A 251,076-nucleotide genomic window follows, 5' to 3' on the forward strand; every position below is an offset into this window, starting at 1 on the left:
GACACAGAGGTTTCAGCAGACCCCCTGATGTGAAGACAAAACCAAACCAAAACAAAACCTTAGATCTAACAGAAAGAGAAACACAACCCTGTCTCCCTTTTCGCCTTGTCTTCACACGCATTTTGCAAAATGCTGCTGTGAAGGTCTTCTCCCACTGCAGCTGTTCTACCCATCACTGGTTACCCCATCTTATTCAATCAAATTCTCACATACCTCTCATTTAATTTTGGGTACCCATCTCCTAATGATCTACCAGATAAAGCCTTATGATTGTTTGCCATAGGCAAAATTAATTTTTTCTTTCACAAGGGAAAGCCTTATTCACAAAACAATTCCTCACCTTCATGCTAGAAAATCTCTTGCTTCTTGTTTTCAAAGTCTCTCTCCACTGGTGGTCTCTGTTAGGGCCTGGTTCTCCACTGCTGTGGACACTCATTTCATTCATACAAGGCACATAAAGGGTAAAAAAAATAACAGAAAATCAGAACACATGCTTTTTGTATTCATCCAGTACTAGCCTGAGGACTGTGCGAAAGCACAAGCCTGGAGATTTGAGGTTCCCAGCTCCAAGCATCATCATAACCCTACTCCTGTTACATGCTTTTTTTTTCCCCTTACCATGTCTAGATTTGACTGTATATTCCCAGAGGAAAGAAAGCAGTGATATTTACTGGGTGTTTTCTGTTATTGCTGGTGTCTGGGACAAGGAACAATTAAGTGCATACTGGTAGTGGTTCACTTTAAGTCTGGAGCATTACCTTCCCATCAAGGGGAAAGAACATAATGCAGCTCCCAAGAAATATATGTATATATTTAAGATCCCACTTAAAATAGCATTTCTGTAAACAACAAGGTATTTAGTTTAGTCATTCTGTGCAAACTGAATGAAATCTTCCTATTGCAGCTCTCTCTGTAATCGATAGGGACTGCATCATTTCAGGAAAGAGGAATGTGACCTTTTCCCTGCCAGGCAGTAGTATTTAGCACTTCTGTGAATGTAGCCTTCCATTTTCTTATCAAATATAGTAATAAATTCAGGGCACCTGTCACATCTAAAATTGTTATGGAAATGCTTGTTTGCTTGGCTCTAATTTGGGGAGCTCTTTGTCAAGCTTTTCCAAGAATGTGACTATGAACACTACAGCAAACATTTAACAAGACATGCGGACTCTGCCCTCATTAGTCTAAACAATAGAGGAGAAGCACCAGATGCATGCAGAGCAGGCTTCTCTGAACAACATGAACTTAATTTGAGCTTGGATGAAGGGAGTCTTTGACCAGCAGCCAGACCTACATACTAAAGGGCACTGATGTGAACCAGCATGTGTGAGCCCTCAAACACATTGCATTGCATATTCCTGCAGTGTCCTTCATTGGAATCTGATTTTCAAACACCCTAAAAAGCCAGAAGCAATTGGATCAGGAATTTTAGATCAACCTAATTTTGTAGCCATTTTAAACCTGAATTCACCAGAGAAGATATTTACATAAGATACATTCACAGCTCTCACTATCATAATGTTCTCCAATGCATTTTTTTCTCCTTGCAGGCTTATTGTATTATTGCCTACATTTTACAGAAAGGGGACAGAGATGCAGGGGGAGATTTTCTCAAGGTCTCACTAGGCTTGTGTTGTGGAAATGGCAAAAGGACAGAAACAATGAGGTAGAAGTGGGTCTGATCTAAACAGGAGGTACTCAGATAACAGTGATATTACAAGCGTTTATACCAAGACTGAAATGAAAATAGACTGCCGAGACTATTTGCATTATCTCTTCATTTTATTCTTACTACTAACAATGATGTGGCCTGAAAACAGAATTACTCTGACCCTAAACATTGTGCTATACTTCACATACACTATAATGTGTATTTTCCTTAGGGATTTTCACCTTCTGATTATTATTCTTTACACTTTCTTTTCTCATTTTTCTTCTTCTCAGTTTAACTGTCATTTATTTGTGACACTAACCACTTCTGAGCAGCCATGATGTATCCTCTGAACAATACTCCCAAAATAAATTCCACCAAGTTTTAGGAGAACAACTCTACCTTCATCTGGCATCAGCTGCCTCTCTTTACTTCAGTAAGATCCAGATACAGACCTAGTTTTAAGACAAGCTCATGAAACCCAAGAGGTTGCATGCAGCATTTTGTACAGTGTCTTTAAAATAGGCACCCTCTTCCACCCATGTGTTGTTTTGCCTAGAGGCAGATTGTTAAGACAGTCCAAGACACAAGCCTCTGAGACATGCCACAATTCTCTTCAGGACAACAGGTCTTCACAAGGAGTGCCCAGAGTTAGTGAGAGCTGTTGCACTGATAGTATGGTAGATGGTGGAGAAAGAAATCCTGTTTTGCTGTTAAGAAACAGATGCATTAATGAATGGGCAGTATTTGGAGTCCCCCTGAGAGGCATTATGTCTGTCTCAGCACAGGCTGATATAGAAAAAATCCTATTTGGAAAAAGTAAATAAATATAAAATAAAATAAAAATTATAAAAATTTAAAAAATATGAAACCTATATGGTCTACAGAAGAGAACAATGAGAAAGTGCCTCTGTAATGCTATAGCCAAAGCTACTCTCCCTCTGTGGAAAGGCTGAGTAAAACCATACATTTTAAATTGGTTCCTTGACAAATGCATTGTCTTTGTTCACCCCTCTGACAGGACACAAAGCATCAGACTCGGTCATGTAGTACCTCAATGTACTGTGAAATAGAGCCATTTGGGGGATGTCCCAAACATATGTTAGCAACTAGAGAGTAGAAATGAGAGCTGAGGGTTACAATACCTCTCTTTCATCTCTTTTCCTGACACAGGAAGCTGTGGGATTATGTGAGCTAGAACACAAGTTAGAACAGCTCCTAGTACTGTTGCAGTTTCTACTTTGGACAGCCCAGGCCTCCCATGTACTCAAAATCAAGGTGATATAAGAGTTGAGAAATTCTTGATTTACTAACAGCATTGTGTAACTTCAGGGGCTTTGATAAAAGCATATTATCTTGAAAATGTTTCCCCAACCTCAATGTAAAAGTAGCCTCTACTACAGTCTGGGCTTCAATGCCTCTGTGGATGTGCCTCTTAACTAATACAAAACACAGAGATGGAATGAGTAAAGTGTGCAGTAACCTTGCCTGGAGAAAGTCAGTCTTATTAAAAAGAAACCCAAAAGCAAACACTTCCTTTTGCCAGCATTTCCTTGCTGTAGGCCACGTATCTCTCTATTATGTCTGTGTAACACAGTGATTTTTCATACTTGGTCTAGGCAATAAAGATAGCAATTTAATTCTGATGGCAAATAACCATTTTCCCTCCTGTAAGCCATCTTTGTTCTTTGTCAGCTGTTATACATCCATGACCACATTAATCACAACCAAATTCCTTCAGGGGAGACAATGAAACATATTCCCATCAACTAGAGACTCAATTCTATAATTCAGTCTTGCTACTATCAACCTTGAATTCAGATCAAACTTTTTGAGAACATCTAATGGCAGGTGCCAATTAAATCATTAGGCTCGGTTATCTTAAACAGATGCAAATTTTACTGGAAGGAACTATAAAGTAAACAGCGGTTGAGAGGGGAGATCTCTTATACTACAAGCGATAAAGTAGTGCTAATCAGATGTTTCATTTTCCTAAAGTAAAAATGTAACTGTTGGGAAGATACACGTCACGAGGAATCTGATGATTCCTGCAACTCCTTCAGAGTGACTGTGTGTCCTGAGCTTTGCTTATCCCTTTTCTTCTTCAAAGAAAAGTATCTGCAAGAAGACATATTAGTTACCGTTGTGTTTCCCTTGAAGCCCCTCATTGAATGCAGCTAACAATCTGAAGAGAGAAAATCTGTCTTAGCATTGATCCAAAGAATGACCAAAAGGATTGTTGTAATATGGTGTTTCACAAGTAGTCTGTGATGGCATCTACTTGCCTCCATTGGTACCACTAGTTTCAACACTAGCTTACAACTGATCATATTTATTTCATAATAACATACTTCAGCACCTTGCAGAGCACATAGAAATTGTCTTTTCTTCTTAACTGAATGCAGGACACAGTATCTTAGAGAACACTGTATATTTGGTGAGAAAATCCTGTATATTGTATCTGTTGCTGAGTGACGGTCTATACACACTTCAGAGAAGGCAAATGCTCCTCTACCTCAGGCTTAGCCTTGTCATCCTGGCTAGACAACTGCTGGGAGTAGGAAGTGCTGGTACACACATTCTTCAGCTCCCACCAAACAACAACTGAATTCTCAGTTTAGCTTTTTTTTTTTTTTTGGTACATGGGATTCCTGGGCTTGTCTTTTCCTTCATCATAGAAAAGTGCTTCTAACTCATTTAGAATCATAAAATCATTTAGGTTGGAAAGACCTCTGAGATCAAATCTAACTGTTAACCTAGCACTGCCAAGCCTAATACTAAAGCCAAGCAGCACATCTAAATATCTTTTAAATACCTCCAGGTAGGTATTTAACAGTGGAGGGTCCTGCCCCGGTCTTGCTTTCTCCCTTTTCTCCCTTTACGCTTGCCCCCTTTATTTGGCATCCTTAATTCATGCAGAGTCTCATTGCCAGAATATTAGTTCTTCTGTAGCTTGAGTTCCAGTGCCCCAGGAGTGGACGCAACCCTCCAAGTTTCAGTAGTTACTGGTCCTTTTATTCTGGATGCGTGGGTCCAACCCCTTTCTGCTGTGAGGTAGTAAGGAAAACAAGGTATGATCCCTCCCGTCGGGGGTTCAATGATTCTTCCCTCCAGGTGTTTATTAAGACCTTGTCTCCTGGTTGTATTTTACAAATGGCAAATCCTCAAGGTGGTGTTTGAGCCATCATTCCAATTTCTCTTAGCTCTTGTAGTCTCCTTCCAATAGTAATTATACATTTCTGGATGCTACGATCCTCAGCTACATTGTTCCCTAGAGTCATCCCTTGAGAATAAGGCATACCATATAACATTTCATACGGTGATAATTCAGTCTCACTGTGTGGTTTAGTTCTTATGTTTAAAAGTGCCAATGGTAAGCATCTCATCCAGGGCATTTGTGTCTCGATCGTTAGTTTAGCCAATTGTTGTTTTATTGTTTGATTCAGTCTTTCTACTTTCCCTGAACTTTGTGGGTGCTACGGAGTATAGTATTCCCACTGAATACCTAATGATTGACATAATAATTTTATTATTTTAGTAGTAAGGTGTGTGCCCTGATCAGAATCAATGTACTGGATTATCCCATATCTAGGTATCAGGTGTCCTAATAGAATTTTTACCACCATTTGTGCCGTAGCTCGTGCTACGGGATAAGCTTCTACCCATTGTGTTAAATGATCTACTATTACCAACAGATATTTTATCCTCCCTACCTTAGGCAATTCAGTTAAATCAACTTGTACTTTCTCAAAAGGCCTATAAGCTGTTTTTTCTCCCTCCCGTGGCTGCTTGTCGAAACACTTCCTTATTTATCTTCTGACAAGTTAAGCAACTTTGTACAATTTGCTTTGCTATTTCAAAATCCCAATGCAACCAAATTGTTTAAGTAAATGATCACTTAATGCCTTTGTACCCCAATGTGTTTGTGCATGTAAACGTCCCAATATTTGCTTTGCATAAGCTTTTGGCAATATCTCTTACCTGTCTGGCAGTGTCCATTTTCCCTGTTCTAACTTAGCCCCTATTTTCTCCATTTTGTTTGCTTTGTTTTGTTTTCCATTGCATTTCAGAGTCGGTCCAAAAATTCCATAGGGGTTTCTTTTGGATCTTGTTGGAACAGATTCTCAATTCCCAATTTAACCAGATTTTGGTACTTACCGTTCATTATTTCTGGGGTGGCTATAGTCTCAGTGTGGGGTCGGTCAGGGGAATGGAATTGTCAACAGTTCTCTGAGCGGTCCCATTGGCTATCTGAGCTCGCTCATAAACTCAGGTTGTTTTAAGAGTTCGTTGCTTTTCTGTGTCCATGACAACTCTCTCACACCCATCATGGTCCCTCTGCCCCAAAGGGCTCACACCGGTGATTTTGAGATCACAGCCTCCTGTGGAGGCAGAACTATTAACACTCCTACATCCTCTTTCCCTGTTCATTCAACTTCAAACAGCTCTGTCAAATACTACTTGCCACACCTTTAACACCTTCAACAACTCTTTAAACCCTTCCTTTATCTTTCTCCAGCCTGTACTTTTCTCATGCCAACACCAAAGGCTCAGGCAGGGGCCAACTTAATTCCACTCCTTTTCCCTCTAAGATGCTGGAACAACATATCAGTATAATACATTTCATCCTATTTTCCTTCTCCTCAAAAACAACATTAATTGCAAGATAGTGTTATAGTCGATTGATCCATAAAGTGGCCATTTAGTTTATACATTGGCCACCATTGATTGCAATACTTAGGGAAAGTCCTCTTGCTTTCTGTGCCCCCAGTTCTAACAATATCCTTCCAATGTACCAACGTGCACCCAAGGAGGCTTTCTTTAAAACATCTTTGTTTTGGATATTACTCATTTCCTTGATTTCCCATTCCCTTTTATTTATTTATTACTATTCCTTACTAGTTACTGTCCTTTGTTTCAGATTCCATGCAAGCCTTTTTACTATGGGTTTTTACTATCTTTTCCTAATCTTCTTCCCAGATGTCCCAATTCTCTGGGATTAAACGCTTCTTCCCACATACAAACTTTACTATTTCAGATTATTAATGAGCACCATTCAAATCGAAAATCCACGGAACTTCAGGAAAACAGCTGAAGCACTCAGCCTTCCATCTTCTGCACGGACATTACCACCTTTTCCACAAAAATCCCCCCAGATATCAGAGACTTCAAGGAAAAGCCTACAAATACATTTCCCTTCAAGCTCTCTATTGACACGAATTGCTAAAACATTCCTTTGCAAGGTACAAGAACTACATACATGTACATTAACCACTCTGTTTTTCTTAGACTTGTGCTTATAGACGAGTCTGTAGGACAGAAGGTCACATTCATCATACCATGCAGCCCTAGCATTGTTCCATACTGCCACAGATCAGATGAACACATTTCACACCACTGCCACTGTTGAAGACAGGGAAAAACTTCTGAGCTCTTCCATAGGATTGTCTGAGGGCTCCTCAGAGAAGGTAGCATTCCCAATCCCACGTCCAGTATCCTCTTCTTGCATGCCCCTGGGGTAACAGTATCTTGTTGCTTCCCTAAAGTGCCTGGACACCTTGCACAGAGGAGGGGACCCAGGAACTGGGGACCCAGGAACTGGGGACCCAGGAACTGGCCCATCTACAAGAAGGGCCAAAGGGCAGACCTGGGGAACTATAGGCCTGTCAGTTTGACCTCAGTGCCAGGGAAGCTCATGGAGCAGATCATCTTGAGAGTCATCACGTGGCACTTGCAGGGCAAGCAGGCGATCAGGCCCAGTCAGCATGGGTTTATGAAAGGCAGGTCCTGCTTGATGAACCTGATCTCCTTCTATGACAAAGTGACGTGCTGGGTGGACGAGGGAAAGGCTGTGGATGTGGTCTACCTTGATTTCAGCAAGGCTTTTGACACCGTTTCCCACAGCATTCTCCTCAAGAAACTGGCTGCTCTTGGCTTGGACTGGCGCACGCTTCGTTGGGTTAGAAACTGGCTGGATAGCCGGGCCCAAAGAGTCGTGGTGAATGGAGTCAAATCCAGCTGGAGGCCAGTCACTAGTGGCGTTCCCCAGGGCTTGGTGCTGGGGCTGGTCCTCTTTAATATCTTCATCGATGATCTGGACGAGGGCATTGAGTGCACCCTCAGTAAGTTCACAGATGACACCAAGTTAGGTGCATGTGTCGATCTGCATGAGGGTAGGAAGGCTCTGCAGGAGGATCTGGATAGGCTGCACCGATGGGCTGAGGGCAACTGTATGAAGTTCAACAAGGCCAAGTGCCGGGTCCTGCACCTGGGGTGCAATAACCCCAAGCAGAGCTACAGACTGTGAGGGGAATGGTTGGAAAGCTGCCAGGTGGAGAAGGGCCTCGGAGTATTGGTTGACAGTCGGCTGAATATGAGCCAGCAGTGTGCTCAGGTGGCCAAGAAGGCCAACAGCATCCTGGCTTGCATAAGAAGCAGTATGGCCAGCAGGGCTAGGGAGGTGATCGTCCCCCTGTACTCGGCTCTGGTGAGGCCGCACCTCGAGTACTGTGTTCAGTTTTGGGCCCCTCTCTACAAGAAGGACATCGAGGTGCTTGAGTGAGTCCAGAGAAGGGCGATGAAGCTGGTGAGGGGCCTGGAGAACAAGTCCTACGAGGAGCGGCTGAGGGAGCTGGGCTTGTTCAGCCTGGAGAAGAGGAGGCTCAGGAGCAACCTTATTGCTCTTTACAGATACCTTAAAGGAGGCTGTAGTGAGGTGGGGGTTGGCCTGTTCTCCCACGTGCCTGATGACAGGACGAGGGGGAATGGGCTAAAGTTGCGCCAGGGGAGTTTTAGGTTGGATCTTAGGAAGAACTTCTTTACCGAAAGGGTTGTTAGACATTGGAACGGGCTGCCCAGGGAAGTGGTGGAGTCACCATCCCTGGAGATCTTTAAAAGACGTTTAGATGTAGAGCTTAGGGATATGGTTTAGTGGAGGACTGTTAGTGTTAGGTCAGAGGTTGGACTCGACGATCTTGAGGTCTCTTCCAACCTAGAAATTCTGTGATTCTGTGATTCTGTGAATTCCACCTTGCTACAACCTACTTTGAGGTAGTTGTAAGAGTGCTAAGGTCTCCCCTGAGCCTCCTTTCATCCAGGCTAAACAACCCCAGTTCCCTCTGCCACTCCTCGTAACACTTGTTCTCTAGACCCTTCACCAGCTTCATTGTTTTTCTTTGGACATGTTCTAGCACCTCAGTGTCCTTCTTGTAGTCAAGGTCCCAAAACTGGACACAATGCTTGAGACGAGGCCTCACCAGAGCTGAGTACTCCTTTTAAGTAGTAAAAAGCTGTGATTAGGTCTTACTGGAGTCTCCTCTTCTCAAGACTGAACAGCGCCAGCTCTCTCAGCTTTTCTTCACAGGAGAGGTGCTCCAGCCCTCCAATCATCTTCATGGCCCTCCCCAGGACCTGCTCTAACAGTTCCACATCCTTCTTTTACTGGGGACCCCAGACTTGGATGCAGTACTCCAGTGGGACCTCACAAGGGCAGAGCAAAGGTGGACAATCACCTCCCTCAACCTGCTAGCCACTCCTCTTTTAAAGTAGTGGAATGGATTTACAGATTTGTTTCAACACAGAGGCACTGTTGGCCGAAGGGAAAAAATAATAATAAAAATAATAATAAATAAACAAATGAATAAAACATTTTGAGGAAATGTTTCTCAAGTAGCTATTACAGAGGTAGGCTGAGAGCCTTTTACTCCAACCCTCCTATCTGGAACTTGTCAGTGCCATTTATATCAATGGAAAATTAAAATAAAGGGACTGCTTTGTCAACCAGCAGACTCCAGGCTTACTGAAATAGTCAAGGGAACTGCTTTGGAGCATAACTGCATAGAGGTGACATAGACTGTGTCATGATATAAACACAGTTGCAGGCACCCTTCTTTTTCTGCCCTAGAAAGACACTCAGCATCAGCTGTTGTACAAGCACACCCAGCTTTCACTGTAAAATAAATCTATTCAATCCTGACAAAATAATTCAAGAGAAATCAGGAGTCAAACAGAGCTGGTCTTATGAGGATGTAATATAATTAATTTAAAATTACTTATTTAGTGAAACTGTAATAATCTGTGTTACGTTATCTCTCCAGATGACAGGGTTATTAGCTTCAGGATGCCTGAGGGTATGGAATAGGAAAGAACTGTGGTTAAATAGTGGGCATGTACATTCCACATGTAACACATAAATACCCTCTCCCTCTTTCCTCCCCATCACACCCCTTGGCCATACCTCCTTGGTCTTTTACCTGTTTGGCTCATGGTATGTATTGAAAAACTACCAACAATCAAAGTTCAGTACAATCACTTATTACCGTCTGTGAACGATATTAATCAGAACTTAATTTCAGCTGCCACAACACAGTGTAAAATACAAGTACTGTCTTCAAATACTTCCTGATTTTGTCTTCCAACCGCCCAGGCTTTCATTAAAATTACCCAACTGGACTGCATCTTGTGTTGTTTAGGTCAGACACACTCGATGTTTATCAAATAAGCAAAATAAATAAATAAATAAATAAATAAATAAATAAAAACAGACTAAGAAATGAATATGCTAATGATATTAAATGTTGGCCTTGGGGCACAGCAAAGGCATAGGATTCAAAACAGCAATAAAAAAAAAAAAAAAGATTTTGTTTATCCTTCAAAATGTAAACATTTTTCATTGTGACATTTAGCTGCTTATAAAACACAACACTATAATCCTTAGACACTAATAACACTCCTCAGTACCTTGCACCTAAATTTCTAGCAGCTCATCTGCTTTCACATCCCATGCTGCTCTGCCCATAGGACCACAGGTCCTTCTGGGAAGGGGCCTGGATGACATCTCTCCAGCTCAGGTTCCTTGCCATGGAGTGCAGAACTGGAGGACTTGGCTAGGGATGCTTATGTCACCTTATCCTTGCCTGGGATCATTATTATGCTGACAGCTCCATACTGCACTGAAGAGCCTCTGTATAAAGCTCCAGCAAGCAGGCATGGGTAGAAGACACTGGCAGCATGGCTGTACTGAATCCAAAGTCAGGAGCACTCTTAGCCATGGGCAATACTTTATTCTAAACATCTTTTTAGGCATCTTTAATCCCTCTATCATTTTGCATGCTTTTTTTTTTTTTTTTTCCTGAAGAGAAAAATAGATGCATACCTACTGTACTCAAATTCAGTTATCATAAGTTTTATGTTATTATCTGAAAAGTCACCTATAATTTCAGTAAGTTTCAAATTCTATTTTAAAACAAATTCACTGAATTATTTGCAAGAGGCTCAGAAATTAGCTCTAATTTAGCATTCAACATCAACAAAATCAGTACCCTGTACCTTTAGCAATCTGTCCATGTCAGTTTAGAGAGAGGAAGTACTGCATCCAGAATAGAAATAGACATGTATTCCACACGTATGAAAGAAACAGAGGTAATTAGAATTTGAACAACAAAAACAAGAATATTTCAGCAAGAATAGATCAGACTGAATCACTCAGAAGTATCTCTGGGAAAAGAAATACTTATAATGCCCCTCCATCATTCATATGTCTTTGGCTCTTTCTGGCCACATTCCTCGTATCTCAGCACAGAAACTTTAAACATAGGGTGGACGTTCCTGCAAAGGTCTCTCACATCAATTCTCCTCTGGTACTCACACCTAGCTTGTTCTGAACTCTGAGGCAGCCCATCTCTCTCCAGTGCCACCGTGCAGCTGGGTCCTCGTGCAGGCTCCCAGACAGCAGGAAGCACTCAGCAGCATGTTACAGCAGAGCCCCAGGGGAGCTGGAGCTTTCCTCTGTTTGTGAGCAACTCAGCAGGAAAGAAAACTTCCAGAAAAGAACTCTACTGAGAAATGTCCAGTCCCTGCCAAAAGGAGCTGGCACATTACCATTTTAATAGTCCTGCCATGCACGAGTACTCACTGGATCTCTGCAATTAAACACTTCTAGCCTTGAAATTGCTTTTGAAACAAGTCATACTTACTCCTTCATCTGGGTATGAACTGGTGATATCCCCTTGACTTTATCCCATTCAGTGAGTCATGGTCCTTGTAGTTCAACTCATGTCCAAAGCAGAAATGAATCATTCTTACTGTTTCTAGAGCTAACCATGGGCACTGGCACATATGAGTAAATTGAGCAAGGATGCTTTTAGGATTAAAGCATCCTTCTAATCAGAACTGGAAAGGATGAACTGTTTTATCAGCTGATCTGGCCTTTAGAGTCAAACTTATGACTTCGGTGATAACTCACATTTTATTGCCTTTTATTCCTCTCACTCCTATAAACCCAGAAAAGTATGCTCCAGATTTTATTGCCCTTCTCTAACACCAGGGGAGTCATTTACTGAGTTTCCAAACATTTATACTTTGCAAATTCACTTAAGGCAAAGATGCCACTCATGGTCTAGGCTGAAAAATAAAACCAGTACCTCTTTTGTTTGGTGGAACCCCAATTCATCGTGGTATCCTGAGATACCTGACCAGTTTGATGGGTGTCAATGAGAAAATTAACAACTCTTGCTTAGAAAATAAGCATATAATTTCATATGGGTATTATGGGCAACAGAAAACATGGGGATCTGCCAGTCTGCATGCACAGGAACTTTTCATTTTTAAGAGGGCTTGCAGGGTTGGCATCGGTTGCATTTCCAGTATGTCAGCCTCTGTTACATCAACAAAGTAGTTGAATCTAGTGCAGTAATGTAGACTGAGAAGCAGTTTAGGCCTAGATCAAGTAGAAGGGAGTGCCAAACTGTAGAAGAAAGGACAGAAAATATGGAAAATAATGAATTCAGAAGATTAAATGACTTCTTCTCAAAATCATGCAAGTCATTTGCAATAGAACAGAGAGACGAGCCCAAGTCTCCCAAGTCCTAATTTAATAGCAACCATCCTTTTCTTTTGCAGCCTGTCTTCCTCCATTTACACTCTCAGAAAGTACAATGGTGGGAAAGCCACTGGCAATGCGATCTGAAGTGCGCTGCAGAGAGCAAGACCAGTCCTCAGGCTTGGGCAGACCTTGCTGCTGTTTTATACTAGTGCTAATCAGACAATGCTGAAAGGCAATTTTTGGATTTCATTGTTTGTGCAGTGTTCATGGATGCGGCACCTGGTACATGTCATATGCAATTTGAAAGCTGATCCGTCACACAGATCTTGGTTGCTGGAATGGACAACAGAAAAAACTCAGGCTGAAGCTATGTGCTAATGTGATTGTGTTAAAAAGGTTAGATGAAAAGGAAGCATTATAGCTCTTATTATTATCATCACTAAGAAACATGCTTACAGACAGAAATATTTGTCCCTTTGGGCACCCAGATGCTTCCCTTTTGGGACTGATCTCTACCAGGACACCTATTTCAAATTCTACAGGAAGGTTATTCCATCCCACAAGTAATTTTGTAGAGCTGCTGGAAAAGAGGACTTTTAAAGGGATTTTTTTTCAGGTAATCTGGGAACTACAGTCACCATTATCATCACTGTAATCAGATCTGGAAATTAGAGCTGTGGCTTGTCCAAGTGCTGCACTTTGTGAGGGAGGTCTTGGGACAGAGTCTGAGACCCAGAGAGGTTTTTCATAACTGACAGAGATTGAGGCTATACAAAATATTTTTAATACATATCTTAGTGCCTTCAAGCCTGTACATTGTAAGTGATTTTAATTTTATAGAAAAGGACAATTACTCTTTTATAGGTTGTCCTCTTAGACTAGTTGTTACTGTTCAAGCATATTTTAGCCAATTCAACATCTGGCCAGAACAGGGCTTTGAAAGTACAATTCATGGTCTCTGTTGCCTTATAAGTCCATTCATAAGGAATAAACATATTATTTACTACTCAGCTGCTTTTATTTAGCATGCAGTGAGAGCAGAAAAGGAAGGTGGAGGAGAAGTGAAATCTTTCTGAGAGGGTGCAAGTTTGTCCTGATCTATGACATGTCAACTCCTCTCCGCTCAGCAAAGCAGCAGCTTACATTGGGCTCCTAGCAATGGCAAATGGAGAACAGCAAAGCACCAGTGGTAAGTGCACAACAGGTGAGTATGAGTCCAGCTGATATGTGAAGGAGACACCAGTCTCCTGGAATTCACCTGTGGTCCATCCAATGGACCATTCTGTCTCAGAGTATCCAAGACCAAGTGTTTCAGAGTAAGTGCACTGATAGAGGGATACTTTAAACCTCACAGTAGATCTGCTCTCTATCTCTAATATTAGAAGTCAGCTCAAAGCCTGAAATCATGAGGTTTCATAATTTTCCAAAAGCTGTTTTAGCAATAATTATTAAAACACTGAATATCCTTTTTTTAACCATACATACCATATATGTATATATGAGCTCTTTTTGTGTCTTGCCTGATAGTTTAGACCAACAAGATCCAGTGACAATAAGCTCCACTGTTTAGTTAGCATTCTGTAAGATAGATTTCCTTTGATTAGGTTTAAATTTATTACTGCAATATTATATTGAACATCTGCTTCTCCTTGTGTGAAGCAGATGTTTTTAGGAGAGCTCCTAATAAAGCCATTGGCTAAGAAGTCACGTCTTACAACACTTGAAAATAAAGGAGGAAAAGAGTTACAAAACTTACCAAATATTATCATGAAATTTTTAGAAGTTTTCAATAAAATTTGAGGACAGGACAAAAAGGATACAGACTTCAGCTACTTTCCAGTAGTGGTAGAAACCCAGAGGCACCAAGGCTCTTTTAAAGCACGTTGGTTCCATTAAAAAACAAGGAATTCATTGTAAGCGTTTAACCTCAGTCTTATGCATAGCCAGGCAAAACAAAGCACACTACTGCCCAGCCAATTTATTTGGCAGTGCCGTGGCATATGTTCCTTCAAAAAACAAAAGCAGACTCTTCACTCTGGGATTTTGGATTGCCTGTTGTGTACATGTATGTCTGTCACAATAGCTGGATAGTTGTGGAGGTGTCTGGGGACATGGAGCTGCTCGTTTCTGTCAGCATCACATGGGAATGACTAATTTTGGTACTGATTGTGCTCAGTGTTTCAGGAGCACGCCATCTGTTGATAAGAACTTAGTTACTCCCCAAATTAGACGGCACTCAAGAAGCCATAGTCTAGCTCCTGGGTATTGTAGGACCAATAAAACTGTGCTTGTGCACTGTGAATGAACAGCCTCCTCTGGCTGTTCTTTGTATGAGCTCTTCACAAAGCCCTTACATCGTGCAGTAAGTGTTTCCGCAGTAGTGTCACTGATTTCAATGGCACTTACTCAAGTAGTAACACAGTGTGAATAAGGGCATCCATCTGGTCCTTGGAGATGTAGCTGCATCAGCTGAAGGATCTGTCAAGCATTCCCCAAGCAGTTTGCTCGTAGACATAAAGACTAGCACAAAATTAGGCCGGGGAGTATGCCGATAAAGCAACAGACAGAACAATCTGAGCAATAGATAAAGACCCTGTTACAATCCAAGAGTGGTTCCCCAGTGTAATTAGGAAGTGCACTGTTATGCAATTAAGAAAATTAATTAGAAGTAAATGTTTAGGGAGTGCAGGTTGAAGACATGTTGCAGCACAGTCTTGTCTAGCTTTGTAATACTCTTAAGATCTTCTGGTGGTGTAATTGGTGTTACAGTGTCTCTGAATGGACTGTATTCCCAGACTTCTGTATTGACCACTCCAGTGGCAGGTTGCATGATTTACTACATATATCAGAATACTCTTTCTTACCAAAACCAATACTGAAACATGCAGCTCTCTTTTTGCTCAGTGCAGTAAACCCTTGTGGTCTGACAAGGTTCTGAATAGTTCAAACTGGACACCCTCAAAAAGGTCTCTATTCTAATTTAATTGCCTCCATCCATCAATGGTTTTGAGTTTAAGTATGGGAACATTTCCTCTTCAAGCATCCTCAAGCCAATTATCATTATGTTGTCATATACTTTTAAATGAAATAAAGATGTCTGGGCAACAATATTCTATGTACTTCCCCCTCTCCTCTCCCCCCAAAGGAATCCCAAAACTGAAGTGTTCATTCAGAGTAAAATAAAATTGCAACAGAAGAATAATACTCCTGGCATTTGTGAAAATTTTGTCTGTTCCATGTGTATGAATTCAGAGAAGCAATGTCCCAGCTTGACAACTATCTCATTTTTCAAGATATGTTTTTGTGTATGCTGTTTACAAAATGAACCTTGTCTTCATATATGTACATCCCATTTGACAATAGGGCATCACAATTATGTAGCACCTTTACATCACGGAATGGTGATAGGACATCAGGTAGTGATGAGAGCAAGAGCCTTGAAACTTGAATAATATTAGCAGTCCTATGGACAAAGCTGGCTAAAGGCTTATTATGAGAATGAGCAAAATACATTATATCAGTGACAGTGTTTCTGGCACCCCCTGAGGTGCAAGACCCACAGACCTTTGCCAGTGAGTCATTTGTGTTAAGCTCCTGCCCTTGGTTGGCCCTTCTTTTGGGGTCAAACCTCAGGCTACACTGCTGAGCCTCCCAGTGGGGCTCCTTCTTACTCTGGCTTTCTGTTTTTGTGGTATGTGAATATTTGCATTTGCTTAGTGCAGTGGCATTGCTTCCAGGTAAGGAATGGAGAAGAGCCTCTGCTGCAATATCACTGCTGGGCTACATGGTAGACCCCAGCCTGGAGACTGGAGATGCTGACTAGAATCATCTGCAGAGAGAAGGGCTTGAACCAAAGTTTCTCACATCCATCTTAGTCAAATGCTTAAACCACTATACCACCATGTAGGGGAAGAGAGTGAAAGTGGCAGGGAAATAACTTCTCCATAGACAGGTTTCAGATGAAAGCAGTGCTGTCACTATATTTCGATAGGAACTGGATTCTCCTTATGTACTTCAGGCATACTCTGATATGTCTCTTGGACTGGGTCTCTCAGGGGACGTCTTTCTAGAAAAACACCTCATACTTGGAACCTGGTTGGCCTTGAGTTTGAGCTAGATGCCAGAAACTAAAAACTGTCAAAACTGATAAATTTTTGCACATGTAGAAAAACACAGCCTTCAGGGATGTCAGCAGCTCCAGCAAAAAATCTGCAGCACATTCAAGCTGAGACATCTCCACAGGCAAGTGGCAGCTGAGCACAGGCAAGCCTGAGCAATGCAGCTGTGGAGATAAGGTCTAAATTCAGGTGATGGGAAATTCAAGTGAGTGGAGCAAAGATACCCCTGAAGCCACTAGCGAAAAGGAGAACAGGACCTCAAACTCCTAATTCAGAAGGCTACACTTAAACTTTCTGCTAACTTGGCAGAACACAAGGAAATCCCTCGTGTGACCCAAACCATTTTTAAAGTCCTGATTTTTTACTCATTACTGGTATCACCATATGAAGCTTCTTTTTTGCTTGTGCACTTGTCAGCTCGGAAACTAAAATTTGATTAGGTAATTCCTCTTTCAAGTTCTCATACACCAGACCAGCTTGTCTAAAATTCAAATGTTATCAGTCTGTGTAAAAACACACAAAAAAAATTCCAACCCCGAACCAAGATGAGTTCAAATTATATTAACTTGTAGAAGGTTGGCACTCTCTGTTGGAATCAACTGCACATTCATTATTGGCAAGCTCACAACTGCTTCTTCCTATAGCTTGTTCTCTCAGGACTTTCACTAAAGGTGTGCTACAGATTAGAGGCCATATTGGTACTTCATAATTTCCTCATTTTCCTTTAATTTCCTTTCTTCTGTTTCATTAATTCCTTCCTGATTCATTCTGAAATTGGTCATATTTTCCTCTTCTCCTGTATTGACAGTTCCATGTCCCAGACAAGGATTCCCCAGCAGAAGAGGCCACACAACACAGTGTCCTTCAGAGTCTTTGTGTGACAGGATCTGCCCACCAGAAGACCAGAGAAGTGGCCATCGCAGCCACAGATGCTGTTGCTCCCTTGCATGGAGCTGCCTGGAGATGCTGCAGTGGCTCACATAGCCTGGCTCCAGCACAGAATGAGAATAATTCTTTGTTGTATGAGCACTGTTTTTCTTCATCTCTAACTCACCAAAAATTAATGGAAAAACCTGATGAGCTTTTAAAACACAATTTAGCTTAAACTGTGTTGATCATAGAGCCCCTTAGACTCCCAAGAGATCCTACCTGCTTTGTCATGTGTGCTGTGTAAATTTACACAGCAGTCTAAGAGTATGATTACGGCTTGTGAAAATATGCACAGCTTTACAAATACATGCAGTTTTAAGCTAGCTAGCTTAGTGAGTGTGCCAGGTATCTTGCTGATATTGATGATCAAATAAAAGGTTTTCTTTCTTGGTCAAGCCTACATGGATGGCATTAAAGATGGATGATGTTAAAACCCAGGTGTCCAGAGAGCTGTGCACACAAGCTGGCCAAGGAGTGCAGGCTTAATTAGGCAGTTATGTTGTACAGAGCCAATAAGACACAGGAGTGAAAAATCTCAGGAAATCCCAAATTCTGTGCTATCTGTAGCTAGTAGGTTTTTTTCACATTTAGAGGAGGGTAAATAGATGTAGACAGTAACGCTTGCAGAGTTTTCCAAATAAAAGACCATTTGCTTTTCTGAGTCAGAGCTGTGTATAATGAAGACAGTGCATGTGCCTTCTTCCCTGTAAGAAGCAAGAGTCAAAGAACAGTTTTCTCCAGTTCCTGCCATCATTTTGCTCCTGCACTGCTGAACACCTGATTCATTCAGCTTCTTGGCTGTCCTCCCAGCACTTGCTCAGGTGCTTCTTTCATCCATCTCCCAGAACTGTTCCTACGGATTATTTTTTCTGCCACACTCTTTTGCTGGCACACCCATCCCTCCCCAGGAACCATACCAGCAAGCCCTTCTGTTCACAACAGCAGGTGATTTAGTGATTTTTTTTTTTTTTTGGGGCGGGGGGGCTGTGTTTCAGGTGAGACCTGCAAAAATTTTTCAAAGACAGAGGAAGGAGTTAATGAGCAGCCAACAGTAACAACTGGAGTAATTTGCTCTATTAAAGAACGAGAGGATTTTTATGCTGTATGTGCCAGTTACACAGAGAGATACAGACACCATGGCAACAAGCTTGTCAGGCAGCAGCAGGGCACTACTTTAAGATTAACTATCACTAGGGACATCATTAGTGGTGGAGAAACTTCAAAAGCTTTGGAATTTTGGTTCCTTTTGCAACCACAATCTCACTTGCTTTTATGAACTTCATTTGAATTTCCAGTCTGTAAACTTAAGATGGGATAACAATATCAGCAGACTGGGATTTTGGATGCATCCTCAATAAGATGGAAAAGAAAATCATGTTCATAATATCTCATCATTTCCAAGCCCGCCCAGTTATTTGAACTATACAGAAAAGAAGAACCAAAACATACAGTTGAGTCAGATTCAGCAGGATTGTCTGAAGTAAAGGAATGAAAAGGAGTTTGAAGAGGAGTGTACCTTCTGTGCGTATTCATTAGCCACGAATCTGACCATTACCTTGTAGTGATGTGAAAGGAGAGATCCCTCTGCAGATCTCCCATTCTGGGAATATGAGCAGGTAACAAATAGCTGCCTATACAAGGTGGATTCCTTTTATACTTCTAGCTCACAGGCAGAATTCCAAATCCCAGTGAGTGTCTTGCACCTCGTACAAATATTTACAGTGGTGCAAAGCTGGTGTCAGTTGCTGATGTGGTAAGAGTTACACCAACGGAAAGTTCTTCTGTCAGGAACCACAAGATGATTAATATCGGTCTAATATAAATTGTTTTAGAGGAGCGATGTAGAGACTTCAAGTTTTCAGTTTAGTAGGCTGCAGTGCACATGAAAACATTTCTACAGGGAAGTGGAGAGTGAAAGAAAAGCTTTGAAAAACCATCAAAGAATTTCTGTGGGGTCTCTTCTGCCCCCACCTCATTTATAAGGTGTTGATCATGCCACTTAGCAAGGTTTTCATTGTGACAGAGAAGGTATCACAAATAGGTGAGCCTTTGTGTTTTACCTGCATTATAATTCCCCATAACTGAGCTACTCAAATCTAACAGGAGCAACCAGCGCTTCTCAGATGTGATAACGAAATATGGCCAAGCACCAAGGTACAAGAGTGCAGGGAGTCCAGACACCCACACCCTGGCTCAGCCCACCAAAACCCACTGCTTCCACAGACGCTGCTAGAAGCACTTCAGTCAGTAGGCATTACAGCCCCATCAGGACTAACTGGGAGATTTAATGAGCACAGACACTTGTTCCTCTTGCTGCACAAGCAAGGAAAATAGGGGGACTTTAATCATCTTTTTGCAGATGCATCAAGTGAAAAAGAGAAGTGTATTCAATCCCTTGAAAGGGCTTATTTTTGAGCAATTGTTGTCTGAAACCTGATACTCAAATGCTGTCCTCAAAGAATAAATGAAAGAGGAGGTGGCTCCTCTGGAGCTGCCTGCTTCCCAAAGATAAAGGAAGATGGAGTGCAGCACTCTGCCCATGCTGTACAGGAGGGTGAGAGTCATTGAGATAACTGTGAGAATTACTGTGGTGGGGGCATCTTGTTTGATGTAAGGGGAGAACTGGGATCATGCAGTGGGTTTCTGTGTATATGAGAGTTTTCCCAGTCCTGTTTAGAGAGGCTTCTCTGTGATCATAATTGGAATGAACTCATGAATAGTGCATGTGAGCAGAAAGCAAATCCGAAGCTGCAAGCTGTTAGCTCACCCTGCTGCATGGTAAGTAAGGAGACGTGTTGCATACTCAAGATATAGGGCAGGGAAGGACAAGTTCATCTTACCAAACAGGCAGAGCACTCACTAGAAAATTCTCAAGGTTTTTGAGACCTCAGCTTGCCCCAGGCTGCTCTGTTTTCCAGGCAGGTGGAGGTATGTAGTTGTCTATTGTTGCTCAGGAGGCAAATATCTACCCCAAGAAACTGGTGGCAACCCAAGACAGCTGTGTGCATGTCATGGCTGGTGATAAATGGACAGCAACAGCAGGGTAAAACCTACAGTTCCCCACTGGTTGATTTTATCCTGCATCCTGAACTAAAAGGTATTTATTTCTCTTTTACTGGGAGAGGGCTTCCAAATGACAGAAGTGAATACCGTCGATCAGGAAGGTAGAGGGACACACAGCTACAGGCCGTGCTCCCCTTTTAGTCAGACAGCTGTAGCCAGTACTAGCAAGAAATGCTCAGAGATGCCAAACTGAGGCTTGGGGGCTGTCACAAGGCATTTCTTCCTGCTTGAAGAAAGAACTCAGGAACAAGTGGGTGTGGAGAAAGGCAACTCTTTAGCACACTCTTGGAGGAGAGGTAGACAGAGCCTTAGCCCCACGTCTGCCCTGGGGACACAACCCTTTGCCTGCACTCCTCAGCTCCCAGGGAGAAGTGTCAAAGGTATGTCACCTTGTCAGATCATTACTCGAAGTTACAGAAATACTTTTCTGATTGCTAAAAAGACTCCTAGATTATCTTGATTGCATTGCTGTGCTATTATCTGCTCTTCATAATACCATGAAATTAAACACAGAGAATTTTATACTTTTAAAGGTTTTACAAGATTTTAGGAAAGCATAGCCCTGTTATCCAGTGACTATTAGCTTCTTCTCTGAATCATGACCCTCATCAGTACATCCTTCATACACTTGAGCTGGACAGCTCTCTACATGCACCTGTCAGATTCCTCCCCCTATGCTTGCCTTTATGAGCTTCTGGGCTTCCATCCTCTTCTCCTAAAACTCCAGACCCCACCTCTGGACACCAAAATACAACTACGGGCAAGAATTCAAAGGAGAAAATGTCAATTGAAGTAACTGTGGTAACTTGTGGAGGAATTGCAATATGTTTACCTAATTCCCTGCTCGGGTTTGGGGCTGTGTCCACACCCAATTTCCCTGGGCTCTCAGCAGCTCATCTGAGGCTGAGCTCTTAACCCCCAGCTTCTGTGGGCACTTGGCATAGCCAAAGAGGACAACTGGCTAGTAAGGGAGTTAGTCAGAGCAGCAACACAAATTTTTGGCCACACTCTGAGTGTGGGCTTCTCTCTGTGAAGCACATGCTGGATATTGCTGTCAGCAGAGATCCCTTCCTGGATTTTGAACTCTGCTGAATTTCAACGCATAGTTAGAAGTCAAATCAAAGCCATCTGGGTCAATCTGTGGTATCTGTGGTAAGTCAGAATTTGCGACAGTTCAGCATAAAAAAAAAAAAAAAAAAAAAAAAAAAAAAAAAAAAAAGGAGGTTAGGATTAGGTTTGTTTTATTTATTGGTTTGGGTTTTCGTTCAAGAGTGTATTTACTTTCTAACTGACAGGAGATCACTTCATTTTTAATGGGCTTAGAAATAACTTGCCAGTAATAAAAAACAAGTTTCTGTCTCTGCTTTCCATAACAAGAAGAAGTCAAAGTGGCGATGTTGCATTCAGAGGTCTCTGCTGAATTCATTGATCGTAGTTCAAACCAAAGTGCAGCACAGCCACTGCGGGAGAAGCAGAACAAGAAGTCAGACCATCTGGAATGTCCATAGGGTGCCACCAGGGCACTCCACAATGGCTCTGGGAGAAAAAGCTTGGAAAGACCGTCACCGTGTTGTGATCTGCTTTATGTTAAGGGTCCATCTGCTCTCAAACTTCATGGAAATTCTTTGCCAGGATTGGCTTCAGACAATGCAAGTGGGGCCTCTTTCAAGGCAGGACCTGTTCTGCAGGGCAAGCTGCGTGGTCTTTGAAAAATTTGAGATTATGCAACATACACTTTCAGCTAGATTTAACTAACTGTGACTGAAGGTCATGGGGCTTCCTAGCCATCGTCTTCCCTTTCAGTCAGTCCTCATCTGGAAGGATTAATTGGATAGACCTCTTGGGGTCTCTTCCAGCTGTTTCCTGAGATATATTTGTATTCTGCAAAGGGAAGACTCAAGCTGATTGCTTTTATAAAAGCTTCAACAGGAGAAATTTGCATGAAAAATAATAGGAAAAAAAGAGACCTGGCATTTTAAAAGGCCTCTTCTAGTTCTGGCAGATTGTTCAGTTCATTCTCTGCCAGACAAGAATATTTTCTTGCAGTGTGTTTTCTGATGAGGTGACCACTGCCTTCCAAAGCAGACAGTGAAACACACTGTGAAAGCACCTTCTCAAGAAACCTTAGGTATTTTGAGTATATAAGGTAAACATTCATTCTACTACTTCAGACAAATCTTCTGAGCTGAAAAGCCTTGCAATATAAGAGATGTTTCCCTTTGAATCATTGTCATGTTTACTACTTTATGTTAAAGAAATATTCTACTCCAGTCCATTACTGTATCTTAAAAAACATGGTATTTTAATCCAACCAACCTCACCTCTGCTAAAGAGAGCTGGACAACACCACTCTTTTCTTTATCTAGGAGACGGAACAGTTCTGAAAAGGAGAAGAGAGTAAAAAAAAAAAAAAAATTAGATGTAAACCACAGAGTTTGGCATGTCTGACAAAATGTAGAGGACTGGCCTTTTGCCACAATCTAGACTGGTTCTGTGAGAGAATACTACAGCTGTTCTTTCCCCTTATAAGTAATTTGTATACCACTTCATAGGGTAGAACAGTTAGATTTACAGCGGCAAACTGAGAGTTTGGCAGCAGGACAAGGACAGCATCCGACGCAGTAGCATCTGATATGATACAGTAACAAACCTGTAAATCAGATCTGAATGAGGACTGTAAGTGATAAATGGTACCATCTGTAGGAGATGGGACAACTTGGTGGGCAGAGCACTGAACATAAAGTGGAGGTAACTGTAAGGCAGAAGATCATGGTAGGTTATGAAAACACATATCCTCACACTCCATGATCATTCAGCCAGTAAAGCTTTTGCTATTTCTCTTCTGATTTCTCAGACAAATGCATTTTTGCTGGCACTCTCCCATTTCTGTGCAATCTGTTACATTCACAGTTAAAAAAATCAAAAATTTAATGAAAACCCAAAATTGTCAGGAATCCCCCTTGACTGACAAACAGATGCACTTACTGAACAGGGTCTCTAAGCGGATCATACAGGCCACAAAACCATCAAAGTCAATGGTCAGCTTGCTGCAGGCATAGCGGATGGCAATGCTGTGCTGCACCTGACTGTTGAGTGTGAAACCTGAAGACATGAGAAGAACAAAAATCACTGCCACAGCAGATTAATATGCTGTCTTTGATGCGACTTATCCATGAACTACTGCAGCTGCGGGCAGAGCTGGATTGAGGACTGTTCCTCCCAGAAGGTCTGCTGGACTCCATCACTTACCTCTGCTGTGGGTCCTTTCCAAAGCCCATTGTGCTGGGTGAAGAGAGTCATGAATTTCTTCCACAGCATTTTGTCAGACTGCATATTTCACATTGTTTCACAGCATAAGCAGTCCTATGTTCCCCAGATAAACCCCTAATTAGTCAGTCTTGGTGCAGCATCTGAATAGCAGTGATTGCAGTAGAGCCAATTGCTCACATAGCACATTGGGTTGTATTCAGGCCCATGGTAGTGATATTTCTGTCTCTGGATCTTTCACATAGACTCCACTGAGCATGAAAGATCAAAAAATAGTGGTTCTGTAGATACCACTGAGCTGGCTAGCACTGCTCCAAAAAAAGAGGATCTGGCTTGGTCATGACTTTATCACACTTGCACCTTCTCTACTGTAGAGAAAGATGGTGGGAGGAAATAAAGGAAAAGGAAGGCTTGGACATAGTTCTGAAAAGGAACAATTATGTTAGGAAATAATGAGGCCAAATATAGAACAAGCAATAATCAGATGCATAAGCAATGATCGCAGCATGGACAAAAATATCAATGGTTCCAAATGCAGAACAGAGGGTGGGTTTTGATGTCTATAACAGCAAAAGGACATGGCAGTGTGTGACTGTCTGGACAAGAGAATGGCAGTTGCAGTGCTGTGATCTAGGAGATGGGAGAGAAGTAAAGCCGTGAAAAGTCTCTACTGTTCTGCTGGTGCTTGTTTTTAGTGGGGGATAGCATCGATCTGATGGTGTCCCTAAGCAGTGCACTCACCTGCCTCTCTGAGGGCATTTTGCATCTCGTGGGCATCGATGGTACCGGAGTAGTCACTGTCCACCTTCTTATAGATTGCCTGCAGCAGAGGAATGAGGGAATTTGGAAATAGGTCTTCAATTACTTGCAGATACAACCTCAGGTTCCTGATGTCTGGGGCCAGGGGCTGCCCCTACCAGTCAAAGCTCTTTGAAATGTTAATGAGCAAAGGAAACATTTCAAGTAGCTACTGGCAAGTAAGGCAGACTGGGAAACACATCCCCATGGGCTGGCAGTCTGCCTGCCTCCATGTTACATGGTGGCAGGCTGTTGAGGAAAATATCCTATCATTTGGCAAACACTGCAACAGACAAAGTCCATTTTGCTTAATATTTCAGACAAGATGACAGATGCTTCCCACTGCCAGCAGGTTTATTATCCAGAATTAGAAACCACCCAGACCTACAGCTCAGATTGGAATTGGCTCTCAGGGCTCACTCTGCAAACACCAGCCCCAGGACAAAGGAGAAATGAATGTCTCTTTGTGAGCCTCCAGGACAGATGCTCTCTGCTGACCACCATCAAGCATGATAGCAGCAGACTTGTCTGAAAAGGATGTTATTAAACAAAGCAGGTCCAAATTTGATGTTCCTTTAGACTGCTTGATTCTGGGTGAACTTCTTGGGATATTATATATTTAGTCAGAAAAATAAATAAATAAATAAATAAATCTGCATTTGTGCAAGGTTTTAAAAATACAAAGACAAGTTTTTGATAGGTCCTAAAAATATGTTTCTTGTGCATGCTAGGGCTCAGCTGGCAATGTAACATACCTCAGCAGCAGAGACATGTTCTTATGAGCTTTAATACAGCAGGCAGCAGAGAGCTGTCTATGCCAACAACAAAAGAGCATTAATCTGGTTTTCCAGAAGGTACTGTGGATTATGGAGAACCGTAAGGAAGTGAAAGAAGATCTGCTGGTGCCCTCTTAAATCAGAGATGCTTCTGAGCCCTGGAACAAACTTCAGCTCTGAGAAGGAAAACTTCCATATACATATCTTAACCCTTCTCATTGTTCTGCATCTGCACTTCAGAGTTGCAAGAGAAGAGGGAAAAGTCAGAAATGTTATGTTACCAAATACTTTTGAATCTTCATCCAAAGAGTCTTGAATTCTATAAGTCCCAAGGAGCCAGTCCCATTAGTCTGGGTATGTTAAGGAATGGTTCAAAAGTCAGGATTTGTCTATCCTTAGCAAAACATGAGAGCAACCAGTTCAGATAAAAGTAGATCACCCATGCCCACAGCTTTATATTTCCTTAACTACAGGTATGCCTAGAATTTCAAGGCTATATGCAGTCTCAATTAATGATATACGGATTGATAAATATACAAGCACAATTTTATATAGTTAACAGTAGGTTTAGGTCCTCTGGAAAACAAAGGACTTTGGAAAAAAAAAAAAAAGGATTGGTTTTGTAGTGGACAAGTGTTAGAAACCAGGGAGAGGAAGGAACCGCAGAGAGAGTCAACAGTAGGCTACACAGTGCTTCCCCATGTCTCTGAACTTCCCTTACTATGGGAAACCATGCAGAAACAGCGAGTTGGCCCCCATGATGCTGTACTTTTTGAGCTGCTCTTTTGGTTTGGGAAACTGTAGAGTGCAGGGCAGAGGCATCAGTTCTCCTAATAGCCAGTGCTCCACAGCTGATCCCTTCTGACCTCAGCACAAACACATCACGAAAACAACACTAGTACAATCCTGGCAGCACAACTCTTGACCCTCCTACTGCACTAACTGCCCTCCCCATGCATCAAAGTAGAACTGTTCAGACAGGCTGACCTCCCCTTTCCCTCTGACTACTCATAGATCATTAGCTCCCATGTGTCCCACAAACTTTAAAGAAGGGGAAGAGCTCTCCAGCCTGTCTCTGCTGCTTTGAGCTCTGTGGTCTGTAAGCAGTACCTGATTTAGAGATAGAAGCTGGGGGTGTGCTTGAAACCTATCTCCTGCCAAGCAAGCTGTGTACATATCTGAAACTGTACCAGTGGTGCATCCAGGCAGAAGGTTCCTGCTTCTCTTCCTCTATTTTTTGGAAAAAGTTTAAGCAATGAGAGACACAGAGCAGGTGAGAGAAACAGCTGAGGATTAAATGGTTCAGGTTTCTGACACCCTAAGCATACAGCTGCTTGGCTCAATTTTATGTTCCCAGACAATAGAAGTATAAACTTAGCCTTATCTTGTTAAGAAGTTCTGCTAAGGAATTCCAGAAACTTTAAAGAACACGAAATGACGTTCAAAGGATACGTCTAAAAGGCTGATCATCTCCCTGCAAGTATTAATGTTGAATCCATCACTTTTAATATCCTTTCCTGTACAAAACAGAAGTCAAAGTCAGAAATACTTTTAGACAAATACTTTTCTGCAGGCCATCCAGGTGCCAGCTGCCTTAAAATCTTGATAGTAAAGCAAGTGCTCTGCCATTTCTTCCACTATTTCCTTCCAACTGATTTACATGGATTTTTAAACAAAGAAGCAGGAGATGATCTTGGTTTTGGGAGTGGTAAAAGTCTATCACCCATATTAGAAGTTCAACAAGCAAGGAAAAGCCCAGCTGGGATGAAAACCTCATTTTTTTTCATTGTCCTTAGCTGACAAAGCTGGGTTTTGTAAGCATAGATCCCATTTGTGTGCTAAAATACTGACATGAAGATGTTCACTCTGGAGAAAAGAACAACTTTGTCTCATCACTTCAGCCCCTGCCTTTGAGCTCCATTCAGTGCAAAGCACATAACAATACTCACTTTTCGCCAAAACTCTATTTAGAATAGTTTGAAGTTCAATTGCAGTCACTTCGCAGTCCTGGACAGAAAACAAGTTTTAGGTGTTAACATGAAAAGCATTTGAAGCAAACTAAACTCATTCACTGTCAGACATCAGCATTATTTTACTTCCATCCCTACCTGAGGGCAAAACCTTCTATTCTTTTTTTAACACCACCATTGCCAGCTGATATCACATAGATGTTCCTCAGAAGCCATGAATATTTCCTACCCTTTCAAATGGGAAATACAGGGTTTTTTAGGTGCCATAGGGACATGACTGAGTAAATGTTAACTTTTTAGCAGGTTTGACTGAGTTGAGGATTTTTTCAGCTATAAAAGTTCAGAAGAGTATTTGAGATTTTCCAGGCTTAAGGAAACTACAATCAAAAAATAAAATTCCCCTCTCAAAACTCACAGAAGCCTTCCTAACTAATAAGGTGTTTTCCCTCTTCATTGCCACTGGACACTTGTTCATTAAGAGCAAATCTGAAGTGGTAGCCACAGGTTAGCATAGCAGCCAGCAGATACTGAGGTTTATAAAACACAGTAGGGAGCGAACATGCAGCCAACAGCTTTCTGATTCCTGGACTTCTAAACCAAAAGGAAGAAATTGGCCAAATAGCCAATTGTCAGAATTATATGCTAGCTCCAAGAGCAATTTATTTCACTATGCAATAATATTTTCACAGTCCTCACTCCCATCACCCATATTTTCAGTCATTGCATGCCAGAATTACTATGGGAACAAATCACATTTTGCACCAATAAGAGGGAAAATGTAATAGAGCTGTTATATTGTAAAATAAATTGAACTGAAGCTGTGAGTTAATAAAAGGGGAGAACGGCCTGGTTTTTGAAGACCAGACAGTAGGAGGAATTGGCAGGCCAAATATTTGCATAATCATAACAGTGAGAGGTCCCATTTTTTTAATTCCATTTTAATCCACTTACCTCTCCAGAGAGTTTTTGAAACAGAGTCTTGAACTCATCATCTATATCTTTGTTATCGACATGAGGCTACAGGAAGAAGATGACCAAGAGTCTAATTTACAACATGGTTCTAGAAAGCAACACGGGCATGTGGTAAAGCACCTTTACAGGGAACAATCTATGACAAGGGAAAATGAGCACTTGCTTTACAGAAATAGCAAGACAGAAGCAAAATCAAGAAGAGTCAGGGACTGGCTTTGTTTGGGAGTAAATACTTTCTAAAGTTGATGAAATTTTTTTCTTCTGTTACCAAGATAGTCTTATAAAATAGCTGCAGATAAAATGTTCCTGCACACGGCCAGGGCAATAATGTGACTGTCTTAATTCAGTACTTTCTTGGAAGTCTGCATTTGCAGTTTCTCTCAGGCTTTGGGAATACTATTTGTTTCTATGAAAAGGATCACTCAATTCCCTCCTCACCTTATTCTACTTGTACAGGATGAAAGGACAGTTCAATGTATTTCTACCAAGTCTACAAGGGTGCAGTTTCTGTGCCATGTGATCCTAGGTACATGAAAATACATGTGAAACTAAGCCATAGAGATAAGTAAAGAATCAATGGAACCAAAATATATTTTTCCTGAGCATAAACACCTACTGTGATCTCAGCTCAGGAGAGAAATAAAAATACTGCATTAATTTTTCTTTCAGATAGTGAAGCAAAGTCCATTACAAAAAAAACAGTCTGCCCAGTTAAGGTGTTTACCTCATATGGTTTTGCAGCCACCGTATCACCAATCATCCTAAGAAAAAAAGAATAAAAAAAAAAAAAACAAAACAGGAATGATGACTGTACCTTTTGCACTTAAAATCATCATTAAAACAAGCTGTTTTAATAAAAGGTGTTAGCAAACGCACAAAACAAGCCTCCAGGTTCCCTGTTCCCTGCATTCCCCATCCTTCCTCTGTCTCCGACTTTTTTGACAATATTTTCCTTGACAAATCCAGTCTTGTTGTTCTTATCTTGGATCCTGGCTCCTGTTTTTTTCACTCAGCGGCTGCTGTTGAAACAACCCTTCTTAAAAACATTATCCTACTCCCAGGTCTTTCCTCTGCACTCTTTAGCTGTGGGAACTTCTATTACATAGACCTGAGGTATCTAGTTACCACATCAGTATATGCTGTAGGCCACTTGAAGGGCCATGACTTTGCAACATGGATGTGTGTATCACATATGGTAGGCCACAGAAGAAAACAGGTCCTAGAAATGGGCCTATTTTGCTGCTTACTGGCTGGTAGACAGAGCACAGGTCGTGGGTCTCTCACACAGAGTGAAACATCTGACCTTTGCATTCATGTGTCTCACCAGCAGAAGAGGAGGCTTTACAAAGAAGATACTCACTGAGTTTTAGCCTGTTTCTCAGAAAAAACTCGAAGGCAGAACTCTCCATTTTTGTAAGGTTCAAATGTGGATGGCACAATGAGGTACTCCCCCTTGGGCAATTTAATACGGCTGGAGACCTCACGTAGGTTGACATAAGTCCCAGACTGGGCTATTGGTTGGTTCCTTGCGAAGAAAGCACGGTTCAGATGAATATCTGTGCTATTTTCCAGCTGTGGGAAATGCATTTATGTTAGAAACCATTTGACAATTCACTTGCAAGCCAGACACCCTATTTAAATTTCAATGTTTAAAAGCTATCTCAAGTTTTTCTTAGCATAAAATAATAAACCCTCAAGTGATGGTATAAAAGATAACCACCAGGGTTCTGTCATGGGAAACAGTCAGGCAGATAATTAGAAGAGATATGTATCTTTCTCTATAAAGATTATCTTTTCATGTGTCTTTGTAATGTGTGATATAGAATAACTAAAAAAATCATAATGTGCACTCAAACCTGGTCAAACCAATACCTATTCTTACTGAAGTTGTTCGTCTATTGAGCATTTTTTGCTTCCAAAGGCTTCATGTAAAAAAGTTTAAATTGTTGAATGTCTTTAAACCATTGATGGTAAGGGGTAGATGTTCTAATTAGGAGTTGTAGTCTCTAATTTCTTTAAACAGACAGAAAAGAACAGTAAACAGGACAAAGTAGAAATCATAAGGGTGAGACTTTTGGAGCTAAATTAGATGATTTACCCTACTTCTGTTAGCAATACTAAAGTTATTGCTTTGGATTATGTGGAAAATAGTACTGAACTTCTTGATATCAATATATTATTAAATGTGAAACACTAATAGCTCACAAAACAGAAAACTGATATAGGAAGAAACAGTAGTGTATGAATAACATCTTTGCTTTAAATCTCCTATTCATTACTTTAGCTCCACGGGGATGTCTTTCAAAAAGTGTGATTCAGTGATCCACAATAACTGTTACATTGTTGACACAGAACATAAAACATTACACACAGATAAGATTTCTGGCTGTGTAAGATCAGAGCATAGAAAGATGTTATCAAACATTTTAAAATAAATCAGTATTTCTGTTGTAAACTGTAGAGTAATATGCCCTTTTCCCCTCTTTTGTTCCATATATAAGATTGGATTTGGTATTTATTCAACTTTCCACTCTACCATAAGCTAAGTGGGAACTGCAAAGATTAAGAAGTCAGATCCCATATCTTTTTCAACATGTAAAGCTCATTTTCTCTTTGCATCTGCAAGGCTGTTAAAAGAACATACTTAATTGCTACAAAACCACACATTCATTAACTGAGAGGGAAGAATAGGGTTGAAAAGCCTAGGAGAAATTGGCAGTACAGAGTGCTGGACCTCAGTAATGAGTACAGACTATTCCTACTGCCAGACATCCCTGGGGTCTCTTTCTTCAGGAATGAAAAGTCTCTTTAACTTGGTATTGACATTTGGGAGGATTAGGGAAGGTTGAGCTGGTTTGGTTTTTGTTTTTTCATTACTAGGAGCCCCAACTCAGAACTATAAAAGGAATGAGTCCACAGAGTCTGGCAGTTCTTCTAAACAACATTTAGAAGATGCTACATTTTCTCAGTTTTGGAGTGCAAAGACTGTGCCTTCACCTCTCCTAAACAGGCAAATTCTGACCTCTGTTGTACATAATTAGTGGAAGCCAAATTTCAACAGGTATAAATGAGATCAGGATTAGGACTTGGATGTGTGTATTAAAGCCTCATGCCCCACAGTCCCTTGGAAAAGGATATTCAGAACATGAAATAGTTATCCTGTGATAGAAGAACAAAGCTCTCCAGAAGAACTGTCATTAGTAAGGAAGAAATCCTCCGGGTAGCTAAATTGACACAGGAGGTGCTCATCCGTAGGCTAGAAGTCTTCCACAGCGATTACATACCTCCTGAGGAATCTGAAAGGAAGAGAATGAGTTGATGTTAAAGGGTTGGTACACAGGCACTTCTGTCATTAGAAATAAAATATCATATAAAGTCTCCTTCAGACACTTACTTTTCATTTCCACTTACAAACAGGTTGTATAGTATCAGTTATACGTGAAGTTCTGGCTTGCACTAACTAGAACTGTTCCAAAAGAAAATGTGATTTTCATCCAGAGGATTCTACACAATTGCTTTTCTCCAGATACGGTATTGTGAATGATACTATCAGTTGGATATATTTTGGTAAGCCTTGAAATGTTCAGTCAGGAGTGTCAACAGGTTAGCCCTACTTTGCTAAATTAAGACAAACAGAATTTATTACAGCAGACTCTGCTAGCCTGCTGTTACTGGAATGCTGATGAAAATATAAGGTTACTGTCACCAGCAGTTAGCCTGAGGATGACTAGATTGTTGTAAGGCAAATAAAACAAGTGACAAATTTCAAGATTTGTCCCTTCCTATATTAACTAAATATGTACAAATTTGTACCTTTGAATATGTTAGCTTTTTCAAAATCAGTTAGTTAGTGGTCTTGGAAGCAGAGATTCCATTGAAAGCCAAAGAGAGTGTGCTCCTAAGTCCCAGAAGAATTTTTGGAAATATCACTCACACAATGCTTCCGAACTGCCTGAGATGGCCTCTGGGGACCATGGATCTTGTTCCTTTTATCCAACACACTAGAAGGCCAGAAGCTCATGGATGGGAACATTTACAGTAATTGTCACTACATAGTTTGAGCTACATAGCTTACAAAATCTTTGCAGGGCAGGTAGGTTTAAGCACACGCATTTTCACCTTCTCTTATACAGATATCTGCTTTAGATCACCATCCAAGTTGTTCTAACTGGACCTTCTCAGACACAGCATCAACTGCAATGATATAAATCTGCAGCAGCACATGGCCTGAGGAACTTGGATGATATCTGCGTGTCTACATGAGATGATCTAGTAGCTATTTCTTTCAAAAGAAATCCTTCATCTTGTTAAGCGTCACTTAGGTCTATCTAAGTTCTATCTATCTTAGGTCTATGGAAAAGGTCCCAGAGGAGGCAGATGGGATGAAATAGATGTAAATAGAAAGAAATAGATGCTCTGCTATCTTCTCCAGAGGTGTACTCAGTGGTATGAGCAGGCAAACATCCTTAATGTGAAAATCCTAGGATGCCAATAGCCTGAGGTGCTTGACGTCATGCAGATAGCAACTCAGAAACGTACACAGTGAGAACCATTTACTTCAGAAACTAGGAAAAACCCTTCAGAGTTTAGAACCATCCTTCACAAGGTTTATTAATAAAAGTCAGCCATTCCCATCTGCGCCCACCTGTGATGTTTAATAATTTTTATCCCTTTATCCAGAGGAATCTATACAACATTTAATTGCTTTTCTCCAGATATGATGTTGGGAATGATAATACTGTTTGGAAATTCTTCCATTTATTTCTCTGCCCTCACATCACAGAAGTTAGAGGTGGCACTGTAGATTTTTTCCCTACATTATATTTATGGAGACAGAAGAAACACTGTGAAAATCAAAATAGGAAAAAAAAAAAAAAGAAAGAAAGAAAGAAAGAAAACCAAAAACCCACTGAAACAGAACAATAGCATCATAGACAATGAATCAAAACAATTTTCAAATAAAAGGGGAAAGAAATAAAGAAAGCAACTACTGAGCACTAATGATAAGCTGTAATCAGAACCACTTATCTGGAATTGCCAGGCACCCTGAGCCTGTTCCCATTCAGATGCTGAAAAGAGAAGTCTCTCAATGAGACTGTTGCTAAATTAATTGCCTCCAGTTTTACACCTCTCTCCTGTTAAAATGGGACAAAAATTGAACCAATTTTTTTCTGAATCTTCCCATATTATGTGAGTCAGGAAGAAATGAGAGGTGTTCAACCATCTTGTAAAACCCAGTTCTTATTGCATTGTAGTGCTGAATGTCAAGATGTAGCACATGGCTAATTTTTTCCAGGGTAACAGAACAGAGAATAAAACCTTAAATGAGGAGGAAAAAAAAAAACCAAAACTATACCTGATAGAGTGAATAACCAATACTAAGTAGACCTTCTCCCATTTTCTTCTGCCTCCTGCGGTTCTTCTGCATCAAGCCCACCAGTATAGTACAGCATGGCTCATTCAAACTCCCGTCATGGTCATCATCTGGTTCATCCAGACGGATTTTAAACTGGGGATTGATCCAGTATGTTGCTAAAAATCCCCAAGACAAGACAAAAAGGGTAAGATTTTGTTATTGTAGCCAATGTGGTTGTCACTAGAATTACAGATACTGTTTGGAAAGACTTTTGCCTGGATTATATCCAAACCTTTCCAGTACATATGTAACATATGGTTTTATAGTTCTACAGCTATGCTGAATATCAATTGGAGCCATGGCAAATCAAAGCACCGTGGTGTTTCCTGGGGTGTAATGACAAAGAAGGAGGAACTGATACCATTAATTCTAGCCAGCCATTTATCTACAGGAAATATCTTTGGCTAAGGCTGATATTGCAAGAGGACCAAATGCCAGGCAGCCTCTCTAGAGGTCTAACCCAAAAATGAACATGAAACAACACTACAACACTGCCACAAATCTGTGCCACTTTCCTGGCCTTGCTTTCTCTTTGGAGGATTGCTCCAGTCAGTAGCAAAAGCTATGTAAGCAAAGAAAGCACACAAAGAAAAAGAAGAAAAAAAAAAAAAAAAAAAAGAATTCTGCCATGAACTAAATGCTCAGTGAGCTGACAACCCCTGATGAGGAAATAAGTGTGAATTAGATCTTGGTTTAGATTGACAAACTTCTGCTTGCTATCTATACCCCACAGAAAGCACTGAACCTCCAAACCTTTCCCATCTACGGCAACCCCCTGGTTCACAAGCAGTAATTTTCATGGTTTTGTTGGTTGTTTCACCAAATTACTAAGCTGGGTCTCCACCTGGGTAGTTCTGGCAACCCCCAGCAGTTGAACCCCGTCTCCACTGTCCATTGAACATGGTCAGGTCCCATTTGTTGACTTGGTTGCCTGTCAGTGTGTCGGGAGTCAAATTACAGATCTCCAGTCGTGTGAACTGCCTTTGAAAATCAGAAAATGCCATCCTGGTGCACAAAAAGATCAGGGTTAGTTCATCAGCCTGTTACAGTCAAAACAACTGCAGATGGATGTCTCTCCCAGTGGAACAGCAAGCATTGGCCCTACAGAGCTGCCCAAATCCCCATTTAATTGAACTGTTAAACTTATAATAGGCTTTTGGGAAGCAAAATTTCCCACTCCCTGAATGACCTGTATCTTGTGAAGACAACCGTTCTCAACAGCTGTTACACATTATGCGCTCAGTTGTACCATTTTCCATCATCCCTGGTCATGGGCAATACCTCGTGGATTTGTAAGTAAACTTAAACTCACTAAAACTGGTAGATCAAAACATGCAGTAAGATGCTACTTAGTGTGAGCAAGATTTGGTCCTTACGAGTTACTCTGCAGAAAAATCAGCTCAGTTTGGTATTTTGTTTTAATTCACTTGTTGATGTTTGTTTTTACCATTCCTAGTAGGTCTGCATGAGTGATAGACATTGATCACCCCATGCTGCAGGGAGAGGTCTGTTTGCTTTTGCTACCTTGTGTCTCACACTGCTGATTGCACTGAAAGATGATGAGCAATTACCTTTCTGGTCTAGGACAGAGTGACGTGGGCTCAGTGCTGACCCACAATAATCATCTAGCTCGGATGGGCTTTCCATTAGGTCTGGGTAAACAGACTCTTCCCCTGCTGCCAATCTAAACCTTTTCATTAGTGTGTAGCATTTAGGGAAAAAAAAAAAAAAAAAAAAAAAGCCTCAAAATATAGAGCATCTGAGGTTCATTCTTGCCACATCATTAATTTTATTACCATCTGGTCTCTATATTTTGGGTAAGCACTGAGTTATGCAAGCTCTAACAAAAGGTAATGTTTGAATGGGAAGGGAGATAAACAAGAGGCTAACAAACAACTCAAGCATGACACTATTAACTCTTCTGGTGCTGGCAGTTTCCCTCCATACAACTGAAAGGACTGCTTAAAAACTATACACACACATAAAATGTCCAAAAGAATAAGCTAACTGAATGATTCTCACCAAAACTCTCCATCATCTATTTGCTTATCCAGAGCCTGCTTTTGTTTGGGATCAATATAGTTCCATTCAGGAGCACTGCAGACAAAAGACAAAAGCAGTATTGCTCAGCTGTATTTCATTTTGCAACAAGATCAGACAGTTTTGCTTTCAGTCACACCTGACAAAGGACTATGTATTTCTGCAACAACTAGACCTTCTGCCCCTTCCAGGGGAGGTACACACTGCAACATGCCAAACAGGGCTGGAATCAGGCTGCAACCATATTTTCAACAAATAAGCCTTGAATTGAATCATCATTGTCAGGTGCCAAAACGTACGTATCACAGACTGTCTGGATTAAGTAACATGCAGCCTGAAAGTTGGGCAGAGCTTCTCAATTGTAAGAGCTATTGGGTTGCCTCATATTCTCCCTAGGGAAATGATAAAAATCTTCACTGCTGGGGTCACCAATGAACAAGAACACAAAAAGACGGAATTAGAAAATATGATGGAAAAAAAAAAAAAAAAGTATTGCCTCTTTCCCACTCCAATACTGTGCAACAAGCCAGATTCTGATTCAATCTGCTCCCACGTGGCTGTGCAGTTTGGTACCTGTCTCATCAGGGTTGTCCCATGGTTAAACAGGTGCAGCAAAATCAGGATATGGCATGTGTGTGCTGGAGGCACATTATCTTGGAACCATAGAATGGTTCAGGTTGGAGGAGACCTTAAAGATCTTCTAATTCCAACCCCTCCTTGCCATGGGCAGGGGCTGAGCAAAGCATATCTGATAAAGATATGAATAATTCTGATGTTTATCTGTATTTTCTACATCAGCACCTGCACTGTGGTTGGGAAGGGAATATGAGATCTCAAAATAAGTGCTTGCAAAAAATACATCTTGGCCCAAATAATAGTAAAATCCATGCCATTCTAAAAATAAAAATAAATGAGGGGTTGTCACTGCCACTCCCACGAGATTCCAAGCCCTGACAGCTTTCAATAGCTATTCAAACTTCTGGTCCTTAGCTGAGTCAACATCCCCATTTCTTTCATGATTCTCCTGTAGAATTCAAATATTTGCCAGATTTAGAGCCCAGCAAACTCAGAGCTGAAGCAGAGGCACAATGTTGTAGCCCTGCTGTATTTTTCAGCAATGGAATTAGTTTGCCTGTCCTGTTAAGGTCTTGGCAGTATCAATCAGATCAGTCTGAGAAAAGTCATCTTGCAAAATGACATGGGTATGGCTTGCATTAGACTGCTTGCAGTTAAAACTTGGACTGTTCTCTCTTATTAGAAAGCTCTGCCTGAGGCAGAATGGATCAATACCTAACTTTCCTAACAAATTAATAGTGTTTTATTCCAACTGATTTACTATCTTTCCTAAACATGCTTTGTGATTTGATTAAACTGCATACTCCTAATTTAATTTTTAAAAGATACCAAAATATACTGAAGAGGGAGAGGCATGAGCATATAAACACCTACTTATCACTCCAGGCTCCAGTCCATTCCACTTCACCCCAGGGATTTCTAAGCCTCACAAGTTTCTCTGGTCGTCCTCGGTAATGTACCTAAAAGATCCACAACAAACAGAACCTGAGCACTCCCATTATTCCAATCATCGTGGAGCAATTGCTTTTCAGAAAGGATAAAACATGATTTGTCCTTGAGTGATGCAGTCCATTACAGTTTGCAATAGTTAGATGTCTTCCACCCTAATTTTTACATTATCCTGTGCCACCAAGTGAGCCATTAACTGCAGCACTCACCATTTCATATAATGACAGCAACCTGCAAGGAAAAATATCAGCTACAAAACAGTAGAATATCTACATCCTTAAAAGATACTGTACAACATAGCAAGGTTAGAAAGAGATTACTTGGCACGGACATCTCTGTAATGACTCCAGTTTCAGAGAAATGCGAATATCTGTGGCAGGCTGGGCAGGTGAGACTGATGGAGTTGTTCACTAGAGGCTTTGACTCCTTTCCCATTAGAGTTGATTGGCAAAGTACACGCTCCCACCTTATGCAGCATGAATACATGAAGCATTTTTAATTGGTCAGTCACAGAAAGACATCAGAAAGTTGAAGTCACCACACCGTTGCAAGCTGTTTTGTATAATGGCTGGTACAAACACTTCAGCCAGTCTGGATGAGCTGCAGAAAAGCTGCCTTACCTCCTCTGCTCCAGTGACAGAATAAGCGTGTCCCTTTACCAGCTTCAGACTTGTGATTGCTTCTGTTTCAGATGCACGAGTTACCTTGGGCATTAAAAATATTCACACTTAAGGCCATATATTGTGTACTAACACAGCTTTCATTAGCAGGTTAATATGGGGGAAGATATACAAAGTGGTATGCACAACAAGTATAAATATTCCTGATGCAATGTATATTAAATAGAAGTGAGATTCACAGCAAGAGTTCACCTCCGGAGTTTCATGCCCTCAAATATGCAGTCAGAGAGTCTGAACAGCAGAGACTTAATTAAATTTAAATCTAGAACCAATTCCCCTTTCAGGTAACAGATCCAGTCACCTGCAGAGATATGCACATGTGAACTCAGCTCAAACCCACCTTGGTTAGGATCCAGCATATCAAAATCAGAGCTCTGGTAATCCTACATGCCATAAGCCAGGATTCAAAACAAGATTATGAAACAGCATATGAAAAGCATGGAGTTTCCAAAACACATACAGACATCGTCTGTAACTTGAGAGAGTTTGTAGGTATCAATTATTTTTTTGATTGAAAATAAAAGCCAGAGTCAGACTACAAGCTATAGCAAAGTACCCAAGCCAGGTCCAAACCAAGGAGTGTATGGAGCTGACATTACACATAATTTGAATGGGAAAAGATACTCAGAGAATGAGAACAGAGTTCAGGAAGACCAGTCCCTTGCTCATTATTCTAAGCATTATAACAGACTGTCTTATAAAAAGGGAGGCATGATGGGAGCTCTTTTTTTGGACCTTGTCCAAAATTTTTATAACCGAAATCAATTAAGTCTGCCACTGATTTCTGTTTGCTTTTAATTCAGACCTTCCTCCTTATGCCTAACATTGGTACAAGCCTTCATTACAAAGGGAAGGGAAGGGAAGGGAAGGGAAGGGAAGGGAAGGGAAGGGAAGGGAAGGGAAGGGAAGGGAAGGGAAGGGAAGGGAAGGGAAGGGAAGGGAAGGGAAGGGAAGGGAAGGGAAGGGAAGGGAAGGGAAGGGAAGGGAAGGGAAGGGAAGGGAAGGGAAGGGAAGGGAAGGGAAGGGAAGGGAAGGGAAGGGAAATGGCAATCTCACATCAATGGAACAGCCGAGAAGTGACCCAGCTCTCAGAGCCTTCTGGATGATTTGGTACAAGTTTGAAGGAGCCCTCTGCAGATTATAGGACTCAGAGATGCCTCCAGTAAAATCCTCAAACCCTTCTATAGTGGACCCTCCAGTGAGAGCTTCGTAAGAGCCGTTTAGCCTGTGTGGGGAAATGACAGAGATATGTATGGGGCCATCTCCACTTGTAAGCATGTGCACTGCAGAAAGAAATAATTGATTATCTGTAGGTCTGTCTGATCATCAGTGTGATCAGACAACTTTTGAACACCCAGGAGTGCTACCTCCCAGCCAGCCACCATACTTGGCATAGGCCTTCTCCAGCAGTGCGCTCCAGAATTCGTTGCCTTCCTCCGAGTGCACAAAGAGCAGCTTCCCATTCTTGGTAGGCAGCCGGTCATCCACCACGACATCCACCCACTCCCCATACTGCCAGAACTAACAAAAAGAAGAGAGGAAGAGATGGTTAGGGCTGATGTATAAATAATGACTCTGCACTACCACCTTCCTCTTCCTTGAAATTGAGGCAAATCCCTGTGAAATGCTGAGCAGGCTCCTTAAATGCTATTAAAGAGTTGCTGATAGGTACCATTAACAGTAACTTCTTCCACATAACATCTGGAATAGCCCATTCTCTATGCAGAGATTACATAGTGAAGGGTCCAGAAAGCTAGTGAGTTGACAGGAGTCTCAAAAGTCCTATTTTCTTGTCTAGTCTTCTAAGGCCCAATCCACGGTGAAAAAAAAAAAAAAAAAATCATGCCTCTAAAAATGCTGCAAGGAAATGTCACCCAAAAGGGGAAGCACTCAATAGTGCCAGTGCCTTCTGAAAATATTGGGAAATGTGTGAAACACTGCTAAGACTAATTTTTTGCACTAGCACTTGAACCATTTACAGTTCATTTACAGAATCTGACACAGTCCTGGAGGGAAAGGAAAGAGGATAATAAACACAATAACCCCTCTATTGAGATGAGCAGGAGGAAGGTATAGGTATGTGCTCTCTAACATCTGTCCTCACCCAAACACCTCCTTTAGTTTTGCAGGGTGAATCCACACTGCTCATGCTTGAGTCTAACTTCTATGGTCTGCAGGCAAGGAAATGTAGACAAAGCAGTGGAGAGGGAAGGGAAGAAGTAACCTCATCAGCCTAGATTCCCTCTCAACAGTCAGCAAGACAGATGTTGGCATGGCTCTCATGGTATGATAGTTTGGCTCAGTTTACAAAAACTGTGTAACTTGCTACAGCCCTATCAGCTGTAAGACAGCAGAGCCTACCCAGTGAGTAAATGTCGATTAACATTATACAGCATTTAATTCTGTTCTTTTCTTCACCCCATCAATTTCACTTACACACTAATTCTTGAATATTCAGCCTGTGTCAATGATATAAAAAAAAAAAAAAAAAAAACCTGGTCTCAGCTAAACACTACGGTTTTCCTCTTTTATTCTCAGTACCCTAATGAGAGAGATACCTGGAAATGAAAGATGCCAGCATAGTCCTCCTGGAAACTTTGAGCTTTGGGAACAACACGGTACAGAACATCTGGATTCAAAGTCAGAGATGCAATGGCAGCCAGGAGCCAGCAATCACCTAAAAACATACACAATCCAAGGTGGAAAAGTTCATTAAAAAATAACATTTCACTGAGCTGGTCCTTTCACCACTATATCACACTCCTACATAGACTAAAATGCCAGCATTACGTGTTTTGCAAGATCCTGTCAGATTCTACACCAGTTCAGCAAATAATTCTTGTTTTGTTGTGTATTGTAGGGTCTCTGAGGATGAACACGGTGGTAATTTTAATGGTCTAGTTAGGCTTCTGCTATTTTGATTTTTTGATGAAGCTGTGAAAGCAGGCAGTTTTAGCTAAGCTTTCTAATACCTTCAGGAAACAAAGAGCATAGCCAGAGAGAGCAAGCATTAGGGTTTGTGGGTTGCAAAGCCCAGCTGGGTGGTGCAGAGTAGATAACCTGTGCTACCTTAACTAGTCCCAAACCAGTGCAGCTAGGAGAGGCAGCGGCTTAGAAGGTGAGCAGAGGGTAAATGCTCAGTGTTGCTTGAAGGAGGGTGCTGGGTTCTTCATTCCCTTTTTTTTTTTTTTTTTAAGCTGTTTGCTGGGTTGCTAGCTTGTTGTGGATCAAAGGTTGGGTAGGTGGAAGCCTTTGCTTGCTACTGGGAAATTCAGAGACTCGTGGATTTCTTGGTGTATTTGCATATTGCAAAAAGTAGGAAGCGTTTCTGTGGCTCAGTGTTACTTTCTGAGGTGTGCACAAAGTCTAGGAAAAAAATTTGCTCTAAAAGTGCTAAAATTATCCTGGTTCCCTGTGGATTATTTGTGCCCAGACATAGTTTCTTTGTGTAGGTGCATATACTGCAGAATGAAGTGGCACAACTCTTGCTTCATTGGAAATAAGATAATGGAGAAATCAAGGAAAGAGTTCAATACGTAGCATGATTTAATATCTTAGAGCAGTAGATAACAATTTATATTGACTTAGGCTTTATGTTTCAGTACCATGATTGTAAATATAAGATACTGGGACTTTTATAGTGCTTTCTGTTACCTGTACTTCCTGGGAGGTACCTGGATGCCTCCTATGAGCTGACCCAGAAACAGCTGATCCCAGACAGGCATGCAAAAACTTGTGAAACACCTGAAAAAAGTGCCCCTGGTGTGATGGCCTGTAACCACCTGAGCTGGCTGATCTGATTGATAGAGGTGACCCACCCAATGTTCATAGAATAGGCATTTCCAATGGGGAGAGAAAATGTACATGTATCACCAGCCTTCCCCAGCACTTCTCTGTGCCATCCTGGCTGCTACATTCAGGGAATAGCATTCAAACTGGAAGGGCATAGAAGATGTCGAGGTTACCTTTTTATCCCCATCTATCTGCATTTCTTATTAAAAAAATAATAATAATAATAAATTAAAAAAAAAAATCTTACTCCTCCTATTCAAGTTTAAAGAGGAAGTGTGAGACAGGACCTTGCAAAAAAGCTGTTTCAGCCAAGAGCTCTTACTTGAAAGGTAAGGTTCCCCTTGCAGAAAAGAGGGTAAACCACAATAAAAGCATCATGAAACGTTTAAATTAGAAATAGGAAAAAAGTTGCTGCTGTACATATAGAAGAGAGGATCAAAAAGCTTCAGCCTCTAGAGCAGCTATGACCAAAAACCTTCTCAAGCTCACCTTCAACCTAATTATTTTTGACATTACTATGCATTCAGTGGGACAGGACCTAAGTCACTGGCTTGGAAGGTTCCTCTTAGCCCTAGACATCTGTGTGTGAAGTAAGTAAAACTGGAGAATTTAAGGTGGTGTGAAAAAAATATAAAAATAAAAGAACCTTCTCTCCCAAGAAAACATAGATGCAGGGAAAAAATGAGAGTGAGAATGCTCAGACTTGTTTTGTAACTATTTCTTTGAGTCTTTTCTTGGTACAGGTGTATGCCTTATGCTGTTATAATTTCTGCCTTTTCCTTGTAGATGTAGAAATAATGGTGGTAAGTTTGGGAAGTGACCCTTTAGAGGAAGAAGGAAAGTTTTATAGGGTTAGACCAGAAGACCTATTTTTTCCAGCTTCTCCAGGCATTCTTGTTGTTCCTGAGTGAAGCACAGAAAGCTGTTTCTGGGGACCTGGCAGAGCGGGACTCCTGGTGTCCCTGCCATGTCCTCCATACCATGGTGAAGCCAGAGGTCTGTAGCAGTGAGGAGTTGGTGCTTTCTCAACAAGCAACATCTGTAAGGGGTTCCTCTTTCCTGTTTCAGGCCCAGTTTTTACAACTGGTGAAAGGGAAATTGCTCTGGGCTTTGCAGAGGATAGCACATGTTTGATGCACAATTAGGCAGAAGAGTCAGTGAAATGAGAGGGGTATACTTAGATGTGCTATTTACTTCTCTGACTCAGGACTAAGCAATTTCAGAATCTCATCCTTGCAAGATGCCAAATGCAGCATGAAATCCTTTACAGCTCTTTTATGGTATGAATTAACATCTTAGCATCTGGGAGAGTGAATGACATTGGCACTTCGGTCTCCTAAAAACTCATCGTGCAATCCAACTTCCTGCAGAAGCACTAGGGGCAAATCTGTTTAACATGTGCTTGGGAAGAATTGTATTGGAAGAGTTGCAGCAGTGAGCTTGTCCTTAAAAATATCATTGCCTGCCTTGAGCAATGCAGAGCACTGTCTCTAAACCTTACTTGGGGGTGTAATATCTTTGGCTAAGCTTGTGTTTGAGCAGCTATTAACCTTCCCTCTGACAGGAATCAGCTGAGAATTGGCTGCTCTGCAGTAACTTGGTAAAATAAGATGGTTCACATGGGGTGCCTAGATGTGAATGGATTGGGGCCACCTTTATATACAAGTAATGCATTATGTTCAGGTTCCTGTGATGCCAGCATTAACACAAATCGAAGAAGATACAGTAAGCTGTCCATATCAAGGAGCTCCCAGGTTGGAGCCTGAATTGTGCAGGTTGCCTCTTCTCATAAATCACAATGGGATCCTGGCTTAATAATAAGGCTTCTCAGCCCATGATAATGATAAATCCTTATGGCTTTTTGTTTTTTTTTTTTTTTTTTTTTTTTTTGTTTTTTTTTTTTTTGTTTTTTTTTTTTTTAAATAAAAAGGGGGAGGGGGGGATATCTACTGACATCTCATAGTGTTTGTTTTGTTTTGTTTTCTCAAAGTTCCCCATTGCTTTGCTGGCAGCAGCTATTACTGCTTTGTTTAGCACTAATAGTGCTGTGCCTGGAGTAGAGTGTGGCAACATAAGCTCTCTGGAAAGGCAGCTGATGTAGGACCCCTAAAACTTGTCACAGGACAGCTAAAGGTTATAAGTCAATCTCCAAATTGTGAGGAAATGATTCGATTTCCTTCCTAAATGAGTGAATTTTGGAGGGAGAGGAAATGAGGCCAACTGGCCAATGAGTTATATGTATAATTAGACTATATTTCCCACACAATTATAGTCAGAAAAATGACAAATTTCTGCTCACAACATACATTTTAAGTTGTACCCTTTTAGCTTTTAGAAATGAAAAAAAGTCTTCTCAGTATTAGACCTGTGAGGCTAAATCACCTACAGGCACATATGCTACTTCCTGCTCAGTCTCATATTTCATGAAGTATTAGACAAGTGCTAATTACAATGTTTACTGCTGTTACTGCTGAATGTGCTAAAAAGAAGCCAGACCGATTCCTGGATCCAAAGTAATTTGTAATGTTGGTGATACTCTTTATTATTATTATTTTGAAATGGACAGTTATGACCTTGAGTTTGAGCTAGAGAAGGTAAATGTGAAACCTAGCTGTGGATACACATAGATACACATACCTGTATACACATACTATTTTGAAGCACTGCTTTGACTATTAGCCTGCTTGAAATACTCTCTCTGCCTGCACACAAACGCAGTGAAATGACCTTCATTCTCAGCGTTATGTAGGTGCTTCCTGGTTCAGTGACAATCACGTTGCTGTAATGGATACACAGTCTTTGGTGATGTTGGAGCTGTGTGGCTCATCTGTGTTGATGATGTTTACCCAAGTACACTTCTTGCACAGGAGCCATAAATTTAATGAGAAATTTGATTAGTTTCAGTTGCTATAAAGCAGCACTTGGTTTCTGTTTAGCTGCTATCAAAGTGTCTATGCTCAGAACATCTGCACTTTTCAATGACATAGTAATGGAGGAGTTTAAACCAAACGTCCAAGTGTTGAGTTCCACGATCTAAACAGACAGCATAGGAACACTTCTGTACTGCATCCTCACTTGTTGCCGGGTGCAGCAACAATGCTAGGTGTTTGGAAGGGATCAGAATGCAATACTATTGCTCTTGCTTCCTGCTTTGTCAAGCAGATTTAACTCTTGACTTTACTCTCTGCTGGAAGGGCTTGTTGAGAGCCCCTAGTACCTGGAGCATGCTACCAGGCACCACCCTCTTTGTAATTTCTGGCAGTGGAGGCTTTATCTGATTTGAGGTTTCAAAGAAAGGCTTCCTGTAGTGTTTTACGGAAATTAAGATCTGCAGCTGTGTACTGAACAGCAAGGGACCACCCAGCAAAGGAACAGGTTTTATTCTCTTTGGGACCTATAGTTAGCTGTGAGTGTATTTTGTAGATCCAGGCAATCAACCCAGTAGGACAAGAATACAAAATACCCCTGGACTTGTGGAGCTGAACTTCAGAAGGTACATACGCAAATGTTTATAGCAAAATTAGTGAACAAATCCAGTACTATAAAGCACTTTGCTGCCTACAGGAGCTCCAAAGACTCCATTAATAAGTATCAGATCTATTGTAGAGCTGCTAAGCTTTGGATTGGTCTCCAGTCTACCTGGAATCTCCTCAAATCTGCCCTTGAGATAAGAGTAAGACAAAGCATATGGGTTGGGGTCCTCAGCTGAGGTGCACTGGCTGCAGCTGCATTGGCTTCAGAGGACTTGTGGTAGCAGCCTAGGTCAAGGAAGCTGCTTCTTGAGCCTTCAAAACAAAGGTGCTCCATGAACATAACTTGTGTGGATATGAAAAACTATATCAATCTGAGAGGCTTTTGAGTATTTTTTTCTATTCTTTAAATTAAATTTATACCACTTCCTTCCTGAGACCCCCTGCAAACAATTCTGCAGCTAACTTATTCAGATAGCTGCAAGGAAACTTTCTAAGTCACCTTTAATAATGAAGACTGTGACTACATTTCAAGTTGTTACTAGGCTATCAAAAAGATATGGTTCAAAGCACTTTTAAAATATTTCAGGTCTTTCAAGTTCCCATGAAACTTCCCAAGCTGATACTCATCTAGCCTATACTGTTGTCAAAGAACTAAGTTTAATGGAGTGAGACTGACTATGGGGTTTTTTGTTCCTTTTGTTCATATAAACCCTGACCTGCAGTGTTATTTTTAAAAGAAATGAAATATGTCACAGAAGATTATTAAAAATAGGCTCTGTTTCCCTAAAGGACTAGTTAAGAGGTCACACACATGGCTTATGTACATATGTAATCAGGGTCTGTTTCAACAGAAGTGTTTCACATGACAGCTTTAATAACAAGTCCTTTGATATTTGAGGTACTGGATCAAATAACAGAAAAGCATAGTATACACCTCTGAGATGTAAAGCAAACACCTAAACAGTAAAAGGTAAGTCTCGTGCCTCTATTCTGAAGTTTATTTTGTAAAGGATCAGTTTCTGTAAAAGCGATTGTAAACTGCCCTTCAGAAACAAAAGTAGATTATATTTGTCCCCTCTTTTTTGGTCTTTCTGCCTGTGTGAAAATATATATAATATTCTTTTTCCACTTTTAGTGACAAAGGGAAGCTTGTAATAGAAGCAGAAGCAAATTATTGGGCTTTTCCTCCAGACCTGGGGGTATTTTTCAGAACCAGCATTTGGGCTGCAGCCCACCAAAGGCTGGTTGGAGAAATCCCAGGAGCAGGCACCCTCCCCAGCTGCATAGGAGCCATTTGGGCCCAGATCTGTTGCCACCACTATTTGGTGCCTTTGGGCACTGCCCTGTGAAATGAAAGCCTGTTTAGCACAAAGGCCTGGGACTCCGAAGAGATGTTCAGGAAGTGACAAAATTGAAAAGGGGCTGAGGGTATTTGCATTCAGCTTCTAGGCTTAACACAAATAGTGCATTAACCTCTTCTAGTTGGAGAGCAGGTAGCATTCTTCAGTCCTTTAGCTTGTAAGCTGTCAAGGAAAATGAGGTTGTTTTTTTTTTTTTTTTAATATTGTTATAGAAAAATTGTGAATTGGAGATGACGAGAAATGTTGCTTTTATTACTTATCTGAACAATTCTCCTAGAATACAGTAAGTGATTCCCTGTATTCTGCTCCAGCATCCACCAAATAAATATCCTGGAGCTAGCAGATTGGGCGTCTTATTTTTAGCAGCTAGCATACAGGCCCACACACCAGGGAATTTCTTGGTGATTGCTTTAATGGTGCTGTGTTTACAGGAACAGCACTGGTATTATTTATTGTCAATAACTTGCTGAAATTGTTTGAATCTCATTTTCACAACAGATGGGATGGAGAAGCGGTAAGGTCAGGAGTACCGTGGTAAGCAACGCAGAAGGGAGAAAGGCTGATTTCTCCCTGTCTCATCTATTGAATTCTCATTACAAGAGTTTCAGCCTTTTTGGCTCTGTATGCAGTCAGGAGAGGGTGCTGCCGCTGTCTTCTGCAGCTGGATTTTATCAATGAGGCAGGCAGGAAAGAGGCCAATGCATCAGCTCTTGGGAGGCAGTGGGAGGAGGTGGATAAAAACCGTTTGCATAGGAGCTTTGTTTAGGTGATAGCAAGCACTAGAGAAAAACGGGTAAGAAAGATGGTTTTGCTATGGTGGGTCCAGGAGAGGGTGACTGCTGTCTGAGAGACATCTTGTCAGCATCAGGCCCCAATTCATAGAGCTGGGCAGCATTGCTTTTTTTTGTTGTTGTTGTATTTTTCCACAGCATGCATGGTTGTTCCTTCCTTGTTCCTTCCTGTGTTTGCTCACAGCTCTACCCAAAACACTGTACAAACAGTAGGAGCATTCAACATAAAGGGCTTGGAAAAATTTGCTTGTTATGGATGACATTACAAACCTGATGTGCTCCATTCTTTTTTTTTATTATTATTATTTTTTATGATGTGGTCCATGTTCCTAACTCATAGGCCATCCTGCTTGGCTTGAAATGGCACATCATAGCTCCAGCCCCTGTACTAAACCAGTTCCTACTCTGTTTCCTGGTGATTGTGTATTTTTTCCTTGTGTGAAACTGTGGCTGGATCTTGTTCTGCCTCCCATATAAAAATCCTCAATGACTAGGCTAAAGGGTGAAACTTCATTGGTGTCCCTTGGGTTTCTGGAGACTGTCTTCCTGGGACAGGTATGAAACCAAGTCTCTTGCTTCAGGGCAAGTGTTATAAGGTTAGTGTCCAGCTCTGTCTTAAAAGGTTAAAAAAGCAAGGAAGTCTTGCAGTCCACCAGGGATAATCTGCTTACTACCTGCAGGAGACAGTTTGGTGAGTGCCAGCTTTGACACAGCTCTTAAAAACCTATGTGCACCCTGTCCTAGGCAGCAGTGCTGGTTGTTTGAGCGCCTTGATGGGAAATGAGCACCCTCGTTGGGTGTCTGCCTTCTTTCATACTACAGCCAGGGTGCCTGACTCAGGGCTGTGAACTAGATGCTGGGACGCTCAGCCTTAACCTGTCTATAAGTAGACAAGAAAATCATCTGTCAATGAGGAATTTTTAAAATAAGCTTCATGTTTTGGAAGAAGAAAGGGGGGGAAAAAAAGTGCTGTACGTACCCAGCTCTCCTTGGCAGACATCTGTTCGAGTAGCTCCTCCAACTATAAACTGAGGGTTTGAGCATAACTCCTGAAAAGACACATTTTCAAAGTATGCATTACCCCTTCTGGTCTGAAAAGTTCCTACTTCTTGTTCATTGTTTCTGTGTAAAGGTTCAATAAATATTAATCAGTTTTATCATTCCTGAAAGTATTTATATAACTTTTGTCCTCAGGAAAAAAAAAAAGCCTCCCCTTCCTCATAGGCATTCCCTATGAGTCTCTTTCTAGATGGCAGAAATGGTCAGTCCTCAGGAAGCTTAACTTGGTGCCTCATGTTGAGAGCAGCTCAGGCAGCCACTTGAACTTGCAGAAAGCAAGAGTTGTCAGCTACGAGCACAGCTGTCTCATATGTGCCCCATGTGTCTGGGCTGTGGAGGCAGGAACAACACAGGGCTTCTTTGTGCACGTGTGTCAGATCGTGAATCTCTCTTCATGGTAGGTGTGATCTCAGCAACATCCTGCTTGCTTCTGAGGTTATCCAGCTGGTCAGCTGCCTCACAGATGTCTTGGCTAGGAGGCAGCAGTAGGTTACCTACCACACGGAAAAGATTCTTTTTTTTTTTTTTTTTCCTCCTCCTTTCCTCCCTCCAGACTGGTGATCTATCACAGCACCTGGAGACAGTCATCTGTATATATGACATAGGATATGGCATATCACTCACTTAGACACCTGTTCCTTCTGAGCCACTGCCAAGTGCCACATACACCTTTCTCACAACTGTATCACCAGCTCTTCCTCTTGTATTACCCAGTAAGTCTACAACAGTGGAGTGTTTGGCACTTGCTGTCTGCAAACCAGCAGGCACAACCCACTGGGAGATGACCTTGGCAGTAGATGTTTATTTTGCAGGGGGCCATTTCTTCAGCAGGTCTCCTCCAGGCCCCCCACAACTGAACAGCGATCCCACCAGCCTGCAGCCACACGCACTGTTTGCAGAGGGAGGGCTGGGATTCGTAACCCTGCCAGAGTTCAGCCCTCAGTCATTGCTAGCCATGCTGCATTTGTAATGGCCTCCACCTGCAGCAGACACAGTTTTCTTGCATGGGGAGCAAAATAGAATTTAGTGAGCTATCTGAGGTTTCCATTTGCCCAAGACAGGCAAAATCAAGGGGTACATTCACACTGCTTGTTGCTGAATCACCTGGTGATGTGTTGAAGTGGGTTTGCAAGGGCAGAAACTCAGAGTTACTGAATCTGCAAATTTCTTTTTCTAATTTTTAGGTAGGGAAAAAATTAGGCCATGAACTTTTCCTGCATACTCCTACCTCCTACCCCCCATCAGAGGAAGGTAAATTAATTTTGTTGTTATTTTTTCCTTCTTCCTTCTCTTCTTATTTTTTCTTGATGTTGCCGGGAGGGGAAAAATGATGGAGGAGTAGCAAAGTATGTACAGAAACAAATGATTGAAAAATGAAAGTGCATAAAAATCTTTGAAGTCCAGATTTCGTGGCTTAAAAATAAATAAATAAATAAAAACACAGTGTCTTAAAAATTCAATGCATTTTTTTTCCTGATGAAAATGACTATTTTAAATGAAAAGCCATTTAGGGGATGTGTCTGGGCAATAACAGTTTCAGTCAGCTGCCTTTCATCTGTTATAGGTAGACTGAAGTGGGGCAGATAGCTTTTTGGAAGTATTAGCTTAATTTCCTGGGGTGCCCAGCAGACCATGGTGTCGGTACTGTTGCAACTGACGGTCAGTGGCTCTTGGGCTGCCCTGCTCTGCCTGGATATGCAGAGGGGGTTTGTGTCCTTCCTGGATTGCACTCTGAATGTGTAGCTCTGAGGAGCTGGGATCAAAAGGGAGAAATCAGATTCCCAAGAGGCGGTTATAGGATTACTTGGTTTATGAAGGGCTTAGAAAATGCTGATTTTGGTGTTTTGTTTGTTTGCTTTCCCCCTTTTCAACCCTGCTTCTGTTTAAAACCACGAAGATAAGGCAGGATAGAATAGAACATAGAAACAAAACATACAGGAGCAGCAGGCATTCAGCATCAGCACTGTTCTAGCGTGGATGTGTCCAGGTGAGTGTTGATTAGACCTGACCCCAACCAAACATGCCATGATAAAGCACTCTTACCGTGGGGCGCTTCCAGATTATCCCCTGGGTCTTGAAGGAGTAGGGTCCCAGGTCACAGTAGCCCAGCGCAGATGGACAGGCTGGGAACTCCTCATCCTTGAAGAGAGCACCAGCCTGAAGGCACCGCTGCTTCAGGACCTCGTAGTCCTGGTTCAAATACCTGACTGCCTTCCCGTAGGAGCCCAGCCCCTCTGGGGCTGCTCTGTCTTGGCACAGCCTTGCTGCCACCCTGGCCATGTCTGCCTGGCAGGGCTCCCTCCTCAGTCTCTGCTGGGCAGGAGGAGGAGGATGGAAGCAGGTCGCAGGCTGGGGTGGAGCTGGGGCTGCCCCAGGGGAGGAGGCTTAAGAAGTGCAAATATGTACCTGAGGCAAGCAGGTAGCCAGCCTGTGTTGCTGGGGGAGCGGGCACTGATTTGTGTGACTGCTCAATGGTTTGTTTAAAAGCTTGTGAACTCCCGGCTCGTTTCTAAAGCATGTTTTTAACAAGGAGCAAGAGAAAATTGTGTTCTTGCAGGCATGCCTGTTTGCACATTGAGATAATTGTAAGCTGAATGTCAGGCTCCAGGACCAGGTCTTTAAGTGCCCAGGTGAGGATGCTTCAGACCTCCTTTCCTTCCTTCCAACATCTGTCTCTATGCTGTTGGAGGGCAGAACAACCACAAAACCTAGGGCTGGATGTCATCTGCACGGCTATGGAGATGACAGTGAGTTTTAAAAAACTGAGTAGCAGCAGCACTAGGAACTAGTTTCTTGCTTAGGTGATCTTATTCTAGACAACAGTCTTCGGCGCTCTGAAAGTAAAGCATTGGTATGAATGAATTTATTGGCAGCAAAAGGTACAAAAGGCTTTTGGGACCTTAAAGAGAAGTGATTCCTGTTTGTGTCATTCATCTCACGCTGATACATGGGTGCACACCTCCTTGCTAAGTTGGCTTGAAACGTTTGTAGGCTCGAGAACTGAAGCAGGAGCAACTTTCTGCAGGGCAGAGCACAGCTGCACTCTGCTTTCCTATTCCATGGTCAGTTTTCCCTAGGAAAGCCCACTGCTTGTACAGCTGGGAGCTGGGTAAACTGTTGCTTTGTTTGCAGGAGGACATGGCTGATGACTACACCTTGGTACATTTAAACAGAAGGTGTGGGAAAGGGAAGAGCAAATTTTTAAGGCAAGAAACTTGTTGAGATAAGAAATCCAAACATAGGCTAGCCGAGTTTCTTGTCTGCAAATATTTGAAGAGCATGAATGCAAGAAAGGAAATGAAATGACTCGGTCAGTCCCAAGTGGGCACTGGTAGGAAAGACTGGGCTGAGGGAATTATGCTGGATATCTAAAAACTAAACGAGATGCTGTTGAAATTGAGTAAAGAACAGTGGTCAGTATTTCATTTCTATTACATTTCAGTATTTCTACATCTGTTTGTGTATGGAATCAGAATGAAATGTCGATTAAGAAAGGGCTGAAAAGGGTGGGTTTTTTTCCTCTATGGATTTTTTTTTCCTGAAAAATAGACTCATTTGGAGTTACCCCCTTTCTCTGATCATGGGGCAGAATACTTGTCTCACTCACTCTCTGCACCAAATTCTTACTCTATTTCCTATGTTTTTGTGGCCCAGAGAAAAGCTTCCATTTTGCTGTGATTGCTGCAAGCCTTGGCAATGTTGTACATGGAAAAGCAAGGTGCTCTGGTATTTTAAAATTGCCATTTTGGTCAAGAATTCTTTGTTTCCCATGTATGGTTTTGGACATACAGAGCATGCAGCATATCAAATGTAACTCCAGTTGCCACTGGATGTGAGTGGCACAGAAGGGGTGAAACCTACAACATCACTAGCACACTGAAGTGTGATATAATGCAAATATAATCAAATTTTAATCTTCAGAAATGGCAGTAAAATATGCCATAGGATTTTTCCCATTCTGTATCTCACATTTGGGAAGAGGCTGAGGACAATTATTTTCTCTGATGGAGGCTTGAACCAGGTAGCCACCCAGTATGTCCACCACAAACCACTGCTCCCAGTAATCTGTAGGAGTGCATTTTAAATCCATTTTCAAGCTTGATTAGCAGCAGCATGACCTACATATGATACACAAGCACCATCTAGAGGACATAAAGAAAAAGAAAAGGTGATGACACTACAGTTGGCTTCTCTTAGCAACTAACATATGTGCTATTAAGGGGGAAAGGTTTTAGGTTTTCCATGACTCAAAATTGCTGCTAGAGTGGTATTAACCCCTACGGGAAATAGGAACCAGGAGGAAAAAAAAAAAGATAAAAAAAAAATTATTCTAATGTGTTACCTCTGGGACTTACATATTTTTGTCCAGCTCTTCGTGCTTTTCTTCACCTTTCTCCCTTTTTTGATAATAGCAAGAGGGTGAGATAATAGGGAAGAACAGAATGAACCAGGAAAAGGCATCATCTTGTTTTCAAAGAAGAATCTGTGAATTATATTAAATCAAAACTGTTCCATATCTGTGGAAATCCTTAGAAGAAAATAACTGCCACTTATCTAATGGTTCTAGACATTTTTGCTGTAGTGCATTAGAGGGAAATGTCATAGCCCTCCTGCACTGCAGCACTCCGCTAATGAGAATTAAAGCAGCTTAGCAGTATTGTAGACCTTACACTGTGAAAAGGGATTAGCTTGACTTAAAGAGCTCACATCCTCGTGTTCTGGATATATGGGCTCCTATGCATCATTTTACTCTGGAAATAGAGTGGCTATTAATAGGCAGACCAGTGTCAGCTATGAAACAGCCTAAACATGTATCTATAAGGTTATTCTTTTACAGCCGTTGCCCAAGATATGAAGTTCCACAACACAGAGGGGCTGATCCAAAGGTGGAGTTACAGCCCTGCAGGGAGCTGGGAAGTGCATTACACAAGATGACCCAGGCCGTGCCACCACCTCTCGCTCTCTTGGCTGGTGCTGTAGTCTTGCACTGATGAAGAAACCTCTAGCTCCAGAGGAGAAAGCAATTCTCTTTGTTGTGAAACATCACTGCTGCAAGCCTCCTCCTTTGGGACACCACCCTCATCCTACTGTGCTCCTAGGGGAGGAGAGCAGGAGCCCAGCAGGTGCGTAGCCCCATTTTCCCCTTCCCTGGACCATTGGCCATATTTTCTCCTCTATCCTCACAATACTGGACTGACTCCAGTAGTACTCAAAAATACTTCTCTCTCCCGAATTGTGGACTCACATATCCACACCTGCTGCCAGGCTGGAAGCAGCTGACTTGTCAACACAGCTGGTTGCGGAGGGCTTGGTGGGTAGGCTGTTCAGTTGGCTACTTACACAGTCAGCTTCCCACAGAGTGAGTGAAATTCTGCATTACACCAACATGTCCTTGTCTGTCATCAAACCACCTGGGATAGTACAGTCCCTGAATGTTTGGGGCCACCCTAACAAGCCTTGGTGGCTAATGTCCTTCTCTGCACCATCTCAGGGACCTCTCCTACTGCCTCCTGATTGAGTTCTTGCTGGCTCAGTTTCCTTCTGCCTTTGCTTCTTTCTGTTCTCCTCTCGTTGGCTCTGTCTTAGCCCCTGTCCCACTGCAGAGATTCTAAGAAAACTCTGGTAACTGACTGCACAGAGAGACCATGTAAGTTTCTTGTACACATTTGATCTTCTTGATCATTGTCCAAGCAAAGGCATTGGGCATGCTGTAGCAGACCCCAGAATGGTCTGTGAATGTCACCCATGGGGTGCAGAGTAGATGACTAAGAAAAAGAGCTATTATGTGACAAATCTTAACCTCACTGAAACTTCTGCACCTACTGGAAACTGGCCAGAGGAGTTCACAAACCAAAACTGGTTTTGTAGGCCAGTGAAAACCACTACTTTAAACTGACCCTCGTTTGCTTTTATTGCAGCTCTGGAAAAAGAGGTCTGATCTGTGGCAGCTGTACAGATTTGAGCCACGGTGTGGAGCCAAACAAATGCTTTTTGCGCAGCACTACGGTTACTGTATCCCTCACAGTAGGATGCAACTGGCTCATTGGTTAAATTATAAAGCAGTGACTTGTTATTGTCTCTTTTTTTTTTTCCTGATTAAGTAAGTGGCCTTCTTGCTTATGAAATCTGAAAAGTCCAAAGCCACCAAGCAAGTGGACAGAAAGTGGCCCTTGGTGCATCGATGAAGAAAAACAACCAATTTGCAGTTTTCAAGGAACAATTCCCACCACATCTCAGCACATGGTATTTTTACCATCAATAGCATTAATTTTAGTCCACTAGAATGGCTCTGAACAGTTCTTCGGTGCGTAGAGGCCTCAGGACATGCCTCACCAAATGCCGTGCCTGTCCTTCGGAGGCAGCCAGCCGCCGAGTGCAGGCGGTGGGTGCAGCTACCAAGCGCTCTTAGCCTCCCCACCACCGCCTGGGGAGCGCTCTGAAGGCGTGAGTCAGACCTGAAACATGCAGCAAACACTCTGAACCCTCCCTGCGAGGAACGCAGCGCTGTGCCGGTGCCAGCACCAGCAGCGCACCCCGAGCTGAAGCCCCTCTCGCCCAGCACCAGCTGGGGACGGACGAGCACTGACAGAAAACCGGGACGGCACGGCGGGCCATAACCACTCGATGTGATAGCAGCAGTTACCACTTCAGCATCGGTTTGGTTTGGTGTGGTTTGGTGTGGTTTGGTGTGGTGTGGTGTGTTTTGGTCTCCCCCTCCCCGTGACGCGGGGCAGGGCGGGGCAGGCCGCGGCCATGGCGGGCATGGCGGAGGCGCTGGCGAAGGAGCGGGCGGCGGCGCTGGGCGCGGGGCGGCACGGCCACGCCGTCCCCTACCTGGGCCAGCGCTTCGGGGAGCTGCGGCAGGAGTGCCTGCAGGCGGGGCGCCTCTTCCACGACCCCTCCTTCCCCGCCGGCCCCGCCGCGCTGGGATACAACGAGCTGGGACCCAGCTCCTTCAAGACGCGGGGCGTGGAGTGGCGCAGACCCACGGTAGGTGCCGGCCCCGGGTGGGTGCCCGCCGGGTGGGTGCCCCCCCCGGTGCTGCGGGTGCAGTGATGCCGGGCTTGCTGTCGTCCCCAGGAGCTGTGTGCCAGCCCGCAGTTCATAGCCGGCGGAGCCACGCGAACGGACATCTGCCAAGGGGCCCTAGGTAAGGGAGGACCTGCAGAAATCTGAGTTTTCCGCGCCAGTGCTTCCTGCATCTTTGTGCATCCTGCCGGATTTCTTCATGTCTGGTTGAGCAGAGATGATGCAGACTGGTTTTCTGGCGCGTCTCTGAATGCGGCCAGCTCTTGCAGCCCTGCAAACCTGGCGAGTCGCAGAATGCAGACAAAAAGGGATTCCCTGCTGCTTGCCGGCTCTCAGGGACAGCAAACCTGGGCTATATGGGGAGAAACGGGTGTACACGCCCAGCCCCACCTGCAAGCTCTCTGCTTTTGCCATGCATGCTACTGAGTTTGTACGGCAGCGCTTTATTCCTATAAAAGCAGCATCTATTACAGGGAGAGCTTTCAGGATTCTGGATTCAACTGATAGTGCAGTTGAGGAAAGCTCTTGGTCTCAGTGTGAGGAAATATGTAATATGTAATATGTTCCGTTCATTGTGCTTTCTCAGTGAGAGAGGCAAAAGAATGAAGGTGGCGGGTCTGCCTGTTTGCTTTTTGTCAGCGTAAAGTTAGGGATGTCGTGGCTAGTTAGTTTCTAGTCCTACTTCCAGTTCTTGATGCAGCTATTTGTGTTTTATTGTAAAAAACTAGGATAGGGAAGCTTATTTCTAACGCTTTGTGCTCATGTTTTCTTTCAGAAGTTATTCAGGTTGGTACTTTAACAGCAAGATACAATTTGCATAAAAAGCACTGAGACTTAAATAAACCCTTATGTTGTCAATTCAATTCTCATACCTCAGTATCACCAGTTGCATGGATGAGGCTGCGTTGTGTGTCCCAGGTCCTTAGCATGTCACTGGCATTGCTATGTCAGACGAGCAAGCTGTGAGCTTTCTGTCAGCCTCCTTCGTGTGTTCTCCTTCTGCTTGGTAACACAATGACTGCTTTGGCATAACACATGTTCAAGTGTGTAGCACACATGCCAGATACCTGTCCTCTATTTTTGATGTGAAACTTTACAGCTAAGTTACTGTTCAACTTGACATTGCAGTCTATTGTCATTCCATTTCAGCAGCTAGCATTTTGCAGAGACGAGTGTTTCCAAAGGCACTTAGTTGCTTTCTGCAGGCTTCCAGCTTTTCTATTCCAATGCTGTCAAGCAGCAGTACTGCGGGGGGGGGGGGGGGGGGGAGGGCAGATTGGGGGGTAGGTAATTTAGTTTGCAAATGTTGGAGGTGCTGTTGCTAATGCTGAGCCTTGCTGTAAGTTGAATAAAGCATTTGTTGCCATAGTGGACCACTCAGATGTTTTCATGTGGTTGTATTGTACCACCAAAGATCATGAACTGAGTCACAGATGGTATTCCTTTATGTCCTGAAATAATATTTGAATAGGAGAGTGTTAGTGTTCATGTGTGTGTTCCTGTTTGCAATGTGACTAACTATTGCTGTGACTCACCTCACTATCTTCATATAAATCTAGGCAGAGGAGTTGTCTTCTGTGTCAGCTGTTGATTAAAAATCGGATGCTATTGATCTTTTCCTCTGCATAGCCATCGAGTTACTAAGACCTTGTGTTGAGCCTGTGCTTTTTCACACGGTGAGACTAACAACTGTCCCATGCAAATGCATTTTTTTTGCCACTGCTTCCCTCAACAATCACACTTGTACTGAGACATTTGCTTAAGCGTCCATTTGCTTGAACTTCATGTGTTGACACTGATGTCCCATCGCGTTTGGGGATGTTCTGAAGGGCATTGTACTGGAAAACATCAGGTGCTCTTAGAACACCATACTTGGTGTTGTTATGCTGCTTTTTTCATAGAAAACTTTTGTAGTCTATTTATCACCCAGAAGGCTTGACCACAGAGCAACAGACCTGTGCTCACAAGGAGCTCTGTAGCTGTTGCTAAGCCATTCGGAGCATCTGAGAATATTGAAGGGTCAGATCAGGTGTCCAAAGCACATGTGCACATCCCTGCTGTGACAGGCTTCTTGGCACAGGCCATGTAACCAAACAGTTTTATCAGTGAGCAGAAGTTTTTTTTTACCCAAGAGCCTTTGGTCTGTGGGCCAGGTGTAGCTGACAGATTTGTTTCATCGGTTTCGATGGGTGCTGGATGATGCTCTGACACAAAAGATATCCTGGGTTGCTAACGCAGAGCAATAAGCGCATTACTTTCACTAGATACAAAAGTTCTTCCCCTTCAGCTTTGGGTTATCCTTTATTCTGTTCCTGTTTGTTCGTTTTTATAAGAAGCTCTTTAAGGCAGTTTTGGAATCAGTTTTGCAGTATCAGGTCTGAAGTCAATTATGCTATTTGGCCAAGAACGGCAGCAAATGGAATTGGTGACTCACTACAGCAGAGGAATGAAACCAAAGTCACTGCAGAGAGGAAGCTTATTCACCCTTTACCCTGTTCTTTGGAGGGGATGTCACCATGGTATCACAACACTGGGGCATACAGAGCACGGTATCTCTTAGATACTGTTAGACACAGATGTCTCCTCCTTCAATACAAACGTGGAAATGATAGTAAATTCTGTAGGTTGAATTTAGAAAATTATATGCATGTTTTTCCAGCACTGGGAACCACTGTACTGTTGGTGTGTTGCCACAGCCTATTGTTTCTAGCCAGACAGCATCCTGGAGTCCCAGGGTGTTAATATAAATACATTCAGACATTGATGTAGTTGCTAAGTTATAGCTATGAGTGGGTTTTTTTTGTTTTTTTTTTCTGAGGTTCGGTGAATGTACATTTTTCCCTTGCATGGGGTCCATGGCACCCCTTTGACTCTTGCGTGGGCTGCCCTCCCATTGCTCCCCTCCAGATGCTTCACTGGGAAGCTTTGCCTCTCGTAGCTCTCCAGAATGGCCTGTTTCAAACCAAACACCTTGTGGCTATGTACATGTATGCTTGCCTTGCAGTAGCATTTTTTTGTTAACATTGTTTATAGCTGGAGATTAGGTAAATAAACAGATGAATGTATAGAAATAAGAAATAAAATATTGACGGCAACACACAGGAAGCAAGCAAGAAAAAAAAAAAGGAAAAAGAAAAAAAAAAATTCCTAAATTGGGTTTAAGGGCTTAGAGATTCTCTGTGACTTTTCTGAGATTAGTAACACCAGTGTCAGATGCTCTGGAAGCCTCTTGTAGTGGCCAAGTTGAGCAAAGCTCTGCAGTATGTAAAATTCAGGTTTATGCTGCAGGTTGAGCAACAGGGAGGAAAGACACCCCCAACAGGAGGAGCAGCAGCATCTTTGTTCTGCTGTGTAGGTGTACTCTGGATGTTGCTTATAAAGTTTAGAACTGTCAGCTCAGATAAAGACATGTCTAGCTCCTATATACAGTCGTGCTGATAAACTTTAATCCAGGGACTTGTAACTCTGAGACTGGTAGGTTATTTGGCATCTGTGCTGAGGTGAGACCAGTTAATCCATCAGTTTATGGTTTTTGTGTGTTTTTTTTGTTTGTTTTTGTTTTTTTTTTGAGGTGTTTCATGAATGTTCCTAGTGTTCAGGGTGCTTTGAGATTGCCTATTTGTTATAAATTAAATGTTGCACTGAGGCTTGCTAACTTTCCCCAGGTATGAATGTGTGTCCCTGCTTGAGGGGCAGTGGCACAAATGAGAGGATGAAGATCCCAGCTCTCTTTCTTCTCTTAGGATTATGTTAGTCTTAAAAACACCCTAATTTGTAGTTGTTCCTATAGCATTTTGCTGTGCTTAGGCAGCTGATCTGGTGTACATGTGTATGTGTACATCCAACCCCTTCTCCCACTGCCCACAGTGTCTCTGGTGTATAACGTTTCTACTGTAAGTCCATAATAACCCGCTGTTCTCTTGTGGTAACCTCCTTTAACTCAGTAAGCCAACAGAAGGACTTTTTTGTCTGGGTTAATGAATTGACTTGTTGTGCAGTGAGTGCCAGTGGGAGGAAAAAATGTTAAGGAGGAAGGGGAGGAGGCAATAAGGTATTAATTCAGAGGTGGTAAGGTGTTCATTCAGTTCAGCCACACAAGAGCCCCAAAGCACCAGGGCTGTTCTCTGGCAGGGAGCTGTCTTTAGGACTCTCTTTCTGTAAAAGTGCTGAAGTTCACAATCTGTTTCGGAGATTTAAAAACAGGGATCCTTGGTACCAAACAGGTCTCTGGGCATCATCTCCCAAGTGCTTACTGTGTTGCCAGGTTTGTTTGAAAACACCTTTGTTGAAACAGACAAACAAAACCCAGCAATCCTTCACTCTGTGGGCAGGCTGTGCATGGGAGAGCACAGGTCTGGGCTGCAGCTGAAGTCCCGTTGCCTTTTGATCCGAGAGTTTGCTTGCAGAGCCCTGCAGGGTCCTCCTCTGTAAGGAGAACTGCCGCGAAGGGTCACTACTGAGGCCCTCGTGCAGCTGCAGGAAAGAGGGTCATGCCCATGGTAAATGAAAGGTAGCCACTTTGTTAAAATAACATTTGTTTCTGAAAATAATTGCAGAAAAACAGAGGTAATGTTTATACAGTTGCAGCCTCCTGCTCCATAAGAGATGGTGTGGAAAAATACTGTCCAGACAGCCGGGACCCCGGGGTTCTGGCCTACAGGCTTGGTGTATGTTGGCTCCATCCCAAGAAGGATGAAGAGGTGTGTAAGACTGGCAAACAGTGCCTGCCTTCAGACCTCTCCTGATTCTCTGGTGGCCAGCGCCAGAGTTGGATGTTGGACTAGACAAAGAAGTCTCTAGCAAGAGCCTCCAGAGGTGTATAAAATCAAAGGAGCTCCTGTTTGGTAGGAGGCTGGCAAGCTCATCCCTAGGGTAGACCTCTAGATGGCAAGTGAATAAGCATTTATGAAGCATGGAGAAGGGAAAGGAAAGCAGCCTATCCTTGAGAAAACACTGGTCTTTTGAGGGAAAAAATGCACCTCAGAGTACCTGTGTGTGCCCACAGGCCCTGCGCTTTGCCTTTTCACCATGCTGCTTCCTAACCTGCAGGTACTCTATTGAATATTAAATCTTCTTTTGTATAGTCCCAGCATAGGTGCATGTTTGTTTTGGTCTTGAGGAAATACCACATTTGCCTGGAAATGGCATGTATTTGTGTAGGTACACTTGATCTGTTTCAGAGGTAAACTGATGGAAGGGATCATCTCATCACAGCTGCAGTGATTCATCTTCTGAGTGGCGATCAATTGCCTCAGCAGTCATGGTGATCCTCATGCTAGTTACAATGATCAATCCCTAGGCAGTACGTAAGTTAGAGAATAATTTTGAATAATGAGTTGTCAATTCTGTTTTTTTTTTTTCTTACAGGGGACTGCTGGCTCTTAGCAGCTATTGCCTCTCTCACCCTGAATGAAGAAATTCTGGCCCGTGTTGTTCCCAACGACCAAAGCTTCCAGGATGAATATGCAGGAATCTTCCACTTCCAGGTATGAGGAAAACGGTCTTGCCTTCCCCCAGGTGCTGTTGGCTAGGAACCTGCGTGGTTGGCCAGGTCTGTGTGTGGGACACCTCTTGCAACATCTTAAGGAATGTTGAAAAGACAGACTGAAAACACAGAGAAACCCTAGGAGAGTGACAGTGATGGAAGGAAAAAGGCCACTGATCACAGAGCCACAGGAGCAGAGGCTCTGTCTGGGGTGTTTGTGTATTTGCAGATCCAGCTTTTAGGACATTGGCAAAGTTACTGCCCCAAGGCTTGCTTTCCCTCTAGGAAATTGGTGTTGGTGGACATGGGACAGTGACAAGGAGTTTGCGCTCTCTTCCAGTTCTGGCAGTACGGGGAGTGGGTGGATGTCGTGGTGGATGACCGGCTTCCCACCAAGAACGGGGAGCTGCTCTTCGTGCACTCAGCAGAGGGCAGTGAGTTCTGGAGCGCGCTGCTGGAGAAGGCCTATGCCAAGTGAGTAAGAGCCAGGATGGGCATCTTTGGGCAAGGGGGGCTGCTGTGCTCTGCTTGAGAACTCCTGTTATGGTAAAACAGCCTCTGTTTTATGCCACTGTGCAGATACTATGCATTTGTAGCTGCCATGGTGCTGCTGAAAGCAGAAATGCTGTGACAGTTCATGCAGCAGAATGCCCATCTCCAAGAGAAAAGGAGAATAGAGAACCTGATGTGTGTGCACGTGTTTTCACGCAGGCTGAACGGATCATATGAGGCTCTCTCTGGTGGCACCACCACTGAAGGCTTTGAGGACTTCACTGGTGGAATTGCAGAATGGTATGAGCTGCAGAAGGCACCACCCAACCTCTTCAAAATCATTCAGAAAGCACTGGAGAAAGGCTCTCTCCTGGGCTGCTCCATCGATGTGAGTTAGTGGGCTTATTGCTGGACATTTGGCTGCTATGTGGGTGGTTGGCTGGAAGGTGGACCTGTGCTCCATCTGCAGGTGCACAGAGGATGTTCTTCTCCTCTGCCTCCTGAAGACCAATTCTCTGCTCCCTTATGCCTGGAGAATTTGACCCGTTGTGCATGATACATGTCAAAGGCTGAACAGAGCATAGGTTGAATCATAGATTTCATTAGTTTGTATGTAAGAGCTCCTTGCCTCACTTGTTGTTCTTCCTTGAGACCTAAAGTTTCTGCTGTTTCATAGGTTCATGGTGAAAAACCGTATGAGTAACTCATTAGGGATCCTGATCTAAGTCTTTGTTCTCAAGAAAGACTGTTGGCAGCAGGTTATCACAGACTAAGTGGCTTTGGACGGAAAGCTGCTGCTAATGGTTCCTCCAGTTGTGCTCAGATGGAGCAACCTCAGTCCATCTCACAGCCTGCTTGTCGCACGGATTGCACCAGAAGGTTCCAAAAAAAACAGCCTGGGGTATTCTCCAAGCAGGGAGGCTAGGGCTGTTGCCAGTCATTTAAAAGGCTTTGTCAGAAAACATGTTGCCAAAATCTGAATCTGCAGTGTAAGAGGAGCTTTGGCTATGCTTACAGCAATTGAGCATCACTTTTAGCTCCAGTGAGATGAATTTTAGTATTGTTATGGTAAGCAACATACTCAAAGGAGATTACATCTTAGTTATGGCTAAAGGGAAGGTAAACTGTTGACAAGAACTCAATTCATAATGCAGACTCAAGTGTTTTTTCCTATTTTTTTATGTTAAATCCAAGTCACAAGAGAGGAAAACTTCACAGTAGGACAAGTACTTTGTTAATGTCAACATGTGACTTTACAGGACCTTCCAGACCTGTTTTACTAGTCTGCATTTATACAAGAATGTGACATCTGGGTTTTTGCCCCAGAATGATATAAATCTCTTGTTGGGGGTGGCAGGAAGTAAATATATTCCTTTGTTGGTGAGTGCTGCCGCTTTACGTATTGTAAACTGATTGTTGGTGACTTTAGTCTCTGAAAAATCCTCTAAAATTTTTTCTTGTCTGTCAGAGAAACAGGAAAACACAAATTAAGCTCCGTGGATCAGTAATAGGGCAGGAATTGGCAGCAGGAATCCTGTCTGCTAGATCACACCCTCTTTTTTATTTTTTTAAGCATCAAGCTTGTTCAAGCATTAAGCTATGCTTGTTTAAAGATCATATGCTTTCTGAAAAGGTAGAAGGAGAATTGCAAACATGTTTAATAGAGGCTGAAGCGACTTTAGAGCAGGATATCAAGCAGTCACTTTCTAGCAAGAAGCGATTTTTTTCTGCAGTGTTCATAGGCCAGACTGCACAATTATTGCAATAGTCACGAAAAGAAGAGACAGTGATGTACCTCCAGCCCTAGGATGCTGGGGAAGGGAAGGGGAGCCTTCCACTCCACTGTGGAGTTGAAGGAGGTGTTTTGGCCTAGAAGCAAAGCACTGGGGCTTACTGGATCTGTGTGTGATCCCTGGTGACACCTTGACAGACTCAGACTGGTTATCCCCTGTGTTCCTGCTGGTCCCTTGACAACACTCTGGATTGCTCTCATTGCTGCTGTGCAGCAGCTGAACCACCCCTGACACATCCCAGTGAGATGAAAGCTCCTGTAGAGGCTGGAGTTTCACCTCTGAGTCCCCCTTACACCAGGCATGCTGAGTTTCTTTGCTCTTCCAGATCACCAGTGCGGCCGAAACGGAGGCAGTCACATCCCAGAAGCTGGTGAAGGGACATGCGTACTCTGTCACTGGGGCAGAAGAGGTAGGTGCTCTGCCCTGACAGGGTCAAACACGGCAAGCCCTGAGCATAGTCCTCCCTGGGCTGTAGCAGCAACAGATTTGCCTTCAAAGACACAAATTCTTCAGTCTAACCCTTTTTGCAGAAACAGTTTTTTGAGTCTCTTTCTGAAGAAATACTGAGTTAATCCTTGTGTTTTGGAAAAACACAAACTTGACTTCTTGGAGTTTTTGACCAAAAAAAAAATACATGTATTATATTAAATATTATATACATGCACACACATATATGTATATATATTCTCTGCTGATTCCTAGTAAGCAGGGAGGTGAGAAGCTGTCTGCAGAGGGCACACTACCCTCTGATGGCAATGTGGCTCTCAACACGTCTTTGCAGTGGGCGGCCTTAAATATACAGCAAGGTGTGTGAGACAGGTGCCAAGCAAAAAATAATAATAATAATTGAATTATTGTTGTCCCTTAAATAATAGCAAGCAGTGCCTTTCAGCAGAGCACAGTGTTTGAAAGGCAGGTGCTTATCCAAGAGTAGGTGACTGGTGAAGTTAAGGTGAGCAAAACCAGAAGAAAGCAGACAGGCCATGGCATCCTTCATATGTGTAAAGGACTTCTGGCCACCTCAGTCATTATTTGTGAAGTCCCTGAAACAGAGTGAGATGTGGAGAGTCAGCAGCCACAATGCAGCATTAACAGGCAGGTTGGTGTGCTTATACGTGATCCTCCTCTCACAGCAGCAGCAGTGAAGAGGGAGTTTGGCCTTAATTCACAAATGGACATGACTTATGCAAGCTTTTCCTTTGGAGATATTTGCAGGCTTTGTAAGGAGACTTCATCTTGGACACTGGAGCCCCATCCCTGGACTTCTGTGCTCTGCCTATTCTCTGCTGTTTGCTTTGCTTTCAAGCTCTAGCGGTGCCCCAGCTCCTGCCTCCAGTTGGTGCTGTGTGTTCCCAAAAATAATGGCTGTTCCTATTGAAACTCATAACGCTTTGTTTGGCCTGGGCTCTGTGTGCACAGCGATCAGCAGATAACACGCCAGGGCCTCTTCAAAGAGCAAGAAGGTACTGCTGCACTGCGGGGCGCATGAGTGGTCAGAGGGCTTGTGGCTGACAGCACCAGGGCCACGCTGAGTACCCCATCCCTTGTAATTGATTAGTTCAGGTCGGGGGGGAACATTTCAATGTGAGCGGGCAGTTTTTAGAAAGATGATGATTATTGAGAAATATCCCCTTGCACGTGCTTTTTGCCAGTCTTGGAGTAACTTTACATTATTTCTGCTTGAAATCCTCTAAGAGGTATTTCCTTAGCAGCACAAAATGGATATTTTGGTTGACTTGAGCTTTGATTTGTGCATGCTGTAAACTTTCTCTGGACATGCTTGGGGGCTCATTCAAAATCAGTTTAATTCAGGGCTTATGTCTGTGGACTAGCTGAGTGTGTGCTTGCGCATATATGTTATCGTGTGTAGCACTGAAATATTTACTCTGCCATGTCCTGTAACTCCTGTTAAAAAGATGGAGGGGAGCACAGTGCTGAGTCCCTGGGTAACTCTACATACATTTCTACCCTCAGGTGAACTTCAGAGGAAGTGTCCAAAAGCTGATCAGAATCCGAAATCCCTGGGGGGAAGTGGAGTGGACCGGAAAATGGAATGACAAGTGAGTCAGAGGTTTGCGTGTTGCCTACTAGTGTTGGCTGCAGGGATGTGGCTCTATTTCTGCTGTCCTCTGTTTTCTCCCTACCTAAAACTCCTCTTAAAGTCGTGTCTGGTTGTGGTGATCACTTTGAGCTATTTAAAAGAAGCATCCCACCACTGTATCTCCCACCAGTCCAGCACCCTCTGTGCAAACACCTGCTTTTGTCCTAGCTGCAGTGATTTGGTTGGTGATTCCTGCAAGCGTTTGTGTAGTTTCTGTTTCTTTAACAGCCCAAACAAATTCAGTGGTGAACTTCTGAAAACTTGAGAATATGTTGAGCCAGGTCAGCTACGTTAGGATTTATCCTTTTCTAATCTGTAGCTAATGTAGGTTTGTCTCTCAGCTGCCCAAACTGGAGTGGTGTTGACCCAGAGGTGCGGGAGCGGCTGACAAGGAAACACGAAGATGGGGAGTTCTGGTAAGTAAGCCTTTTTTCCACACATAGTACCTTCTCCCATCACACTCTCAAAAATGAGTGAGCAAATTCATCCAAAATCTTAGTGCTAAGTTGCAGCAGGAGAGGGGGGAGATGGACAAGGTGGCTAGCTGGAAAAACTGTCCATGCTAAAGAGATGCTCTCTGTGGCATTGCCTCCCACAGGATGGCGTTCAACGACTTCTTGAGGCATTACTCCCGCCTGGAGATCTGCAATTTGACTCCAGATACCCTGGCAAGTGACAGGTACAAGAAGTGGAGCCTACTGAAGCTGGATGGGAACTGGAGGCGAGGAGCTACTGCAGGGGGCTGCAGGAATTACCCGAGTAAGAGTGCGGAGACACTGCTCTCCTGGAGAAATGCTTGCTCGCCTGCTTGTTCTTGCTCTGGGAGCTTCAGTCTCCGGGCGGTTGTTCTCCCAGTGCAAGGGGCTGGGTTAAAGCCATGGTCCTGGTGAAGCAGTGAGAGACCTTTCTGCATCTGACTTGGTGCCGGCTTTGTGGCATGGTCAGCCCTGCATGCCTGACATATCCCTCCCGCCCTGTTGCTGCAAATTCCTGTCCTTCGTATTCACTGGTTTGGGGTGTACTGTGGATGTGACTGTGAGGTAGTGGGGACTGATGTACAAAAAGTGTACGTTCATGGAAGACATAGCTCCCTGATAAGGGTCTAGTTGTGGTTGCAAGGTTGGGAGGAGAGTGTTAGACCTTGATTTGGAAGCCAGAGCTGCATCTGTCCTAGCTGACATCTTTGAAAGCAGCCGTGTTGATAAACAAAGCTCTGAGCAGTTTGTATAAATCCACTTCCCAGACACTTTCTGGACAAATCCACAGTATTTAATCAAGCTGGAGGAAGAAGATGAGGATCCTGACGATCCTGAGAGGGGCTGCACTTTCCTCATTGGCCTGATTCAGAAGCATCGGAGGAAGCAGAGGAAGATGGGAGAGGATATGCACACTATCGGCTTTGCAATTTATGAGGCAAGTAAGGTACACGGGAAGGAAAAGGAAAAAAAAACTGGGCTTTTGGCCCAAACTCAGCAGGGCTGAGTCAGACACCAGCAGACGTGAGGAAAATTCCACTTATATGTTTAGAAAATTAACCTCCACCAAAATACTGGTCAAGCACAGGGGTTTGTAGGGGTTTGAACCAGATGACACACAGAGACCCCTTCCCACCTATTGTTCTGTGCTTCCACATGGAGGAGCAGAAAATTAATTTAAAAATGGAAAAAAAAAAAAAAAACACCTGTAAAGTACAGAAATACAGTTTGAGCTTTGTTTGTCAGGCTGTGGTAAAGAGAGGCTGAAGAAGAGCAGTTGTAACAGGGATGTGACGCTAACTGGGACACCTGCACAGCTTGGGAAGTGTGAACCCAACAGTAGAACCAGCCAAAACACCTGCAAAACCCTTTCTGCTGAATAAACGTTCAGGGGTGTGTCCGTGGTAGCTCCTTACCCAGGACATTTTGTTCAGAAATACAAAGCAGCACTTACCTGCCACTGGAAGTAGGAGTAATGGTCTTGCCTGGGGTTTGCTCTGTAGCTCTAGGTGATATAAGTAATTGCTTGCTTTCTCGGTATCCCAGATTAGGAAAAGGTTTGCCAAAGAATCTGGTACCCAGAGGCAAATAAGGTTTAATGCAGAAATAGGTTCCCTGGTCCTGTAAGGAAGCAGAAAACTGCAAAGAAACACAGGGGCTCAGTACTCACCGTCACTCTCAAGCTCTTATTTTTTTTCTTGTGTGGGTGTAGCTGGTAACCAGCAATGAAAAGCAGTAGCCCTGGAGCCCTGTTCAATACAGAACTAACACCATTCTTTTCTCCTTGCAGGTGCCCCCAGAGGTACGTAGTGTGCATTGGTGTTCAAGGTACAGAGTTGGGGCTGAATGACTTGTGGGAAGAAACAGTTAAGAGGATCCTCCTTCACTGAAGGACCATATTGGCTATGCAGAGCCTAAAGTTAGTGGCCTTTTATTCTGGTAGTGGGCTTGAGCCCGTGTTGCGTTTTCAAAATGTCCTGGATTGAGATAAGCGCTCTCTGTACAGCAGAAACTCACAAAAGCTCCTCTTTCATGGGTTTTCTCCCAACTAAGACCCACACTTGTTCCTGGTTTGTACAGAGTTCATACCTGACACAAAATTAATGTTCCACAGAGGTGTTTATTCCCATTTCCCTAAGCAATGTCCTTCTTTTCTCTCAGGTTGTACCTTCAGGTGGTTAATAGCATGCCCCAGAGATCAAAGAGGGGTTGTATAGCTGTGCAATATGAGGCAGGGCTGTAGACACCTCTGAGTCATTGCTCCTCAAAAGAATGAATGAGGTTGAGCAAAATGGCAGGGTGACCTTAGGACATGGCTTCCTGCACCTGTGTGGGTGCACGCAAATCCCTCTTGAGGCACAGGAACGGCATGTGGCATAAGTGGCTGCTATGTAAAACATGGTTTCACCAGAAAGGAAATGCTGTGCTTTTGAATCCTTTAGCAATATTCTGTCAGTCCCTCAATTCTTGACATAGTGGTCCAAAAACCTGATTTGCACTAAAAAAAAGAAAAAAGAAAAAAAAAAAAAAGACTTGAACTACAGTCCCTTAACTCTCCTCTCCCAACATCACCACAAACAGGTTTGAGGGGTTTTGCATTCTTAAAAATCTGGGCGAAGGGGATGTTTCTGAGCTGTGTACATTGCTAGTGGTTACTTCTAGATCTGAGACAGCCAGACATTAAAACCCTGCGTATTCTGCATGTCACACTCCAAATACACTTTTATGATACGCAACATTTATTTGATTCTCAGAGCCCTGCACAACTGGGCTCTCTGTCAGAAGGCAACCTGACTTTGCAGGCGGAGCAGAGCTGCGGTACCCTGGTGGCACCAGCTTTGGGGCTTGGAGAGATATCAGCTGTAAGACATCCAGCCTTCAAGATGGGCTGTGGAAGAGTTTGCCAAATGTCTTCACAATCTGCAAAATAAAAGCATGGCCTGAATATCTTAGTGAGATGAGATAGTTTGCACCCACAGCTCAGGAGTGTTGTGGTGTGAGACACCCACCCTCTTCCTCTTTCCTCTTTCATTTTGGAGGAATGGATATCTTTCTTTTCAGACCTAGCTGTCATCTTTATTTTGTCATTTATAAATGCAAATACATGCAAACAGTGGGTTTTCTCTGTTTCTTTGCTTTTTGTAAGTTTTCTGGCCAGACGAATATTCATCTGAGCAAAAACTTCTTCCTGACAAACAAAGCAAGAGAAAAATCCAATACCTTTATCAACCTCCGAGAAGTGCTGAACCGGTTCAAGCTCCCTGCAGGAGAATATATTATTGTGCCATCTACCTTCGAACCCAACAAAAACGGAGATTTCTGCCTCCGAGTCTTCTCTGAGAAAAATGCAGACTCAAAGTATGTAGCTTTTTACTTTGGATTATTTACTAGGAATGGGATGATTTTTTTTTTTTTTTTTTTTTTTTTTTTTTTTTGTGGTAATTCTTGTCTGGGCAGATGCTTTTAGTTGTTAGACTGTAGCCAGCTGGGTCCCAGAGCACAGGTTACAAACAAAAAAGCCCCAGGGAGAGGGAGCAACAGATGTGCTTTCTGTTGTTTGTGAGCACACTGACCACAAGAAACAGCTCACGCCTTTGAAATCATGCTGGAAAAAAATTCAAATGAATTGCTCAGTCAGATGCTATCTGTGATAACGCTAAACTGGGTTTCAGTAGGGCTGGTTCAGAGCACACCGTTAGCTGTAGATGTGTCTTGTCCTAGAGAGCATGTGGGCTGAGGCCTTGGGAAGGAGTATGGGATCCCCCGTAGCAACTTCCCAGCAAGCACAAATCTTTCTACTATTCTGTAATCTCTCCTTGCATATTTTCCATAGCAGTGAAAAAAATGGGATGCCAGCTGTGTGTCTGTGGTTCAACACTCCAGCTTTGAACATGCATTGTTATTACGATAATTAAGAGTTTAAATATTGAAGCAAAAGTATCAGAAAAGTGACTTTTCTGTTTTTAATATCAATTTCTTTATCTTTCTAGGGTTATAGATGATGAAATTGAGGCCAATTTTGACGAGGTATATCTTAAATATTTTAAATTGAGATATCTTTGCCATAAATAAATGGGTTTGGATTGTCTTGTTCCCTGCATGGCCTAGTCAGGTGACATTTTTTGCAGGCATGTTCAAGAACTGTTTTCCCACTTTGGAAACAAATCTTTGGATATGCATAGTTCTATGTCTAAAAAAGAGAGTTGTAAGCAATAATGGAAACAACTGTTGTCCCTTTTCTGTGGTGGTGAACTTCCAGGTGCCCAGGATCAGGTGCTGTCTGCAGATGTAACTGAAGCCATGGGAAATTCCTTTTGCTCTCAGGGAATCTGGAAGCACAGGCCTTTAGCCATAGGTGTGATTTTTCATGGGATTTTGTTTTCATGAATAAGAATTGGATCACCGTTTTTTCAGTCATGCCAGGGCTGAGAATGTCTTCCCTCCAGTACTGTGTCTCTGTATGTCTATAGGATTTCTTTTTTTTAATGAGAACTTAATTTTTGCAATCTTTTCTTAAAACAAGGACAGCTAGTCCAACAGTAGTAGCAGCAATAGTAAACTTCTGTAGTTGGTTGTATGTCTTTTAACTTTTTTTTTTTTTTAATTAAAGCTATAGCAAAAGTTCTAGTTCTTAGTTCCTGCAGTGTTTGCAACACCAACATTTTGAAGAAACCCTAAAAAAATTGATTAAAATCAAAGTAAATGCACTCCATACCTTCAGCTTTGCCATTTAAGTTGTGTTTTACTGGGGGCAAGGAAATGTGTCAAGTCCTTCTCAGGCAGAAAAGTTCCTCCTTTCCATATTCGGTGTTTGTCTCTCTCTTCTAGACTGAGATCAGTGAAGATGACATTGAACCTAGCTTCAAAAAGCTTTTTGGACAGCTAGCAGGAAGTGTGAGTATTTTGTTTTGTCTTACTGGGGACAGAGTTGAGTGGGTAAGAGGAACAGCTCTCAGCCACTTCAGGACCAGTGGGGTCCAAACTGTCCAATGCACATGGTGCAGGTGGGTTTCATGGGAGGTAAAGGTAGACCCACATTACTGACAAACTCCAAGAGATGCTAATTGCAACTAGCAAATGCAGGATGCTTATGAGATGGTGTCCACAGCTCCTAGTGATGGCTTCTTTTCTTCTTTTCCACAGGATGCAGAGATCTCCGCCTTCGAGCTGCGCAGTATCTTGAATAAAATCATGGCTAAACGTAAGTACCTTGCTCCAACAGTGACTTCAGCTGGATACCAGTGGATACCATGGCCCTGCTGTGGCCATGAGAGCACCACATGAGCAGAGATTGTCTATATGGCCAGGGCCACATGTTCTGCTCCTTCAGGGGGTTGCAGAGAAATTTGGACTGTGCCTGAGCTGTTTCACAGGTTGTGTGTGCACTTCAGTGAGGTGTGTTTGGGTACCTGGTGCATATGGGTGCCTTTTATCCCAGTGCCTGCTACAGGGAATTGACCGCCAGCAAGAGGGACTGATTAAGTGATGGGACTTGGTAGGCCAAGCTGATGGTTGGCCTTCAGGATCTTGGAGGTCTTTTCCTACCTAGATGATTCTATGATTAGAACTTGATAGTAATCAAGGGATGCTATTGTTGGTACTTGGCATTGAAGCATGCAGGATCTTTACATCCTTGCAGAATCCTGCTGTGAGAGCACTGTGGAGTGATGGCCATAAGGGCACCTCCTGCTGCTAGTGCCTCAGTGACTGTAGTTACAATCCCAATTTGTGTAGTTGCAGAGTCCATCTATGCCTCTGCATACGGGGGAGGGAGGGAGAGAAAGAAGAAACAATATTAAGAAACATTAATCCTGTTTCTCGCTCTTTCTTTACAGGCCAAGATATTAAATCTGATGGCTTTAGTATCGAGACATGCAAAATAATGGTTGACATGTTAGATGTATCCTTTCAGGCTGTTCCTAGATGCTGTTTTTCTGCCTGAAGTAGGTGAGCTGCTGCCTTTGCAGCGAGAGGTCCATACTATCATATCAGTGCCTCCTGAGGCAACAAAGTATGTTTCCTCTGATTCCCCCAAATAAAAATGGTAGCCCTTGTTTTAGCTGCTGACCATGACGAGTGAATCCTTTTGGGTGATGGGGAAAGTCCATTTCCAGACAGGGCCACCTGCTTTGAAGTCTTCCTAGCTGTTGCGTGTTACGGTTTATCTGGTGACAGAGTTTGTGCTGGGAAAAGGCACTGGCTTTCAGCATGGTGCAAACAGCCTTGGCTGGTAGAGTTTGAACATGCACTTAACTGCTTTTTTATCTGGCTGGGGTTGGTAAGGGCATTATAACATCAAAAGGACCTGGCAAATAGAAAATGAGGCAAACAAATACCAGGAGCCAGAGAGTGTGCTGGCTTTTAGGAGCTTCTGCATCTAAGAATAAGTGCGAAAGTGTAGGATGAAGGTCTCAAGCCTAAGAATAGTTGTGTCCAGCTTCTCTGCGCAGTGGGAGTTGAACTGTGTACTCAGGAAAGAAAGGAAAATTACCAAAACAAAGTGATGCCCTGCTATAATCTGGTGTAAAATACAGCAGTCAGGGACTCTTTAGTGGTTTTAGGGAGAGAATCAATGAGTGCCCAAGTTCTTTTGTTAGCTGTTTGTACAAGAAATCTCAAAATAGAAGGCTTGATTGTGGCTTTTCCTGTTTATAATCCAGACTTGTAAGTCGTGCACCTACAACTGCAGATGTTGACCAACTCCGCAGAGCAAAATGGCATCATCTTTGCTTCTTTATATTTATATATATTGAAAAGATAGAAAATTGCTAGAGGAGGAGCAGGAAGGGCTTTTGAACTGATTGTAGTTTAAATGAATCAGTCACTTTATTGGTTTAGAAAGACTAGAAGCCTTGGAGAACAGCTGTGTAGTTACAGGATGAGTTTGTTCAAACAAAGCAAACAAACAAAAAACTGTACACTTCAGAGAGGACTTGCATCCTTTTTTTAATTGCAGGGTTTTTTTTAAATTAAGTCATGTGTGTCCCTGTAAAACCCAGTACAGAGAGGGAAAATCCTTTTCCTTCCTTCCAAAGAGATTACCTTGACTCAAACAAGAATGATGGGAGTGGAAAACTGGGACTGAAGGAGTTCCACACACTCTGGACAAAGATTCAGAAGTATCAGGTAAGACACAACTTCTTGGGGTGAACATACAATAAAATGTATAGGTGGTTGTAGATTGCTTTGTCTCTTATGATATATAGGTATTAGAGAGTTTAACTGTGAGTTTCTGTATGCTGCACCTTTGTGTATGGTCAGTGCAAGCTGTGTTTTACTCTATCAAAGAGTCAGTAAATGTCTTTGAGTCTGAGAGAGACGAAGCCTCTCCCCTGCCAGTGATGTTAGTTTCAGAGGATCAGGGCAGAATGGACAAGGAAACAAGAACAGCAGTTAAATGGGTATAGTAAACCCAGAGTTATTTAATCCCCACATCGGTCCTACTAATTGACCAAGTCAATTACCTAGCGAAACCAAAAGTGCAACCAAAAACTCCCCCCAAACAAAGTCTACCAGAACATAAGGCAGTAGGAAATAAAAATTGAGTTTTCTTGGGGCGTTTTGCTTGGCAGCCTGCTGTCTGCTTGAGGCCAGAAGTTGGGTGGCAGTCACAGTTCTCAAGGCAGGGACACTGCTGGGCAGGTTCATAACTCACCTCCCACCATTCACCCACCATGCATCGTGTGTCCTCAGCCCCCAAGGTTTTAGCCCTCAGTGCCCGTGGCTACGTCAGCCTTGCCTTCAGACTTCTGACTAAAGCCAAAACACACTCTGAATTTTTGACAACATTTTGTGTCCTGCAGAAAATTTACAGGGAAATTGATGTGGATAAATCCGGTACCATGAATTCGTATGAGATGAGGAGAGCGCTGGAAGCAGCAGGTATTTGTATTCATAGTATCACAGTATTCATAGAAATGGATCGGGTTGGAGGGTAACCCAGAGCAGCTCACTGAATTTCTGGCAGCATATAATATTTTTTTTTCCTGTGGTTGTTTTTGTTTTTGTTTAAAATTTTGTTTTAAATCCTTGTCATCGCATTTCAGGGTTCAAGCTGAACTGCCAGTTACATCAAATAATCGTGGCTCGTTTTGCTGACGAAGATCTCATCATTGACTTTGATAACTTTGTCCGGTGTTTGATTCGTCTGGAAACCTTGTTCAGTGAGTACAGGTTTAATAACTAAACAGACTCTGTTGCTCTGCATTTTCAAGTCCATGTTATTTTATACAGAAAGCTTTCTACTGGCAGCTTTAAGCTGAGATACAAATCCTGCAGCCCATCCCACATGCTACTTCTAGAACCAGGCATCAGTATTTTAGGCCAGGCTGCAGAATCAGGGTCAGTCTTCTGCGCAGACAAGTAAATGCTGATTTTAAAAATATAAATATGCTTCTTAACAGCTTTATGTTGACAAAGAGTGTTAATATTACAGACTGAACCATGAAAAACGTTCAGTCTCCTTTTCTGCCTGTTTGGCAGGTAGCTCACATACGCTGTCTGCAGTTCTAATATTTCTGTCTGAAGTGAGATGACTTCACAGTGGCCCTTTGTGGCTTGGGTTATAGGCTGTTGTCATAAACTTGTAATCTGGGAAAACATTCCTCACAGGGAAGAGAAAATCTTCCCAGTTATTGTTCCTGTATTCATTCTTGTCTGTCATCTCTCTCTACTACCACAGAAATGTTTAGAAAATTGGATACTGAGAAAACTGGAACAATAGAACTGAACCTCGTGACTGTAAGTTCATTTAGCTCTAAATTGTTCTTATTTTGGGGGTGGGTGGTGGGGATTAACAGTAGAGACCGTTTTACTCTATTCTGACTGGTTATGGTTGGTTATGTGTTCACGTGTATGATGGATTTATATAGCTTGTGTATTTATGAGCAGCCTGAAGAAAGATTAGCCTTATTTAAACCGTACCTACATCGCGTCATGTTCAGGATGGGTTATTTTAACCAGAAGTCATTCTGATTTACTGGAAGTAACTTTGGCTGAAACTTATGCATGTCTCTTCCCTGCTTTTTCTGCCAGTAACACAGTAAAAATGTAGGCATAGTAGTGACTCATGGTATTGACCACATAGGCTTTCTACACCATGTGTGACCTGCAGAGGGCTGTGCTAGAAGAAAACTACCCTCCTGCATGTGTTTGACTTGCTTATTACCTGAACCTAATTTAGTTCTGGACCTAAGTGAGGAATGTGCACATCATTCCAAAATCCCTCTGCCTTAACTGAGATATATAATCATATCATTCAGGCAATATCCTAAAATTACTCCTGTGATAATATTTATTATTAGGTCAGCTTGGCTGAACAGGGTTCTTCTAGTGCTTAGTCAGGAAAAAAAAGTGTGAGGCCCCCCTGGAACTGAGGTTGCACAACATGGGAGGACTACAGATATTGTTTGCTATTGTAAGGAGAAAATTTGTGTGGGCAAAGTTCAATTAGCTGGCCAGTACTATGGAGGTCAATAAAAAGGGTGGGTTTTAAATATGTTAACAGCAAAAAGTAGGATCAGAGATAACATTAGTATGTTACTTTATGGGGATGGTCACCTCACAAGTAGGACATAGACAAAGCAGAGAAGTTTAGTACCATTTTTGCCTCTGTTGTCTTCAACACTGACAATAGACTGTGGGACCCCTGAGCTAGAGGACTGTGACTGTGGTAACGATAAAACTCCCAACCAACCCCAAAGTTGTGCAAGATTCTGCTGCTCCAGCTGGATGGGTTTGTGTCACTGGTCACAGCCAAGATGGGTTCACCAGGGGAAACTCCTATTTAACTTATTTTCCTTTTATGACAAGGTCACCCATCTTGGTTGATCGAGAAGCCAGTTGTGATCTGGATTTCAGCAAAGCTTTCGATACCATTTCTCCCAGTCTTCCTCCTGGACAACATGTGTAGCATACAGCTAGATAAACACATACTTAATACAATAGGTGAACAAGTGGCTGATGTGATGGGTTGGGCTCAAAACATTATAGTAAATGTGGTTACACTGGGCTGTTAGCCCATCACTAGTAGGGTTCTGCGGGACTAGAGAAGAGGAGACCTCATCGTGGCCAACAGCTTCCTCAGGAGGGCAAGCAGAAGGGCACGCACTCTTCTCAATGACAGCATAAAGCTATGGCAGGGAAGGCTCAGACTGGATGTTATGAATAGGTTCTTCACTGAAAGGGTGGTTGGGCACTGGACCAGGCTCCTCAGGGAGTCTGCTGGAGTTCAAGAAGTGTTTGGACAACATTTTCAGACATATGGTTTGCTTTTTGGGTGATCCTTTGTGGAGCCAGGAGTTGGACTTGATGAGCCCTGTGGGTCCCATCCAATTCAGGCTATTCTATGGTTCTCTGACTTAAGACTTTTCTCATTATTCTGGAGGTGGAAACATGCATACTTAGTGCAGTTTTTTGTGTTTGTTTTTTTTTTAACTCCATGTCATTTTCCTCTCTCATAGTGGCTGTGCTTCACTGTCATTTGAGCTACTGCCATAAGCCCAAGATGCTTCAAAAAGATCGTGTGAAGATAATCAAGCAACATACAACACAAAAACAATAATATCCTAAAGTGAATGTGCCTTAACTTACAAATAGGAATTTTGCATATCATTAGAAAGAAGAAAAAGGGCTAGTGCAAGAGCAGAAGAATCTGCAACCTCATTTTATAGGCTTAACAGTCTTTATTTGCTACTATATATCCTCTGTACAGCTTTAATTCAGTATAAATTCTCAGTCTACCTTTTAAAAATATTGCTTTGCTAATATATTTAAGATGTTTTACATGAATTCTGGAAGAAAGCTCAGACTAATGGGCTGGTTGAGTAAGTTCTTTTTGCATAGCAGCACCGCAAGGTCCCACCTATCTGAAGTTAGAAAAGGGATGGTGTTGCATTATCTCAGCATACAGATGGTTGGACAAGATCTGGGTCCCCTGGGTGTTTTCTATTACGGTCTAGCATTATTTGGGTTAAATATCCTTTGAAGGATTTGACTAACAAGTACACATTTTAACAAACTGAAGACAGGACTTTATATCCTGACTCCTTATGTCGCTGTAGCAGGAGGCTGTTGGCAACCAGACTCTTGCAAGATAAAGCACGTGCTCTCAGGTTTTGAGTTCCTGTATCTTATTTATCTTCCTCTGAAATACAAGAAAGAACTTAAATAAAAAGATAACAGTGGAAATAAGGCTTGCAAGACCATTATTCCTTTTGAAAAATAAGCGTTTTCCTAAGGGGCTTACAGAGCATATGCAGAGCTTCAGTTGTCCAGGACACTAAGTGTCCCTTTTAAGAGGGAAAAACAGCATTCCAGAGCTGATGAGGCACTATCAGACACTGAATGTGTATCAGTTAATGCAGTCTTAGCCTGACATGTGATCAATGCACAAAAGGTCAGTGCTCAAAAAAATGTTTCCAGGAAAGATTATCACTAATACATACCCCATTCCTGAGCTATCAAAATTATAAAGTTGTGAACATGACCAGAGGTCTCACTACAGCTGATGTAATTTCATCCACTTGAGGAATTATATCCTCCTTCATACGATTTCTTGTAATTCCATTTCAGAAAGTAGTAAACTTATTAAGAAAACACAAGCCTGAAGGTGAGTAAATTCCTTACCTTTAAGGAAAGATTTGATCTTCTGTGTTAAATAATATTTATTACCAAATGGTTATTTCTGAAGAGATAGCTATGAACATTTTTTTCTTTCATTTGGAAAATATTTGTACCATGTTTTTTTGTTGTTTTTTCTTCAAATGTGTCCTTTAGAAGCTAAGGTTAACAACAGTTATATGCGAGTATCAGCTATGGCTTAATTTCAGATGCAGAAATATCATTTTAATGAATGGGAAAGGAGGGATTCAATTTAATACAGAAAGGAGTCAAATGTTAGCATAATGTAGAACAGCAGTATGACATTGTTAACAGCTTCAGATAGTCTAATAAAAACTTGACAGGAAAACACACAGAGTTAAAGTTTAAGAGGAGACAAAAGTTTAATGGTATCACGGTAAAATAAAAACAAGTTGTCAAGGACTACAGAAAATTTCTACATTTAGTTTTAAAAGTAAAAAAAAAGTAATAAATACATGAGTCTCTGTAAAAAGAGGAATCTAAAACTACATTGTTATAATATTTTGAATACATGGAATTACTAAGATACTACAGTATTTTAAAAGTTATTGCTTAATGGATAGGTCACGTTTTTCACTATTCAAATGCACTTCAATCTTAGCTTCTGTAGCAAATGTTCTGCTTCCAGCAATAAGCATTTGGGTGCTGTGCACGTACACTTGCATTTCTCCCATCTGGAAAAAAGCCTCAGGATAGATTTGGACAAAGCTAGTTGTCTGTCTTATGACGATCCCTCCAACAGTAAACTGAAAGGATCCTTGTATTTAATGCAGAAAAATGTGAAATTCTTTTCTGCCATGTTTGAAGAAATCAGAATGGGTACTTGAACATTAGGTTTGCTTAGGCCAAAGGCAGAAGAATTTCATTTGCCTGTAAAAGCATTATTTCAGCTTGTAGAATGCCCTCATCCATTTGCTAATGTATCAATCCTTCATTTGTTTTCAAAGCACATTCTTCATAGCTTTCAAATTACATTGTCATTGAAATAAGTCTCATGATACTGGAGCCAACACAAAATGAATTTTTTCATTGTAAGTCATCCATGATTAGTACTTCAAGAATCTGGCTTCTGTACTATTTCATGCCAAGCTTCTTTGTCTAGGCTTAATCCTCGGATACAGCTAAGGGTAAAACAGAAATGAGATAAAAAATTAGTGCTTTAAAAGGTTACTTTTTTTTAAACCTCTCTTTGGCAATACACTTCTATAATATAATCTTTAGTGGCAAAAGCATGCTTATAAAAAACACACAGAGCACTAACAAAAGTAAATTCAGCATTCTTGGGCAAGCGTAAAGAAATACTTACCTTGTCAGTACAAATGAAGGCACTGAAAAGTACATATACTTCAGAGCCTTCCTCTCTACACAGATGGGTGGTCTAGTAAAAGTGTGTGGCTTTGTAAGTTAAGAGACTTTTGTGTTCAATCAAGTATGGGATTTTATCCTGCTCTATAAATGGAAATAGAGAGGTATTAAAGTGTTTTGTTTTCTCTCTCTGTGCATATCAGCTTTTATTGATCTAGCTTTGGGCAAGCTGGACACAGCTGTCTGCACACAGACCCTGGAAATGTAGATGCCATGCTTTAATGGGTGGCCAGTTGAATTCACTTTGCTGCCTGGCTGTAGATCACTATCAGCCACTCTGTGGCCCTTAAGCTGTGTGCCATTTACATGTTCTGGCTGCACACAGAGGTATGGAGGCTGCCCCTGCTTCAGCTGCAGGATGATGATGGATGGAAGATGGCTTGACACAGCACACAGCAGTGTCAGGTGCTTAGGAAGCTCTTAGATCTCAGCAGCAAAGGGCTTTGGGAACAATACCTGCTCTGTAAAGCATAGCTACTGGCATACAAAAATAGAAGGATGAACTTCATACAAGTGGGAAGGATGCATCCTCCATGCTCTAAGCTGTGGTAAGTGTCTACGTTACATCTTGCTGTTTTTCAGGTAAAGTTCTCCTTAAAGATACCCTCTTCCCTATACAACCAGAATTTAGCTTTCTCCTTTCTCCAAGTTAGCTACTGATGATTAATGGAAGACCAACAACTTCACCTAGCAAAGACTTATCTCAGCCAGTTCAGAGACTGACTTCAGAGATGAAGTCAGTAAGTTAACAGCAGTGTAAAACCTGATAGTCTTCAAAAGATTTCATTTAGTATTGAGAATTCAGTATTTTGACAGTATTTTCCTATTTGCATTTAGTTTTAGAGCTCTTGCATAGTTTATGGAGCTAGTGAGTCACTAAGGGCAGAGTACAGAGGCAGATTAATTCACCTTTGTTTTTCTTCAGTGCACCTAAATGCAAAAGGATAAAAAATGCTGTGATAAAATTACAGCTTAATATAAGAATATAGTGAATGACTAACTTTTTCTCTGGGCTGAACAGCTTTTCCTATATTTCAGGTGCAACATGAAGAGTCCAGTAGTTAACAACTGAACAGACACAGGAACATAACAATTAACACTGGGTTTGGGCAGTGCTCCCAAAGGTTCTGTTGGGGTTGTGTTGTGCAAGGAAGATCCCTGGTCTGAGCTCTGCTGCCCTGTGCTTTTCAGTACAGAAGCACAGGGGTGCCCCATGCACTCCATGCACACCTGCACTAAAGGCTGAGTGCGTGAGTTCATGAAGAAGCTGCATTTGCACAATTTACCCTGGAGCAGAAAAAAAAAAGGACAAAGCTTGTGTTTCTGACCTGATTATGCAGGGCTGATGACTGCTCTCACTTTAGAATTATTTACATTTACATGGAAAACTAAGCAGAAGTAATATGTTAGGGCAAATTTAAGAGTACATCGTGGGTAAGCATGACCTGAAAGTGATACAGAAACTAAAACTGATTTTGCATTAGATAGAGTAGCACTGCAAAATCTAACCAGCTTAGGAGTACAAATTATCTGCATGAGGAGAGAGGTTCAGCCTCCTTCAACCATCATACATCAATCAGCTGAAATTCACGGTAGTTAATCCTTAGCATCAGCAGAACCTCTCATCTCCTGCAGCAGGGCTAGTGGATATGTCAAAAAAAATCTTAATGGAATTTTTATACATGTCCATCCACTGCAGTTTTCTAGCACCACGAGGAGATCTATGGGGAGATAACTGTAAATACCTATTATCTGTACACTGTTTTTTTTCAAAAAAAAGGTAGCACAGAAAAGCATGAGGAAACAAAAGGCCACTAACTCAAGGCTTTTGACATACAGTAAAAATATTATTTAGGACAAAACCCAGACTATGACCTGTATTTGACCATCTGGTTGCTTTTTCAACACTAGAGAAAAGATAACCATAGAACTTTGCAGCACATTTCTTTTAAGTCTCCCAGCACAAGATGCACCCTGAATACAGACAGGGATGGACTCAAGACTCAATACAAGTGGCAGTTCTGAAGGTCCTTTGTACCCATGTATAACTTCTGAAAAGCAAAGAAACCCGTTTCGCATACTCAACAAAACCTTATGTACACATCATGTTCAGGTAAAACTCCAGAAATGCCAAGCACTCACCCCAAGCAGGTTGCGGGGAACGTAGCCTTCCTTGTCATTCAGCCGTGCCCACCACCACTCAATTTCATCTTCATCTTCCCGGCGCAGGATTGTCATGCAGTCTCCCTCTTTCATGGAGAGCTCATCATCGTTCTGAGCCTCATAATCCCACAGTCCATAAATCACTCCTTTGTTCATTATTCCCATTTTCTCCTGGACTCCTGAAAAATGATAAAAACACAACAGCTCAATATAAAAACATGACAGTTGGAAAGACTGCTGTACTCTTATGGGACAGCAGTTCAGGAAAAAACACCTCAACATCTATCACGCTTAGCTCCTTGCTGTCATCAGTCTACTGGAAGTCAGTCCTGGAACAGGGGGTACTGCAGTTAGCCACTGCACACTGCAGACATTCCTTCCTTACATCGTGTTCAGAGAACACAAGGTAAACAGGGAGGAAGCATGAGAGGAGCACTGATTGGTAAGAGGTAAAATTTTCATGCCGGTGTTCACATTTCCTACATGTAAGTGATGAGCAAGAAACACTTGTCTGCACTCTTAGCTCATCAGTCATCTCTTTCTGCCAGAAAGAGCAATGCCTGCATATGCTGACCACCATTTTCATTTTGTTTCTTGTGTGTCATTTTCTGCCAGTGTCACTTTTATTTCTCAACTTCAAAACAAGTTGCACCTCAGACCTACACCTGAAAGGTCTGCCTGCTTTTGGTTAAGTCAAACACTTAACTCACCAGTTCTTATTTTCTGCCACTGTGTCAATGATTTTTTAAACACTGACATCAGAAACACAAGTCTGTTAAATTGCTGCTAGACCAAGATAATTCATAGTTACATGCACAGATGTTTTTTAGAATTTTCTCATTTTCCGGCTGTAAACAAAGGTGAAAAATTACTCTGTACACATTCATCAGCTTATAAGCAGAAAACAGAAAAAGGTATTTTAATCAACTGTTATATGAAATCCTTTTAGCTAATTATTCCATTTTAAAGCAGTGAATCCTGTGGTTTTTTGTTTGTTTGGTATTGACAGGAGCAAATACATTGTACATGGTATCACAAAACCTGTCATTTCCCTTTCTGGCATTTTGTACAGATTTTTACCAATGTCTGATAAAGAAAATATCTGTTCAATTGAAGTTCTTTATTTCTGCTAATACCAGCTAATTATGTAAAATTAAATCAGTCCCCACAACATTTTGTGAGCTCTTAACCTGAATTTGAGAATGAGAAAAATTCACAAAAGAAGTATCTCAAGGCCTACTGAACACAAAGACACTATCTCTTAACTCATTTCAGAGTTAAAACCAGTACGAAATATTGAACAACTGTTATGATTGTTAATTCAGTCCTATAACCTTCCTTGGGCATTTATTGTTGATGAGAACCCATTGGAATCTGGATACATAATTACTGTATTTTTGTTTAACACACAGATTTTACTGCTAGTTAGATAAGCTTCTTCCTTTCATAGGGAAAACTGTATATTTGGCACCAAGCCATGTGAGAACAGCTTGGGCTGTTTTGAAATACACTGTCTGAGCAGCTTACACAAACTCAGACTTCTCCTGTTACACAAAAACAAAAAGCTGGTATTTTCACTGCTATTACTCTAACCTCTTACCTACAGATGATACTCTAGCTGGTGAGTGACAAGGAGGGGGGAGGGCACCGGAACTACATACAAAACACAGAAAAGTAATCTAAAACCTCACTGACTCATCATCATACTCGTTCACTCTTTCCAATAAAAAGGTTTCCCTGTATTCTTGAATAAAACCTAAATTTAATATGGGATTATTTTTTTTCAATGTAAGAAAAGAAAAGCAGCAGAAAGTCAAATTCAGTGTTTATTATCCTCAGTTTAGGCAGAAATTTGGCAATACTTTTCCTAGTTCTGAAGTTCACTTTAGGAAGTACTTCTCATGTCAAAGACACTAGGCAGCACATATGAACTGCCTACCAAGTGATCTATACCACTTTTTTTTTGTATGTAAAAATATTGATGTGCTAGAGTTCACCTAACCATCATCTCATATCAATGCATTTGTTGATACACATACTTAACCCATTTCAAGGTTGTATTAAAATAGGAGAATGTTGTTACTCAGATGTTCTTCACAGGCCCAATGTTATGAAGCTAGTCTCAGTGGGCCTTGTTCTGTCATGGTAAGATGGCCAAAACTTCTCTTTCCCAGAGGAATTTTAGGCATGGGTACACAACCCAAGTATATGCAACTTACCACTTCTCATCCAAAAACATACCAACAAGTGCCAAGTCCCTGATAAGCTCCAGTACTCAGCTGTCATCAACATACCGTATAAGAACTGGGAGCACTGTGTGTAGCCTTCCTCCATTTCCTCACACTTGTCTGCTGCTGTCTGCATGTCACTGTAGGTCATAGCAAATACAGCTGCACCCGACTCCACCAGGAACTTGCACACCTGCACGTTATTGCAAGATGCTGCACAGTGTAATGGGGTCCTGCAAGCCAAGAAGAAAAAGATGACACAATTACTTTTATTGCTCATAGCAGTGTTTACAGGCTCCCTTGGGCAAAGCACCCTCATGTGTGACCTCCAGCAATTGGTACTCTATCACTGAAAGCTTCCTACCCAAACGACTTAAACCAGGATTGTCAAGAGCAATTGCTTTTCACAGGTAACAGGGGTTACTAAGAGCTGCCTGAGCCATAAAGCTGGGTTTCCAAATGGATCTCTAGTTACTCTATCCTTTTCTAATCTATCAACATTTTAAGAATATTCCCCAGGGCAAGAAAGGAGGAAACAAAAGTTCAAACAAACAAAATCAAAACCCCACACTCCTGAAATCAAGCCTATTACAGTCTAGACAATGATTTCAAAACCTGACTTAGTGACAAGTACAGGTAATTGGAGTAACTACTGAGGTGGAGGAACTACAAGCATCTGTATTCAGCCTTAGGCCTTAGATGCTTTTGTTATAGGTAAAAATAATAACAAATCACCGCCATAACCTTTTAATCGATAAGCTATCTAATACCCTTTAGAACATGTTTGTAACTCATTAACAGTAACAGGCCTGGCCTGTAGGCTGTAGGCTTTCTGCTTTCTTTCATTTTTAAGTTGTTTGACTATTGGACAGAAAACTAAGGAAAGTTTGCGGGGCTGTACACTACTGCCCATAGCCTACAGCTTACATGGTTATCACACAGAGAGGACACTGGGAATTTCAGCAAATGGCTCATTATGCATAATTTGCCTTCAATATTTAAAATAAATTGTTATGTCTATTTCCTGAAATAAGGGCCTCAAACACATACTTTTTTCATATAAGAAGTATCAGTATAATTTACCTATTTTCCTCTATGTGCATTTTCATATAATACACCACAGAAAATCGCTGTTGCTCTACTGTGGAAAGTTGTTCCCACCTCTGTAGGAGCAAACTGAAAGCAAAAGCTCAATTTTTTTCCACTAAATCCTCTTTTGATGTTGTAGCAGTCAAGTCCCTTTTCCCAGGAAAGGGGAAAATGTCGTCTTTTATGACAGGCAAAAAGCTAGTCAGACAATCCTCAGCACCACTACCTTCAGAGGGAGCTATGGTAGCCCCGAGCTGCAGCTCTGTTGCAGACAGGATTCATAAGGAAGCACTAAAAGCCTTACCATCCATCACTGTCTGCAGCATTCACATTCACTCCGAATTGTACCAGGAACTTCACGATCTCTGTGTGCCCAGCACACACAGCATTGTGCAGCGCAGTAATCCCTTCATCGTTGGGCATGCTAGGATCTTCAACCTATTCAGCCAGAGAAAGGAACAATTTTCATTCTGGTGAAATTGTAATAAACTAATATCCTTGTACAAAAATCAGTTGGCCTATTCTGAAATAGGATTTTGAACCGTAATTCTCTTAAGTGTTTGAGCTACAGAAAGAAAACTACAGCAGTAACCAATCCCACAAGAAGATTCATGTATAAGCTTGTAGGCTCCCTTAAACAGCAAGAAGCTAAAATGGTTCAGAAAAATAGTATCCTGATAACTTAGTAAAAACATTTATAACAAATTTCAGACACTTGCCTACCTAAGCAAAACCCATGTGAATTTTGTTTATCAAATGATTTGATAACATGACAGATAGGGGACAGAACACTACATAAGAAAATGAGGAGAAGAAATTGTCCTGCAAATTTACTGTCCTGGTGCTAAATTTCCATTCCTGATTTAACACATATAAAAAACAGCCTTCAAATGGCCATGTCATGCTGCGATTGCTTATCATCTCAAGGGCAGACCTCCATCGTGCACTATTATTTTAGCTTCCCAGCCCAGTCCAGAAGAGCTACTGCTTTCCAGTTTGAACTGGGATTGCTGTTCCTTCTATTATAAGACAACATTTGTACCTCATAAATGATTCTCTGCACAAGATCAAACTCCCCCTCCAAAGACGAATCCAGAAGCAACGCAAGGGGGTTGAACTTCACTCTCATCCCATGCGCGATTCTCTCAGAGCCAGTTTTACGCAAGTTCGTCCTCTTCCCCTGTGAAAAGGGTAACAATTACAGGACATTTTTTCCAGGTTGAGCAAGAATACAAAATTGTGTATGTGAGAATGACAGCAGAAACAACCAATTAAGACAGTGAAATTAATGAAATTTAGACTATTTTTAACCACTTCCCCAATATATTACAAATAGAGGAGGTTATGAACATTACAAAAAGATCTCTGCCTTCATCTCCAGGCAAAGACTTTGAAATCATCAATATCATAAAATTCCCAAATACCTGATGGTCAGGAAAACAATGCATATTTTTTGTATTCAAATTTTTTTAGCGTTAACTCTCAGGTATGTTACACAAACCAAAAAACTTGAAAGGCTCTACAAAGCACGCTTTTTCCTTAAGCACGGATGCTTAGTTCCTAACCTTCTGCGAAGCTTAGCAGAGGTTAACAGGAACAAAAACAGGGAAAATGGTTAGGGAAAGAATGTAGAACTAAGCTTTAGATGCTCCCAATGATACTGGAAAGAAATTATGTCTATATAGCTGAATTTGTCCTCTTTCCTATAGAGAATACGCATACATTAGATCAGCGCTCTCCCCAGCTGGCTGTGCAGCAGCAATAAACACTATTCACAAGGCTATGCAAATTTCCAACAGATGTCCGAGCAAAGATGAATAGAAATGAGTCATGTTTTGCAAAAGCAAACATGTGAAGCTAAGTTTTATAAGAAATTCCTAGAAAATACTCTTTTGCCTGTTGGTTTATACGCATATCAGAAGTACAGGCTTTTTAAAGAAAGACCCCGTCAGCACAACCCAAGTCTTTAAATACGAAATTAAGAAATTGGTCTGCTTTCTTATCATCACAGAATTATTACAAAACCAACCAGAACAGAGTTCTTACAATTTAAGAAATCCTACCATTCGAGTTTCCTTGTAAAAGGCAGCAAGGACACAGTCTTAAAAGCATGAAAACTTGCAATGACTATTCCAAGGCTAAAAAAGCATGCTAAAGCTTTCAGCTCCTCTGCACTGAAATGATGGAGGAATAAGCACTTTCATGTACCTGGTTATTAAAATTACACTCATGATAGGTTTTAAAGAAACTATGAGGAACCAAAAGCATTAAGCATTTCGGATGTACAACCGTGAGATAACACCATACCACACATGTATACACAAACCTCCAAAACCAAACAAGACTAAGATGCCGCCTACACTTAGCCCAAAGGACGCTATTTTGATGCAACCTGAGAATTAATTGGTGTCAAATTCAAGTTCCAAACAAACAAAAAATAATCAGAAAACATTTGAAAAGTTTGCACTTGAGAAAGTGCAAGCAGCTGATGTCTACAAAGAGCTACTTGAGCGGAAACTAAATAAGTCAGTTTCCCCATACTTTTCAAGGAATGCACTTTCAAATAAACAAGTGCAATCCAGGATTAAGATAATTAATTTCCATCCCAGCAATAGAGGGAAACACTCTGAAATCTGTATGGCTCAAAAAAAAAACAAAACAGTTTTGACTTGGTATAATAGGTAAACTTCTATAAGGGATACTTTTTACAGCCCAGAAGAGCTTGCACATAAAATTTCATTTTAAACTTTTCATCATGTCCTTCACTTTAGAGTCAGAGCTTTTCATTAGTGGCATTCATTTTGGAGATAACAAGTATCACACAGACAGAGCAGACACTGAAAGAGAGACTTCCAGCCTGTTTGCAGACCTGTTCTCCCACATACGCTTCATCTCTGCAATAGACCCAGGATATATGGCAAAGCTTGAGCTGACTTACAGAGCACTGAAGTTGTAGGCTAGCTAATACTCACAGGAGGCAAGGAAAACTGTCCAGTAACTTCAGGAGGCCGCATATTGAATGAGTCCTCTCCCAAACTCTCTGGTTCCCCTGACGGATATGGGGGCGGTGGGTACGGAGGATACTCCTCTATGTATACTTCCAGCGGCAGTGAAGCCTCCAGGCTTGGTTCTTCTGTTTTTGGCTGTGCGGGTTCGTCAACATCCGAAACTGCCTCAGGTACCGTCTCCAAAGCTGAGGAGGGAAGAACAGCTTCGCTCTCATCCACTGGTGTGTTTTCTGCTTCCTCAGCAATGGCTGGTTCTGGCATTGAAGAAACCATTTCTTTCTCTGATTCTGTACTTGCATAGGGGTTTGGGATTTCCACTGGGCTTTCAGGACTGACAGCTGATGCCATCTGTTTGGAGGGATGTGATGGAGCTGAGATAGTCTCCATAGCAGCCAGAGTTGTCCTCTGATACAACAGCTTCTGAATGTTTGGGCCATTAGGTCCTTCTGGCTCGGTGATGGAGCTACGTTTCTTCAGTGGTCTGGGTGCGTTGGAAAGCTTTTTCCGTAGTGCTTCCAAATCAGCATCACTCTGGTTGCGGTACGGGTTGGACAGGAAAGGCAGCAGTTTGGTTGGGCTCAGGGGACGGGGTATTCGCTCAGTTTCATGATTCTCATGAGCAGACGTCGTCGTTTCTGTCTCGGGCTCTGGGCTGCCTGGCTTGCCTTGGAGGTTTGAGTAGACATTCTCCGACAGTGGCAGCTGATTCTGCACACCAGCTCCTGCCATCACAGGCTTTCCATACACTAGAGAGCAGTTCAGAGAGGGGTAGGAAAAAAAAAAAAAAAAACCAACTGTGAGTATCTGATCAACGAATATAACAAGAACACACAACCTGATTCACCTACCTAAGGCAGAGAAGCACAACAGCAGAATCAACCAAACAGAACTAAACCGTTAACAAGGTTTACTGTTAGTATTTAAATAATTTGCAAACAGACTACAGATGCTCTGCACTCCTTGTTAATGCTTACATACAACAGACAAGATCCACCTAAGGTTTTTACAGCTGCACTAACCTGCTTAATTCCCCCAAGAACAGCTTTGTACCCACAGATCAGGTGGAAAGTATCTCTCTGAGGCTTACGAAGACAGAAGAGAGGTAGAAAGCTACAGGCTTACCACTCGGGAAGTGTGGTCCTCTGGTCTGCGCTCTTGTCAAAGCACTTTGCACTGCCTGCTGGAAGTTCTTCCCAGGAGTCTGCTGTTGTGTGTACATGCTATAAATTGAACTTGCAGCCACAGTTTGCGGCTTTCGAAACGGTGGCAGTGAGGTCTCTTTGGATGGCTGAGGGGTGAAAGGTCTCACAGCTGCTGCTGGGGGACTTTCCTGTTTGGAGGAGGGAAGGATTTGTTCCTGGCTAGAAGAAGGACCTACGAGTGGTACAGAAATTCTTTGCTGTATCTGCTGGGAAGGATGAGAGGGCTGCTGTGCCGCTGGTTTTTGTTTGTTCCCCATAGTTACGGCAGCCAAAGGCAGCTTCTGTGCGTTTCCATCCAGCTTAGTATCAGAAAGTTGCAGATGACTGGCTTGACCAAAATAAGGCAAGTTTATCTGTTTTGGTTTAGTAGGAACAGGTGGTGGTACCTTTGTTACATTTTTATTGGCTGTCTGAAAGAAGAAAGAAGTTAATTAAGATTAAATTGGAAAAAATAAAAAAGAAAACAAAAAAACACTTGTTTTAAGAGATCTGCCAGAAAGAACCAAAGATCTCCAAAGAACGATATGGTATCTAGCACCTGTACTATTTCTGCAAAACTGTTTACAACCTCATGGGAATCAAAGAGGCTTCTCAAAACATTTCATCATAGTTATCACAGTTATTTATACTTTGGAACCTGTTCTCCTGTAGCAGCCATGCTTAGAACATCAAACGATGACTGGGCACACTAACTTCTCTAAAAGCAGAGGTAGACAAGAATCTGTAGGCAAGAAGCTTGCTCTACAATGGAGCACCCGACATCCCCAGTTCTCCCATGTTCCTTTACCCCTACGCAATCAAATCACACCCTTGAGTCAAGATTTAGGGGGGAAATCTTGCTGCAATCAAACATCTGAAGGACTCTGCTGAATTAAACAGTACATAACTGATTAAAAAGGCCTCATGCAAATGCCTCTGTACATAAAATCTTCGGAAAAAATATTTGCACTCACACTAGCACAAGTAACACAGCTTTTTTTTTTTTTTTATGTGATCAAATTATAGATTTTCATCACAGTAGGGAAAGACTGAGTTACTGGCTGACATTAAAAGCCTAAAATACATTGTTCCTTAGAAGTTGTCTTTTAAAAGAAGACCTAGTTACTTTTCAAAGAGCTTCCTGATATCAGTATTTGTAAAGCTATGTAGTAATCTCTATCAGATGAAATACAGAAAAACCCAGGAAAGCTCAGAGCTGAGCAGAGTAGCTGAGTAGCTTGTGCTCCCTGCATACCTGTGCTTCTCGCAAGAGATCTTCGCTGCTCTGGTTCTTCCTCAGTGAGCCCAGCCCAGCAGACTGATCCACAGAATCAAACATTGAAAACGGCCGCACTTTCTTCTCTTTGTCTCGCAAGAAAGCTTCTCCTTCAGCTGTTAGAGAGGGAGGAAATTTTTTTTTTAAATAACAACACAATTATAAGAATTAGAATCCTGTTCTGTGCAAAAATCAAGACTGAGTTTGTAAGGGATGCTTATTGCCCTGTGCTAAGGACCCAATGGCATGCCAAATGCTCTGTCTTGCAAATTGAACTGTAGCAGTTTTGAAGGCATTAGTATCTACTTCACCACCTGAAATAAGGTATTAAAAAAAAATCCCTGCAACACCATACTACAGTTTGTATTGCAATAGTATTTGACTTTTTTGTGCTCTCAAATTAATTTTACTTTTTACTGAGGCATTTAGGAAAAACAGATGTTGTTAACTTGGTTGTTCATATTTTAAGATTAGCCGAGCACATAAGAGCATACCTTGACCTTCACCAGCCACAATTCCTTTTCCTGAAGTTAAGGCTGATCCTTGAGTAACATGATTGTCTGCATTTAAGCTATTCCAGTCAGCAGCAGACAGGGAAGGTTTTGAACTGGGGACCACAGAACCTAGGAGAGAACAAATGAAACAGGTTTGCTCAGTCAGATAATGACAGGAAAAGGGGGAAGGGTTTTAAACTAAAAGAGGGATTTAGATTAGAGGCTAGGAGGAAATTTTTCACTCAGAAGCCAGTGAAGCACTGGCACAGGTTGCCCAGAGAAGCTGTGGATGCCCCATCCATGGAGGTGCTCAAGGCGCGGTTGGATGGGGCTTTGGGCAACCTGATTAAGTGGGAGGTGTCCCTGCCCATGGCAGGGGTGTTGGAACTCGGTGAGATCTTCAAGGTCTCATCCAACCCAAGCCATTATATGAGGTTATGCTAAGATACTGCTTTGTTGACTTATTAATTACAGAATTTTGTTTTGTTTGTGGTTTGTTTTTTTTTTGGTAGTACTTAGGTCTAGACAGTATACAAGTATCACGCCCAGGTTAACTGCTACAAAACCTATCACTTAAGGTTTTAGTTCATTTCAGAGAATCAGAGAATCATTCAGGTTGGAAAAGACTCAAGGTCACCAAGACTAAACATTCACCTAACTTGCCAAATCCACCACTAAATCATGTCCCTGAGCACCACAAACACACATCTCAAACACCTCCAGGGATGGCGACTTCACCACTTCCATGGGCAGCCCATTCCAATGCCTAATTTCCCTTACCATGAAGAAATTCTTCCTGACATTCAATCTAAACCTGCTGCGGCGCAACTTGATGCTATTTCCTCACATCCTATCGCTTGTCACTTGAGAAAAGAGGCCAAGAAACCTCTATACTTGGACCAGAGCTAAAATCCATTCCAGTAGTTTTATAATCTAAACCTAGATAAAACAAAATTGTTCCCCATCCTCCAGCAGAGCAAAAGAAACCTGATACTTCATAAACATTTGCTGACACTGGAGAGAGGGGAGGAAGAGAAAGGAACAAAACTGCTCTACTAGCACAGCCTCCATTTTTCCTTTTGGGAAGATTTGAGTTTCTCCTATCTCCCTGTTGAAAAGCAAGTCTGAAAGATACCACAGAAGAGATATCTGCATCTCTCCAGCTTCTTCTGTCTTTCACTGAGCTGAACTTTATCTCATAGGAGGAAGATAGAGAAGCCAGGTAAACCTCTATCAATGTTCAAAGCAACGGAGGCCAAGCCTCACGTCACTTGTTGGATTTATGTCTCTATACTCCTGTGTCACCAACATGTCAGTAAGCTTATTGCTATTTCTGTGCTGCAATCAACTACAAGAAACGTTATAAAGAAGGCAACGCTTGTTAATCTTTCACATGTCATTTCAAAAATGCATGATCAGAAAACTTGGCTTTATTAGTTTATAAGCCCACTCTACATGTTGTTAATCATGTCTGCCGTAAGACTGTCTAGGAAGTCAAACAAACACTATTGTACAGTTTTTAGGAGATTAAGAAAAACACAAGGGATCACTAATTTACAGAAGAAGCCCCCTATGTTCTGTGCTGTATAACAACTCTAATTATTCACTGGGACGATTACTTCATTTATAACACATTGAATCCTATAGCCTCAGTGTTTATAAAATATATTCACTGGATCAGGGAAATTGCAAGGAGACCTCCACATAAAATAGTATTTTGTTTTAAAAGAAAAAAAAAATCAGGGCTGGTAAATTAGAAGAAAATGAAACAGTTCTGGAGAAGAAATCTTAATTTCAAGCTATTACCTGCAAGAGCTTTAGCTTGTGAACTGCTCCCAGCTCGCATATTTGGCAGAGTTTGTGTTTTTAGCGGACCATCAGGTGCCTGCAAAGTTTGTGTCCCATCTGAAAATGCTGGCTTCACCAGAAGTTCAGGTCTGGAAGCAATACGTGGCATAGTAGAGGACTGGATGTAAGGACCAACTGCTGCCACTCGACTTGGAGCAGAAGCCACTGGCTGGGGTAAGTTCCCATCTGAAGAAACCTTAAAATGTTTAAGAAAAAAAAAAAATAAAGAATTTTATGCTGCAGCTTCCATGCGTCAGAAAGTTAGAGCTAGAAGTCAAGAAGGATAAAGCAAGTGAAAAAATATATTCCAGTATAAAAAATTAAGCTTTTTTTAAAACTTTAACAGATATAAATATGATGCAGTAATAACAAAAACAAAAAAGATTCCATGACAGCATAAAAAGACTTGTCTGTAAACAGTAAGTAGGTTAACATCAATGCACCATGAAAAGTACTTTAATAATACAAGACTTCCACCACAAACAGATAAAAATCACAATTCTAGCATCTGAACAGCCCTCCCCACAAGCAAGTTGTTACTTCAGTCCATACGCGCCACAAATAACACACACATATTTTTAATTAAAACATCCAGCACTTACTGGTACATTCTCTTTCTGTTGCAGAGCTGCCTTTTTCTTCCAGAGGCGCTCCCGCAGCTCATTAACACGCTTATCCATGACTGCCACCTCCGAGTTGCGCTTGTTCAAACACTCCCTCTGTTGCTGCAGCTTGGCATTCTGCTCCTGGTTCAGTTTGTTCCTCAGCTGAATAAATTCGTGGGGGGGGGGGATGGGGAGAGGACAACAAAACCAAAACAAATTAACTAAATTAACTTTCAGGATGAAGGACAGGAAACAGCTACAAAGGGAAAACCCTTCTAAAAAGTCAAGCCTTGCTTGCAAACTCCTGAGATTATAATCCCCTGAGAAAACGCTGGGTAGTCTCCAAACTGTGCTCAGGAAAGAGGTGCAGACTGAAAACCCCATCCCCTGCCTGCCTCGAGCACAGTGCCTCCAGTCCTCCATCTGCAGCACCTGGGCGACTGCGCGGCTCTGCCCAGAGCAAGAGCGTCGGGATCTTTTCCCAGCAAGGCAAGAAGCGACCCGACCAACTTTCCACCCTTCAAGCTGTGGGTCACCCACAAGCCCTGCGTTACCTGCAGCTCCTTGTACAGGCGGTCGAGCTCGGCTACGGCTGACTGGTTGTCGTGGTAGCCATCAATCCGGCCGTTCTTCAGCATCTCCAGCTGCCTGGTGAGTTCCTCTACCTTTGACACGGCCAGCACTAGCTCACGCTGCTTTTGCTGGAACAGGCTGTTCATCTGTTCAATCTCCTCCACTGAAGAGGGCGAGAGAGCACAATAGTCGCCCTGAGAAACAGCTGAGCGTGGGCTGCTTCCCAAGCAGCACGGCGGGGGCAGAGAGCGCCCTGCCGTCCCCTGGAGCAGCACGGCACAAAGGCTGCGGCCGGCTGCTGCAAGCCCAGGGCCTCTGGCAAACCAGCTCTTCCTTGCAGGAGCTGCACATGCAAACTTGGTAGTGAGATTATGGAAATCCCAGCTACTTAAAGTACTCATTGGGGGGGGTGTTGCTAAAATTTATGTAATGCTCAGATTCCACAAGAGGACACTCACTCAGCCACAAGGCATATTTATGATGCTTATAACTCTGAATTTCAGTCATAGGGAAGACAAACGACATAATGATAAAACACTCAAGCTGTTACGTTAAACGAAGCCTTTTTAGAGTTTACTACACACAGCTGTCATCAGCTGTTCTTACTGTCCAAAACTGTTGTATCTCAGAACAAAACCCAAAGCAGTAGCTGTTCAAGCAAGTGCCAAGACCAGACCTTCTGGGATGGCACAGGAAGCATGATCACACATGTTCTCAGATCTCAGCTCATGTCTTTTGTGTTACACTGTGGTGCTCTTCCTTCAAACTGAGTTGTATCGAACAAAATAAATATCAAACAGATAATGCATTCTCCCCCAGAAAATCTTTTGTTTTTATCTGGAAAGCACTACACCATTTTTATCTTTTTACTCTAATAAAGCAGTATATTTTCATTTCAGAGCACATGAAAATGTCAAGTTCTGTATGACACAGACACAGAGGTAGGAAGAAAAGAGAGGCAAAAGAACGTATGTTGACATGAACTCTGAAATCAAATATTTAATATTGCACCAACTTGCTGAACTGCAATCACCCAACTAGTACTGTAGAAAGACAGACACCAGTCTAATTTTTGTAACTGAAAAGAAAATACACAGCTACTTCGGTCATTAAGTTACCTCCTGCATAAGAGGCAACACAGGTAACATGCCAATCGCATCTTTTTTTTTTTCAGGCCAAGAAGAAAATAACAGTCTAAATATATGTGTAGTTTTAACATAAAGAGTGGAAAAAGTTACTGTGGTACACAAAGGTATTCAAGTAAGGAAATAACCTACACTGAAATTAAAGAGCAGAAACACTAGGCTCAAAACAGGCTAGAAATGCACTTATGGGATATTTTGAAATATGATAAGAGAACACTTTTTGTTCTTGGTCATTCAGGCGTGCTCTTGGTAAATGCGAGATGTGAAAACAAAGATTAATTTTTCTTGGAATACTGCAAATACCTCATCTAAATCACTGAAATCACCATAGATTTTAGACTTCCAAGAGCCATGCTCCATGAAAAATAATAGCCTACTTTCTCCAACTCACCTAACTTTCCATTGCTGAGTCTTTTTTGCTCCACGTGCCCTTTCAGTGCTCTCACTTTCTTAAGTTTGGCTTCCTGATTCTCAGCAATTTCCTTTAATCGCTTAAGTTTTTCCTGTTCAGCAGCTTGCTGTTGCTGTCGCTGATCTTGCTGTTTGAGGAATTTCAGACGCTGTTCCTATAGACGAGATAAGGAATTTATTTACTTACTTATTTTTAAAAAGAAATTATGGTAAGGTATTGACAACAACAGTGTCAAAACTTGTATACAATTGCCATTGCAGCTCAGATCATCAGTTGCTACAGCCCAGTATCCTGACTTCCCAGAGTGACAAGGGGAGCCTGTGAGAACAGAGCAAGCACCTCCTGATACCCCAATACATGTGCCCCAATACCATCCTCCATTCAGTAATGCAAGAGCCTCCTGAAACCAAGCCATGTCTAACAGCCCTTAGTACATTTTTCTTCCATGAAATTGCTCAAATCCTTTTAAGCTAAGAAAAAAAAAATAGCATTTATGTTCCATGATGTTTGTGAGTTTCATTTAATCACTACTTTGTTCTTCAGCTGCAAGAACTAGTGGTTATTTCCTCTCTACCTTCTCCATGCTGTAAGTTACGCTCCTCTATCATATGCTACATTTCAGTAGTTTCCAACATGACCTATGGTCATTTAGATATTGTATATATAGAAGGTATTCCATAAATTATTGATCACTTGTCTCACTCTTTCTGCTTTTTCCAGTTCAGTTAGAACTTCCTTGAGCTGGGGAATGACTGCACAGCAAAGCTCTGAAATTTTATCATTTCCAGGTAATAATCACCAACATCACAAAACAGAATTCAAGACATAGGAAAACCTTTATAGTGACCTAGCCCCACTTACACAACAGACATCATCTCAATGGAGAGGATTCTCCTCTCCAAGAGTGTACAAGTAGGGTGGTGCACTATTAGTCTCCTCATATATAGAAATCTATAGTTCAGAGCTAAAAGAAACCACTAGATCACCTGTAGATGATCCTGTAAGTACTAGCTGTATTTTAAGTTACTGGCTGCTAGGTATGACTGTCAGTTCTGGAGATTATAGGTTATTCCAATAGTAGGAGAACTACTAAGACTTTCCCAAGCATCCAGCCAAAGACCAACAGCCACAACTTTCAGCGGCTACTAACATTAGAACATTTCTTCCAAAAGAAAATATAAAAACTAATTTGTGGGGGGAAAAAAAAAAGAAAACAAAACACATACCAGTCATATTTAGAAACATGGGTTCTTGTGCATTTTGATTAAAAAAGAAAGAAAAGCAGGCTTGCTTTCCAGAGAAAACCAGGCAGCACCTGCAGTATCTGCACTTTATACAGTATACGCTATATTTTCCAATACAGGAAAGAGTCAAAAAAATATATTACAGCCCACGTCTAAAAAGAAAGTGTCTTTTTCCTTCTGAATCTATTTTTAATACTGCATCTGATTTCAGAAGGCAGGAAAGTGGCAATGGAAAGCCTCCCTTTAGAACAAAAGAATGAAAAATTAATGAAGAATTCTCCAGTGGGACAACCACAAGGCCATTCCGCTTGCTACCAACCACAGGCAACAGACACCTACCTGATGGGTGGCCATCCATACTCAAGCTCTTAACTATTTTTATTTTATTGTTTTATGTCTTGTATGACTTCCTTTACACCAAGTGTATAAAACGTTTGTATTTCTGGTTCTATATATACAGTGACTACAATTTCAGAGTTATTACAGAGACCTCAGAGCTACCTTACAAAGATTATCTTACTGTCAGAGCTATCTTACAAAGACCACGTTCTATTACCATCACCTGAGTGAATCAGCCAAGAGAGACAGGGCTTCCAAGACAGGAAGAAGAGTGAGACAGGAGCCCCAGCAGCCTTCTTTGCCACCAAAGCACATTCTGAAGGGCCAGGGAACTCAGACTCAGGGAACCCAGACAGTTAAACGTTCCTTAGGATGGGCTTGCGTGTAAAGATTCTCTGCCAACAGCAGCACTGACAGTGGTATTTTCAAGAGTAGTGTGCAGCAAAAATGCTAAAGCCAAATACAAAATCCATGCTACCATTCTGCAGATATGTTCAAAATATTTTTTTCCCTAAACAATTCAGGAGCAACCCATGTGCCATCATTAGCTTTTCTGTTATTGTTCAGCAAGCATTTTATAAATCACTGTCCTAGTTACTTCTGTCACATGCACGCCGTCTTTTCCAGACAGTTGCCCCAGGAAACCAGGCACACTGAACTCTATCAGTAAAAAGCGAGATATCATTACAGGACAGCATTATACCCAGAAACAAAAGCATTGTTCAGTGATCAAGCTGGTGAATGGCTGGTCACCACACTGAACAAACAGGGCTGGCAGAGACGCCAGGATGAATGGCAATATTAATGCTATACGCTCCATCATTTTAGTAAGCTATAGGGTCACTTCAATCACTGGTATTATTTTAATCTTTTACTAGGGGATATTTGTATAGATTGACTTTCAAATTTAAAAAGTGGGAGCCAAAGAAATGGAGACACCTGTTTAAAAGAGGTGGGAAAAAAAACAAGACACAAATCTCTAACCCACCCTCTACCTCATACAACTCCTACTGCCTTTGTTCTTGGCTGTAAACAATCTTATTCCAAACTCACCTTGTTAGCCAGCATTTGCTGTTGAGCCTCAATTTGTTGCTGCTGACGTGATGCCATTTCCTGAAGTTCAGCCAGTGTCATATCCATCCTTGGAGCGCTGATCTGTCAATGAAAATCCAGAGCATTCTAGAATCTCAAATTGGGCTAGCATGCAATTCAATGGAGCTACTGCAGAAAACTGTGTTTAAAGTCTTTAAAAATAGTAACAAACTAGTATTTGATAGAATAATTAGAAAGAAATGACATATTATAACTTTCAAGAAATAACTTTTAAGCCTTAACAGATGTGTGCCTCAATCCAGCAACACACGTAAACTAACATTCTTGAAAAAATAGTATTTCCAGCAAAATACCAGCAGCATTTTAAAGTGGCGTTTCAGAGCCATTTATAATTAAGCTCAGCATGACTCAGCTTTGACTGACTGAGCCCAGAATGATCAGCCCATGGCAGGATGGATTGGTGGTTACAGGTACACCATTGCAATTCAAAGCACTTCTACTTAAGTTGAAGAAACTGGGAAATTTAAATTGGGGATGGGGGACGTGTGGAAATCAAAGGTAGTACTATTACATTAGTCATCTGTTTATGTCTTTTCTTAATCTAGATTCTATCACATAGCCATAATTGTATCTTCTAGAGCAAGAATAAATGACAGACACTAAGACACTAACTGGTTTCAACTTGAAACCTTGAACCATGTCAGGCCATTTCTCTGACACCAAACTGAATGTGGACAGGATCAGTGAATTGAAGAAGAGAATTGTGAATGGGAGTAGAGGAGGGAAAGTGGTGCTGAATTTGCTGCTCTAAGATTACTCATACAAACACATATCTGGCAGCTAACAGATCTCAGAGAGATCTTAAGAACTGAAAACAAGGGCGATAGCTGTTAGAGGCTTCATGTCTATTTTAGAGCAGCCATTTGAAATCGTCTCTTAGTTTCCAGGGTAGGGTTTGCACAAGTATCTTAAAGGAAGGGAAGCATCTGTTTTTGCTGTGCTGTCCATTACATCAAGCACTTACTCCATTCTCCATTCTTCGATCACCAGGCACTTTCACACCATTTCTTTTTAGGGATGGATCTTGAGACCTCTGCCCAGTCCCTAGATAGAAATACAGGATAACATAAACAGTAAGACATCTTGGGATTTTTCTTATCTTTTTAAACATAGCATTCAAATATTAAAAAAAAAAAAAAAGGAGAAAAGGCTCAATAATTCTTCATTTATAATCTGAACTATTCTTCCCATGTTCTTATCTCTAAGGTAAGTTTAAATGATGACACAAGATATTTTATGAAGAGGCTGCTGTTCAATGTCAACATTTATTTTAAACCATAAAGCTGTTCAAAAACAGGCAAATGAGAACAGCTTAACCAAAGGTAGGCTATTTCAATATTTCTCTTGTGATCAACAGGCAGCTGGCCCCTCCTAAGTCTGCATTAGAAAAGCATTGTCACAAAACTGGGTTGCCTTCTGCAAATGACATTGCAAATGGCTAATTCAGAGAGATGCATTTGGACCAGTGTCTTAAAACCAAGCACCTAGATGTTCAGGTGTTGTGTTTTTTGTTTTTTTTTAAACTGTCTCACAGAAAACATGAACAACAGTTACCAGTCACATAACATGAAATATGCACCATTTAATCTGTAGTTAATTATTTGCACATAGTGTAAAGTTTAATATTACAAAATGTTTTCCTTGTGACAGTCATTCTGACAGGAGAGATGCTACTTAAATAGAATTCTACTTAAATGCTTCCATCAAATCACATACAAATCGTGCTTAGATGCCTAAAACCAAGCTCACTAATTTCCCTGTAGGACGTAAATGCACTACAGGATGAAGCCATCTTCTGTTAGCTTTTTGCCTAGCTGAGCAAATCCCTGCAAGACTAATAAGTACAGCAGAGCTCCTAACTATTCATTTGGTCCTCCTCAAGCACAGTGCTTAGCTATGTTACGGACAATAAAATGCTTATAATACTTATATTAAGAGTACTAAGCACATTGAGCTTGAAACAAAATAAAACCTGACAACTAAACTGTGCCATAGCATGTCTACTATATGGAAGTGGCATAGCTTTAACTTTTCATGAACTCATTCCATCGTCATTACACATTTCAAACAAAGATATGTTCAGCTATTTTAAAATACGTCGGGTACAATGCCACTTAACACAAATAAAATGTTTCCGAAACAAGGGAAGATTACTGAAGACCAAAAGGAAAAGTGGAGGAGGAAGAATCCAACAGATTGATTTAAAGGTAAATGTCTTAAGGATTCTTCTACTGAATAGATTAATATTGGATATACGGAAAACCTTGAAAAGCAAAATGTCTTATTTTTTATAGGATTCAAACTTAAGATTTACAATGCAGTGTTATTACGTTTGTAGAGAACTTGGAGACTAACCATTTTGTTTAATTATATTCCTGAAACTAATACAAATGTTTTGATTGTGGGAGAAACACCAAAGAACTCTACTTTCTGATAACTATGCTAAGTTTATCTCCCCTGTAAAATATTATCCAGGTGAAACACACTAAGCTCACATAATAAATGACATTACCAGAAAACAATGTAGTCACTAAATTAAATGGCAGAGATTTCCATTTTTTTAGGAGATTAATCACAGACCTCTAGATATTTAACTCTGGCTAATACATTTAAACACAGCATGCCTCTAATACATTTAAATACAGTATGCCTTTGGATGCTATAGTAATTCTGAGCTCTAGAAAAGCTACTAACTTCTCCATTCATATATAACACTGCCTAGATCAGGCAAGGGAGGATGAAGTCTTTACAAAAAATGACTAAGAACCCAAAGGAGAGCAAACAGTAAGAGCAGTTTTCTGTTACTAGCATTCCCTATTCATAAGAAAATAAAGGTCACACCAGAAAGGGTTGCAACACCAACATAAAATATATTCATGATGTTCCCTTAACCTTGGGGAATGAAATGAAATTTTACTTCTGCAAATGAACCATCTGAGACCAATACATACCTGATTCCCAGCAAGGAGAGCGCTCATGTCGAAGAAAGAAACGAACCTCACTTCTCTGCATCCCAAAGCGCTGCAAAATATCCAGCATCCGTTCATTATCGGCTATAGGACGTTCTGAAAGATAAAAAGCCAGCTTACTATTGCATCCCTATGTAGCTAGGGCATGTAACAAAACAAAAATATCTGTCCATCATCTTTCACTCCAGCACTGTTATTACTCAGGTTCAGTGTGGTCCTAACCCTTGCCCTCATCCAAGGCATTTCTAACTTTTCTTTGGCTCTGCACCACACCCTTGCTTCTGAAGGTGAACCAACACCTTTGAAAAGTAGATAGAGCCTTTAGAAGTCTAAAGGAAGGAAAAGCTGAGGCACCATTGCAGCCCAAGGGAACACAAACAGGCAATTTAGAGCTATTGGCTCAAGTGCCTTAGTTTCGTATTTGCAAATCACTGTACCCACTCACCACCACAGGAGTAAAACTGGTGGACCTGTTGCCCTACTTTTGTGGTACCTCAAACTTACTGCTCCATCATTCCTCTTCAAGGGCTCTTCACCCCAATTCCTACAGGTGCCAATTTGCTTTGTGAGACAACACAGTGACTCGGGTAAGAACCAGCTATTCTTTTCAGACAGTTGAGATAAAGTTTCTTAAAGTTACATGCATGAGTTCCACTGAACTGCTTTTCTTGCTCTTGTTCCCAAGTTCAGGATTCAGTCCCACCTTAATTTTTAAGCTTTACTCTTTGCCTTTCAATATCACAGAAATCCAATGGGAGCCTAAGCCAATGGCCTTCATTTACTGACACTCCTTTTCTGTATCACTGTTCTTTCAATTTTTACACATTTCATAGCTGAGCATTCACAGGCAGGATATAATTAAATTACTTACTGTCCTTCAAATATTTACATAAAGGCAATTGCTTTTGTTCTTCTAAACATTTTAACATATGTTTTTATGCCTATTTTAAAAGTGATTGCAGCTATGCAGTTGACTAATATGTTATAGAGGTCAACTTTATGTAGTCAGGATATTGTCAGTATCTGAGAGGCTCGTGATCAGGTTAGATCCATTTGCATGGAGTACCACTTGAACAAGAAATATTGCTTCCATTCAGAGAAACAAGACAAAGACTGAAATTAAATACCACTAGTTCCATTTGTTCTGACAATGTTTTTTTGGATATTTCCTTTCATTACTTAGGCAAGGGAATAAGAAAAAGAAGAAATCAGAGTAGAGTTCATTCATATTCAGTAGAGAGCCTTTCAAAGCAACTACCTTAATAAAGAATAATCATTTCACGGACAAAATTGTTCATGTTAAGTATAAATATTTTCACTTTCCTACGAAGAGGAGCTACTAACACGTTTGCAGCATGTGAAGAGCTTTTTCAACATAAAAGGGTTTCTTTAAATGAAATAAAAGTGCTGCAGCTGTGCTCAAGCAATCTAGGAAGTAAAATTTCTGGAGTCACTGTCAAAAGAGATTAGCTTTACAGAATAAGCAAGTAGGTCACTGTTACAGAAGAAGCAATCTCTTGGCAGTTACTTGTCTAGACAGCTAAAAAAGCTCTTCATCTGCTAAACCTTAATTCCCCCCTCTGAGAAGAAAAAAAAAAAAAACTGTGACTGTCAGATTTCCATCTTAAAGAATATACAACAGGCTTATGAGATAGCTTTCTAGCAGCTAGGCAATACTTCAACTGAAACTCTATCATCAAGGGAGATGCCCTTTACCCAAGGATTCTGTCAATACCACTCAGTGACTTCAAAGGAAGGTCAATGAGATTTCCAAATACCAAACAAAACTACATTTGAAAAGTTCAGGAAGAAATTATCAGACCTCAGTTTTCATTCCCTGCCCCTTTGGAGGGGAAACAAAAAAAAAAAAAGAAAGAAAGACAAAAGCCTTTACAGATAGAGACACACTTTTGGCTGCTTTCTGTGGTCAAGATAGTCATCTAACAGAATTCTGATGATAATAGAAAGATCAAGAAAGCTTGCTGATACTCATCAAATTTCAAGCAAAACTGGGAGGACAGGGAGAGCAGTAAACTTGCCCTCATTCAGCAAACTGAGTGCCTCAAGCTAACTTTCAGCAATGTTTCAAAGTATGTTTAATATGGTCTGACAACAGAAGCTAAAATTCCTCAGCATGCATCAGGAGGGAGGGACAAGCTACCTCAGAACAATGTTAGTAATTGAAGTCCAAGCACTCATTTTTCAGCATACATCTTCCGTTTCTACCTCGTAAGGATGACTGGCATGTGCCATGTTTATTTTAAAATTAAGTTTAACTTGTTCAGTGTAATAGAAGCCACAATACCATCTTGGCAAAATGAGACAGTGAATTTTGCTGACAACTAAAGCAAAATAAGGTAAAGTTGAGAGCATTTTTTTTTTTTTTTTAAATAAATCCAAAATATAAATTAAAATACAGCCTGCAAATGATTGCTGATGAACGTTACGCAGATGTTTAAGAAAGGCCATTTTTTATTAGAAATACACATATGCTCCAGCCAGTAGTCAAGTCTTGATGGCATATGATTTGAAACTACTGCATTTGTTACCAAGTATAATCTGAAACTGGACGTTGTTGCATGCACACATACATGCACCGGTGTCCATATAGAGAAATACATAATTAGTCAATATGACAGGACCAGTGAAGGGAACAGGAGTAATTTGATTTCTAAAAGGAGTGCCAATATTTTTATTGTATAAACAAAACAATACTTTATTGTTTGTTTTTTCTGGTCTTGTGACAATAAACTGCCAGTAACCAATAATAACCACATAACATAATGAGAATAGGCTTTGCAAAGAAAAGAAATTTTGCCAATCTCCAAAAAAAAAAAATTCTACTTCACTTTGTTTCTGTATTCCATTCTATTTTCTTCTACCTCCTCGAGTACCAGAGAGGCTGACAACTTGATTGTGTAACTGTAAACAGGCTGTCCTTGACATATCCTTCACAGGCACCTCAAAAGCAGATCAAGAAGCCAGGTATGAGAAAAAAAAGTGAGAAACTGCTCACACTTCAGTAGAAGTCCGACTTTGGTAAGGAGGTTTTGGGGGATACTTTGATTTTGGAGGACATTTACTCCTTTCCATCACAACTTCTGCTCTATAATAGAGCATGGAGCTAAGACTAACCATAATTTCAGGGTATGAAACTACACATATATACATGTACACCTAAACCTTTATTTTACTTGTCTTCCATTGTAGAATTTGATACTGCATTGATTTAGACAGACCTGGACAGAGATATGCAATAAAACCACCTTCCTGAAATATCTCTTTCCACATTGGGTTCTGGTTTTATTTTACTATCATTTATACAGAAAAAATGTTTTATTTTCTTTATGTCTTTTTAAGAAGGAAAAAAAATCTATTGTATTTTTTAAAACTTCGAAGTATCAAAAACATTACATCTGCAACAGAAACGACTAAAAATCAAGAGACCAGACTCGAGTATCTCATGCAAATATCCATCTCACCAAAGACTTCTTTAAAGAGGTATAGGCCTCTTTAAGATCAAATAACATAATTTTTCATGACTTAAAAATCCTGACAGTGATTCATCTTTTCTACACCTCTGTGCAGCTACCAGGATCTAATGAGTACCATGGAGATGAGAGATAAGAGTCCCTTCCTATTTAAGCCAGACAAGTTAGCCCTACTTCAGCTTTTGAGTTGCTTGTTGACATGTTCTTCAGTCCCAACAAAGCACTACAAGTTATGGAGACCTGAATTTCCAAAACAAAAATCAGCAAGAACACAGAAAGAGTGGGGCAGGAGGGAGGGAAGAAAACCAACCACAAACATAAACTCCTCTTCCACCAGCTCAACGGACAAACTACTTTACTGACCTGTCCTCATCTCATCACTCCTATCCGCTATGTATCTTCTTTAGAAAGTATTTCATACTTCATATAACTGCAGCTGCTTCTAATAACACTCCTTCCCTCCCAGAATCAATTAATGTAATCGTGAACAACAAAGTCAATATCTGAAAAAGGAAGTTTTCCTTTGCCAAAGCAATTGAAAATGTCCATGGAATTTAGAAGACCGTCTATTCCATAGAACTAACAATATTTATCACTCCAAAAAGCCCACACAACCCACTTGGATTATACCACTGGGGAGAAGAATAAATAAAAAACAATTCCCCCACACCCTTCACAGACTCATTTGAGTTGGAGAAGAGCTAGCTGCCCATGTAAAAGAACATCCACATGCTTGGCTATGCTTCTTTTATTTTCAATCATTTTTTGTATGTGTGTACCTTCCTGTAGATGTGTTATTATACACCAGTTTGATAAAGACATTAACAAAAATGTAAGGCAGACACTCTCTGGGACAGGACCACGTCTTTCAGGTCTCTGTACCCTACGACAACAGCAGCAGTGAATGCCCAGCAGGTGACAAAGCAGGAGTTTAACCTACCTGAGCCACACCACACTTCAGCCAGGTGGCACTCGCTTTCACCAGGCTCCTTGCACAGCTCCACCACATCTCGGCATGTTGTCTCTGGGGTGACTGGCACCTCTGTGAAGTGTTGTTCATTGTTGCTGAGGTATACTGTCAGAAACATCTGGAAAAGACAAAGACAACAGCATACGTTAATTTAGAACAGAAAACCAGACTGCATATCAAGGGCACAATTTTCATTAATTGCATTATTTTCAACATAATAGTACCATTCATCATGAACTACTGTGCATACTGAATTTCAAAACAAACCCAGATTTCTTTTTCAGGTACAAGCCAGTGAGATGTTAGAAGTAATCCTCTGCACACCTCAATTATGTTACTGTATTGTTTCTTTTTTTTTTTTTTTTTTTTTTTTTTTTTTAACTGGACCTCCTGCTCCTTCTTTCTCTTTTAAGGTAATGTTATCATATTTCTTCTACCTTACCATACTTAAATGCTGCACATCCATCTGACACAACAGACACCTAGAGTTCAGAAATTTTCTTTATTGTGAAAAGCAAGGGAAGTGACGTCTGCGGAAGATGACTGGACCTTCTAAATAGGAATTGGCGTCAATTTGCACTTCCATAACACTTGGCATTAAAAAATTTCTCAAAAACACAAGCTGACTTGCCCTGCTTAGGGACATGACTTAGTGGTAGACTTGACAGTGCTAGGTTAATGGTTGGACTTGATGATCTTAGAGGTCTTTTCCAACCAAAATAATTCTATGAACACAAAGTGTTCCCCCCAGGTGCCACTAAGAGGAAAGCAGTGCTATTTTACTTGGCTTTCTCTTCACTGCTGTAGATGGATCCTTTATCTTGGGTTGTTATTCTGTATAAACACACCACACAGCTAGATGTTATTCTTGCTCATGTCTTTCCTGACACAACTAGAAGACACACATTTTAAGAATTAGTTTCCTTATTTAATCTTTGATAAAACATATTGATCACCAGTTACCTTGCTCTATGCTATTAATATTAAACATCCAAAGTTGAGCTGCTGGCTAAAAATGAACATCAATTTTCTTCTGAAATCTATTCTGAACATCAGGATCAAGTGCCTGCTCATCATGTAACTCCCAGCATCATAAAAATCAGCTAAATGTCTCCAGAAAGCAATTACTCCACTACAAATTTCAAGCAAAAGAAACCTTATCAAAAGGCTACACAATTCAGCCTTTTTCACACAGATGGAAAACCTGTCTATGCCAGAAAAAGGCACAAATATAACGTTAGAGAATCTTTGTGCCTCCTCATTTTTATAGAGGGTAGAAGGGGCCTACATCTTCATGAACAATGGTTCAAGCGTCAAAAAGAGTCTGATTCAAACAAGGCAAGAGAGATGCATAAAACGTTCTCTGAAGTTTAAAGAAGAGGCCATTGCTACAAGCAGTTATGCTGTGATTTTGTGGGAATACTCTGGAACAAGTCATTTTTGATGAAAAGTGGATTTTAGCCCATTGTCTTCACAGTTTTACGAAGCTCCCCTCAGTGACTCCACCAGCTTAGAAATGCAAGCAGCTCTCAAGTCTCCAAAGCAGCGGTCTTTCAAATGCCAAGACCCCCTCCACTCCTATGAGAGAAGCCACCTTTATTCTTTTGAAGAACTTCTATTAATACATTTCCACACTCAAATATGTGCTATTATACAGAGCACAAACATTTGTCCCACTTTTGGCAGCACAAACACTTCAGAAGAGCGTTTCAGGCCTTAGGACTGCACCAGATTCAGCATCAGCAGCATACACAGTTTCTGATCTCTGATTTTACACAGTTAACCAAGACAATACTTTCTGATAAATTCCTATATACCTTCTACAAACATTCACAAAAAGCAAAAAGCCTGCAGAAGGAGAGCTCAGAACTGCCCCTAATCCTTTGGAAACCATTCAGACCCCTCAACCATTTCCTTGTTGCGTTATAGCAAAAAGTAATAAGAACAACTCAGAGCTTGTAAGGGGAGGAATGAGTAGAGAGAATGTGGAAAAAAAATGCATAGGTAGAAAATTTTGTTTGTTTTGCTGACCCAGCAAATCCTGAGGAGGGCAGGAAGGCTGAGGGAGTGGGACACACCGATTTCAGCTGGACTGAGGACTGCTGTTCAGTCAGAGGGGAGCATCCCGTGCACCCCACCTGCCCCTGGGACCACGGCTGCTCACCCACATACCTCAGTTCAGAGGTTTGTTTGCTGCTACTCCCTCCCTGGTATGCTTTGTGTGGGCCAGAAACACACCACAGGCATGCTGGTAGGATCAGCTTACCACATGCCTATTATTACTCTGGGAAGACAGGCACAACTGTTGTGCTGTTTACCGTGCAGCATGCTGATGTGCTGACCTAAATTAGGAGACAAAGCTTTCCAAATAGCACCTCCGATATTCTGCTTTGGTCTTTCTTCACTGAACACTTGTGTTTTTTTTAGATTTAGTATTTCTCAAGGCTGACGGCAAGAGAGGTCGTATGCAACCAGGTAAAAAAGCCATTTAATCACAGAAACTGGGGCAGAGAAGTATAAAATAAAAAATAGGCTCTCAAATAGCTTTAGAGCAGGATTACGTAGGAACGCAAAACACAAACGCTTCACATTTAACGCTGGATAATCTTATACTCACAACACTTAACGGCACAGGTGGCGTGTCAGCAGTAAGATTTGTTGGTTTTAAAAGAAGAGCTTATAGATGAGAATTAAAAAATTATACCGAAGCATGGCATTACACACAAAGCAGACCTAATTTGACCCTAGCAGGGCTGTTCGCTCTCCAGTGTGCCTGTTTATCTCCAGCCGTTAATCCTTAGGATTTGCCAGCACAGACAGCTACACAGGAAGGATCACGAGTTGTGATTTCCATCCACAATGCTCAAGATAATTACTAACACATTAGGCCACGAGTGCTCAAACCTGCTGTGTGGAGGCCATTTTTGAGACTTGGTGGTACCTGCATTAAATCTACCAGGTGTGTTCTTGGGATTGGGGGTGAGAGGGAAACACCACTCTGTGCAAACTCCCTAAAAACATGCCCCAAATTCTGAAAAGTCTGAAGTAACTAAAAAGAATGCAAAATGGATGAGACTTTTGCAGTTACCTCCTTCCATTTCCCCCTAGCTCCAGGGACAACTCTGAGAGGATTTGGAAGTCCACCAAGCAGTTGTGCCCCTCCTCTCTCACCCCAGTGGCAGTGACATTTATCTCCATGCCTCTTCTCCTCCACTATCCACATTTCCGTGAGGACTCCAGCCAGGGGTAGTCTGCATCAGACTGGCTACATCTGAGCCTAGGGAAAGGATTTAGTAACTCATCCTTCCCCTTGGAAGGGTTAAAATAAAGCATCCACTAACCACCCTACCAGCTAGTTTATATTCCTGTTTTATTGTTGTGCAGCAACAAAAGAAGAAAAAATAAAAAGACAACTCTTGTGACACCTTGTTTGGAAGTTTGAATCCTGTACCTTACATCAAGCTAGAGTAAAGTGGTCATTTGTTGCTCCCTGAAACTGAAGATGTTAAAACAGTTGCAAATAAAAACCCAGGAATATGGAAAGAAAAAAAATAATAAAAACAACATGCAAAAGGTAAAAATCAAACTCAGTTTCAAGGTAGGCATAAGTAAGGCACGTACTCAGCAGTGGTGAGGCCACACCAGGCATGACAAGAGGCAATGGGGGCAGACTGGAACAGAAGGGTTTCCATCCAAACATCAGGAAACACTTATTGACTGTGCAGGTGACAGAGCACTGGCACAGGTCACCCAGAGAGTTTTTGGAGTCTCCGTCCTTGGAGATCCTCAAAAGCTGCCTGGACATGGTCCAGGGCAACCTGCTTTTGGCAAGGGTTGAACCAGATGACCTCCAGAGGTCCCCTTCCAACCTCAGCCATTCTGCGGTTCTACAGAGCAGACTAAAGACACACTAAAACAAGGGGAAGACAAACCTCATTCAGACCTTACACTTTATTTCAAAAACAGCATCGAGGCAAATGCTGAAATACCTGACAATTCCATATAGTCTTGGATTATGTTTTTTCATTCTTTCTAAGGACTGAGTTTTAGGAATGCCCAGAGAAGGCTGAGAACTTTTAATCAGGGACCTGACTTTAAATTCTAAACTAAGGGTTTAAATTCTAAACCAAGGATTCCTCCAGTATACTTCCTCCCCCCGAGATGTATTCACCGTTTCTAAGTACTGAAAGGCTTTACACCGTAGAAGCATCCCAGTACTGCAGCACACTTGCAAGGCACCAGGGATGTGTTGTACATCTAGCAAAGCAGTTCCTTTTAAAGTCACACCACAAATTTCAGCTGACTCGGCTACAGCTTCGAAAATAAAGTTTGCAGTTATGGAGCCACCAAATGATGCAGTTCGATCGGGTGCACCAAGGGCAAACGGATGACCAAGGGCACATGAGCTAAAGCAAGAGATCATTTTTGCAAGGAATGACTGTGATGAATGACTTAGAAGCAACTGGATGGTTAAGCAGAGTACCAGACATAAAGGAAGACGGAGTCTCAAAAAAGCCTGACATTTAAGACACAAACCTAAGAAAACCCAAATTGTCGTGAATTACAACTTTAAGTCTTCTCAGCATAAAATGTATTGTTTTGTTCCAACCTGTATTATTTATGCATCACCTCCAAATATAGCCACCAAGTCTGGACTGTAACACACCCGGGAACAGGAAGAGAACGTAGCAAAAAAAAGCAACCAAAATAAAGGAGGTCAGAAGAAGGTATCAATTAAAGCCAGTCACACCCCACCTTATAATCCTCCACCTCTCTCCTGCACGCCAGTTCCAAATAGCCTTACACTTGACAATCAGACACGTGTGCTGTAAGCTCATCAACAGGATCATTTCATACAATTGCACTGACATTAAATAAACCATAACAGGTCTCAACAGCTGCTAATCAGTTTCCAACTTAAAGTGAGATAGCTCTACAAAAGCAATAGTCTATGAACACACTGCATTTTGGCTCCTACTTGGTGACATTAAAAACAAAGAACAGCTTCCAGAACTGTTTGGAATACAAGTCTGAGCAAACACATGCCTTAAAATTTACATCTATCCAGCAAGATACCATATTTATTTATTTTTTTAATCAATCTCTCCCTTAGGTAAGAAGACCTTACTTACTGATTAAGATGGAGGAGACACAGAAATGCAACTTACTTTACTCTTGAGCTTTGAGAGTGTTTCTAAAAGGATCAGAGATATCTTACTCCTTAACTTTTTGTAAAACTGACATCATACATCTTAGTTATTAAAAGGCTGTGAAGTTGGACATTTTCCAATTAATATACAAACAATATTAAATTATGCTGCTTAAATTATTTAAGCAGTAATCTCAGAGTGCACATATTCAGTAGAAAACTCCATTATTTTGTATGATATGGTTTCAAATAACAAGGTCTTGGTGAATCCCTGAAATTACCTTTGTTTAAAGGATAAGCATACTATTTTCCCCCCAAAAATCTAATTCAGGTCATTAAATTTCAACAATGGACAACAATCTTCTAGAGCAAAACTCATTAACTTATAAAATATTACACACTAATAGACGGTCCATTAAAAATACCAACTTACCCCTGTTTTTCACTATTTCCTTAATTCCTAATCTACTGCAATCTTTTCCTGCATACCATGCAATATACAATATGAACAGTGGCATCTATTCATGTACTATTTTTCATCTTCAAAGCATTTTATAACCAGGAAGTCCTGACACAAGCAAGCAGTTTCCTACTTTACAGACTGGGAGACTGAGGCATACGAGGCAATGACAGAGACAAAAACGTTACTTGCTTGCCAAACAAGCACACTGCCTCTGAAATCGTGATTCATTTTATTATCTTGCATTAGAGCTAATAATATAATTCTTGTGCCACATTTCATATTCTCTGTGGTTTAGAGTGATCATTAATATTCTTGAATCACACAATACTCCTGTTGCTGGCTGGTTGTCTTAACTTGCATAACAAATTCTTAGATCTCACCTTTAAAGATGCATTAAAAGTCTTAAGGTTGACAATGCAACGTTTTACAGCAATATTCTCTCTATTGTTATCTGAGTTATGCCTATTATATGAAGCTGCAAATGGTTCAGGATAGACAATATATTTTCCTACAACATGGAGAGCATATACACCTGACGTGCTGTATAAACAAGCCTCCAAAAAAGAGCTCATTGCATGTCCTTCAACAACTTCACCGCAAAGTATGATTACAAAGCAGCAATGTATACCACTGAAAAGCCATTGTTTCAAATGCAAAGTAGCTTTTTGAACAGCATATGGGATGGAGAAGAATGACAACACAATTTACATCCTGAAATAAAATATATTTTTAGAAGATAATTTTAGTTGGCTGAAAAATTAGCACCACAGTTTTTACAATGAATAGATTATCAGATTTTAAGTATAGATAACAAATGAGAAGTAACAGATTCCACCCACAGACCTGATACCTAAAGTTTTAACTACAAGTCAGTTTTTCCTAATATAAAATCCCTTCAAACAAAGAGTTTTACAAGGAAGCACCTTACCTAATGGGAACACTGACGCTGCACCTTCCTAGATTGCCATGAAGGAATCAGCTGCTAAAAGAGATATTTTTGCTGACTCGATGCAACTTTCTAAACAACAGAAGACAGGCTGCACAACTGCAGATTTTCATGTTCTGAAAAACAGCATTCAGAACTGGCATGCAGTTGTGGGGCCTCAGTTTGATTTTTAATGCAAAATATACCTTAATAAAGTAAATCTGTGAGACTCTCACATGAAGTTCCTCATAACCTTAAACCAGTCCTTTAGTAGGCAACGTAGTCACTTATTGTACCGGAAGATTAAGGTAAGTGAAAGGTTATATAATAGACTTACTAGAAGACAGGCACACAGGACGATTGCTATCCCTGATTTTTTCGCATGCAGCTGTTCAATAAAGTTAGGTTCAATAGAAACGCAGAGTGAAGTTTAATATTTACCTATAGCCACACCCAAATACAGCGAGTCAGGTTCCTTCTGTCTCATCTGCAGCACACACTAGTCCGTTTATATTGTACTGGCTCTTAGCCATAAATGTGAGAAAGGAAGTTATGATGCAAGGTAGGTGGAGTACTGTAGGAAGCACCATAGAATTGTTCAAATTATTCCCAGTCTATATAAAGCATGGCCTTTTTCCCTCTCAATTGTATCGCAGCAGAAAACAGGACTCAGCCTTTACTCTCAAAGGCATGGTAGTTACTGCTTGTATACTTTAAAGATAAGTTTATTATGTATTTGTATTTTATCTTTGGTAAACTTGTCAGTTTTTCCAGGGTTTAAAACATAATGTAGACTTTCATGCACTTTTGGGCATGAAAAAGGGAGTAGGAAACAGCAAAGAGAAAGCTGCTTTTCTTTTCCCCCTTTCCTTTTTATTTATAAATCCTTCAAATAGAGAAAACAGAAAGAAAGCCATCTGCTTTTGGTATACATTAGTACACTGGGCAAAAGCTACAGCACAAACATCAATCTCTGCCATATTACATCTCACTATCAGGCATGTTTCTGAATCATCATTAAGGGAATTTGAAGATCTGCATGGAAAACAGGCTGAGTTCTGGCCAAGCACTGTTACCATCTGAAGTTACTGGATGTGGGTTTGGGACCCACCTACTTCATGGGCTGCAACTCCAAAGACTAAATTCAGTGCTTCAGTTCAGACCTACTGATGAGGAAGATAAAATTACAACCTTCCTGCCAAATTTAACAGAAAATCATCATCATCCCAGTTTAGCTGGTTTAGTTTTGTAAAATCTGTCAGACATAGCTCCTGACTGGTAAACAGAGGGTTCCTAACTTACACCCTCCTCTTTCAGTAGTGCATTACACATAAGGTCATTAAGAGGCGATCTTTCCAAACTAAGAATTTCACTCTGAATCCACATTACATTTTTCCTGACCTATTTTCTTCCATCATCCTTAGACACAAGAACAGAGCAAAAGTCCTCCCAGAGATCTGAAAGGTCCAGACAAACAAAGCTTGTGATTTTGGATGAACACCAAAACCAGGAGCACCACGCTTCTGCACACTCCGCACACCTAGGGTTAAACCACCATGTAGCACTGAAGGCAAGGGCGTCTCAATTCAGTGGGAGATTGAAAAAAAAAAGCCCCTTGTACCTTAATGCTGCAGGTATTTATCACAACCTTGGCACTGAGCAGAAGGAAATGTTCCAAAACATATGGGCCGGTTTGTTTGTTTTAAGGGAGAAACAAAATTGGTTTCATTAACATATGTTAGAAACCACAGCCTTTTACTGAGCACCCGTAGCTGCCAACGTGTCACGCATAGATCATTCTGTTCAGACCTGAATCCACACTTTCCATGCTTGGATTTACACCAATTTTGTTAAACAACTACAAGACTTCAGGGTAAACAAATCCTGACAATGTTCTTTACATCGTACAACACCACAGCATGTCCACAGGCCTCTTCCCATTACCAACTGTGTGTTGGGGTTCCTCGCTTTCACATGTTCCCCTCAAGTATTCTTCTCCTTTCCCCATTCAAAAGCTCTCTCCTCAAACCCTTCCAGATGGCTCCTTAGAGCCGCCACTTCCATGCTGTTAGACATTTCACAAAAAAAGCACTGCAAGCTGACAGGCAGAGAAGTCAGCCTACACGCAGTGTTTGGACTGCCGATGCCGGTGTCTTGCATGGAGCTTGCTCCTCCTCTCCTCGTGGAGTCAGTGAAAGGAGGATTTGGTCTTTGGAGACGGGCCCCTTCAGTCAGGCTCTGCCTTGTCATCCGTGTTCAACACAGCCACGAAGGCTTGGTATGCATGAGGAATGTCTTGTGTGCCTGCAAGTGATACACTTCTACCTAATTCTTACCATAGCTACTACACTGGCAAACATAACTGTCTAAATCCTGTAAACTACAGTGAGGTTTACATTTGTTTCTCATCTGATTCCTCAGTATCACAACACACAGCACCTAGCAGAAGAGCCTAAAGCCAAGACAACATCCATGCATAATGAATGGGGTTATGAACTCCAACTCAAGGCTGAATCATCTCAATTTTCTGTGCTTGCACCAAACCCAGAGACAGTCTTTGTAGTAAATACATAAATTAATTAAATCAAAAAGAAACTAAGCTGCTCTTGCTGTTCTAGAGCATTATATCCTCCCGTTGGGAATAAACATTCTTGTTAGCTCAGCTTCCTAGACAGCCGGAGGCCTATGAGAAGCCATACCAAGTGCTCCCCACTGGGACACCTGAGAATGACGCCTCTCAAAATACCCCATTAAGATGCATGTATATTCTTACAATGGAAATATATAAATATGTATATATATACTTTATTTTTTTTTTCCTGCTAGAAGTAGTAGACTTTGCATGAGACAGGACTCTTTCACAAAGGAAAGTGAAGGTGCACCTGTACCACAGATGAAAGCATATTTAACAGCCTACACCTCAAAAGAGCAGGTAGGTTATCACAGCAAAGTGGCAACTCTACTACCCACACCATACTGCCTGCTGGCTAAGGCAGCAATTTGTTCTTGGGTTTAAAAATACCAGTTTTCTACTCTTCCAGCCAACGTATAACAATCTCACCAATTAAAAGATGAGCAGCGTTCGTACCCGGGAGCACTGTGCCTCAGCCCACCAGAACACGCAGGGCGAACCCACGTTCATCAGGTGACGAGTGCTCAGCCCACACACCGAGCTCATGTATCACCTTCTGCTTACCTTCTTTTTTTCCATGAGTTGGTATCTATATCAAGCAGTCTCAAAAAAAAAAAAAAAAAAAAAAAAAAAAGAACAAGAAAAAAAGAAAAAGTACAAGTTCTGCAATTTAATAGTAAAACGAAGCAAATTATGTAGCAGGTTGGAGGTTTACTCCATTCCCAACTACTTCACAGAGATGAGCACCAGACAACTCTGAAAACACCACTCCTTACATCACGTTAAGACACTCCTCCAAGAACACAGCTGTCAAAATCTTGAGTCCTACTTCCATGACAAATCTCTGACAAAACGAAATGCTCATGACCTGCAGAGGTAGGTCAGCGAACACACCATTTCTGGAACCTGAAAAAATGACACACGTCTAACCACGCGGGTAATTTTGGTGCAGGAAGAGTCATAGGATATACTATTTGGGCTGCTCTATGATACAGGCTGACCAGTTTGGTATCCAGAAGTGCATTACAATGTGAAACTCCGGCATTTTAGTGCACTGCTCCTGTAGTGCACTTTAGTAACATCTCCTTTATGCTGCAACTCTAGAACATGCTGTTCCATCACCTTCCTTCAGGACAAATGGAAATGAAAAAACAGGAATTTCAGATCCCAGAGCACAAGTCTGCATTCTTTACTGCTTTCAAGGTCAGCTTTGGCTTCCTATATACTGGCTGCCAGGGAGAGAAGGCTTCCTGCTATACGAGCTTCTCACTCTCACCAAGATAAATATATGTTTTAGTCCAACTTAATCCTTGCAGTAAGTGAGAACACCCAAAGGTGGTGGAGAAACACCCTCTGTTACCATCTCTCAAGACAAGATGGAAGTCAAGGAAAGCATGCGGCAGCAGCCTCTGACTGCTACAGCTTAACCCACCTAAACAGTGAGCTGCCCGAGGCAACCGTTGTGTCCTTCTCTAATTCCCCCATCAGGTCAGATCACGCAGCCACATGGCAAATCACTTCCATTATTTTTAACTTTTTTTGTTTCTTTCTGCCTTTAGTGCAGGTGTTTTTCCCCTCTCACTCTACTGTCACCCAGCACCTTGCTAAGTTCAAGGGGAAGCTACAAAAGACATGTGGCTTTGGGTGGGGATGGAAATCAAAGGAACAAGAGCATCCATTTGAGCAGCACCCTACTATTAAATTAATTAGGTGTAGCATCACACCATACCCTTGGAGCAGGGTAACCCTTTCCAATTTACCACCAATTCTGGGTGGGAGCACGCTCCTGTTTCAATGGGAGTGTGCCCTGAAGAATGACCTCCACTTGTCAAACTCAGATGACTGCTACTTCACTAAAGAGCTATCTGCCCATGGATGGCAGTGCAGGCAACCAACACAGCCACCAGTGTCTCTGTGTCAGAGACAATCACCAGGAATGTCTATGCTTGGTGACCATATTTGTTTCACAACAACTGCACTTCTTATCCAAAGCCATAAAGAAGAGCTTTTGTCCAAATATTTCTGGGCTGCAAGCATGCAGGAAGTCATTAGCAACCATGAATAAAATTGTACAATAGTGGTACATATTCAACAGGCACAGCAGACACATTGAGCTTTTGCACCAAAGCATAGGGATCATTTTATTTTGAAAGAAAAAAGGGACTGGTGGGGAAACGATGGATTGTCAACCACATTGTAATAGGATATGTACAACTCACCAACTACAGCAGAACCACAGGAGAAACCTTCCCCACCAATCTGTCACCCCACCAAGCACCTCCCTTGATCAAACCCTTGCTCCTGTAACGCAGAGCTTCTCTAAAGTTCACGCTTTTAACTTTCATCAGCAAACATTCGGCTTCTACAGCACTACGACAGGAGCTGCAGAAGGCTGGCAGATTGTGCAGCTGATCGCTGTCTGACGGGTTTTATTTAAGAACCGCTCACTCCCAGGGCCCTCTCCAGGCAGGACCAGGCTGTACGAAGACCCCAGCTAAGGCGAGGCAGGAGAGCAGCGAGGCAGGGAGGGCAGCTCGCCAGCACAAGGCAGCGTGGCACCCTGTCACGAGCAAAGTCGCGACAGAGGTCCTCACAGATGGCTGTGTGTGAAATGGTGGGCACTGAGGTGATGTCTCAGCAACTTTTATTGATAATAACAAAGTAAAGAGGAGTTTAATTAAATCAACATTTGTACTATGCAGGGTTCTTCAACAGGCTGCTTTTACCCCAAGAACTCCAGAAATCATCCCCCTCGGCCCATTACTATTTGGTCATTCTTTCAGCTTCCCTGGAGGTAGGAAATATTTTCTCTACCCCAGCTTCACCAACTGCTGTTTGCACGGAGCTCTCTAAACAGTGATGGTTTTGTGCAATAGTGGGAAACCACCCTGCAGAAAGGCCTCGTGGGCAAGACCTATGCACAATAGCACAGGAACAACGCTGCACGGACAAGAGGCATGCGGTTCTGTTCCCACAGCTTCAACACACAAACCTTTACTTGTAATAAAGTCTGTTCTCAAAATGCTGGGAGATACACCACAGGTAGGAGTGAGGAGGGGATCATGTTTGTGGTGTAACATTTGTCAGGAATGCTGCTCACACGTGACCCGTGGCAGTGTTGCTTTGTCGTTTTTCCTGTTTCACAACAGAGCTTCATGGAGACCTCCAAGGGAGTCTGGAATACTTTGCTTGGCCCCCGAGCACCCTGCTTTTTGTGACTCTGTGACACCTCTTCCCTTCCCCATCTGCTTGCCTCTTGGAGCCAGAAATCAGTCACAGTTACTGCTAGGTCAGCAAGGCTTTCCTGTAGTGCTTCATTACCTTGAGAAACAGTCTCACTGCAGCTGAGATCAGAGTATCTCTACCAACTTGCAGGAATCCCACTTCATGGGGTTTTCCCAGCCCTGCAATGCTCAAAGCCTCTCACTCTCCTGAGAAGCCAGGGCAGGAGCTGTGGATCACTGCCCTGCGTGACCCAGATAGCAGTTTGGATGAGGTTCTGCATTTGGGGCAGCACACACTTATGTCAGGTGGAAAGCAGAGTGAAGAGAGGTGTCCGGACACACTGTGAAAAAACAAACCACCAGACAGACTGCCACTTTCAAGCAGCAAGAAAATCATCACTGATTTATAACTGTGCACAGGGATGACAGGAGCAGCTGAAGAACAGCCCCAGCTACAGGGAGTATGATTCTTCTTGGACATTTCTGCATAGTGTGTTGGCCCAACCCATTTGCACAACTCTGCAATCTCTTTTGCAATAGGGATGCTCTACATCAGTGCCTGAGTCTGGTCATGTTTCTGATTTGCATGTTGCAGCATACAGGTAGTTCAGTGCAGCACTGGACTCAGATGGGATAACAAAGACTCCATTAAAAAAGAACCCTCTGAAGATCTGAGAAAACATGATTTTCCTCTTTTAATGACAGAGGGAAACTTAAGATAAGAAAAATACACAACTCCTGAGACTCTGCCTTAACTTTCAATTTAAAGAAACAATGGGATTTATTGCAGTAGAGGGAAACTGGTAATCTAAGCCAAGATCTAAACTGTTCCTTAAGCAGTTAAGCCTCACAAAATAAAAGTATCAGAGAACAAGAAAAAAATCACAACTTGCCAAAAACAACAAAAGAAAAAACATACACGTGTCTCTTATACAGTGAAAGGGGAACATTCCCTTTACACACATGTAAAAGATGTATGAACAAACATCTCTTTTGTGGACTGATCTCAAGCATCAACAGAACAAACTACCATCAGGCTTTTTTATCCTACAGAAGGTGGGACACAGGAGATGTAGGTGCTGAGGAGACATAATTCCTGTAGACAAGTTCATTTAATACTGCAGTACATATTTGATTTTAACATTTGTGTGTCTTAATTTGCAAAAAGATTATATAAAAATGTGAGAGTAGGATTTACATAAGAGGTCAAGGCAAGAAGTGTTCTAATTCCCCTTTTTTAAATTAGATGCCAATAAAAGCTAGGGTACAACACAGCCATTCATCAAAGGTTCGGATCATGTGAACACCTGGAAGCATCACTGTAGCATAGAAGAAATTGCTTCCGAAACAAGGTTACCATCTCACTAATGAAATACTTGGCATTAACACCACAGCAACAACAACAAGGCTCATCATTTATACATAACTGGATTTGAGCTAAGCATCCACGTAACACTATTACTATGGTGAAACAACTGATGAGGACACAGGCATGACTAATTAAACACTCAGAGAGAACCGGAATATTAATGATTAACAAAAAGCAAATAACTAAACCAAGTGGAAAAATGCTTTCTGCCTTTTAGCCTGCCCAGCATCACGGCAGTGTCATGATTACTGCTCTTTCCCCAATTCATTTACTGTGCCCTCTCCGTAAGCGTTAATCCCAAACCACAGCATGAGTTATCTGACACTGTTTTAAACAGCGTTTCAGGTCTTTCACGTTCCACTGAAACTCCTAAAACAGGTAAGCAACAGTGACTAAGGTAATTAGGTCTCTTTCATGTGACATCCAGGAGTTCTGGTGACCTTTATACACATATCATCTGACTCTCTGAGAACTGAAGATCAAAAAAAAATTGTTTTGCCTGACTCAGAAGTGACTCAGCTGCGAGAAAGCAGGCCTGAAGATAATAAAACTGAGAGCAAGGAGGAGAGCTTTATCTGCTCATTACCTTGCGATGTAATTACAAGTTCCTTTCAGTTTCCAGAGCATTAAATAAGTTTCTGCAGGAAGCTGACGGTGCCCAGCTAAGAGTCCTGAGGTGCCCTGTGAACCCAGGCAGAAGCAGCCCTCCACGAGCTCTGCCACCCAGCCTCGCAGGGCAGCTGCAGTCAGGCTCCTCGGGGTGACAGCGCTGCCTCCTCCGAGAGGCTGCACGGCAGGACTCTGACCGGCATTAAATAAACAAGCTGTGGGAGAGAAAGGAGTCCCCGAGGCAGACTGCTAACAGGGACAGCAGGCTAAGCAAACGGGGCATTTCCATTTCCGAGACTGTTTCTCAATCAATAGCCTGAAAGGAACGCTATGCACAACGCCATTTCCACTCTGCTGGGTTATTCCTCTGAGGCAACCTTTGTACCTGCCCCTTTCAAAGTCCGACTGACTTGCATGTAAATTCATCTCACAAAACAGACTCGATCACTAATAAAGCAGAAATCCCATCTGGGGGAAAATAAATCCCATAAATTATCCACCTATCCCAAACCTCACCTCTGCATGCTAGCCCTTGAAATAGTAAATGCAAGAGTCCCACAGGGCACTGACACCCTGAGCTGTTGAACAAATCAGAAGCAGCATAATTAACAGCTCTCCTGGCCTACACAGCTTGATCTGGCATGAATTCGCAATATTACCCTTCCCCCATTTCCGATAAAAGCCACATGAAGGAACAAAAGGTGTTCAACATACAGCTGAGTAATTTGGCTCAAACGTTTCAGATGGAGGGCTAAGGTGTTTAAGAAAGCCACCTGAGAAGCTAAAACCATTTCATATAATTCATGAAACAGAAAAGATCACATTGTAACAACATGAAAGAAAAAAAAAGTGCCCTAGAAAACTCAAGGCAATGTTCTCCTATCATTAATAATGACGAAGAGAAGTGTGAGAGGTAAGAAATGTCACCAAAACAGCCCCCTAAGTGTCATTCAGCTTTCCAGACAAAATGCTTTAAACACTGAATACCACGTGAAAATGTTTGAATACAGCTGCAATACTGCCACTTTTAAATGTCTAACAATACCCAGAAATTCAGTCAAAGGAACATAAAAGAGATACTAAATCAAATTAGGAGATAAGGCACGTGCTTAGAAGAGCTCACTCTGAAGTTCCATTTACGCACTGAAATCCATGGAGGCAGATGAGAAAAACAGCGCGATGTGGTTGATAAACTTGATCACTGCTTAAATAATTCACAGACTACAGGAAATGGGACTGAGATGCCACAGATGACTTGCTGGTATCGTAGCAATCTGTTAACTCTACCTGGGGGTCAGTTTATTTATAGACTTATAGATGACGCTCGCCTGAACATGAGCCGGCAGTGTGCCCAGCTGGCCCAGAAGGCCAACGGCATCCTGGCTTGTGTCAGGGACAGTACTGCCAGCAGGAGCAGGGAGGTGATCGTGCTCCTGTACTCGGCTCTGGTGAGGCCGCACCTCGAGTGCTGTGTTCAGCTTTGGGCCCCTCACTACAAGAAGGACATCGAGGCCCTGGAGCATGTCCAGAGAAGGGCTACGAAGGTGGTGAAGGGCCTGGAGCACAAGGCGTGGGGAGCTGGGGGTCGGCCTCTTCTCGCAGGTAACCAGTGACAGGACTAGAGGGAATGGCCTCAAGTTCCACCAGGGGAGGTTCAGGTTGGAAACGAGGAGACATTTCTTGTGAGAAAGAGCAGTCAGGCACTGGGACGGGTTGCCCAGGGAGGTGGTTGAGTCACCGGCCCTGGGGGTGTTCAAGGAAAGGTTGGACGTGGTGCTTAGGGACATGGTTTAGTGGGTGACACTGGTGGTAGGGGGATGGTTGGACCAGATGATCTTGGAGGTCTCTTCCAACCTTAACAATTCTATGTTCATCTTGCAAAGTACAAGACATTCATTTCTTTTAAAACTTCTTAAACAGTAAGAAAAGCATTTCCAAAGAAAATCATCCTAGATGGACTAGCACTACACTATTTCAGTAATTCAGGATCTATACAACAGTTCCAATTTACTGCCTCTTGGAACAAGCAAAAAAAAAATAAATATATATATATATAAAATAAACCTTTTACATACATATATATGGTTTAAGATATATTTTTAAAATGCACATGTCCACAAACTGGTGAGTACTACGATGAAACTCCCTATTTTAATCCCTACTTTAAAAAGGTGCCTGCTGGGCATAGCAGTTCAGAGAAGACCACTGAGAACGACTGGAATCTTGTCTAATATATAAGGTGTTTTGATCCAAAAACTTCACTGGGCATTAAAGGGTAACTCAATTTCTGTTACCTCCTACAATCTGAGAAAAGCCTTTATCCAGCACGCATGACGCAAATTATTTTTCAATACATACTCATCTTTAGGGTAATAATGTAAAACCAGGGAGAGAGACCAATTATGCTGAAAAAAAAAAAAACATGCTATTTTTGAAAGTGTATCCAACTCCTTTTCACTACTTAGCAGTACCAGTCACACTCCCACAAGCCTTTGGCAGATGAAAGGTGAGACAACTTCACACAGCTTGACAGTGTTAACCCTGTTATTACCTTCATCAGTACAGCTACACACAAATTACTTCGTATTACACTCTTACGCAGACTATTAATCACATTGTCTTGGCATATGGTTAGAGCAGCAGTTTAGCTCCTATCTGTCATCACCACAAGGAAAACGTTCCAATTTCAGGGAAGTCTCCAAAGAGTACAAGTAGTTATGTTTGTTACAGCAGTTTCCAAGCTTTTCAGAAGCAACCAGTACAGAGGTGAATTCCTGTTGGGCTTGTGATTACTGTGATCCCTACTCGGGGTCACAAGCCTTGCTATGCTATTTAATCCCTTGTCCACATTACCTTCTGGTATCACATTACGCTGCTCCCTCCTGACTTTCTTTGTACCTTCCTTTTCTTCCCACATCAAACTTTCAATTTCTTTGTAAAGAAAAATAAGAATGAGTTCAGCCAAAAGAATTAAAAAAGCATAGAAAATAAGAGGATTCGAAAATCTGCATAAATACTTCATTAAAATAGTAGCGATTGCTTTTGGCATTACCTCTTCCACACTTTTGTATTCACATGAGTACATTTACTATAAAATGATGTTTCCAAAGCGGCAAGTGGCTGTTTAGGCACCCTACAGCCAATGGACCACAAAGCTTTTGAAATACCCTTTTGCACTCTAATCGTTGGAAACCTTAACCCTCTGAAGACTATACCCAAATTCAATTTGTTTGGGTTTGCAGTTTGATTTTTTGTTTTGTTTTTCAATAGGTGGATTACAGTAGTAGTATTCATAACACTTGTATTTTTAATTCCTGCAGTCACATTCAGCTTTCGCCAATCTTTCATTATCCACAGTAAGCGCAACATGAAAAGGCTGTATCCGTCCCTTTGTTTAGGGGTTAAAAACCAGGATCACTAACGAGTTGAGTCATCTGCCAAAGAAGAGCCTGAGCCACAAGGGCAGTGCTTGCTCCAGAACTCGCCACCTGCCCGTGCTGGGGGGACGAGACGGCTCCTGCTTGTTTTCTCCCTGATTTGAACTCGGTGACACGGAATGGGCCAGCAGCAGCATCTCTCGGAGGTTTTGATTTCATACAAGAGTGCCTACCTAGCTCGGTTTCGACGTGGGTTGAATTAACACCTCGTTATTCTTTACTGCTTGTTTTCTTTGGGGTTTTCACGTGCCGACAACACCGCGGTTGCTCAACACGCTGGCTGTTTCACCCGCAGTTAAGCTCATATTTTGTCTGTTCCTCCCTCATTAGCGACAGCAATAAAGTCACCCAGCCCTCTCCAGCGCTCTGTGCCATCCAATTATCGCTCGTTATTTCCTCCTAATTGCACAGGCAGCGCCCCACGCCGATAGTTAGACACGGAGCTCACAGCATCCCTGCAGCACCCCTGCCCTCACGGCACGGATTCCTCACCTCCTGGGACAGATCCCCCCTGGCTGGCTCCAGCCAGCTCCTGGGAGAGTTAACACGGAAAATTCCCTGTGATAAAGGGGAAATACCCTTCACAGAGGATCACACGAGGCCTCCGTGCCGAGCTGCCCCCTGCCCCTGCCGGGGCGCCCCCCGGCCCCGCCTCCCGCCGCCAAGATGGACGGACACCATCTTCCGCCGGGAAACAAAGCCACCCCCCGCCGGCAGGCGCGGCACTTCGCGACCCAACTTGAGGAACTTTACCCCAAGATTCATTACTTTTTTTTTAACAAAGAGAGTGAACAGCGGAGGCGCCCGCTCCCGGCGGGACAGGAGGGGGGGAAACTTTGCGAGCGCTCCCTGCCCCGGCTGCCCCCCGGCGCTGGCCCCGCTCCAGCGAGCCCGTCTAACGAGTCGGGCCCAGCAAGAAAATCTGGAAAGAGGGAGAAAAAAAAAAATAAAAGAAAGAAATCCACCAAAAAAAAAAAAAAAAAAGGAGAAGAAAAGCAGAAGGGGGAGGGGAAGTCCGAGGAGGGGTAAGCGGGGGCAGGGTCTCCTCCTCCCGCAGCGCCGCGGGCTCCATTTCTCCATTTTCTGCCCCTTTCTCCAACTTTCCCCCGAACCGGGCCGCCCCCCGCGCCCTCCCGGCACTCACCGGCATCATCTTGGAGCCGAACCGCATGGGGGCGGCCGGTGCCGGCCCCGCCGCTCGGAGCGGGAGACCGCCGAGCTGGGAGCCCTGGGGCCTGCGCTGCTGCTGCTGCCGCTGCCGCCGGGACCCGCGGGGGGGGAACCTGTTGCGGGGCCGCCCTGCCCGGCCGCTCCTCCGCTTTGTTCCGCCCCCGGCTCCGCTCCGAAGCGAGCCCCGAGCCGGCGAGGAGGAGCCGCGGCGCCGTGCAGCGCCCCGCCCGCCTCCGGGAGGGGCCCAAAGTGCGGGGAGCCCGCGGGGGGTCCCGGGGGGAGCCCGTGAGCGCTGGAGGGGCCCCGGGGGTGGGGGGGAGAAGTTGGGGTCCGCGGGGCGCCGTGCGGGGGTCTCGCGGGGAAAAGCCGGCAGGGAACGCGGCGCCGGCTGCTCCTCCTCCCGGGGTGAAACCTGCCCCGTAACTCGACGGGGCGGGGGAGGGCCAGAAGTTGCCGGGAGAGCGGAGAGCAGAGCCCAGGCGGAATCTGTATAAGCGTTTATTTCATAACAGCGTTAACACGGGGCGCTCCGGGGCCGGCCGCACGGCGGCAGCGCGGCCCCGCTCCTCAGCGGCCGGAGCCCAGCGGGCGGCCCCGGCCCCCTCTCGCCCCGCCCGGCCCCGCTGCCGGAGCCGGCCAATGAGGCGGCGCCGCCCGGGCCATGACATCACCTCCCCCGCCGCTGATTGGGCGCCGCGGACACCCGCCCCGCGCCGGCCGGCTGGCGGACGGAGCCCCCAGGGGCGCGCGTGGTCCTGCCGCGGGGCCGGGCTGCGGGGAGCGCGGGTAAAACGGGGTCACAGCCACCGGGAGGAGGGGAGAGAAAAGGAGAGAAGAGAAAAAAAGAGAGAAAATAAAAGAGGAAAGAGAGAAAAGAAAGAAACGGAAAAAAAAAAAAGAGGGAAAAAAAAGAAAAAGAAAAAAAAAGAAAGAAAGGAAAAGAAAGGAAAAGAAAGGAAAAGAAAGGAAAAGAAAGGAAAAGAAAGAAGGGGAGGAGAGAAAAGAAAGGAGAGAAAAGAAAAGAGAAGATAGGAGAGAAAAGAAAGAAGGGAAAAGCAAAAGGAGAGAATAGAAAGGAGAGAAAAGAGAAAATAGAAAGGAGAGAAAAGCAAAAGGAAAGAAAAGAAAGGAGGGAAAAGCAAAAGGAGAGAAAAGAAAGGAAAAAGGAGAGAAAAGAACAGATAAAATAGAAAGAAAGGGAAATAAAAAAGGGAATGGGAAGGGGAAGGGAAAGAGGAAGGGGAAGGGGAAGGGAAAGATATACCAGAATCATTCTTTTTCTCTCTGTGAGTGATCTACTTGGTCTGAACTGCAGCAGCCTGCAAAAGCAGGAAGGTGTTACAAGCAATAGTTGTAGTAATGGTAAGTAGAAATCATCGGCATTTCTTGCCCTTAGTCTTTTCATTTGATGGATCTAGGTGGGAGGCTGGGAGACACTACTGTATTTCATGCCTTCACCACACTACTCCAAACCTTCAGTTAATTTTCTCAGAGCAGTGTCTAAGCAATTTCCACAGCAACTTCTCACACTCTTTTCTTCTTCAATGTGCCTAAAACTGTCTCCAGACCAGTCTTCTTTTACAGTCCCTGACACTACTATGAGAAGTATCAAACAGCAGACATCAGACAACATCTCTTTGTAATATCTTGTCATCATTTGCAATATCTTATAAACTTTTAATTATATTTATTTTCATATGCTGTGCCCATCAGTGGTTTATATTGCTATAACCTCTTGAATTCTTCAGGAAGAAGGTGGTGAACCTGGTTCTAACACTGTTTCTATGACGGTAATTTGAGAAACACTTTGTCAGAAGTCAACACAACATCAATGCAACAGGAGGAGGAGGTCAACCGCTTCAGCTTTGCTACCCATTGCCACCTACCGTTGAAATTGCACCATATCGAACTTCAGAGCTTTCATTTCTGAATGATAAAGCTTAGGGCTACAGAAAGAAGGGAAAGCTTCTAAAATAAGAAAGCTGGGAGAAGAAGAGTGCAAGGCAAGAGAATTGCCCACCAGAACTCAACGAGCTGGGACACAGCAGTCTTCAGAACATCAACCCTAACCATAACCCAACAGCTAACCCCAAACCCAACACCAACTCTAATCCTAACCCTAACCATAATGACTTTAATCTTAACCCTAACACAAAATGAACCTACCCCAATGCCTAACACTAACCCTACAAACTAATACTAACCCCTAAGCCTAAACTAACCCCAAACCCAACACCTAACCCTACACCCTAGCCTTAACACTAACAAGACTAACCCTAACTCCTAATGCCTAGGAATAACCAAAACCCAGTCATAATCCAAACCCTAACCCTAGCCTTAGCCCTAATGCTAACCATAAACCCTAACTCTTAACCTAATACTAACCAGAAACCATAACCTTGTCTCTGACACTAACGAATCCTAAACCAAACCAAAGTCATAACACTAACACCTAATGCTAACCCTAACCATAACCCTAACTCTAACCCCTATACCCAACACCTAACAATAACACCTAACCTAAGCCCCTAAATCTAAACCCTAACACTGACCATAACCCTTACCCTAAAACCTAACCCTAAAGGCCCTAACCATAACCCTAAACCTAATCCTAACCTTAAAAAAAAACTAACCCTAAAAATAAACTTAACCATAACCCTGACTCAAACTCTACCTAAATAATAATGAGAAACATAACCTTAAAACAAATCTGCTACTTAATCCTAGCCCTAGCCCTAAAACCAATAACAAAATTTTCCCTAAGACAAAGCATAATTATAAAAGCATAAATATAAAACTAAACCTAAACCTAGCCCTAAAATTAACTCTATGTCCAAACCCTGGTCCTAGCCCTAGCACTACTCCTAGACATAGATCTAACACTACCTCTAACCCTAACTCCATCCTAACACTAACCCTAACCGTAACCTTAAGCCAAACTTTAAACACAACCCTAAACCTAGCTCTAGATGTAGCCCTAAATCTTAGCTTTAACTACAATCCTTTCACTACAAAAAAAAATAAACCTAAGCAAAACATAAATATAAACCTAATGCTAAACCTAGTCCTAAACATAATCCTAAAACTAAACCCTTCTCCTAGCCGTAACACCACTTCTACCAGCAATCCTAACCCTAAACAAGGTAAACAAGTAACCCTAACCCTAAAACAAGCCACTACACCAAAACATAACCAAAACCCTAAACCTAGCAATAAACCTAACCTTAACCCTAAAGCAAATGCTAACCCCCCCCTCACCCCCCAAAATATTCAAAACCTGAACTCTGACCATAGACACAGCAAATCCTAACTCTAAACTAAAAACAAAACCTAGCCGAAACCATACACCAAAACCTACTTCTAACCCTAGGACTAGCACTAACCATTACCCTAACACTAAAACCTAACTTCAACCCTAACCCTAACTCTAAACAGAACACTAGAACCTAACCTTAAACTTATCCCTAACACTCAGACAGAAACAAACACAAAACCCTAACCAAAAAACTTGCCCTAGCCCTAACCCTAACCTTAGCCCCCTAACCCTAAATCTATCCCTTACATAAATATACCCTAACTTTAACCTTAATCCTACTGACCATAAACTAATGATAAAAGCTAACAGTAACCCCAGCCCTAAGGCTAACCCTTATGCTAGTGGTCACCATTACAACTAACCTTAATGACACAACCATAACCCTAACCTCTACTCCTAACACCTAATTTCTAGTCCTAACTCTAAAACCTAACGCTAAATGCTAATTTTAACCCTAACCATAGCCCTAACCCTACTCCTTACATTAACCCTAACATTTACACCAGTAAATCCACAGCCTCTCTGATGTGCACCTCGAGGCTGAGCAAGCCTTTTGTGGCCAAGGCCCTCTGCTACCAGACACCCTCTGGGACTTCATCAGCAGCTGTATTGCCCTTGTTCCTGAATACGTAGGTTCTGCGACCAGCCGCTACACCAGACCAAGCAAGCAGCACTGTGCAAGCACATCCAGGCTTCTCTTTCACAGAATCACAGAATTTTCTAGGTTGGAAGAGACCTCAAGATCATCGAGTCCAACCTCTGACCTAACACTAACAGTCCCCACTAAACCATATCCCTAAGCTCTACATCTAAACGTCTTTTAAAGACCTCCAGGGATGGTGACTCCACCACTTCCCTGGGCAGCCTGTTCCAATGTCTAACAACCCTTTCGGTAAAGAAGCTCTTCCTAAGATCCAACCTAAAGCTCCCTTGGCGCAACTTAAGCCCATTCCCCGTTGTCCTGTCACCAGGCACGTGGGAGAACAAGCCAACCCCCACCTCGCTACAGCCTCCTTTAAGGTATCTGTAAAGAGCGATAAGGTCGCCCCTGAGCCTCCTTTTCTCCAGGCTGAACAAGCCCAGCTCCCTCAGCCGCTCCTCGTAGGACTTGTTCTCCAGGCCCCTCACCAGCTTCGTCGCCCTTCTCTGGACCCGCTCAAGCACCTCGATGTCCTTCTTGTAGCAAGGGTGCAGCACATATCACTTTTGTGTACAGTTGTCCCTGAGCGCAGCTGATGAGCCAGTGCTGAGCAAGCAGCTATGTGTGAGAGTCCCCAAGCAAGGCTTCAAAAAGGGCAGGAAGGAGGACCCAGGCAAGACCAGTCAGCCTCACCTCCATCCCCGGAAAGGTGATGGACCAGCTCATCCTGGAGGTCATCTCCAAGAAGGTGATCAGGAATAGTCAACATGGATTCACCAAGGGGAAATCACGTTTAACCAATCTGATATCCTTCTGTGATGAGGTGACAGGCTGGGTAGTACGTAATTCTGCAGCCCTCCTCTTTCAGGGAAGGCTCTTTGACTCCAAGAAAATAGAAAGGTTAGTTGCCTGAAAGCTTGTCTTTTTTATCCCTTAAGTACATCAGCTTCCCTATTACATGTCTACAAACCCTGACTCTTGTGTAGCTGAAAACACTTTTTTGTTCTTTTTTATTTAAAATAGAAAACTATAATTAAAAAAAAGCCTGACTGTGCAACATGCCTAGCCCACAAAAGCTACTCAAGATCATACGGTCCCCATACTTTTAGCTGAGAAAATCTACAGAGAATGTGTTTTCTTTCATCCTCACTCTTCTTTTCAACTTCATTGCATGATTACTATCAGATACCTTATGTATGGTATTACAAATAAATCACGAGGTAAATGTAGATTGTAGAGGTGGTTACTCAACCAGCTTTTTATACAACATATAGCAATACCAAGCCTGAAACTAGTTAATCTATGAAGCATCTATTTAAATATTTATACTGATTTGACAGAACTTGTATTACATTCATATATGAAGCTGTAACTCCAAATGATTCTAAGTACTAAGTTACCTTTTACTGGATCAAAACTTTTAGTTGCAAAACATGAATCTGTGCAAATTTACACTCTGGCATACACTTGTTAAAAACAATTTAAAAGGAAAGTTCAGTGTGGTTTCTTTTTTATTTTATTTTATTTTTTTTTTAGTTCAGGCTCAAAAATCACAGTCCCTGGATATGCCCAGATGTAACTGTTCTCCGTTATAAGCCAGCCATGCCCTGTGTTTTGTCTGAGCCTTGGACTTTACTCTGCCTCAGTATCCAGCAGCCTGAATGAAAATACGACTTTTCAAATATAACAGTTTGCTTTCAAATTTAGCACTTCTTAAAAAAGTAAGATTCATAAAGTGAGCAAACTGCTGACACCCCAGAAAAGAAAACCTGCCTCGTGGGAAGGCATTTTCTATTTTTCTATTGATTACCCTAACTTGATAAAACAAATCTGTTTTCCTCCCACACAACTTCTGCTCTTAGCCTTGATTTCTGAGCACATTATTCCTCTTTGCTCCTATATTCCCCATTAACATCCCTGTTCTTGACCTAGCTGCACACCTTCCTTCAACCTCAGCTCCTGCTACTAGAATTTTTTCCTTTACTGTTGTCTTCCCAGATGTCCACTTGTTAGCTCCTGCTTCTCACTCTCTTTTTCCCCTTCACTGAATTCCTCCCCTTTTCTCACATTTGATATTTACAAGTTTCCTTGTGTTTCAGGTAGGCTCCCTCCGCTTCCCCATGCCTCTTGGCAATGCTTGCTGCCACACAGATCACAAGGAAAATATCCTATGTAGGTTCAGTAAAATTTCACAGTCCCTGCTGTTCTGAACAGACCATACTCAGATCAGTTGGGAGCACAATAAACATGGTTTTATAAGCATGTAGTAAGCTGCAAGAGGCTGAACCTGTTCAGGGTATATATGCTTAAAAATTTCTCCAACAAATACTTAGAAAACTAATGAGATTTGACAAAGACTTCTGAGTACAGAAATGTGCAGATTATTACAAAAAAAGCAAAATACATACTCTTGGCCCAAGTGGCCTTTCCTTTAAATCTCATATTCCTAGTACAAAGTACAGAGGCATCTTTAAAGGGGCAAAGTAATATATTCCCCCTAACATCTTTCTTGTCAGTCACTGAAATGTTCCCCTCAAAATCATTATAACATGGTATAATGAGAACTAAGGTTATTTCAAGATTTTTAAAAGTCTTACAAGCACTGCAGAAACCTAAAGGAGCAGCAACCCAAATAAAGGTATGTATCCTGCTGTAACTACAGATACTGTCTACAGAGATTGCATGTTACTTCATATGCAATGGAATTTACATAACACAATATCATCCCTTTCAGGGACTATTAAAGTTATCTGGCTTCACCCTATCCCATAGTAACTGAAAAGATAAGGGACAAGTGAATCTGTGACAAGGATTTTGTGAAAGTATGTGTGGTGTGCATTTCTGCAAATTAAGACAGTGATGTACGCTCAGAAAAATTATACAAGATACCTCATACAATTATGTGAATCAAAACCTGGAAGACAGCAGAATTATCTTACGTGCTGAGACAGACTTACTAAACAAAAAGTCATTTATGTAGTTGTAGCTAATAATGTAAAACATGTAGTTTATACCATTAATACACTATACTTACTAACATAATAAACATATAGAAAATGCAGTTTATATATTATTAAACATAACATCAAACATAAAGGAGTACCTCAAAATCTCAAATTTCTCAAATTACAGGACAAAACAAAAAGCATTCTTGAAACTATTTTAAATTATATATGCTTAAGAAGAGGGAGAAAAACACTTGCTTTTAAAATATTAATGGACTGCCAGCACAAACTTCCTGTGCCAAGTCACAAGTTTATTAAGAATTCTCCTAAGTGTGTTTTAAACTGCTGAGTATGCATGTGAAAGGAGATCAGGTCCTAAAACTACAGCCATTAAAAAAAAAAAAAATTGTTCTAAGATAGCCAGTTTTACAGCAGCATTGACAAGTTGGGGTGGGGGAAAGAGGAAAAACATTTCCAAATACATACATGGCACAAACTGTTTTGCTTCAAAAAAGGAAATACCAAGTGTACATTTTTGGAGTGCCATTAGGATGACACACATAAAGGCTTGCCCTTGCGTTTCCCCTGCTTCCAAGTTTGTTTGTTTTTTTTTCAGTGAATTTCTTTCTTATAAGAGAGAGGTTCCAGGTGGGTTTCTGAGGAAAGATGAAAGTTGCAAATAAAAAAGGTCACAATTAAAATTCAAGAAGAAGAAGCCTAGTTAAAAAAAGTGTAGGGATGCAGGGGTGCTCCGGGCAGATAGTGCTTTAGTTCTGTAACAATTAAAGCTGTTCTACCTTGTAGTACAGTTACTGTAATGAGCAGTCCCACTCGCCACAAACATTTTATGACTTTTTCCCATATGCTTTTCTACTGTCACTTCCAGCATTCATACAGTGATTTTTTTTGTTAAGTCAGTTTTAAGGAGCACCAGTTTCCTAATGAAATATGCATGCTCAACACTACTGACATGAAAAAGGAAAACACCAAACAACAGCAGCTGAAGGAAAAGAGGAGACTGGCACTGTACTTTTCAACAGTTGGGCCTTGCTCTGTTACAAAAACGGTTGTGAAGCCATGGTGCAAGTGCCCATGACCATACTTGGAATTATCTAGGAATATTCTAGAAACAGCCCTTGGTCCCATCCCTTTGCTGCTCCAGATCCAGCTATTATGACCAAGAAACCTCTCTAATATCTACATAACTCTTACGCTGGTAAGAGTTACGTAGTTGCACCTCACCTAGGAGGTGCAGACATGTTTCTCCATACTGTAGCTCACTCTCTGGAATTCAACCTCATTGTACCGGGCTGCAGCTTTGCCTGTGCAGCCGCTGCTATTCCTATAGCGCTGGAGGAGCCTTGTTGGCTTCTTGCTCAACAGCAACTAGGTCTCCTTGCAGCTGTTACATCCTTGGAGGCCCTTCTTATACAGTTACCATAGCGTCCTTGACCGCCTTACTCTTGCTTCTGCTCCTCTGTAGAGTGAAAAAATAAAAAACACCAAAACCTGTAGCTTTATGACTGGTGTAAGACTAACAAGGGCAAAAAACAAACAAACATGGTTGTGCTGTTGGTTTATTGAGCTCAGTGTGCCACCTCCAACTGTAGTGGCTGCGTTACGTGCCAGGTGTGAGGGACCCACCAGATACACAGTGTTATTTCCCAGCGCTTCCACACACCGTTATCAAACTGTCTGTCCTTTACAAGCAAACAATTTGTACTTTTACCCTCCACCACACTGGCTGACACGGGCTGTCCTGCTTCCAGGGCACGCTATGCTTAAGACTGCTCCCACTTATTCACTTGTGGTGCATGCCCCATCACTTCAGGGCAGCTCCAAGCAGCCTCCACCACACCCATGCCACTCCGGGCCCCCTTCCACAACGGCCCCACGGGGGTCTCAGTGCCCGGCCGTGCCTTTTTTCCCCCTTTCCCCTCCTGATCCCCCGGGACGCTGCATAAAGCCCCCCTCCCTCCACCCCTGCCCACCGCCCTCTGCCGCCCCTCAGCGGCAGGGCGGGCAGGGCGGGCGGAAGCGGCGTCATCGGAAGCCCCGCGCTCCTCCCCCGGCGGAGGCAGGCCGGGCTGCAAGATGGCGGCGGCGGAGGAGCGGCTCCTGTCGGAGGGGGACGGCGGCGCCCTGTGCCCGGCGCGGCTCTCCCCGACCCCGCTCCCGCCGGCTCCCGAGGCCCCGGCGCTGCTGGAGCAGCCCCCGCAGAGCAACACGCTGATGGGGCTGCCCATCGTGGCCATCGAGAGCATCCTCAGCTTCCTGTCCTACGACGAGACCAGCCAGCTCCGCCTGGTAGGGGCCGGGCCGTGGGGGGGGGGGGCCCTGTGGCGGCCGGGCCCCGTGCCCGGGGGTGTGGAGGGGCCGGGATGGGGCGGGAGGGTTTTTAATTTCTTACGGGTCCCGCCGCTTTGTGGCATCACGGGGGGCGTGGTGTGGAGGGGGCAGCGCCTCGCGTCCCGCCTGGGGGGTTCTTTCTGCTCAGGGGGGGGAGGCCCCAGGGGTGCAGGGGGCGCAGCCCCGCCTGTGGGGCGCGGAGCGGAGCCCTGCAGGCCCGAGGGGCCGCCTGCTGCTCGCAGCCGTGCTGGCGGGTCGAAGAAAAGGTGCTGCCTGCGCTGGCAAGCATCGTCATATCAAAAAAAAATAACAGCTCACGTGTCAGCGAGGAGATCGGCGTTTAGCAGTCTTGAAGAGCCTGCGTGGAGCCTCGTGTAAACCCTGGTCGTGATGTGAGCATAACGGGAGCGGCTGCTGCCCTGCTCCATTTCTGAGGAGATCGTCAACGGAAACACAGCGATGGAACTAACATGGGGCATGTGTCGCCCTCGGTGAACTTGCCTGTGCTGCTGCTATTTTAAGAACTCATTAGCTTAAACTAGGTAGTGTTACAAGCACATTTCTGCAGAGAATTGGGCTCTGCTTGTCCTTGATCAGCAACCTGAAGTGTGGCAAGCTGAGCGTACCTTTAAACTGAAAGCTCTTCAAGCAGAAACTGTTTTTATTTGTACTGCACCAAACACGCTGTGCCTAAATATTTCTAGCATGCTGTCAGCCTAGTAATCTCAGAAGGCTTTTGCTTCTTCTCTAAGAGTAGGTAGGGGATTTGTGGAAAAATACTTAGTACAGCTTTTTTTGGATTGCAGCCTTTACAGCTTGGATGACAAGAAGCCTGTGTGCTGTTTGGGTGTGCTTAGTGCTGTATGGTCTATATTGCCACACTGGGCACTGTTCACTGCAGTTTTCCCATTGCATTTTATAAATGGTAGCTGTGAGAACTGTCACTAATCAGTAGGAGGATTTTTCGTCTCGCAAGGCTAACTTAGTGTTTGTAAGCAATGCTTTGTCAGCAGGGAAATTCAGAATAGGAAAAACGCTGGTGTAAGGGATAAAAGAGCTGTTTAACTCTTTGTGCTTCTTAACAAGTGAAACACCTCTGTCATGTAACACAAGTCCGTTGTTCAAGAAGACTGTCATTTGCAGAAGCTTTAGAAATGGCAAAACCAGACTGGATAAGTATCGACTTAGACACACATGGAACAATACTAGATGTAAAACGAAGGAAACTATTCAGTTGATCTTCCCCTCTTTTTATTTTTGAGTGACAGCCAAGAAACTTAATTTGCATCACATTCCATATTTTACCCTTAAGACACACCAGAAAACGTGAGAATTATTCTGAGATGAATGTACACTTGCCCTCGTTAATCAGCACTAATGTCAAGAATCACCTTCTGTCAAGAAACCCTTCTTTGACCTAGTCAAAAGTGTGGCTCATAAGCACGTCTACTTGGATCAGCTAGGTCTTCTGGTTTGCCACGCAGAACTAAGAGTGTTCTTATGGCAATTCATGCAAGTTAAAAGTGTGCCCCAAAATGGACTCCTTATTGCATGTAATGCCACATTGCAAGGGGTTGAAATACCTTGAAGAAGGTAGGAAGATGTGATCCAGGACATAATTGACCTAAATAAAGCTTGATCATACATATATTTGGCAGTAAGCATGGGTTCCCTAAACAGATCAATTTGAATGCATTTTCTGGGGCTCAGCGTTGAAGAAAATGGATGTCCTAATCCTTCTCTTTGTGGATCGTCTTAGTGATCATCTTGACAGATGCAAACAAAGTCTTTTGAGTTGAATGGGTGTTGAAGCTAGTGCGTGCGCTAGACTAAGGAGTTGGCTGGGTGGGAGGGGACAGAACACCAGCAAGTTTTCAGATTAAAATAGAGACGAGAACCTGCATTGTTTATGTAGAGTGCAATGAGGTGTATAATCTAAGGCTTAGGATATGTAAGTCTGTTTCAGAGACTGAAGAATGAGGTAAAGGATGTTTCCTGCTTATGATTACCATTGGGCAAAGCAAGAGCATGGGCCTGCCCATGTAAGAAGAAGCACCTGTTATACTTAACACAATGCCTTCTGCAGTGCCTGATGTCACAGCATTTTAAAGCATAAATGAGGTACCTAACTGGTTAAACAGAGGAGTAGAACTAGACTAGTGGAGACTAAACGAGTAGGTATTCAGAATGCAGTCGTGTCTGAAATTATGCCTTAATGCAAATCTTGAGGTATCAAACTTCTGTTCGGAGAAAGTGAATGAGAAGCAAAGGAGCAACATTTTACTTTCTGACATTTTAAATATTTACTTAACCTACTTCCTTTGATCTCTTGTCATAAGAGGAATGCAGAAGCCCCAAAGACCATTATGGCTGAAGCTGTAATGCTCAGGAGGAGGTAAAGCCAAGTATGCAGGCTGATGTGGAAGCCAGCGTACCTTCCAGCTTTTGAATGGTTATTTCACTGTAATATTTTTTAATGTCTGTACAGAAGCTTTAGAATTTTGACCATGTTTTTGAGATGGCAGAGCAGTTCTGAGACAACAAGATTATTGGAAGGCGGTCAGAAAAGCAAGTAATGCACAGTTATTCAGGTCATAAGCATGACAGGGAAACACTCTTGCTCTGTTCTGTAGGAAGCCTAATATGCTGTGGATAGGAGAATGGCTGTAGGTTTTCATTCATGCTTTGGCATCATCCTGGAACAAATCATTTTACTGAATTATGCCTTATTCATATTATGCCATATTCACGTAAGTTAGGCCTCCACCTAGCCAAATAAAATGGAGCAAAATGTAAAATGGAGTCAATACTGCCTTCTGTAAAGCACTTTGAATTCTACTGATAAATGTATGTGTGTGATTTCTTTCTATTAAATAGGGTGACATCATGTTTGGAAGAAACACTCCTCATTTTGAGATGAAACACTTGAAATGCTCGTTCTAGAGAAGGACGATCGGTTTTGAGCATGGATACCATATAACAGTTTACAACGGTGGTGATACCGCGATGAACTTTGATCAGTTGACCTGAAACAGTAGAATGGGCTTGTGCTGCTTTGTTATCTTTAAAGATGCAGTCAGCTAAGAGGATGAGAGCTGGATGCTTCCAAAGTGGGGTAATAACGAAATCCTTAGTCTGAGCTTGGAAATAGCACTTCCATTCAGGCTGTTACTACAGTGAGCATGACAGAAAACAAACACTCCGTGATTAAAAACAATCTATAAACTCCTCCTATGAAGATAAGGTTATCATGGATTCTGAGACACATCATAAGTGTCTTAAATTCTCCAGCCAACCCGCATTACTGTTCTGCAGAGCACAAATGAGGATGGACATCCTTTGGACGGCACAGCTTTAATCTTCACACAGTTTCAGTAAATCTGTATTTACAGGCATTTCTATTTTAGGTTTCTTGTTGAAGTCATTAGCATTTTGTTGCTTACTTGTTCTTCAACTTAGGAAGGCATTATGAAATAAGGGTCTGTGTAGCCTCTAAATACTTAATAAGTACAGCACGTAATGAATCTAAATAATTTAGTTTATTTTTTTGCTTTCTGTTTTGGCAGTGGTCATCTGTTAGTGAAGCTGGGAAGAAGTAGGACATGCTTGAGGAAAGGGAAAATGGTAGTCCTCTACTAGATTGTGTCAGTTTGGTCACAAATAAAGTGGAAAATCAGTTCTTTTATAGAAGTTGTTATTGGATGCAAGTCACCATGCTGAGAAGCAGCTGCCTTCTCATTCTGGATTTTGTGTGGACCTTGGAACAACTTTTTAACACTGAAATTTGAACACAGTATTCTAGTTGGACCTGACATTTGAGGAAGCTTGTACTGTTATAATTTTATGGCTAGAATAAGAAAATATTCCAAAAATTGGCAAAAACAAACTGAGCAAATTTGAACTTTGTAATTTCTTACAGTCTATTGACATGGCCTGTAGCTGTCTTGGACCAGCGTGATAATGCTGCTTTATATAGGACTGCTAACTATGCAGTCTAAAAAATGTATTGTTCTTACAGCTTCAGATGCCGTGTTTTTAAATGGTGCGATCAAGAACCAGCTGAGAGCTAAGAGGTGACTGGTAAAATAAGATGCAAAAGCTTCTGTTTTCTCGTGGTATCTGCTTAGTCTCTTAGGGCTCTAGTCTGTTTATATGACAAATACGGGCGGTGTCCAGAAACTGGAGCAAAGAATTCTTCATGCTGAGAAGTGTAAGCAAATGAGGTAGATTGGAAAAGGCAATGTTTAAAAATCTAGTGCAGTTTGTGTTACCCATGGCAGCCTACCTGCTCACTTGGATGTGGGAGAGCTTCAACGCAGTAAAAGGTACTTTCTGCCACCAGATGTCAGTATAAACATGATTGATATCTCTGTGCTTCTAAAGTTTGTCACTAATAATGTATCTAGGATTGCTTGTGTGTTGTGTTTGGTTTTTTTTCCTGCTGAACAATTGCATAGGTAACGTAGCCCTTGTGAGAGTACTCATTCCTGTTTCAGTTGTTTGATATCATTAGAACTAAATGTAAGCTGTGAAGTCTTATACTTTAAAATGGTGTCAGATCGAAGCATCACTAATGCAGTTAATATCTTAGAAGAAATGTGAGAATTTAATCCTTGCTGTAGTTGAAGGGCTAGCGTTATGTTTCATCCACTGGAAATAATTTAGCTAATTCTAGTGAATGTGGGGGACGAATATACTGAGACTACCTCTGGAGTTAGCCTGACTGGTTATCCTCCTTCAGCTACTCACAAGGAAGATCTAATGTGAAGGAACATGGACAGACTGACAACCGTTACTTAATGTCTCAAAGACAAATGTGTTTGAGAAGAGTCATTGCTTACTCAGAGAACTTAGACTAGCTGTGACTAGAGAAATTCTCTTTGGTTAAGAGAAAGTAGAACTTCTCTAAGTAGTACCTTCCATAGAAGCAAAAAATAATCAGTGGCTTTTCTAGAAGTGAGAACCTTCTTTCTCAAGATACAAACTGTGTAGATTTCAAAGTTATGAAATGAGTACTGGATGGAGAGCAAGGAGTATTTGTGTAAATAAATTAAAAAAAAAAAAGAGCAAAGCTGTTCAGTTGGAAAGTGGGGTTACACTTGGAGTTGTGCACTTTCATGGAAAAAAAAAAAAGCAGTTTGAAAGGGCAGCTGGTTAACCAATCTCTTGCATCATCAGAGCTGTGAATTACAAATACTTCAGACTTTTGTACACATCGGCTTTGTCTCGTGACTGGTTACTTTTTAAGGTTTAAATGTAGTAGCTCATTATGCCATCTGCAGCTATTAATGTCCTTTCTCCCTAAAGCTGTGAAAAAAATGAGGCTATCAGTATGCAACATAGCCAATAAGGGAATCTCTTAAATAGAGAGGACTTCTATGCAAAACGGAGTCTTGCTTCATGTGCACTGTAGTGCTTAATTCTTTAATTTTGTCTGTCTCCAAAACCTAAGTGCTAAATGTTGAAGGAAAAAACAGACTTTCTTGGTTTTAAGGCATCTTTTTGAGACAACAAAATATTAACTTTATCTATCAAAATCACTCTGGAGAACAAGTTAGAATTTAGACACAGGCATTTGCAATTTTGATTATTATCAGAGGGAAATCATGTCTAGTTATATACGGGTGGAACTTGGACTACTGTCACTTGTTAGGCAGTATCAGAAGATTCGTTTATTAACTGTGGAATGGAGCTGCTCCTTTATGGGGTATCATGGTCACTGTTAGAGATGGTGATACATTAAGCTGCACTGCAGTTTCTGTGTCTTGAAATGGAAGAAAGAGAATCTTGTACTGCTCAGCAAGTATGGATAAGATAAAAGTGACTTGTGGTCTTATTTGAAACTTAAGGGGTGTCTTGTGTGTGTGTTCTGTTTTACTTAAATACAGGTTTGTAAACGAATGGACTTGGTTTGCCAGCGAATGCTGAATCAGGGATTTCTAAAAGTGGAGAGATACCACAACTTGTGTCAAAAGCAAGTTAAAGCTCAGCTTCCAAGGTATGTACCAGTTAAAACTGTAGCTGAACCTCAGAGTGCTAGATTCTTTTCAGCATAATGCTGAAAAGGAATTTCTTGCTGGCTAATTCAGCTTAAATATCTTGAAAATTTGAATGTTTTTTCCTTTTTTTTTTTCCAAACCACCATAAACCTAATATCTAATAACAAAATAATGTTGTGCATGAACGTAACTTGTCATGTACAGTCCTAGGAGCTGGAATATTGGAAAATGTGTCATAGAAAAGAAGGGCCATATATTACTCAACCCTTCTGGCAAAGCCAGGAGGGGCTCTTAGGAATGGATAAATGCCATTCTTTTACAAGACAAACTGCCTTTGGTGGTGATTTTTCTTTGACTGATTAAAAAAGCAAGTTTCTTCAGTGCCAAGGATTAAATCAGGGAAAGGGAGGGGGGTTAATGTGTGAGCATTACTGGGAGCTTAAGGTTCTCACTAAGGCAGTGTCTTTTCTCCTCTTTCCAGAGAATAAGTGCAGTTGCTGCTGCTATGTCCTGTCAGGTTTCCTATTCAGGGTGAAGAAACTAAATGCTACTTACTGTTGAGATCCTTTCTCAAAAACTTGTACCTCAACTTATATTTTGTAACAAGCAGTAATATTGTATTAAATTTGTGTATTACATTGAGATACTAACTGTAGGCATATGCCAGGATAAAAATATGCACCATGACTCAGTGTCTACTGCTGAAAGCCTGTTCTTTGAGTCCTAAATTATATACAGAGTTTATGGATCACATAAGATGTGGTAATTATTTAGAGAAAATACTGTCTTAAAAAAAGTGTACTAAATAATTACTAGCTGATTTTTAATCTATATCACTTTTTTTCCCATGCAGACAGAACAATGTTAGTGGTTGTTTTCAAGCCTCTAAAGGGTTTTAAGGATAAATGAGCATTAGAGTTTTATTTTGTTGACTCACTGTTAAATTACTCTCACTTAATGGTCTGTCTTCTAGACGGGAGTCAGAAAGAAGAAACCATTCATTAGCTCGTCATGCAGACATCCTTGCTGCTGTAGAAACACGACTTTCTCTGTTAAATATGACTTTCATGAAGTATGTGGATTCCAATCTCTGCTGCTTCATACCTGGAAAGGTAAAATGTAGACTAAATTATGTGAATGTTTATGTTTTTACAAAACACGATCATGTAACTTAAATTTGTCCCGGCTGTCCCAGATTGTATAATGTATGTTCATACTAAAACTGTTTCTCATACTTAAAACACACAAGCTAATACTCTGCTATAGCAGTCAGTCTGAAATGAAAGAACCAGACTGTCTCAGTACTATTTTAAACTTGATTTATATTTTCCCTTAGGATTTTTATGAGAAACCAGGATACATAGGGTTTAATTCTGAATTTTAACTGTACAAAACAGTTGGAGGCTAGGTCATCAGAGGATGTAATACCTTAGACCATGTATACACTAGGGACTTGGTCAATGAAGAAGACTGCAAGGACCTTTCTTAAGGGTCTGAGCACTTCAGGTTAATTAAATTAAGATACATATTATGCAGAAACTCTGTTCATTGTGATAATGAATGAGTGTCTGTACATTAGATGGAATAAAAGTTTTAAGTGTAGATAAACTTTGTTAAATAATATTACTACTAAACAATTCCGGTGTTTCAGACTGCTACCCCAACAGAAAGTATAAATTATCCAAATGAGATGTATGGCAGTGATACCACTATTTTATAAGCTGTGAAAATGAAGGTATACAGAAGGAAACTGACAAAATCATGATCTGAGGAAGGCTGTTACAGCCTAGGGTTGAAACGAGATCTGTGAACATAAGCCTGATGTTCGATTCATTGATCTTTCTATGTGAGGTTTGGATCTGTTGATATAAATTTTTAAAGGGAAGAAAACTGAATTGCACTGGGACAAATGCGAGTTAGCTGTTGGGTTGAGATGAAGCATGGCAGGCATTGCTGCATTCAGTAAGCAGGATAGGCTATCTGCATGATTTTTTTTTTTAATCTTGAAGAGGTAATGATTTCTACACACAGTTGTTGCTTTGATACTAAAATTATTAGTTTATTTTATTTATATTTATATATACCGTATGTATATATATTTAAAAACACTGTAATTTAATAAAAGTCAAATAAACTTAAGGTCTTGGTACTCACATTCTTAATAGAACACATAAAAGAAATACTGCCCTACTTTTTTGAGGGATAGACAGAAAGGCGATGCTCAAGCTAGACCTGGGGTGTGCAGGAGCTGTGCAAATGAGCTTACCAGCTGTTTTCATTCTGGGCACTGAGTCATAAAGGCATTGTTCATATTCTGATGTAACAGCTAAAGAGATTTTTATAAATTATTTACTTGGTATACAAGCCTGATGCTGCTGCTTTCTCTGCACAGTTATCAATTCACCAGAAAATCATGTTTTGGTCAAGCCTATTCAAGGCTTAGTGTTTACTTGATGTGTGTGGTTTCCCCAACCTGTCCTGTTTCCCTCAGGAAATTTCCATTTGAAAGAAGAATACAAAACTTTCAGGATGTTAATTTGTGTTAGAACATGTGAATATTCTGGTGAATAAAAGGTAGATAAAATTAGAGAAGTCTTTCGTAAGCTTGTTGTATGATGGCACATTTCAGTCATATCTAGGTTTTGCAACTTTTTAGCTAAGCTTCCTTTATTAAAACACAAGATCCAGCTGTGTTGTCTTAACGATGATTCTAAATTCTTATGATCTTAAGCCGTTCTTAATCATGTGCAAAATACCTGGCTCAGTTTCTGTACTAAGAAGGCAGCACTCCTATCTGGACCTCCTTAGACTATAATTCATTAGATCAGCAAGGCAACTTTCATCTCTCCTAAACAACAGGCTTGCTTTTCAAGCATATAAAGAAGGTGCTTATGGTCTCTGCTAGTTGTGGATTGTTATTTCATAAATTAATACATTGTGCATGTAATCTGAATTTGCAATGTTTTGGGATCATGCAGCTGAATTCATGTAAATATACAGAGCTCTTCAGACCAACATGACTATAATTACTGCTATTCCATTCATATGTTTTATATGTCTCACGATTGGCTGTGGGAATGACTGCTCTGTTGCGTGGCTTCCAGTATCTTGCTTATCCAAAAATAAATCGTTATGCTCTACTGAGCACATAAAACTCAAGTATGGATGCAGTAAAACAATTTCACACACAACGTGTTATTTCATGAATTTGAAGAGAGTTGTGATATCTCAAGTGCATGGTTTCTCTGGTATATCACAAACAGGACTTTAGTTCTTTATCAGTGTTTTGAAATTAAGTACATCGTGATATGCAAGAGTAACAGTTATGTAGTAAAGTATGATACAAATAGCATATTTGATTTTGCATTGCTGTTGGTGCTGCAGAAGGTCCTGGAACTGGAATATGCCTGAATATGCCAACACTCTTAGAATGATGTGAAATAATCTTCCTTTTATCAGAAAAAAAATAAATATTCTTAAATGTTTTAGGTAATAGATGAAATTTACCGTGTGCTAAGATACGTAAACTCTACAAGAGCTCCTCAGAGAGCTCATGAAGTTCTCCAGGAACTAAGGGACATTTCTTCCATGGCTATGGAATATTTTGATGAGAAGATTGTTCCAATACTGAAAAGGAAGCTGCCTGGGTCAGATGTATCAGGACGTCTTATAGGAGCTGCCCCAGGTATTAATTCCAATGTGTAGTTGAGGTGTTTTTGTGTGTGTTTTGTTTGTTGGTTTTTTTTTTTTTGGTGTGTGTATATGCAAAAACTCACAGCACTGTCTTTTTAAAGCTCCATCCCTTAAATAAGTGAGCTTTATCACATAAGTATTAATGATACTTGTTTCTTAAGAATGCCAACTGTGAAATTCATTTGCTTTGTAATTTAAGGAGGCTTTGTATTACCAAAAGAACGGTCACTTGAATGTATGTTATAATTATGCATAGTGTGTATGCGTTAAACAAACGCTTTTGTGCCACCAATGAATGAGACTTTCTTATTGCACTTGGTTGATATTTGGCACATGAGATAGCAACTCAAGATGCCTTTTATATTTAGTATGATCAGCAAATTAGCCTAAGATGTTACAGTGCATACAGAGCTAGAACATACTTGTATGTGCTTTTTTTCCACTTTGCCAGGGCACTAAGGCATATACTAACAAGCAAAACACTTGTGAATAATGCTGAAAAGGCAATTAAGATAAGTCTATAAATAAATAAGCTGTTTCTTTATATGACCTGTCAGACTTTCTGTAATTTTTGTCAAACAAAGTTTAACATAGTTACCCCATCTAATGGCCAGAAGCAAAAGTTTAGTAGAACTGCAGTGTTTTCCCTTTACTGAAGTTTGTTCCACACTGTTGGAGAACCGTAGGAACTGTGAAGTAAATTCTCTGAAAAGATAACTTAATAAATAAATAGACCCTAAGCAAAAATGATAGGCCTAACTGTAGGAGCTACTTGTTGTTTCTGGTATGTCCTGTCAATCCTTTTAGCCATAATTGTGTATACCACCTCTTAATTAAATCCTCTTAATTATATCTCAGTTTCACTGAGTCTCTCAGCTGTGGGAGCAGTGCCCAAAACCTGTATCAATTGGTTCTCCAAACCTAAGGCTTTATGTGGCATAAACATGCCTACCTTGGGTTGAGGGAAGAAATAATCTACCTAATGGCAACCCTTTAGTGTCAACTAACCAAAACTATGCTGTCATCGTAAAGAAAAAAGAGGAGGAGGATGCCTGTTTAAGGCTGTTCCAGATTGTTCTGTCTTCGTAGTGCTTGAAAGTTGTATCTTACTTGCACTGCACTGGTAGAAGAGGAAAATGATAGAAAAAGTGATCAATCCAATTTATGACAGGAAAAAAAATGAAAGAAATGATGCAGCAGCTGTCAGTGTCCTTGATTTGCAGGAATTTTACCAAAAACAACAAGCCCAAGCTCAAAACCCCATATAACTTTAGGGTTTAGGAAGAATAAGCATACAGCGATGTGGGGAAAAAATTCCCCTTCCTGAACAAAGGTAAAACTGAAATACCTTGTTAAAGCCTGAAACACAATTTTTTAGATTTTAGCTGTATACAACTATGAGAGCAGAATTGTACTGCTTTACTGAAATACTTAATATAGCAGTTCTGCAATACACTTAATTTATGGCCATGTTGCTGTGGGTTTTTGACATAACATTTGTGACCCTAAGTCTAGCTGAGAGCATAATCCCTCTATCATTTTTGATACAGCAAAAAGAGGGGGGAGGGGAGTAATATTTAGATTTTCAGTAGTACTGAAAACAACTTATCATTCGTTTTCTAAGTATTTTATATTAAAGTAGTTGGGCCCTGAAATACCATATGCTCTTATTAGACACTTAAGTAGCTGTAAGTCAGTTTACATGTTCACCTAACTTCCAGCCAATATTCAGATTCCTGTTTGGGGTGTAGAGATAAAGAAAATATGGACACATACAAACTGGGACACAATTCATACTTTTGTCTAGAACCCAACGTCCCCCCTCCCAGAACCCAGCACCACCCATTTTTAAGAGAAAAGCAGAAACTGTGTCCCAGTTCTCATTTTTTGTGTTCCCAGTTTTCTTTTTTTTTTTTTTTTTAATCCCAACTTTCTCTGCAGTTCCAGGGCCCTCAGCAGCACTAACAACCATGCAGCTGTTCTCCAAGCAGAACCCTTCGAGACAGGAAGTCACCAAACTCCAGCAGCAAGTAAAAGCCAACGGTGCGGGCGTGACAGTGCTCAAGCGGGAAATCTCAGAGCTTCGCACCAAAGTGCAAGAGCAACAGAAACAACTCCAAGATCAAGATCAGAAACTGCTAGAGCAAACACAAATCATAGGCGAACAGAACGCCCGACTGGCTGAGCTTGAACGCAAGCTGCGAGAGGTGATGGAGAGCGCAGTAGGAAGTTCTTCGGGCTCTGGCTCAAACGAACAATCTCCTAGAAAAAGGAGGAAGGCGGTTGAATCCACAGACTGTCCTAGGAAATCTAAACGCCTTCGAAACAGAAAATAACTTGGGAGTAAATGACACCTTCAGGAGGATACACTGCTTCAGTAGCCCAAGCAGCTCTGCTTGTGTGGATACTGTGACTAGTTTCATGGTGTCCCTTAGGCTGCTGGCTCTTCAAAACACCACTTAGACTCGAACAGTAATTTTCTTTCATTAAGACTTTTCCCCTGCTTCCTGTATGGGTGGGCCTAATGCACAGGATCTTTAAGATTTGCAATAGATACATACTAACCAGACCTGCTCTGTTACATTTTGAAGGGTTAATTTTTTTTTTTCTGTGCAGATGTGTTTAAAGTAAACTTATTTGTGTTTATGCATATGTTCACATAAACTCTTAAATAAATTCAGTCTTAACTGACAAAAAAGTTAAGCTTAAAAACAGATGTCCTGTTCACTTGAAGAAAAGACCCGCTTTTAAAATCCTGTTTTAGAGAACTTGACCTTTTTTGTTACAAGTGACCTTGTCTGGAATGTCTGAAAAGCAGTTAATACTTTTTTGGGATCTCTGTAATGAGTAAAACTGACTTCTTAAGCTACAGTGCTGGCTATATATTTTTGTAAACTTAACAAGGAAGGGCCTTCTATCCAGTCTTCGTGTGCGCACACCCTAGTAATTCTTAGGTCCTGGGAGCCATATTCTACGTTTGCATGGATAGATGCATGTACAGCTTAGCCTGCTAAAAGCTCTTGCCTGAAATTGTTCTAAATTCTGGGAGAGAGTACAGAGACCTACAAAGCAATTTCTTTGTTCCTCAGCCATAACTTAGCATCAGCTTTCAGCACAACTGCTTTCTTCAAATGAGGTTGTCTTATGAAAGTAGTTGCAGGAGGACTTGAACCCAGGCTGTCTGCCACTTTCACTGCCTGTAAATTGCAGGTGTTGCTAGCCAAAGCTGGAGAATTGAGAAGCTGCCTATGCATCGCTTGATTCATAGGCCAACATCTAAATAAATATTAGACACATTGTCCCTACAATAACCAAACTCAGGGGGACATAATTTGAATGAAATGCTGTATTATGGAAAAAGTTAAACTATTTTGTGTGTATGTGTTCGGGGTGGGGTGGGGTGGAGATTTCCTCTGTAATACTGATGACAATATTCTAGCTTTCTTCATCCTAAAAGGTAAATCACTTCAGACAAAGCTTTAATTTCTTTTGCACTTCTGTTTTGAGCTTGTAACTGGAAAAGCATGTCTTGCACTGTTCAGTCTCTGGTCACTTTAACAACCTCAGAGTTGTGTACAGTGATTTCTTTTCCCATCTGTATATTTTTGGAACCTTATACAAATACCATTGTCCTTGTTTTTGTTTTATTGTACTAAACTATGTAGCTTTATCATTTGACTTACGTTTTTGTTTTTTGTTTTTTTTTAAATCAGCTGCTGGTTTGGGCTTAGGTGGTACTGAATTCACCTTGATGTGGCAATGAAAAGCACAGATGCTGCTTTTATGGCTGTTCAAAAGCCTAACACTATAACCAGAGAAAATACTATACTAATACTATAACCAGTGCAGGTTTTTCTTACGGTTTGTGTAGCTGTCAGCATAACACAGTAATTATACTAAAATCACCAAACAAATCAGAAATCTTCTGATCAAATGTTCTGGATCTGTAGAACTGTCATTTTTTTCCTGAAACGGAAGCTACAGCTTTTGCTTCTGGAACATACTAACTCATATCAGAAGTAACACTGCAAATGCCTAATTTTTTTTAGCAGACATTTGATTTTCAAATAAACTTGTTTGCCAGATTGAGGCTTTTAAGAAGGTATGTTTCTTAAGAAAAGCGTGGAGCAAATGGTACAAGGTTATCTGGGGGAGAAGTTGAACTGTTAAAAGGCTGACTTGCTATTAGTGGTCTTCCATGGCTCTTAATTTTTTTACTTTTACAGGTCTTTTGAAGAGAGGTATCAGCTGTGCAGTTTTAAAATAATGGCATATACTTCTTTTAAATCATAATTTTGAATGATTCTAAAGGTCAGCGTAAGAGCTGTAATTACTTTGTGTCACTCGGTACAAATTCACTTAATGGTCTTTCATAATGACAAATTCATGTAATAGTCTAATTACCAGATGATGTTTGTGGTTAAATACTTCTAAACAAGTATAAACCTGTGAAGTACATTTATTGAAAAGGCTTATTCGTACCTATCTTAATATACCTCAGTTTTAGATTCGTTATTCACTTCTACAAGATGCAACGACATTCCTCCCTTCACAACATACAAATAGTTTCAGGTTAATGGGGAGTACTGTTTATTTGTATGTCTGTGAACCTCTAGCTGTGGAAACTGAGGTGGAAAGAACGTCCGTGTATTTATTGTTACATGAAATATTCTCTGTAAACAGTGCCAAGTTGGAACCTTCAGCTCAAGGAAGTGCTGTGTGCTGCAAGTCAGCAGGTGCATCCTGCTCCTCTGCACCCTACCAAATACAGTCAAACTGAACCAAGCCCACTGAACTTCACGGACAGAGGGAAGGCTTACAAACAAGCTCTGATAAATGCCATCAAGTACACAATGAATGTGTACAACCTATTTCATTTCCACTTCCCAGGGAGGGGGAGAGAGGTTAGTGATGGTCCTGAAAAGGTGGGAGTATATACCAGTACTACAGAAGTAATGATAGTTTAGACAAAATAGCTGGAACACGAACTTCTGATGCTGTCTTTTCCCTTATTTAATAATAATAATAATAAAAAGGCATTTTGCAATATATGAACAAGTTGATAAATAGGTTGTAGTAAAACTAAATCACAATTTTGCAGATTTTTGTGCAAATTCACAGTGTTTAGGATGTCAACCTACAAAAGTGCAGTGATAGCAGCAATCAGTGATTGTATCAAGGAAGAACCCCTCACTAGGGAGACTAAGATGTTTTTATGAAGTAACATGAAAACATTGTTTTATTTGCAGCCAACTATCAGATTGTGCAACAAGTTTTATGACATGGAGCAAGGGCTGAGACAGCTCCTCAGAGTTGAAAGAGAAAGTGATAGTACTGGTCTTCTGGAGTTAGTTTCTGAGAATTGCTTAAAACTGAGGCTGGCCATCCTTTTTGACCTTTTTTAAAAATAATAATAATAATAATAGTAATAATAAAGAACTAGAAGTTTTCATTTCATAGGTTTTATTTATTTTTTTTATTTAAAAAAAAAGAAGTTTGGGTATCTAATGAACATGGTGAAAATGATATCAGAAGACTAGAAGCTGCACAGTGATCCTTTTTTGAGGGAAAAGCCGTTCGCAATCATATCTTGCTCCCCAAATTGAACAACCTGTGATTTTTCTGTGAATATGTAAATACAGAAATACTATCACCTTCTGAACAAAGGGTAATAGATATAATAGGTGAAAGCCCTGAAGGAAGAAAGACACTACCTACTTAACAAAATAAATTTCTCAGATTAATGACCAGATAGAAATAGTAACTCCTTAAATTTCTAACACTCTTAGCATAGCACATTAATTTAATCACAGAAGTTTATTAATGTTATGAGGATGTCTTTTCATAATTTCTTAATGTGAAAGTTAAGTCTGCATTGAACAGAACTTAGTTGCTCTTACTGCAATCTTCCAAGAGTTAACTATGGGGAGTGCTTAGATTACCTAGGGAATTTTGTACATTAAGGGCTTCTTGAAAACAGTATGGCATGGGAGCTGTAAAATCCATCTTCAGAACAGAGAAGACTACCCAATTTGTTGGTAATCCTGATGGTTTTAAAAACGTAACTGATCAATTACAGTGATGGATCATTCATACGTTCACCAGTAAATTTAGTTTGGGATACTTTATAGTGATTTGCCCACTAGTTGTGAGCTATTCTGATACTCTGCAGTTCCATTCCTGCACTGCTTTATGCTGTATCTGGACCAACCCTGTTGTCCACGTGCTCTCTGCTGTTGCAGAGGCGTGCTGACTGCATCACACCTTCCTGGTTCAGCAGGGATGCGCTGCCAGGTTTGGTTTATGTGTAACTAAACACTCCGCGATTTCTGTTCTAGCCTTGTGCTGGCTGAAGACGTGCTAGGTACTGGACCTCTCTGTCTTCTGAAGAGAAAATGCCAGGTACAGATACTGTTCGCTTGCTGAAGACCTAAAAAATCTGGATTTGTTATGTGGACTGCCTTAACCAAAGAAAGACTCCGTGATTACATAGTAAATACATAAATAAACAAATATTTGCACTTGAAGATGCTTGGGCAACTAAATTTTCTAAAACTTTCCCATTTAATATCTTTCCCAGCTATTTAAGCCATGTTTGTCTGATAGGACCATTTAGTTTATAAATCTGGAATCTTTTATCAATTTTCCCTCCGAAACTCGTGACTTCAGAAACCCACAGTGCAGTAAATATGCCTCAATGATCAACCACCAGAACGATCATATTCTCCCTCTCCTCCAGCTATCACCTTTCTTACCAGCAGACGTTCACACTTTTAGCAGTATCGTTCCAATGGATGAGAAGGTCCTTGGTGCAATGACAGCAATGCTAAACCTGGAAATACAACTGTAAGAGAAAAATTTCAGAAACATTACATACAGTGTTTAGAGTGCAGCTGAGTGAAACACCCATGATCTTGGCAACTTTGCACTTGGTCTTGGTACTGATAGCACAAAAGTACTTCCCGGCCTAATGTGAAGGAGTCAGTGAACAAACGGTAAAACTTTTTCTAAACGTCCCTTGCCAGGACAAAGTGCCATGATGAAATTTAGACATCTGTTTATGCTGCAGCAGTCCTCAGAAAGACTACAAAATTAGATCATGTGGCTAAGCAGAGAAAAGCTGTGAGTTAACTTACCTCCTTTTTTTCACTTCTAATTCATATTTTAACATACACAGATTAAAATGCATGCAAACAAAACCATTTGCTGTTATGTTTTACAGATCCTGTGCTTTGTCCATTACTTTAGATCATACCATCTTCAAGTGGGGATCACATTTCCCCTGTTTTCACAGCTACACCTGTGACTTTTAGCAGCTTGCATGTATTAGCCTTTTTTATTATTATCAATAAATTTTAAGTGAGTCAACATGAGCCTTGAGATATCTGTTAATGTCATGAATAAGGTCTTACTTTCTTTGTGGTAACTTCTGTTGTTATCACTACTGTTGGTTATTTGAATATCAATGCATTTATGGACAACTAAAATTCCAAGCAATAGTCGTTTAACTTCTACATAAAGTAATCTTTGTAGTCAAACTGCTCACAGTTAAGTGTAATAAGAAAAATAGATGCAGGTGCAGATTACATTGAGTTTAGTTCTTACCGAGCAGTTTGTCAATGAAGTTCCTAAAACATCATAGACACATAAAGGTTGGAAAAGCCCTCCAAGATACCTGGTCCAACCATCTCCGTACCACCAATACCACCCCCTAAACCATGTCCCCAAACACCCCGTCCAACCTTTCCTTGAATACCACCAGGGCCGTGACTCCACCACCTCCCTGGGCAACCCGTCCCAACGCCTGACTGCTCTTTCTGAGCAGAAATGTCTCCTCATTGCCAACCTGAACCTCCCCTGGTGCAACTTGAGGCCGTTCCCTCTTGTGCTATTGTTTCTCTGCAAGATAAGCAGTCTTCTCATCTCCTCACCACTTCCTTTCAGGTAGTTATCTTCACAATATGTGAATAAAAAAGACCTTGGTGCAGGCATTTTGAATGGTAATTAGACATCTTTAGGCACCTTACAAAAATTTGTATTTTGGCCAGAGGCAGCTAGTCCTTACAGCCACACACGACTTACCTTTGGAGAAGAGAAAGCATTTTTTCAGGAACCACTACACAGTGCTGTCGTATGCTTTTCCTATTTTCAGCCTTGCTTCCTAAGAAAATGAGTCATATGAGACTTCATTGTCTCCCCACGTACGCCTAGTGACTTTTGGACACGATGCCTGACGGAAATCTCACAGATAGTTAAAACCTCACGAATTTAACCGAAGCTGGCAGGCGGCTGGGCCAGATCAGTGTGTAACTAAAGGGAAAGGCAGAACCATCCTGCACCAGCCCAGCTCCAGATCTGCTGCAACGCCTCCGCCTGTGTCTCCTGCCCCGCTGAGGGGCGGAGAGGAGCAGGCGAGGGGCAAACCCAGCGCGTGGGGCTCGGGCGGCGCCTTCCTCGCCCTTTCGACCATTTTGAGCTACGCGACCGGCAACGAAGGCGCTGCCGCCTCAACCCTGCTGCCTCACAGCCCCCCGGAGGCCGTTGCCGGGCTCTCCCCGCTGGATTCCCTTCCCCTAGCGGTGGAAGCGGGGCCGTGAGGCGGCCGGGCGCTGCCTCCCTCCCCCCCCAGGCACCCCCTGAGGCACCTCAGGGCGGCTCCGCCCCGCCCCGGCGCCAATCGGCAGCGCTCAGGGCGGGCTCCTCGCTATAAAGCGCCGCGCCGGGGGGCGCCCGCAGCCGGGCGGGCAGGGCAGCAGGCATGGGGAACGCGGTGGCCAGGGAGGACTTCGAGTGGGTGTACACGGACCAGCCCCACGCCGACCGCCGCAAGGAGATCCTGGGTGAGGAGGGGAGGAGAAGCGGCGGGAGGGGGGTGGCGGAGCTCCTCCGTGAGGGCTGCGTGGCGAGGGGGGGATCCCCGCAAAATGGCTGCCGGCCCCGCGGGGGGGAGGGAGGGGAAGGGAAGGAGACGCGGAGGCTGCTGCTGGCGGCGGGGCCTGTGTGGAGCTGGGAGCCGGCTCTGTGGGGTGAGGAGGAGAAGGGAAAGGGGAAGGGAAGGGACGGGAGGAGCCGGGCCCGCTAGGGAGGGAGGGAGGGAAGGAGCCGCGCGGTGTCCGCCGCAGCCACGTCCTGCGGCCGGAGGAGCCGGGCTCCCCTCAGGGCCGCCGGCGCGAAGCCATTTCCTTCCCGGCCCCCTTGGGGTGACAGCGCTGCTCGTCACAAAATCGTCCGGCCGCCGAGCAGCGGAAATGTGGTGAAATTGCTTGGTCCTGGGCTTAATCTGAAAGCTCGTTATAGCTATAAATGTACCACACGGAATGGGGGTCTCTCCTTCCTTAATTAGGAGGCGGGAAAGGAACGGTTATATGTTCCTCTGCCATCTAATTAGGGCGGCATGCTGTGATGAGAGCTTATAAATAAAATTTTTAAATCGAATTCTCTCCCGTGTAGCTAAGCATCCCGAGATAAAGGCGTTGATGAAGCCAGACCACAACTTGATCTGGGTGGTTGTGCTGATGGTCCTGGCGCAGCTGACTGCCTTTTACCTCGTTAAGGACTTGGACTGGAAGTGGGTGGTCTTCTGGGCGTACGTGTTCGGGAGCTGTATTAGCCACTCCATGACTCTGGCGATTCACGAGATCTCCCACAACAGTGCCTTTGGCAATAGCAAAGCCATGTGGAACCGGTGGTTTGGAATATTTGCCAACCTCCCTCTTGGTCTCCCGTATTCGATATCCTTCAAGAGATACCACATGGATCACCATCGATACTTAGGAGGCGATGGAATCGACGTGGACATCCCTACCAACTTCGAGGGCTGGTTTTTCTGTACCCGCTTCAGGAAGTTCATATGGATTGTTCTTCAGCCGTTCTTCTATGCCATTAGACCCCTCTGCATCAATCCCAAACCAATTACTCGACTTGAAATCATCAACTTGTTGGCTCAGCTTTCCTTTGATGTCGTGATATATTATTTATGGGGAGCCAAATCCATTTTTTACATGCTTGCTGGTTCAGTACTTGGACTCGGTTTGCACCCGATTTCAGGACACTTCATAGCTGAACATTACATGTTTCTGAAGGGCCATGAGACTTACTCCTATTACGGGCCACTTAATTTGCTCACTTTTAATGTTGGCTATCACAATGAGCACCACGACTTCCCCAATATTCCTGGCAAGAGCCTCCCACTGGTAAGTTTACTTCCCAGGTCGTTCTTTTTTCTTCAAATGAGCTTTACTCTAATTTGAAAATCAGGTTGAACATAAATAGTTACAAGAAAGGAAGTTACAGTGTTACAGCCCTTGGAAGTTAGAATGGAATATGGCAATTGCTTCTCTAAAACAAAAAATGGGAGTAGATTGATGGGGAGAAGCCCCAAACAAACTTCTCATGTGCTGTCTGTTCTAACCCCTTCTGTAAAAGGAGAGGAAATGCATGTCTTGCTGTCTTGGCTTTATGCTTTGTACTGACTTTAGGCCTCTGTTATGGACAGCCTTTGGTATTCTTCGGTTTGGAAGTATGCAGAAAACTAGTCAAGTTTCAGGCACCTTCAGAGGCTTGTCAGCTCTGTTTCTGAAATACTAAGTAAAACATTGCAATGCATGCTTATCCTTCAGTCCCTTATCAGTGACATTCTCTGGTGGGGGAAGGAGATATGGTTTGAGGAATGGCTGGTGTTTGTGTTGTTGACAAATGCTTAATAGCTTTCTATTCTGGAGCAGCTCAGTCTTTCTCTAATGAGAACCTTTGAATGCTAAGTAAGTATCAGCTGTACAATGGCAAGGCTTCAAAACTAAGATCTGTGACATTTGCATAAGTCTAAGTAGCAGATGTAAAGTTTTGAATTGGTTCTCTCCCATTTTAGTCTTTGCTAGTTGCTTTTAAGTTGGAGCTTAATTCTTTCTTTGTTTCTCAACGAGAGTACAGGTGTCCAGGACTATACCTAAAGGTAATCTTCAATTAAATGTGTTTTTTGTCACACTAAATTTGTAGTTTGACAGAAGCTGTAGTGTTGGGCTTGTAGCTTTGTCCTTGTGGTTGGCAAGTGAGACCTGGGTAAGACTGTGCCTTAAGTGGAGCCTTAGCTCTTTTTAAAGAGAAATTACATTTCTTAAGCTATATTTGGAAGATTAAGTCTATGAATAATTTGTGTGAGCTCACCTAACTCACCATTGATGTGTAGATCTCTGCTGGTAAACCAAGTTTCACTTCATGCACCAATACTGAAGTTCCAAATATGGAATGATTTTTTTCAAGCATTTCATTGCAGAGAGAAAAACTCTACTCTGCTACAGGACTGTTAGTCTACAGGTTTGATGAGAAAAGTCTTTTCTTTGAACAGCTTAGCTAATTTCATTGGACTGGACTCTGCTATGCTCTGAGCTTAAAATTTGCTGAATTAGTGGGGGCGAACTTAAAATTGAAGTTTACTGGTTAGATGACCTGTTTGATAGTGTGATGATAAATCAAAAGCATCTTCAGTTCTGAACCAAGCATGTAAATACCTTAATTTTGCTTGTTGTTTATAGGCATTGATAATAATCTGTCTGAAACTGGAATTTAGTGAAAGCTCAGTCTTGTTCTGTTCAGGTTTTAAAGGTGTTAGCTGGCTGTAGGATTTCTGACTGAAACTCTGGTAGTCTCACTTTAAAAAAGTGTACTGTTTGAAAAAAATAAATTCTACATATAGGAGTAGAAAGCTTTAGAAGGACAGACATTGAAGAATGACTATAGAAACAAGATATTCTTCCAAGGAACAAGTTTTTTCTGAGTGCTGAGGTGTGAAACTACGTACTGAAAATGGCTGTTATCTCCTCTTACAACTTTGCTAAGTCTTTTTCAGTGATACTTGTCTGTGTTTGTGTGTATATATATGTGTATATATACACGTGTGTGTGTGTGTTTATATGCACACACACATCAGCTCTGAGTTGAGTCCCTCACCTCAACTAGCAATCCAACTGCTTGCTTGCTTGGAGTTGGTGAGCTGCATTGTTCCTTAGGTAGCACAATGAGTGTTAGGCTTAGTTTGTCCTGGTTAACCTTCACAGTGTGTGAGCTTCACGTGAAGGAGGTGATTAATCACCAAAAAGAAACTTTCACATGGTGAAAGCACTAAGAGCTTTTCTTCTAGAATCTAACATCTAAAATAAAACTTCTAGTCTATCTGCATTAAGATACAGGTTGGAGATAGTAAAGTTGTCATGATTGGTACTAATATAAATAGTAAATGAACCTTGTGTTTCTCTTCAGGTGAAGAAGATAGCGGCTGAATACTATGACAACCTGCCACAGTATAACTCGTGGATTAGAGTGCTTTATGACTTTGTGATGGATGACACAATCAGCCCGTATTCACGCATGAAGAGGCAATTGAAGGGTGAAGTGAAACAAGATTAAAGTTCTGGCAAACAAGAAACTTTGAAATGTCTGCTTGCTTTAAAGTGACTGGTATAAAGTCTCTTGCTAAAGATGTTGACTAGTGTCCTGAATTAAGATCTACAGCAACATAGCAATGCATTCTTAAAGATTTTGTAGCAGACTATTACCAGCTGTAACATTCCTAGCAGTCCTCAGATTCATTGGTTAAATGTATGTATGTTTGCCTAAAGATCAGTGTTATATGCTTCATGCTAAATTACTTTGTTAAAGGATTTACTCTGGCAGGTGTTCAGTCTGTACAAAATATGTTTGGCTCTCAATATTTTAAAGGTTCCCAGTGTAGCACGCTGCCCAAACCGTGCTGTTTAGCTGACTGTAGTATTAAGATGCTGTACTTACCTGGTAATTCTAACATGATTTGTTAACTTAAATCTTCTGTTGAACTTGTTTCCTGATTCATGGGTAGAGCTAAATTCACACAAATGTTAAGTCCCTTTTGTTTAAATATTTAATGCCACTTGAAGTATTACTTGGAAGTGCTACCTGTCCTACAGGAAGTACCTTAAAGGAGCATTGTATCACTTACATGAAACTGGCATGATATAGGTGGCTTGTGATATCCCTGTGAAAAGTTGGGGAATTTGATGGTATCACGACCTTTGAGGGTCTCCATCTACTCCTTCAACTGCTTGTGTTGGCATGTAGCTTGAGCAGGCTGCATTTGGCATCTTGTGTAAGCTACAAGGTAACTGAGCAAGGTTTTTGCAATATGGAAAAAAATCTCAGTTCTGTGATCTGAAGTTATTCTCATCTGTGGAGTAAAATGACTAGGTGGGACCTAGCTGTTTCTGCTGTTACTGTGGTTTTAAATGCTAATATTGACTCTTGTTTGGAATCTTGGCTTGTATGGAAAACTGAATCAGTTGAAGCAGATACTGTTCTGGCAAACAATGCTAGCTACAACCACTGGCAACTCAGCCCTTTAGGTGTATTAGTCACTTGTGTGCACAGGAAGGTGTTGCTAAGTGTTCTTGATTTTTAAATCAACAGCATCCTACGTAAATACTGGCTTTCATGCATATTAAAATGTGGTGAGAGCACAGGCGATGCTATTGAATTTCTTTCTTAAGAAGTTCTTGAAGTGGGAACAGAGAATGGAGACTTACTGAGCACAGGAGAATCTCTCCATACCTCAGCACAGTATTTGTCTTCTATCACGTAATGCATTGGTGATAGCTTTAAGCTGTGGAAGATGGATACAAGTCACTCTTAAATCTCTTAAATGCTATCCATCTTCACTTTAAAAGATGGAACCCGATGAAGGTAAAAGTCTCAGGCTCCTGTCCATACTGGTCTGCTGTAAGTAACTTAATTTTTAGATATCGTAACTTCTGCATTTTTATTTTCAAAAGAAGCTGAGTACCTAAGAACACATTTACATCTGAACCCTCAGCTGACTGTGGTCATGTTTTCTAATAGATTTTTTTTTTTAAGGCAGGGCCCTTATCTGTGGTTAAGTAATAGAAATGGTATGAAAGTGTGCCAACCACTTACAAAGCAACTTCATTGTGATGCCAATGATACAGTAGCTAGCCAGCATATTATAGCTCAGGGTACAGTGTAATGTCACTATATACTTTATTCAGTATTTTTACATGTAATTAAAAAGCAAAGATTCAAGTAACACTGGGTGTTTTTTTAACTGGTCCCCTAATGCTACAGGACTGAATTTTTAGATAAAGCATATTACTAAAGCAATTGCTAGAAGGCCTGTCCTGATGAGTGGTGGTGTGGAATGATCTGAAGAATTGCTGCCTCTTCTTTCTACTCAGAAGAAAATTGACTTTGAAGACTTGAATAGGTTTAAATTGCAAAGCAGTCACTTCTTAAGCCCTCAACTCAGGAACTGAATGGTGGTACTAAATATCTTCAGTGTTGATGGCTCACCATAACAAGAATGTAAAGTCCCTCCAAAATGTTTTGCAGTTAAAAGATAATGTAGAGAAGTTAATTCTCTTAAATACTTATCTCTGAAGACAGATCAGATATGTACTTTCATCCTTAGGCTTAGTTACCTACTTCAAATTCTGATTATAAACACACTTTCACTTTAAAAGGTGCAGAATAGCAGGGAATTCTGAGAGAAATGCCTGTGCTTGCTGTAGGCTTTCTGAAACATCTGCTACGGGCTACCATTTGGAGAACGTGTATTGGACTAGTTTAATCTGGGCCAGTAACACGTTTGAATCTAAACCATCATCTGACTTTTGCAAGCATTGGTAACCATCATTTTAAGATAACTTAACTCCCATGCATTGCATAAGAGGTGTCTGCATCTGGCTTCATTAGCAGGGATTTTGCCAGAAGCAATCTGAAAGCTGGAGGAAGCTCTGACTAACTGCAAAGCAAAGACCAAACAACCTAAAGAGCACTAAAGACCTTGGCAGTCTTTTTAAATTATATTCAGATGGAACTGGTTAACTTCACCATTTTTCAACATGCTTGTTAGGGTTATTCCTTCCTGTGTAATTAAACCGTCTTCCTGGCTTGTCACACAAAAACATTAAGCACTTCTCACAGCTTTTAACATTCCCCCTCCCCCAAATTACTTGAAGTTGCTTAAGTGCAGTAAGTAATGCATCCTGGAGTCTGATACTTGGCATGAGTTTTCCCACAGGACAGGCGTGGATGTATTCCCCTTTCACAACAATCTACAACAATCTTTGCCTTTGGCTTTCTTGTTTTGTTGTTGAACCTGTCTGTTCTAGAACAGCAACCAATTATCATGGATTAAATGGCTGCACCTTCCTGGCTGTGCAATTCCACTTTCAGATCCAAGGCGAGACTTTTTACTTAGAACCAGTGTCAGCTGAAAAGTAGCTATGACTTTTGGTTCTGTGTCTGTAGTAAGGTTTCTGTTAATCTTTATATGCAGTTAGCAAGCACATGACACATTTAAAAATAAAAATCTCCAAATACTGGGAAATTGATCTTTTCTAGGTAACTTGCAGGCTCTATCACACTCATCCTATTGGATGAAGAAGAGAAAAATTCATTTCAGGTAGTGAACTTGCCTGGTAAATGGTCCAAGGCAGCTTTTAGCAAGTGTACTCCTTTGTAAATTTAAAAGAACTAAGGCAAAGCAAGTACTTCTGTTTTTAATACTTCTGTTTTTAACCTTGCATGCTGCAAAGCACAGAGCCCCTTCTAGGTCTACCAGGACTCTTCCTGGGACTGTCTACAAACAAGCAATCTGATAAGTACATGTGCCTAAACCTTGTAGTGGTTTGCAGATTGCCCTTGGTATTGCAGTCTGGAACAGAATGCTACATACGCAATGCTCTATCAAATCCTCTGTTTCATAATTGAACCTGCAATGTAAGGAAGGACAGAATTGTTGAAAACGTTTCCTATTGAGCCAAAACCAAAGGCAGTGAATTGTGTTGACAGTTCCCTGGACTGGCTCTGATGCCATCTATGCTTAAGTTACCATCTAACATGCCCTGCTACGGAATCATTACTGTGACTTAGATATGTGACTACCTTCAGGAAAAGTGAGAGAATGATGAGATACTTGGTTTCTGTTGGAACAAGATCAAGATGAGGACTAGAGGGACGACTTCTTCCAGCTCCATGTGCTAGGAAAGAAATAGCATTTGTAGAAGAAGGTAGTGGTCTCTGTATTGTATGAATGCCTGTCTTCTATGTACAGGCACACGTGATCTTGTGTTTTATCGCTTATCAAGCTTTTTTCTGATGAGTACTGTAGCCGAAGCAGAATTTCCTATTAGACAAAGCACCCATGTGGGTGCAGAACTTTCTTGTGTGAACAGTCAAAAGTTCAGTTGCCTGCTCTCCTGCTCCTTAATGATTGTAGCCGAGACAAGGTAAGCAAACAGGATATGGGTATTTATCTCTTTCAATCTTTCAACTTTTCTGGTAACTTCAAACCTTCCTGCACCCCAATGTCACATTTTCAAGGTGTCTTGTGATCATTCTTCTTAATATTAAGGCATGTTTTGTTGGCAAGGCTATACTGTTATTACTACTTGAATAGTAATGCTGTTCAAGCAGTAGTAATATTACCTCCTTGGTCTTGTTCCTACCCTGCTTGCTTGTTCCATATGTGGAACAGGAATAATATTCTTGTAAGAGGAAAGAATGAGAAACTTCTTGGTGGATATGCCAGGGCTTGAGGACCTGACTCATTCATAAGCTCATCCTCATTCATAAGCTCATCAGCTACAGCTATACTGAGGTCTGCTACAAGATTTTTCTCTATACATCCATAAAGGAGAAAACATTCATGTGGCTGTTTTCAATTGTAAAAGAGTATCTTGCTTGCCATGCATTTTTCCAAGAACGGATGCCAAATATTTCTTAAATTGTATCACTGAAGTTGCGTCACAGATTTTTCTTCTGTTCCTGATCAAGTTTTTATATGTAATGTATTTTTTGTTTGAAAGCAATGTATGCCACAGTTTGTTTTTTTTTAAAGCTATAATTCTACAAAAATGCAGAACTGCTTGTGCTTTCAAACTAGATACTTGAAGTAGCATATACTGTTTTCATATGGCTCCAGATGGAATTTTTTCCATTGTTCAGCTCTTTCAAATGGTTAAGTGAATTAAGTTATTGTACTAAAAGGCTTCACAGCTTACTTTCAAACAGTTGGAGCTCTCCTATAAAGCAAAATATTTATTCTTAAATGTAACTAACTCTACAGTTGTAGAGATAGAACAGAAAAAAAAATTAGTTAACATAAGTTGCTCTTGTTTAGCTCTATACAGACTTATTGTCTCCTAGATAATTGAGACAGTTTGCTTAGCTCTGGATAGTTTCTTTTGATAACATGAGAAGACAGCAGAAGCTCTGAGAACAACTGTATCTGGAGAAGGCACAATTAATGGTATGGTAACAAACCATACAACACCTTCCCAGTCTACTTTCACAGCTCTTTTCTTTGTGTAATTCTTCCAGAGTCCTTGTTCTTGAAAAACACAGCTGTTTTCATTAACAGTTGAAAACAGCTAGTAGAGCAGCAGAAATGTTGAAGGGTTAGCCTGTGTGCTTCTGAGGGTTTTCTGACTAAGGGCACCAAATATGGATGAAAATAGCCTCTGATCTTGAGCACTAAAAGTGTTTGTTTTTTTTTTTCATGGTGACAAGTAGAAACTGTATCTTTTATTCTCTAAGTAGTTAAATTAAGGATTGTTTACAGCAGTAGATTACAATGACTTTTTTTCAGGTGCTGCATAAAAAGTTGAGGGAGATATGGTACAGCTTCTTTCCAATCTGTCTCTTGAAATCTGGTGCAGATATTAAACTCCACGTAGAATAAGACTCTTCTAGTAATTGCCCAGATGTATCACCTGCACAGTGACTGACGCAATTCTTCATACATTATTTGATCCTAACAGTGCCAAGATAAGAGGGGAAAAAACACTTTAGACAACACTAAACACATGCAACACTTACAGGTTACTTTACATAATTATTAAATATGTGAAATAATGAAAACCATGAAAATCTAAGCCTCTATCTCTACTCTAAAATATTGACCAAGAAAGCTTAACTAAGGGTGAAAATAATCCTGCTGCCCTTGTAAATGAGGTTCTCTACTGACAGTCACCAGTGGTATGCAATCAGCAGAAGCCTTTGGCAGAGTTATTCTACTTAATATTGCCATGCTAGACTTAGAATTCAGCTTTGCAAGAAAGTTATAGCTGTTGTTGCCAGGTGAGTTACCAAACTCTCCATCTACTCACTCATCCATGTCTACCAAAAGGAGGAGACAAGATCGTCTTTTGCTGGTCTAAGTAGGTTAAAATAGTTACCTTGTTCTCTGGCTATAGTTCAAGTGAATATATTATTTTGACTGCAGTATGCTCTTGGCTGTACATGAAGACCTATTAACTAACTGCAACAATAACAATTTCAATATTTACTGCCTTCTAACTTACAGTAAGATTAGTGAACAGATTTAATTTCAGATGTTAAAAATAATTAGCCATAGATAACCTTTAAAGCATGAACTTCCTTGACAAATGCAAATCAGGAAAAAATCAGTTATCTCGATTCTTATCAGTCTTTTCATATCTCAGAATGACGTCTTTTGCACATTAACAGAAATGGCTGAGCACCTCCTGGGTGCATGTCCAGAAAGGTGGTGATAAAGTCTAAAGGCCATGACTTCTAACTAAATATTCTGCAGATGTAAGAGGTGAGGATCAGGTGAGTAACCGATCTGGAAAAGGCAATTAAAAGTTCAAGGTACTACACTGAAAGCTAACTGACAGCAGGGTAATCCATCTACCACAATGCATCATCTGCAGAACCTGCAGGTGAAGAGACTTCCATTTCTTCACTTCTCAAAAATATCAGAAGTATGTTGGAACAGAGGTAATGTCATGTGCTAGAATGCATGCCAAGTGTATTGCAACCATCAGTATTCTCACCACTCCAACATATAAAGAGCCCCTTTTAGGGGGATGATCATACTTACATAATTGAAGTTATTCTTACCTTTTTTGATACCGAAGATTTTACTTTCCTAAAAGCTTCTTCAAAGTGTTTATGGGAAATCCTGATTTCTCCTGAAAGAACAAAGTGTAAAACGTTACTAGACAAAACTACAGGCAAGTGACAATCAAATGCTGCATTGAAATACATGCAAAAATCACTTATGAAACCAAGCTTAACTCCATGTACTAATCAGTTGCATGAGATCTAACTGAATAATTGAGATCTGAATTGAAAGAACACCTCAAGTGTTACATTTAATATATCCTGCTTCTCCTGAGGAGGTAGAGTGAGAGCGCGGTTGTGGTGGAGTTCAGCTGCCTAGCAAGGTAAAACCACCGCAGAATCATAGAATAGCCTGAGCTGGAAGGGACCCACAAGGATCATTGAGTCCAACTCCTGGGTCCACACATGACCACCCAAAACCAGAACATACATCTGTAACCATTGTCCAATGCTTCTTGAACTCTGGGCTAGCTCATTGCTGTGATCACTTCCCTGGGGAGCTTGTTCCAGTGCCTGATCACGCTCTCAGTAAAGAACCTTTTCCTAATATTCAGCCTGAGCCTCCCCTGTCACAGCTTCATACTGTTCCCTTTGGCCCTAGCAGTGGTCATTAGAGAGAAAAGATCAGTGCTTGCTCCTCTGCTCCCCCTCAAGAAGAAGCTGTAGGCCACTACAAGGTCTCCTCTCTTCCCTAGGCTGAACAAGTCACTTCAGGCACTCCTTATATATTGTACCTCAGGCAAGTGCTTAAGCCCCATTGTCCCTTGTACTTTCAAAGAACACCCTGTTTGTTTGACAAAGCTATGTTAGTTATTAATGTTTCTATTTGCAGACTAACCCTTTCATTGTCAAGGTGTCAACAACATCAACTTCAGTTAGAATTCACATCCCTCATTCCCTTCTAGAAGGAACTTCTCATCCTGCTGCTTCTACTTCTGTGCTTTACCATCTATACACATTTAATATTAAGCTTCTCTACATAATTGTATTTAGTAACTAGAAAACATTATCCCAATTCTACCACAAGATACTTACTTCCTAAATAATTCATATCATTGTCTTGTTTGACATCACAGAACTGAAAGCTGTTTTTTGCTTTTTCAATTACCTCTAAGTTTTTGTAAATCCCTTCTTTGGTTCTAATGCAGCTATCTAGTTTTTTTTTCTTTGTTTTGTTTGCTGTTGCCATTGTTTGGTTTGGTTTTGGTCTGCTAACAGGTAAGCACAGCCTCAAATAAATCATGGATCCCTTTGCTCTCAACAAGTGAGACGTTAGTCTAGACTTAAGAATCCCAAGATACCACTATACAGAGTCACTACAACGCTAAAGCTCATGTATCACGTGCTAGAAGCAGATAAAAATGTCTAGATTCAATTTGCTGTATTTTTTATGCATTCAATTAAGATGCTTTTAGCTTCCATGGGTATGTACTGTCACTACCTTTATGAACATCTTTGTAATGTGAACAGGATGTACAGATATGAAAAAATTCTTAAGACTTCTCATTAATATATTTGATATATGAGGTAAGAAGAATTTTCTTCTAAGTTCTTCTGAATAGCAAAGAGACTACACAGCAGATGAAGGTCCCTAAAGATGATGATTTGTTTAAGATGCTGATAAAGTTCACTGAAGTAAATATACAACTTTGCTGCATTTTCTTATCTCAGTTCTCTGAAGCTTTTATTCAAGGTTTCCACTACCATATAGTTGTGGCAGTAAGAACAAACGTGTACATTTAAAGTTTGAATGTAAGTATTTTAATTTATTTGCCCAAGGCAACACCTACTATTAGTAAGAAAAAACTCATCTTAGGTATTTCACAGAAGCCAAATGGCTTTAACAATGACTCGTCAAAACTCCATTAAACATTAAAAGAAAGCTATGAGAATTTCATTTCGCTTTCACTTTTGTTTTGAAGTCTCTTAAATCAAATTATGAAAGGTAATATAGTCTGAGCTACAGGGAGGGGGGAAGGGAAAGGAGAAAACAGCATTAGTCAGCTAGGAAGACAATTAGGACATGACTATCAGTAACTGTCATGGTGAAACAATATGATTCAAATTTAAGTGTATTAGCTATGGCTAGGTGTAAGTATGCTTTTACCTACTGCTAGGTGAAATAGTTTACCTCAACAAAAGTAGGTTAGGCTGCTTCACGTGTATTGTGTTATAAAATTAGGCACAATGCTTGCTAATGTGAAGTTGGCTGTCAGTAGCCTACACCTTTGCTGCTTGCATTATTTGCCTTGATTTCTGAAGACAAAACCATTTAGTCTGGATAACTAAGCAAGAATGTCTTATGTTTTAAGACAATTTATCTTCTCTTCAATGATGCATTAATATTAAAGTATACCAGCAGGTATAGTCTTTTTAAAATAACACTACATAGTTAAAAATTGCAAATTAGACTTTTGACCTACATGAGTGGAGGATAACTGCTTCCCTTCTTTTAATTTAGAAGTATCAAACAGGGATCAGATCTTGCTTTTTGAGAGGGGGTGCAGTGTTGGGGAGCGACACTGGAATGGTGAGCCTGGGGGGGAATTCAGGCACAAGGAAATAAGAAGGTTGCAAAAGAGGTTTCTACAGAATCAAAAGAATCAGCCCTGATCTCAGCAAAGTGATTCTGGAACTGAATGACAAGGGACACGTAGCACTCATCTACAGCCACATTATATCCTGTGGGAGGGGAATCAGTTGCGTGTGTCCTGTGGTAACACTGGCAGAAGAAATCCAGTCTGTGTATGCACGCTACTCATCTGAAGATATAAATGAACAGGATTTCAAACCAGAAACTACTGTAAGAACTTCCAGAGCAGCCAGGGCTGACATCTTAGAATTCAGAAAACAACATCCCAAACAGACAGCCACTACACACATGCAGATCAATCTGTGCACAATTTGTGGACTTGCTGTCTGCCAACAGATCCATATAATTTAGTGGTCAGGTTGCAATCCTAAATTTAAAGACTGAATTCCAGTGAGTAACATTTTTGAATCAGACCTGCTACACTCAGAATAATTATAAAAATCAAACAAATTTCTGAAGTTTTCCTATCTAAAACCGAGAGCTTTTTATTCCGTCTACAGCAAGCAAAATGGGCAACCAGTCCCATCCCTCCAGATTAGAATGCTAGCTCCCTTATAACGAGAAATACATAGTCTGCTGTGCTTACCTACTGTTGCTAAAAACAACAAACACAGTACACATTAGCTCAAAAGGAATGAGTCAAAGCTATTAAAAATCCAGTGTGGTTCTCAGAGAAATAATAAAAATTAATAACTTTTCTAAGTCCAACTGACAAGTCTCAATTCCATCTTAGCTTTACATTTTGACTCTTAAGTGTAAATAAAAGTTCTGGAAAAAAAACATGCACAGACACTACATAAAGGGCTCCAGTTTCCAACTACATTCTCCTATCTGTGTGCACAAAACAGAAAAACAGGAAAAAGCAACTTAGAAGTGCTGAGAGATATGGAATAGGCAGAAATAGTACTTGAGACAACTTACAACTCCCTGTTAAAGTTCTGGCAAGAGCCACTGCTAAGCTAAACACCTAAGATCAAAAATCACTTGCAGCTTTTCCTAGCAACATTACAACTAGATACACATATTCAATTACACAATACAACTGTGTTCCAAAGGTATGTGATAAGTATGTTTACAGTAACAGCTATACACAAACATGCCAATAGGTCAGTATAATTAGTCTTTGATAATTATGTGAAAATTAGGCAAAGACGTAATTCAGTTTAGCATAAGAATTATCATTTTGCGCTACTATTTAACGTCGGCTTTTCTTTAAGATTACGAGGTTAAATTTTTTCAGTAAAACAATTTATGCTAAACCTCCAGCTTAATTGTTTTTTTCCTGTTACTCTCCCCTTCAACTACTTCAAATGCACTTAACATTTTCTGAAAACAAATATGACTTGTTTTTTGTTTGGATGGAAGTCATCAATCACTTACGCACAGCACACATGCCTCTGTGCTAGTTATTACATTACATTAAACACTTTATACTCCATTATCTTCCTACTGTTCAGTTAAGATTTCTGTAAAGCTTTCTTACCTTTCTTGCTTTTACTATCACACAGGGCCATTTCCTGTCTCAATGCACAAATTGAAGCCTCACGTACTAAAGCAGAAAGGTCTGCACCTCTGCAGATAAAAACAGAACAAGTTATTTTAGGATAAATTTATCTCGTCTTTTTGGTAGTGGCATATAGGTAGGCAAGACACTACAAATAATCGTAAGAGACTGGCAAAAGGCAAGGGAAATTACAGAAACCTCTTAAAAAATCCACAATATAAATTATTACATTAAAAAATATGAAAAATCAAGTAGTCACAGCAGTTATGCTTGAAAACCTATAATACCTTACAGACTAAGATATCTAAAATCACTTAGGTGCAGAGCTAAATGCATCAACGGGCTACATTTCCCTTTTCTTTCCTATACTGCATTCTTCTATCTACCCAACAGATAGAGTACAGTAAACCCACTGTGTACCTTAGGAAGGAGTTAAGTCCTCCAGATTTTAGCCTCAGATTAAGGTCAAGCAAATAAGAAGCAAGGGAAGAGGCAAAACCCACCCAGTGGCCTCAAAAATGCCAAGGGATTGTTCAATATTGTGCCACTTGGCGGGAACACGATAGATTGTTTTGGTATTAGTCTTACGAAAGCTTCAAATGGCATCACCCATTATTACAAGAGAGGTGGTTGCCAAAAGCTAGATAAACCAACATGCTCCTAATAATAATGGCATCCACAGAATCTGGTCAGCCTTTTGAAATATTTGTTTGCAGTTTCCAGCTGTTAAACTTTTCACAAGCCTTCAGACTGCTGCAAGTCGCTGAACCAAAGAACAACGTTCACAGTTCACTTTCTGTGCTTCATTGATGATGATAGGGATACTACTGTATTTAAACACTTCCCACACCCCTGCTTGAGGACAGGGAGAGAACAAACACTCCTCTTTCCTAGATCTAAAACATGGAGAAACTGAAAAATCATTACTAATAGTAGCCTCCATTTAGAAAAATAAAAAGCAATAGTGATAAGCAGCATGTCAAACCCTTTGTGACCTCCAGAAAATCATTAACTATTAATAAATCATTTAACAGATTAAAACTTTCTGAAGTACTGTAGAACACTTACTTTGCAAGTTACTCCGGCAGAGATGGCTAACAAGCTTTCCTAAAAAAACATACCTTGGTATTCACAAAGCACAAGTTGGCATAGGCCCCCATTATTACTGTGTCAAACACATTGCTTTCAGCTGTGTGAGAGAACAAGTTAGTTCTGGTCGTTTAACCTATTTGCTTTTATCATCATTGTACATGGATCAACAAGTTAAAGAGGGCTCTTTCATCCTCAGCTTATGCAAGCATTATAAAATAAGACAAGCAAAGCTAAGATGAAAAAGCAGCCTCTACTGATCTGTATTTGCGAGATGAAAAGGGCTATTCCAGATGACAAAGTTTTTAGTGTCCATATATTCCTACTGAGCTCTTGGAAAAAAGCACAAGTTAAAGCATGAAAAACAGCATAAGAGAAAAGATTTATAAACCCTGAAAGTTACAAGGTCCTCTTGATGAATTATCATGCATCACTGCACATTAATATTAAACTCAAAACCAGAAACTACTCACGTATAACAATCACAATGTTGACTGTAAGCGATTTCTTCAAGGTTTACATCCGTATCAAGTGGAGGCCGGGTGCCATCCTAAATAAATCAGAGTAAGGCAGAGTAAGGGAGCAATACTGAATGAACCTTGAGCAGAACACCAGTTCAGAAGGGAAGAAACAGACAGAAAAGAACAGCCTGATTTTGAAACATCTTGAAAGGAGAAGAGACTGACGTGGACACAAGGAGGCTCCATACAATTTCATACAGGATATTTTAATATTTATTGTAAAAGACTGCCAGGCAATGAAACACCTCTGCCAAACAAGAAACATTTTATGAGTGGAATGATCTGCCTGCTCTGGGTACAAGCACCAGAGAAGCTGATACAGCTTGCAGGAACGTAAGTACACTAGTAATTTAAGCATGTGAATACATGCTTCTCTTGCACAATTAATATGCAATTCAAAAATGACCAATTTGTACAAGTTAACTGATTTGTGCAAGTTAACAAAACTCTTTCACAACAATACTTCACTCTACATCTCATCTATGCTGTTTTCCTAGCATCCCATTGCATTTCTTCCTTATATCTTATCTAAATCTACCCCTCTTTCAGCTTAAAACTGTTACCCCTCGTCCTATCTACACTCACTGATAAGGAGTCCCTTCCCAGCTTTCCTGTAGTACCCCTTTAAGTACTAGAAGTCTGCTTTAAGGACTCCCAGGAACTTTCTCTTCTTTAAAACAAATAACGCCAACTTTCTCAGCCTGTCTTTGTAGGAGAGGTACTCCAGCTCTTTGATCATCTTCATGTTGCCTAAATTAAGAGTTGAGAAAAAGAACCAAATAAAAACTTAACACCTCACTCACTATGAAGATGTGTAGCCAAAATATTAACACTAGTATGAATTAAATATGCTTGGCATATGTCTGGCATTCCAAAAATAACACACATTGATAACTAAAGACAGGATCCACAGGAATCAAGCTCCTAAACACTGAGTAATGTGCGTTGCTTATATGACAACAAGGAGGCTCATGATCAGATAAGGCCCAAGCAGAGATGATTTGTCAGCAGACTTGTGCTCTGATAACAGGATGATGACAATGTTACCACATCACATATGCCACTCCTCTTGGTGTTATCCCAACAGGAAGACAGACTATATCCTTAAAATACCCAGAAGGAGGGAACAAAGACAATTTGCAGCAACCTCGCCCAAGATTTATTGCTGCTGAAGTAAGCAAGATTCTGAATTTTTCATTCTTAAAGGGAACCTAGAAAACATTTTTCTCTGTTTGCCATTTTGCCTGTCAAGAGGAAGCCAAGAGATAAAGTAAGGTCACAACACCCAGAATTACTTATCATCGATGCTGCGCAGAACTGATTCTGTCCCTACCACTTGGATACATGTATCTTGGAGACTACATGAGGCTGTGAGGGTGTGAGCAAATGGTATGTATGAGAGTGACAAAAATCAATTTTATTTAATACCACTTTCTCCTTCCATACAGTTTTGCACCAAGCTTTGCTGCGTTATTTTCCTACACCGCTAATTAGAGTTAGCGATATACTAACTTGAGACAGTTACATATCTACAAAGATTCTCCAGCAAAAAATAGGGAGAGTGAGACTTAACAACTGTTAAAGAAAAAAAAAAAAAAAAAAAAAAAGAGCAAGAGAGAAGATAAGAGAGTAAGTGTAAACTCTTGTAACCAGAGAATCCTTCCACTCTGTTTATGAACTCTAATGACTGACCATTACCACCCACTTCTTCCAGAAGAAGGAGGTTGTTCAGAACAATCATACAATCATTCAGAAGTCAGAACAATCATACAAGCCCAAATTAAAAAAAAAATGCTTCAAGTTACCTTTAAAAACAAAATAAACAACCTCTATAACAAGCTTCCCATTAGACCTAAAGGGAATTATTATGTGTCACAATTAAGTGTTGAGCAAATACAGCTGGGGCTAGTGAATCACATTCCTGAGTGTGCGGAAACCCCCTCCCCCTCTCAAAAAGCTTACAAAACACTTCTAGGCCCATTACTCACACAGATAGGAATCTTTTAATTAAATCTCTTCAAATTGTGACTATAAAGGCAGCAGTTTCTATGCTTAACAGGTTGCCTTACTCAAGATTTATCAACCCTTTGCAGTCTCAGAGCAAATTTACCAGCAGATGTGGCTGATTTTTGTTACTTTATGTTATAATTCAAAAATGTTTTCATGAGACAGAATTCTGCAATTCTTCTGTGAACCTTCATTTGCATTAAATCATTCCACTAAGGTTCAAGATAATGATTTGTTTCCAAATACTCACTTTGGTGATTGTCTTTAGAATAGCGAGTCGATCTTCAGGCGGTGGCAAACCCACGTAGAGTGTTTTATCCAGTCTACCAGGACGCAGGATAGCTGGGTCAATTATATCTTGGGGAAGAGAGAAAACGACACAATTATTCAAAAATGATATATACATTTAGGAAAGTGTACACATGAGAAGTAATATACACATACTTGTCCAGAGATTCAAAAAAGCATTGGTGCAATGTGCAGCTCTGAGCATTAAAATAGCTGACTGAAATAGTTTCATCTCTGCTGGGTAAGAGCCTTTTATTACCCAGTACAGGTAAGCCACATCTGGTCAAATATGGCTTATAAATAGTAGTTTCATCTGGTCACAAATGAAGACAAGTCTCTGCAAATACAGCAGTAGAACGTTTTTTTCTATCATAGCTAGCATAGTCAAGTGAGGAATTCCATGGTAATGTGTAACAATGAAAAAAAAAAAAAACCCAAGCTTTCCCGTTTGCTGAGTTGGAAAGAACTCTACCTATATTAACCCCTGCACATCTGCTTGAAGGCCACCACAATAAACTAAGACTCAGAAGTACACAGGGTCAATCATCAGCACCCCCCCACGTAAACTTAGTTTTACCTGTCATTTGCATATCTACAATATATTAATTTTCTAGATAGTAATACAGAATAACCATGAAAACACAAAATCGAGCTGCAAAGTACAAAATTTGTTCCCCAGGAAATACGACAGACCCCAGGTTTTATTACATCCAAGGAAGTAAGAAACCAAAGTCATCATAAATGTTCTCTAAAAACATTCAAAACTCAAACATAATAGAAATCTCAAGCAGCCTTTTAGCACCAGAAGCTTCAATATTGTACTTCCATGAACAGCAGACAAGAAAGTAAATACTAAGGACTACTGGTACAACAACTGATACAAATAGGGTATGTTAACATGGGAATGACCTAAATTGCTGTCATTCTTGTCCATGTTTTAACACAAACTGCCTGGATGATCCTTCTAAATGACTAAACTTCTTGATGCCCTAGTTTCCCATCTACAAAAATTAGAATGGCATTACCTGCTCTGTTTCACTAAGGGATTCTAAAAATCTACATCCTGTACACTGCAGTAACATGAACAGCGAAATCACAGAAGCACCCACAGAAGACAAAGAAAATTGTATTTTTAACATAAACTTTTTTGATGTTTGTAAGGTCTGCAGATGTCTTGGGCAGCAGCTATTGAAAAAAAAACTTATCCAAAAGTAAAGGTTGAAAGTTATACCTAAGTGTTCAGCTAGAAACTACAAGAACTCCAAATGAAGCTGTTAACACCCTTAGTTAGATCCTCTTGACAAAATGTAGGTAATAAACAAACCACATGCATTCATGTATATTAATGCAGAACTGGTGAAGGTTACCTTGTTGATCCTCATTGTAGGGATGTTTAAAAGCAAACAAAACAAAACCATGCACGTGGAAGCACAGTTGTTCCCCCCCCCCTTTTTTTTTCAACTGAAAAGAAAAACATTTGCTTAAATCTATCCAGAGTCCAGCTATCTGACCCTACCACAATGTGATCTTTCTTCCCTTTTTAAAGATGTACAGAACTTTGTTCAAATTATACCGACACCTGCGCTTAAAGAGAATGAATGAATGCATACATTAAAAATTGCTCCACGACCTTTTTCTCGGGCAAAAAAACTTTTTTTTTTTCCCAAGATACAGCAGTCATGACCAGAGACATCTATGTAGGCAAAACCAGCTACTGATAATGTGACAAGAATAGTGGGAAAGTAACAAAAAACCCTCTAAGATGATATATTAATTTAACCCAGACAGATGAAACATGGGTTAAACACAACCCCTGCCATGGCAGGCCCAGACAAGAACATCTTTCCTGTACCGCTGTGCACAGTGCTATATTTGCTATGTTATCTTGCTTTCAGCACAAATGCACTTTCCTGTTTCTGTATCTCTGTGCAAGGAAGTTTTGCCACACATTAAAATGAGATTACAGAATTTGCACAACATATCAATTACAAACATCAAAACAAATACTCTCAATAGGGACTGTATCACAACGCCATGCACTTCAATGTTCAATTCTAAAGCTCTTAATGATTTTAATATGGAAAATATCATCCCCATTTTACATGCTGAGAAAATTGCACTTGCTATTTGTCCAAAATTTTAAGTTAGTGATCCAGTCTAAAGATACATTCATCCATTTGTATGTAAATATGGCTTGAGTTCAAAGACAACTCCCACTAACTCAATAAGCTGCAGTCATGGAGGTTTACACAGTGAAGTCCATCCTGCAATTCAAAACACAGATCTACACTTCCCATTTTCTTATGAGTAAATTCACGTCACTCTGTGGGTTCAGACCTGAGCCTTTCCTCAAGCTTCTGGGACTGAAGTTCTCTGTAAGACTTGAAAAATCAAAACCACATAACACAGACATTCCTTTTTCCTCTTTGCTCAAACTCACTCATTAGATGCACTTCATATTTGTTTAAATGAATAAGTAATGCTGCCTTTTTTGGAATTTTTGAAATAGCATTCTATCCTGATAAATTATAACATTCTCTCCATATTTAGTATCTGGAAACTTATCTAAACAGCATAGATTCAACTTTAGATTTAACATTTTAATTAATTATTTTAGATACCTGTTTCAAAGCGCATTATTATCTTCCAAGTTGAAAAGTAAAAAATATTATCTTTCAAGTCTGAACGTGAACCATGGAAAACTGATGGCTCACAATACTTCTTTCCCAAGCAGCTGTCTCAGGGAGAAACTACCGCCTTATTTTTATTAAGAGAAATGTTTAGTTAGTAACTTCCTGTCTTGGTTTCCTGATGCAGTCAATGATGTTGACTATGCCACTGGAAGACAGCAGTATCCTTCTTGCATGTAAGTTGGCAAAGCGACAGAAGGAGACATTTAGAGTACATCCATCCCTTGCTTTGTTTTTGCAGGTTAGAACAGGCACTAGCCTCCAGAAAATCATGTCGTATTTCAGGTTACTACACTGCTCTCCAAACTACTGCAAAACATTATCTTCTTCATTAAACTCTATTGAAAATTACTTTGAATGGAGGCCTATAATGTGACATTATGTTGTCCTATAATAAAATCTATTAATCTCACACTCATTTCCAGTTGATGATTCATGACTTATCTTAATTACAGACAAGTCAACAAAGTTGGGGAAATTTTTGCATGTCCTAGCAAAAAAGACTACTGTGTTGAGTCCAAACTTCTATATTCACTACAGCATTTTACATTATATTCAAAGTATACAAGATCTAAGTCCTCACATTCATAATGCTCTGGAACGTAGGCTCAGAAGCTCTACAAGCGTTTCAGAAACTCCACAAAGATGCTCCCAGCATCTTTGGTCTATGTTACCAAAGTCTGTAGAAGATATACAACAAAATTTGTGTGAATGAATTAAAACTATCATAAAAGAAACTGTTCCCTGTATCACATATTAAGTAGTTTTTTAGATCTTATCTTGCCTTTAACTCAGCAACATTTATAAACAAAACAAAAAAAATCAAAACTTGTCATAGCAAGGAAAGACTAATATTTTATTATGCTTTAAGTTGTGGTTCAGATGAACAGCTCTACAAAACTAACACAAATCTGCTAAACAAAACAGAACTCACTGAATCTGAGACCATGTTTTAACATAACAGCAGAAGGGGAATTTTACAAGAATTAATTTGAAAAAAGCTAGAGAAAAGACCATGAATATAACTCAAGACATCACTGCAATTATGTAGAGCTTAAACCAGTATCAGCTTGTGGTGCTTCACTGATTACTGGTATTTTCTCAGGTTAAATACAGTTCATTGGATTCCACGGTAAGCACTGCTGATGCCTTGGCCAGCACTTCTCTAAAGAGTCTATAAATATTCAAGGCCTGAAGAAGTAAAAAAAAAAGAGAAGAAAACAGCAGTATCCAGTAGTGCAACTCACACTTGTATCTAAAAACTTGTGGGAAATTACAGACCTTACTTAACTGTAGTGCTTGATGTTCTTCTAAGTGTTTAGTCTCGGATTTGAGGAAGGAAGTAGACTAAAAAATAATACATTTATTCTGAGCCAGAAAGTTTCTAACAAGACATGTCATTTCTGCCTCTCCCTCTCTTTTTAACGACATTGAAGGCTTTAAATATTTTATCCTCTCAGGCAAAGTTTGACAGTGTTCTGCATTTAGGTGCAAAGAGATTGAGTTGGGAATAATACTGCATCCCTGCCCTGCTAATTTATGGTAGTCAAGATAGATTTTCAAAGGATTTTCAAAGTCACTTTGAAAGTGCAAAAAACATTCAAATATTCTTCTTTTAAGCACTGATTAAAGGTTTATTTCAGTGACACCAGAATAAAAACTACCACTTGCAAACTGTGTAAGATAAACAAAAAGAACCAATGTGTGGTGCATGCCCTTCTGACAAAATGGGAATCAGACAGTCCAGGTCCTTAACAGCTACTGTAAAAACCAGAATTTGTCTGTCTTCAGCCATGGGACATATAAAACACCACCATTGTGCAATGGACTCCCGCCGTGGGAGTCGCCTTACTGGAACAACTGTGCTAGGAACATATGTTGATGCTAAAACTGGCTGAGCCACTACTACCCTCTTACTATTATTCATGATAACAATAATACTGTGAGGTAAGACTCATCTTTTGGTGCCACTGTCTCTGAAACTACAATGCTGACAGCATACACAGTTGTTATGAACAGTTACATCAATAAAGTATAAAAGCTACCACGCAAGCAGCCATTTTAAAGAAGAAGCAAATTGCAAAGCTGTTTTGCATCCCATTAAATTACATTAACATGGATTTAAAAAAATGATGATATCTCATACTTCATAATACAAGCCTAATGGGAGAATTCGGGAAGTTCTGTGGGGACACATTATTTAGATTTCTATTGTACAAATACCCACCATTTCTGCTCACCCTAGCTATGTCAAGAAAATCTTTCATACAAATGTCAGACTAATGAAGAAAAAGCACTACTTGTATTGTTTGTAGGAAGTATTTAACTGCATTTGCCAATGTAAACTACGGTTCCCCTTCAGGTTTCTGCTTGGACATTTAGGTCTTAGGGCAGTAAGAACATGGACTTCACTGTTACCTACCAGCACTGTCCCCCTATTAAGTAAACAGATGATACTATCAAAACTTCTTTTGGTGAACACTGCCTATTCCTAAGCCCAATAATTGTTAAATAAACTACACAGGTAAAAAACAATTTCCATGGTTTAACCACAACTATAGTAAAAATTGTTCTGGTAAAAGCTGCATCAATTGGAAGCTGTATTTCTTCACACTGACAAATCCAGGTACCACAGCAGAAGTCTGCAGTGTAAATGTATCCAAAGTGTTATTCATATACACAACTGATATCCTTCTTAAGTAAGAGATCCATCCTATCCAAAACACATACATAATTGCATCCTCTAGGAAAAGCTGGATGTCCCGAGCTTTGCTGTTCATAAATGAACATTACAATGTTCATTGTAATTAAACATTATAATGAAATTACATTGGCAAACTCCTTTATGTAATTCATTTCCATTTACAAATTTTGCAGATACATGTAATCATCAAATTGAAGGGAATAAATTTGCTATCCTTGTCTTAGGATTTTATTTATGCAAAGCATTTTTACTTCATAGTTGCTTTTACATCAAGGTCATTTGCTAGTAATACACTGCTTAGTTCATGCCTTACAAATCTCCAGCTTTCCCTTATTTCAACCTTCTTTTCTCAGGAATATTTTGTAATTTTAACTATTCCAGTACAGTAATATGTTAAGTCTGTGACTGAACAAGACAACAGTAACTTTTAACTAAAAAGTAAAAAAAAATAAATAAATCTGGAGATTATACCTACTAATACACATACCAATACACAAAGGTAATATATGTCAATAGAAAGGTAAAACTGCATCCCATGTGAGGCTTATAAAGTCACAGATTTGCAATTGCATAGATGTATACTTCATATATGCATGAAAGTAAGACCCACAACATGTACAGAGTTGGTGTAAATCGAAACAGGCAAAGCTGAGAATTAGTACAAACCTGCGACTCAAGTTTTCATGTATTACAATTAACATCTGCATGGCATGCACTCTGAACTGGCCCTTATAAATCTACTAAACTACTTTGAAATCTGTCAGTTCTTCACGATCTTCAGCCATAAAAGACTAGGCTGTCCCAGATAACAGAACAGTCAGACCAAGATGCAGAAGGAACATTGTGTCTCTATGAGAGGAGTCATTAGCTCAGAGCAGTGGCACATGACATCTCTGAAAGTATTTGCCTCATTTACACTTGTGGTACATCTGAGATGGCACTGCAGGAAGTCAAGTCGGATGCTTCCTCAACTACAAAAGTTGGAATTCTCAGCCCAAGTTACCAGTTAGAGATCATTACAAGTTGACTGTAATCAGCAATTAGGTACCTACTTCTAATGAAGCCCTCACGAAAATAACTAATAAATCAACCTGCTTAACACAAATGATTGCACTAATATAACTCATTTAGTGAGAGATCCCTTTTCTAAGGAACCATGATGACACTACTACCAGCACCCTTGGTACTTCCAACAGTATCTGTATATAGATTTCCTATATTACACAACCTTAATCCTTTTTTCTATATGGGATTAGGTAGTTCACAATCATCATGCTCATGCCAGGAAAACTTACTGCTCTAAGTCAAAGAATTTCTGCAGGTAAAGACAGATTAAGTATCTACTGTTCATACTTCACCCTGTAGACAGCTTGATAATCTGTCATGGTGCAAAGAATTCGAGACAGAAAGATTTACCTCAAAATCTTTGAATTTTTGACTATTGGAAAATACAAAACCACCACAAAACTGTCTATTCGAAGTGATTTCATACCAAATTTCCATAGCCTGTAGGACCCAAGCACTTCAAGCGTTTTAACTTCCTCATTTTCAAATTTACATCCAAAGCAGCTATGCTACTATTTTTCCTTGCTAAGTATTTTTTTTTTTTTTAAGAATTCTGCGGTTTGTCCTTATGTAACACATGGATATATAAAACAATTAATTTTGTCCTGTTGTTACAGGTAATTTACCAAACACACAAATACTCATTCCAAAATTCTGCTACCTCCAACCAGTACGTTTTTACTACGATAGACTATTAACCACGTATTTAATTTCAGTTGCAATATTCAGAACAACGATAATAATTGAGGAAATGCAACCTCTTCAGGAATGTTTTTTTTTTGTAACAAGTTTCTTTACTCAAAATTCTTGGCATCTAGATGGAGCTTATTAATTAAAGATTTTACAGGAATTGCAAAAGCTACCAAAAAAATGAGAAGCCAGCAAACTTTTACGTTCCATGGAGATATTCCAAAGTTCAATTAAGTCACAGGTCTTTCTAAGTATTTTACAGAAGTGGTATCAGGTTCTAATTAAGACATGTTTTAAAGACGTTGCTTTATCTCCGGCTGTCACTTGCAAAAATGCAGAACAGACTTAATATATTGATAAGAAGAAGTTCAAATTTGAAGTATTGTAATTTTAAGTACAGAACAAGGTTAATTACTGAATTTAAACATGTAAGAACACGTGATTTCATTACAAGAGAATTAATAATGTTTCATTTGTTGTTTCTCTTCCTTATGTTTTCGGGTGCTTACCTGGCCTGTTTGTGGCAGCCATAATGAAAACCTGCTTACGGTTCTCCAGACCATCCATCTCTGTGAGTAACTGGTTAACTACTCGAACACTGGCTCCTGACTTTAAAAGAAGAAATTAAAAAAAAAGTGAGAATGTAAATATTTTCAAATAACAGAAACAAAAGATTTACTAGCTCCCCACATTTAAATACTACTTAAAAAAATCAACACTTTTTAGCACCTTTAATATAGTTGCATTTTGAATTTCTACTATCATACTCTCAGCTTTTTCTACCCCAAATTTATGCTAACTATATGCTTGCCACACATATTACACTGGACAAACCTTTTCTTCCCTATTAAAAATTAAGAACTCACTTAAATATAGCTACACTAATCAATCTCCCACCTACCTCAACAAAAAGGCCCAAAAGTTCCCAATATTCAGGCTTGGAAAAAAATATGTTGTATAATATTTAAACTTCTGAAACAGCAATTTCTGCAGCTGAGCTCACTGGAAGGGAATGACTCATAGTCAAATGTTGACCCCATAGTAATGAGATTATAGAGCTATAGAATGGTTTGGGTTGGAAGGAACCTTAAAGATCATCTAATTCCAACCCACCTGCTATGGGAAGGGGCACCTACCTCTAGACCAGGTTGCTCAGGGCCTCGTCCAACCTGGCCTTGAACACTTCCAGGGATGGGGCATCCACAATTTCTCTGGGCAACCTGTGCCAGTACCTCACCACTCTCTGAGTGAATAATTTATTCCTAATATCTACTTTAAATCTACTCTTTAGAGGGGGAGGTGATTCTCCCCCTCTATTCAGCTCTCGTGAGGCCACACCTGGAGGATTGTGTCCAGTTCTGGGCTCCCCAGTACAAGAGGAACATGGTACTACTGGCAAATCCAGAGGAGGGCTTATGAGGTGATTAGAGGACTGAAGCACCTGTCATATGAGGACAGGCCCAGAGAATTGGGCCTGTTTAGCCTAGAAAAGAGAAGCCTGAGGGGAAACCTCATTAATGTATATAAATATCTGAGGGGAGGGTGTCGAGAGGATAGAGCCAGTCTCTTTTCAGTTGTTGCCAGGACGAGAGGCAACAGGCACAAACTGAAGCACAGGAAGTTCTGACTGAATATGAGAGGGCATTTCTTTATTGTGAGGGTGACAGAGCACTGGGACAGGCTGCCCAGAGAGGTTGTGGAGTCTAGGTCTTTGGAGATATTCAAAACCTGCCTGGATACCATCCTGCGAAAGGTGCTCTAGGTGATCCTGCTCAACAGGGGAGGGTTGGACTGGGTGATCTTCAGAGGTCCCTGCCAACCTCAGCCATTCTCTGATTCTGTGAGCTGTATACACAACTATTAAGCTTTATAAAATATTTCTGTGCTAGCACAATGCCACAAAAAACATAACTAAGAATTTATTTATGGAGATATTTTGAGACTTACTTCACGGTCAGATCTCCGAGGGCACAAAGCATCAACTTCATCAAAGAATATAACACAAGGGGCAGAATTCCTGGCACGTTGGAATACCTGACGTACAGCACGTTCGCTTTCACCAACATACTAAAACAAATGACAAAACACAGTGAAACAATGTTAAGACATGAAGATTTTACTAGGAAAAAAAATCAGTTCTAAACACAATTTAAGATGCTTTCCAAGGGAGAAGGACCACCTGCTAACTCTCTTAACCAGCTTCGTAGCCCTTCTCCGGACTCACTCAAGCACCTCGATGTCCTTCTTGTAGTGAGGGGCCCAAAGCTGAACACAGCACTCGAGGTGCGGCCTCACCAGAGCAGAGTACAGGAGCACGATCACCTCCCTGCTCCTGCTGGCTGCACCATTCCTGACACAACGAGGGTGCCATTGGCCTTCTTGGCCACCTGGGCACACTGCTGGCTCATGTTCAGGCAAGCATCAATCAGCACCCCCAGATCCTTTTCCTCTGCACAGCTTTCCAGCTGCTCTGCCCCAAGCCTGCAGTGCTGCATGGGGTTGGTGTGCCCGAAGTGCAGGACCCGGCACTTGGCCACGTTGAACCTCATTCCATTGGCCTCTGCCCCTTGACCCATCCTGTACAGGTCCCTCTGCAGGGCCTCCCTACCTTCTGGCAGACTAATACTTCCCCCAGTTTTGTGTCATCTGCAAACTTACTGAGGGTGCACTCAATTGCCTTATCCAAATCATCAATAAAGATATTAAAGAGGATTACATAAAGTTAATGAACTGCCTGAAGTTAATTTCCTGCCTGATAGCAGTATTTGAAGTATACAAAAAAGTTTGAAAAAAGAATAATCAAATCTAGTATTTTATTTTTAGTTTCCATATCACTGATAAGCAGGTAACTGCCATAGGTTTCTGAGATATAAGATGCATTTTGTTCAGTTCAACACATTCCCTTAACTCTAGAAAACACTGAATATACATTACAACAATTCTAAGCCCAGTGCTTCAAAAACTCAGACTACAGCATTTTTATCTGTTAACACTTACAATCTTTAAAAGTTGCTCTGATTACCTAAAATAATTGCTTTCCAAGGTTTCAGTTTTCTAGTAAGAAGCTAAAGTGACTGACCAAACACATTTCCAAACTTGAAAACTGAAAATTTTGATTAGTGAAAGCTGCTAATTTGCAGTTACTGACCACCAACGCTTCTCAGTGTTGCTTCAGGTTTTTTATTTTTTATTTTTTTTTTTATTTTTCCTGATCTACGTAAGAGCAATGATGTCTGCAGTTGATCATTTAGAAATCCTACTTTACCCTAGTAAAGTATGCTTAGTATTTGACTAGACAGGTAATTTAAACCAAGATATACTTAAACTACCCAGTTAGCTTTTTCCCTTTCATGTGAAAATTTTCACTGCTAAAAATTTTAAGCAGTGGGGTAAAGAAGACAACTTCTGCTGCACCAGTATCAGTTGTGTAATTATTAGGAATTTTGTTTGCCCGAAGCTTTCAACAAGCATTCTATAAATAACAAAAGCACAATGATCAGTGCATACCATATTTAGCAGTTCAGGACCTTTCACAGATATGAAGTTCAGTCCAGACTCATTTGCCACAGCCTATCAAAAAAGAGAAAGAGATGTACACAGAGAAAATCATTTTTTCATATATTCTTTGGTTCTGTCCACAGAGCTATTAAAAAAAAAAAAAGAGAATAAGCATAGTTGTCAAGTGCTTAAAACACAGAAAACAGTACAAAGTATCGCTGTAGAGAGTTAAGAGTGGGAAAAGTTGAAGGATTTAGCAAGGTGTTCTCTCTTTAATGAGGCAGTGTGGGATTTTATTTATCACATACTAGCTGAAGAATTCTCAGTGATTAATGAGAGTTAAAAAGAAATTCAACTACATACAAGTTCAAGTAGTAATCTGGAAACCTGCATGATTTACATCCATATTTACAAGGGGAGGCTGTAAGAACTGAAATGCTCAAGGAGAATTATTTACAGTAAGATAAATACAAGAAATAAAAATGCATAAAGTGCAGAGTACTTGCAATTACATTAGTTACAGTGAAGTATTTTACAGAAATAGATATCTAAAAAATTAGTTTCTTCCTTACTTTGCTACTATCATAATTAATTTAATACTTCAACTTTTACAATTTCTGCTCATTTAAGCAAAACTGTAACTCTATACAAGAAAATCAACTTCAGCAGAGAGACTCAAATTTAATTTTCTGCTGGGAATCGGAAAAGTCCTGCATCGGGCAGTATCACAGAATCACAGAATTTCCAGGTTGGAAGAGACCTCAAGATCATCGAGTCCAACCTCTGACCTAACACTAACAGTCCCCACTAAACCATATCCCTAAGATCATCCAGACTCAGCCATTCCCACAAAAACATCCACTTCAGCAAGATTCTCCTGTATTTTTAGACATGTTTAGAAAAATTTATTACCTTAGCCAGTAGCGTTTTGCCACACCCAGGAGGCCCTGCAAGCAGAACACCAGCTGGAGTAGTCAGGCCCAGAGCTTTAAACTGCTCTGGGTTCCGCACAGGTGCCTATACAAGAAAATATCATAGTTATCTGTGACAGAAGGCTAACATTAAACTTTTGATTTCAGTTAGAGATTAATGAAAATTTGTTTAAAGTAAGTTCTTTATTCCAACTCTTTACAGGCTAAATGAATAAACAGTCAGTCAGCGTCTTATCTTGCATTAATAAATACCCCCATCATTATTCAGAGACAAAGACTGTATCTATTCAAGTTCTCAGCTTAAGGCGTTAGTGTTAATTATTGATCTGACCAGCAGCGAGGCTGCTAACTGTCCAGCTAAGCAGTACCAAATTCTTCATGTAGCAATTGTTTAACTAGGGTTATTGGTACAAAACTTTTAGAATACTTCAAATTTAGCAATCATGAAAAATAAAACCTTGAATACAACAAATGAAGTGTTTAATACATGCACTAGGCTTGTAATAAATTTGAAAGCAGGTTATAGAAGTCTATTTTAAATGAAGATGTTGCAAAATTTCTATTTTGTAGCATGCTATACCTTGAACAAATATGAACAAAGAAACTGAGATATTTTTATTTTCTGCATAGGGGGAGGTGTGAAAAAGCCTTTGAAAGTAGTGTTAACACATACCAATATCGCCATAGTCAGCTCCTCCCGAACATCTTCCAGGGCTCCAATATCTGCCCATGTTACATCAGGAATTGTGACAAAGCCTTCTCTCTTGGCAGAGGGTTGCACTGATGACAATGCAACAATAAAATCATTCATCTCAATGCACAGTGTCTGCAGCTGCTCCTCAGGCAAGGGGTCTTGCTTCTTCAGCAAATCCAAAAGTCTCTGTAATTCAACCTGAGTGAATAGCAGAAAAAAGAATGGCAGAGAAAATAGCAGAAAAAAGATTATGCAAGTAATATTTTAAGAATTTTTTAGGGCTTTTTCAGAGCTATACTTTCTGCAAGTATAATATTAATTACTATAAAAGAAATTATTATGTACAATACACTTAGAATGTGTAAGATACCATTAAAAACTAACATTAATGAAAATGCTCCAGGAAAGCACTAAATTAATTTACCATTTATTCTGATTTTAGTATGAAATGGCTCTAAGAAGAGAGCAAACAACTCTGCTAAACAGCAAAACCTTAACAATTTGTGGAATATTTGATTACATATAAACCTTTAAAATTCTTAACGTACACTTTTCAGTCATGATTGTTTGCTTAAATAATCTGATTTCAAGTCATCAACTCATTTCCTCAAGCTGATTAGACCTGGTTTTGTAGCCAGGCCCTTATAAAGTCTGGGAAAACACAATACAGATATAGCAAAATGCTTTTCATTTTTTTCCATCTTGCAAAGCACAGTCTGCCAAGAAGCATGGGGACAGACAGGTATGTTCTAATTATTGAAAATCGGACCCTTGTTAGGGAAAAATTATCTAAGAAAATACTCGATCAAAGAAGTTTATACCTTCACAACATAAATATAACTCAGTTGTAATATGGAAAGGCATTGTTAAAGCAATGTGATATTGCACCTCAAGCAAAACCACTCTGGGATTTTCATTAAGATAAAGGAAATAAAAAGCTGCAAAAATCTTTTTAGTTTCTGTATTTTCCCTATAGCAGAATATGGGATATAGCATTTTATATCGGATGCAACTACGATAGCCCACAATGTAACTGACCACAACGGAGAGTTTACAATGCACAGTACTCCCTCTTTAAGCCCTCCCTCTTCTTCCTAACAGAAGCATTACGAGAAACTGTGAAATAGCCGAGACCACTGGGTTTGTTTATTGAATTGTGTGAATTATTTTTAAAGGTTTTTGTAAGTTTATTTTTCTATGATAAATATAATATCACTGTTTTAATGACAATACCCTGTATTAGACAATGTCAGCCAGCTATCAAAATACGTCTCTGTTACAATTAGACTTCCTTATCCTTAGCAACTCCTTTGATCAGGGTGATGTTTTTAAAACTGCAACTACCTGTCCCTCCCCCTTTTCTTTTGGCTACTTCAGGTCCCAGGAGACACTGGGAGGTATGTAGTATGACCACATTACTCTAATAAAAAGTCCTGCTAAAGGTTTTTACACTGTTTTTTGTTAATTACATTAACAGTTTTCTTTGACAGTCCTTCTAAAAACAGAATCCAATTACAACGTGCATTTAAAAACTCTTCTCTTTTACTTCTTCAGACAAATTTATGAATTCAACATATAATACACAAGCAAGAAATATGTACATACAAACTCAAAATTTTGAACAGTAGGTCCAGAAATCTCTATATAAAGACATTATGGTTCACTGGCTACAGCATGTCATTTGTGGCGTAGATTAATTCTGGCACTGCAAACAATTTTTTTTTTTTTCCAAGATTTCCAGATGTGCTGCATTAATGTTAATAGATACTTTCTCTGCAGCTCAAGTTTCATTTGCTAATACAACTTCTCTTTTGGATAGTTCTTAAATACCTCTTCCTCAAACTTGCTATAGGTACTACTGCACGTGATTTAATTCATGTAAACGTGTAGCTGGAGGGAAAATGTAGACAGCATAAATATTTCTAGACTTTGGCTAACTTTAAGTATACCAGGTCAGAGAAGAGACTGAGGCATCGTGACAACTATTTCACTGAGGGCACAGCAAACAGCTTGGTAAAATAAATTTACAAAACCACACACCTTGTGTAAAACACTAACATCATTTTTAGAAGGCCTAGTTTTGGGGAGTCTGTTGTTCATAACCATTATTTGGGTCATTAGGGATGAAGCTTCTGGCTTCAGAGCTGATAGATCTATAGATAAATTGATAAAAACATCTCACTGGCCAAAGATGTTTAAAGATTTATGAGCAAAGGCTAAAATAGTTCATCTTTAAGACGTCAGAGGTAAACACTTCAAAGAACAAATACCTTAGAAGGAAGGTGTAGCTGTTTGGCATCCTCTTCCACCTGGATTTCTGTTCCTATTCCCACGCTTTCTTCAGCTGTGTTTCCTCCTGCCTGTACAAAGCTTTTTTGCCACTTCCCAGATTTTATCAGGACCCTGTTCACCGTGCATATAGCTGCCTCACGACAAAGTGCCATCAGGTCAGCACCGACATAACCTGGAGTCAGGCGGGCTAAATGAAGAAAGTCAAAGGACTCTGGGAGCTTAAGTTTTCGACACAATGTCTGAAGAATTCTGATGAAGGGAAAAAAAAGAACAGTGAAACAAAGATGCATCTGTGGCCTTTTCTTACTTTCATACAAAAACAAACAGCATTTATTTAAGGTCTCTTTCAGCTCACATGAAGTGAGAGAAGACGTCTAGACAGCTGCCCTTGTCCTTAGGGGGGACTTCAACCTGTCAGATGTCAACTGGGGATATCACCTAGCTGTGACAAACAGGCCCAGGTGATTACTGAGGCACCCTGATGATAACTTCTTGGTACAGGTATTAAAAGAGCCAACTAGGAGCGGTGCCTTCCTAGACCTGTTGCTTGTGAACAGGGAGGGTCTTGTGGGCAAAGTGGTGATAGGTGGAAGAAAGGTTGGGTGACACGGGAGGACTACAGGGATACTGCTTGCCTTTGTAGGGAGAGAATTTGTGTGGCCAAGGCTCAGCTAGAGTTGAAGCTGGCCAGCAGTGTGGGGGACAATAAAAAAGGCTTTTAAAATTACGTTAATAGGAAAAGGAGGACCAGAGCGAACATTGGTCTGATAACTGATGAGGACGATCACCTCATATGTAGGCACAGCTACTAAGACAAAGAGTAGATGTACACTTAATTTCTTCTACAATTTTCAATGTGTGTTGGTATGTATGTGTGTGCAGGCAAATAAAGGATTAAACACAATAAAGTACTTTTCCTTAAGTTGTTAATACACTTTTTTTTTTTTTAAATAATAAAGAAGGTTAAACTTTATAACACATACTTTTCTCTTGCTGCTTCATCCGGTATCCCTAAACAAATTTCTCGATCAAATCTCCCAGCTCGCCTCAGTGCAGGGTCCAAAGAGTCAGGTCTGTTAGTTGCTCCAATAACAAGGACCTGGGCAGTGGCAGCCAAACTATTCAAGTCTAAAGGAAGGAAGGAAGAAAGTTAATGCCCCTAATCACCTTCTCGACTTTATTCTGATATCTATGCTACCGTGTTTCTGGTAGCACACAGTAATACTCAGCCAAAATAACCAACAGGCACACCAAACTGATGCTCATCCTTATTTCTACTACCTAGGTATGTTTCAAGCAGAAATATGCATTTCAAATAATATTTGACATATTTTCCTTTAAAGTTTATTTACACAACAGAGAGGCTGTGAAAATGTACTAATATTCACTCGAATTTATTAGAAGTTTTCCCCTCCTACCCCATAGAGGTAAACTGTGCCAAAAGATTAAAAATGATTAGCACTACCTCCACGGAAGTAATTTGGAGTCACTATGGAATGAAAGAACATAATGAGACTGATAACTAGAAAGTTTAGCTTAGTACACAAGTTCCTGAAACTGACCGTCCATACAAGTTAGGAGCTGGGCAACAATTCTCCGTTCCATGTCCTTCGATGCAACTTCTCTTTTTGGAGTGATCGCATCAATCTCATCAAGGAAAAGGACACATGGTGCATTGGACTAGGAACAAGAAATATTAACAATTACCAAGTTACGCTGACATACTGTATTACGAGAGAGAAATCATTTTTCAGATTTTGTTTTATAACTGTTACTCTGAGACTTCTGCATGCACTGAACAATCAACCTCTCCCAGAATAATTTTGTTGTCATTTACTATCTGGAGAGCTGTCAGATTATGAAACTGCTGAACTGAGGCTGTGAGACAACTAAGGCAAAGGGATTCAAAATGTCCCTATATACTGATTAAAAATTAAATATATCTCTATGTTGCTTCATGTTTTCTATGATTATTATTCTATTGTTACTGCTTATTTGCTTAAGTCCAAAAAATAAAACCAGGCAAAAAAGGTCTCTTCTGTGTATTTGTTTTTTAATATTAGGTCTGTGGAACTTCAAGAACTAGCATTAATGACACCCATGATGAAACAAAGAGCTGCAGGTAGTCACAAAAACTTAAAGTCTGTCAACTTCAAGATTACTGTAGAGATCAACCATGTTCAAAGAGTAAAAATCAGTGAGCAATGCTAGGGAGTATTCTAACACTCCAAGCACTTCACATTGATAAAAAGCCAACGCTAATATAAAATAATTAGTGTAACTAACAGAAGAGTGTTTAACTGACACAAGATTATTAACACCATCGATAAAATACTTGTGATGCAGAGGAATACTTAAGGAAGACACTAGAATCATCATCAAAAAAGTCTAAACTCCAAGACAAAAATATAGCATTTTAAATCCCAGCCGTTTTATCAGGCACCAACTGCGCCATCTAGCTGTCGTTCAGTTTTTCCTTCACCTGATAGAGGAAAAAAATACAACTAAACCCTGAAGATTGCACAGTATGTGCATAAGCTACGGGTGAACTGTCTTTTTTTCTTCTGCACAAAAATTTAGTACAAAAACCAAGTGGAAAGGCCACTTAAACGCAAGGGACTATAACAAAGGCAACGGTTTTCATTTTTTAAAATGTATTTCATACAATATATTTATTCAAAAATAACTTTTATAGCAACTACCATACATACAAAAGGTATTTAAATCTAAATACTCACTTACTATTTTTCTTCAACACAATATCTTATCAAGGCTTTCTAAAAAATTAAGTTGTAATAGAAACCCAAAACATAATAATCTAACAGCTTCAAAATAAATTATTTTGCCCTGTTTAGCATTCTTTTATACGTACTTTAAACATCAACATACAGCTGTGGGGGAGGATAGAATGAAGAAGTAAAGTGGGAAAAACAGAATATTCTCAGAGATCAGAAACAGAAAACCATCCTCATGAAACAACAAATTAACCCAGTTAACAAAAAGAAAATCTGCATTCATTTCAGTTAAAATTACCTCAACCTGTCTGCTTTTCTTTGCTTCTTAACAGGTCTGAAAGTTGCATCAATATCTTATTACAAGAGTGGCTAATCACTATCAATCTGAATGTCTGCCAAGCAGCAGCTTAGATCTCCTGTGCTTCTAATGCTGATATTAAGACAGAGCAAGGCTTCAAATAGGTTTTGACACTGGAACAGGACTTTATTCTTACTCTTTGATATCTGTTCCAATTTATTTTTTTATGCCTAAAGGCCCAAAGTCCTAACTCAAATGCAAAACCAGAAAAAAAAAATAAAAAAACAACTTGTAACAAAAATGCACAGTAAACTGCCCTTACATCTTTTTTAATTTTTATAAATCATTCCAAGCAGCTCCAAGTAGGTAAATAATTTATGTTGCTCCCATTACTTTGATATGATGAACTATCTTTTGTCAAGAACAGCAATCTTTGTGTTCTGTGATGGCATGACATTTAGTACAATGGAATTCTGGTCACAGCAAGGGAGACACTATGACTTGTGTGCAGCAATATAAAGATTCAGTCACTAATAATTCACTCAAATTCAAACCACAGCAACGAAGGTTGAACCTTTACAAAGAAAAGGACAAAGAATTCAGTATTATTTCTCATGGGTGTCTCACCACAGCCTGCTCGAACAATTCTCTCAGTTTCTGCTCAGATTCTCCTGACACTCCAGACACCATTTCTGTTGCTGCCACTTTCAACATCGGGAGCTCAAGTTCCTGAAAGAGACAAGGAATGTTGAATGATATATCCACAGGTTAGGAATGCTGGCTGTCCTACAGGACAAATATTTTCCAACATAATATCTCTCATACCTGAAGATTTTGTAATCAAGAGTAAATCTGAAAGTTATCTTAAAAAAAGACGAGTAGCCTCCTCCTTTTAACAACAGGTCTAAGACATTTTGCCAAATGAACAGAAATGAATACAAAGGCCAGGTTTCCTTAATTCAGTTAGATAGTTTTGCACCTTAGTCCTTAATCCAGTACTTCACAACACAGATATTTCAGTTCATGCTTCGTCTCCTTTGAGAAAATTGTCTATTTCTATCTATAATAAAACATTGCTTATCAGTATGGATGAGTTCCCACCGGGTTCCATTCCCTTAGTCTTACTCTAGAAGTGTATAAGCAGGATAATATGAAAAAATACTTGCAAGTGTCACATTCGAGGTTTTCTCCCACTAAAAATAAATGAATAAACCTGTAACATTGATAGACTAATGCTCACATTAGTGCCTATTTCGAGCTCTTTGAGCTACATATAAGAAAAATCCAGACTTACCACAGCTGCCAGAGGCCCTACATGGGGCCTTGAGGAGATATTTTGCCCTAAGCAACACTGTACACAATTATGGAAATTAATATAGCAGTATCTTTCCTAACAAAATGATTTAAGAAGTATTCATTACATTTATCTCATCCTTTAAATTTTTTTACTTGTCGTGTCATCCCCAGATACCTACCAGGACACAAATGCTCACTGAAGTATTCTATAACACAGATTCATTCAATTGGCAAGATTTCACAGTAAGATTAAAAAGGAAAATAAGCAAACCTTTCCAATCAAAGCATTTGAAATATAATGATAGAAGGGTCTAACCAACATTGAAGTAATAAACATCAGTGCTTTCAAAGGTTAAAGCTGCACTACAATTGTTTGTAGTTTTATATGTAAGTACCTAAATCTAAGGTTACAATCTAGGAAATTTAAGAAAAAAAGATTAAAAATTAAATACACCATGAAAAAGATACAGCCTTGGTTAACACCGAATAGCCCCAAATAGCCCCAAGATTTATATCCATGACAGGCACAGAGCAGTACTGCAGCTTCACCTCTCACCAAGTTTTACACTAATAATGTTACATGCTCTTGAATCATCAGCTTGACAACAACCAGTTCTGGAGTTCAGAACTTACTATTTTAGTAAACAGTAAACTGGGATGTCACCCAGTAGAATTAATGTCACCCAATAGAATTAATGTAGTAACTCATAAAAGATGGTAGAGACCAGACTTAAAATGTTATGGTAATTTTAACCAGAAGCATATTCCACTTACAGCTTTTTCACTACCCATGCCTATATTGCAGTCCTGGGAATGCCTCAACACAGTGAAGTCAAACATAAAACCCCGTCACTAGATCCCTTCTTCATATGAGGTTCTATCAAGTACAGATTTGATAGAATTTAAACAAAAGGAAGTAAAAATGAATACAGTTTAGTCTAAAATAGGAAGCAGAAAAAAAGAGATAAAGAGGAAAAAAATGAAAGAGGATTATTTCTTTTCTGTCTAAATACAATTAAGAAACTAAATCTGGAGCTAACTCACCCCAGCAATAGCCTGTGCAAGTAGTGTCTTTCCACATCCTGGTGGTCCATGCAGAAGAAAACCCCGAGGTGGAACTACACCTAAGTGGTTATAGACTTCGGGATGATGAACATGGATCAGCATCTTGCATATTTCCTGTTAAGGACAACACAGACCTCCATTTAAATGACAAAAAATAGTATTATAAATTGTTAATAGTAAACGCAAGCCAAAACAAAAAGAGGTTCTATTTATTAATACAATTTCAGTGACTGCTTTCAGAAAGATTAATCAAAGGGAAAACAAACAAACAACAAAGTAACAACCTTTGTTGCTGTTGGTATAAGTAACTATTCTCAGTGCCACAAGTGAATTCTGCTACATTTGCTACATTTCCTGTTCATCATTTTTCACATGGCATTTTATTCAGAGTGCATTTTGTCCCACAATCTACATGCTAACTAACCTTCAAAGTTTCATCATTGCCTCCTACATCCTCAAACTTCACTGAAGGGTGGTAAAGCTCTGGTCTCTTACTTGTAACTGTTAAGAAGGAAAAATAAGTTATGTAAATTTAGACATAGCATAATGGTAGTTGCCAATACCAAACAAGAAAGAATTCAACTGTCGTGGTTTAACCCAGCTGGCAGCTAAACACCACGCAGCCGTTCGCTCACCCTCCCCCCTCCCTCTCTGGGACGGGGGAGAGAAATGGAAAGTGAAGCCCGTGAGTTGAGATAAAGACAGTTTAATAAGACAGGAAAATAATAATAACAAAAATAATAATAACAATAATAATAATAATGATACAATGGTGATAATACGAAAGTAATAATAGTATGTACAAACAAGTGATGCACAATGCAATTGCTCACCACTCGCTGACCAATGCCCAGCCTAACCCTGAGCAGTCCGGCCCCCTCCCCCCGGCTAGCCACCCCTATATATTGTTTAGCATGACCCCATATGCTATGGAATACCCCTTTGGCTAGTTTGGGTCACCTGTCCTGGGTCTGTCCCCTCCCAGCTCTTACTGCACCCCCAGCCTGCCCGTTGGCAGGACAGAGCAAAAGGCTGAGATGTCCTTGGCTTAGTATAAGCACTGCTCTGCAACAATTAAAGCATTGGGGTGTTATCAGCACTCTTCTCATCCTAAGCCAAAACACAGCATTCCACCAGCTACTAGGAAGAAAATTAATTCTGTTCTAACTGAAACCAGGACATCAACCTAAACAATTAGCTAAATACACACAGCAGTATTATTTTTGGTAGCAGACACGGGAATGGAATATTTTTTAGTGCAATAAAAAGATTAAATTTCTTAAACAAACACTTCTTTACACCTCAGAATAGTAGTAGTACACTAGTAATTGATTCCGTGGTCACACACCACCTCTCTCTTTAGAGAGGCATGCCAAAGATAACTTCTTACCTTTCCCTTTAAGTAAGATGGAATTAATTTCTCCGTCCACATCTGTAACTTCTTTTTTTCTTTTTGCTCTCTTACCCTTTGTACTCTTTTTTTCACTCTCCAAGACAGAAAATTCTGTTGACTTCTAGTGTAAGAAAACAGAATTATATAGACAAAACCTTCAGAGTCAGTAAATTCTTGCAAATACTTAACAGAACAAAACACCAAGACATCTACAATGCTTAATATGTATTTTATGCAGATTTATTTAGATTTTGCCTTCTGGATTCCAGCCCTCCCCCCCCCCTTTTTTTTTTTAGATAGCACTTATTTTTAAATAGTTTATAAACTAATGCAGTTTCCAAGCCTTTCAATTTCCCTAACCCCCAATCCATTCAAAAGAATTTCAGCTTTCCCCAGGTTCACTGAGACTTAACCACTTACGGAGACTACATGCTATGGGTACAACAAGCTACGTGTTTGTCGACTAGTTAGGCTGGTCACTAGCAAACAATAAATAACAGCTAAGTTCCACTAACCCTTCTCTCAGTAGGGGCACTACTCTGGGGTTGCCCTGCTGCTGAGCACTACATTTTCCCCCAAAAAATGTACAAGAAAGACTTTTTAACTTTAAGACAAACATGCTTGAAATTCACCAGAAGGCTCAAAAATCACTTCTGATAGGGCAGAATAATGGGCTAAGCCTTGTCATCTTCAGAAATCAAGCTAAAAGTTAGTGCTTTACTGGGCTTAGGCCAGATCTTCCTATTTAACATTAATATTCCTATTTCTTCCTATTTAACATTTTTGCTGTATTTAATATAGAATGCATATCTGTAATAAAAATGATATATTTTAAACATCCAGAAAGAACAGACAGTCTTTTTGGTCATAATACCATACTTCAAAAGCATGTTAAATTCCATAGCAATTTATACTCATACTTGCTACCTAAAACACGTTGTGTTTGAAAAACACGATACCTCAGAAGTCAATTTCTTCTCATCTCCTTCTCCATCCTCAGAAAGGTCAATGAAAAAGTCTTTTCCACCTGGAGTTTTATCAATGAACCAGCCATCTTCAGAGATCCTAGTTACAGCACAGGATCCTGATGAAAGGGTGCTTCTTTGAGGTGCTGTTTGCATAGGAGAAGAGGTTTCCACTGGTTCCGTTTTTGGAGTGGCTGGAACAGAATCAGGATTTCCTTTCTTGTATAACGTCAGCAGGGAATTGTTCATGTGATTTGTAGACTGCAAATTCATGCATTTTTAAAAGAAAATATACAAGTTATAACATGGGTTATTTATATAAAGATACCAATGAAAAATATTTCATACACGTCAATTATGAAAATACAACCTCACTGGAAAAAGTAATCATTTATCTTCCATCGCACTCTTCCGCATATCAAATAACGGCAGACAAAACTGTGTCTGCTGGTTCAACAGGCCTTTATGATTTACCCTAAAATAACCCCTGTTAACTGACAGTTATCATTTTAGCTATAGCCAGATGTGTCAGTTCCTTCAATCGCTTCATTCAATTGCTAGTCAAGTTTTTTGGGTACCCAGCATTCTTTTGTCAAGAGTGTTTCCCCACCACAGGTTCTTCCTTTTATGCCAGTAATATCCACCTTTCAGCTATACTACAGATTCTCAGTTGGAATGGCCAACTCTATCTGCAACTCGTCTGCATCTCCACTTTTAAACTTTTCAAGTGCACTGCAATTTTACAACACATAATCACTTGTTACACAAATACGAGCAATCATAATAAAACACAGCTTACTAGATCTTCTGGATAATCATCATCATCATCATCAGAGATATCTGTGGCACTTCCTGCAGTCCTTTACATGGAAGGGAGATAAAAACTATTAATGTATCACAAAACTGCAAGCGAAACACGCACAAAACAGAACAAATGCAATTTCCACAACATGGTTCCTCACAACTATGCAATGTGGCATAAAACCAGAAACAAACTCCCAACTGGCATGCTCTAAATGTATTGTTATGAAGAGTTTTAAAATTCTTTCCAAGGCTGCAATGAGTTGGATCAACTTGACAACCTGGCTAAATGGCAGTCCTATAAAAAAGTGATGTTGGACCAACTTGATTGTGTAGTTTCATGGTGAGCTGAATCACAAATGTTGGCACAACAGGGGATGTAGTAGCAAATCACTGCTGAACTAAATCCTTCTGATACTAAATCCTTCTGATTACAATGTCTTAATTTCCCATGAAATTATTGGTATCTATCACAGGTTAGAAACCACAATGGTCCATGAGACTGCACATAGCTTTAGGAGTTAAGAAATCTTAATTCCAACATCATACCTAGTGGTGACTTTCTCTGAATAGCCTGTCCTGTAGTCTTATTAATCACATTTAGGTAATATGCATCACACCCAAGAAAGATTAAGAACAAAACAAAGGAACTGAACCATTTCCAGGACTGTGGCCTTACATGGAAAACCATAATGTAAACCAAAAGAATATCCACTCAGGGCTGTGAATTCACTGCAGCAGAGAAATTACAATCTACTCTTTAACATCTGCTTGTCTTAATTGAAAAAAAAAGAATGTTTCAATTAACTACAGGTAACTCCTGAGGAAGACAAGTGTACGGAAAATCAAGGATATGCCAGTAAACTTAAAACTACTGAAACTTAAGAAGTTTCTTAATATGAAGACAGAAAGATTTAAAGAAATGTTAAATATTAATGACATTACTGAAGTCAGCTAATGATAGAAATTCTTCTTACTCATTTTTATCTTCTCCATGTCTTGCTTTTTTTGCCACATGTTCAGCTTCTAGAACTGTTAAATCTTCATGTTCTTTTTCATTACTGATTATTTCAAACACTGAAGAAAAAGTTCAAGCATTAACAGAATAGCCAAAGTATAATCAAAGAATTTGGCATCTTGGACGCAGTACTAACAGAACTACCTTTTTCAACTTGTATTCTAAAAGCATTTCTTTTTCTTCGTCCATAATCAGCACTGAAAAAAAAACAAACAACACAAAGTAGCAGGTTACACCAAGTGCTTTTCTCCCAACACATTGTTATTCTCAGTGAAAAAAATACATTGTAAGTTGATACTCAAGCTTTTACATAAGTTCTTATTAAGAACCAACTTGAAAACGTGATTGTTTTTTCTGAACCCTACAACTCTGTGATAGCTGGGATGAAAAAACACTAGAATTTACTCATCTCTAAAAGGATGTTTAGTAAACGTTATTAAGGTCCTCTCTGCAGCGATGGAAAAGCAGCAATGTACAAATGAATTCTATCGCACAACAACAATACTGATTTTCTTATTTTAATTTAAACAAGAACATATGGACACAAGAGTATGGTCTAGAAAGCACAGTCCAGTACGGAACAACTGCAATAAGGAATAACAAACCAATATGAGAAAATCTGATTCAATGAGCACCCTTACCTGCAAACAAACATCATTAACCTTTCATTTTCAGTTACGGAGCAAACATTTCGTTTGCTTTTATGCAACAGGTGACAGAGGAAAAATAAAACATAACCCCAAAACCCACAAAAGTCCACAGCAAGAGTTTGGGATCCTTTTCTCTAACAACGCACAAAGAAACAGATTGCAAAAACATTAATGTACTTCTCTCCATTCCTTTACTCTCGCATCCATCAATGATCTGCTTTGATCTCGCATCCATCAATGATCTGCAATGACCCTTCTATCCACAAAGAAAGCCTTCAAATGATTAGGTGAGGTAGACTGTCCTCTTAAGCAACTAAACAAGATTTGTTGTGTCACAGAATCCTGTCATCCAGCCCATCTGCCTGCATCCAAGTGTTATTTTCTCTCATATTTTAAACTCAACACCTGTATAAGGACCAAAATGCTGTAATGTGTCTGTAGCTGTTTAACAGCAACAACAATTAGCAACTAGATCTCGCAGTACTGATGCAATCATAAAAGATAAATTACTAGATATACCAGCAGAGGAAAACACTGGAGTGGAAATGATCTGATTGCCTCAGTTAACCTCAACAACCATTAGAGAAGGTAACGAAAATAAAATTTTGACAACATGCAAATATAAAATAACATATTCCATGTTCTGAATGTGGAATGTAATGATACAAATCTTTGCTCACCTGTACGTTTTCTGCAAATCCGACGCTAGAATCCCAATGTCAACATACTGGCCACATCTACTGCTTGCAAGGTACTAAAATGAAAAATGTTAAGAAGCAAAATAAAATCTTTGTCAATAACCTCATCGGAATAGCTAGGCCTAATATGCCTGTTTCAAATTCATAATATAAAACGCATATATATTCAGCAATAAAGCTCAAACATGCCTGTTTCAGACTCAATTTGAGTTTGTGAACTCAAGGCGCAAAGCCAGGACCCTGAACTTCTGAAGAGCGAACTCCCAGCTGATTGAAGACCTGGTGGACGAGACCCCCTGGCCCACTGCCCTTGGGAACAGAGAAGCCACCAGAGCGGGCCCCCCTCCTGAGCGCACCACAGCTCTCTTTCTGCTCTATAAAACGGCGAGCAGGGCACACGCCTGGAGCCGCGCTGTGCTGCCTCACGCCGCCGCGCGCAGCCATCTTGCCGCGCGGGCCCCGCGCCTCCCCCCGGGCCCCGCCGCCCCGCACCTGCTTCACGCGCTGCTTCAGCCGCGGGTCCGCCGCCCGGGGCCGCACCCGCACCCGCATCGCCTCCGCCACCCGTCCTCAATCCCGGTCCCGCTCTGCCCGGTGCAGGAAGGCGGCCGCGGGGCCTGCGGGTCCCGGCGTGCTGCGCGCTGACTCCGCCACAGCAGGGCAGGGCGGAGCGGAGCGGGGCGGGGAGGCTGAGGGGCGGGCGGCGGCCGCGCCGCCATGGAGTCGGTGGTCTTCATCTTCGCGCTCATCGACTGCTGCGCGCTCATCTTCCTCGCCGTCTACTTCGTATCCTTACCGGGGCGGGGAGCGGGACGGGACGGGACGGGCTCGGTACCCGTGGTGCTGTGGGGGGTGCCAGGGCTGGGGTCTCCATTTCGGCCGAGAGGCCGCGGCCCGGTGTGTGGGGGAATGGTGGGGCCCGGGTGGGAGCGGGGCTGGGTGCCCGGCGCTGAGGGGGGGGAGGAAGCGGGTTTGGGGCCCCCACGGGCCTAAAAATTGGTGCGGTGCGCTCTGGTCACGGAGGGCAGCTCGCTGGGTGAGGTGGGAGAGGGTGGGAAGGGCATGTGGAGTTCCTGAAGCAGGGTTTCTGCGTTATTGCTACAAAAGTGCCTGCAGACTTCGCTGGAGGGTGTTGTTAGAACAGGACAGCGCTGATGCATCCATTTATGTGTCTGGATTGAAAGGGAAGCTGCCCTCATGCTCAGATCCTGGTGTTTCTGAATTTACCTGGTTGTCCTAACAGAAAGAAGCCCAGAAGCGCCTGAAAGAATCTCACCTTAGACAGAGATTTCACTTATTAAAATTGAAAGCCTTCACCCATCTCTTAAGAACAGAAGGAAAAATGCATGCTTTCCTTGAAGAAAAGGAACACCAGTGTTACAGGCTATAACCTGACGATGTGCACATGCTGTGCATTAAGTGTTTTTTGATAGGGCTCTCTGAAACCTTTGTATTTCAGGTGCTGAAAGTTCATGCGATAACAACATGAACCTCTTCTTTCATAGCAAACTGTGAAATTACCCAATGCTACTCTAAATGTAAAATAACGAGATCTAGTTCTTGAAGCTGCAATAGCCAGCTTTATTGTGAGAGTTTAAAAGGCGCATCAACCTTTCCCTGCTTTTAAGGTTTTGCTCCAAGCACAGTAATAATGATTGTGATACCAAAAATATTGAGTTTGCCTTCCTGGTCTGCTTTTAGTGTTAAATTGAACTTTAGCACTTGTGCAACAGTTGCTGCTGGAAAAAGTACCATAAAATCATTTAGCCTGATAATAAAATATGGCCTGTCCGTCCACCTAAAGTAGGACTGAGTGGTGGCTAACTGAAATATGCCTTGGGCAGATTTGTAGAACAAGACAGAAGAGCGCTCACCCCAACATACTGGATGAAAATAAAGCTTAGAATATTTTGACTTCCTATACAATTTTTTCCTTATCCATAACTTCAGATAATTACGCTATCAGATTTGGAATGTGACTACATTAACGCGAGATCTTGCTGCTCAAAACTCAATAAAGTAAATGATTATTCTTTGCATTTAATGGGGTTTCAAAAAAAACAATCCATCATCTCAGCATCACAAATAATGGGAGTTTAATGTATATCTGAAGAGCATGGATTGGCAATGCTTATTCAAAGCATTTATGTTTCACCTCAGTCCACTTGTCTTTTTTGGGCTGCTTCCAGAAAACTAGCCACAAAAGGCTGTTCTGCTAATCTTTGGTGCTGAGATGGGCTGCTTCTCTGAATTTGTGGGACTCTTCCCAGAACTCTCAAAGTTTTCCTTTTTGTATGTGTGCCATTAAGTAGTGATGTCTACTCCTGGCTAAACTCAGATCTTTCTAGCAACTTTCCCTGATAAATGTATATAATTCTTAATGTCTTGAACAGCAGAGTGTTTTGCTGTGATAAGGAAAAGTTCCATTTTAATCAAATCTGCTTGAAGCTGTTCTTTTGAAATCCGTGTGACCCACCCACATGGGTGTTCACTTTGATTTAAAGGTCTTTCTTAATGTAAGAGAGAACACTGCAGGATGATCTCAAGCCAAAAATGTCCTCTTGGGCTGACCCGGTTTACCAATGTCAATTTTAATATTGATCAACTTTCTTATCCGTACCAAGTCTGGGGGTGCTTATACATGCTGTGTCTGTGTGGACTTATGTGCTTCTTATGTGTTTCTTTCATTCCTACATCAAATGTTCTCTGCAGTGACTTCAAACGCGCACTGTATTCTTTCTTAACTCGCTCTCAGGTGTGTGTGTAGTATAACTGTTGAAACAATGTTGTGTTTCTTTCTGGAAATTGCTGTGTTAAACACAGTACCTCTGTTTTAATACCTTAGGGCATGATTTCTGGCTTACTCATGTGCAATCTGTCTGAAGGTACTAATTTCCCTGCATTGTGATGAAATCGCATGGATCTGTGAATTTTGTCAGTTTGATGTGATTAGAATCAGATGATAACTCCATATTGATTTTTTTTTTTTTTTAAGAAAGAAATTTATCCTTATAACCTTTTTTTTTTCTTCCCTTTTTACAGTGGGTCATCCCAGAGGTGATTGGCCATGCTGTTGTAACTGTATTAATGCTTATTTCATTGCACTGGTTCATCTTTCTCCTTAATTTGCCAATAGCAACATGGAATATATACCGGTAAGTGTGAAGGGTTGTGTGTGCTTTTCATTCCCTGTTGCTGGTTTAGCTTTAAGTGTAATATGAAGATAATATGTCATAATGAGAAGTTTCAGTTGTGTTCTTCAGTTCCTAACAGTCTTCTGGTTAACAAAACTCTTCTCTCCTTGCAATTAAAAGTAGAAGAAACCCAGCAGAGTAAATAACATAAAGCTTTTGCCCTTTCCTTGCGTTCTCTCTAATGCCCAGGAATCTTGATCTGTGAGTCATTCCTGAGTTTGTGGGAAATAATGGCATGTTGGTTGGGATTACGAGGTAGCACTGCAGACACGGTCACTAATGTTTCATTCTTTGCCTATGTGCCTGGTAGTGTTACCAGCACAAAAGCAGTTACATCAGCCTGAGTGATGGTTGTAAAGCCATCAGACTGTGGTGTTATCCCAAACACCCTCCTTTTGTCTGCAGTCCTGTTTCTCCCCCTTGTGTGTTTGGACCCCTTCTGGGTCCACTGTCTTGCCTGTTTATTTTTGGAAAGGTTTCCAGACTTTTCATGTTATGATAGCTGTCAGTGTTACTGGTCTTTTCACCCTGGGCTGTCTACCACTTTGAAATGGTTTGCTCCCCACTAGAAGTTTGCATGAGGTAACGCTGGGACTGTTGGTTCAAACTTGTGCATTTTATTTTGTATAATTGTGAAATGTTTGGTGTCACTTAAGGCATAAAAAGTTAGCTGCAATTCTTTTTTCTCTGTACCTTGTTAACACTATTTGCAGGGATGAGTCATTTTTTGAATACAAGAGGTTTCATAGCTCATAAAAGAGAAGATTCCTTTACTGATATTCTGATTGTTCTTCAGCAAAATATAATTATGTACTTAACGTCTTTTGTTTTCCACAAAACTTCTAGTAAAGCCTTCAAATGTTTCTCAGTTGGAGAAACATGAGGCAGTGTAACTTTTACAGTTAATGGCTGCATATTGCCTCCATGCACAGGTGGGGATAGTTTTGGCCACCTGTACAAATGTGTGTTTGTGCAACAGTTGCACAAAATGAGTGATGGTCCCTTTGGTACCTGGTGAGTGTAGTATTAGTATTTGGTGTTTTTTTTTTTTGGTTAGACTGTTTCTACACAGACACTGAAGGGAGGAGGGAAGAGAGAGAAAATGTATTTTATTTGAAATTTTGAGGATTTCTTACACTAGTTTCCCCTTTGCTTCCTTCTAATATGTTAAAGCAACATAATTTAACATTCTGTTAATATTTAAAGTAGCCACTGGCTTTCTCTTCTCAACATGGTCAGAAGGAATTTTAAAAGCTATTGATTTCTGTTTCCATGCTTCAGGCAGTAAGCTTTGAATGTTGTTTTGAACTGACAGCTCTCATTTTGTATTTGTCATTTGGAATACCCTAAAATCCTGATGTTTCCTCAAATTTAGATGTGCAATGCATGTAATAAATGAATATGACAGTGTAATACTTTGCCTATGCTGCCATAATAAGTCAGAATGTTAAGACACTACTATTAATCCTACCTCATTTCTGAGGATCAGGGACTTTCACCCATATTGGTAGCCTAGAGTATCCCATTCATGGTGAAGAAGCTAGAAGTTGGCAAAAGCAACTAAACTATAAAACTAAACTACATGTTTAGTATCATAAAGGGAATCTGATTGATGGTGTGGGATGGAACTTATATTTGACCCAGTCATTTAATGGACAAAGGGTATGGTAGTCAGGAAAATGATGGATTGAAAAGTAGTTTGAATAAAGTGTCAATGACTAAATTACAATCAAGTGGGAACAGATTGTGTAAACCTGTTACTGACAGCTGCAAGCTTCCAGCATCAGGTGGGTGTGTTTGAATTGTCTTCATGTGTCACAGTATTTCAAGAAATAATTTCTGGAGTGAATTTCTGCAACAGGTCTAAGCGCAAGGTGCGGCACCTGGGTCACGGCAATCCCAGACATGGGCACGGGTCGGGTGTCAAGAAGTCATTGAGAGCAGCCCTGCAGAGAAGGACTTGGGGGTTCTGGTGGACAAAAAGCTTGTCATGAGCCAGACATGCAAGCATGCATCCTAGAAGGCCAACTGCATCCTGGGCTGCATCAACAGAGGAGTGGGCAGCAGGGTGAGGGAGGAGATTGTCCCCCTCTGCTCTGCCCTTGTGAGGCCCCACTTGAAGTGCTGCATCCAGGTCTAACTCCCAACCCCAAGAAGGGTGTAGAGCTGTTAGGAGGAAATTCTTCACTCAGAGGGTGCTGAGGAACTGGAGCAGGTTGCCCAGAGAAGCTGTGAATGCCCCATGCCTGGAGGTGTTCAGGGTCAGGTTGGATGGGGCCCTGGTCAGCCTGATCTAGTGGCTGGCATCCTGCTAACTTGTGTTTGTCAGCATCTAGCATCATTGTGTCCATGACTACAGTTCCTTGGATGTGTAACATAAGCTAAACTAGACTGGGGGCCTCTTGGAAAAAATGACTCCCAAGTTCTGGAAACTTTAAATAATTTTGACCACTGGAGTTTGTGACTCTCTCTATAAATTTTTGTAAACAAAAACTTATGATGAAAAAAATCATGTCATTTAAGTGTCACTGCTTTTAAAACACAAATTGAATAAATACTATCTTTATGGTACTCATATCCTAGAGATGTGAGGAAACGGTGCACTATATATCTTATTTCTAGGGTCAAATGATACAGGAAACTTGTATACTTCTTTTTATTTCAATAAAATGTACTACATTTCCATGAAAATGGAAATTAGTGTTAGAATTATAACAATAGATCAATCACTTAAAGCTTCAAATTTAGAAGAGACTTTGAAATGAATAATTTCACGAGCTATTCTTAATGGGACATAATTGTTATTAGTTAAATACGTGTCAGTACTTTTTAATGTTCCTGTGAAAATAAGAATAATAACATTTATTTATTTCCGCTGCTATAGAACCTCTCTTCCCCTCTTATTGCTCCTATTACTGCAGTGAATGTTGCAAGACTAGGGGGAGTGCCTTTTCTTTTGCTTGGTGACATTCTTCAAGTATATAAAGAAAATCTGTTCAGAGACCTTGCTCTTGCTCGAGGTCTACGACTAGAGTTTAGGAGTTAAATTGCTGCATGGAAAAGAGCATTTTTCCAGGAAGGTACAAACTGAGATTTAAGTGAAAAAAAACCTAATAGTACTGTTCTAGACAGGGCTCAGCTGAAGTGACAACTTCAAGTGCTTGCATTTCTTCTCTTGAGAAATGCGTATGATGAATGATCATGCTGTTGCTTGAATTTTCACAAGACAACCACTTACTGTGCTGGTTTTATTCTTCCTTTTGCTTACATCTCACTTTGTTTCACTCAGCTTCTGTTCTTATGTGGATTTAGACAATAAGTACACAAGCTCTTCGGTCCTGCCCACTCTTTCAACCTGTCAGCCATAGGAAAGTTGTGTATTTGCTGTGATAACACAGGATAGTTTTGCTAAAAATGGAAATAATACACAGATCCTATGTCTTTATCTGCTTTTGACCATTGGAGTTTGTGACTCTCTATAAATTTTTGTAAACAAAATTTTATGATGAAAAAAATTTATAATGAAAACACTAATTCTTACTTTTTTTTTCAGTCTCTTTCAGTTAATACATCTTTTCAGTGTGGGTAGAGATTTTCTTCCCAACACTGAGTAATCACAAACTGCAATTAAAATGATCTGGAATTGGCTTTTAACTGGAAATTCTCCCATTTATACCTGGGAAGCTGGGCTAACAGTTTTAATACTGCTTGACCTCTGGATTTTAATTGTGGATTGTAGTGGCAGGGATACGTACAATATCCTGAGACTGAAATAGAATTTTTAAAAAAAGCTCCCTTATATTTAACTAGGAAACAAGCTTTAGAAAGTCACTTCTGTGCAATTTCTTCTCCCCTCCTCCTGACAATCCTTAATGTTTTAATGACTATACTTCTGTGTTTTTTTTTCCTTAAACTTTCAGGTTCATTATGGTGCCAAGCGGAAACATGGGGGTATTTGATCCCACAGAGATCCATAACCGAGGACAACTGAAATCGCACATGAAGGAAGCCATGATTAAACTAGGCTTTCATCTGCTCTGTTTCTTCATGTACCTGTACAGGTTAGTTTCAAAAATTGCTTCCAAGGAACAAAGAAAGTGTCTGCCAGCTATTTTTACTTCCCCTGTTCTGCTTGTGCTGGTATTCATAATTCTGATCTTCTGCTAACCTTCAGTAATATATTTTGACAGCTAACTGCATGCTTATTATATGCTTTCTGATCAAACATTGTTTGAAAACTCAGACTACTACTTAATCTCAAAACAACTATAAGTAAATACAAAACTACATGATTTTAGCACCTAGAGTAAGCAGCCTATTTAGACGGGGTAATATTGAGGACTAAGTTTATTTCACAGATTCTGTTTTAGAAAATAAAGTGGTCAGGTTAAGTTATAACCTGATGAGTTCTGTGATGGGGTACTTCCTACAAGGTAGAACTATCGTTCTTCTACTGCAATATTACTTCTGCAGTCCTCGTCTTCATAAATAATGCAAGTGGCACAGTTGCCTTGACTTTCTATTTCAGAATCAAGTGCAATTTGCTACTGAAAGTGATAGCTGTTCCTACTTGCCTATGCTTCAGTAATACACTGGGTCTCATGTTTTCTGTTTTGTCACAGTATGATTCTGGCTTTGATAAATGATTGAGAAGTTGACAAAGAACCATTAGCTGCCAAATGGGGTCATCACTCCAGTGACTGGTTGTGGAGCCACAGACACCTTCTGAACATACCTAGACCAGTGTCGTCATGCAGTATATTTTTCCTTTTTGAACAAGAAATATTTTTCTGTATTTTTAACATAAAATATTTTCAAAAGACATTGGATTTGTGTAGCAGTTGTTTTTGTTCCTTCTTAAAACCCAAATGGCTGTAGCTGCTGCTTTGGTTCTGTAAACAAGGATTTCACTTTACAAATCTTATGGGAATGACAAGATGAGAGGGAAACACATTTCAACTGCTTAGGCTGACAATAGTACTAATTCTAGAACAAATTTAAGAGCAGTTATAATGCTTATTTCTTACCAAAAGTGTCAGGATATGCCTCTGGCAGTCAAGCTGTCCAATTAGCCTGGTTTGAAGCTGTCCTTGGAACATCGATTTCAAAGCAGAACACTAGCACAGCTTGCATCTTTATGTTGTTTTGTGCTCAGCTAAAAAGCAATGGAATAAAAGTTGTGCTTTTTCTCATTTTCCATTCCCTCTCCCTCCCACCCCAACCTGTATGAAGTCTAGCGTATGGCAGAATTAAGGTCACTGTGACACTTGTAAGAGTGGAAAAACGTGTTGCTGCAGATAAATGTAACACTTGTGAAGCAAGTAATACTTGTTTTTTTTCCCCTTCAACTCCTGTTTTGTCATCGAAATACATCATAGACCTCCCTGTAGAGTAAACAGTGCATCAGGGTTGGAGTCAGTAATGGAACAAAAGACTATAGTCACTACTCCATCAACCTGCTTTAATCATATCCAGTGAGGTGAATCAAGAATGATTCTTAGGAATGACTTAGGAATCTACTTAAGAGAGGTGGTCTGTTAAACCATAACCCAGCTATCCCCACATTTCTGATGTGATTCTGCTTCAAAGGCACCAAGAAATTTCAGTTCTTGAGCAGCTCTTACATCACCGTCAAGTATACAAACCTGAGTTCGTACCCTCACTATCCAACTTTTTTATATATAGGCATAAAAACAGATTTTTTTAAATAAATGTACCAAGTGAAATACTAAAAAAATCCAAATATTTAAAGTCCTAAGAAGGAAAAAACTCAGATCTTAAAAACGTTGTAATTTACTGTACGGCTATAGTTAGCATATTGTATTGGTCTTAGTGTGGTATCTGTGTGCAACAGCTTTTGTGAGCAGGTGGAAAAGAGACAGCACTGAAGCTTGATTGCTGTAGGTATCTTGCACTCAGTATTTGTTTTAGGATAAGCTTAGCCTTAAATTTTTGACAGATGGAGTCTAAGTTCAGCTGTTGTAAAGACCAGAAACTACTGAAAAGCATGCTCAGTAGAAAATAGCTACCACAGCTGCATGCAAGTGACTACCTGACACCACTGCAAAACAAAATTACAGCAAGCATTGCTTTGTAAAGCTTTATGCCAGACAGGATATAGATCTGTAAAAAGGAGAGAACAAATACAATTTCAGAAAAGAAGTCACCGACTTCTGTAGCAGCTCACATGGTTGGTATCTTATTTGTAGGTGAAGACAATTTAACTTAATTGACTTATAGCCTCTTGTATATTCCTGTGAGGAAAAAAAAAGCCCACCACATACCTACACTTTATCTATTAGAAGGGCAAAGTTAGTAAGCTGCTTGAGTTAAGTCCTTGCTGTAGCGCCAGCAGTAGATACATACACTTCATTAATGAAGTGTAAGTTCCATGCTGAGAACCACGACAAGTAACCTGTAATCCCCTCACTTAAACTAGCAGGTTTTTTAAATCTTATTCTAAAGATGGATTTTGAGATAAGAACTTTATTAGTACTTAAAATATTTTTAAGATGCAGTAGTTAGAAATCATTGAAGACAATTACAATAATGACATTAGCTAGGGCAGACACATTCCCTTGTGGAACCAATAAAAGATCTCACACTCACTCTGAAAAGCTCCTATTCCCCTCTACTTCATGAAACATTTCTTCAGAGATGGAAGGGGGACATGGAAAGGTAAAGAAAAAGAGCAAAAGCTGGGGGGTGGAGGGGAAAAGGGGTAGCATGCATCTTAGTTCAGATGCCTGACCTCAGGAATGTTATAGTGGATTCTTCCCTGCTTCCCTCCTTAAGAATGAATTACTAACCACAACAGAACAAGTACAGCTATGTACACTGTCCAATATTAAGCAAACTGTACTTTTAGATGAATACAAGTTTCCATCCTGTTTTTGAATAAATTATCTGTTCATTCATCTCTAACAACTTTTTCTAATTGTTGTAAAAACCTCAGAAGCAGATTCTGGAGACCACAATTCTGCTGAGTCATTACACAACTAATTTTTGAGCCTGCCTTGCTGTGTAAGTCATTTTCTGCCTTAACAATGACCTTCACAGAGCTCAGAGTCAACAACAGGAAAAATGTAATAAAAAACCCTTGAACTACAGAGATCCTAACTTTTGAGCAAGGTTGTTAAGCTCTTTTCCACACTCACAGTCTAGAGCCTAGTTAGCTTGCTACAGTGTCAGTACTTCAGCTGCTTACAGTGACTGGGTAGCTGTTGTAGTACTGCAGTTGGGAGTGGAGGATTAAGATAGGGGAAACGTGCTAATCAATCAATACTGTTATGGACTGTTGATTATTTAGCTAGTTTTATTAGTGAATGTACTTACCTTCTCACCTTTCTCAAGCCAAAAAAACAAATTTCCTTCATCTGTTACATGGATAATTTTTGGCTGAATTGGGTCAACTCTTCTATGAATACTAGTACCTGAGGGAAGCAGGAAGAACAGGTACATGGAAATGGATACGGCATGACATCCTGTTTGCAGCTGCATTTAAGGCACAGTTATGAAAACACTGCATAACTTGGAGGGAATAAAAGTTGATGGAAAGGTGCTACTGGAGGCCATAAAGACCTTTTTCTAATCATATACAGAAGCTGAAAAGAACTGAATGCATTTCACCAAAAGGTTTGAGTTTAGAAAACCTACTTGATGGCAAATTTAGGCACAGCTTTCATTTAGCAGAACATTAGCTAATAAAAATGCCTACAACACCAGTATATGGAAAATGCAGGACAAAGACAAGATTCCATTCTGCTGCACAAGGAGGAGAGACAAGGTTAGTTGGAACAAGAAAAGCAACAGCTGAGAATCAGCTTCAAGAGTTACAAGAGCTGCTTAGGTCAATCACAGATGAAAGCGGTCCTTGATTTCTAGTTACTAGTAGTTGGCAAGAAACATCTGAGCAAGAAATGGAAGTACTTTAAAAGCACTTTGTTAATTATGGGAGAGAATTTTGTAGGTATATCTGAGTTACAGTTAGCAACCTGCGTAAGACACCTAAGCAAGCTCCAGGATTAAAGAATCAAGGCTCTCACTGAGCCTCAGAGGAGCAGACGTTCAACAATGCAGATAAGCACAGAATGGGACACAGGCAAGTAGTGTGCTAAATGGCATAAATGTGCAGTCAAAACAGAAGTGTTGGGTAGATTAGAGCCAGGCATCAAAAATTGGAAAGCCTGCACACAACAAGAGGGAGCTCATCTTCAGCTGAACTGTCACAAATGATTTTTCGTCTCAAGGAAATGAAATGCTACAAACAAGGAAGAATTCTACAATTAGTGATCAAGAAATGAACGTCCCAGTGATAGTCATGTAAGTGAAGTTTAGGAAACTAAGAACTATTCATTCCAGTTATTTATTCTGTTTATTGAATTGAAAGAAAGGGAATACAAACATTTCTGTTAAGTGCTGTGCACCAACATGGAAAAAGTGTATTTTTTTAAAAATCCTAATAAAAACAAATCAGAAGTTAATGTAGTTCCAATTGAACAATTTGTAAAGATATGTTTAAAATACTACACATTTATAAAATAAAAAAGTTAAAACGGTGTTCTGTAAATAATTAGTAAAACAAGTGAAAATAAATACGAGACCCAAAGTTCTTATGTTTTTAATGTAATATAGCAAAGAAATTTTAACTACTTAATATAATCCAAGGAGAGTAACAAAAATCCAGAAAGTTTTAAGAATGCAATCCTTTGAAACATTTAATATCAGTCCATAGCAAATAGTCATTACATACCAAAAGCTCTAAGTGTTAAACTAGTTCCACCACAACTCCATATAAATCTTGACAACTTAGAAATCTTGAGATCAACAATAAAGTTCTTTTCTTGATCTCTACAGCTTGGTTTGTAAGTACATACATGCTTTGAGGATCCATTTTGTCCCATATTTTTTCAAGGAGCCAATAGCTTTTTCCATCTGTGCCTAAAAATGTTAAGATTCATATCTACCACATATACCCTAACCATGAAAAATGTTTAAGAAAAAGATGGGGCACAATGAATTTCAAATTTATAAAAATATACTGATATTAACCAAAACCTTCAGGTCAAAGGACACTTCACATACACACGACTTAAAGTATGCAATAAAACATGACAAGTACCTAGAACATTTGGTTCTATGCCTGTTTATGTAACACATGCACACACACATTCATACCAGATGGGAGGAACACTCTCACAAACTTTTTATTGAATCCAGATAATCTGGATAGATAAACAGAAAACTTGTCTACAGTTTATTTCAACAACTAGAGGCAGCTACTGCAGCAGTAGTTCAACACTGCACACTTCAATCAAGTCCACCCTGTTTAGAAAAGTGTCAGAGTTAATCTTTTTGTTTCCTAAATATCGTTAAAAGTAGCAGTTTTCAAAATTAAGTATGGCAGCTGAAAATGGTCTCGAGCCAATGTGGAAAAGACAGGGTGAAGTAAAAAGGAGGGTTAGCCATTTATGGGATGAATGTTCCTCTTAATTGTCTCAAAAAAAAAAAAAAGCCAACAACAATGAAAACCATTTAGCAAATACAGGTGTATTTTGTAGCTAACAATATGGACAAACTATTGAAAGTGCATTTTTCCTCCTCCCCCTTGAGTTACAGTAGTTTGTCAGTAAATCCAGCTTTTCATGTTCATTCTTCTTTCTCTGCCTCCTCAAATGGGTCTAACAACATCTCCCCTTCAAACTATAGCTAATTATAGGAGTCCTTGTTTCGTACTAAGGAAGCCTTGCTAACTGATTTTGGGTGGGAGCATTGCTTAGCAGTGTAAGGAGATACAACTAGACCCAACCTCCAAGAGCATACTGAATTTTATTAAACATTACCTGTTCGAAGCCAACTTGAGAAGTAACTGGCAAGATCTGGATAGATTTCTAGCTTGCATCTTTGCTCTAATCATAAAAAAGAAGTCAACTTTAAAGTTGGAGAACTTGAGAAAAAACAGGGAATTTAAACAAAGGTGTAATTGCCCCCTATTACCTCCCCCCACACCCAAAGGACAAATTTAGCATGACTGCTTATTTTCCCTTTTGTGCTCCATTGTGCCTTGAAAATTACTTACCTGAACAGCTAAAGAGCATTCAGATAATAAAATGCTTTAGCATTTTTATTTATTAAAGAGAAAAAAAAAAAGATCTGCCTTTAACAATAACCTGCAGCTACTGTATTTTAAGCTAACAGCTTACCAAAGTTACAAAAGAGTAGTACACACTTACAGTATTTTCCTCTCTAAAAACATAGGTTTGTTCACCAGAAATACAGTAATTTATTGCAGGTGTGCAGTTGTTCCAGCCTTAGACTCCAGCCTATGAACATTTTTAAGCACATGGAAATCAACACATTGCAAGTGAGCAAGCTTATTACCCCATCCCCCACCCCCCATCTCATTTTATAGTCTGTGCACAAAAAGTATTGGTACTTTTCAATTCACATAGTGTGAATACGTGACATGTTAGAAATAATCTTGGTTCCTCTTTAATCGACATTTAGAATGGTTCTCACTACCACTAGACCTATAGCGTAATCACTGTGGAACCAGGTACTGTGGTCAAATAAAGTTTACTCTCTCTGATCTCCACACATCATCTGTGATAAGCAGAGATCTATGCAATATGGTGTTATTTAGACACTGGAAAGAATGCTATCTATATGATAAAGGAACTTTCCCTTATATTGCATAGTTTTACCACAAAACTAAATTAAAGCAGAGACACCAAGAGCGTATGTTTCTCCTTAACTTGCTTCTAAATCCCTGATGTGTTTTGGTTTTTTGTTTTTTGTTTTTTTAAGAGGTACATACCAAGTCCAGAAGAGAAAACCCAGAATGGAGGTCAGGTTTTGATAGTAGTAAGTTTAAATTTTTAATTACAATGCATTGCAGTAGAAAATAGGCATCAGGTCATACATACCCCCACATAGCTTGTACCAGGTAAGGAGTCTTGGCCAGGTACGGCCAGCCATATTAAAAATGCCTGTTGAAGTGGATGTGAGACTTCAAATCTAAACTTGAGACTTGATCACCTTGAGACTTCAACACCTGCCTATATTTCCTACTAAGTCCCGTGAGTATGAGGTAAGCAAATAGTGCGAGTTGTACGCAGTATCTTTGTTAAGAGACACCAAAACCAGGATTATTCTCCTCCCCCCCGCTCTCCCTAAGTAACGCTTTGTTTAAAAACATGAGGTCCAGAGTAAGACAATACAGGGATAACTTCCAAAGATTCACATACTAGCATTGCTTAAGAATTATACCATCTTTCGAAGATAGAAAATACTGCTTGCAATTTAGGTATTCAATATTTATTTAAAACCTAGAGGTTTATTTTACTAAAAATTAACCTTAGGAAAGTTGTCTGCTTCTCTGCAACACCGATGCCACAGACAAGACTGACCAATCTTATGCTGTCCGAACTAGCAACAGAAACAAACAGCTCCTTCTAAAACTAGCTAATGGAAGGAGGAACTGATTTGTAGTCTTCAGTTTACATACATACTCCCAGTATGCTATAACTCCTTTAATTGCTATCAGCACAATTCCCCTTAAGAAAAAATGAACTAGGTTGAAGATAAGAATGTTAAGTTCCTATTTCATTTTGGAGGTACTAAACCAGAAATGAGTACATCAGATTCAGGGCTGGTTTCAACGAGAAGATTGGAATCTTCAATCATGTTTCAGATGGCACATAGGGCAAGGAAAACACCGCCACCTGATTGCTGGAATCTAAAAAAAAAAATCCAACCCATTAAGTTTTGTTTCTTTGGGAAAGAAAAAGGGACTGTTTATGTTAAACACCACATTCCCAATCAAAGCAGCTACACTGCTCTTCCCAGGAACTCTGGCAAACCTTCCCCCACCCTTCTTCCACACATGACTAATGAGGTCACTAGATTACCATCTCATTAAAGGATGAAGTCCACACTTCCATTCACATCATTCTTGGTGACATGCCCTTTCCTGCTCCCTCTTTACTTCACAGCACTACCAACACTACCTTTCCACCCATGGTAGGAAATGGACTCCAGCGCCATCCCAAAGTGAATTTGTGTGTAGTGCAGAAGCATTGAGATGTCAGGCCATCTGTTTATTGAGGACAAAAACCACACGTGATGTCTTTCTCTTTTCTAAACATGGCATATTAGTGGAACTGTTCCTAAATGCGTTAAGATGTTCACAGCACCAGCTTGCAACAAGGTCTAGGAGAGACATTTAAATTTGCAAACTTAAAAGTATATTTTCAGAAAGAAAATCTATACATCTTTGTTTATCAAATAGAGTTTTCCTTCATAACACAAGTGTTACTTATGATTTGAATGTTAATTACTTTTACAAGATGTTGACTTTTTTTGAATACTTTCTTCACATTCTTTTGTTGCGGTGTAGCCTACCTTTAATCCGTATTGTTGCATATATTTATGTAATTAAAAAGAAGACCTTGTCTTGTTTAAACTCTTAATCTGGTGGTGTACTCTGAACACTTCTTTTTTTTCGCTAAATAATACAATTTTATCTGTTAATATGGACAGTGAGTTTCTCTTTCTAAAACAACCTTTACTGACTACATAAAGTTCCTTCCAGCCACTGCTTTTGATCGGGTTTCAAGACACTCTGGAAGAGCATCAGTGATACCACATTTTACAACACTTCTTGCATCGTTTTAGTTCCAAACGTATACAAATGAAGTCGTTTTAATCCTATAAATAATTTATTTTTAAAAAATTGTGCTGTTAACCCCTTTGCAGGGCAACGAGCTATGTGAAAAGTACAAAACTTTTTGTCAAATGTGATATTCAGAGTGCTTTTGACATAGTTCATTGGTTTATCTCAATTTATATGCGCAACGGGCAAGGCTAGAATCCATGAACCAAGCTGCAAAGATCTCAAGCTAAGTAAGGCGGAGAGATTTGAGAAACAAGAGAAGGAAATACTTTCCTATCCAATGTATACTCTTCAGACTAAAGCACTCTTTCTATCAAGCCTTCTAAACTGTTAAATAAAGTGTTCCAAACAAGCATTTAAACTTCATTACACAGAAGAGCAACAAGAACAGTAGCCTGCCAGACAAAAAGGCAGGAGGGAAAAATATATAGAGTTCAATGGTTAGCCTGAATGTAGCACAGTTCTTCACAACCGATGGGGGGGTAATTTCAACACGGTGTCCAACAACGTTCTAACGACGTGCTTCATCTCGACTGGTTACTATGAAGCAAGGTGGTAAATGTTTGGCCCCAATCGGGCTTCAGAAATGGTTCTTTTTCATGACGAGCATGTCTGTCCAGCTATCAATCATGTTTGTTTGCACCAAATCCCAAGCCATTTAAAATACGACTAATTAAGTTAAACTGAAGTCGTCTGCTCCAAATTCGCCATCAACTATCCATGCTACTGCATTCCTCTGAACAAAAACAAAAAAGAGAAAAAAATCACACCTTGAAGATTTTATCAGTAATTAACATTCCTATTATAAGGTCTCTAATACAGTGTATTTACATAAGTTTTACTGAGCATGCATTACTTAACGGAACTAATAGTGTAACTAAATCCTACATTAAAAATTAGCAATTTTAGGTATCATCATTCATATTAATTTAAAGGTTAATTTGTCATGTTATCTGTTGGTACAAAGAAATCATCTTTTGCAGAAGATATCAATAAATTACATACATTTGCATTTAAGTTCCAGGGGCTCATGCTAATTACAAAGCTGTCATCCATTTAAGATTCCTAAGTTGCTGGACATTATTCTCTGCACCTATACCTCTTATAGATGCACTGCCGTGAGAAATTCAGTTTTTATCATTTTTATTTTTATGAAGTTTACAAGCTCATTTTCTGGAGAAAATGAGAAAGAGTAAGCAGGCAAGTAATTGGGAGAAAACAAAAGCAAAAAAAAAAAAAAACAACCACAAGTAAAGCCAGCTGGAGGATAGGCTCCGAGTCCCTACATGTATGTTCAAGATGTTACAAGCAGGACTGACAAGGCTGGTCCACCTAGTCCAATACTAGAAGCAGATGTGTCAGAAAGCACAGGAACAGCAAAAGGAAGTAATCCTTCTATATATCCTTCCAACTTTCAGCCACTTTCACCTAGTGGACATTCTAAACTAGAGGTGTTTGCTCGTCTACTCACACTTCATGGATTTCTCCTTGATTGTTTTGTTCAGGTTCCCCTTGAACTCATGTCCATGCTTAGCATTCACTCTAAGTTTTTAGCATGAGATTGGATGTGTAATGACAGAAGCCTATATGCTGCAGAACAATCCCCTAGTCGTCATCTTGTTAATAGTTCTAGGGGGGTAGGTAAGAAGGGTTGGGAGAAAGTGTGCATTTTGACAGTGAAAAAAGTTGCACTTATTTCAGAAGCATCACTCTCCTGATAACATCAGATGGTTAGGAAAAAATCAGCGGTGTACAGATTTTAGGGTGGAAAAATTTCAGTCTCCACATTTTGGAGATTACTTTTATAAGCACAGTAACACCACTATTTGGTTTCCAGTGTAGTCAGAATACACTACTCAAATTTTAGTAACATTGCATGCACTTAAAGCATTAAAGGTGGCATTTCTAAGAAGTCTACCTAAGTCAGTTAATAAAATACTACGGCCTCAGTTGACACCACTGTTTTCTATAGGACCTTTCTGTAAAGGCAATGACTCTAACCCAAGACTTGTGGGCATTTTTGTATTCTATTTATGACAAAGAAAATCAACCAAACTAGCTGCCTTTGACATGCATTTTTAGTAATTAGAAAACATACACACATGCACACACACACTCTTACCTTCAATATCCTGGTTGTCTACGAATGGCGCTGGTCCCCATATTCTAACAGTACCATCATCAGAGGCACTGGCCATCATGGATGGAATCTGCGGGTTCCAGCTCACACAGTTAACAGTACGTGTGTGCCCTGTCAGCTCCGCAATTGGCAGCTCGCTACGCTTGTGCCAAATATATACTTTGTGATCTAAACAAAATATGCATTTTGAAAAACATGAGAAACATTGCTCCACACAAACCAATTTGTCATATCAAATAGCACTTCCACACCTAAAAAAACATTAATGTTGTCAATTCTAAAACCCACATCTGTTGAATGTGCAACGGCTCTAAACATTTTCTTCTAAGAACGATCAAAAGAACATGGGCAAGGTTCTACCACAAAGGGGCATGCTTCCTTTAAAAGACTTGCAAGAAAAACATTCAACTGCAATGCAAATAACCTAGAAAGACAAACTGAGCTACTCTTAAATTAAGGACATGGGGTACTAACATTATTCAAAAGGAACACTTGCAGAATTTTTTTTTAAACAATCATATTACAGATTAGTACACGCATTATAAAGTCACAAGTATTAAGGCAGGATATTGACAACAGGATATTAGGAATTGGCTGGATGGCTGCACCCAGAGAGTTGCAGTCAATGACTCTATGCCCAGGTGTCCCTCAGGGGTCTGTATTAGGATCAGTGCTGCTTAGGATCTTTAAAAGTGACACAGACAATGGGAACAAATGCACCCTTGCAAGTTTGCAGATGACACCAAGCTGAGTGGGGCTGCTGATATAACAGAAGGAAGGGGTGCCATCCAGAGGGACCTGGACAAGTTTGAGAAGTGGGCCTATGGGAACCTAATGAGGTTCAACAAGTCCAAGTGCAAGGTGCTGCAGCTGGGTCAAGGCAATGCCAGACCTAAGTACAGGCTGGGAAAAGAACTCATTGGGAGCAGCCCTGCAGAGAAGGAAAAGCTTGACATGAGCCAGCAGTATGAGCTTGCAGCCCAGTAGGCCAACTGCATCTATCAACAGAGGAGTGGCCAGCAGGGTGAGGGAGGGGATTGTCCCCTTCTGCTCTGCCTTTGTGAGGCCCCACTTGGAGTGTTGCTTCCAAGTCTGGGCCCTCCCCCACCCCAAGATGGATGTGGACGTGTTGGTGTAGGTCCCAAGGAGGGCCACAAGGATGATCAGGGGGCTGGAGCACCTCTCCTATGAAGAAAGACTGAGAGCTGGGGATGTTCAGCCTGCAGAGGAGATTCTGGGGAGAACTCATTGCAGCCTTTCAATACTTAAAGGAGGCTTATAAAAAAGATGGAGAGTAACTTCTTACTCCAACAGATAATGACAGGACAAGGGGGAATGGTTTTAAACTTAAAGAGGGGAGAGTTAGATGTTAGGAGGAAATTCTTAACTCAGAGGGTGGTGAGGCACTGGAACAGGCTGCCCATAGAAGTTGTGGATACCCCATCCCTGGAGGTGTTCACGGTCAGGTTGGATGATGCCGTGGTCAACCTGATCTGGTGGGTGGCAGCCCTACCTATGGCAGGGGAGTAGAGCTAGATGTTCTTTAAGGTGCTTTCCAACCCATGCCATTCTAAGATTCTATGAAGTTCACAGCTCTACAGTTAATGAAATGCATCTTGGTACTGAAGACCTGGAAATATTCCACTGCAAGTGCAAACTGAGAAAGCGAGTGATGACAACAAGGCTCAATGTCTGAAATCGCAAGCTATTACCGGCTGACAATTAATTCTTGCGTTGTATTCAAGATATTGATTTGTACTTAAAGCAGATGCAATAAACAATCCCACAGATCTTATTTTGTGATAGGAAGCTTTTAATCATTTTTCTTTTAGCAAAATGCTTGAATTAGAATAGTGGAGTCAAACACTCCATTGCATTTTGTTTGTTTGTTTTTAAGCATTTTATAACCAACCACATTTAAGAATAAATGACTAAGGAAGGATTTTTTTTTTTCCCAACTGTAGATTATCAGCCTTTAACAAACCTGTGGATTGATCTCTCTAGGAATGTCTTTGGAATATTCCAAACATCTTTTTAAACTGAAAAAGTATGTGCCACTAGTATTACACAAAACCTTAGTATTTAGTACTAACAGATGAAAATACTTTAATTCAATATATTTGGATGGTTTTAATGCAGAAGTCATTCTGAAGACTTAGCAAACAAGTCAATCTTTCTCTATTCCTCCTCCTCCCAATCCCTTACAAAACAAACTCGCTCTCTGACCTACCTGCTAGAATAGCATCATGGAATCATGTTACAACTTAACTGTCTTCTGCTGAGTCAGCTCATTTGAGTACAACACCTTTATATACACATGTATGCAAACATTTTGGTTGAGTTTACATTCCACTTACGATTTCAAGAGACTAAATATCCATGCTATTCATCAAATAACACAATTCACTCTCTGCTTTAACACTGGACACGCAAGCCTCTGCTGCCTGGGAGAATCAAAGCCTAAACACAAACCAGTATTTTGGTGCTTGTCAGAATGCCTGTATTTTGTTTTGGAAAAAAAAAAAACCAACAAACACACACAAAACAGTTAACTAGATTAAGGCAGCGGTCAACTTCCTTCTCAGAAAGAGACCTCCATTTTCTTCCCATTGATGAAAGTGTTAGAAAAAAAAAATAGGTAGCTGACAAGGCATCTTCCTAAATTCAAGAGGTCACCACAATGTAATCTGTTATGTTCTTGTTTGTTTCTTTGCTTTATTTTGTTTGTTTAGACATAGAGAATGGTTTTCTGAGTAGCCACATTTTTCAACAGTTACAAGTTGTCACAGAGACAACAGCCTCAGACAGTCCAAACCTAAGTAAGTAGATTTGTCTAAGTTGATCTAAGTAACCCTCAGCTTCTACCAGTGCTAGGTGGTTTTAGACACCAAACATCTAAATAAATAAATAGAAAAAAAATAGGTGCACTGTAGTATTCACACCTACACATTCACAGCATCTTTATGACTCTCAACAAATCTTGAACTTCCCGGTTCTAAGGCCCCAAACCAATAATTTTGTTCAACCATGAAGAAATTCACACTGAATTGGAAGTACTGTCCTTCAGTCATTACCTTCCAGTGGGTCTGGTAAAGAGTGAAATTTAATTTTGGACATATTTGCTATTTAAAAAAAAAAAAAAAAGGGAACAAAAAAAAAGGATAGTAGTAACATCCTAGGCAACACTATGTCCTAACAGCTGTGTGTTACAAAGTACTAACAGTAATTACATACACATTTCAAGTATAATTCTTAGCCCTGCATAGGCTTGAATATTAAGTGACCTCCACAGGAGGTGATGGCACTATAGTGACAGAACCAAAGCAATTCCAGACATGACCTATTAACTAATTTCTTTTCTTGCCACAGACAGTTGAATAAAAATACACCACAAAGCCTTTGATTACCAAGAAAACCTACTAGACAGTGTCAACAACTGCTTGATTTGAGATAACTACTTTGTAATGAAGCTGAATCTACTGAAATTAAAATAATCTTGCCACACCTGTATCTTCAACAGGGGAAATGAAGTATTTCTGATTCAAACCATAAGCCTAAGAGTCATACCACAAAAATAAAAGAGCCCTCAAGAACATCCCACCCACTTTTAATTAAAACAGTTCAGATGCTTTAGAGGAGTACGTGAAAAATTTGTTCCAGTTGCTCGCTTTCAGAGATGACAGCTGCTAACAACATTATAAAACTAAGGTATAGGAAGGAAGGATAAAGTGTTCTAGTTTTCTGCACAAAAAGGCATGATACTACCTTCGCTGCCACTTGCAATGAAGTCTTCATTATGACCTCCAAAACATGAGTGAATTGTGTAAAATCCTTGTGTAACACCTTGATACTTCCTCACTAAAACTCTGTCTTGTAAGTCCCATAAGTGAACTCCCTGGGAATAAGAAGTACAGAGGATTTTTTTTTTTTTCCAATTGAACATTATCTATTGCATTCTTTTGAAACAGTAAATGAGTTTAAACACAATGAAAACATACTTCAGCTAACTTCAGTATTTTTACTAGATCAAGAAAGTAAACATATACCAGATTATTAGCTTTAACTTCCAATCTACGGTCCCTTCTATTTTGAAAACTCATTCTCACAGAAGGTTCCCAAAGTAGAAATAAAATTAAAAACAAACAACCCCCCCCCCGCTAAACATAACCTGCCACAATTCTTGCTGCATCTGGCTTCTCAATGTTATTGCCAGATACTAAGATTTAACAATACATTTTTCATAGTATCAAAGCCTTTACCATAAAAGTCAAAAATTCAGTCTTAATAAGATTGCCTTCTTGTCAGAGAATGTCACAATTCATTTATGAACATTAAGGCCTCCTATTAAATAAATACAACTATATAACAGCAAATATTCCAGCTTCCATCAAAATACTTAAAAACAGTTAGTACTTGCAAGCAGGCTTATTTGCATTTCCATTTATTATCACCAACTCACCTGAGTTGCTACATTTAACAAAGCTAAGCGGCCATTTTTTGAAATAGTAAACGACATTATAGGGTGATCTTCTTGTACTCTGAAATCGTAAGACACATCAATGTTAAGAGTACACTTAACCAAAGAATAACGTACACCAAGACAAAAGGTATGTCCTGTCTCTGCAATATTATTGTCAGGTAGAGATAGTGTTGAATTTGAAATTGTATTTGAAATTAGGTGTATCTCAATGTCAATACAAGCCAGGACTGCAACAGTTTGTTAGTTTGCTAATACTTACGATAAATCCCAAGACCAAAAGGAACCTGAAGGCTCAAATAGCAGCTCCTAACTTTAAAACAGGATCTACTAAAATATGTCAGGAATTCTGAGGTAAAGATCTCTTAATGATGGAAGTGCCAAAACACTGAGAAGAAACTTATGCCAGTGCATAGAAAGTTATTTCTAATACTTGATCTAATGCTTCTAGCTGCAATTGGAAATCACTTAATTCTTGTCCCATATTATTCTCCTCTTCTTTTAATACTGAGAGCATTTTTAAGAACTTATTTCTCATCCTGCCCCACAAACCCTTTCTCACACTAAACTAGAAATTTAAAAGCAAAGAAAGAGGTACTTACATGTTCCTGTCTGTAAGATCTTCAAAGTTATAACCCCGAATTCGCTGGTGTGTGTCTGATGCTAGAACAGTTTTCCCATCACTTAAGCACCAAAGGCATTGTACTCTCACCCCTTCCCAGGAGTCAAGGAGATTACCATCTAAATCCTGATTAGAAAAAAATAAATTGAACTGTTAGGGTCAGGTTTCTGAGGAGTTCTCTGACAAGTATCTTTTTTACCTTGTGTTCACGTGGCTGCTACAGAAAGCAATCTTAACCTTTAGCAGAGAGGGCTTAATAAATTAGAATATGACTTGTGTTAACTCTTGTAGGTATCAGTCCTGGAGAGCTGTGAATCCCTTTCTTTGCACTATCAGACGGAAAAAAAACACAACACTACTTCATGTCAGGGAGCAGATCCGCAAGCTCATTTGTGCGGCGTGTGAGGTTTGCATACTGCTGCATCATTCTGAACACCAATTCAGATGACAAATAATCAAGAGTATGGGTGAGGCTTCAAATCACTATCCAAAACCAACTCTATTTGTGTATTGAAAATTTCCAATTTCTAAGCACTAAGTAAAGACAGCATGCAAAAAAATAAGAATGACATAGTCAAAATTCTGTGGAATAAATGATATCTGTGGGCAAAGGCATAAACATGAAATGTTTTCATTAGCATATTTTCTAGAGCAGTTATGACAAAATTCCAGCCCACAAATCCTCCTTTCAGCAGAGCAATCTCTTTGCAAAAAAAGTTCTTGAACCCTTCTAACTATTACACAGAAACAGAAGTGCTGCAAGGATCAGAAGGTTTTTGTTTTAAAAATAAACTTTTATGTCTGAAAATCAAGTTAATTTTTAGTATACACACACAAGAAAAAAATAAAACCTCAGATTTGACTGTGACAAAATGTTTCTTTCTAGCTTTATTTTCAGTGGGACAGATGCAGAGAACTTACACACTGATAGAACTGTCCACGCTGACCTCCTGTTACAAAACGCTTCCCATCAGGATTCCAGGCCACACTTGTTAAACTGTCTTCATGAGATTGGCTCATCTTTGTCCTCAGCTCCCCAGTCTAGAAAATAAACAGAGCAACAAGGTCTTATACCAGCCAGGACAACCCTCTCCCCAAAAGACATTGATAACTTTATCTGACATACATAGGGTTTGGAGGTACATAAATTTAAACAGTTTTGTTAAAAAGCAACACAAAAATTATGGATAATGCAATAAAAGGGCAAGAGCTACCACAGTATTTCCAGTGACCTCAGATTTGATTTAGGGATTATTTTTTGTCCCTCAGATCAGGACAGATGAAGTAGTGGGTATGTCAGACAACTGTAAGATTATAACTTAAAGAGGGGAACTCAAAGAAGTTGGGAGAAAACCTAAGTACAAGAAGAGACGAGTTAAAATAAAATATGGAAAGTGAGAAGGCAGGAGTAGGCCAAAAGAAAACAGAGGTGACAAAAATACAATTTAGTAAAAATAATATTTACAACATTTTCCTCCCTGAGCTGAAGCTCTCCATGCCAAAATTTAACTTTCACTCCAGCTCATAATGTTGCTGCTTCACAAGACACTGAGCCAACGAATGGCTTACCACTGCCAAAAGAGTAAGGGCTTCTCTCTATTCCCTTGTGCCAGCTTGAGTTCTCCCCACTAAGCCAATTTATTTCACTAAGCCAATTTAATTAATTAAAACGGGCAAAAAAAAAAAGCATTCAAAGGATGAAAAAAGGAAACTTTTTGTTTCTAGGTAACTAAATTAGTTCAGAGTCCAAGACAGAACAAGACTATATAGCCTGCAATTGAGGCAGGGGATGCTTTTGTATCAGCCCAACTGCCCATAAAAATCAACAGCGGGAAAAGGTTTCCAAAGTCATAGAGGAAGTCAGAAGAACTAGACAAACGCCCTAGTATTTGACTGAAATGCAAACTTCTGAAATCTGAAGTCTAATCCTCTATGAACCTTTCACTAGTACCACTGGGAGGGATACACAAAATAAAAATAGCATCTTTTACTTTTGCTACTTGTTAAGATCTTCAGCAATAAATTTCTCCCCTTAGATGATAATTCTGCTATCTCTTTCTCTTGATTTCCTTTTCTTCTCTTCAGCAGTTCTCTATCATCCTTGGGATTTCTGCAATCCCTTCTTAGACATTATTTATCTAGAAGAGATGCACTAGAATTGCTGCAGAGTCCCGTGCAATCAGACTTGAACCCTATTTTCAATATCTGTGCAAAGCAAGTACAGAATTTGTAGACTGACACAGTTTTTCTCAAATTAGGGAAAGAAGAATCAGTTTTTTTTTTTTTTTTTTTTACACTTGCACCTTTGCACAGCAAGTTTTGTGGAAGTGACTTCCTTCATGCTTTTTATACAGACATATATATTTATTAAAAAAAAAAAAAAAAAAAAAGGCAGTAGGCTGACCACAAAGTTTTATTTTGTAACTCTTAGTCACTACTTACTTGTACATTCCAGAGCCAAAGCTCAGAACAATCATCTGGGCCACAGGCAACAAGATAGTTGTCATCTGGACTCCAAGCAATATAAGAGACACCATATGAGTGACCTTCTAACGTCTTAAGTAGTTTTAGCTGGTGAGTATCCTGAAAAAGAAAGATTCTGTTGAGACAATAGAAACAAGCTCCTACTAACTTCACATATACAGCGTGTCCAAGCACAGCAAGGACACTTGGCTTTTTGCATTTTGTCAGTCACATGAACAAGTCCTCACTGAAAAAGCAGCTGCTAGTTTACAGAGTAGGACCTTAAAGTGAAAGCTGCTAAAATCTGATGTGCAAAACAAGAATATTTGGAAGATTAGAACAAAATACCTACATGATTCTGAATGTGAAGCTTGCAAAATGTCATTGTGTACAGAGTTGTACATTACATTATACTTGATAATACAGAAACCTCATATGCTAGAACAACTCTATATACCTACTGGACTATAAAAGTACTATTACCCACATTGTATGGAATTAAGTTAGTTCTTAAACATAAAGCATAATCATGCTGGAAAATTATTATGGTTAAACAGAATTAACCAAAACCTTCACGCTTGCTGAGAAGGGAAAACTTTCAAGTGCTAATGCTTCTATAAACTGTATCTTGAGAGCATCTTACGTGCTGCTCAAGAAAAAGGTTTACAGAAAAATATTTTTAAAAGTATACTTGAGGTGTTTTTTTTTTTTTCTAAATGCTGCCTACAGCAAGCTGTGCTTTCGTTCTGCCAGATTTAGTGAATGAAGCATATTTTTCTCACACTGACTATCTTACATGACCTTTACACTACAACTGTTCTACTGATGACTTGTCAAAGGAACTTTACTTTCAAGCAGCTTCTTATGAAGGTAATATAGTTATATACTGTGAAACCATAGCTTCCAAAAGAATTTGTAGACTGACAAGCTTCCAAAACAAAATACAGAAACATGCTGCATAGAACAGATCTCGTTAAACCGCTTACAACAATTTTTGTGAAGTTGCTTGGAAAAGGTGGTTGTGGGTTGTTCTTTTTTTTTTTTTTGGATTGGAAGGGGGTGTTGCTTATACCTCATACTTCTCCAAAAAGGAGTCTGACTCATTTGAAGATGTAGCTTGATTTCTCAAATTCTCTTCTTTCTTTTGTTTTAGCATTAATCAGCAGAGCACCTCTTGACTTGGGATTCTATAGGAAGAACATTATCAACAGAGAAACAGTCTGACACAAAGGTCGGTTTCCTAGGACCAGCTGCGAGGGATTCAGTGATTCTCAGTCAGCCTGCAGCTTTGATAGTTCTGCTAGCTAGAAAACTAAATTCCTCAATAGAAAGTAGGCTAAGAATAATCTTCAAAGAACAGAGAAAATAAGCAAGTGCATGGAACTCCTCAAGACCCCTTTATTATTCCAGGTCTGCATTAGATACTGCTGTGTCTCTTGCTGCACTGATCTGCAAAGAAACTGAGTCACATCTGACTTCATCCCACATCCTGGGGCTTGCCTGCAACTGCTGCATTCCTTTAAATTAATCTCAGTGCAAGGGTAGGCAGCCAGTTCTACTGCACCTCATTGGAGAGGCAAGAGGAGCAGGATGCATACGGTATTTCTCTTCTAATAATAGGACCTGGGACTATCTCCCTCTCATGCTGCTCTCATACTTTCCTCCACATATAGCAGAACTGCTATACTGTTTTGCTCTCACTGAAACAGCAAGTCAATATTTCAGACAAACGTCCCCAGTTTAGTCACTTTGCTTCCCACCCTCTACCAGAAGCAATCTCAGTACTTCTATCCCTTACACACAGCTTGCCAGATTTTTGTTATGCAGAACAAAAAACTATTCAGCCTACCAATTTAAGTCCATAGTAGTTGAGCAAGTCCTTGGCTGAAAAGCAAAACACCCATCAATAGCTTTGAGAAAGAGCAGTAAAGAAGAAAAGTTTCTGTAGGAAACAAGTTAAAGGAGAGCTCTATCAAAGAAGATGCACGCTAGATATGCCTGCTGTGCCCATCCTTTGTGTTCTAGAGATTCTGCTGCACTTTGTAAGTCAAATAATGCATTTCCCACACAAACCTAGCTCACTCAAGATATTATTTAATGCTGCTGAATCTGCATAAGAGCAGTGAAGTGAACAAATGAAAATAGAAGCACAGGATAAGAGTTTAGAAGGGATGTAGATAGGTCTTAAAAAGAAATAAGAAGTTAGTGTCATGAAGAAAAAACAAGGAAGCAAGGTTATTATGCTTAGGAAGGGGTGACGGAAAAAAAGGGGGAAACAAAGGATTCTTTTCACAGTATAGTAATAAATGTGTGAAAGAATACTTTATTTGAAATAGTATGCTCATTTCTCTGGCCTAGAGTTGTATGGATGCTTCCTTATATCCTTTATATACAGATTAAAATAATTCTAAACACGTAAAGCCTTGAAAACCCAATTAAACTAAACTGTTCAAAAGACATTGTCAACAACGGCTACAGGAAATTTGTTCTGGCAAATATGAAATCAATTAGAGTTATCCGGCTTGATGTTATTTATAAGGCTACCTCCTTGAAATGGTTTCAATGTTGTTGGGTTTTTGGTGTTTGTTTTTTTGAAAGTACTCAAATACAGAAGATAGAACTCTATACAGCTTTCCTATTATTTACTACAGATTTTGTTCCCATAAAAACCCATGGGTCAAAGTGTTAAAATAATTTAAACACTCACAAAACATTTATTTGGCTCAATTAACTAGATGTTAGCTAGCAAGTCACTATGAAACATACTACCAAGCTGTTGTGTATTAAAACCCACTGATATAAAAGGAAAATGTGCATCTACAGTCAAATAACAAGTCAACAGCAAAATCATTTGATCCTCAATTTACTTAGAATTGATCTGTCTATTAATAAAAATCAGTAAAAATCAAAGTACAAAAGTCAGATTATGCAGCTGTGTATCTCTTGGCTCAGAGCACACTGTCTCCAGTAACAAGCCCCAACAATTCTACTCCTGAAAATTAACACTTGTTAATTTTTAAGAGATATATAACAATTATATACAAGCAAAATGGTTTTAAGTTCTCCTATCTTCATAGGAGAAGAAAGGACTCAAAATTATATAGCTTCCTAACCCAGAATGGGAGAAAAGAACCAACTTCTGTTCTTAAATCCTACTGAAAGCTAGTATGGGACTGCAAAAGCCTTTCATCTTCCACTTAGCGTACCAGTCTGCAGATGTATAATTAAGAACTAAGAATCTTATTTCTGATAGTGTTTTACAAGCATTAACTTCAAATATTGTATGCATACATTCTAGTTTATTCACAGTTGTCAGTTGTTATGAACTATATGGAAATACTCTAAGATATTTCTAAAACACAATTTAAAACAGTCTTAGATTTACTGCTTAAGCTTTTATTTACATAAGTATAGACATAGGTAGGAAATATAAATTTTGTATCAGTATAGATATTTAATGTAAGAGGAATAATGCCGCATGTCAATATCAAAAACTAAAAACATGGTCTGTATGGAAGTGGCTGGGTATACCTTTGTGTGTCAGTGAATTCTGCGAAGTGTTTGAATCTTCATCTCAAAACAAAGCAAATCATACAACAGCAACTATCTAGCACAAAGTGGTATAACAATGCAACCTTAAGCAGATACAATTTATTACTCAAATAATGTAATAAATGGTGAAATAGATATTTAAACTCAAATACTCTGGTAATAACAGGATAACTGAAGAGGTTTAGTCACCTATTTGAAGTACTCTTAGTGAGTGACTTGGAAGTTCTAAAAGATCATTTCTCATCACTGCCATGCTCCTTCCACTCTCACCCAACACTTCTCATGGCCTTCAAGCTGAGAAGCTCCCCTTGACCAGCAGGCTCTACATAGCAGTGCTGGTTAGGGGCACAGGATCTCCTGTTCCAGGGCAGTCAGTGTTTCAGGCACTATAATACCTGGTACATTAGGGCATCAGGTATTCAAGTGCCTTAACTAACTTCTACTGACTGTGATCTTTGGTTTTTTATATCCTAAATATGCTAGTCAGTAGGCTACAGTACATATTAGCCTGTCCTACAAAATTCAAGCCATCCTACCAAGAGAAAGTAGAGATTGAAGAGGGAAAAAAAAACAGAAGTCATACATATTTAAGACATGCTGCACACTTACTGGATCAACCTGCCATATAATAACAGTTGTGTCCTTAGATCCCGTTGCTAGTTTAGTGCCATCATTGGAGAATTTACAGAACCACACTTCATTACAGTGCTCCGTTAGTATCTGCTGTGTGTAGCATGGGAACTGTTTCCTAGGATAAAGAAAAGGACACATTAAACAGGTTAATAAGAAAGCAGTAAGAGATAGTTCTTACTAGCTAGATTAAAAAACCACAACAAGCCAAAAATGTATTTAGAAGCCAAACCACTTGGAAAGTCTTCAATTAACAGCTGCTTCAAATAAGCACAGAACGAAGTGTCTTATCTGGTAAAAACCTCTTATCACCAAGCAATCATAACTAATCTTAAGAGCTTAGAGCTACTTTTCTTCCCCTCACATAATTCATTTTGCTTCATATAACTTGGAATAAAACTGACCTCATTATGGCAGTAACAGCTTATTAATACAAACTTTTGTGACGTACAGAATATACTAGAGTTACATACTCATTGAATCATACCTGAAGTATTTTATTTACATGTAAACTTTTTTTTATTCATCTGAGCTATATCTTGCAAAATCCTTAGAAACAATTTTAGATATAAGTTGAATAAAATTATAGTCTTTTTCTTGAATGTGATTTTGCAGTAAGTTGTGTTTGTTTTTTATACTTTCTTTGCAGAATACCACATGCAACTTTAAACATCACAAGATAGAACCTAGAACCATAGAACAGTCTGGGTTGGAAGGGACCTTAATATCATCTAGTTCCAACCCCCCCCCCATTCAGATGGGCTAGCAGATAGCTGCCTAACCATTGACACTTTTTTCTGAACTGCAGGGGTGCTAGAGGGATTTAGCCTTATGATGAGCTTTTATGTTGCCCAGCACAAAGCAACGCAACTCTACGGGGACATGAAGGGACTACTGTAACAACAACAATCTATGTGAATGTATGGTTTCATTTATCACTGGAGATAGATAGCCTAAAAAAAAATTACTTCTACATTTGTTTTAAAATGCATTTCGGTGGTTGCAAGGCTCACAGACACCTGGAAAATGCTTTTTTTAAAGCAGGAACTTCTGCTTAATATGGTGACTACATTTTCTCAGTCTATTTTCTTTTACTTGAAGATGCTTTCTAATGTATGCTTGAACACCATTGAGCAACACTAAGCCTCCATGCTGTCCCTCACTCCCAGTCTTATGATGGACAAGGATAACCACATTGTGTATATACATGTTTGCGTTTGGCTTCCTTGGGTATGTTTTTCTACAAAAAGAGGTCTACTTCACCTTATTCTGCCTTAATCTGACCAGGAGCTGATTGTCACTAGAACTACCCCAAGCCCTAGGTAAAAAGCCCCACACATGAAATAAAAGTTTTTCTTCCTTGAAGCCTAGAGGGAGGTTAGACAAGTCCTTACACAGACACGTATACCTACAGGTTTTTTTATTATTTAGCCATATTACAATAAGTTGCTGCTCTTAGGAAAAAACATTAATTCCTTCTGGAAAGTAAGATTCTTTATCCGTAACTCATACAAAGTACAAGGGGCACACTGTGTCTCAGGAAAGTCTTTTCCATATATTTCATTAAAAGAAATACTTTATAGAAAAGAAGTGCTTGTATTGTAAAGGTTAAAACCTTGGCTGCTTTTCTTAAAGACATGGAAAAAAAAGCAGTGTAATGCTGGAGCACATAATTTTCAGAGTAAGGTGGCATTTAGGTTTCTTAAAAGGGTAGCAAGCACAGTTGATATAGTTGGTGCGTATATATCCCATGTTGAACCATGCTACTCACAATCCAGTCAGAACTTTCTGTGGGAGCTGTGATCTAACTAATGAAACAATCCAGCACGTTTGGCTTCACGAACAGCAAAGAATACATTAAATAATGCTGCAGTCACTCAACAGTTTCTTGTCTAGGTAATTAGATGCTATTGTAGCTCAAAGTTTTGGAATTTTTTTTTTGTTCTATTTCCAATTGTTCTGTTCAGCACAACACCGTTGAGTCATGTTGTTCACATACTCAAAATATCTAATATGTTATCTACTATTGAATACAAAGAAATTTAAAATTCTAAATTTAACACCAAACAGATGCTTTTCTATTCCCTTTATGTAGAATGGAAGACTTATTTTTCAATTTCTGCAACAGTTATTTTTCAAAAATGCTACACTGACCTAGTAGAAGCATGCATGAATGCAACAGCATTCACTTCTCATTTGGGATTCATTATTTGTTTGTAAATTCAGACTGCAGTATATTTACATGAAAGCTAGAAGAGAGAATTCTGGGGGGAGGGAGGAACAAAAACAAACCACATAGCCTGAAGACTCTCAAGGTAAAAAATAAAATTTATATATATATATATATATATATATATATATATATACACGTACACACATATATATAAACATATATATAAATAAATATAAATGCTCACCCCCAAGAGCATCAATTCTGTTACCAAAATCTGATGCACAGAAAGATTGAATGTCTCACCTTCACTCCCAGCAGCTTCTCCCTTCTACCTCCCACTCTTATGAAGTGATTAGTGAAGAGTTAGTTAAACATTTTACCCATTAGTGCAATTCGAGCATGCTTGCTCAGAATAGTGCCAGAAATCCACAACATATTGATTCTAACTAACAAGGGAAAGTTGTCAGTGTTCCATCATTAAGATATTACAGAACTTAAATTGTCTAAACTAGTAGACTACTGTTACTTCTGTCAGTTTAATCAAATTTTGGCTTCCACTGTCTTTAACTCACCTCATTATGCCCAAGCATTGCAGCATGTACAGCACACCACATACTGATCTCAGACCCCTGCAATAGGTAGGTACAATAGGTTGAGTTGAGGACAGAATGGAAGCCTTTATTTTGAAATGTTTTGTTTGTTTGGTATTAGTTTGGCCAAATTTTTATGTCAGCAAATAGATTCATGTAGGTGGAAATCAAGTCCAGCTTTGTCACATATGGCATCTTTTATATCCAAATCTATTTAGTCCATCTTCAGTACACCACGCTCTTTCCAGCTGACTTGAATGCTTTTTAAGGTTTGATCGATCACTTTAAACCCCCTACAGAATATCCAGTGCTATTTATGGACTTGGGGAAAGACTAAGCCACTTTCTGTTGGTCTGATTTTAAGACTTGCTTCTGAAATAGGGAAGCCACAATTCCTGTGTCTAACCATTTCCAATAGCTCTTAAATTGGGAAATATTCTAGCAGTTTCTTGTGTGTGGACACTTGACTAACGTGACGTAGCCAAATATAAGTCAGTCTAAAAAAAGTTTCCTGAATGAAGTACCACCTATAACAATTTTAAAGCCTTAAGACAGCTTCAGTGAAGACTGCATCTTTAAAAGCAGATTCCAAACAGCCAAAGTAGCTGAGTTTAGAAAGTTTCTAAAGACAAAGTTTATCAGACAGTACTTAACTTCCTCAGATGAACTAACCTTAACTTGGAGTCCTCCATAAGTTCAAGTGTTAGCCTACTACATGAAAAAACATGCAAGGGTATCTATCATATGTGATCATATATGGCCCCTGTTTTCTAGGTGTCCTAACCCTTATTCCTGTATTACACCACTCAGAGCAGTATTCTATAGAAGCTACATGTAGTTTTTAAGATTCTTGGCCAAGTTTTCAATGGATGAAGAAAACCATTCAAATCAGGTATTTGTTATAAAGAAAAAAAAAAGGAAACAAACACACCACCCCAACATCATCTTGCTTATGTCTAGTGTATGATATTTCTAACGTTCAGAAGCAACACTGATATACATGTAGATACATTCAGCTCTTACTACCTTATAAAGCACTACTTTCACAATTTTTTTTTTGTCATTCATACTATATATTAAACACAAGTGTTTTCTGCACATTTCTATTCTGTTCAAACTTGTGTCTAAAAGCACCTCTCTGTTTACTATGAAAAGCTGAAAGTTGACTTCACAAAGTGTGCTTCAGTAGTCTTTCTGCATTCCAGTAAGCTTGAACGCAGATTTTGAGTATGTAAAGTAAAAGTGATTCTCCAGTCAAAACAGAAGTCATGTACTTACGTATAAACAGACCGGCTACGCAAAGTAATAAGCAACGAGCAGTTAAGGCTTAGAATAGTAATATATTCTATTCATTCATACCCACCTGATTAAAATTTTTTAAAGCTTCAGTCTGACCCCGTTAGCCCATAACCAGCTACCAAAGTCTTTCACACACAGTTTCTACTCCATCCCCCCTTCACTCATTTATCAAGAACTGTCTCTTCCCAGTCAACTGCTGTTAAACCAAAACAGAATATTTTTTCATGCTTCTGTAAATATTAGGTACAATTAAATTACTTTAAGAAATAAAGACATTGCTGTCCAACTTAAAAGTAACAAGGGCTTCTTACCTACTACAAACATGATCTATAAGCAGCGAGACAGAATCTAGATTACTATCTAGTTTGGTATTATGATATAGGCACCGGTCCCGTTGTAGTTCCACAGCCTGACGTAGCAGGTTCTGTAAACGCCTTGGAGGAAGCATCACTGATGGGGGCAGGTATGCTTTAAAAAAAAAAAAAAAAAAATTGAAAAATACATTTATCAAGACCAAGTAAAAGCATTTCTTGATTTGAAAGTTTTTAGAAGAAACTTTAGTAAATAAAGCTTAAAAGCTACAAGAAAGAGAGCACACAGCTTATCATATTTACAGGTATACACCCAGAATTACAAGCAAGAACTTCTGGTAAGCCGAGCTGTATACAAGTTATTTGTAGTTACAGTATATACTGTCCTGGCAAACAAGCATCATTTACACAAATTCACTCGCAACACAGTATTTAACAAAACCTATCAAATTATAAAACAGTATCAGTTGTGTTCATTTGAGGAATTCTCAATTAGTACTATCAAAATGAACAATTTATTTTACAGCATAGTATTCTAGTTGCAAAATCCATGGTTTTACACCAGTCACAAGAAATGAGAGGAGAAACCAAAATCCAGAGACTACAGTCTCAGACCACTATTAGTCAGTACTGGTATTCACAGTGGTTCCAGGACACACTTAGTTTCAACCTTTCAATATAGCTGGCATTTACAGAACAACCTTCCCCCAACCCCAAAATATGCATTTAATCATCAACTTGTATTATTAATGCATGCAACAGAGCTAAGAAATGAGAGATGAAGATTAGATATAGAAGAACAAAGTGTTAATTGGGGTGCCTTTAGGTGCCTTAACCAAGAGCTAAAAAGAAACAATTGGTAAATGCAATTAGAATCAATTCCCTGGAATACATTATTATGTAATGTGTACTGTATTTACAGAGGCGGGAATAAATTCTAAACACCAGAACATCTTACTCTGGAGTTTGTCCAAAAGTTTAGATCTGGAAGCTGTTCCTTTTCCTTCCCACTCTGCTTTTGCACGCAAGTCTTCTGCATGGCTACACATCAGATACCTGTTAAAAATAAAGAAAATAAAAAGCATACACACACACCAACAAACCGAGTCTTTTTGGAAACATTCTTCCCACATGATAAATAATGCTCTCAATTTGATTCCAGTTCATGTCTTTTGAAATCACTTAAGCTTAGACTGATAGGAACAGAGGCAAAGAACACATACACACATTTCAGAACAGATAGCTACAAATTGTCAGTAGAAAAAAAGAGCCCCAAAGAGGTTTTTGGAAAGTTAAAAACGTAGGAGTTTCATCTAAGAACAATCCAGACTATTTTCACCTACCTAAGCATGCTTATTCGGTTGTACGATTACAAACTAACAATTCTCAAGATCAGATGAGCACACATGTATTCATTTGGATTCCGATACATTAATCACATTGCTATTTTGATGCATATAAGACAGAACATTATCTACTGAACGCTTTTCTTTACTTACCACTTTAGATAGCACATCTCACTACTGGTTATTTATCAGAAGGGTAATAGCTTTAAAACTGTTTTTTTTTTTTTTTTTTTTTTTGTTAAGAGACAGAATATCCTAACAAAGCGTTTCTTCAAAAATTCCATAGAAAGAGCTCTCAAAGTCCGAACACTTACCCACTGAGGACATGAATGCGTTCTGTATTATATTTCAGAGGTGTCAGTTCACAGCGTAGAACTTGAAGTGCCTCCAGGACCTTGCCATCCTCCAGGTACTCCAGGTACTTCTGCTGCAGCAGCAAAAACTTCATCCTCTGACATGACAGAAAGCAGCAGTCAGGGGAAAAAGGTTGACTGAAGTTTCAGAAAACGTTTGAGCCTAAACAGAACAGTAGAAACCATTCTACTATGCCCTTCAGAAATCAAGCTATACGTAATGTTTCATCACTCAATTTCTTTTTGTTGGATTTCAACAACACTATAGCAATTAAGTTACTGATGTAGGTATCCTCCTACCTCATTTCTCAGATCCCCCCTTCAAGTTGTCTCAATTTCATATTCACACCCTTTTCACTGTTTTCCAAACATGGAATTAGACAGGCTTCCCAATCTTAGATTCTAACAAGAAAGAAGCAACTGACCCCATATTTAAGACTGCATGACAGCACAGAACACAGCAGGCCAACTCAACAAGTTCTCAAACTGCTTACACCAAAGCGGACATGGATTGTTTGCATAGCTGCATAACATAAGACCTCAGGCAGTGTCATTTTTTTTTTATTGTCATGTTTTATAATTACATGTTAATTTGTTTTCCTTGGGTGTTTTATCATTTTTCAGGAGTACAAAGGAAAAAAAAAATACAGTTTCCTACACTTAGGAATCATTTCACTTTTCAGTTATCAGAAGTAATCACTGTTATTCCACAGTTTTCTTTTCATCTTGTACAATTTTTGATTCTTTAAAAAAAATAAATTATAATAATCAAGCCTGCTACTCTAACAACCAATATCTATGAATAAAAAAGCAGGCATTAATTTATTAGGTTCAAAAAGCCAAAGTCCTGGAAATTCCTATTTATACTAAGTTCTTAGATAGTTTGACTGTTTCTGAACAAAACTAACTAGTCAGTGTTTGCATATTTATATATATATATATATATAAAAAATACGTAAAATATATGAATATTTATATATTTGTATATATTGCATTGCAGTGTTTGCAAAGTAGTCATAGTTTACATTACTGCTAGCAGTTGATTAGAAATGTCTTTTTCCTCTTATAAGAAGACTCACCAAGTTAGAGGAAAATGTACATTCTTAAACATACCAGTGAGAAACAGAACAAATATCAAATGCAGCAAATTACATCTGCTTTACTAATGAATACACAGCCATTTTAATTACCAGTTTCCTTTGCTTCCTCAGATCTCAAGTACCTCACTATTTTCATGCTCATATTTGGTCAATGTTTACTTGTTAGTTTCAAACACACTGCTAGCCTCCTTAAATAAAGGGCTAATTGGGAAGTTTAAGACGTCCCTGTCCTATTAACATTTACATGGAAGTTTAAGGCTTCAAACCTGTAAAAACTAAAGTTAAAAAACAAAGCAATTTCAACTTTCAGAGACACTCGGTTCTTCAAAAGAATAGTATTTGTATATACAGCGCTACTAAATTACCTCACCACTCTGTGAAGCATAACACATCGCATAGAAAATTTGTTATTTTATATTTGTTATATAAAAATTGATATGTTCAAACATGCCTGTAGCACTATGTTGTCCTCTATGTGATATGCATTCCTGGATTACATCCCCTATCCATCTCTTTAGTTTATTTGGAATTGTTAGAACTATGTGTGAAAACAGAGCATAACTGCACAGTTGTTTTTTTTTGTTTGTTTCTTTCTTTCCCTCCTCCAGGTAAAACAGCAGCTTTATACTGTTTTGGAGATATGTACAGAACTAAAAACAAACAAAACCAAAAAAAAAACCACACTGACCTCAGTGGTTGATTCCATGCACTAGGCCAGCAGACCTCACGCTGTTTGCTTATACAGCAGCAGCAGGAGGGAAAAGAGCTTCCTTTCCTAGCTGCATACAAGCTCAGAAGGATGCATGAAGGTGCTCAGACAGTAGTCACATACAATTTTTCTTTCCTCTTTGTCACCTGACATTGATGATAACCACGTAGAAGTTGCCTCATATTTCCAGTTTGTAACAGAAACTATAATTCCTCCAACTCTTCTTCTCTAGTCACTACATAGAGTGCTTACTAAATTTATATTGTCTTTTTCCTTTAAGATAGATACACATATGGTTACTAATTACTCCCTCTCATACTTTTAGAACTTGGCATGTCAATTTCATTTCTTTAGAGGAAAGTTTAAAAAACAAACAAACAAAGAAAAGAAAAACCTACAAAACATTCTTTGCATTGACAATCCCAACTCCAATTGCGTGGAACCATTACAGGCACAGTACCATGCAAAATGCTGTTGCCAAGCCATCCAGAGAAACAGAACTTCAGTTTGGGTTTAGAAAATGTAACTTCCAAGAAAAATCACAGTGCCATGTGCAACTTTGGCATATTAAGAATACAAAAGCATCCAAAACAACGTAGTACCATACACTTCATATAGAAGTCTACTGTTAACATAATGGAGAATAAGAATAAAAGAAAATCAGCTTTAAATTGTAGAACTCAGTCCCTGCCTTTATGCGATCGAAAGTGTTGACAGGGAAACTAAATTGGTTTCCTATGCTATTTTGAGTGCTCCAAAACTTACCCTACAGCATGCTCAAACAACACTATGAATACAGCCTCCTTAAAGCAAAGAGTCAGACTTCAGTGACCTTGTATTTCAAACCATTTTTGATATCAGGAAATTCCATCCCTCATACCGCTTATTTTTGTGCAACTACTGTCTCTTGTCTAACAAACGTTTCACTGAGTAAGTTACTTTTGCCTTCATTATCTCTCAACTACTTCTATATGCCCCAGTAATAGCGCTGCTAATTACTTGCAGTACCATTTTCTCAGGGTAAATAAGACCACTTTGAGTGCAACATCTTTTCTAGAGCCCAAGGAATTTCTTCTAGGATGAAAAAGAATCAGTTATAATGTTAACAACTGTGGAGTAAAAGCAGAAACCCCACTATTTAAATGGAACACAATGAGCATAAAACTGATCAGATGCAATGCACACACAAATACAGCTTACTCATTATCCCAGGATTCGTTAGCTGACTTCTGAAAAACGGAAATGAGAATTATTATAATCCAAATTAAACCACGTACAACATAACAGAAGGGCCTGGGATTTGTTGTTCTCATTTCAGCGTTTGCAATGGAAATTCAACATCATTACACTCCTCACTGTTGAACAACTTAAACCCAGATACTACCATCACTTAGCTTATAGCATAGATTCTTCAATCTACAGAAGCCATGGAAGAATCCCAGTGCAACAGTATCATCATAGCACTGTGACTATTCTTGTTCAGTTAGTACCACTTCATCCTGCCTTTCAACTCTATAGAGCAGAAGAGGATAAAGTGCATCACTTCACTGTTTCCAGAAGCTACTATACAAGTGTAAGCTGAGCCTCTGGTCATCCCGGGACAAAATGAAGACAGAATTCATAGAACTAGAGATGTGTTTTTGGTTTGGTTTAAGTGTATATACTATTAGCATTTTGCTTTCTCTGAACTACAGCCTTCAATTACTAACATGTAGGTTTAGTTCTTTACTATTTGTAATAAAGCCCCTTGCAGAACTTAAGTTTTATATACACCAGCACTAACTGAAGCACTATTTACCAGTACTAACTGAAGGCAAAAGCCTCAGCAAAACAACAGTAAAAAAATGACAGGACAAGAATCCCACCATAGTCAAGAAAATAAGCCATTCTGATCGCTGGTTACAGTAGCAAATCTTCAGTAGTTTAAAGACTAAGACGCATAAGAACCTAATTTTAAGGATTAGATTTTGTTATTTATGACCTTCATATCTTGACAATTTCCAAAACAATTTCACTGCTGTACTAAGAGTCGATAGTTCAAAATACACACAAATGCTGCTGAAACAACTCTTTGTTGAAATAAAAATGATAACCAAAAAACATGCTCAAATCATCACCTGTTGTTTCAAGACATACACTCAACGCAGTAGCTATCTGCTTATAAACCTGCAGCACTAAAACTCCTGTTTCCATTACTTTTATCTTTAGTACTTTAATAGTCCTGTGAAAGTACAACACAGATAAATAAAAACACTTAAAACCATCCCAAACCTAAATGTAAGATTTGATAATGTAAGAATAATTAAAATAGAAATAATAAAAAAAATAGAAATAATGCCAGACTATTTTCTGCCCTATAGAATTTAACAAGGCTCCAACCACACCAAGTCTTGTCACTTAAAAAGTAATTCACTCCAATGGGGAACTGCCCCTAATGCTGGTAGCAAGAGAGGCACCCTACAGGCAGGTGGAGCACTTCACTCACATGACAAGATAGGTAACCTATGTTGTATTGCCTGCTGCATGTTGTATACTTCCAGAACTTGGGGAAAACCCAAAGAAGTGAAAAGAAGTAAAGCGCAGACAACTGAAAAGTATATTCTAGACTATAATTACACGCGTGATCCCCAGATTCCTTCCCACAGCCAATTAGTTACCCAAGAGAGATGTTGTAGTACATCTGAGTAGCCCTACACTAAGCAAAACATTGGGCTGGCTTACAGCTGATATTTTCTACGGGTATCCAAAGCAAAAATTGTAATTATACTTGAACCAACTCTGAGGTTTTCCTACAGTTTGTCTCAAGACAGCTGTATCTTATATGCTGGAAAAATAAACATGACTAATCAGACTATACTGATAGTATACAGCCGTCAGTTGTGTTGATGCAAACAGAAATAGTAGACTTCCCACACACACATCCACACACCACTTTTTAAAACGCATCAAAAGCTTACAAATCGAGAGCAGACATTTCATCATCAGTGCTATCAACTGCAGAACTTTTAGCACCTTGCAGAAACACGGAAACTAAAACAGAAGTAGAGTTTTCAAGGTACATGTATCACCCCTCCACTGAATAGACAATTCAAAAGAAGTTATATATCCTGGTTATTTTGACCAGGTCACAAAGAAAAAACACACATACAAACCACACACACCCTACTTTGTTAAACACTGCGTCATCTAAGCTTCTAGGTACCCATTCTTCTTGTATGCACACATTTTTAAGACATCCAGTCATACAGTATGAGTAACAGGTCAGGAGTCAAACAAAACCAAAAATCTCATTTTCTGTTTTTGAAAATGAGCAGCAGCATCTTGTTTGGACATGTCATCTTCATTAGCTCTGTCTTCACTGCAGTCTGGATTACCTACAGAGTATAAAGCATCCCTTCTTACCTGTAATGGTCTTGTACTAGTTTTCCAGTTGCTGACTACAACAATTCCCACCCATCGTCTCAAATCACATACAAGAAAATAGGGAAGAAGGGGGGTGAGGATAGAGAGAACTGTACTTATCCTTTCAAATTAATATTGTCGTATTAAGGAAGACATAAAATGTTTAAAACTTATCCATCTTCAATCAGATAAAATTTAGATAGAAAAGAATGACTTAAATAGTTAATACTTGGCTTAGGTAAAATTCAGTTTAAATCAAGTATCTGTATTGTACCAAGTTTTATTCAAGCAGTTAAACATCAACATTAAAGAACAGGAGCATGCTTTCAAAGCTGTCCAAGACAGCAGATGACAAGTGTCCCTTCCCCCGCCCCCCCCCCCACGTTTTTCTGGAGAGTACAGTGGTGATACACAGTCAAACCCTCTCAATTCTCAGAGACATAAAACATTTGAATACTATGAAGAAACTTGGTAACTTCCCAAAGTTAGAAACATGAGAAAATTTGCTTCAAATGACCACCTTCATATTCATGCACAGTGGTTTTATACTTTCAGTCTTCATATGCTATCAAAAGCTGCATGCTATATTCTAAACTATTTGAACAATAAATCTTACTTTCATCAAGTCTTTGAGCTAGGAAAAAGTGTACAACTGGTCTAAGTAAGAAGCGTTAAGTTTTGGTCAGATTAACAGAGCAGAATGCGAACTTTTCAAGTCAAACTTCTCTGATGTTTTGTTAAACATCTGTTTTCCCTACTTCACTTCCTGTTCTCTCTCTTTCTCTCCCTCCCCCACCAGACAGGAAATAGTCTTGACAACAAATGAATCAGCTAGAAGTAGAACTAAGCAGCCATCAGCTGATTCTTCATTGTTTACAGGCACAGACACTTCAAAAAACATTGCCACTTTTTTTCGACCTAAGTAACCATGGTTGTCCTAACTTCATGTCATTAAAATCAACAAACAAACATAGCAGAACAAGCAGTCCACAGAGCTAAGCAGTCATTTTTGATTTCAAGGCAGAAAAAACAAACCAAGAAACACTTTCCTCAAAGTAACAGAAATCGTAACAGCCATTGTAATTGTCAAGTCACGGGACCTGTCTATTTCTAGGTTCATCTTTGAAAAAAGCCACCCAAAGAGAAAAAGCTCTAAATAAAATCCCAAACAGCAATACAAATACATTTGCTCTTTAGAAGCCATCTGGAAAAGCAACAGTATTGTTCATGTTCTATAGCAGCCTCTATATGCCTGGGATGTGCTATTACAATGCCAACTCCACATTTGTATTACTTTTACTTCCAAGTTTTTCTCTTTCCTTAAGAAAGCCTAACTTCAATAAACACAGCAATTGTGAGAATTATTTCAAATTAGTATTCAATGCAAGCAATTTCTATGGAAACTGACTTATTTTAGGACTGTTAGAGGATTTATATTTTATCAGTTAACGATGCCTATCAACATTTAAACATTCAGTACACTAAATACTAGTCTTAATACTTTTGGGCCTCTATCTCACATTCCAAAAATGAATTAAAAGTTAAAATTATTGTGATGTTTGAGACAGCATGCAAGCCACTTTAAAAAAATTAAAACAAGGACTATGGACAACTAGCTCCATAGTACAAGATTATACTACTACAGCTAGTCCAACTATTCAGCTCTGAAAGAGTTCAAGTGTGTCTCTTACCACAATTGCATGCGGAGAATGCACTAAGGCCTTAAGTTCATTCAGGTCGTTCTCAGCCTGCAGAAATTGGCATAAGAAAAAAAAAAAACACAAAAAAAGACAAAGTATATAAGGAGAGTGAATTTTGAATACTCTCACAGATACTATGAATTTAAACAGTGGTTAATACAGTCCTATAATCCCTACGTTACCTTATCCCATTCTCCTTCCATGACATGATTGCGGAATTTGGTAGCAGAAGGATGTTCTAAACGACATCCTGACTCTTGCATGAGAAGATCAACAGTCTGGCTGCAGGAGAGATACAGTGTAAAAAAACCTGACCAGTTTTACCCTCACAAATACACCGCCTGCCATGATAACAGTTAGCCATATTCAAACGTAAGTTTAATAAAGTAAGAACACTATAACCAGATTCAGACACTTGTCCAAAAGATTATCTCAGTTGCCTGAGACACGTAAACAGCTGCCTACGTCTAAAACATGTCATCAATTAGTTTGAGAGCTTTACTGAAGTACCATGAAGTATGTGACTTACCAGCCACCACAAACAGCCAGCCCTGCATAGAAGATAGGCTTCATGAAGGAAGAGACAGACCATAAACCTGTTAGCTACTGGCTACTAACCCCTGCCCCCCTCCCCACCTCCCATAAAACAACACAGAGAGCTACTGCATCTATCACAGGCCTAGTTTTTTCTTCATCGTGTATTAGAAGCCTGGCTCCTTAAAATAAAATAAACAAACTCGTGAACCTGTAAGCCCTCCCCCTTTTACACTAAAAATAGCTTATTTACTGTGGTGTCGTCTATGAACAGTCACGAGTTGTCTGCTGCTGTAAACTTGCTTCTTGTGTCAGGGGCAATTTATTTTATGTACTAAGCTCTTTATAATTGACCCATCCCGCAGTGTTTTGAAGACTTGTTTTGCGGTAGCTACGTGAAGACTTTGGATTCCTGCTCCAAAATGACGATGTGTTGCCCTTAGCTTTACTCACGCAGACGCGCGAATGTTGTGATTAAATTCTTAGGCCTTCTTTCCTATACCATAAAATTATTTTCCTTATCCCGATCTCAACAGCCGACACGCTCGCTCCCGGCCCCCAGATAAGATTATTATCAAAAACATGTGGCCGGAACAAATCTGCAAAGGCCCTTCACCGTTCGCAGGGACGAAGAGGCTTCCCGCAGCACCCAGCCGGCCTCTTCCAGCGAGGGCTTCAATCCCTGCCAGCTGACAAGCCAAACCTCGGAGCTCATCTGCAGAAACCCCCCTCCAAAACCACCCCCCCACACGCCCCCCTCTCTCCGCCCAGCTGTGCGGGCTCCATTCCGTTTCCCAGCTAACTTCACCCCCGCTATCGATCCGCCTTATCGGCCTCGACTTCCATTTTGCCGGCCCAGGAAGAAGCTCCCGGCCTGGCCCTTTCCGAGGGGCAGCTCCATTTCGGCAGGGGCCCTACCCCTACCCACCCCCCCCCCAACCTTCAAGGGAGGCCCCATCCCGGCCCCGCGGCCACTTACTTGAGGCCCAAGCCGTGGAGGTGCTGCCCGATCAGCCGGATCACGTCCTCGTCGGACTGCGACAGCCGCTTCTTCTTCTTCAGGGCGCTGCCACCACCGCCACCGCCACCACCTCCCCCCAGCTCAGCGGCGGCCGGGCCGGGCCCCCCGGCGGCGGGCACCCCGTTGTTCACGCTGAGCCCCCCGGGGCTGTTGGCCGCGGGCAGCAGCCCGTTGGCGTGTGCCAGCTGCTCGCCGGCGGCCGTGCCCGCCGAGGCCTCGCCGTTCTGGGCGCCCAGGCAGCCCAGCTCCGGGCCCTGCTGCTGCTGCTGCTGCTGCGGCGGCTGCTGCTGCTGCTGGCCCCCTCCTGCCCCGTTGGCCTGCATGGCGCTGTGAGCGCTGCTGCTGCTACCGCTGCTGCTGCTGCCTCGGAGCGGGGCGGCGGCGGGGGCGAGCCCGGCGGGGAGCGAGGGGGACTGGGACGAGGTGAGGCCTGCTCTGGCCGCGGAAGCCCCGGGCTCTCCTGCTCCCTCCGCCGCCGCCGCCGCCGGGGAGGCCCGGGCTTTCTTCCGCGGGGGCGGGGAGGCTCCGCCGGTGTCCGAGTCGGAGGAGGAGGAAGCGGAGGCCAGAGTTTCCTCGCCGAGAGCGGCCGTGGTGGGAAGCCGGGGGGAGGAGGGCGAGGATAAGGGGGGAGGCGGCGGGGGTGAGGGGAGGCGGAGCGGGGCCCTGCGCCCCCGGGGGTCCCGGAGGCAGCGCCGCCGCCGCCGCCCGCTCGGGGCTCCCTCTGCCGATGGCCGCCGCTGCCCTGAGCTCCCCCCGCCCGGCAGCCCCAGGCGCCCGGCCCGCTCCGCTCGCTGCCCGCCGGGTCTGGCTCCTCGCAGCCCAGCTGCAGCCTAATGGAGTCCGGGCCGGGACGTCACAGGAAATTCCTATACTGCCCCCTACACACACTTCCGCCGCCCGAGGCTGGGGGTGGGGTGCGGGCGCTATAGGGGCAGGGGGGCGAGGGTGGCTCTAGGGCCGGTGGTGGGTGTGGGGGTCCGGGATGGCCCCGGGGGCACCGCCCCGAGTGTGTAGGGTCGGGGCTGGGTGGGGGGAGCTGGGCGGCCCCGGGGTGCAGGAGGTGTGAGGAAAGTTCCTGAAGCGGTCAGGGGGGGTTTGGGGGTTGCTTGGGTCTGGTTGGGTTTAAAAAGGGGGAAAGGTTTAAAAAGGGGAGATGTTTTAAAAGGGGATACGCCGAGGGTATGTGCAACCACCCCCTGTTGTTGCCAAGGAGGGTCACTGGTAGGGCTAGGACCTGGGCATGGCTTCCACAGTCATGATGTGACTTCACACCAAAAAGGGAGAAAATGGTGTTTCTGCACGGGATCTGATGTTTTACAGCACAGAAGCATTGAGGTGTGGGGTGTGTTTGCCAGGAAGACAATGGGGTGTTTTGGGGTTTCCATGTTTTTCCTCAGAGGTGTCTTTCTGTCTGCCTCCCGTGTGATGGCAGCTCAAACCCCCAGCCGAGCCTCTGGTCAAAAGTCATGAGACAAGTAAAATCCTGCTTGAAAACAGCCTCGTGAAAGAATACGTTGTGTGGTGTTTGGTTTTACAGCCCGGAGTTTTCGTCTTGAATGCTTTCAAACTTTCCTCCAAAGCGCAGAGCAAATAAGTGTTTTCATTAATGGGAGCTGGGATTAACATCTAATCATCTGCTTTCAGGAAGCAAGGTTTAAAGAACACTGGATATTTCCAATTAATGATAAAAAGATAAGTTTGGACAATAGTGCTTTCTTCAGAGTACAACTGTGAAGAAGGCTGACTGAGGGAAAACACCTCGAGACCAGTGCAGAAGTTCGTGAAGAGACAAAATACTCGAAAAGGATGAAACTAGAGAAAACCAGACTGCATGGGGGCAGTTGAAGTAGATACCATAGTTTGCCCCTGTTTATAGGTCTCAAAAGCTATTTGACTAGCAACAGCTGAAGCACACTTAAATCAGAGGGAGAGGCTGGAAAAAGCTTTGTCACACAGAGTTCTGCCCAGGTGTGGCTGTAGGATTAAATTCAACATTGGTCTTCCAGAGAGAGAGGACTGTTTAGGTTTTGTATTCCTTAGTTCACCAGCCACTGCTGGAGAATGCATTGCTTATGTTTTAGCCACTTCAGCACAGCTGTTATCTCTTCTCATCTCCATTGCTCTGTCTCTTCTTCGTTCTTGAGGTCATCTTCCTCATTCCTCTCACTCTTGTTGCCACGATTGAGCCTATAATCCAATGATCTGGGGTAGGGTTGCAGGAACAGCACCCAGAGCGACATAGAGCCTGTGGAGATGCCTTACAAAGCAAACTAAGGAGCAATATGTTTTTTCTTTGGGAAGGTAAAGTTGCCCATTTTTCCTTCCTGCTCAGTCTCCAGGGGATGAAAGCCCTTTACCACCATTACCAGTTTGTGAGGCTGTTCCTCCAGCTGCTTTAATCTGCCGTGCTCCTCTTGCAGTGCCTGGAGAGCTTGGCCTTCCCTCATCAGTCACTGCTTTGATCACCTGCATGTAGCCTGCTGCTCCCACACACCAACTCCTGTGCTGTGTCAGTCACACTGGAGGAGTTGGAAGGAGGAAAGATGCTGATGAGTCTGCGAAGAGCACATCTGTGATGACAGAAGAATCCCTTTACTGTAGCTGGGTGATGTATGGATAAGCAGCTCTACGTACCTGTCTGTGGTGGGAAAGGCTCCTGCAGAGTAGCAATGTATCCCACTCATTTCAATTAAATATTCTAAGGGAGTAAGAGCGGTGTTTGGAGTTGAATCTAAAATACCGCTTTTAAGAGGTACATATTGCTGCATTAATCACGGTGAAAGTTCTTACACCCTCCCACCCTGCCTCGTTTCCTTCCCTGGGGGAGGAAATATCCCAGCAGAAACACAAAGAACTGGAGGAAGAAACTTGGTGTTGGAATGGCACAGGCCCTTGGCTTCCGTGCCAGGGGAAGCTGGGACACGACATTTGAAAGTTTCTCAGGATCCCAGCTGACACAGAAGTGTAGGAGAATGATTCAGAGCCCCTGGCGTGGAGAGCATGCCTCAGCCAGATCCTAGCCCACGTGTGGAAAGTTCCTGGAGCAGTTCCTGCTCCTTTCCTCTTCATCGCCAAGAGGGGATCCTGAAACAGGTCTGTGGCTTAGCAGACCTTCCTCCTTATAATGCAGAAAGGAAAAGGAGAACTGGGAAAGGGACAATGACACCGTGCTTGGGAAATGTGTCAGTAGTTGAGCACTGATTTGGAACCTTCTATTTCACACTCTCATGAGAGACAACCAATTTAATGGCAGGCCAAATAAACACGCTTCTACTGAGCAATTTGGCAAATCAGCAGTTAAATACAACGCATCTCATTTGTGTCAGAAGACTTTATTTTGAAGTATGCATTCGTCGTACCCAGACAACTTCAGAGTTTCCCAAAAGTAGAGAAGAGATGTAACAGTACACCAATGAAAATTGACAAATTTATGAACACCCACAAGAGAAAAAAAAAAAAGAGGCAACCTTAAATACAGCTATGATGATATCAACCATGTTACTGAAGTACAGTACGTTTTGCTTTAGAGGATGGGGCAGGAAGTCCTGATCTGAATAATAGGAAGGAACTCTTTCATTAAGGGGCTGGTTTTTTGATGGTAATCATATGAAGCTGCTTAGGCAGAGCTGAAATGCTACAAAATAGAGAAAATCATGGAGAGATGGGTTAGTAGTCAAAGCTACACTATGAGCATAAGGAACCATTTGATTCCTCTTGTCAGATGTATGTGTGTATACATAGGATCATAGAACGCGTTGCGTTGGAAGGCACCTACCTTAAAGATCACCTAGTTTCAGTCCCCTGTGCCTTACCACCACCACTGTACACACAGTTTCCTTTTCCTTCTGCACTGAATTTGAGGTTACTGGAAGCAAAACAACTAAAAACAACAAAGGAAGAAAGAATGGTTTAGAATAATGGCATTTTGCATAGTACCAACTAAATAGATGCTATAAATAAATAATAGACACCTGCCTATGCTTGTAACTTTCAAAAGATGAGACACAGGTGAAAAACAACCACTTTTCTTGGGCAGCATTCCTAGAAAGCACTCAGTAGATAGAGGATTTAGAAGCAAACCACACTGGGCCATTGCCTTCTGCAGAAGATGGTCACTATTTTAGTGAAGGAGGAGAGTCTGGAAAGCCAAAGCTTGGCTGGAGCTGAAACAGAAAAAGAATAAATGTGAGGTGCAACAAAAAGGGCTTTTACAGAAGCAGCAGCAAAAGGAAGGTGAAGAAAAATGTGGGAAGGAAAATTTGCTGCAGAATTAGTCACTGACCTAGTGGTAAAGAGCAAGGAAAAGGCTGAGATTCTCAATGCCTCATTTGGCCTTTATTGGAAGAAAATCCTGCATTTCCCTAGCTTCTGTGGCCAGTAGCAGAGTGCAGAGAAGGAGACTAGGAGACTGCCCATCCTGGTGGACAAGGGAGGTTCAGCATGGGAATTTCAACAGGTGTTGAAATAGGGCTGCATTATCACTGTACCCAGCAGGTATATGCTCTCTGTGCGTCACTGGTGAGTCCACATTTGATATCCAGTGTCCAGTTTGGGGTCCTCCAGTACAAGAGACATAGAGCAGCCTAGAGCAAGGTCAGGAGAGGCTGCTAAGGTGGTAGGGGCTAGAGCAGGTGGTGTACAAGGAGAAGCTGAGGAAGTGGGTTTGACTGCAGCGGGATCTAACTGCAGTGGTCATCTTCCCCAGGGCAATCACAGAGAGAACAACACAAGGCTTCTCTTCAGGGTGCACACCAAGAGGACAAGAGACAAAAATCAGAAGTTGCACCTGGAGAAATTCCAACTGTGCACAGGAAAAAAAGTCAAAGTGAAAGTGGTCATATACTGGAACAGGTTTCCAGAGAGATTGTGGATTTCCCGTCCATGGACGTACTAAAAACTGGACTGGACAAGGCCTTGGTCAAAGCTCTGAGCAACCTTGTCTAGCTTTGAAGACAGCTAGAGGTAGAATAAGTGACCTGCAGAGGATCTCTCCCAACTTTATTTTTTGCTATGATTCTAAATATACTTCCTGGAAGAATCCCTGTGGTTTGAGGGAGCAATATTTGTGACTCAATAAGTGTCATGTCTCAGGGGTTACTGATACTATGCCCCAAAGCTTCCGTAAGGATGCTGTGTTGGCAAAGATAAGGGCATTAGAGCTATTGTTGCAACTTAATTAAATATTAGGTAATCACACTCTGTCTTCTGTCCACCAAAGTCATGTGCATTAGACTGATGATGACCTCTGCACTCTCCTAGGCAATCACAACACAACATGGTAACAAAAATATCAGAAAGTGATGAAGATTCCATGTAGTATGGAATATCTTTTTTAAGACAATCTGTCATGGTCAATACAACTTCTCATATAAATAACATACATGACATGTATTTTCCTGTGTCTTTCTGGATGCCCAGGATGCCATGTATTGGGGCAAGTCGAATTTATCTTTATGGGCAGATAAAGCATGGATCTGCAAGAGGTCTGAAGCTAGGCTTGTACTTACTGTGCAACTTCTCCGAGCATGTACAGCAAGACAATATCACATATGCTGTGACTCTTATGTGTCAAGCTTGCTTTGCATGCATGATTTATCTGTCTGGGACTATCCTAGATATCAGCCTGCAAAATCTGTCTGTGTGTACTGTGTTATATCAGTCACGTTGAGATACACTAGAAAGTTATTTGTAGCCTGGATTTGGAAAGATGGTAGGTCACCGAGAGATGTTTCCACACTTGCTACGGGCAGAATAGCAGCATGCTTGCACTTTTTTTTTTTTTTCTCTTGACACCTTGATATGCGTAAATGTTAATTCTAACACTTACTGAATCACATTCTGACTTTGTGTGCAGTAGAAGCTGATTTCGTTCTGTGGGGTTTTCCAGGCCCATTGTTTAGAGTGTCTCCTGTAGTCTGTGTAGTCCTTAATATTAGTGTGTAGAGTTCATGTCCAGAACTCAGATGGGTTGCTGGTGTTTATGTGCAAGACTAGATTTATCATTCTATTGTTGCAGTTAGTTTGCTTTTCCTACTTGCGGGTTGCTCCCCTGCCTTTTACTTTGTGCTTGCTCTCAAAGCAATTGTTATTTCAGGCTTGGTAATTGTGTCTGCCAACTCTTACATAGCTCCTAGAGCTTAACCCTGAGTGGGGTAACACTGTGCTTTCTGTTGCCTAGCCACTGAATTATGCCCCGCCTCTCCCAGAGTGACATGTATGGTAGTCCTTTCTCTCTCCTTTTTCTGTTTTCTCTTGAGGGTTATATTGCAATGAGCTCTTGCACCTGGAACTAAAAATTCAAGACCAGGCATGTTGGCTGTAGTATCGCATATCCACTCTGAAATGGGCAGAGAGGGGAAGTTATTACGTAATCACCAGCAGATTATATCTTAATGTTAAGATTCAGAATAGCTCCTTGGAGCCCAGGGATTATTTACTAATCTTTTTTTTCCCTTCTTAATCAGGAATATATGGTTTTCCAAACTCCATGTTTAAAAAAGTATGCGAACCTCCAGACCCTCCTTACATGTTTTGGAAAAGAGATTAAAGGTTATAGTCACAATGTCATTGCACTACTATTTAGGTGCTTGCTCCTTATTTTAAGGTGAAATCACTAGTTTTTGCTGCAACTGTGTCTTTGCTTAAAGCACAACTTCTTCCACAAACTTCTCCATCCTTGTTGTCGCATATTACTTACATTAGAAATAAAAAGCCATGAAGTTACAGAAAAAATGCATTCACATGGCTCCATACATTTACATGGTAAAAAATCTTCACCACTTCACCGAATTTGTAATAGTTTTACAATGCATCAGCTCTGACACTACTATTCATACTTAAGACCTTGTAATGTTTCAAATAACTGCTATTTTTTTAATTTGTTTTTATTTTTGTCTCTGACAAAAATATTTGGGCTTTACATGTAGGTAATGAAACAACCTGGTTTCTCAGATAGGAAAGGTAATGTTCCCCAAATTTTCTAACTTACTTGGCAGTTTCTTGTTTGTTTGTTTTTCAAGAGGATACAGTCTGTGGAATATAGGTGGACATATTTTTTTACTGACATTTGTTTGAGGTGACTAATATGAGTTATTTGAATCTTTGCCTCGTAAATAATATAGTCATTCCAAATACATGCAAATTAAACCTTTATGCTTTTGTGGCTTCTCTCTTAAAGAAGAGTGCCAAGAGAGTTTTTGAAGCATGGCATGATAGGAGGGCTTTGCTAACATTCATTTGGCATTATCAGTTTGACTAATAGGGAGGACACTCTATATATTGCCATTTCTATTTTTATCTGTCACTGCATGTTAATACAAGATAGTCAGTTAGGCCTATAAAATTTCTGAATTCATTCCCAGTTCTCTATAAATACCAATGTCTTTTATTTAAGCACCTCCTATTTAATAGCACTTCTTCCGAATGCCACATCTGAGAGTAGAGCATGTCCTGCTGGATCCACACAGCGCTGAGAGGCATGGTGGGGACTAGTTCCAGCTGGAAGGGGGAAAGGAAGATTTTCAAAATTGGGACCAAAGGCATGGTCCCAAAGGCATATTTCAGTGCCTACATAGACATGCTTCCATGTGTAGTACTATTTACCATGTTGTCACAGTTGGAACCTAGTGTTATGAATTATAACAAACCTATCATCTGAAAGATGTCCCCCTGTACTCAGCTCTGGCAAGGCCACACCTTGAGCACAGTGTTCAGCTTTGGGCCCCTCTCTACAAGAAGGACATCGAGGCCCTGAAGCATGTCCAGAGAAGAGCTATGAAGCTGGTGAGGGATCTGAAGAACAAGTCTTACGAGGAGTGGCTGAGGTATCTGGGCTTGTTCAGCCTGGAGAAAAGGAGGCTCAGGGGCGACCTTATCGCACCCTACAGGTACCTTAAAGGAGGCTGTAGCGAGGTGGGGGTTGGCTTGTTCTCCCACGTCCCTGGTGACAGGATGAGGGGGAATGGGCTAAAGTTGTGCTAGGTGTGGTTTAGGTTGGATATTAGGAAGAACTTCTTTACCAAAAGGCTTGTTAGGCATTGGAATGGGCTGCCCGGGGAAGTGGTTGATGAGGTCTTTAAAAGACGTTTAGATGTTGAACTTTAAAACGTTTAAAAGACATTTAGATGTTGAACTTAGTGATATGGTTTAGTGGAGCACTGGTCAGTGTTATGTCAGAGGTTGGACTCGGTGATCTTGGAGGTCTCTTCCAACCTAGATGATTTTGTAAGACTTAACTATTGCTGTATTGCACACTGTGGCCACTTGAAACTTCACAGTACATTCTGAAATGAGCTCTGACTTTCTTTCCTGAAAACAAAGGCTCCTGTCCCTGAAGCTAACAGAATCCCCATGTGCTGTTAGAAGTGTGGTGCCAAAGCTATGTAGTGCCAATGACGCAGCTGAACAGGATGGCTTCCATTTTGCCAGGAGCATTGACAGAAATACTAAGTAGGTTGTTTGAGAAATCCATTTTGCTGTTACTGTTGTAATAGCAATATTAGCAGGAAAATTTTGACAAAACTTTTTTAAAAAACAAAAAAGCAACCACAACAACAACAACAAAATTTGATATTCATCTCATCTGACTCTCTAATCTGTCAGTTAAGCAACTAGCCCAGGCTATTTTTCTAGGTATCCTCTGGAGAAATGGAGTCACTTACAGAGGTGATTCATCCCAGATACTTATTTTAGGATGGGATGAATCACCTTCTGGTGCCTCTCTCCATTGACATTAGGGGGAGCCTAGTCCAACTATATTAGACTACATCACTGACTTGGTGAGTAAAGTTAAAAGAGGTATATTCTGGCATAACTTCAATCACTTTAATGGTATATTTGAATTTGCAAAGAGTGTCATCATGGGTCAAAGATGCCAATATGACACTGACGGTCACAGTAAGGTATGACAGTTGAGCACCTACTCCCATATTACTGGGAGGCCAACCTGTGGCTCATGAAATGCATGCAGTTCACAAACTGTTCAGAGCTGATTTCTGTGTTGGAGCCATACTGACACATCACTTCTCGGTGATCTGTCATTGCCTATCTCATTTCTCTTTTCCTTGGTAGAAATAAGAACAGTGGCAGGTATCAGGTATCCCGTGTTGGAAGGGACCTCAAAGATCATCTAGTTCAAACCCCCTGCCATAGGCAGGGACACCACCCACTGGATCAGGTTGCTCAGGGCCTCACCTAACCTGGCCTCATTTAACCTGAACACCTTCGGGGATAGAGCATCTACAACCTCTCTGGGCAACCTGTTCCAGTGCCTCACCATCCTCTGAGTGAAAAATTTCCTCCTAACTTCTAATCTAAATCTCCATTCTTTTAGCTTAAAACCATTCCTCCTCATCCTGTTGATATCTGATTGAGCAAAGAGTTGCTCTTCACCTTTTTATAAGTCCCCTTCAAGTTCTGAAAGGTTGCAATGAGGTCTCCCTGGAGCTTTCTCTTCTGTAGGCTGAACACCCCCAGCTCTCTCAGCCTTTCTTCATAGAAGAGGAGCTCCAGCCCTCTGGTTATCTTCATGGTTCTCCTGTGGACATTCTCTAACAGCCCCACATCCTTCTTGTGCTGAGGGGCCCCAGACCTGGATACAGTGCTCCAGGTGGGGCCTCTCAAGGGCAGAGCAGAGGAGGACAGTCACCTCCCTCTCCCACTGGTCACTTCTCTTTTGATGCAGCACAGGATGCAGTTGGCCTTCTGGGCTAAGCTTTCTTAACAAAACATGTCCATTTGTTCCCTAAAACAATTCTCTTTTTTCATATTCGTTTTTAAATTTAATAAGGTCATTTACCCCACAAGAGATACTTAAAAAGCCTTCTTCAGCAATATTTTACTGGCGTTAATTCAATATTGAGAAAAGACTTAGGGAAATCTACTTCATTGTTATAAATGCCTGACCATACAGATACCTTAAAATGTCTGGTATCAACACATTATGACTTTGTAGAAATCTTGTGGGATACTTATCGCTAAAACATCTTAATCTGTCTTTTCATACAGAACTAATATATTACTGCTTACTTTTATCATTGATTAAATACTAATCTTTTAATATCATTAACAAAAATTAATATTGTTAACAAAAATGTATGGCAGCTATTACATGAAATATAGACCATGCTACTTTACATATTCTCTAAAGTTTGTCATAGGAATTACAATTTCATCCATGCCTCCCAACATCTAATGTCTTTTATCATTTTACCTATGTAACAAATGTATCTATAAATGTGAATTTAAATTATAAATACTTTAATGTATGAAACAAAACTTGGATACTTTGAATACAGTAAGTTGAGGCAGACTCAGATTGTCGGCAGTACTGCTTTCATGACTTCACTTTTGAACCAAGTCTTTTTGAATAATATTGCATAGGTGTCTATTGTACCACCAGGCAATTCCCAAACATAATTAAAATATTTCATTTTTTATTGAAGCCTTCTAGCAGGTTCAACCTGCACAATTTTATATTGGGCCTTTGTAATTGTTAGAGAACAGCACTGCTCCAGGTTTCAAAAGGGAGCGTTTTCAGGGGCCAGGCACAGTAAAACCTCTGAAGTGGGGGAAGTTTTGCTGCTTCTGTAAACATAATCAAAATAAGATGTAGAAATCTTCTCTCCTGTGTTATTTGACCTATGCTGATCTGTGCTTTTATTTACTTAATGAGTGGACTTGTATCAGTCTTTTCATTTCTTAGTATATTTTCATCAAGAGCTGTCAAATTCAACAATCACTTTTATTTGTCATTATATTCTATTTGTACAGATCAGGCTGCAAATTTTTCTTTCAGTTGTTTTACAGGTTTTCAAAGGCAGGGAAGAGAATCGTATTGTTCTGAGTGACACTGACATGGAAATAAATAACACTGAAACTTGGAAGAGTGTTAATTAGAAATTATTATAACCTGACTGACCTGGCTTGGCATTATGGTATCTCGCCAAACTGGCTTTTTATTCTTACGCGTGTCTGGTTTGTTTTTGTGGTGAGAAGCTAATGATTTCATGGAATCATTTGGCTTAATCCTGCTTTTCTTATAGTATGGAAGTCTTATGTGAGGAAGACTAAGTAAAATCAGAGCGAAGTTCACTGGGTGTGACCTATGGTGGTTAACCCAAATGATACTTTGCATAGGTTTCTATTTGAGTAAGTTTATATATATATGGTATATTGGACCTGTTGTTTGTTTACTTAAATGAGATTTACATTAGTTTCACTCTGAATTCTAGTGTAAGACTGGCTAGCACCTGTGTAATTCTTCTGGCTTCATTGCAGTTGTGTTGTTTTTTAATTTCTTAGTGGAATTAAGCCACCAGAGAGTCCACTGAAATAAGTGACCATTTTCTTGAATGATGTAATGAAGCAATAACAACACGAGACCCAACCTACCGCAACTTTTAATCACATTGCCATCCTTGTAGCTCTGCTGGGAAGA

General features: G+C 40.6%; 8 protein-coding genes and 2 long non-coding RNA genes across 14 annotated transcripts; 6 read left to right on the forward strand and 4 right to left on the reverse strand.

Moving 5' to 3' along the window:
• Nucleotides 1-21,808: 21,808 nt before the first annotated feature.
• On the reverse strand, nt 21,809-50,839 carry CAPN8 (calpain 8). Its single transcript, XM_068676092.1, has 21 exons — nt 50,547-50,839; nt 48,424-48,493; nt 40,586-40,704; nt 39,415-39,548; nt 39,084-39,252; nt 37,968-38,051; nt 37,273-37,358; nt 35,806-35,880; nt 34,628-34,788; nt 33,724-33,899; nt 31,652-31,663; nt 29,728-29,939; nt 29,092-29,128; nt 28,347-28,412; nt 27,375-27,432; nt 26,878-26,942; nt 25,707-25,775; nt 24,593-24,671; nt 23,570-23,686; nt 22,906-22,964; nt 21,809-22,044 (listed from the first exon to the last, which is right to left on the reverse strand). Exons 1-21 carry the CDS (start codon nt 50,781-50,783, stop codon nt 22,021-22,023), a joined length of 2,109 nt encoding a protein of 702 aa, XP_068532193.1. The 5' UTR covers nt 50,784-50,839; the 3' UTR covers nt 21,809-22,020.
• Nucleotides 50,840-55,030: 4,191 nt separating this feature from the next.
• On the forward strand, nt 55,031-77,069 carry LOC137853579 (calpain-2 catalytic subunit). Its single transcript, XM_068676089.1, has 21 exons — nt 55,031-55,493; nt 55,584-55,653; nt 60,900-61,018; nt 61,358-61,491; nt 61,729-61,897; nt 63,628-63,711; nt 65,277-65,362; nt 65,745-65,819; nt 66,002-66,162; nt 66,647-66,816; nt 67,669-67,680; nt 69,025-69,236; nt 69,869-69,905; nt 70,707-70,772; nt 71,022-71,079; nt 71,714-71,778; nt 72,936-73,004; nt 73,682-73,760; nt 73,925-74,041; nt 74,560-74,618; nt 76,340-77,069. The coding sequence occupies exons 1-21, from the start codon at nt 55,257-55,259 to the stop codon at nt 76,361-76,363; spliced, it is 2,103 nt and encodes a 700-aa protein (XP_068532190.1). The 5' UTR covers nt 55,031-55,256; the 3' UTR covers nt 76,364-77,069.
• Nucleotides 77,070-77,856: 787 nt separating this feature from the next.
• TP53BP2 (tumor protein p53 binding protein 2) lies at nt 77,857-124,156 on the reverse strand. Of its 3 annotated transcripts, none has more exons than XM_068676085.1 (18): nt 123,985-124,156; nt 105,003-105,150; nt 100,554-100,667; nt 98,567-98,646; nt 97,543-97,644; nt 94,886-95,060; nt 93,331-93,512; nt 92,774-92,938; nt 92,130-92,367; nt 90,324-90,452; nt 89,809-89,945; nt 88,495-88,984; nt 87,337-88,118; nt 85,407-85,544; nt 84,669-84,802; nt 83,342-83,508; nt 81,027-81,226; nt 77,857-78,640 (listed from the first exon to the last, which is right to left on the reverse strand). In XM_068676085.1, exons 1-18 carry the CDS (start codon nt 124,009-124,011, stop codon nt 78,599-78,601), a joined length of 3,450 nt encoding a protein of 1,149 aa, XP_068532186.1. In that variant the 5' UTR covers nt 124,012-124,156; the 3' UTR covers nt 77,857-78,598. The 3 variants fall into 3 exon arrangements, with proteins under 3 accessions (XP_068532186.1, XP_068532189.1, XP_068532187.1); XM_068676088.1 differs by lacking the exon at nt 123,985-124,156 and adding an exon at nt 123,333-123,349; XM_068676086.1 differs by lacking the exon at nt 123,985-124,156 and adding an exon at nt 112,011-112,027.
• Nucleotides 124,157-124,725: 569 nt separating this feature from the next.
• Nucleotides 124,726-127,801, forward strand: LOC137853580 (uncharacterized). The gene is made up of 2 exons (XR_011094585.1): nt 124,726-125,372; nt 125,759-127,801. It is a non-coding gene; the product is annotated as an uncharacterized lncRNA (long non-coding RNA).
• Nucleotides 127,802-132,964: 5,163 nt separating this feature from the next.
• FBXO28 (F-box protein 28) lies at nt 132,965-146,622 on the forward strand. Its single transcript, XM_068676095.1, has 5 exons — nt 132,965-133,218; nt 139,149-139,258; nt 140,233-140,371; nt 142,749-142,944; nt 144,894-146,622. The coding sequence occupies exons 1-5, from the start codon at nt 133,006-133,008 to the stop codon at nt 145,286-145,288; spliced, it is 1,053 nt and encodes a 350-aa protein (XP_068532196.1). The 5' UTR covers nt 132,965-133,005; the 3' UTR covers nt 145,289-146,622.
• Nucleotides 146,623-151,382: 4,760 nt separating this feature from the next.
• Nucleotides 151,383-157,020, forward strand: DEGS1 (delta 4-desaturase, sphingolipid 1). The gene is made up of 3 exons (XM_068676096.1): nt 151,383-151,792; nt 152,403-153,145; nt 155,208-157,020. The coding sequence occupies exons 1-3, from the start codon at nt 151,711-151,713 to the stop codon at nt 155,352-155,354; spliced, it is 972 nt and encodes a 323-aa protein (XP_068532197.1). The 5' UTR covers nt 151,383-151,710; the 3' UTR covers nt 155,355-157,020.
• Nucleotides 157,021-160,498: 3,478 nt separating this feature from the next.
• On the reverse strand, nt 160,499-195,984 carry NVL (nuclear VCP like). Of its 2 annotated transcripts, XM_068676090.1 has the most exons (23): nt 195,843-195,984; nt 195,333-195,406; nt 194,147-194,199; nt 193,962-194,061; nt 192,983-193,043; nt 192,178-192,444; nt 191,216-191,339; nt 190,250-190,326; nt 189,805-189,939; nt 188,092-188,193; nt 185,994-186,111; nt 185,415-185,559; nt 184,410-184,680; nt 182,119-182,337; nt 181,426-181,530; nt 180,523-180,585; nt 178,963-179,082; nt 177,525-177,624; nt 169,829-169,935; nt 167,524-167,600; nt 165,941-166,029; nt 161,862-161,932; nt 160,499-160,749 (listed from the first exon to the last, which is right to left on the reverse strand). In XM_068676090.1, the coding sequence occupies exons 1-23, from the start codon at nt 195,900-195,902 to the stop codon at nt 160,705-160,707; spliced, it is 2,583 nt and encodes an 860-aa protein (XP_068532191.1). In that variant the 5' UTR covers nt 195,903-195,984; the 3' UTR covers nt 160,499-160,704. The 2 variants fall into 2 exon arrangements, with proteins under 2 accessions (XP_068532191.1, XP_068532192.1); XM_068676091.1 differs by lacking the exons at nt 194,147-194,199; nt 195,333-195,406; nt 195,843-195,984 and having other exon boundaries at nt 192,178-192,377; nt 193,962-194,017.
• A 1-nt stretch (nt 195,985) lies between these two features.
• CNIH4 (cornichon family member 4) lies at nt 195,986-203,368 on the forward strand. Its single transcript, XM_068676097.1, has 5 exons — nt 195,986-196,136; nt 197,301-197,369; nt 198,393-198,505; nt 202,465-202,605; nt 203,167-203,368. The coding sequence occupies exons 1-5, from the start codon at nt 196,068-196,070 to the stop codon at nt 203,192-203,194; spliced, it is 420 nt and encodes a 139-aa protein (XP_068532198.1). The 5' UTR covers nt 195,986-196,067; the 3' UTR covers nt 203,195-203,368.
• A 3,780-nt stretch (nt 203,369-207,148) lies between these two features.
• On the reverse strand, nt 207,149-240,469 carry WDR26 (WD repeat domain 26). 2 transcript variants are annotated; one of them, XM_068676093.1, is made up of 15 exons: nt 239,598-240,469; nt 238,267-238,366; nt 238,076-238,132; nt 231,135-231,271; nt 230,433-230,530; nt 229,475-229,631; nt 227,847-227,903; nt 225,081-225,219; nt 220,899-221,039; nt 219,378-219,497; nt 218,437-218,582; nt 217,817-217,895; nt 217,123-217,252; nt 213,340-213,525; nt 207,149-211,953 (listed from the first exon to the last, which is right to left on the reverse strand). In XM_068676093.1, exons 1-15 carry the CDS (start codon nt 239,960-239,962, stop codon nt 211,928-211,930), a joined length of 1,938 nt encoding a protein of 645 aa, XP_068532194.1. In that variant the 5' UTR covers nt 239,963-240,469; the 3' UTR covers nt 207,149-211,927. The 2 variants fall into 2 exon arrangements, with proteins under 2 accessions (XP_068532194.1, XP_068532195.1); XM_068676094.1 differs by lacking the exon at nt 227,847-227,903.
• An 84-nt stretch (nt 240,470-240,553) lies between these two features.
• LOC137853588 (uncharacterized) lies at nt 240,554-243,471 on the forward strand. Its single transcript, XR_011094586.1, has 2 exons — nt 240,554-241,940; nt 242,060-243,471. It is a non-coding gene; the product is annotated as an uncharacterized lncRNA (long non-coding RNA).
• The last annotated feature ends 7,605 nt before the right edge of the window (nt 243,472-251,076 follow it).

This window comes from Anas acuta, chromosome 3 (assembly GCF_963932015.1).
Source record: "Anas acuta chromosome 3, bAnaAcu1.1, whole genome shotgun sequence".
NCBI lineage: Eukaryota > Metazoa > Chordata > Aves > Anseriformes > Anatidae > Anas > Anas acuta.

Excerpts from the sequence above, each read along its gene's own strand:
- CAPN8 (XM_068676092.1), bottom strand. The coding sequence starts at position 50,783 with ATGGCCAGGGTGGCAGCAAGGCTGTGCCAAGACAGAGCAGCCCCAGAG. Across the intron at positions 29,129-29,727 it reads GAGAAACAGGCTAAAACTCA|GATGATTGGTGATACGGTGG; the intron begins GTGAGTATCTTC and ends TTTTTTTCTTAG. Across the intron at positions 22,045-22,905 it reads TCCAGCTCTCTTTAGCAGAG|TGGCTGTGCTGCACTTTGGT; the intron begins GTGAGGTTGGTT and ends CTTCTCCCGCAG.
- LOC137853579 (XM_068676089.1), top strand. The coding sequence starts at position 55,257 with ATGGCGGGCATGGCGGAGGCGCTGGCGAAGGAGCGGGCGGCGGCGCTG. Across the intron at positions 61,019-61,357 it reads CAGGAATCTTCCACTTCCAG|TTCTGGCAGTACGGGGAGTG; the intron begins GTATGAGGAAAA and ends GCTCTCTTCCAG. Across the intron at positions 61,898-63,627 it reads TCCTGGGCTGCTCCATCGAT|ATCACCAGTGCGGCCGAAAC; the intron begins GTGAGTTAGTGG and ends TTGCTCTTCCAG.
- CNIH4 (XM_068676097.1), top strand. The coding sequence starts at position 196,068 with ATGGAGTCGGTGGTCTTCATCTTCGCGCTCATCGACTGCTGCGCGCTC. Across the intron at positions 196,137-197,300 it reads TCTTCCTCGCCGTCTACTTC|ATAATTACGCTATCAGATTT; the intron begins GTATCCTTACCG and ends CCATAACTTCAG. Across the intron at positions 202,606-203,166 it reads TTCTTCATGTACCTGTACAG|TATGATTCTGGCTTTGATAA; the intron begins GTTAGTTTCAAA and ends GTTTTGTCACAG.
- DEGS1 (XM_068676096.1), top strand. The coding sequence starts at position 151,711 with ATGGGGAACGCGGTGGCCAGGGAGGACTTCGAGTGGGTGTACACGGAC. Across the intron at positions 151,793-152,402 it reads CCGCCGCAAGGAGATCCTGG|CTAAGCATCCCGAGATAAAG; the intron begins GTGAGGAGGGGA and ends TCTCCCGTGTAG. Across the intron at positions 153,146-155,207 it reads CTGGCAAGAGCCTCCCACTG|GTGAAGAAGATAGCGGCTGA; the intron begins GTAAGTTTACTT and ends GTTTCTCTTCAG.
- NVL (XM_068676090.1), bottom strand. The coding sequence starts at position 195,902 with ATGCGGGTGCGGGTGCGGCCCCGGGCGGCGGACCCGCGGCTGAAGCAG. Across the intron at positions 188,194-189,804 it reads TTGCACAGGCTATTGCTGGG|GAACTTGAGCTCCCGATGTT; the intron begins GTGAGTTAGCTC and ends TGTCTCTTTCAG. Across the intron at positions 185,560-185,993 it reads GCTCCTAACTTGTATGGACG|ACTTGAATAGTTTGGCTGCC; the intron begins GTCAGTTTCAGG and ends TCCTTCCTTTAG.
- FBXO28 (XM_068676095.1), top strand. The coding sequence starts at position 133,006 with ATGGCGGCGGCGGAGGAGCGGCTCCTGTCGGAGGGGGACGGCGGCGCC. Across the intron at positions 140,372-142,748 it reads GCTGCTTCATACCTGGAAAG|GTAATAGATGAAATTTACCG; the intron begins GTAAAATGTAGA and ends TAAATGTTTTAG. Across the intron at positions 142,945-144,893 it reads TCTTATAGGAGCTGCCCCAG|TTCCAGGGCCCTCAGCAGCA; the intron begins GTATTAATTCCA and ends CTTTCTCTGCAG.
- WDR26 (XM_068676093.1), bottom strand. The coding sequence starts at position 239,962 with ATGCAGGCCAACGGGGCAGGAGGGGGCCAGCAGCAGCAGCAGCCGCCG. Across the intron at positions 229,632-230,432 it reads ACTTTTGGACAAACTCCAGA|CATACCTGCCCCCATCAGTG; the intron begins GTAAGATGTTCT and ends TTTTTTTTAAAG. Across the intron at positions 221,040-225,080 it reads TTATATGGCAGGTTGATCCA|GATACTCACCAGCTAAAACT; the intron begins GTAAGTGTGCAG and ends TTTCTTTTTCAG.
- TP53BP2 (XM_068676085.1), bottom strand. The coding sequence starts at position 124,011 with ATGCGGTTCGGCTCCAAGATGATGCCG. Across the intron at positions 92,939-93,330 it reads GCCTGTACAAGGAGCTGCAG|CTGAGGAACAAACTGAACCA; the intron begins GTAACGCAGGGC and ends GAATTTATTCAG. Across the intron at positions 78,641-81,026 it reads TTCCCCGCAACCTGCTTGGG|CTGTATCCGAGGATTAAGCC; the intron begins GTGAGTGCTTGG and ends TTTTACCCTTAG.